At 43.8% G+C, this 226,999-nt stretch overlaps 5 protein-coding genes across 17 annotated transcripts; 4 read left to right on the top strand and 1 right to left on the bottom strand.

Moving 5' to 3' along the window:
- Positions 1-19,317: 19,317 nt before the first annotated feature.
- Positions 19,318-33,939, top strand: PDIA6 (protein disulfide isomerase family A member 6). Its single transcript, XM_080387897.1, has 13 exons — positions 19,318-19,462; positions 22,271-22,412; positions 23,612-23,669; positions 24,354-24,480; positions 24,961-25,067; positions 26,462-26,595; positions 27,000-27,114; positions 27,931-28,071; positions 29,265-29,349; positions 29,445-29,517; positions 30,599-30,757; positions 32,655-32,751; positions 33,462-33,939. Exons 1-13 carry the CDS (start codon positions 19,333-19,335, stop codon positions 33,528-33,530), a joined length of 1,437 nt encoding a protein of 478 aa, XP_080244023.1. The 5' UTR covers positions 19,318-19,332; the 3' UTR covers positions 33,531-33,939.
- On the bottom strand, positions 33,864-60,457 carry ATP6V1C2 (ATPase H+ transporting V1 subunit C2). Of its 7 annotated transcripts, none has more exons than XM_080387900.1 (13): positions 55,732-60,457; positions 54,719-54,877; positions 53,097-53,164; positions 47,702-47,787; positions 42,899-42,993; positions 42,139-42,230; positions 39,748-39,846; positions 38,622-38,690; positions 37,579-37,671; positions 37,090-37,183; positions 36,699-36,796; positions 36,172-36,301; positions 33,864-35,367 (listed from the first exon to the last, which is right to left on the bottom strand). In XM_080387900.1, the coding sequence occupies exons 2-13, from the start codon at positions 54,845-54,847 to the stop codon at positions 35,272-35,274; spliced, it is 1,149 nt and encodes a 382-aa protein (XP_080244026.1). In that variant the 5' UTR covers positions 54,848-54,877; positions 55,732-60,457; the 3' UTR covers positions 33,864-35,271. The 7 variants fall into 7 exon arrangements, with proteins under 7 accessions (XP_080244026.1, XP_080244025.1, XP_080244028.1 ...); XM_080387899.1 differs by having other exon boundaries at positions 55,821-60,457; XM_080387902.1 differs by lacking the exons at positions 47,702-47,787; positions 53,097-53,164.
- Positions 60,458-61,187: 730 nt separating this feature from the next.
- Positions 61,188-114,530, top strand: NOL10 (nucleolar protein 10). Its single transcript, XM_080387858.1, has 21 exons — positions 61,188-61,503; positions 61,971-62,016; positions 62,753-62,851; positions 63,640-63,717; positions 65,585-65,622; positions 69,583-69,719; positions 70,482-70,547; positions 71,982-72,042; positions 72,556-72,641; positions 72,994-73,072; positions 74,282-74,431; positions 76,800-76,866; positions 83,036-83,088; positions 99,991-100,117; positions 101,789-101,868; positions 102,026-102,124; positions 102,774-102,860; positions 104,614-104,787; positions 105,186-105,433; positions 110,623-110,725; positions 114,093-114,530. The coding sequence occupies exons 1-21, from the start codon at positions 61,438-61,440 to the stop codon at positions 114,210-114,212; spliced, it is 2,064 nt and encodes a 687-aa protein (XP_080243984.1). The 5' UTR covers positions 61,188-61,437; the 3' UTR covers positions 114,213-114,530.
- Positions 114,531-114,669: 139 nt separating this feature from the next.
- On the top strand, positions 114,670-197,569 carry LOC308064041 (uncharacterized protein). 2 transcript variants are annotated; one of them, XM_080387895.1, is made up of 4 exons: positions 114,670-118,336; positions 119,100-119,213; positions 131,158-131,264; positions 135,823-197,569. In XM_080387895.1, the coding sequence occupies exons 1-4, from the start codon at positions 118,296-118,298 to the stop codon at positions 135,939-135,941; spliced, it is 381 nt and encodes a 126-aa protein (XP_080244021.1). In that variant the 5' UTR covers positions 114,670-118,295; the 3' UTR covers positions 135,942-197,569. The 2 variants fall into 2 exon arrangements, with proteins under 2 accessions (XP_080244021.1, XP_080244022.1); XM_080387896.1 differs by having other exon boundaries at positions 131,426-197,569.
- A 2-nt stretch (positions 197,570-197,571) lies between these two features.
- Positions 197,572-207,289, top strand: ODC1 (ornithine decarboxylase 1). Of its 6 annotated transcripts, none has more exons than XM_080387865.1 (12): positions 197,572-197,702; positions 200,444-200,549; positions 200,708-200,853; positions 201,068-201,241; positions 201,404-201,576; positions 201,870-202,004; positions 202,186-202,267; positions 202,595-202,678; positions 203,948-204,110; positions 204,198-204,310; positions 204,590-204,804; positions 206,812-207,289. In XM_080387865.1, exons 3-12 carry the CDS (start codon positions 200,752-200,754, stop codon positions 206,951-206,953), a joined length of 1,383 nt encoding a protein of 460 aa, XP_080243991.1. In that variant the 5' UTR covers positions 197,572-197,702; positions 200,444-200,549; positions 200,708-200,751; the 3' UTR covers positions 206,954-207,289. The 6 variants fall into 6 exon arrangements, with proteins under 6 accessions (XP_080243991.1, XP_080243994.1, XP_080243989.1 ...); XM_080387863.1 differs by having other exon boundaries at positions 197,639-197,935; XM_080387864.1 differs by lacking the exon at positions 197,572-197,702 and adding an exon at positions 198,292-199,712.
- The last annotated feature ends 19,710 nt before the right edge of the window (positions 207,290-226,999 follow it).

Here is a 226,999-nt window from a genome sequence, read left to right as displayed (position 1 = left end):
GCAGTGTTCGTGTATTAGGTCTGGAAAAAACATTAATAAAAGATGTCAATGGTAAGAAGACTGCACAGCTGGATTATAGAAACAAATCTAGGTATTAAGAAGTAGGACTTTTACCTTCTGAAGTGAGCAGGAGTGTCTGCATGGCTGTCAGTGCCTCTCTGTGCAGTAGGGACAAGATTCCAGGTCCACTTATATTCACACTCTGGTCCTGTCTTTCTCCTTAACACTACAGACACTGGGTCTCTGCTCTTCAAGGGAAGGACTTGTCTGGGCTAATGCAGGTGGTCCAGCTGAATCAGTCGCCTGTGCTGCCACTATCAATGGAAAGGCATGTAGAAGTTTTAGGCTGTGATTCATCTGATTTATTTACGTTAAGATGACATAAATCACATCTTAAAACTGCCTGTTTCTCACCACAGAGCTGAGAGTGACAGTGATTTAAATGCATACTACAGGTGTGTATACTCAAACAAACAAACCCCTGTAAAGGTAATATCTATGCTAATGTAAGCAGTATCGGGGCCAGCTGGCAGGAGCAGGCCAGATAAATGCTCTCTCAGCCTCCAGGAAAGGGTGGCAATGTGCAGCTTGCTCACTGGGAAGAGTCCCTAGCCCGGGATTGTCCTCAGTTCTCACAACCACCTCGGGGGAGTGCTAGTTGAATGAGGCCAAAACTATGTTAAGGACTTCTCTAGCAAGTTAACAATGTGGGCAATCAAGTTCCCAGTCCTTGGCCCAGGTCTTGGCATTCGTTGCTTTACTTAATGTACGTACCCAGAGTGCCACAGTTACTCTTTAAGAGAATCCTGATACTGTGTTTCTCCCTCAGCTTTAAGTGCTAAAATAGACTCATGATCAGGAAATTTTGGTAAATGTATTATTTCTCTCTTTTCTCAGGACATCAAGGAATTTTCAGAATCAACACCTTCTCATAGACTACATTGCTTTGTTGAACTGCTGTTGTTAGACAAATCACAGTTTAGCATCACATGCCATCACCTGGTAATTTAAAGGACTGCACACATCTCCATCTGTTATTAAACGTTTCTTTATCCCTGGAGGGAATGAGGTGCCCACACACACACAGACAAAAGGCATTATTCTGTGATGCTGTTTCCATACAAGACCAAATCATTACAGAGCTCCCATCCACAGCAGATACTGTTCTTCAGAACTGGAACCAGAGCTTTCCTGCCTGCACTAACTTGCTGCTTGCTTACCCTGCCCACTTACCAATGAATCCTAGCCTATTGTGCAAGGAGGAACAGCTTCAATAGAAGGGGTTCAACACCCTCTCTTTTTCATCCAAAACCACATCGTTCAATGCTTATTTTTCCTACATGAGATGTAGGTTTGAAGTTTCTCGGGCAAAGAAGATAACAGAATAAATAATCTCCCCATATCCTGTTTTATTGCTTTGGTTGGACTGAGCTCTGTAGGGCATCTGCCAAATCTGCAGAATTGCTGGGTCTTGGCAGGCCGTGGGTGTGCGATAAACAACTCCACACAGCCCTAGAGAGATCAAGGCATGCACAGGAGAAGTCCCAGCACTTGGTTACACTATCGTAGAGAACTGAGCTGCCTGCAAAGCTCAAGCATCTCTGGTAGCAACCACATGGGAGTTTTAAAGATTTAGATCTTTGATTCCCAAGATATAGTTTAAGTTGTTTTCATGCTCAAGGGTACAAGTCATTTGCCCACCACAAAAAATGTCATTTCCTCATGGTGGTGTGCAAGGCCCACAGCGACACCCTAAACCTTCAAGATATATTCATAACTGTGGGGTCTCTGTCTGCCAGCAGGTTTCTTGGCTATGCCTCGAGACTGGTTAGAAAGGTCCACGTCAGAACAGTCTTTACAATGAGGTTTTAATTTTTATAGTTTGCAAGTTTGCAAGCAAGATAATTTGAACATACCAGATATCTTGATGCAAAGACATATTTCATTTAAGGTTGAAAAAGAAACCAATGCTCTTAAATCAAAACCATTCAATTTTCAAACCTTCCTACCCACACCGATACCTCTGGGTCTTGGCTCAGTTGTGGAGTATCAGCCACTAGTATGTGTCCTGGTAACCTCAGAGTTCTGTAGGGATAAAGTTATTGTGGTGTTTTCTACTAGTGGGCTCTTCTTGGTTGAGGGTTTTTTCTTCCTTTTTTTTTATACTTTGTACTCTGCTTGTCGATTAGTGCAAGTAGCATACTATATGCTACAAAGAGGTTTTCCTATTTTCCTTTAAACAGAGAAATTTCTACTTATGATGGATATTTGCCATGTGCAGTGCAGACATAGTTTCCCCTCAAATGATGATAAACCCTGAGTTCAGAAACTATCTGTAAAGATAATTCACTGTTCTAAGTCCTAGGCTCCAGGGCTCAAGGAAAGGTCACTGTTGCATGTGTTCTAAAGCAACACTGATGCAACCAAAGTGTTCATTAAAACCAGTACGTAAGCCATGTACCACAGTCTGGGTCGCAGTTGAAAAAATAAGAGGTATCTCCCATGCTTTCAAAAAAATTGTAGACTCTTTTGACATGAATTCTGATGCATTCTTATCCTAATGCTCAGCCAGTGCAGTGAAATATGGGAACGGTGCCAGAAACATCAACTTCACCATCACCTTTGCACAGTTTCTGCAGCTTCACTGTGTGCTTCAGAATGCATCCAACTGACCTGAAAGACATATCCTCCAGATCACAGTCAGGATGTGAAGCAGGGCTGGAAAAAGCTGTACTGCTGCTTTGTTTTACTGCTTTGCTTTGTCTCAAAATTGTGAACTTTAATTAAATATTTTAAAAGATGTTCTGTTCTTACTCAGATTAGGTAAATCCTACCTGTGTTCAAATGGGCAAAGTGACTCAACTTTTACGCTGGTATGGTTGGGACTGTATTATAGCTATGTCATCTTCCAGATAACACAGTAAATGTGTTATGAAGCAGCGGACAGCTGCCAAAGCCATCAGGTCTGGAACAGGCACTAACAAGGAGATACCAGGACGCTCAATCCATCTATCTGGGTGTTTGCTTGCTGGCTGGGAGAGTATCCCTCTCCCATCTTGATCCCCCTGACCACAGAGGCAGGACTGGCTGGTGTGATGTGGTCAGAGCAACGTGCCTGGTTTAACGTCCTGCTCCAGCTGTGGTCAGGCACAGGGCTGCCCATTGGGCACTCCCAGACAGCTCCACTCACAAGATTTGTGTCCCGTGTCAATCCTTTCCCCACTTTTTGACACTTCTTTTCACCACCATTGTATGTCCCTTTCTCTACCTCAGCCTTTTCTCAACAAAATCATCCCTAAATGCTTTCTTATTGTCCCAGTTTTGCTGCATCTGCACCCAAATTTGGTATTTTGATACTATTGTTTAGGTCACCTTGAATGTACATAATGCTGTTGACGTGCTTCTCTAAGAACTGCTGGACTTGCAAGATTCTGCTCCCCAAGATGTCCCCAGTACTGCACAAAACTCCATTTATCTGTGAAGCTCGGCCATTCCTCACACAGCTCCCCCATAAGGACCTGTGATATCCAGCCTTGCCTCACAGTGCCAGCTGCAACTTTTGGCAGTCTCTCACATTGCTAACTGCCACATACAGCCATTTCTCATGCCACATCCCACAGTCTTCCACACCCCACTGAGGCAGCCCCACCTCAGGCCAGTGTCCAGTCAGTGACCTCCAGTCCTAACAAAGTACATTACTCATAGAAATGCAGGTTCATCTCGGGCCAGGAGCAGCTGATAATTATTTATTGCATTATTTGGCTTTTATTGCCGTTACTATGAAAGCCCAAGGCTATCTGTTCTAGGAAACAGTAATATTCTTCTCCAAATTATGTGAAGTCCTTTGTTAATTTAATAGATGCGCTTTGGCCCTGAAAGAATGAACGGTGTCATGGCTGAGGATGAAGGACCTGGTAGCAAAGTCAGAGCAGATGTTTCACTGAAATATGTAATTAAAGCAGCGCTAAATCCCTTTAGTTCGTATTTTTATGATTAAATTTTGTCTCCATAACTCCTGCAGTAACTCTTCAGGGGACTATTAAATTGTCTGTAGCATATTTTTAGAAAAATATTCCCCCAACTATTGCTAGGGAACAATTTAAATTTCTCCATCCTGGATTTCAGTCTCAGCTTTAAGGATTTCTTCACATCATCTGCAGCCCAGCCTAGATGCATTTTTAGACCACTTCTTCAAATAAAGATCAGCTTAATACTCATCCACAAGAATGTGACCTCTGTATGTTTACCTGACATGAATACTAGACAAATTTTTCTCTGCCGGCAGAAGCTCACATTGGGGAATCATTGCCTTTCTGACAGAGCACAGCAGGAAGTTCATAGCTGTTGTTACTTTGAGACCTCTCTATCCAGAAGTTCTCCTGTGCTGCCCTCCTGCTTGGCCTCGGGGGATTTAGGAGTGAAAAGTCAGGATGTATCCTCTGCCTCGCTAGAAACAACTTGTTCTCCTGCTTCTGTGGCTTATTCCAGGTGCAGCCTCAGCCTGTACCAGCATTCAAGACCTGCACTGACCTGTCCCAGGAGGTACGAACAAGAAACAGAAAATGAGACTAGAGCAGGGGGATGGAGACAGTGATTTCAGCCAAGCCACCATGCCGACTCCCATGCCCAGCTCCCTTTGCCCACCTGTCCCAGCTGTAGAGCTCTGCTCCCCAGCAACTCACAGCATGACAGGATGAAGTGATTTTGAATGACAGCTCTTTATTTCCTTGTCTTTAGAGTCTGCATTAATGAGATATGCAGATTAGCAAACCAAAGTTAATTATTTTTTGACACAAACTAGGGGAGATGAATCACTGGTGATTAAAGCAAGTTTAAGGTCTCTTTTTGCACAGCTTATGTAAAACAAAGGGGAAAGCCGCAGCTCCGCACAGCTCTGGTGGTGCCTGCAACAGCCCTGAGGAAGCAGGGGTAGATGTTTCCACAAGCGTGTTTCACAGCCACCAAAATCATTTGAGTTTTCTTCAACAGAAGGTTCCCAAAACAACTGAGGAGTTTGCCATATGTGGGCAAAGTATCTGGAGGAACTAATATTAGCCCTAATGGGCAGGAATCCACTTGCTCATGTTTCATCTGTCTGAAGGTTAGATACTGCATTCACCCAGATTCTTGGTACAGTCCCTGGGTAGAAATAAGCAGCTCACCTGACCTATCTTGATACCTGTTTTGGTATGAAATTAGTAGTTATCTCTCTTTCTTAACTACAAAGACAGCCTAAGATCCCTTCATCATCTGTGTAACTCTTTGACATGGAAGTCAAGCAGACAACTCCCATGCCAGATGCTTCTTTTTCTGCATTTCTCCCCTCAGCTTTTTTAATCAGAAAGAAACTCACTTAACAAACAGTTTTAAAAATATGAATTACTTGTTTTTAGTATAAAAGTTATTGGGTTTTGTGGAAGGAAAAGTCACGTGGAAATTGTGCTTTGCCTCTTGTCTCCTGGCTCTAGAATTCATGTAGGACCTACTACTGTGAAAAAACCCCAGCTATGCTGAAACCTGTTTGATTGTATCAGTATACTAAGAAACTAAGCTACAGGTGTAGGCCTGGACACTTGATTTTCTAGGGTGCCTACATCATTAGAACAATCCATGGCACAATTTTGTCCCAGGCCACCTAGCACTTTCTACGTAATCCTTGGGTACAGTTTTGGTGTTAATGCAAGCCGGGGATCAATCCAGATGCACACAATATTTTTCAGAAGCTAAAGAGTTCCATACAGTGGTAATGGTCAGACCGGGCCAATTAGCCTCAAGGCCAAAAAGGGACCCAGGTTTTGCTTAGTTTACCAGTAATGGTATAACTGCAGTACATCAATAGCCCAAAGCCATGAAGCCAAAAGAGTCATATTATCCCCTCAACAGTTCTGCTGGAATTACATTTAACTTGATCAATTCGGTGGCAAAAAGAAGTTGCCTTATATGTTTAAGGCTAAAAATATAACATAAAACTAACCATAAATTGTTCCCATTTGTGAAATCTAGACTCTGGATTTTGCATTCACTGTTGGTGTTACTGTTTCATATGCAGCAGTATAAGGAAAGCACCTGGGGTTTTTGAGGGGTTTAGCAGAAATATTCTGGTCAGGTTACTGCAAGAGCAAAGAGCCAAAGTGTAACACCAAAGCTGCACAGGTTCAAACTCATGTTCTAACAACAGTGATACTTGCCCAAATTATACCTTTCCTCCTAATAATGTGTACCTGCATACTGACCTTTCACTAATCACTCTGCCATATGTGACCAGCTGGTATGATCATACTGTTTGCTTCTCGTGAGGCACCTCCAGAGGCTAAGGACATAAATGTGGAAATTAGATGATAAAAGGCAGACATTTAAATCTATCCAATCTGTCTACTGTATTGCTGTCCTGTCAGTATGATTTCAGAAGAAGCCTTAGTTATGCAAGAGCTGTGAAAAACAGGCCTCTCCCTGATGTACTGAAGCCTTGGCATCCGAGCCACCCCAACCTGAGCACAGTAGATCTGGTGGCACATAAAATCAGGCAGCCTTTCCTCCCCTGCCCTGTTGAAGGGCAGCATATTGGTGGCTGCTCACATGACAGCCCAATATAGTAGCTGCAAAGCTCTTTGAAGCCCAAAGGTGAATATGTGCCAATAAAAACAAAACCAGCATTTTGTGAACAACTGTGGCACTCAGGTCTCCAGGAGCGAAACATCTCGTAATTTTCTTTCAAGACTGTGCTTCAATCAGTATCAGGAAAAATCAAGTGAGTGAGATGCAAGGATGGTGAGGCAAAAGATCAAAGTCACCATCAGCTTCTGTGGGCACAAAAAAGCTTACCCCAAACTATCAAATGGTCATCAACCTAAGGAGAACCCAGAAGACATGATCGGTACTCAGTAATCAGAGTCCTTTGTACATATTTTCATCACAAGGAATATGGACCAGACCACTTTGTCCACCTGATCCACCAGACCACCTTCTAGATGCCTGAATGCTGGGCAAGATACTTGGACAAACGTGTCTTGGTGCTTGAGATCATGCAGGTAAGAGGATGGGAGAAACTGGATTTTTTGTAAATAAAACAACCTTTCCCTCCATTTAACATCTGGCTTTGAGTTTTATAGCATTGTTTCTACAACGGTGCAGCATTATTTCCTACAATGACGTGATGCAATATGAGGCAATGTGAGCTTTTTCCTCTACTGTAAAATTCAGTGCACAAAATGTAATGTATCATTTCCTCAGCTGAGATAAATTAATACCGATCTAACTCTCGACCTTTGTTCATTTTTAAACTGCAGTTGTCTGCTTGTCTAAAAGACATGGACTAGCTCAGACAGGAATTAATCTGGGGAAGTCCAAGGTCCTTTGTTTTAACCGAGGTCAGTTCAGACTAGTGGAATGAACCCTTCTTGCCCAAAAGTTGATGGCTACATCAACTTATGAGTACTCAGTTAAAAAATATGACATAGTATATCTAATTTTGCACATAGGATTTTCAATTGTAATGTTAGCAAACAATGCAACTTGTCATGTTAATACAGTGGCTCCGACTAATCTTACTTGTGTTACTTTCAATCAAAAACTTAAGGACTGTAAGACTCACTCCTGTTCATTCCTTTTTACTCTTTTCCTCCCACCCCGATCTCCAGCATACAGCAGCTGTATGGACAAACTGTGTTGACATTACCAACAGTCAATGATAAAATGTGCTGTATATCAAAGGTAAGCAGCACCATCTGCCAGCCCTTTCAGAGCAGTGCAAGAAGCAGCAGGCTCAGACTGAACTTAGAATCACAGAATCGTTTAGGTTGGAACTTGAGTAATCCTGTGGTAGCAGTGGGTGAAAAAAGGAAAAATTATATTCCCCACACACTCCCTGATAATGGCCTATAGTAAAGATACCTGTACATGTGCTATCAATTTAATTCATGAATCAAACTAATAATTTTTCAAATGCATCAAACTACAACATACTTTTCAAAACATTTTGATTTGTTGCAATAAAAAAGTATTAAAATTAATATGTTAGTTTAATTTAAAGACTTCGGGGGGAAGTTTTCTAAGGTCCAAGATTGCAGGAGCGGGCTGGAAACTAGGACCATGCGTGGCAATCAGTTAGCTGAGGGGGATGTGCTCGAGCTTGTCTAGACAACAATTAACATGATGAGGCATGTTTACAGAGCACAGGGGAGTGGGAGACGGATGGCGCCAAGGAAAGGTAACACCTTGCTGTTAATTGATGGTAGTTAACCACCAATCAGGGATTGCCTAGTATGCAAGGCTTAGCTTCAAGAACCGATCTGTTTAAAACGCGCAGCTTCTGAAAGTGTATAAAAACTCGTGCTTCTGTACAATAAACTGACATTTGCTTGCATCAAGCTGCGTCCCGTCTCTTTATTCGCCGCAAATGATGGGTATCTGATAAGAGAGACCTTGCCTTTACCTGACTGCAGGCATTCACAGATAATCAATATTCTCTTATCCCAAACAATCCTCCAATTTTTCTCCCAGAGAATCTCTAAAATAGAGCAGGGGGGGTCTCTAGTCCATCCATGCCTATTCCTTGACTCCCTCCATTCACCCAGACACATTCCCTTCCAGATGTGTGAGAATCTGAACGAACATGCCTCCCTGCACAGGCATAGCTGGCTAGAGACTTTCCAAATACATTTTTTAAAAACTTTTGAGAAGCAATGCATTTTCTGGTAGTACACAAGCAGGTTAGTTAGGAAAAGAGCCTCCTAGACCCCTCTGAGGATTTGTTCCAAGTCATCCTCCCTAATTAATAAATATTTTTTTTTCAAAAGGCAAAAGTGAGACAGTCCCCCAGACCTTTAGCTTCCAAAGAATAAATATGTGCCACAGCTTTGATCTCCTAGCAATACTCTTTCCTCTGCCTGCTCCTCTGTACAGTAGTGATAATTAGCTTTCTCATGGATGGCATGTTTTAATTAGTTACAATAGCAGATTGAGTGAGAAGAAAAGTTAGTCTGCAGACTTGTAAATTCTGGCACAGAAAACATGTGGCACAGCAAGAACTAGAATCCAGCAGGATCCAAACATTAACACAAGCAAAACAGATGCCTTTTCAGATGCTTAATACAGATTTCACATACTTCTAAATGCCATCAGTTGAGTCCAGACAGAGTACCAGCTGGTGTCTGGAGATAAGGTGCTTTGATTTCTTGTTCATCACTCATTTGTCAATCACTCAAATGAAAAACTGCAGAACTCACAAGACAACTGAACCAATATTTGAAAAATAAAGGGCATCACTCCAGAGAAAGTATGGATTCCACCTGTTAAACCAACAAGTGTAGGCAGAGGAGCAGCACTGAGTTAGGACCCCAGATGGTTCTAGTCATATAGCATACATCAAGTTACTGGAATACTAAATAAAACAGAGTAGCAAAAAATACACATAGGCATCTGGGATGACCAGCTTCTGGCTTGTTACACGACTGGCCTGGCCAGGCTGGCTAGCTGCCAGACAAAAGGGACGCCTGTAGCTTTCATGGTGGTTATACATTCTGTTGTAAATTTGCTCATGCTCAGCCTCTCTTTCCATGGGTCTTCTGCAAATTGCACTGTTTTTAACACTGAATTGACTATATTTAAAGCTTTTGTACTGGAAGGACTCCAGTGAAACTGGCTGCTTTTCATTTTAGCATCTTTCCTGAGAAATTCTGGATTTTTCACATCTTGTCTTTGTCACAGTATCAGACATACACGGAGCTGCCATACAGACATGTGCCTGCACTGGTAGCCTTCACTATCCACACACTCACAAAGATTTGCATCTGGCAAACAAGGCCAAGAGCAAAACAGAATGCATAGGAGAAAGTTACAAGACCCTTTAAAAGACAAAAGCCATTTTTTCTGTTTTCCAATGTATAATATTTACATACTCTTATTTTATTATTAGCTTCATAATGATCAACCTGTACTGTTCAAGTGTTTGGGGTTGTTGGGGGGTCTTTTTGCAAGTTTGTTATGTTTTTCAAATTCTCTGGAACTCAACAAACCTGCACACCCACACAAGTCTGTTACAAAGTTTTGTTGTCAGAGATCCACTTGCTGAAGCGAATTAGAGGCGCTGATTTCATCCCCATATCTAAGTGATTGTTGGCTGATGGCTCAGCCTGGTGTTGGGTGCTGAGAGACAGAGACAGCCCCAAGCTCAGCTGGGGTGGAGCTGGGCAGTGGCTGCCAAAGAAAGCTCGGAGCTGCAGAAAGATCTCTCCCATAGAAAATTTAGCTGGAAGAAAGGCTTGGGTACCTTGCCTAAGGTCCAGCCAAGGACTACAGTTCAGTTCAGAGCCAAGAGACAAACTCAAAGCTACAGTTGTTAGGGGCTGGAAAGTGTCTTTCCAAGTAAATTAAGGGCTGATGCCAGAAGTCACTTTGGAAGAAGGCCATCAGCCCTGCTCCTACAGCTCTGTGCTTTCTCTTTCACTCAGCCCAACACTGAAGTAAAGCATTGGCTTTACTAGAGCTCTTATCTGAGGAATAATTTGTCCCTGGATTGAGCAGCATCTCTGGTCTATGGCTTAGCTTTTTGCTAGGGCCAGGATTAGGTCTGAGAGCAAGAGCAAAACCACAGTTGGAGCAGTGCTGGAAGAAGACAGAGAGGGCTGCAAAAAGTATCTTGCCTTGGACATGGTATAACTGGGAGAAGGTTTGGGGTGCCCTGTCAGATGGACACTCTAGGATTAATCTTACAGTCAGGCCGAGAGAAACAGTCAGCACAAAGCTACAGCTGTAGGGGGACAGGAAAGTATATTCAAAGCAAACAAAGGGCTAATCTCTAAGCAATATTTAGCCCAGAGGAAGCTCTTATCTTGGGGATAGTGTGGTTTATGCCCACCAGAACTTTCTACACCTCCTTAAAATCTCCTGATTTAATAGTAATTAAAGAGGTTGCATACAACAGCGCCAGTAACATCTCAAGGAGGTAACATGTCACAACAGAGGCAACATGAAACAATGTTAAATAGGTGACAATTTGCTGGAACACAGAAGTTGTCAACTATAGGAGTTTTTTTTTAATAATGCTTAGGTGCGTTACGGAGTTCTTGTACATTGTACATGCAGTAGCCCTGAGTGAGGATTTCACTGACTGTCCCCAAGCTTATGGGCACCGGCACATGGCAACTCAGGCTGAGCACAGATAAGAGCTTATAGAAAAATATTACAAACTTTTTATAAAGTAATGGCCACTTCTGCTTCCTGTTGTATAATAAGTAGTCTCATTAGCATTATCTCACTAATGAATAACTTATCTTGTTTTCTATGACAGTGTTGTCATAAGTCTCTGTTGGATTATATGCACACAAAACCACTCATAACTTCAAATGTTCTGCTGTCAGCTAAAAACATCAGAGCTGCCACTGAAAGGAACATATTCTGCTCCAATCTGCAAAGGGCACATAGTCTTACACAGACTGAGAAGTGGCACAGTGGCATCTCATGGGTATTCATTGCATTAGCTGATACCTAGCAATAACTCATGATTCATTAGGGCCATACCCTGCACCAGTGGTGAGACAGAGGAGTATAAAAACAGCTAAAGGGCAAGGGAAATCCAGAGATCTGCCTTTCTGCCTCCCTCTTCACTGCAGAGAAAACCTCTGGCATCAGGGGCCACCCCCCAGACTTGGCTATTCTCAGTAACCCTTACAAAAAACACCTTTCGTGAACTCATACTTAATTTCTTGCCACCTCTCCTTCTGCTTCCACATACTCTAGTAAAAAGCTTCCTTGATCACCTTGATATTTGTACTATACAGATATTTGTCATCTATTTTCATCTACCTACTCAGAATTTACTCATTACTTAGGAAATAGGTCATTCCAGTTCATCTTTATAAATCTCTGTCACCTTGATGACCTTTTCTAAAACAATTTCCATTTATTGGTGATTTATTTTAGCAAAACTGTTTCTTTTATATTTCTTTTATGGTGCAATATTTTTTTTTTCTTTTATGGTGCAAATAAATGCAGGCTTATATATTGTTCCACTAATGGGGGAATTTCTGTTGCCCATTAGCAACTCACAATAAAAAACTACAGAAGAGCAAACAAGGCTGGTGGTAACTGCTCTACACAAGCTTTCTCCAACCCAATCCCCAAAATAATCAACTTCTTAATGAAAGATAGATAAGCATTTGACAACATAAAACAGCAATATGAAGGCCAAGGAGTCATCCAGCACTGTACCTTGGAAGGAGCTAATAACAGCAAAAAAAAAAATTTCCCAGCACAGTGTCAGCTCCCACCTTTATGTGGCTAGCAGACTTCCCAAGACAAGGTTCATGGCTAACCAGCTATGAGTGGCTTTTCCTTCCATGATTTTGTCCAGTCACTTTTTTAATCCATTTAAATTTTTACTATTAAAAAAAAAAAAAAAAAAAAAAAGCAAGGACTTAAAGAGTTTAACTATCCACGGGAAAAAAGTATCTATATTTTTGGCTTTGAACCAAGCACCTATTATTTTCATTTCCATCCTTAATGACTAACTCTAGTTCTTGTACTACACAATAAGCAGGTGTTCCCATTCCACTGTCTCCATGTCACTCACAAATTAACTCCTTCACTTCTACTATAAGTTAAAATAAAACTTCACAAGGTTACACAGAACAGCTTCTTACCACCACATTAATATTTAATCTATCAACGTGTTGCTAGTGAGGCAGAAAATTACAACTTTCAATTACTTATTCCTCACCTCAGTCATATCTCCTTTGGAGTTACATGGGAACAGAAACTAGCTCAGCTTTTCCAATTTATAAAGTGCCTTCACCTTTGCTTTATGTCTGCCACTTACCAGAACTAACGGAATAAAAATCCTTCCTCTGTTGAAGCCATGGTCTGTAGATACCTCTAGGTATTTCTAGGCTTTGATGGCTCAGAGGGCCAGAGGTTCGAGCCAGTCTCCCAGGAAGACTGGCCTGCAGTTCTCCAGATTCAATCTCACTGATCTTGCTGATCATTCTCATAAGCCTTTGATCTACTTTGTACTTAGCAGCTTCTTCCAGAATAATACTGCCTGTGGATCTCACTGATGCACTTTCTTCCTTGAGTTCCTGATCCTGGTTCTAACAGGACATATTTTTATTTTATTGCAACCTTGCAATAAGGTCTACAGCCTGATGGCCCATATTCAGGCCATGCTTTCAAAATAACGTCTCACATAGTTTAGTCCTGATACCGTATTTTTGAGTCTGACTTTCCCTTCGCTGTCTTTTATCATTTTTTACAGTGTCCTACAGGCATTCCTGCCAGTGCAGTAGATGAGCCATGTGGAAAAGCCTGTGCCTTCAGGACAAGACAATGCAGAGCAGTCGATCACAGTAAATACTCAGCCTGCTGACCAGCGAAAAATACAGCCTGCCATTGTGCAGAAATACTCTGGTGGAGTGTACTGTCATCCTGGACTGACCCAGCTGAAAGAAGAGGAGTAGGATGGGGCTATAGCACCCGCCTCATCAGCCAGCACCTCCAAAGATACTGGTACCATTAGGGCTAGCTGGGTGTGCAGGCTTAGCCTTCCCAGCCAGACTGGGCTTCTGTCCGCCCAACACAAACAGGCTTGTAGAAATCTACATCTGTAAAACCTCTGAGATACTCCCCTTCACTGCCATGTTTGATAGTTTCTCTTTTTTTTTACAGTTTCCATTGGTGTACGTACACTGCTGTATTTTTCAACTCCCTCAGTATCTGCTTTCTCTTAGTCTTGTTCCACCCAGTTCTTTACTCTTCTCAATCAACCTTTAAAATCAACACTTCTGAAAGCTCCGCTATAACACAGGCAAAGCCAGGCTGGCCTTGTGAGATGTGTTTATTGGGGTATAAGGTAAACTCTCCTGTTTAGGGGTAGAAGAGAATCAGTATAGCCCAGAAGAGCTGAAGGAATCAGGTTTCTATGTTGAATGACTTATTAAGCAAGACACCAAGAGGGGGAGCTGAGGCAGATTCCTCAGCTGCACATGAGAGTTCTGAGAATGCAGATTTCTGTGGAAATACATGTTTGTAACAAGATTTATGTAGCTTCAGCCCATCAGGGACAACTAGAAATCACTTCAATTTTTTAACATACTTACATTCCATCTAATACAATCTGACAGGTATTTTAACTCAAGTCTGTTGTGCTGGCCCTTGGCTTTTCAATGGGCTGATGCTTTGACTTTACTGAGTGGAGATGTTAAGTGGCCATAGAGATGCTGTGCATACACATGCAGTGTTTGTCTAGCAGAGTTACAGTGATTAGATGTGTAGAATTATGTACAGCTATTAAGCAAAACGCCTTATAAAAACTTACCTCGCCAGAAAGCTTTGCACAGAAACGGTTTGTTCACACCAAAAAAAAAAGCTTTAACTATGCTAGTAATGCTGTGTTCCCTGCATAGGGCAGATGGCAGGGATGTACCTTCTGAGAATTAGTTAGGACCACTGGAGGTGATCTTCAGAGCCAAAGTTAAGTCTGGTTGCTCAGGGTCACATTCAGCTGAGTTCTAATACCTCCAGGGATGGACATTGCAAAATCTCTGTGCTCCAGTGCTCAGTCACTCTCAAAGTGAAAAATGTTTTCCCAACTTCTAACCAGATTTTCCTTTGTTGCAATTTTCTTTGGCTGCAATATTTCCCTTGGTTCTTTCTCAGGAGTGGGAAATCAAGCTGCAGAACTGAGGTTCTCCTCACGGAGGAGAACAAGCTGTGCTCATGTGAGGCTTTTCTATACAACAGGTCAACCTATATGTGATTGTTGTGGTTTAACCCTGGCCGGCAACCCAGCACCATGCAGCCGCTTGCTCACTCCCCCTGACCCAGAGGGATGGGAAGGAGGATCAGAAAGAATGTAAAACTCAAGGGTTGAGATAAGAACAATTTAATAGGTAAAGCAAAAGCTGTGCACACTCAAGCAAAGCAAAGCAAGGAATTCATTCACCACTCCCCACGGGCAGGCAGGTGTTCGGCCATCCCCAGGGAAGCCGGGCTCAATCACACATAACGGTTACTCAGGACGACAAGTGCCATAATGCCAGATGTCCCCACTTTCCTTATTCTTCCCCCAGTTTATATACTCAGCATGACGTCACATGGTACGGAATATCCCTTTGGCTAGCTTGGGTCACCTGTCCTGGCTGTGTCCCCTCCCAATTTTCTGTGCCCCTCCAGCCCTCCGGCTGGCAGAGCCCAAGGAACTGAAAAGTCCTTGATTTAGTATAAACATCACCCAGCAACAAAACCATCAGCGTGCTATCGACATTGTTCTCACATCAGAGCCAAAGTACAGCACTGTACTAACTAGTAAGAAGAAAATTAACTCTATCCCAGCTGAAACCAGGACAGTGATACACTCAAATCAAACCTATTTTTTTCTGAAGACAGCTATGCTTGCTTTATTACAACACATTTTTCTTCTTGCCACAACAGTCAAACAAAAGAAGCCAGCCATTAAACCGAAAACGACAAGAAGCTTACTGGGCTTCCATAACATTAGGTATCTATTACACTTGACTTTTCTTGACAATCCCAAGGTGACTTGCAAAGCAACAGACAGTCTGGCCTTCTATACAACTATATATGATTTAGTCAGCCCTGAGATTCATGGAGACTGAGCTTCCATGTTTAGCACAAAAATTATGCCCAACTGCAGTAATGTTAATCACCTGGAGGTATTCCTAAAGGACCTAGTGGTCTGGAGTATGGTCTCCTGACCACCAAGCATCATGTTACTCTAAAAAACTTCCTAGTTTAGTTGAAATCATTTAGTGTAATTTCTTCTTTTAGTCCAGAATGTTCTGGGCCATCTGTCAGGAAGAGGTTAAATGTTTTATTTAGCTGCTGAAAATGCTGTTTCTGTGCTGCCAAGTCTTGTTAGGTACTTCAAGCTAGAAGGTTTGAGACTTGCTGTATTTACAAGTAGCTTGGTCAAGCTGAAGAAAACAAAGAAATGGACCCAGAAGCACCTCCAATGTTTTTCAGCAAAACAATTTATTTTTCCATTCTTCTCCTACTCTCTGGAACTGCAAGCATGGGAAGCATTGTCATCATGTACTCTTCTGGACAAATTTTGGAAACTCTCATGTGTTAACTAACTGAATTTGAAAAGCTGTCATGCCTCTGATATTCCAAGCTGGATGTTCCTCTTCTATAATCCTCTTCCTCCCGTAAGGACTTTGCAATAGAGAAGGGTTGCAACCTCTCTGATGTCCTGGTATCTGGTCTGAGACCTCCCGCATCATCCACTCCCTTGCTGCTCACAAGTTTCCAATCAGCACAGAGGAATCCTCAACAAATTAGATCCTTATTACCCATTTTCTTTTTGCTGTTGAAATCTGAGGGTTCAGTCTATGGTCTCTTAAGCCTGGAATATTTGTAGGGCTACATCTCCAGTTAGTGAAGGCCTCTCAAAACTTTTTCTGCCTCCAAGTCTTCCCCTTCTTCTTCAAACACCGTAAGTTCTGGTCACATGTATCAAATGAGCTAGCAAAAGGCATTTTTACAGCTTCCACACCTTCACCCCAGTCTCATCCTAAGCAGATAATAAGCCTCATTAGGCAGAGAATAGTTTATCTTAAGCTCCATCCATCATTCCTTCTGAGGCTGTGCAGCAGCTGGCTCCCCTGTGCTAGAAACAAAGCCAGTTGTTCCAGGGAGCAATCCTCATCCCCACCGCTTTTTACTGACTCTGAGGCTTCCCCTGTTTTTTCTGTCTCCAGTAAAAGCTTCTGTCCACTACTTTCTGGTAATTACAGGCCACTAAGATGAAATGCACGTTAAAAACACAAATGAAAAGTGCTCCTTCAGGCAAAGCTTGCTTTACCATGAACTTGCATTCCAGGAACACCCAACCACATCTCAGTTTTGGAGCCAGAAAGTACCCAGAACTTGTAAAGCCAGAATCCCTGTGCGTTACATTCCTCCTACTCATCTGCCAGGGCGGGAACCAGGCAAGATCCCCGGAATACAAGAATATTCCTCATATTTATAACATGAATACTCTCGCTACCTGTACAAGCGTTCTTCAAACACTGTATTTCCTTCCTGTGGTAACTGATTTCAGCTTCTTTATCAGCCGTCTCACCTGCACACATCCACGAGGTCTCACAGACTTATATGTGGAATGATATCTGCTGTATCAGTGTGCTGACCTCGGAAATCTGCAACATCCCTTCTAATCCTGTCCCTGCAACTACGCACACATTTGTAAATATAGACTCAAGAACTTGTCTCATTAACCTCTGCAGACAAAGTATCTTTCCATTTTTCCCCTTTTCATGCAGCAATGAGTCACATGAGGTTTTTTGCCAGTGATATCACAGACGTTTGTGCTGCAATGGAGAAACAGCATCTAAGTCTCCTTCAGAGACTCCATTCAAGTACTGTCTTTGCTAACATAGTAATGCCACATGCGAACTCATTAAAACCCTTAATGTCTTTATCTGAAGGCAGTTCATTTATCAAATACCCCGTATCGTTTCCCTGTTTTTAATCACCCTTTATCACTGTTTTTATATTTGTCTTGGTGCAGGTTTTATCAGCGCTATCTTATGCGTATTTCCAGAACACACATGAAAATGTTGAATTGTTCCTGTGCAGAACTGCTTCCTGTAGAAACTCACTAGGAATTTACAGTACGAAAAGAGCTGTGTTAAAAGCTTCCTATTCAGCAATAAGTACTTCAACACATGCTTCTTGGTGCTACAGAAATGTTAAACACAGCCATTCAACTTACTGTTGCATGGTACTGATGAAAAATAAAATACGCTACCTCTATGCAGCTCCTTCTATTAGCCAACCATGCCACCTTCCCCAAATTATCAAATTTCTCTGCTAATTTACGTGCCATAAAACTATCCTTTAATTACCTCTGGTTTTGAGGATTTTACCTGGAGCTAATGTCTAATGTCATGCTAACTGCTCAATAGTGCCCCAAGATGTCATGTTTACTTTTTTCATCTTACTGGTGGAACTTAGAGAAACTTAAAGAGAAATGTACATTCCCTTGGGAAAGATGGTCTGCAAAGCAGGTCCTGTTTGCTCTAGAAGTCAGTAAAATAAGAGGTGAAGTATGTTTCATCTTCAGATGTAGGAAGCACCACAAATTTGAACCTGCCTGCTCAGCAGGCTGCCCTTTTATGGATGGAAATGCCAAGATGCCAGTATTTTGTAGCCATCCTAATTAAAATTTTATTTCATGCATCCCTGTTCATTTCTGAAACAACTTGAGGTTGAAAAGGGCTGCCTGTTCTCACTACTGTGCTAACAATTTCATACTCTTAAAAAGCAGGACTTGATCACACTGAAAAGTTCTAGCTGTGAGCGGGAAGCAACACGTGTGTGGATGGGGGTGCAATTTAGACCACTTCAGATCCAGCTGCTGAAAAATGCTGTGTCAATAGTACATTAAGTCCAGCTACCGCTACTACCACTACACTAAAAATTTCACAGCTCACTTAAGTCGTTGAATCCTAGCTCTGCAAAAAACCTTTGTCTAGATCTATGCCCATCAACAGCAGAGTGCCGAGCTCTAGTACCCTCCTGCAGCGTGCAATCAATAGAAGGAGAAAAAAACAACCAGCTTTTTGAATCCATTTCTGAAGCTTTTGAATTGGAATGATTTTTCATGGGAAATCATGCTGCTGGACGCAAACTTTCCAAGTCTCTGTTGGATGAAAGCAGGTTATCCAGGTTTTAACTGCTTGTATGAGCATGCACCAGCCCTCCCCTGCCCCTACTTTTATTTCCTCGGCCACTTTTATTTCCTCGGCCTACAGCACATGCAGCTGGGCTACTTCCTACTTTTACATGCAAGCTCGTGACTTGCAAACCATTTCTCTTCCAACTTAGATGCCTGCCTTGCTCTTCACTGCGACACCATTTCGATTGTCAAGTCCTTGAGGCTTATGTTTGCATTTAGAGGTGGTACAAGTGAAGCTCGGCCTGAACACTGGCGCGCCTGCCTTCTCCTTGAAGGCCTGCGTGTGTTCCAGCCCAGCCCAGAGTCCTGGCCCCCCAGGCCCCATCCAGCGCTGCGAGGCGGGAAGCGGCTGACGGCGCTCTGGCTGTAGCAGGATACCGGGAAGCTGCCAGAAGCAGGCTGGGACCACTTATCCCCGCGGCACCCTGCTGACAGCGCTCCCCAACGCCCCCGGCTGCCACCTCCCTGCTTTCGGCGGCCGCCCAGGCCCAGGCCCAGCCCAAGCGCGGCCCGGCCCCACCGCCCACCTTCACCTCCTGCCCCGCCCCTCAGAGCCTCCTCCGGCCACCCGCGCCCCGCAGCGACTGACGCGGCTGCTTCCCATTGGCTGCGCTAGTGCGCCTGCGCCAGCTCCGCCAATGGGCGGCGGCCACGGCGGGGAACGCGCGGCGCGTGGGCGGTGGGGCGGGGTGGGCAGGCTCCATCGGCGGCGGCTGCGGGAGCTGGAGGCAGCCATGGGGGTGTGCGCAGCCGGCCGGCTCTGGTGGGGTAGGAGCCGTAGGGGCGCTGAGGGGGCGGGTGGGCCGGCCGCGCCGCGGGGGCGGTGGGCCGGCAGGCCCGCAAGCAGAGGGAGCGGCGGGCCGCGGCTTCCCTCCTCCTGGGCCTGTCGGACCCCGCCGCGGGTGTGGGCCCGTCGCGGCAGGAGGGCGCCGGGGACGGGCTTGGAGCCGCCGTGCGCCCGTCTCCCGCTCGGGGAGCAGCGAGGGCCCTGGGCTGTGCGGGCCGCTCTCGGCGGGGCGGGAGACTCGTGGAGCGGGGGCAGCGCCCGCGGTGGCCGCGCCCGCGGTAGCGTCCGGGTCCTTGCCGGCCCGAGCCGCTGTGCCGCCCGCGGGGGAGCGGGGGACGCTCGGTGGGTTACCGGGTCGCGGGCAGATGGCCTGAAGATACCAGTAACAACACCAAAAAACTCAGGACGGTGCTTATCTTTCCTTAACCGCTTTGATTTCCAGCAGGCGGTGAAGTTCCGCTTGCCTGGCTGCCCTCGCCTGCGATCCAGTGCTATAAGGGCAGTAAGAAAGTAATAACTGAGGATTAAAAGGGGAGCCCGTGGGGAACGGTACTTCCTCTTCCCCTCCCCCTGCTGCTGGGTCTTCCGTGCCGAATAACTGGGTAAACCTCTTGGGTGGTGCCCCTCGGACCCCTTTATGGCAGTACCGAGGGTGCTGGTCGCGCTGCACAGGGCCGAGGGGCTCTCACCCAGTGCACGTGTGTGGCGGGTGAACTTCTGTACGCCCAGCTCTGCTGCAGCAGGGGTGCGTGGGCTAAGGAGGAGGTTCACAGAATCATCATCATCGTCCCATAGCAAAAGCTCTTTCCCCAGGTCTTCAGTTACAACTTGTTTTTTCGATGAGGGCTAGTAATACCAGTGTGGAGTTGCCTTAGTTGGTTTAACAATGCCTTTGTCTAAGTAACATGCTTACATCAGAAAATGACTTCTGAAATCAAGTTTATCTGAGATTTTTCCTTTTTGCCTCAATATCAAGGATGGATCTGCATCTTCCCGGCTTAGATGCTTGTAGGAAATGGACCTTTTTGTATGATGAATTAAACCTTGAATATTTCACTATATGAAGGAATGCCGCCAGTTCATGAGTCATAGTCTTGGGGGGGGGGGGAAAGCAGTGATACGTGACTAGGTGGATTTAACCATGTTTTTTCGTATGTGAGTTCTCTTTAGCAGGTGTTTTTGCATAAGCTAGAACTTCTCTATTTGAAGTGGCAGAAATGGCTGAGTGAACTCTTCAGCTTCTGAATGTATTCTGCCAGAGATATCCTTAGGTTATGCCAAAATATGCTGATTTCAACTTAATGGTCTCATTCTGTCTAGACAAGGCTTTTTTCTCTTGACTGTAAGGGTCAAGTAGCTTTTTCTATCCTTATTTTCTTACTCTGCCCCAGCAGCAGCTGCTACTGTAGGTCACTGTAACATGCTGTGACAGCTACGGATGGCCTTGGAAGTCAGTTGATCAGTGTGGATGAAGTGCTGTTTGCGTGTGGGCATACTGAAGGGAGAGTCGCTCTAAGGTGTAAATCTGGTGTTGGAAACCCCAGATTCTGGTGGTGATAACCCCAAAAGAAAAGGGTTGGGTCCTAGGGTTATAGGAAGCCATTAGGAGGGGGAGTGGTGCAACAGATAGGGCGCTGTGTTGCAGCTTGGCAACTCAGTCCTGATCTCTGGTTGAATAACCTGGAAGACATTTCTGTCAGCTGCTCTCGTCTGCAGAATAGGTATAATGAAACTGGCTTTTCTTGAGTGGGACTGATAAAGTGTAGGTGATGCTGTGCAGTCTGTGTACCGTGTGCTGTGGCGTTTCTGCATCACTGAACTGTATCTTCCCGTCGCATTCAGTCTTGAGAATGTGCAGCTTCCTATGCAAGTTATAAATTAGTGACAGCAAAGCTGGTTTTTGCCTAATTGTGACTTCAGTGTCTGAGCTCTTATTCCTACCCCCCCACCCCCCCCACCCCCTGTCTTTGGTGGATTAAGAAGAGTCTCTTGCTATGTGATTTTTGTTAGAGACGCTTGTCATCTTTCATCAAGTTATCCCTCAGTCTCTGATGAGGTAGAAGGAAGGGTTCTGAGGTTTTATGTGCAGAGTCTCGGGCAATAGTAAAATCCAGAAGCATGAAGTCTGTCTTAAGAGAAAGCAATATCCTTGCAGCTTTTTAAATTTTTTTTTAGCTTTCTATGAGTGCTTGAGTTGTTAACCAGAGAGATTTAGCTATTGTTCTTCAGTCTGTTGCTGGAGAGATAAATCAATGGTAGACAAAGATCTTCATGAGTGAGAACGAAGGAGCTCCTTATACTACCAGTGTGTCAAGTGCTGGTACTAAAATCCGTGTGACTGTACGAAGATTAGTTGGGGTGGTCCTGCATTATGTGCTTCTGTGAAAGATGTGTTTGAGCTCCTGCTGTGCAAGAGCTGTGAGCAGCTAACTTAGGAGTTTTTGTGAGAAGGACCTGAAATAAAATGTGGCTGATTGTGTAGAAGTTCTGTTGGTCTGGTACCACTAGTAGTTAGGGTAAGGAGCTTTGACAAAATCCTCTCTGGAGGGCCACAGTAGGAGTGGCATAACTCCTAGCTTTAGGCATAGAGAATATATTGCGTGATCCTGTGGAATCATGGTTTAAGTGAGGAGGGAAATTTTATATCTTGCTGTAATTTCCCTCTTTTTTTCCGGTCAAATGGAAATGCCTCCCACCAGTTGCAGGGAGTGGGGAGATGGTTTAGCTATGGCAACAGGAAAATCATAAATGTTCTGCAGGAATGCTGATTTCTTTACTTTTTGTTCTAGGCATAGTGAGCTGCACGTTATTCCTGGCAGTTAATGGTTTATATTCGGCCAGTGATGATGTGATAGAGCTAACACCAACTAACTTCAACAAAGAGGTCATTCAGAGTGAGAGTCTGTGGCTTGTGGAGTTCTACGCCCCATGGTAAGAATTACAGCTGCCTACTTGCTGCTTCTTGTCATGAAAGAGCAGCGTAGGAATCTGATGTTCAGGTTTCATTCAGTTGTTGGCAGTACAGTTCTGGTTTGATAGCCTCATGACTAGCAATATAGCTGTGGTTGGGATTCCTATTTTAAATATTCTCATGAGGGAAAAAGGCAGGAACTGGTTTCAAGTTGGCAAATAAGGTCTAATAACAAAACCTTATATGCTATTTTACTACTTCAGTTTTTCCCCTGAAACTAGTATTAAAAATGACTGATTGAAGTGCAGTAGTAAAGTGAGAAGTCCCCTCACGTCTGTCTTAACTTGATTCTGAAGTGAAAGCACAAATCTAAATTCACACTTAGTATTTCCAATTTCCATTGAAAAATAATGGCTTTGTGAATCTTAATATAGCACCTCTGTCTCCCCTTCTGCTCACATGCAGAGCATGGAGTGTCTTCCATGTAAATTCTTGTGATGTATATTCCATCTTTGCACAAATTCTCAATGCTATTGCTGTCCAAAGCTCCGCATTCTGGAGAAAGAGGCCTTTCATTGCAACAGCCTAGCTGGGTCCGAACTGAGACGTTTAGGGGAAAGGATGCTGTGCTGCTTCTAGAGTTTTTGCAGCTTTATGGGGAATGGAAAGCTTTATTGAATAATGGCAATAGTGTGGAACAGGTGTAAGTAAATTGGCAGATTCTTTCCCTACAGACCTGTGATGGTACACTAGTTGCCAGTCGGCTGTTGCTTTTCTCGCCCAGGCACCTCTAGGAAATCTTGTGCCACGAACTCTCGCTAATTAAGAAACCTCTAGAATATTTTTTTTCAGGCCTCATCACAGGCCCATTTTAGTTCACAACAGGCAGACTAGTATGTGAATCTGGATTTTGGTGCTCGTTTGCTTCTGTGTTGGGGAAGCCAGGCAGTTTTTGAGATATGGGCATATGCGTATGCATTTGCATAATACTTGTGGGGGTTTTTCATCACTCATGTGATTGTGATGATCATGAAAGATGTGAAGAGGCTATGCCACAACATCCCCTCTTCATGAGTAGGTCTTAAGTCTCCTACAGCTTGCTGTGAGTTGACTGTTTTGTAATTGCAGACCCAAAAAGATCAGTGTTATTTGTGAAATAGTTCTCAGATTTGAATGACAGTTAATGGTTTGGTGGTTTTTCCTTTTTTCTTTCTAAAAGGTGTGGTCATTGTCAGAGACTAACCCCTGAGTGGAAGAAAGCAGCAACAGCATTAAAAGTAAGTTCAGTCTTTCAAATGTGCTTGTGGCAGTAGATGGAGGAGTTTGGCTGTTTGTCATCTGGCTTGGGAACATGAAGGTGGCATTTGGTCTCCAAAACTGTGTCGATTATATTTGTTCAGCCAGTCAAAGGCATTTAAAAAGTCAGGATTTTGTGTTTGTGTTGGTTTTTTTAAAGAAGCCTTTGAATTGTAGAGGAAGCAAATCAGTTCTGTCCCTGTGAATTCCAACTACTGTTTTCCAGGGCTGCTTTTAACAGCACCAGATGATGCTACAATCCAGCCATCCCCCAAAATAGCATGTTCCACTTTTCTTCCTTGCTGTCCTGTTACCTGCCTCTGAAGTACAGGAACAGCAGGAACTGAATATTTGAAAACAGTTCTGTAAGCTGTTCATGATTAACATTTCTTTAATTACAGAAAACTTGGTCATGTGGCGATTTGCTGAACTATGTAAATGTATTCCCCTTTAAAAAAAAAAACCAAACTAAAACCCCAAATGAACTTTAGTTTGTCAGGGTGAAGAAAGATATGCTGGTCTGTAGTTCAGTGCTTCTGGGGGGATAACGCCTCTTGTGGTGACTTTTCTTACTCTTCTAATAACTCACTTTAGAATGCACAGAGTATAAAATGTATTAAAACACTGTAGAAGTCTTATCTTGGTTCTTGTTTTTATTTCCACAGGGTGTAGTGAAAGTAGGTGCAGTAGATGCAGATAAACATCAATCCTTGGGTGGACAGTATGGAGTCAGAGGGTTTCCAACCATCAAGATATTTGGAGCCAACAAAAACAAAGCAGAGGATTATCAGGGTAAGCGTGATGCCCTTTCACATGTTGCATGCCTGAAAACTTGCCTGAATACAGTAATTATGGTGGCTGTTATGCTGTCTTGTGTGGTGTTTCTGTCTAGTGCTTGTAGTAACTGAGACACAGATGGGTGGGACTGGTCTGACCAAATGTTGTGTCTTAGCATGGGCTAACAGTCCTATCTGCAGTCTGTACTGGGTGGAGGTTAATAGGCAGTTCCAAATTATTCCTCTCTTCTTATTACTGGGAGCTTACCACAGCCACCACCATTGAATAAGGTGGGTAGTTAAAAAGTGAAGTCAGTCCTGCTGCTCATGTTTTAAGTCAGTGATGTTCTGCCACTAGTACCATATCACTCATAGCTTAGTTCTGCTTTTTCTGAAGAATCCTTAGGATGAGGGAGTATTAAGTTTGTAATTAGGTCAGGGGCCTACCTTAAACTGTCCTTTTGATGCTTTAATAACTCATTTTGCTATGTTGCAGGTGGCAGGACAAGTGATGCTATTGTTGATGCTGCTTTAAGTGCTGTTCGGTCCCTGGTGAAAGAGCGTCTTAGTGGCAGGAGTGGAGGATATAGTTCTGGCAAACAGGTATTTGAGTGAACGTGTGTGTTTTCAACTGGAGACTGTCTTGTACAGGAGATCAGAGCTTGTGTTCCTGACTTGGGTCACAGAATAGTTGAAGTTGGAAGGGACTTCTGGAGGTTGTCTAGTCCAGACCCCCTACTGGCTGCAGGATCAACTAGAGCAGATTGCTCAGGGCTGTGTCCCATCAAGTTGTGAGTAACTGCAAAGACTGAGACTCCACATGGACTGTACTCTTAGGGCAACCTGTTCTGGTGTTTGACTACCCTCACAGTAGAAAAGATTTCTCTTACTTTTCAGTTGAAATACAAGAATTTAATTTATGTCCTCTTTGTCCTGTCACTGGGTGTTGCAGAGAAGAGTCTGCCTTTGTTTTTTTGTCACCTCCACCCAGGTATTCATATACATGAATAGGATCCATGCTAAGCCTTCTTTTTCCAGCTGAGCAATTTTAATTTTCTCAACATACATGTCAGATGCTCAGAGCCCTTAATCAGCTTTGACCCTTGGCTGGACTTTCGCCAGTGTTTGCATGTCTCTTATACTGGGGAGTGCCAGCACTCCAGGTGTTTCACGGTGCTGAGCAGAGGGGAAAGATCACCTCCTCAGACCTGCTGGCAACTCTGCCTAGTGCAGCTCAGGAGGCTGTTGGCTGCCTTTGCCACAGGGGTGCATTGCTGGCTCATGTCCAACTTGTCCACCAGGTCCCCCAAGGTTCCCTCTGTAAAGCTGCTTTCTGGCTAGTCGGTCCTCAGCATGTACTAGTACATGGGGTTTTTATTCCCCAGGTGCGTGTCCCTTTGAACTCTGAGGTCCCCGTTAGCCCCGTTCTCCAGCTGGTTGAAGTACCGTTTGCCTAGTCTAAGGTAGATGGATGAAGGGTTTTTTTAATTTGGTAGTGTTCTTCTGAAGTTGGCTTGCTGAATTTCTCCCTGAAGTTAAATAGAGAAGCTTCTAGCTCCTACTGCTGTTTCTAAATAAGGGAGCAAGTACTCTGACGTCCTCAGGTTGGCCAGATGGAAGATCTGCGTGGACAGTACCCTGTAGTGTGTATTGCACTCGCATGTTTGTTTTGCCTGGAAACCAGGGCACAGTAGATTTTGAGGGTTGGAGAGCACTTTGTTCTTGGATAGATAGAGCATGAAGAACTGGGGAAGTGTTCCTGTATCTTCTTGTTTGTCAGTTTGACCTGATTTCCCTTTAAGAGAAGGTTTACTTGCTGTTTTCTGAAAGTGCTGTGGGAGTAGACTGTGTGTATTGTCAGTTCTGAAATGGAAAAGTTGTATGACCTAATACTGCCTGGTTTGTATCTTATTCAAATAAAAGCCATTTGGTATGACGTGACACACAAGCGAGCTTATTTTTGGTTACTTATGTGAGGGTCTGTTTGTTTCTTGCAGAGCCGAGAGAGTGGAGGTGGAGATAAGAAGGATGTGATTGAGTTGACTGATGACAGCTTTGATAAGAACGTCATAAATAGCGATGATGTGTGGATGGTGGAGTTTTATGCCCCGTGGTGTGGGCACTGCAAAAAGTAAATGAGGCTTTTCTTTGACAGTTCAGTTCCCATTAATGCTTGTGCTTGTGCAATAGCCTTAATCCCCTGAAAGACACCTTGCATCTCTGGTATATCAGAAGTGGGGTTTTCAAAAATACATGGGCTTCTCCTGCTCGGGGCACCTTGGTGCTGCTCTGGCTGCATTCTTCCTTACTAAAATTCCTAGTTACCAATGGAAATAAGAACCAGAAGTTACATTAACCTTTTCATTCCTTCAGATGGAGGTTTTCAGTCTCATTTGGAATAACCCTCCCAGCTGTCATTCTTTACAGAGATTTTATTTTTTTCCTGAGTGGAGTATGCTACATAATGTTGGCATGTGTTATGCACTTGCTAGCTCGGAGAGAGCTCAGAGTGCTCATACTCTTTGTTTTTTTCAGTCTGGAGCCAGAATGGGCAGCTGCTGCCACTGAGGTGAAGGAACAAACAAAGGGAAAAGTAAAGCTGGCTGCAGTAGATGCAACAGTCAATCAGATGCTGGCAAGCCGATACGGGGTGAGTGTGCTCTGCAGTGGTTACAGTTTCCCTTCCATCTCTAGTAAGTCATATTTCCCTTTAATTACTGAACTGTTCCTTAATGTAGTACCACTTAACATTACTTTTAGCATGAAACACTTACGTGACACATACCATTTTTCCACAAATCGATCATTCCTGAATGTTAGTAACAATATAAATGGTAAGAGAAAAGAAATAAATCTGGATATTGCTGATTAAAAAGGCTGTTTATTTCATAAGATCTTGTATGGCTTTATCATCTGAAGTGAGAGGTCTCTCCTTTCAGACTGCTGGTATGCTGGCTGGGGATCTGCAGAACCCACGCATACCTGTACATCTGGGAGCCAGTTATTTGGGATCGTTCCAACAATATTAGCTGCTCAGGTCAGCTATGCTGCGTACCCAAAGTGAACAGATACTCTGTAATACAGTAAGGGAGCTGAAGGTGTGCTGACCACCCCTACACACACCCCAAATTGGGAAACTAATGTCTAATAAATACAAAGTACGAAGATAGTCCTTCTGGTACTTAAACCTGCAGTGTTTGGTGGACCTAAACAGAGATGAGACCATGGCTGATTCATCAGGCCTGAAACTTGAAACAGTGTTTCAGCATGGTTAACCTTGTTTTGAATTGTTTGCACAAGTTCGAAGCTACAAAATGTTCAAGTTATGTCATAAGGCTATGTGAGTCTTCACGTAGATGTTAAATGTCTTCCCTCTCTTTCAATCTAGAACATGTCAGAGTAGCAGATAACTTCTGTCATAAATATTCAGATTTATTTGAGCTGATGACTTAAAATTGCCTTGCAGATTCGTGGATTTCCTACCATTAAAATCTTCCAGAAAGGAGAAGACCCTGTTGATTATGATGGTGGAAGAACTAGATCTGATATCATTGCTCGTGCTCTGGATCTGTTTTCTGATAATGCACCACCACCTGAGCTCCTGGAGGTACCTCTACATCATTCTCTCAAACTGCTTTTCTTTCCATCATGTCCTTTGAAGCAGTTTTTACAGGACTGTTAACTGTAAATAAAACAGCCTAGGTGTGGTGCTTGTGCACTGTTTTACAGCAGGAAGTCAAGGATGACAAGTCTGATCATTCAGCTTTCTGTTGTCGAACTTTTACTGTGAATTTGTGATTATCAATTCTGATCATCTTTCAGTCACAGTGAAGGCACTGACAGGATGGTACGGTACCAGGGATTCTCTCTTGAGGAATAAGTGAAAAAGTAGGATTCTGTGCCCCATCCTTTTTTCTTACAAGAGGGCAGGGTGTTGTCATTTGAAGCCGTCATTGGGAGGTGCATGATGACTAGTCTTGCTCGTGGTCCAAAAATTGCACCTTCTGTATGATGACTTCGAGTCTCAGGTTGATGTTGGTAGGTTTAAAATGGTGATCAGTTGTCCACAAAGTGGGGTGCATGCAAGACATCCCACTGAGGTGCAGGAGGAAGAAAATGTTTGCCTATTAATGAACTTACAGATATTTTAACATGGTGTTTATTTCATATTTGTCATAATTTTAAAATTTCTTCTGTATTCTTTATAATGTACATAATGTTAGTACAGTAGTACTTGTATACAACTGATATATTGGGGCTGCCTGCTTTGAAATTTTTTTTACTGGCAGGGGTACACAAATTTTGCAGATGACTGATGTTAATAAATAGGTTGATCATTTTTTAAGGTAGATAACACAAAACTTACTGATCTATTAATGGTGATGAAGTGTCCTGATCTTCAGCAAATGCTACACTGTGCTGGCTGACCTTAGGCTAGCAGTGCCGTGAATGAAACCTACAGGCACATGCATAGGTCTGTGTGCGATTTCTAGCCCTGGTCCACAGATGGTGTGATTTTGAGCAAGAAATGGCATCTTACTGTGCTCTCTCTAAGCCGTATTTGGTACTGCTTGCTTACTTGTTGCTGCAAGTCTTAACAGAAGATGTTGTGAACTCTCTAATTAGTTTTGTGTTTTGAGGGGGGACGAGTGAAGTAGGAGAGGCTTGTAAGCTTCTGTGTCAAATTGCTTCAGCACTTGCTGCCTTCTAGGATGAAGTTGATAGGCTGTTGGAGGGAACTGCAGTCATAGCTGGTTAACCAGGTCTTAGTCTCATTGACTTTCTGCTACTTTCTTCTAGATAATTAGTGAAGATGTTCTGAAGAGTACCTGTGATGCTCATCAGCTCTGCATCATTTCTGTTCTGCCTCATATTCTTGACACAGGTAGACATGCAAGCCAGCAGACAGACTTCTATATGAATTTGTCACTTAGAGCATGTAGTTCTGTGTTTTAACTTGTCCAATTGTCTAACAAACAGGAGCTTCGGGGAGGAATTCTTACCTGGATGTCATGTTAAAAATGGCTGAAAAATACAAAAAGAAGATGTGGGGGTAAGTGTCATTGCAGACTGGTTGTCTTAGGAAAGATGTGAGCATATTTAGAGGTAACAGGATGGAATTTGTATGATAACGATTTAACTGCAGCTAAGAGCTGTTCCTTGCTCAGGTTAGTGTATCTTGGTATTTCACTAACTGTGCTGTGGGAGGGGGTGCTGTGGTTTTATAGTAAACTGTTGATTTGTTTTCTTTTCATCCACCTTTCAAATCCTTCATTTACAAGTGATAACTAAGCATTCATGAGGTCAGATTAACAGTCTTTTGTCCTGAATGCTAAAATATTTTAAGGCAGTGTTTATCCAGTTTTTTTAGAGCCTTGCTGGTAGGTGGGTCTGCCATTATGACTGAATTCTCAGGGGGCGGGGGGGGGAACCTAAAGTGCAGTTTATTAACAAGTTTCATGCTGTCAAAGAAGCAGGCCAGCAGGCTTTGCCTCTTCTCCCCCTCCACTCAAGTACTGAGGTTAGGATCTCTGGGAAGTAAAAGTTGTTCTGACACACTGCTGTGAAAAGGGGTCAAAATGGCATGAAAGCCTGCCGGGGGTGGGGGTGGGGGGGAACTATGAGTCTGGCTGATTCCAGAGGTTCCTCAGGGGACTTTCTAAGCATTAGAGGAACTGAGACCTGACCAATGAGGAACAAATACCGAGTGAAATACAGGTCTTGCAGTCTTAGGCCAGAAATCCTCTACAGTGGGATTTGGGCAGTACTTTGTCATGTTCAGTTCTGTGACTTTAAGCAAGGTTTAAAATGGCTGATACAGGCATAAGTGTAGCAATTTGTTCAGATTGGTAACTTCTTCCCCTGGACTCTCTTCCATGGCTGTTCTTCTGATCCAGCTTTCAGTGGCTGTGGGGCTGGCCTAGAGGTGCTGTTGAGGGAGGGGCTTTCTTCTGTTGAATCGTTCAAGATTGAGACTCTGCTGCTATTCCCTGCTGGCTTCAGTAAAATGTTGACACAGTCAAGGGCAGTTCAGAGCCCAGCTTGACCTCTGCAGAATTGCAGGGTATGTGTGACTTCAAATGATTGTAGTGTGTATCCTAATTATGCATTTTCTATTTTGTCTTTTCCTCAAGGTGGCTGTGGGCAGAAGCAGGTGCTCAGTCAGATCTTGAGAGCTCTTTAGGGATTGGAGGCTTTGGCTATCCAGCAATGGCAGCTGTTAATGCTCGGAAGATGAAATTTGCCCTTCTGAAAGGATCATTCAGCGAGCAAGGGATTAATGAGTTTCTCAGGTATGAAATTTAAGTGACTTAAACCTTTCTGTAACAGGGGCTGTGAGCTCTCTCGACCAAAATCAGGCTCCCCTGGAGCAGGCAAAACTTGCACAGGTAAGAGAACTAAGATGACAAGCATTCACTGGAGTAATGGAATGATTTCAGTGGGAATTGCAACCAGTAAAGCAGCTGCTGCTTTTTTATGGTGGACAGAATTAAAAAGTTGGCCGTTTAGACTTAACATGGTAGTTTCAGCACAACTCTTTTAAAACCGCTTTGAAACAGAAGTAGTTTTGATCTTGAAAAATTCTGGTTCTGGTAGCCCAAGAAATTAATGGGACTTGGTAATCAATACTAAATTCAAATGGTGCATTCTAATTAGTAATTGGAAAGTTCCCAGTTTGGGAATCTTAAGTGGGTGCTGCTTAAGGTTCTTGAGGTTCTGTATGTTGCTGTTCATTTTTCTGGTTTGGTCTGATTCTGCCTTCCCCATTCCATGGCATCTGAAACTAAGTGGAGGAAGCTGAAGCAATCAATCTAAGCTACTGACTTCTTAGCTCAGGTTCCCTGAAACTGCCTCTCATGTAGTTGGGCAAGAGCCAGTGCTGAGAAGAACTGAGTGGTGAAAGGCAACAAAGAGGAGGAGAGAAGGCAGCAACAACACTGAAACAGTAGCAAAGCTTAACTGTTACATAAGCATGGTCAAAGTGAAGTGGGAATTCTGTTTCTATAGGTAAAACACTAAACTGCGTAAGCTACGTGAGAGCCTCTGAGAGCTTACATTAGCAGCTATTTCCATGTCCTTGCTTGGAGAATACAGGCAGTCAGAATTGCAAGTCTTTCCCCACCTTGCCATAAGAAGCACATTAACTGAACCTTGTTCCAGCTGGACTAGTGGAACAGTACTACATTCTCTTAACCTGTGTAAGTGACCAGGCTTTCTTCTTAATGTCAAAAAGGGAACGTTCTTAGAGGATCAAGTAAAAATTAGGATTTGGGTGCAAGAAGAGTAATACCAAACAGTCTGTATTAACGCATGTGAAAGAAATGTCTGCCCCTCGTGTGGCAAATTCTCAGTCTATAAAATCCATCTTGGTGAAGCCTCTCCTGGTGAGTGTGGATGGTGCTTCCAGGATACAACAGCTGACTTAACCAATTACTTAATGCAATATAAGCTGTTATGTATTGTCTTACTGCAGAGCAATACTTGTTACAATAATCTCTTGACACTTCGGCTCAGCTGTACTGCCTAGAGAAAGCAATACAATCACAGTTGGTGTAGCTGTTAACTCATCTTGCTGTGTGCAGCTTTTGTAATCTAATAGGCAGTCTCAACAGTGTTGACAAAAAGTAAGGAAATAGGCAGGGAGAATAGCATAGGAGCTGTATATTCCACCCAGGGAGGAATGCTTATTCAGTCTTGTCTCTGAAAGAATGCAAAGGGATTAGCTCTTCAGGATTTTGCTCTTTGAGCAAACCAGCAGAAGCTGGTTACCTTATACCCATTGTAACCCATGGAGGCTTAGTCTCCACTAAAAAAAAAGATTACTACTGATTTCAAGTACCAGTTACAGGTGACTTTCAAAGGTAGGACTATAGACTCCTGGAGTTGCCTTAAGTGATAAACAGCATACTGTTAAAGGCCTGTCTTTGTCCATGGTTGTTAATGCTGCTGAAATACGGAAGTGTAGCTCGCTCACTTGTTCTCCTTGGATCTAATTGTAAATTAGTAATGCTGCTTTAAGGGCTTTATCACTTTCTGCTTCTCAATTTGAAAAGCTTTTGTTTCCAGACAGTTTAGATTTGTTTCAAGTGATGAAGATCTCAAAGTTGACTTGCTTTTTTCTGAAGCAGGCACTGTTCCAGGTGGATGGAAACTGGAGAAACTTCTTAAATTTAACTTGTTTTTTCACAGGGAACTATCTGTTGGTCGTGGCTCTACAGCACCAGTGGGCGGTGGAGCTTTTCCTAAAATTCATTCAGTTGAACCTTGGGATGGCAAAGATGGTGAGGTAAGAGGTGCTCCATCTCTTAAAAGTGCTGATTTGCTGGGTTCAGAAGTGACTGGATATAGTAACTAAGAACTGGCAGTGTGAAAAGTCTTCTCCAAAGACTGGCAAGTTGTGCTGATGGTTTCCCACTGTAAATCCTGTCACCAGATCGAACACCAGATTCATAGTCTGACACTGTGGGCAGATATTCCTGCCTCACTGTTAGGATGTAATCTGAAAGTTGAACCCCTTTGAGGCTAAACCGTGGTTTTACCTATGATGAGTAAGGGAGGTGGTAGTGTACATGTTAAAGATCTGAATGTTGTGGAGGCTTGGGTTCTGCAATATGCTGACCTTACCATCACAGTTTGTAAGGTGGAGCCTGTGTAACCAACAACACTGTGACTAAGCGTGTTCTTAAGGTTCAACATCACTGTAAAAAAACAAAGTTACTGCAATCCTTTGATCTACTTCAGGTGGAATTAAAATGCAGAATATGGTAGTATTTTTGTTGCATAGTTTGTCTGGACTGTTTTTATTAGTAGGAAACATCCTTGTAATCTAAACTTCGAGTGCTTGTGCTGTGCTTAATACACAGATTTTTATGAATGAAAGAGAGGACAGGAGGGAGCTTTACTCTCGGGGAGGAGTAAGCATCTTTCGAAGTCTGTGATAATGTCCTGGTATTAAGCGCTTCTAAACATATGCTCGAAACATTCCCTTTTTCACAGCTTCCAGTTGAAGATGATATTGATCTCAGCGATGTGGATCTGGATGACTGGGATAAAGATGAGCTGTGAGATCTTCAGGAAACTTCTTTTCTTGGGACAGTTTGTGCAGCAGTTTGCAACCTGGATCACAATCAGATGGATATTCCAGTGGCCTTTTTATGGAGACACAGCACATGACACACTGTGCTATTTGATGCACTGCAGCAGTGAACTGTACGCATCTCAAGAAAACATTGCAGAAATTCTATGAATTGTCATAACCAGTAAACTTGATTGTATTGTGTAACAAATATTTTGAGGACAACATGGATATCTTTGGAACATCTTGGTTTTCATTTTGTTGATAGTGTACTGCTTGAGTGTTATACTGGAGGCTGTTAGTGTAACCAATTTTAAATGTGATTTATTTTTTTTTTCCATGGAGGTGGAACCTGGTCAGCTTCTGTTTCAATTAAAGAATAAAACAATATTTTTGACACACAGTGTTAGTCTTGTATAGAGTAACAAAGGTGCACATGAGAAAAGCTATCCCTTTTTGGATGACTCTTGAAAAAAGAACTGTAGAATAGAGAGGCTGGTGTAGAGCGGAGTCCTAAATCACCCCCTTGCTGTGAACAGTCTTGACAGTTGGCCTAAAGCCTAATTAGACGGACAATCTCATTTTAAATGCTCTTTCAGTCTTCCTTTTCCTACTCCTTCTCAGGGGCTTTCTCTTTCTTTGTGCCAGACTTGGTGAGATCATTAATAACAATGGAAGTGGGGTTGCTGCTGCAGTGGGAGACACTGGGAGCTGTTGGTCTCTTCCCCAGGATTAGTGGTGTAGCTAATCCCCGTTTTTGGGGCTTGAGGATTTCCAGGTGCTAACAGGAAAAACACCATGGTGCTGTCTCCAGTTTGATTAGAAATTACTGTTTCCTTGGAAGAGGAGTCAGAACTGGGAATGGGCTACTACTGCTGCTTTTTTAATAGAAATACTACTATATTCTGTTGCTTTTTATGTCTTGTGTATTTGGTGTCTAGTGAAGTGACCCTGATGTGATCAGCTTGTTTCTAAGTAAGGAATTGAAAGAACTGAAAGTTTCCCTCCTTTCAAGGAAATAACTTACTATGGATATTTGTCATCTAGTGTCTGTAAGAGATTGCCTGTAGCTCACCCCTCCGAAGGGCAGTGTTAATAACGCAGGTGGCCAGCAGTAACCTGACCACTGCTCTGGTGTGGGAAATGTGCTCCAGCTCTAAGTCATCCCCGCAGATGAAATCTAATGGAACTGTTCGAACTGAAATGCCTTGGCAAAAACTAAACTTCTGAGTGCCTGGGGCTGTAAGTCATGCTACAGTAAGTTCCATAGCAATTTTGAGGATCTTTCTTCTTAAGCGTTTTTTAAATTAAAAAAAAATTTAGGTTTTGTTCTGATGCTTTCTACTTTTTCTGGGGTTTTTGTTTGGTTGGGATTTTTTTGCTTTGTTAGAAAAACAGGACTGTATACATCTAGTAGATCCATTAGCCACCATACTTTTTAAATTGCTTTATTTCAAGTCCAATAGATATTCCATCTTTGTAATTTACAAATAAAAAAAAAAAATAAATACTACTATAGTACCTCCTGCCTCTGAAATGTTTTTGTAAAACTATGAAAAAGATATTTATATAGAAGCCACTACAGAAATTACTGAAAGCGGTAGGAAGATCTTAAGCAATTACCCTGCTACAGGATCTGCGTTTTTAATTTGACTTTCAGTAGCTAAAGATTGTTTTACTGTAACATAAGGGTCTTGAAAACTAATAGATGAAGCTCGAGCAATTTTTCTTTTAACTGCAGTCAAGAAGACTAAGGTCAATCTTGAAATAGACATAAGGATAGTATTCTTGATTACTCAGTTGTAAACCAGGGATGTCCATGCCAGGCTGCAAAAGAAAACAATATGACTTTAGTACAGGTAAACAAACTGTTGCACAGTTCCAAGCTACAGTGGATTGCTCTTGCACTCTTCTTCCACAGGTGGAATAGAGTTTTGTATTTGCTATGCTTAGGGTAGGGGACTCACCACTGAGAATGTGGTGTTTGGTGCTTTCAGGCTGCCTCATGCAGTTAACATTGAGATGTCATGCTTGGCTGCAACTTTATGAGCACGTGTTGTAGCGTTCTTGTGTGCTTCAGCTCTAGAGCAACTCATTTATTTCCTCCTCCCTTTGTTCACTGGGAATCTTACACTTGCTAGTTTTAGGCTACTTTAACACCCTACTGGTTTATCATGATTATCCTAAATTGTTTGTGCGCTCAAGATACGGGGAGGGAGAAAGCAAGCACTGCTGCCTGCTGAAGTCAGTGACGCTTCTTTAAGGGGAACAGAGGCATCCCAGTCCTAGCATTTAGTTCTGAATTCAATTTCCTTGTGTGTATCTGAACATTTATAGAACTGAAGCTTTTTACCTAGAGGAACTGCCATAATTGAGCAGACCTGTTTCAGTCTGATAGCTGCAAGCATCAGCTCTTTCAACAGAAAACATAAGCCATCTTTATGCATCTCCATCATGATCTGAGCCTGACTGTTACCCTAATCCAACCCCTAACCTCCAGCGATTAGCGCTGCATCCGGGGCTCCTAGCACTGCAAGGTGTGAGGACATGCGTGCTCTAGCACCTGGATGCTGGAAGTGCCCACGTGGCTAAGTGGAGACAGGCTACAGCACGTGCAGTCCAAATACATACATCCATTATACTTGCTGCTGCAACTTCATCCAGGTGTTTGAAGACCACATTGAGGACATCCCTGAGGCGTTTTACGGACTTCCTATTTGGCTGCAGCAGCATCGCTTGGAAATTCACTGGGAGGCCATACCTTGAAATACATCAACGTACACGATCATCTGCTGGGAAGGGACACACCTTTCTACTCCTGCTCCTCTCCCTCTTCAGTCTTCTGGCATGCTAGCTGGTGGTGTGTTTGCAGAAACAGTTGCAGCGGTGGTGTGCTGCCTCATCTGAAAGCATTTTCTTTTTGAAGCTGAAAGTCAACTAAACAGCATCTTTATTTCCCACGTCCCCATAAGTTTCCCCAAAGAACTGGTTTTCATCAGCTTTTTGTGTCCCCTCTTTTGTGATCATCAGAATTGTCTCCCGTGAGCTCCTGGAACGAGGTGTGTAAGGGATGTTCCACAAAGTAACTGCCACAGGAAGAGCTCTGTACATTTTGACTTCTGCAGGTGTCTGACTGCACTGCGTGTTTAGCCACTTACCTCAGCACAGATTCAACAAAAACTCTCAAGGCTTTTACATGGATCCAAGCCACAAATGCTTCACTGAAGTTCACTTTCAGCCAGCGCAGTAACGGGCCCTAGGAGAGGAGACACCCCATCATTGTGATCCGCTCCCGGTGTGAAGCAGTTCTGCAGCTAGCACCACTGAGGCCATCACAGGCTGCTGAGATAATTCTCAGGCAGCCTGTTAGTGGCTCCCAGTTTATTAGAAACTCGAGTGACCTTGGAAAAATTGTGTTCTCTATCCTGTGCCTGTGTTTTCTGGGCTAAATGGTCTGTTGGAACCATAAGGCTATGAGTGAGAGGTGCTTAGGCATGCCAGTAGCAAAGGCTGTCACTGTGTGGGCCATCAACTTTATGTGCTACTTACGTATTGTTGTTTCTTATCGGAAGCTAATTTCATCAGCTCTTCCTTTTCACATTTCAGTTCCTTCTCATCAAAATAAAATTCTCGAACCATGAACCTACAATTGAATGACATTTGCTCTCAAAAGCTGCAGTCCAAGCAATATGCATGCTTATTTCTTTTGCCTCTGAAGAAGCAGGTACAGGATGTTTCAAAGTTTCTAGCCATTTAACCAATTAAAGTATGTGGAGGGTGGGAGTTGAAGTCACCCCCAGAAAGCACAAGAGCAGGGGGAACAATTCCAGGATCTGTAGTTTGGTGCTTAAAGAACAAGATCACTGCATCTGCTGCCAGAGCTCCTTCCCACCCTGCCTTCTCAGTGGCTTAAGGGCAAGCAGCAGCCGGAACAGTGAAGTCCTAAAAAACAGTGATGGATGCAACTGTACAGCCTGCAACAAGCCTCACCTTATCATCTGCTTGCTGGCTCACCCCACCTAGCAATCTGCTTCTTACCTGTTCTCTCTGGCTTTAGCCTTGAAGTCATCCATCACTTTCCTAAATAGGGTCACAGTGAAGAGTCCTCCCTCTGCATCCTCAGCAATCATTCTGTGGGAGAGAAATCCACTGCTGTGATTTGACATGGCAAATCCCTCATGCCTTCTTTACGTTCCTCTTTTGCAATTCTTTTTTTTTTTTCATTCACGATACTGAACAACATCCTGCTTTTCAAGAACTGCTGTGACTGAAATGGGAAACCAAGACTTTACTAGCACTGGCCACGCTATCTCCAATGTAAAACTCCCATGAGTTAAGTTCCTGAACGCATCCTAGTACACACACGTTCTGCCTGCCTGATTTTTCTGTGATTCCTGGTAATATTCCCCCACTTGCCATGCACTTGTGTTTTGGTGACGGGCAGCAGCAAACAGCTTGCTTCTTTCTCTGTGCTTTCCACTTCTTCCATTTCAGGTAACAGCGCTGTCACCTCTTGTGCCCTGGAATGGACCTCATGGTCTGTGTGAGCTGAACAGTGAGATATTTACTTCCTAGGAAGGATTTTCTTACTCCAGGCAAAAAGACAATTTAATACAGCATTTTCTAATGCAAATGACAGTACGCTGAAATATCCTATTCTACAGCAGAAAGCAATTAAAGCGATGCAAAGATACGCAAAGATAGCGTTTGATCTTTGTAAAAAGTAGTTTCCGTGAAGTTGTATGTGACTGCACGTGTCTGAATTATGCCTGAATAACTGTAAAAAATTGTATGTTTTACACAAAAAGCAAAGGGCCTTGTTGAAAGCAGAAACAACTAGATAAAGAGAACAACAAGCTACCTGCAAAAAAAGACTAATATTTTTTTTTCTTTCATCTGCACTTCTCTTCAACAGAGTAACTTCTGATTTCAATTGAGAATGAGATTGGGTAAATCTGTATGTTAACAAGGAGCCCATGCATTAGGCAAGTGATTTCTTTCAGGATCCAGCAGTTTGAGGGGCTGAAATATGGCAGGGATGTCTGAAACATACAGGGACCCTAATTTGGGATTTCACTTACTTGGTGGAGCGAGGTACTACCATATCGGAGAGGGATTCATAGGTCTTCTGCCACTGTACGTAGCTTGACCTTTAAGCAACACAAGACAAAGCATAGTAAATAAATACTATATCTTAGAAGCGAATGTGTTGATAAATACAGTTAAGCTAATGGCTTAGGGTAGAAAGGTTAGAGCTCTTCATGCTGGGTTATATGACTGAGGTATTTTAAGCCTCTCCTGACCTTTCCTCTCCTAGTCACCAGCCAGGGAGACACTTCCCGCAACGATGCACCCTCAGTCCTCACTTTGGGTCTTGGCATGAGGAAGGAGCCAGAGCAGGAAGCTGATGGTGGTAAGAGCGTGGCTTTTGGCACATACTTCCAGGCTGCCACACAGCATCCCATGCTCCAGGAGCCTGCACAAGCTGCTCCCGATCCACGGGGTACATCTGCTGTGGGCAACATCAGAGCTGATCTGGTGCTACACTGCAAACACCGCAACTGCCACCGCTGAGGAGAGGGGCCAGGGGGATGGTAAGAGTTTGCAAAGTGAGAACGCTGTTTACAAGGGGAATCTGAAAGAATGTAGATAACAAACTCAACAAACTCACCTCAGATAGCTTTTTGTAACGTGGTTTTCATAGACAGGAAAGTGATGGTACATACTGTATGTGTGTGTTGGGACAGGGCTATAGGGAGAGGAAAAGTTTTGTGTGGGCTTCTGAGAAAGACATCGTGTGACTTCTGTGCAGGCACTTACAAATACACAGCCAGCAAAGGCCTTCTGAGTTTGACAGGTCTAATCCCTTTTATAAACTGGCTAAGGTTCATTAAGAATCTATTTTTCTCTTTTTTTTTAACTTGTACTAATCCTATCAAAAGGCTGTTTGAGAACCCACTCTGTAGCCATTAAAAACCTACATCCCACTTCTATCCTGGTCCGAGTTTGGAGCAGTCTGTCTCTTGCTTTTATGCCAGGACCACCCTTGGCAGAAACCGTGCTTTGCCCCTCGCTAACAGCTCCACCCATGCCCCAGCCACGGTGCTGATGAGCTGCCCCAACCTGACCCCAGCACCACCTGGATCCGGTGCTCGGGCCTGAAACTCCACGCCACGCTGAGCGCATGTGCACGCACTATAGCCTTACTTTGGCACCACGACGAGCAGTGTGATAAGATACTCAGAATTCAGAACAAAGTCTTCTTTATGCACAATGTCTGCTAGGGTCCGGGTCAGCAGATTTCCCCTGTGGTGAAGAAGTCAAAGAATAATATGACACTAGCAGGAAGCTAGCAGCAGCACATGAGAGGTATTGTGCTGCAGGTATAGCTGCTAATAGCATATACTGGGGTAAAAGCAGGCTAGGAAAGAGATTTCTAAAGGACACACCTATACTTCTAAAATGGCCATTTAGTTATTTTTACTGCAACTACAAAGAATAAAAAACCAAGTAATACTAACGGCAGGATATTGGTGACTAGCATTAGGCTAGTTTATGCCCTTTATGTGAAATCGCACCATTCTGCTGCTATTGTTTCTACACTGAGGGTACAGATCCTTGGGAACTGCACATCTGAAGTTACCAGCCTGCTCCCAGTCCTTGCTGCATCTTGTGGGAGGCACCTGCTTTCTCAGACTGCCTGTTGAGCTGCCTGTGGGACCATGCTTCAGTCCATGTAAGCAATGTTAGTATGGACCTAAGCCATCAAAGCAACCCTGGCACACCTGGACTGCCGTGCACAAGCACGCGGAGACACCTCCAGCTGAAGGACAGCGGGAGCAGCGTTCATATGCAGGTGGGACCTGTGTGTGGGGGGGTCTTTTCACAGCCTAAGCCCACTTGATCACATTGAGTCCCACTCGTGCTGCACACCTAGGAAGTACAGATGGCTGGGACTGGCCGGGCACGGCTGGGAGGCACTAGGTGTGTATGGGCAGAAAGCAGCCACCTTCCCCGTCACTGGGGAGGAGTGAAGAATGACCTGAATCAGTAGGTTTTGGTTTGAGGTTTGCTGGGCCGGTCTAAACGTTAATTAACTGGCAAGTAACACGTTACTAGATGTTTGTTCGACCCAAGCTATCCGGCACCGGTAGACAACCAGAGATGCCAGCATTTAAATGTGGATGGGATAGTGAGAGGAAGATAGGCCTGGGACCACGAGGTCTCCATTCTCCCTCATTGCCTTGCTGGAGGTCTGGCACTGCTCATCTTCCCCACCCAGAGCTTCCGCCTCTCTCCAGCTGATGTGGAAGCTGGAGAGATGCTGCAAGAGTGGGCTGGGAATCTGAACGGCATCAAAAAAGGGGAAATGGGATCTAATGTCCCCTTGTCCCTCCTACCCATGGTTATCCACATGCACACAGCCTGAGACAAATGTGTCTTACACTTGTCTATACCAAGCTGGAAGCAAAGGCCAGTGGTGCTGGGGGGTGGTGGTGAGGCATGGCCACAGGAACTTAGCAGAGAGAGGGGGAGATGTAACTGTGAAATGGCTCTGCTGACCGACCCTCTTGGGCGCTGCAGTCCCCATGTTGAGCAGGTCTCCGTGAGGGATAGCATTTTTTTGACAAACTCATTCTGAACCACCACCTGGAAGTATTTTTTCTGTGGCTTCTGGTTGGGTTTGGTGGCGCTGGTGCCAGGCATGCTCATTTTAGCTCCACATTCAGGACAAAATTCCAGCAACCCTTGAGTCTGGTTTGAGCCCCTGTGAGTATCTTCCTTGAGTAAAGGCTGGTTTCTGGGCCGGCTGCCAGCCTGGCTGGCTGCAGTGCCGGGAAGGTGAGGACCTGTGTCCTGCACCCAGAGCAAGGGGCCTGAGTAGGAAAGAGCAGCACACATGAGCACGTGCTGGCTGGGGGCTTGCATAGCATCATCTATGTTGCTTTAAATTTACTACTTACTGGGATTTAATATTCTCCCCAGTGATACCACAGAAAAAAATCCAAGTATCAGTACTGACAGGTAAAGACCATAAGCAGTTGAATACAAGAGAGAAAATGCCTGGGAAGCCCTGACAGGCCATTACTTGAACCAACAGAATAAAAAAAGAAAAATGTAAGTGGGATGCTGGTGAGGTACGGGAACAAGCAAGACAGAGCTCTTTCCTACGGGAGTTTTGCAAATGCTGTTCAGAACATAGGAAACAGCTCCATCTTGCAAAGGAACACACCATCTGACTCAGCTCATCTAATTTCTAATGCCCTAAAATCTCACCAGAACAGTATGGTGCATTTGGTTTTGACTCTTTCCAAGACTGTCTGCTCACACTGCCAATAAAATCTTATTAGGATCTGCAGCTGTGATGATTTGAGATTTGCTGATGCTATTATTCTTGATTTTGAGATATGCTGATCACACCAGCTCCCTGTCTCCAGCTTTTCTGGGTCTACAGATGCTTAGCATGCCCCAAAGGCAGAAAGATTTGCTCCCACCAGAACACACGTGGTCCACTGCACAGCAATGGGTGTGAGCATGCACTCTCCTCAGTTCAGCCCTGCAGCCTTCCAGATGCAAACAGGCATGTGCTATACTTACACAGTTTTTTTCTCCAGGCTTTGCAAATTTCCTTTAATGTTGTTGTATGCAGCTGATCGGGTCTTTAGGTCTGTTTCTATTTGAGTCACTTGCTAAAACAAAGCAAAAAACCGAAGTGACTCAATGCTTGAGGTGTTGTCCTCACCCCCTCCTGCTACCTCTGCACCTTAAGACAAGGTCACAGCTGCCAGCCCCTTGTAAAACCACCTGATCGTGGCCCAGAGGGAGCCGGTGTCAGAGCTCCCCTGTGGCAAAGGCCTCTGCAGAAAGCAGGGTTCAGGGAGCTGCTGCTGCCTGCGTTACAGCTGTGCCTAAGGAGCAAGTTCACGGTTTCATTTGTTACTTGTTTTGAACAACACATCACATCTTTCTAAAGGACTGACAATCTAAATAATTCATCCAGCCTGCAATGCATTTGATTTAATGTCAGGCCAACAATTTTACAAAAGAACTCCAAAATGGAGAATAATAAGGCAGCATAGGAAAAACAAATATTACAATGAAGGGGGATTAAAGAGCAGAAAGCATGTCAATGTAATCCAGTAAATCTGATAAAGGGCCATATACTTACAGACTGGATAGGTTTAAATACATGTACCATTATTATTACAGTAGAAATTAAAATAGCATCAACTGCTTCAGTGCAAAGTGTGTGTTTCTGCCTGCCCAAACCACAAGGCTCTCACTGACTGGCATGAGAGGAGAGACTGAAAACTGCCAAAGGACATGCTGACATCTTAAAATGTTGAGTACAATTTACCTTTGCTAATGCATCCGATATATTCTTCAGTGGCTGCTTTATGGGATATTTGGCCATGTCCCACTCAAACCGTGTCAGGTAGCTAATTAGGTCAACTGAAAATGCAAAGAGATGCATGAAAGCAGATAGCTCACCAGATGGCAGGTCAAAGTTTGGGTAGTAGTCCCCAGCTATAGCCTAGGCATAACTTTGATTAACATTAGAGACAAGAGTGAACCAGAAGCCTACCTCTGAATCCTCAAAGAAATTTGATCAAGATCAAATCCACACAGATCATATGCCAAATCTAATTATCTTTCTAAACATTTGCAAACTTTGAACCAGAAATCTTCTCTGCATTATACTCAACAGTACAGAACAAGTGTTAACTGTAAAATTAGCTGTATCAGCAGAACACGGCAACGTGCAGCCATTCCTCTTCCCAGCAGAAACAGCTTCATGTAACTTCAGTCTTGATTATTGCAATATGCCTGAATTTAATCCCAGCAAGAGCTATCAGAAAAATACTTTATTCCCAGGACCAGCAGTAATACTCAGGGTTGTTGAGTTTAATCAAAAGTATTAAGAGCATAGCTGATGTCACTTCTCTGTGATTCAGTCAAGCACTCACTAGAAATCAAACAAATTCAGGTGCAATGAGGAGTTCCTCACTGACCTTGCACACAAAGCTCTCCATCTTGCACAAAGCTATATCACAGTTCCCTAAATGGATACATCCAGTCACAGCATCCAGTAACAGAAATTCACAGCAAGACCCTGAGCATGCAGCCTCCCATAACAAGGTACCCTTGGACCATGGGGAGCCAAGGCTGCTCCCCAGGATCGAGGGATGACAACACGTACAACACCCAGCTCCCAGGACGGGATCATACTGTTTCACTCTGAAGACCAAAGCTCCTTAACATTAGGAAACATTAAGGCTTGGTACCCTACAGTACCAAATCAGAAGTTCTCCTCTAGCAGCTCATGAAATCAGACAGCTCTTTGCCTGAGTCTGAGAGCCTTCAGGATGCCAAACACACCCCTACATAGTGTTCTTGGGCAGCTTTATGGGATGGGATGAAATCACACATCCTGCCACAACAAGCAGAGGAACTGGGGCTGTCTCCCTGTGGGTTAGGGAAGCTAGAGGAAGGCAGCAGGCAGGGTCTCAATGTCTAGACAAAGAAGCCAGAGGCACTGTCACCTGCAGGGTGGGCTTCCTTCCAGACCAGGAGGGTAAACATGGAGAGTATCTGGGAAGTGGCTCTGGGGAGATGGGGAGCAGAACAAGCTCAAGGTGCCAAGTACAATGAGGGGCGTGCTGCATTCAGTGCTCCTTGCTGCCTTGTCCAGAGTTAATTCAGTCCCATAGCGAGGTCTGAGCACAATTTCTTTGGGCTGGACTTCCAGGATGTGGGGAAAACTTAATGAACTGAGATGCATGAGAAGGAGTGTGAAAAGTTGTTGCCATATGACCAGGCTGAGGGTACTACCCAGTCTTGTGTGATACTGAATACCTTTGGCAGGTGAGCGCTATCCTTTCCATGGGCTTCTCTCACCCCACAACAGAGTCAGTTTACCCTATTAGATTTCCAAAGTATGGAAAGTCTCATGTTAGGAGGAATCAGGCTTCTTAGCAAGGGCTAAACTGCCTGGGAGGCAGCGAGCACCAGCATGATGGTGTTCTCCCCCTCTTTGCAAAACCACAGCTGTGTAAAACTCCCTCACATCCCACGGACAGGAGTCACGAGGCAAAGATCTAACCTTTCCTGCTAGGGCCTGATTGGGAATCAATAAATGCTGCTGCACTGGGAGGGTGCAGAAAGTGGGCAAAACTGCAGAAGGCAGGGACAGCTATCCCACAGCTCCTGGTGTGCAGTTCTCCGGCACTGCTTGCTCATGATCTCCAGGGGGAAGGCAGGGAAGTCAAAAATACTTGAGCAGCAAATTTCACCGAGCATTTTCAGCATGAGGTACGCGACACAAGGATTTCATCCTGCTGCCCCTCTTTCAAGCTTTCTTGCTTAGGCTTTGCTAAATTCAATGGGAATAACACCTGCAAGAGGGCACGGTATCACTGGGTTGCATGGAGGAACAGGCTCTTTAAAGACAGACCTATTTATAGCTGAAGAGATATGAAAGTTCCCTGAAGACCTACACATGCCCTTTCTATGCTTGCATTCCTGGAATCTCAGCAGAATCCAAGTGTTAGGCAGTGAAGCACAGCAGGAGTTCTCAGCCTGTTTTACAGGTTCACTCCTGAGCAGTGCTCTGGCACTGGTACAGTTTAGTTAAGCAGCCTGATCTTGGGGATGGCACAAACTACTGTGAACACACTAGCAGAACTGAGCTTAAAATGCCAAGCAGTCCAAACACCCTGATGTTCCTGGAACAGCACCCTTCATTTATGGAACCTGTCAAGTCACTTCTCAAAGACTTCACATAGCTGCCTATCCAGCCCAGATGCTTCCTACCTACCCCAATGCACTCACAGCTGCCCAGGAACCCCACAGCCTGAATCTCTTGTAATTCTAATTTACTAACTCAGCTCTAAGAGACAATGTTAAATACCTTCCTTCAAAACACTTAATTCTTCAAAATTGTTATGCTTCCTGTTTTGCTTTGTTTTGAGCTTATAAAGAATGGAGTTATTCCACCACCTACCAAATTTTAAAATTCATTTGGGTTTAACATTGCTATAAATGGAAGAGAATTTGGTCCAAATCTTTGAAGAAAAACTTTACTTACATTTCACATTTTTTATTCTGCCATAAGCAAGAAAGCATCTCCTGCTGTTGTGATATACTAAAATTCCCTTTATTACACAAACACATATTTCCCTCTTTGAGAGACATCTCCGCATGGCTGCTTCTGACTGTTGTTCACTGGAAAGCATTGTGTGTGTTCATGTAACTAAAAGTGCTTGATTTTCTAGTATTTTGCATTTTTCTTCACACAAACTTAACCAAAAATTTGGTAGACACACAGCCAACATCTTCATCAGTTTGTGCACCAAACTGTTGTCAGGATTATATACAATTGAGCTAAAATCAGAAAACTTGTGTAACATAACAAAATGTGAGTTGGGATGGTCTAATAGTCTGAAATGGGACCATGCAGCAAGAAGTTGTTCTTATATTTTGTTTCTGATTTCATGACCTCAAGGAAGTCTTCAATTTCAGGGTCCTTTTGCTAAACAGAAAGGGAAGGAGGAAAAATTCATACAGCAAAGCTGCTTCTGCTTATGAAGTACAACACTGCAATATATTAGGGGAATCCTCAATTTTTTAAGATGTAGTCAATAATCTTGGAAAGGTTAATGTCTTAGTTTAATATGATTTGTTTGGATGACAAAATCCAGACAGAGGACAGAAATTAGTAACACATACAAGTTATTTCCACATCCTTCTATTACAACATATGCAGAGCTGACAGGAAAGGAAAGCGGTGTATAAAGAGGAATCAAAGGAAATAAGTGAAACCTGTTGTTTCTCAAGTCATAGGGATATCGTGATCAAGCTACGAGGTTGTTACTTGAGAAATCCATCGTAACCTGATCACTGTATCTCTACAACCAGACCAAGACTTGTCTCTAGCACTAATGCACACAAATGCATGCTTGTAACAACACAGCAATCATCAATCCTCAACATACTTTTGAGACATTTCATTTTATCCTTTAGTCCTGAAACACAATAAGTGGGATTATTGTACTTGTCAAGCAGTTGCCCTCATCCAATATCAGCCTTATGTCATGCAAGGAGGACATTTCTAGAAGAACTTCCTCCTCATCCTTTACTCATACAGATCTGAAATACAACATTGCAAACAGTCAAAGAGGGATGGAGTGTGCACTCTTAATTAAAAGCATCATTCTACAAGCCTGTAATTAGCATGTGTAACACATCCAATTTTGTTGTACTTTTCCAGGATAGCTGGGGAGGAATTTGCTCTGAAACACACTCAGGGTCTAACGAAACATGTGGAGATCCAGGGGCAATCAGTTTCTAAACGTTAATTTTGTCCTTGACACAGGGTCCCTTTAGGGCCTTGAGTACCATAGCAGATAATAAAGGGGGACATTTAGTTCATGGAGGTTATAAAACCACCACGCTGACTGCTTAGAGATGATGTCAGGGAGCACACAGGTAGTGGGCTCTCACAGCCCTTTGGCATATCAGAAGTGTCCCTGTTGTCACTGCCTGCTCTTCTTTGCTACACAACTGCTGCCAGCCAGGGCAGGACACCACTGGAGGACACGTCCTCTTAACAGGGGTAGCATGTGCATGTCCTGCCAGCCCCTGGCGCGACCTGTGAGTGCAGCCCTAGCTTCACATCTTGGAGCTGGTGCCTGACACATCTACCTGTAACGTCAGAAATCTGCAGTTAACAACGTGATCTATCCCAGCCCAGTAGGAGGGAAGGCAAATCACTAACAGATCACTGACGGATGTCATGCAGCCACACTGAATGAGATTTAGCTGCCTGTAAAATATCAAGCCCATACAGGGCACAAAAAGGTGCTAGAGCATTTTAGGAGTGAAGAAGGATGTCTCCTGCTTTCCTCTTCACTCCTCAGCTCTGACATTAGAAACTAGCCCAGTACTAGATGCTAAACGCTGTCCTGGAAATGAAACTGGTGCTGGATATAGCTTCTGCTAACTTTGAGAAAAATGGAAGCAGGCTAGGTGTGTTCTTAAAAAACTTTGCTGATGGATGTCCTTTCTAATGTGTGTTTCAATTCCACATGTTTATATTCTGAAGCAAACAAAAGCAGCATCAATGCATTAAAAAAAAAACCCACACATTCACAGCACCTACCTCCATTGGCCAGAAGATTTTCCTGGACTTTATCTTTTGAGTCCTCCATAACTTCTCCTATGTACTGGGCTATTTTCTTTATTACGCTTAGATGTAACAAGAGAGGCTTTGTTAGTGAAGAAACAAATTGAATATAGAACAGTTTCCACAATGATCTGATAAACATGGAGATGCCCAAACAAAACACTTCTGAAGCAAGCAGGTTGATTTGCAATTCAAATGATGATAAACTATGGCATACTGCAGAACTAAACGCCTTACTTCTAAATACACTGATCTCTACAAACATATAGGTAATATCATCTCCCCAATGCTCTAGACTTTCAGAAGACCAAGATTCAGTCTTCTCTACACTGATGATACTTATAGCAGAAACAAGAAGGGAACAAACCCATGTTTAAAACTCCAAAAGTGATGGAGGACAAGACTGAAAATCTGTTCCACAGGATGCTAAATAAACCCTTAGGGCTTGCTGAGACAAGTTTCTTACAAAGTACTCCGGGGAAAATGACAATGTTTGCTTGATTGACAGAAAGAATTTCCTTCTTATTCCTCTTCTTTAGGGTGCTCTTTCTCTCTTCTCTTTAGCATGGTGGACAAGAAACTCCTTTAAGGTGTGGGAGAGCTAGATTCAAACCTTCATTCTGCCTGACTCAGAGCAGTGATTTGAACAGAGCACCTCCTGGAGAACATTATATCAACAGAGTTACTTATTCTTTGCTTATTTTAAAAAGAAGATTTATTAAATCCCTCCAGAAGTAGATCCCCCTGGCTCTAGTTGAAGTACCTATCTCATACAGGCCAGGAGCCTTTCCAGCTGTTCTAGTAGCCTCAGTTCATTATAGCAAGTACCGAGTACTATACTGTTACAGTAGTCAGAAATATTCACAGAATTCGGCCTTCAGGTCCCTAACCATTTCAGGTTGACTACTCTTTGTAAAAAAAAAAAAAGCAACACCTCAACAGTAACTGCATAATGATGAAAACAGCAGAGACATGAAGCGGACATAATCCTTGGCATAGGGACAGGGAGCGGAGCTTAATGGCAGGGTTCTTTCTTTCCTTACAGAGGGGAGGTTACTACAGCTGCAGATCAGCTGGAGACTGAGAGGGCACCTACAGTGTTTGGACAATGTGTGTTGTGACATCCTCTGGCTTTCAAGAGCTCAGGAAAGGGGCTTCAGGCCAGGTGCAGATAACATGGAAGCATCAGAGAAAAGTATTTTCTTTGATGTACTGCAAAGCAGTTATATGGGCCATTTAAAAGCAGTAATTCATGGAGGTAAAGATTTCCTCTATCTCCCTTCCTGTTAAGAAACTTAATCTTTGGAAAGGTTTTCCAGTCCTGCGACAGGGAGGAAAAATCTGAGATCGCTGATGCTGCCAAGAATGGAGTAGTCAGAATTCCTGCTACTTGGGATCATTCAGCCTGGAGAAGGGAAGGCCCCAGGGAGACCTTGTTGTGGCCTTTCAGTATATGAAGAGGGCTTATAAGAAAGGTGGAGAGAGACTTTTTTACCAGCGCCTGTAGTGACAGGACAAGAGGTAACAGTTTTGGTAAACCAAAAGAGGGTACATTTAGGTTGGACATTAGGAAGAAATTCTTCACTGTGAGGGTGGTGAGGCACCGGCACAGGTTGCCCGGAGAAGCTGTGGCTGCCCCATCCCTGGAAGTGTCCAAGGCCAGGCTGGATGGGGCTCTGAGCAACCTGGTCTAGTGAAAGATGTCCCTGCCCATGGGGACAGGGCAGGGACAGGAGAAGATGATCTTTATAAAAGTTCTTTCCAACCCAAACCATTCTTCTCATGACCCTGAACAGGCGCAGTTCGGAGTGCCTGTAGGAGGAATATACACCATTACACTCCGGTTCACATCCTTCCCTCAGGGCTGCTGCAGTTTTTCACCATTTGGCTGCAGCCACTTAGGGACCCAGTGCTAGCTCAGCACTGCTGCAATACAGCACGTTGCCCACACTTGGGCTGCAGGGACAGTGCAGGGATGCACACAGCCGTTCCCTGTCAGCTGTGAACTTGCCAAACACTTCTGCAGTTTTCAGCTTGTAGACACAGCTGGTTTTTGGCTCCTTCACGATGCTCTGGGAGTCCAAAGGAACTTGGAACAAGACACAACTCCAGCCCAGTTGGTAAGACCAGTACCGCAGGAGCCTACAGATGTTACAGAGAAAGCAGGCAACAGGGAAGTGTATAAACCAGTAGCTTTTCCAAGGGGCCTGAGCTGCTTTTATTACTGTTCAGTGCAGCTGGCAGCTAACCTGACAGCTGGGAGACAGTTAGCTCTGGTCTCTCTCCCTAGGTATAGATGGTGGGACAGGGATGTGCTCCCATGCACCTGGCAGACCCAGCTGCCCAGGCGAAACTTGGCTCCTTTCCAGCCCACATGCCCTAAGGTCTCTGCAGCAGGGTATGACCAGGATATATGAGTCAGAGAAATGCTCTCCAGTCCTGGCTTAGTCTCTGTGCCTTGCCTTGCCCCCTGTGAAATGCAAGGGGGATTCACCCATCTGATACGTTCCCCATGCAAAGACAGAACTCGCACCCTGTGCACCACTGATATCTGAAGCAAGCGAGAGGAATCAGACCTTCGGAGCTGCCCCACGGACTATAGCGACATCCAGCTGCAAGCAGCTTCCATATTCAACTCTTAAACCTCTGGCTGAGATGATATGAATCCCACCTTGAGCAAATATCATGCTCAAATGACACGTTATAATAGGAGAGGGTTTCAGCTAAACTGGCTTAAGAAGCAGTAATAAAAACTTGTAAAGAGAGTAACTCCATTTAAGCCTATTATTATGGCTTGGAAGACTCTCACATTTTGTTTCCAAAATTGCTGCAATGTCATTACTTTCATTAAAAAAAAAAAAAAAGTCTAAAATTTTAAATTATAATGTGTATTAAAAGGTACTACCAGCTAGGCCTCTGAAACACTGCGGAGAGCAGAAGCCCCACAATCTAAGGCCATTGCAGAATGCTCTGCCGACTGAGGACCCCAGAGAACCCCCAGGTAAGAGTGACTGAGGGGACTGTCAGCTTGAGAGAGCTTCATGCTGCCACACGGTGAGACGGAAAAACACTCCACCTCCCTGTGTAAATAAATAATAAAAGTATGTGGAAACAATAGATCCTGCAAACTCTTGCCCCTTCTCTGCTGTCCTGGCAGAAGGCAGTGCTGACAGGTTTGCACTGCCTGACTTTACCGCAGTTGTGTTTATCTAGCAACACTTTAGCAGGTAGCTGTTTCAGAGGAGCAGGAACTTAAACGTTCAGGTCATTTGAACAGGCTCGTAACCCTCTGGATGCAGTTTACTTCAATGAAGCACGAGTGCTTGGCATTTTAACCCTTGAATCACAATTTAGACTAAAAACCCTGGGCATTTATTTAACACAAAATGCTTTTGATGATCTTATACTTGTGGGAGTTGATCTGTTAATACACTTACTGTGTTTTACTCTAATGCATTTTTCTTCTTTTTCACATTTTTTTCTTATTTTTTAAATCTTGTTGATCTTTCTTGGTTACCTAGCTCAATAAGCAAACGAGACAAATAAGAAGAGTCCTTACCCCAGCAGGTTACGGTGGAAGGGCCTCACTGACCCCCTTGCTTGATGCCTATAGCATGTCATGCAGTAAAAGTAATTACTGTCATTAAAGGGACGATTAGTGGAGTAAAGTAGCATTCGGCTTGAACAAGGAGCTGTACCATGTCATCAAATTAAGACAAAGGTAAAAGAAGGAGCCAGTGAACCTAGGCAGCTCATGGTGACATTGCACTTAAAACTACCCTCCATGATCTTACATGGATCCTACAGTCAGATTTTCAGAAGCCCTAGTTCTTCACAAAGCTGGGGATTAGTGAAGCCCTTCTGAAAATCAATTCTGCAGGATTTTTGGCAGCCCTCAAACTCCGATCACACAGTTGTTTGCCTGCTGTGCTGGCTAGACACACTTTCCATTAGAACAGATAGCAGGTATTGGCACTACCTCTTCCCAAATTTGCCCTCGCTCCACTTCATGAAGAATCTCTGCAGTGCAAACCAGAGGCCTGAACATGTTTACAAAGAATTTGGGGCAGATATTTTGGCAGAGTCTCAATGGAGAAGGTTTTCTTGATGAATTAAGTTGCTCTGTCCTGCTAAAGATCCTGAAAAAACCAATATGGTTTAGTGTTAGGTAGTACTGTGAGGAGCACGGAGTTGGACTCAATGATTCTTACAGGTCTCTTCCAACTCAAGATATGAATCATTAAAAAAATTGTAAAAAGATCAATGTTGTGTGCAACCCAGAGTGATTAAATGTAATCATCCTAATACAGCCCTGCTGTAGCACCAGTACAATAAAATAAATTAAAAAGAATCCTACGGAGAAAGGTACTCTAGCAGACTTACTTTTACCTAGACTGTCTAGCATGGATGTAAACAGTTTATATAGGTGTTTCTGTATGTGTTGGCAATTGCCAGACAAAATCTGTTAAAGTATCAAGCATATTTAGGCAAGCAAATCCTTATCAGTCCTGGCTGGAGGGGAAAAAAGGCAAAAAGCTTCAGAGTTAACACATGCCTCTGTGACCAAGACCACAGCTACATGTGAGGTATGCTTCCAAAGCAAAAAACCTCACAAAAAACACACACACACACGCACGCACGCACACACACAGACACAGACCAGCTTATACTTTCATTGCCTCAACAACAAAGTCTATCTTGTGCCATGAACAATCTTACAACTTGGCATGTTCTCAGCTTGTTGTACTGTATTGTTCTCTGTACACCCAGGTCAGTTTGGCCCAAAAGGCGAACTAGGCAATGATCACCAACGAGTGAGTCTTTGCCTAAGTAGGTTTGATACAATGTAAGTCAATATTGTAGTTTTCAAGGAGTTTAAAAGCCTGAGAGATTTCATTCAGAACTTACTCCTTGGAACTCCTGTATCTGGTAGAAAAGGGCAGAAAGCTTCATAGAAATATGCTGGGGAAAATAAGATCAGGGAGGGCTTCATATTCTCTAAATGCTTTTCTTATAATTAAAGTTTCTGGATGGGAGGATGTTATTAAAAAAAAAAAAAAAAAAAAAAAAAAAAAAAGAACCTTTTTAAGCAGTTTACTTTCAAGAAGCAGCCTCCCTAGCACTGCCACTCAAACAGATTGCTGTGCAGGCAAAGCTATCATGGACTTATTTCAGCTAAATTTTAAGGAATGATCCTTTCTTCGTGATGACTCCATGACAATCAACACAAGGGTTAAACAAAGCCTATCCACTTCAGTCCGGTAATAGTCTGGGCTGAACTGAGTCAGACCAAGGTGAACACAAGGACATACCGTCCCATAAAAACAATGTCTGTTTCTCATTTGTAGGTAGTAAATAAGATCTATTTTACCTTTCAGCAAAGCTATCAAGTTTTCCCAACTCATCTGACAGACCAACAAGAGCATCCAGTGTCCCCACCTGTGCAAAAGATGAGAAGTAGGTGAAAGATGCACAAGTCTGTCTAAGGCTTCTGTTGGCAGTCTTAGGGACACCGACTTGTGTTTAGCACTTGTGAATTCAACAATTTGGCAAAACTTATATTTACTTGGTGGAAAATAGAAGCAATTCCTTTACCGGAGACCTAGGGCATAAAAAGCCTTTTCCAGTAAAGGAAAAAAGTATGTATAGCCTCAAGATTACACATCAGTGACTTCCTTCCCATTTTCCTTCCCGTACCATCAGGTTGCATAAACTAGTCTTTAACCTGATAAAATAGTGACTAGAAATGCACACAATATACATACAAACAAATCAGATGTACTGAGAGAACCAAGGGAAGCAGCACTTATTCAAAAGGGGGTCTCTGCGTTCTTTGCTATTGCCAAAGACTAAGACTCTCACAAAGCCATTTCCTCCAAGACCAACATCTGCTTTTTGTATGACTGTCACAGTCATAACCCCATGTTTATGGTATTGCAATATATTGCTGAACCTTTTCTTGTAATGTTGCCAGCTCAACATCATGAAGGGTCAAGCTGAAGGAGAAGAAACAAATTTTACATGGAACAATTAACAGAATATTAACGGGCTGGTTGTATCTTCAGATACTGCAAATGCTTTATTTCCTTTAACATTAGCAGACCCACACCAACACCAGCTGCATAAGGCCCGTAGATGGCAAAAATACTAGGTGTACATGCAAAAAGCAACACTCTCAGTCTGAAACATTAATGTGACAATTCAGTAGGTTCTTGCTTGACAACAGGCTATGTTCCCCTTTTACTTGCATCCTTATGTAATTGGAATACCTCGAGTTATAACTGTTAATCTTTTTGGATTAAAGCCAGACCCTGGATGCACAAAGTGTAACTTCATTAAGCGATGGGTGATGGGAATGCCCCAAAGAACTGAGTTCTACATCTGCGGTAGCTCCGTTGACTTTAACGTAGCGTATTTGGATTTTTCATAGCCACAGGTAAAATAAAAATAAGGTACAGGTCTTATAAAATAAGGATTAAATAATGCAAAGATACTAAAAAAATCACAGATTAATAATCTTCCTATTTATATGATGAGATGAAGCTGGGTAACATAGCTGAATAAACATACACATCCATTTCCCAAGGAGTAATGTGCATTATAGCACAGTTTTCTCTGTCAGCCGTCTTACTGGCACGGTTCTAGATACTTAGCTACTCGCTTTGCATTAGTGACCCAAGCTGTATGCCATACGACTTTCATGACTGGAAGTAAAGGGTAGAACAAATGCAACAGATTAGTTATTTAACTCATCCCACTCATCTTCACTCCTTGTATGTGTATCTTTCCAATGTGAAGGTCAGCTTCAGGCACAATGATTGCTTTTCTCTCTGATCAATTTTCAGTTGACTGAACAGAACTCATACCCCAACTGCAATCTTCTTCTACTCTCTGCGTATTACACCAAAAGATAAAACCCACATTTACCCCAAAAGTCTTTAGCCCTGGCTAATGCTGCTGTATTACCCATACACAAACCTCTTCCTCATTTACCTTTAAGTCTGGAATATGGAATTTGCTGTTGCTGGACAGGTTGGATTTCAATGTCACCGTGTTCATTCTCTCCCATGCTTGCAGATTTGTTTTATCTCCCGGGGCAGAAATTAGCCAGAACTCCGACATGATCTAGTATTTTCCTTTTGCTCCTGGTTACTGTGGAAAGAGAAAGCAGGTAAGTGGCTAAAAAAGCACCAGACAAAACGTTCTCTTCCCTAAGAACAGAAGGAGTCAGAATGGATCACTGAGGGTTTTTTTTTTCTTTTCCAGAAACACCAGGAGAGCAAGTCAGTCCTACATCTGAGACTGAAATGGAACGTGACCTTCTCCAGAATGTCACGGAAAGAGTGCGTCTGTTCCTCCTTTCCCAGGGTTGTTCCATCCAGTTTCTGAATGAAGAAATGAAGCTTCCTCCTCCCCTTTTCCCTCCCAGCCTCTCCCATTCCCCTTGCACCCTTAAGTCCAGTCTCCACTGTGGAGTTTGGGGACCTCACTAAATTATCTGAACATAAATAAGGCTTTCTGCTTGATAAATGCTCCCTTTCAAATTTTTGGATACTTGTAAGCAAAAGTGAAAGCAAGACGGAAAAAGACCCCTGTCGAGCACACAGGCTGCGAAGATGCCGCCGGCGGGAAGCGATACTGCTTCTTTCCCCGTGTTTTCCTCCCCAGGCTGGATAGGTAGGCGCTGGAGGAAGGCGAGCGGCGGCGCCCAGGCACCGGCAGACCCACAGAGCTACAACGGCAGCGAGAAGCCACGGGGGCCAACCCCACCGGCGTTAGCCGCAGGCATCAGGGCAGCCAGCGAGCGGCAGACCCCCGCGCCGCGCCCCCTTCCCCTCGGAGCCCCCCGCCCGCTCGCCCGCCTCTGCCCCCGGGTGCGTGGGGAGACGGCGCGGCCGCCGCCGCCTCCCGCGCCCACCCCCGCGGGACTGTGCGCGGCTGCTGCCCGGGGCCGGACCCTCTCTCCGCCGCGGGGCCCGGAGGCGCGGCCGCTGCCCGGTACGCACCGGCTGCCGGTACGGAGGGCGGCTGGGGGCTGCCGGCCGGCGGGGAGGCTGGGGGGCTGCCGCGGTGGGATCCCGCCCGCCGCCCCTACCTGCGCGCTCCGCCCGCGCTGCCCCCGCTGCCAGCCCGGCTGCCGGGGCGGACGTGCCCGGTGAGGCGGCCGGGGCGGAGCGGGGCGGCGGGGGCCGGGCGGGCGCTGGATGGCCGCCGCCGAGGGGCGGGGGTGCGGGGGAGGCTCCCGCCCGGCGGGCAGGGCTGTAGGGGCGCGGCAGCCCCTTCGCAGCCGGCCGCGCCTCTGGCAGCTGTCTTTTTTGCTTCTTTTGCTGCCCTTTAAACTCGCGCAAAATAGCGCAGCGGCCGTTTGTTGTTACCAGACGCTGACTGTCCTTAGCAAGTCTGAAGGTTCTGGAATAATTCAAGAAACTCTTAGGATACCTTCGTTGCCGGGAGTTCCCGGTATTTCACAAATACGCGGTGCAGAGTCTGCAAGGTATCGGTGCTTCCTCCCCTGGCGATGCTTCTTCCCTGTGGCTTTTAGTCCTTACGAAGTCTTGAGTTTGCCTTACGTTGCCTTAAACCTCCTTAAGATACTGGGACTGTGTCCTAGGTCTTGTGGAGTCCTGTTCTGCTGAGCCTTCCACACTAGAGCCCCGAAGGAAACGTCTGAATGCTTCAGGTACCTTTGAGCGGCATCTTTGCAAGCAGGAATTTAACCCCCTCAGACAGTACACGGTGCATCCCGTTCTCATTTTCCAGTTGGGTGATCTAATCACCATGCTGTCTTACAGCGCTCGGGCAATCTCTCCCGTTACTGGGGTTTTCTTCAAAAGACTGAATTTTTTTCTCATGTCTCTGCATATCAAATGTAAATGAAGCCCCACAAGGAAGTAAACAGAAAGATGCTCTTGGCTTTCCATGTGATCTGTCCTGAACTGAGAGGATTTGAGATGCTGGGGCCAGGCACGTCTGGTCATGCACAGAAGCAGAGCTCTTGACACTTCCAAGAACCTTAAATGAAGGCCCCTAACAGGCTTCTGTACCTCCAGCACTAGGCAAAAGCAGCTGATGTAAGACATCCTGAATCATAGCCTTAGACCTGGACTGTTCCATCTAAATCGTACTTTAGGTAGCTAACATGCAGGCCAAAGGCTCAGACTCTAAATTGATAGACTCTTTAGACTGGCCCAGGATTCATCTTCCCCTTGCTTCTCTTTAACGTTTTTAGTGATACATAAAAAAAGCAATTTTTTATATATCATGTGTGGAGGAGGAAAGTCTCTACTGAAAGCTCTCCAGAAAAAGACACCAAAAAGATTTGTGGCTGAAATAACTATTCTGTCTGGTTTTTGGTTTTGTCTTCCCCCCCTGTTTTTTTTTCCCATTTATTCTTTCTCCTTTTCAGGCTAATTAAATATCCAGTGCTTATAACTGTGATTATTCTGGTTCTTTTCAACCATGGTGTTCCCTAGGGCACAACAAAGGACTTTGCAGAAGTTGTGCAAAAACCCTAACATATTGATGTGTGTGATGGCATTCATAGAAATAGTGATTGTCTAATCTTCTATTTTTTTTGTTTCTTTAGACTATATGTTTTAATAATGAAAACAGAATTAGCTGATGTTTCAGTATGTACATCATGTATTTCTACCCATAAGAAGGGTCTGAAAGGTATAGTAAACATCATCACCTAGGTAAGGCAGTTCTTTCCTATCTCAAACCAAGTACAGTTTTCACTGGATCCTTGCTGCAGTCTCAAGCCATGGAGATGCTTTGCATGATTAATTTTAGAAATGTTACATTCTCATAAGCTTCTTAAATTTAGAATTCTGTCAGTTGACACTAGAGTTAACAGACGGGAAATGTTACTTGCTGCAGTAGTGCTAGCTGTTGGGGATGCTTCTGTACACACAGATATTATAGTGAATAAGGTAAAATCCAAGCTGAAGGGGTTGTCAGATTTCTAGATACTACAATATATGCTATTTCCTTCCTAAGTGTTTTTATTGCAGCAATGTCACTTTTCTTATTTTTTCATATGGAATCATTTGCTTTTGGTTACTGTTATTACAGTGGAAAATATTATGCTACTTAATTTATCGGTTTAATAGAAAATTATCAAAGAAACATTATATTAATACCTAAGCAATGTCTGACTGAATGTTTTCTATTATCACATTTTCTGGTTTCATTGTGACTTTTAAACGTTTTTTTCCCCCCATTATACATTTTTTTAGGCTGTGTGAAGCAGCAGTGAAGGTGGAGGAGGGAAGGAGCATGCAGCACCACATGCCATGGGATATGGAGAGTGCGCCACACACTTTGGCGGTAACACAGCTGTGACAGCTCATATCTCCCCTGCCATTTCCCTGACTGATCCTTGTGATGCCATGTGATCTCAAAGCTGTCTAATTCCCCCATGATCATCATGTGTCTTTCTGCTCCCTTTGATCCATCAAGACACTGAACCTTTCTCTGGCTTTGCCTCTCTCTCTGTTTATGAGCGCTTCCTCAGATGCCACACTAAGGAGCAAAACTCTGTCTCCAAACAGTCATTAAGAGTCCTGAAATATCCTACTTGAAGTATGTCCCAAGGCAAATTTCTCTAATGGATAACCAAAATTAATTACCTAGACAATTATGACATTGACACTAATGGGAATGTTAAGTTTATGTTTTAAGCTTGCAAATCAGCAACCACAGAGCTGTAGTTCTCTATAAAACAATTTATACATCTATCATGTGCATTACCTATTTAGTCCTCTAGTAATGTGTATGGGTTTTTTCCTCTGCTTAGAAAGAATCTTTTAAATCCTATTTCCTAGTTCTGTGTGTTTTATTATTATTGTAGCAATGTATTTAAAATTACAGTCTAATATATTTCAGTGAAGGAACTATTAACTAAGTTGATAATGGGTAATAAAATATTATTTGAATGGAAATATTTTTCTGTGTACTTTTAAGATCAGTGTGCAAACGACTTCTTTATTATAATTCTGTAGCGGTGTATCTATTTCTTAAATATGTTATTTGGACTACTGGTTAATCACTGTCTCTGTACCATTAAGTGCAGCAGAACCTCCCTGATGAATTGCTTTTGTACACTGAACATGAAATGCTGTTTCAATGTGAATGTACGTGGCAACTTGTACTTAACATAATGTATGTATGTGCTGAAGGGGCACTGTGCAGTCGTCATCAGAATCAGTAAAGGTAACATGCAGGTTGCTTATCACCACATTGTTGCACAACACTGCACCACCATGTCTGTCACCAGGTAATGCACATAGCAAATTCTGACAAAAGAGCGAAAGAAAAAGCAAACAAAATGATTTGCTCTTGGTTGAAAGCATCCTGTATCACACCTGTTTTCAGTCAGTATACTTACCTGCTCATCTATGTTCATCTGGATGGAAAATCTGAACGCAACAAAGATTCATTATATATGGAAGCAAAATGCTTTGTCAAAGCTTCTCCTGCATTATTTAGATCCCGACTTATTTAACTCTGTAGCAAGTGTATCAGGCAGATTTGGCTGCTCTTAAGTTATCTGGATTGAAATGTTAGTAGTTCACATTCTAGTTGATCTTTTCTCCTTTGATTTTCTAAGAAGTCTTAAATGTATGACTGCCCAGGCTCAGATATATCAGCTCTTCCTGAAAACTAAATTTGACTGAAAAGAACAAAAAGTTAATTTCAAGCAACTTGAAATAAAGCACTGTTTACCACTGTGCAGCCAGAACCTCTGAGTTCTGCCCTTCTTTGTTTGCACTGTGATCAGTTAAATGCATCTAGAGAATGGACAAGAAGGTCAGGAATCCTTGTGCAGTCTCACCTAAAGAAAGTTATAGAATTCTCCAGTCTGTAAGAATCTCCAGTGTTTTACACATCTAGGAATTCATTGTAGGTTCAGTCCTCCTGACCCTTCGTAATGCCTTTCGAGGTGCCCTGGAGCATCCTAGTGGTCCTTCAGCTGCTGTTCCAGGATGGCACTGGCCTTCTGCACGGCTTGCGTCACACCAACCAACCCCCTGCAGATGTCTGGAAATCCTTAGGGCACCCCGAAGAGCACAAGACCTCGATGTGCGGACACGCGAATTCAACTTTAAATATCTATTAACAGTTAGGGGTGGCCTAAGTGATCAGGCAGTGGAACCTAGGGAGGGTTGGGCTCTCCCCGAAGGCGTCACCTGGTGGCTGCTGCCCTACATTGCTCCTCAGGCTTCGTTAGCTGCATTTACTAGGGGTGAGATTCAGCGGCCTGAGCTTCTAGTGCCACTTGAGATGTCCTTGCACACCCTGCCTGGCCTCTGAGCTGGAGAATCATAAAATCGTTTAGGTTGGAAGAGACCTAAAAGATCGAGTCCAGCTGTTAACCCAGCACTGCCAAGTCCACCACTAAACCATGTCCCTAAGTACCGCATCTACGCGTTTTCTCAACACTTCCATGGATGGTGATTCCACCACCTCCCTGAGCAGCCTGTTCCAATGCTTGACAACCCTTGCAGTGAAGAAACTTTTCCTCATATCCAATCTAAACCACCCAGGCTCAACTTGAGGCCGTTTCTTCTTGTCCTGTCGCTTGTTACCTGGGAGAAGAGACCGACCCCCACCTGCCCGCAGCCTCTCGGGTAGCTGTAGAGAGCAATAAGGTCCTTCCTGACCCTCCTTTTCTCAGGAGACCATGGGTTTTCCATAGGTCTTGTGTCAGCTCCATCTATGTGCCATGGATACCATGGATACCAAACGCCACTGACAACCTACATTTAAGCAAGTGAAGCCTTAGGTCTCTGAAATGGGGGCTCGGACATCTAAGACCCACATAGGCACCTGTACTCGGGTGCGGGTGCGGCGATCTCCCTCAGCTTAACGCCCTGTAACACCAACTAGTGTAGAATCCCTGCTAGTCACGATATTGGTATCATCTTTGTTGCGATATATCATCCAGGGAATACCATACATAAGGCTTACTTATGGTTGGATTCGATGATCTTAAAGGTCTTTTCCAGGCTAAATGATTCTATGGCTCTGTGATTATTTGTAACAGCTTCAGTTTGCATCTTGTACTGGTTATATGCCATTGTGGTAAGAATTTCGTTGCGATTTTAACTGGTCCTTGAAGATGTACATAGATGGCATATGTATCATTTCAGTCCTTGTTGTTGCTCTTCTAAGTTAGAAAAGGAACGGTCAGGAATTTTGCATGTCCCTTCTGCTCTAAAACCAGTGATGCTACAAAGCAATAAAACCGTGTCTTTTTACGTCTGCTGACCAAGTAAACCCTGGATTCACCGTTTTCCACAGGTAACGGACGCGGTTTGCTGTAGGGCGAGAACATTAACCCTCCCCCAGCAGGCCTGCAAAAGCACCTCCTGCTCCGTGGTGACCCGGCGGCGGCCGGCAGGGCACCACAGCCCCGCCACAGCCCCGCCACAGCCCCGCCAGGCGGCGGCCCCTGCCCTCGGGCGGCACAAGATGGCTCCGGCCCGCCGAGGGGGGACGCCGCCGCCGCCCGCCACAGGCGCTTCCCGCGCCAGGAACGGACGGGCGGGGAGACGGGCCGCAGCGAAGCTGTTCCGCGGCGAGCGGCGGCGCTGGCCAGGGGCGGGCCGCTTCCCTGTGCGGGGGATCGGGCCTGACCCACCAGCAGCCGGAAGCCAGCCGCCTTCCGCTTCCCCTCCGCCCGGGAAGAGGCGGGCCGAGTCGCGGCCATGCAGGTCTCCAGCCTCAACGAGGTGAAGATCTACAGCCTCAGCGCCGGCAGGAGCCTCCCGGAGGTGAGCGGCCGGGCGGCCGGGAGAGGGCCGCCGAGCGGGGCGAGGGGACGCGCTGCCGGGCCGGGCTCCCCTGCGGCCGAGTGGCGGGGTCCCGGGCTGCCCGCCGGCGGCAGGAGGCTCCGGGGGCGTGCGGGGCCCGGCGGCTGGCTGAGCTGCCTCTTCTCCCTGCGGGCTTGTGTTGAGTGTAACTAAAACCATCTGGAAGGATTTTTTAAGCTAAAAATGTGATTTGAATGCGTGTATCTCTAACTTGTAGGTGTGTTATTCTACGGACCCTTAAAAACCAGGACTGTAAGTTTTCTCGGTGTGGCGTGGTTAAACTCATCAGCAGAAATTTTAAAATAATCAAGAAAAATATTATTAGCGGCCTGATGGACTTATGCTTCCAAGTTGGATAAACTTGTAAGTGATTCTCTGGTTCTTGCATGAATAATCTGCTCAAGACTGGTTTATATATTTTCTTACAGTGGCTCTCTGACAGGAAGAAAAGAGCATTACAGAAGAAAGATGTGGGTGAGTTTTCCTGTCTCAGAGTCCTCAGTAATATTCTGCTTCACATATACAACATGCAAACCCACAGGGAGACAGCTTTAGTAACTGATAGCTCGTATTTTAAAAGCTACAAAATTAAAGATATAAATAGTTACTTCAACTTTCTGTATAGCTTTATGTGAATAAAGTATTACCAGTATTGTTTTAAATTCAGACATTAAATATCAGGGTTGTAGATGATGAATTCCATGTATAGCTTATGGTAAAGTCTAACTATAAACTCCTCATATATATATATATATATATGCTAATCTACAGTGCAAGAGCATTGTCATTTTAGCTTAAACTTGTTATACAAAATATATTATTTATGTACCATAGAATGCGTTGTACAAGGAACTCAACCAACAAATAAGTGCATAGAGTTAGTAGGAGGATGTAGTACATCATACAACATCTTAGTTGTGTGAAATGTATGATGAATATTTGCTACTACGTTATGTAATAGCTGGTTGCGTAGTTATCTCTGAATAGGCATTTATTTCGCGTGGAGGTAATGTGCTTTTCAGGATTAACAGACTGTATTAATCTGCTTGAAACATATCAATTATACTTGAAAAAATCTTTATACTTGAAAAGATATTAAGAGATATTTCCTATACTCAATTAACTCAACATGCTTCCGTAAGAAACTATTACATTTTTTTGGACCGATACAGTTGTGCTACCATTGCAAAACTTTTTTTTTTCTTTATAGATATTCGTAGAAGAATTGAACTTATTCAAGACTTTGAAATGCCCACGGTCAGCACAAAGATTAAGGTATCAAGAGATGGACAGTACATTATGGCAGCTGGTGAGTTAATGAAGTGAGTCTCTAGCAGAGGTCAAAAATGCTAGAAAATCTTGATTGCAGAATGACAGTATTTCAAATAGAATTGATGGGTTCATTTATAAGTGGAGCATTGAACAGAGTTTTGGAAGCTTACTCTTAAGATGTGATACAGTGGCTGTCTTGGTAGCAGTATTGTGAAGTATTTCCTTTTAGAATACAGATGTTCTTAAATCATGAAACAGTTTGGGTTGGAACGGACTGTTGACAATCATCTAGTCCAACCACTCTACCACCAGGGGTTTGTAATTCAATTAAAAACTAAATTGTTTATAATACAGTTAAAAACTAATTTCTTAATTATTTTTATTGTACGTACAGAAATTTGCTTTAAATGACTTTTGAACATCATTGTTCAAGTATTGTTTTAAAGGATGGAGGATAATGCTACACTTTATAACTGTGAAAGGAGGGTCTAACCATGAATACTTTAGTAGGTGTTAATGGCATAAGGAGACTTGCTCTTTCAGACTGACTGGAAGGTATTATTAAAATCTGTATGATGTATCTGGTAATCAGAAGAACCTATGTACAAGCAGGGTGCTTTCAGGCACCAAAGACAAAACTCAGGCCGTAAGGTTATGTTACTGAGGGTCATGTTTTTCCAGTCACAGAGACTTTGGTAAGATCAGAATAATTACAGTGAAATGCAATAAAGCCTGTATATGTAAGACATTATATTAAAAAAAAAAAGAGCTTTAATGTTATCTTTTTGTTTATTTTTTTTACTAAAGATCAAATTATTCTTTCAGGAACTTACAAGCCAAGGGTCCGCTGTTATGATACCTATCAGTTATCCCAGAAATTTGAAAGGTGCTTAGATTCTGAAGGTTAGTATAAGCTATGGCTGTTAGCACAAGATATCTTTCATATATAATTCAGTTCGGACTCAAGCAGAAATCTCCCTTGCTGCGCTGAGGAAACAGAATGTATTTTGGGAGAACACAAGAATCTAGATTAAAACATCACCTGGTCTTTTATCTCTGTTTTTCCCTTCTCCTTCACCATTCTTTACTCTGTTGGAGTGGTGTGAAGAATGTAAGATTTACCTTGAGCCAGTAAGTGTGGGACTCAGAGTGAGTGTGGCTGAAGTCTGTCCTCTGTGCAGGGAATGTGATGTGGGTGTGATGGCTGGGTAGTGGCCAGATCTCCCTTCTTTCCCCTTCTGTGAAGCAGTAAGGTAGGAGAAGGTACTGTGCTTGCATTGTCATTACTGAAATGAGTTCTCACTCTTTTCTCTCTGTAGCCCAAGCTCAGTAGGTGAATTACAGGGTAAAGAGAAGTCCCTGAGAATGGGCTGCTTTGTTTGTTTGGTTTGGTTTTTTGTTTGTTTTCTTGGAAACAAGATACTTAAGGGTAGGTGGCATCATCACCAAGGCCCTAATTACAACTTCTTTGCTACTCATTTGGAGGGAGAACAACTGTGGTGAGGCAACCAAGGAGCCATCTAGACAATGAGAAAGGGGGAATCTGCTGGCAGTTAGATGAGGGGAGGAGTTCAGAGCTGCTGTGGCTCTGAGTTTTGAGGTGCATAGATTTGGAGAGCAGTGGGGTTTTTTTGGGGGGTGGTGGTGGTTTGGTTGTTTTGGTTTGGTTTTTGTTAGAAGTCTGATGGGTGAAAACTGGGATACAGGGGTGACCAAAGCAATGAGGGTATGAGCATAGAGTGGCAGAAGTCCTAAATCATTATGGAAGAATGAAACAGGTTTAACTGTGGTGTATGTGAAAGTGATGTGAAAAATAAAAATTAGGAACGGCTAAATTAGGTCAGGAAAAGTGCAGTAGAGCATGATGGTGTTTCTTTACCCTGTGTGTCAGGACTACAAGGAGTAACATAAGGTGAAGGGACAGTGCTACAACATAGCAAGAGGGGAGGTGGTATGGGCAGGGTTCAGAGAGGCTGCAGAGAGGAAGGTATGGCAAGAGTGAGACCCACTTTAGAAGAGTAGGAATCATTGTAATAGTAAATGCTTGCTGGTGATTAGAGCTTAAAGAACATTTTTTGGAACTGGCATCTTACTAGATTGCGAAAGTATGTTTAATTTGAAATGTAGCAAAGAGTCACTTCAGGTAACGTTTAAATGAGCTACTTCATTTAAATGGAACCAATTTAGATGAAGCAGCTACTCCCTAGTGTTCCCAACCCAGCTCATTTAAAACTAGGCAAAGTTCACTATGTTGTAGTGTTTAGCAGGGATAGTAGCTTCCAAATCTGTGATATTTTTTGAGCCTTAAAACTTGTGAGGAAGTGCTGACCCCTTAGAAGGATTGTACATGCAGGTTTGTGCATAGTATGTCTAAACTCGTGTCATTTTTTTTTAATCATGTTTGATGGATTACATGATGTGTTCCATGTCCATGGAACACTCACTGAAAACCATTTGATTAGGTCTTCCCCAGCCAATAAATACATGGTCGAGCGTTGTGTTGAGGAACGTGTCAAGTACACAAGAATGATAAAAAGATTACAGGATGCTTCATATGTTTCTAAAGTTTTAGAAAACTACACTATTTTGCAAATAAAGTTATATAATTAAAGATTTTATCACAATGTCTGCATTATGCATTGACACCTGTGGGGAATACTTATATGACTAAAGGTTAGCACCAATGTAAATATTTTCGGGATTTATGCCAGTGTTTGCAAATAAGTTTGCTGACCTAGTTGACTGAAAATTCTCTTGCTCTCTCCTCTAGTGGTTACGTTTGAGATTTTATCAGATGATTACTCAAAGGTATGTTTAATGTTTTCAATGTATAAATGAAAAAATTGTTTAATATGTATATTAAAATGCATTTTCATATATAGTAAAGGCAGTCAACACAACTTTCAGAGTAGAAGAATTTTTGTTTCAGGAATTGTGAACAGGATAAACATTTTTTGTACATTCAAAATGTTGTTTCTGTGTCTCTTTGTATTATAATTTGCCTTACCACTTTTAAAGTCTTCTGTCTGTAGGGAAAAACTTCAAATAATGATCTGGCCTACAAACAAAATAATGTGAAAAATGGAATTAGGTGTTTTTTCTAGGGTAATGTTAAGTCGTAATCCTTTGTGACAAGTCATAAGCTGTTACACCATTTTTGAGAGGTGGGATAGCTATAGGTAAGTCAGTAGCCTCATTTGTCAGTGTTATTGTAGCTGTGATTATCATAAGTATATGAATGAGGCAAAGATTGTGGAGGGGAGTAAATATTTTGGGGTTTTGTTTGTGGTGTTTGTTTTTTTTTTTTTTAAATGAATAGCTGTACCTGGAGGAAACAGTTGAGTTCTTAGGACCATCAGCTCTTTTTCAGGCCCAATTCAGTTACTGCTTCTAATGCTATTTAACACGTAGCTTGTTTCTTCAGCTGTAACAGTTGGTGTAATAAAAGGTGTTACTTCTGTAAATTTTGCTTTTCTGATTCATCAAAGTATTGTTTCAAATTAAACATTAAATTTAAGCATACAATTTTGCTGATTTCATTAGGACAAACTGTTGTTTTTTGGTTTGCTTTTTTTTTTTTGTTTGTTAAGTGTTTGTTTTAATACTTTTTTCTGAGAAGAGACCTTAGCATTTCTGGTACAGGTTTGTTTCAATAAATTTTACTGTTTGATGAGAGACATTATCATCTAGCCTTCTGTCTTTAGTCTTTTCAAAAAATTTTCCAGTGAGATTTCCAAGAATGTGTCTGAATTCAAGTAGCAGAAGGCAGTAACTGGGACAGTATAATAGCCTCCCACTTAGCTGTCTGAGGGAGGTTGTTTCTGGTAATACAGGCCAAACAGTTATTTGGGAGACTGAGGAACACATTGTGTTCACAAATTTGTTTCTGACTGGTTACAAACAGTAAGGCTTGTGTGTGTGTTCAGCTGAAATTGGTACTCTATTTCGGACTGAAGCCCTGCTTTCTGTCCTTAATACAACCTTATGTTTAATTTGATTTTCCGAAAACGTACAAATCATTAGAAAGAAAACTTAATTTCAGGAAGCTGTCATAATGTTTTGATCATGTTAGAAAAAGGGAACATTGAGGAATTACATTTGAAATTCTTAGAATCATAAAAAAATTGATTGGAAGGGGATCTTCAGGCATCCTTTAATGCTTGAACAGGACTGTCAAAAACTGCAAGCATATGGTGGTTCCACAAATTCACTGAATAACTTGTTGTAATGCTGTACTACCTCGTTGTAAAGAATTTTTCCTTCCTGTCCAACCTGCCTGTGAAAATCTGAAATTTTCACTGTTGCTATGGCAAAGGGTTTGACTTGTCATTTTTGTAACTGCACCTCATTTGCTGGCTGCTATTAGGTTGTCCTGCAGGGTGCTCTTTGCCTGACTAAACAAGCTAAGGTTCTCCCAGCCTCTCCTTCTTTTGTACATTTTGTGTTCTGCCCCAAACAAAACATTTGTCTTGGTAGCCCTTTTGATGCTCTCAACATCTCTCTTGAATTGGGGGCCCCAAAACTGGACACACTGCCTCATGCTTTGGTAGCACAAGGAAAACAGCTTTTCTCCAGTTTGCTCCCACTGTCTCTGCAATGTTGCCTTTTGAGGCTTATTTGCATTTTCACAGTGAGAGGACACTGTTAGCTTTTGGTTATACTGGTATCCATAAAGCCAGTTACACTTCTCTCGTAAGTTGTAGTCTTGGACTGAGCTTCAGACTTAGGAGAGAGTGGTATCTTTTTTTTTCTTTCACAGCCTTTTGCAAAAAGACCTGTATTTCTGATTGGTATTTTTGCCACACACTGGCGGCTATGCTTTTGCTACCCTCAGGTTGAAGTTTTCTGGCAGTGACCAAAATCAATTTAGTATGAAGGAAAGACAAACATGATTTGCAGTAAGTTGTATGCACTGCTAATGACAGAGGATACAAATCTCTTCAGGTTCAATATTGTAGAAATTTATCTTAAAGTTGAAAATTACTAGAGGTAAAGCGATCACTAGCAGAACATCTGGTTGGTTTTGGCAGCTATCAAAAACTTTGTGAAATATCTTTGGAGCTAGAGCAGGTGAGAAGAAAATTCACTTTCGTCCTTGAAAGCAGACTGCATCTTCTCTCTTTTCCTGGTAGTAAGTTTTTGATGGCTTACTGGTAGTGAACTAAGAGAATGTGATATAATTTAATTTTGTGTTCTCATAGTTCATGTAGCTTCTGTACTGCATGAAGATGCAGGCATTTCTTCTATAATAATGACAGAGAAAAGATTTGATCTGGGCGTTGTTTCAAACAAATAAGTAAAGAGCTTTGCTTGTTGTAAATCTCCAGTTAAAAGCATAAAGGCATTAAGCATGCAAAGGATTGATTGGGATGCAAATTAAAAACATCATTGTACAACACCAACTGTGCAGCTGCATCGGTAATCTCGTATCAAATCATAGTTAACGGGGACAGGTTGCCCAGAGAAGCTGTGGATGCCCCATCCCTGGAAGTGTCCAAGGCCAAGCTGGATGGGACTCTGAGCAACCTGGTCTGGTGGAAGGTGTCCCTGCCCATGGCAGGGGGTTTCTTTACAGAAAACTGTTCTGTAATTCTGAAAGATGATACTCTACTTGGTCTTGGACCAAGGTGAGTGAGTCCGTGGATAAATGTTGAAACACTAGGGTTTCTGGTATTAGAAAAAGCAGAATTAAGGGAGGACTTAATGGTATATAGGCATGAAGTACCAGCCAAGGTCAGTCTGTGCCTCGTAAGGGAGGAGTATACAGATATGTAAATAAAGACAACAGATTTAAAATAACTTTTGTACCTCGCATTTCTTGAGGTTCTCATCCATATTTGCATTGGTAACAATATAGTCCAGCAGTAGGAAATGTAGAGTCTTCATTGTCTACTACTTCTAGAAGATGCATGGACTATACAGATTTGAAACTAAACTAGCACTCTTTTCTAATCTAAGCTAAATAGAGATGGGGCTCAGAGTCAAGAGTTAGCCTGAGATTATCTATACAGTTTCAGTTTGTATGCATCGTGGCATGAGTTTGGATCAGGCCAGCTGTTTCTTCATCACACAGTGCTTGGGTGTGGTTTGAGGTACAGCATGAGTGTAACGGATGGTGTGGATGATGCTGTCTCTGGAGTGGGAAGAATTCCTTCATATGATTTGAGTTGTGCCATGTTAACTTGCCATCAGGACTATAGGGGCAGGTTCTGGCCTATTTTATTTACTACTAGTTAGCCTAGTAATTCCTCCCTGCGGGGTTTTGCAGGACTGAGATGTTTGTCTAAGTTTCAGAAAGAAACAACGTGCTTATTCAGTTGGCAAACAACAACAACAAAAAAAGCACAGAAGTCGTTGGTGTCATTATTGGAATGCTGCCATGCGTCAGGACATTCATGTGCTTAGTACCTATGAACATACTGATGTCTGCGTGGCACTGTACCTGGAAGAAGTTAACTGTCAGAAGTATAGGTGTTAATTCTGGTGCAGCAGAACACTGAGATGGCTATACTGCTTCTGGTTGCAGAGTCACTTTCAGGATGTCGCATATACTCTTGTGAATATTCATTTAATATTTATTAATAAAGCTTTTTGCTGTGGCTAATGAGAATGATGAAGCACTAGTCGATTCTGTCTTTTTAATAGAAATGGTTTGAATGAGTTGTGATAAACTTGTCTGTGAACTTGAAAAAAATCACTGTAAGACAAAGACAAATTGAGGAGATTGTCAGCTTCTGTATGTTTCAGTGCTTTCTATTTTCTTTTCAGATTGTCTTCTTGCAGTGTGGTAGATTTGTGGAGTTTCATTCGCAACATGGCCATTACTACAAGACAAGAATACCAAAATTTGGTAGAGATTTCTCTTATCACTATCCATCATGTGACCTATATTTTGTAGGAGCAAGGTATTGATCAAGTGTATTACTTTGTTTCACTTTTTTAGCAACGTCTTCCAGGAATAAAATGAACAATGAAATACCAGAAAAGTTAAAAATTGGAAGAAATGGCAGTTCCTTTCAATTTAATAACTGAGACTCTTTGTGAAGAGTAGAAAATATGGGAAGACTAATATAAATTCAGTTGCTTGTACTGTTTTAATACTTTTTTTCCCTTTGATTCTTAAACTGGGTACATTATATGTTAGCAAATTTGTTACAAAAAAATCTCAATTCAGTGTACTGTTTTAGAAAGTGATTAGCATCTAAGTGAGGGAAGTTAAGTAACTTTTTCTATCCTGGTTGGTGTTTTGTTGCTGTTAAAATGTGAGTCAAATCACATATAATTAGTTGAGTTTGTGAGAAATCATAGTAAAAATAAAATGAGGTCTTCAGGATTTCATGCAAAGTAAGTAGCAATTTAAGATGTCACATAAATCATAGGAAACTGAAAGATCCTAAAAAAGGAATTAATGCTTCTTTTCCCTGGAAAAAGAATAATTGGTAGGATATTGCAGTGTAATAAATATCTTTGGTGAACATGCACATTTTTCGCTGTATTTTTAACACTGAAGGACAGATTTGTCTTAGTTTTTAGGTTGTGAAACCTGAAAATTTTATATTTAAAAATTCCTGTTGACAGCCTGATTTTACTATAACTTCTCTAAATTTGCAGCAGTATTTTTCAGTATTTGTAAACGAAAAGAGTAATTTTGAATTTTTCCATTGTAGTTCTGAAGTATACAGGCTGAATCTGGAACAAGGAAGGTTTCTGAACTCCCTGCAAACTGACGCTTCGTAAGTGATCTGTAATGCATGACGTCTATCTGTCGTCTTTCCACCAGGTGGAAGCAAACGACTAGCATGCTCACCATCAGTACTGTATCTGAATGCTGCCCAAACATATTGTAGTGTTAAAAAGGAACATATGCCGAGCCTGAGCCTCATTTTATGTTCTGTAATTCTTTGTTCTAGTTTTTATGTTTTAATTGAGTTTTCTTTTGTGGATATTTTAAAATTACTTAATATGGACTTGTAATAGGTATTATATAACTTGATCTTAAGAGCTTTTCATTAAAACTTTGCCATTATTGCTCAATTTAGCCATCATATAGAGATCTACCCACAGGGTATGTACTTTCCCAGACATGTCTTTGTCCTTCTGCTCTTGGAGTAGCCCAAACAGAATTTTTATATCTCCAGCATGTGTCTGATTCTTTTGAAAACCCTACCAGAGCAGGAGCTGGGCTGCTTTAATGTGGGGAGAAGCAGATGAGAAGAACAGACTCACCTCGATAAAATGTCTAGTTGGTGGGCAACAGCTGGTGTTCAGTGGGTAGGATAGCTTAATGGACAAAGCAGTATTTGGGAAGGCACAATACAGAAACTGAGCAGCAGGAAAAAAATAAAAAAGGTGGGAAAATCCTGGAGTGGAAGAGCTAAAGGTGTAGTGTAAAATCTGAATTACAGAGGTGAGACTTGAAGTTGGGAAAAGTTGTGAGGTGGGGGAGTTGGATGAGTTACAGAATTAGAGGTGGAGGGCTTTGAATGGAAGAAGTTGGAGAGTACTGGGAAGAGTGGTGTGTAAGGGCAAATATTTATACTTTGGAAGAACTGTTGGAGAAATACAGGGCTCTGTTGAGAAATATGGTACTTGAGTGAGGGAGGGGAAGACAGGCCATTCATCAGAGTATGTGGTAGATGTAAGCTTGAGAACATAAGTATTTGGGAAGACCTTTTGCCATAATTGAGTTGTTTAAGAATATAATGGAACAGAGCAATATGGCAAGGCTTGGTGGTAGGTGTGGGCAGAGAAATGCAGAAGCATTCAGGTTGGAGAGAACCTCAGGGCCCAGCTTCCTGCTGAAGACGTAATCACACTGAATTCTGATGAGTTTTCCCAGGGGGTCTTAAAAACTCCAAGGATGGAAATTCCACGTCTTCTGTGGGCAACCTGTTCCAGTGCTTAATTATTTGCATAGCATTAAAATACTTCCCTTGCATCTGGTTGGAACCTTACCTGTTTCAAGTAACCAGCGCTGCCTCTGATGGCTCCAAATTTTTGGTCAGCCTCTCAAGAGTATAGGAGGGTGCTATTAAAGCAACCAGTCCCTCCCTAGGGCCAGCTTTTGCTTTTCCAGGCTGAGCATTAGGGTACATGATTACAGGAATCTTTTTAGTTGTGTTAAATTATTCTGAGGTCATTAAACTTACTCTTTTTTTCTGTTTTAGAGAGAGTAATGTCTGTGGCATAAATCCTGTACACTTCTTGTTCGCTATGGGGACGGCTGAGGTAAATGTTTGCATTCCTTATATAAAAAGGGCAGTATTGTGTGTTTCTTTTCTTATCCTCAGGCAAACTAATATAAAAAGAAATCATGACAGGAACTTAATTAATCAATTTGATCTCATTTGCTAAGTATAGATCCATTAAATAAGGTGACTTTTTAGAGAATAGCGCAAATACAATTTCTGAGCTACCTTGGTTGCTGAGATGCTTAAGATTTAGCAGGTAGGAGAGAAAATAATGTTACCTTGCTATGCAGTACAGCTGTCTGTAGAAATTAGCTAGCATGTGTACCCTATTATCTTCAGAAATTTAGTGTTAGTGATTTTGATTGAGGTCACGTTTTTTAAAAATACCAGTGAAATATGTGGAGCTTGTATGCTATTAGAACAATTCATGTCAACTTGGGGAACTTGGTTAATTTTTCATAGATTAATTCATAATTTTCTTTAAACACTTTCAGAGTACCAGACTTCTGTTAGATAAGCTTGAAATAATTTTTTTTTTTAAACTGTTTAGGGTAAAGTGGAATGCTGGGATCCTAGAACTAGAAATCGAGTTGGTGTGTTGGACTGTGCTTTAAGCAGTGTGACAGCAGATGCAGAGTGAGTAAAGGCTACCTTTCAAAGTGTGTTCTTCTGTTTCTTTCAGAAGTTTTGCATTTAGGAACAGATCCCACTTTGCGTTAAAATGGCCTGCCCAAGGTCTGGTCTTGTTGCTGGTGTGAATAAAGGGTTTTCTTAGTCATAAAGGAGTCTCTTAGTTACTGATCTGAGTACTAGTGGCTACTTCTCTATACAACCACAAGTTGTGGATGTAAACAATGCAGCTTTTTGAAGTAGTATTTCTGAGTGATATCTGTAAATTAATTTTAATTAATTAGCTACTTTTAACATTTCAAAATTATTTGCAGCCTTTATTGAAAGAATGTCTAACTATAAGCATCATGCTTTGCAGGATAGATGGTTTACCATCTGTTTCAGCCCTGAAGTTTGATGGAGCTTTGAATATGGCTGTTGGAACAACTACTGGGCAGGTAGGCTTAACTTCATCTACAGCAGTTCTTAGGAGTTCTTGCAATTGCCGGTCCAAGTATATCATACATTGAGTGCACTTATTGTAATGTTAATATCTATTAACACAAATTTTTATTAAGAGTGTAAATTATATGTATAGAGAAGTAATAGTCATTCTTAAACTGCAAATTAATTTTGTCAAATGGTCTTGCTCTTTAGAACACTATAGGGACCACTTAAAGTCATCACAACCTACATACTAGATAACTTCCAATTCTGTAGTTTCCTTATGACTTCAGTCAAGTATGCGGGGATGTTGCTGCTTTTTGAGACTATCAGTACCATCTCAATGCAACATACGCTCTCAGTTATCTTGATGGTGGCCAAAGAAGCAGAAGTGATTGTCTTTCAACTATTGTTTTTACTATCTTATCTTTCTATAAAGCAGCACTTATATTCATTTATTCATTGTTGCCATCATATTTATAAAATGATGGTGGGGGTTGGGGGGTTCTGCCTTCATCAGTCTTTTCATGGGTTTGGAAAACTAGCCTGTCAAGAGCAAGTATGTATGTAAGAGTTGTATTTACAATAATGTTAGCATACGTACCAGGCAAGTTTTATTGGAGATTATACTTTTTTATTAAACAAACCAGTAATATTTTTTCCCCCAAAATTATTAGTATTCACACTTTGTGTATGAAAGATTCAAGCAAGGTCTCTTAAGTTCCATAGGAAACTTTGGAGATAAAAATGCAGGTTTCTGGAAGACAGGGCCTGTATTTTCTACCTTCTTTAACATAAAAAATTACATTCTGTGGGGTTTCATTGAGTGGAAGTGTTACTGAATGTGGAAGGGGGTCTGAAAATTCAAATCCTGTGAGAACAGCACAAGGACCTGAAAGTGAAATATTAGTAATTAAAAAATGCTAACAGCCTTTAAAATGGCTCATTTTCCCAATAGGAATAAAAAATACTTTAGAAGCTCTTAAATTTGCTCTTAATTTTTCTAGGCTGAAGCATGCTGAGGTTAAAATATACTGCCAGATTAAACTAGGCTCACTTAATAAACTATTTTCAGAAATTAAAATGATTTCTTTTATGTAAATTCTGTCCGTGTATTTCAGTAAAACATCTCAAGTTTAGTTAAGTCTTCAGTGAAGATCTGATGTGCATGACTTCCTCTTAGCATTACAATATTGTAAATTTAATCCCTTTCATTCTTCAAGGTTTTATTATATGATCTCCGGTCTAGTAATCCATTAATAGTCAAAGATCACCACTATGGCCTGCCTATTAAGTCAATTCAGTTTCAGCATCAGTTGGATTTAATTATCTCTGCAGACTCTCGAATCATAAAAATGTGGAACAAAGATACGGTAAGTGTTTTTTTGTTGCTGCATTCAAATTTTCTAATTTTTACTTCCTTTTTGTTATGTTTTTTTCATGCAGCTTGAATAACAAAGCTGAAATTCAGTGTAGGAAGTTGAATTTTTAATATGTCCTAATTTACATAACACTTTGTCCAGTCTGACTAAATAAACCAGCATCTGGGAAGTTATTCAACCGCCTGTTAGGTAAAAGATACAATGTCAGTTATTTTTTTTTAGCTGTTTGTACATGTCTGCCTCAGATGCTCCTTTCAATAGAAGTGTTTAAACATGAAAGGTACTACCTTAGCCATTGCCCTGGTTTGTGTATTTCTCACAGTATGCTTGAATACATCCATTTGCAAATTTTCATCAGAGAAAAAATGGTCATTCCAATTCCCTGCCTAAAGCAGGGCTAACTTGAAAGGTAGGTCAGTTAGTTTATGACCTATTAAAATCAGGTGCTTCCTATTTTCACAGAAACCTATTTGGAGATTGAAGCAGATACTATGCCTAGATCCAAATAACAATGTGTATTATGCTGTAATGGGTTATGTTGCAGTAGGCAATGGCTTATCCCTGCCTTTTGCACCTTTGTGTGAAATGGAAATCTCTAATTTTCGTAACACTTCCTTTCATTACATTATACAGTTCTTTTTCTTATCTTTCTGTCAGTGAAGCTTGCACAAAATGTTACCCCATAGGTTCATAGTAATACTGCTGTAACTTGGTTTGGTTTGAGGGACTAACTTTAGTCATTGTATTCCTTCTAAAAAACGTGCACCATCTATACTTTTCTAGCTTTATAGTGAAACATACCAAGAGCAGTTGTAGTAGTTCAGAGGCCCTTTTTTCTGACTATTTCAGGCAGTCATTTCTCTATTGTTTTGCTTCTTCATAAACTTTCAACAGCCTCTTTTATTTTTTCTGTGATCGCAAGCGGTTTTTTGCAAGCTCCTCTGCAGTTATTTTTTATTGTTTAAAAGAACAAATACATTATTGGTTATTATTTAAAACATCTGCAGTGGCTGCTCTCCATTTTTCCTAGGTGTATATATATTTCCCTCATTGAGAGTGAAACACTGTAAGGTTTGTCAGGTGGCCTCTGCAGTGGGAAAAGGGAGGGTTTCTTACTGCTGGAAGGCAAAGATAGCTTTGGACTCTTTCCTAGAGTATGTTCCAGCTGGCTCCACCTCTCCCAGATGTTGGTTCCTGACTATCTCTGGCTGGGAACCAACTGCAGAGGCAGACTGTGGGGTGGAGAGCATATGGCTTTGATACCAGAATAGCCCCATGCTGAGACGTGCCTTGGGGTGGGGAGCATGAGGCTTTTGTCTGGTAAGACCGGGGTGGGGGAGGACTCTTATTAATCATCGGGGAGAGACCAGAGGTGGGTGGGGTAACAGCATGTAACTGGGAGGGAAAGGAAGGGCCCAGAAAGGTAGGTGGGATTGCTGCAGGGAAAGAAAGAAGAGGAATAGGATCAAAATTTGCTCTGTTCCTGTCCCTCATTTAGAACAGTGTAGGCATGTACTCTCATGCTTTGGATTCTGTGGCCCAGTTCTTAGAGACTCTTCCTTTACTGGCTGTCTTGTGTGTTGGCTTATAAGAGCACCTGTATTTTGTCTGGGTTTTTCAGACTCTGTTCCAATTCTTATTTTCTTCAGAATGTTGTTTCCTGCTTTTACCTCTTTCTTAAATAACCTTTATAACTTCAGTTCTGATCTAAGCTAGATACCACTGGATGCTTTTACTACTTTTATATTTAGACCTCTTTAATACTGAGTTTATAAATTATAAATAAAGTGCTGAGATATATTTCCTTTCATGTAGATGTGAGCAAGGTGGAGGAACCAAGCTCCAGAAAAAAGTTCTACTTCCAATCCATCATTTCAGCTAATGGTACTTACAAAAATTGAATTTGGTAGTTTTAAATAATTTTGAGTTGAACAAACTGAGGGTTACACTGCCAATGTGCCCAGAACCTATGGACCTTACCCCCCACCTTTTGCATAAAATAAAGTAAATCTAGCACATATATTTTCAACGCAGAAGTGAGTTGAAAAGTTAGAGGTGCCACTGTACATTGCTGTGTCTTCAATAAATAGTAGGCTATGCTTCCTTCTAAGAGATCAGATCAGAGGCAAAATACAACATTGAGTTCTTTGTGTTGTGTTCAGATCCTTTAATAACATTTTATTAATGTTATTACACATATCTATAACATTATATAAAAATATATACATAAACAGCAAAATCTGTTCCATCTTTATTCCATCTATTTCTTAGATTCTATAATGGCTATTCTTAATGTTTAGATTTCCTAAATTTAATTATATTGTTTGGAGTTCTTTATGTTTTCTTCCTGTAATTTCAGGGGAAGATATTTACTTCAATGGAGCCAGAACACGATATCAATGATGTCTGCCTGTATCCAAACTCAGGTAGGTTAGATATATTAATGCCTTAACACAAGCTTTCCCTCATTGAACTTAACCCAAGCTGTGGTCTTGTTTTTTCTGTTTAGGTGATATAAGGAGGAAAGTAGAGTTAACTTGTGACAGAGTTAGGAGTAAATGGTTACTTGTCAGTTAGTGTCATTGTTTCCTCTGCATCTGTATTAAATCGGAGCCTCTCTGCAGTTAGAAGTTGCTGTGCTGTCAGTTGAGTGACTGACCTCTTTTGCTCTTTCAAATAGCTGAAGTGTTTCATTTCATAAGAATAGGAATTTTGGCCTTTTGTCTCAGCTAAGTCCCAGATGAATTGGAGCTTGCTTTCTAGAACTAGGAAAAATTTCTTTACAGCAAGTTTACATGTTTTTACAAGTGTTTACAACTATGTGGTCTGTCCGTGTTTTAGATACAGCATTTACTGTGCCCTCCCTTAGACTGAGGACTTTGGTTTTAAGTGTAGGTTCTGTAGTGCACAGATTTGCATGCTCTTTGTGACTGTTTTCAAATTTGTCATTTCCTATAACGTTATGTTCAGAGGTCAAAACCAAGGGTCGCTTTTAACCAAAGTTTCCAGATCCTACCTTACAAGTAAGATACTTTACAAGATGGTGGTTGTGTGTGCACGTGTGCTTTGGCTGTACCTTAGATTGCAACTGGCTTTAATCTTCCCTGCTTGATCTGAGTTGCTTAGTTCTTTACTATGTGACGCCTTTTTCCTTTTTAGAAAGCAGTACTGAAGAAGATGTAATAAAACTAGGGCCACTAGAATGGCACAGGGCAAAATTCTTGAACCAGAGAATGCCTGTGTTGCAAACTTTGCTGCTATTTTAATTTTGGAGAAAGTTAGCAGTGAAGACAGAGCGACTTGGACTTTGCTTCATACTAGCAGCTCAAATTCAAGATTGTAGATAAGCGAGTTTGAGATTTTTAACGAGTTAAAACTTATCTTGTCTTTTCTGCCAGCTTCAGTTAAGAATGTGTCTTTTTTTGTCTTTTTTTTTTTTTTTGGTCTTTTTTTTTTCCCTGTAAGATGAGCACTTAAATACTGATTCCTGCTGAGATGGTAGGCATTTTTGACCTTATGCAGCAGCAAAACTGCAGTGGTCTGCAGGACCTCGCTGATGAAAATATTAACTTGCTTCTCAGGTTTAGCCCCCTCTGAAACAGAATTCCAATACTTAGGAATTGGGCTAGGTTTTTCTGAGCCCTCAGAAAGACATTGATAGCGTTTTAATCTATGTTCCATATATTTGTTTTCGCCAGATCAATGTGCCAGAAATAATGCAAGCAAAGTATTGAAGCTTGCCAAAACAAGGACTTTATGGCATGGCACTGAGGGTACATCTCATGTGCCCTGGTTGTGTGTATGAATTCATTTAGGTGTATTTGAGAATAACTGTGTGGTAACACTGTGGACTGTGCAACATGGAGGTGGACAAACCTGATCTGCTCTTATCCATAGTGGTTACAGAGAGAGATAATTGGAATGAATTGTCTTTAGTATTTCATTGAGGTTTTGTCTTTGAGCTTATTGATTTGATCCAAAAGAGAATCCAGGAGTGAATTAACATCCATGCAGCATTGATGATGAAGGGCTCATGACAGGGAGTGAAACAGAAGCATGCTATTTGACAATGTAGAATCTTAGCGTAACTTAGGTTGGAAGGGAGCTTTGGGTGTCACGTATTTCCTGCTCAAAGCAGGGCCAAACTTGAGGTTAATCCAGCTTTGAAGTCTGATCAGGTTGCTCAGGTCATAAGCAGTCAAGTTTGAATACCTACGGGGGTGGACATCACTCAGCTGTGGATGCTGTATAGCCTCGGGTGTGTAGACGTGCCTCAAGTACTTTTGCAGAAATTATTTTCATGGAACTGAAGGAAGAATCTTGCAGCACAAAGATTTGAATGCATCTCCCCAGTGTTGCTTATTGGATATTGCCTTTTCAGGTGTCTGTGATCTAGATAGTGTGTTCCAGTCCTGTGTCTCATGTCATCTCATCTCGAGTCAGTTCTGCTTTTCTTCTTATCATTTCTTTACTATGTCTGGAGAGGGGCAGGTTAATGTCTTTTGGTAAGAACTGTTGTGGGATGAAAACCAGGTTGTATTTTATCATTATATGGAGGCAGGCGGGGAATCCTAGAACATGCTGCAGTGGAAGTTAAGAGGTTTAAGGTAGGAGTGATGCATTGCATGTTCGTCATAAATACTGTTGCTCCAGAGTTTAAGATACCTAGCACCACCTCATGCTCATTGAGAATCTAAATAATAATAATAATTGAACATCTGAAAATAAGGAAATACTTTCGGTAATATGAGCTTGCAGTTGTGGAAATCTGCAAATAAAATATCATTTAAGTACCAGTATGGCTATGGCTCAGTGCTCTCATTGGTGCCCCTCAGCATACTCAGGGCATCCTGGATGTTCATGAAGCCAGCACAGCTGAGGAAACCCAAGAGATTTTTGCCTAGCTTGTGTTTTAACATTTCATGAGAAACTGCTGCTCAGAAAGCCCATACCTTAATGTCACCCTTATGAAATAGTTTTAACACTTCATTGTCACAATTACAAAATACAAATAAAGAATTGGAAAAGAGAAACTACACTGTAACATAAAATATTCTGAAATAGTGACTGCATCAGTGGATAAGGGAATAGCTACGAATTTCAACTATGTGGACCTCTGTAAGATCTTTTGACACAATCCTCCACAACATCCTTCTCTTTAAATTGGAGAGATGGATTTGATGCGTGAACTGTTCAGTGGAGGAACTGGTTAGATGATTGCATTCAGAGGGTAGTGGTCAACAGGTGGAGATCAGTGACAAGTGGTGTTCCTCAGGGGTTCATATTGGGACCAATACTGTTTGATATCTTCAGCAATGACATAGTGAGATTGAATGCACGCTTTGCAAGTTTGCAGGTGGCACCAAGCTGAGTGGTGTGGCTGGCACACCTGAGGGATGGGATGCCATCCAGAGGGACCCGGGTAAGCTTGAGAAGGGGGTCCATGTGAACCTGATGAAGTTCAGCAAGGCCAAGTACCAGGTGCTGCACCAGGGTTGGTACAATCCCCAGCATCTACATAGGTTGGGGGATGAAGGGATTGAGAGCAGCCCTGCAGAGAAGGACTTGGGGGTACTGGTGGATGAGAAGCTGGCCGTGACCTGGCGATGTGCGCTCACAGCCCAGGAAGCCAGCTGTGCCCTGGGCTGCACAAGAAGCAGCGTGGGCAGCAGGGCGAGGGAGGGCATTCCGCCCCTCCACTCCGCTCCGGTGAGACCCCCCTGCAGCGCCGGGTCCAGCTCTGGGGCCCTCGGCACAGGGGAGACATGGACCTGTCGGAGCGGGTCCGGAGGAGGCCACAGACATGGTCAGGGGGCTGGAGCAGCTCTCCTGTGAGCACAGGCTGAGGGAGTTGGGGCTGCTCGGCCTGGAGAAGAGAAGGCTGCGGGGAGACCTTGCAGCGGCCTTTCGGCACTTAAAGGGGGCCTATAAGAAAGACTGGGACAGACTTTTTACCAGGGCTTGTTGAGCTAGGAATAGGGGTAATGGTTTTAAACTGAAAGAGGGTAGATTTAGACTAAATATAAGAAAGAAATGTTTTACAATGTGGGTGGTGAAACTGGCACAGTTTGCACAGAGTGGTGGTAGATGCCCCACCCCTGGAAACATTCAAGGCCAGGCTGGATGTGGCTCTGAGCAACCTGGTCTTGTTGAAGACATCCCTGCTCATTGAAGGGGGGGATTAGACTAGATGATCTTTAAAGACCTCTTCCAACCCAAAATATTCTAGGATTCTGTCATTTATGGTAAACTGTGTATCAGTATAATGTGAATTATTCTTTTTCAAGAGTATTTTTTGAATTTTTTTGAAGTTGGGTTTTTTAAAAAATTAAATTATTTTACCAACCAGCTTCAGTATTACTGCCTTTCATAGGAAGCAAATCCTTGCGTATCTTTGACCAAACTACATGATGACAAACCTCAGTGGATTTCTTAAACTAGCTATGAGTTTCTTTTCGCTGATCATATGTGCACAGAATGGGGCTAGGGGAAAAAAGGCTTGCCAGTTACTGAAGTAGCCTTCACTCCAGTTAAGTTGTAGGACATAAATGAAATTGAACAGCATCTTCATTGTGTAGAAAGCTGTCTAATTTGTTTCAGTTATTGTAAAAAACCCCAAATTTAAGTTTAAAATTTGCATTTTCTCAAACTGCTTCTCCTATTTACTACTGCTTCATACTCCTGTTTTTCGGACCGTTTTCCAAAGATGAGTCTTATTAAAACCTTTTCTCTGGAAAAAGAGTCCTAATTTATTTCCCTTTTAAAGTGATCAAACTAGGCTGCTGTGTAGTTTGTTAGGGTGTGGTCCCCCCATAAAAAGTGGTTAAAACTAACAAGCTGAAACTATGAAAATGTGTGGAGTAGACTTCTCCTTTCACAGACTTGTTCCTTTTTTGTATTCTTTCATTTCCCCTGTAGTATATGCCCATGTACTGTTCCAAAGTCTGTTTTCCCTCCTTTAATTATTGGTGGAAGACTCAAAGAGGTTTTCCTTTTACTGTCATCTTTCAAGCACCTGCAGAATTTATTTCTGTCCTCTTGTCTCTAGTGATTCACGTTTAGTCAATAGAGAAATGCTTTGTCTCCTGAACTAGTAGTAAGCATACTGATATGTTAAGAGTGTGTAATCTATATACTATAGTACATTGTGTGTATATGTATGTACTATAATTGCCTGCAAACCTTTTCAGGTAGGGTTTTCAGCCTCAGTTTGCTGACTAAGCTTTCACAAATTTCTTGCTTTGCCAAGGAAGCAAGCCCCCTTTTTTTTCTGACATTATAAGTCCAGCTGCGTTGTGTATTTTTTAATAAAAGGATTAGGTAGAAAGGATTACTCCACCCATGTTAATTGCGTTCCTCTAGTTGGGTGTAAATTATATTTCTGCCCTCTGGGCGTATAGTAATTGACCCAATTATTCATAGTCTCAGTGGCATATGTTACAGTGCTTTTAGATCAGAATGTTATCTAACTTGATTGCTCTTTTCTTCTTCATATTCCATCTCTTGTATTCCTGGTGAACAGCTATGTTGGAAAGACAAAATTGAGATAAATGTAAAAGTGTATGCCAAATGTCCTTATTACTCTCATGTAGAAGGAAATTGAGAGCATTTCTCATTTTGAACTTACATGAAGTCTTGTGTCAGTAGGAGATTTTTCCATGGATTTTAATACTTCTACAGTAGTTTTTTATATTCAGAGTATTTACAAGCTTTAATCATGGTATTTCGTAGGTATATTCGTAGATATTTCAAATTTCCAGTTTGCCCAGGTTGGCTAGTATCACTAATATTATAGCACTTGAAGCCACAATATCCCATCACTCATTTTGTGTTGAGAAGCTACTGTTGTTTTGATTTCCCAAGATAAAATACAAGTAAAGGTGTAAGCCATGTATGATTTATGACTTTGTTATATATATAAATTATATATATATATGTTATATATTATATATGTGTTATATATATATGTATAAAATATAAATTAGGCTATAGTTGTGTGTTCAAAAACAAAACCCCCAAACCCCCTTGTATTAATAATACAAGTTTATACCCAAGGTAGCTTTTAAGTGCAATACTGACTGGATTTGTTCTAAATAGTATTATGGGATGAACTATTTAAGTTTGTTATGAAATACAGCAGCCCACGGTTGTCAGGAGTCAGTGTTGCTTGAAGTGGTGCCAAGCAGTTAAGTTAGAGGACAGAGGATGAATATGTAGGAAATGAAGCTTTGTTAATTGTGCTGCTATCAGACCTTTCTTTCCTTAGCATTTGACACAACAATTTATTATAGATCCCAAATAGCTGTTCTATTGCAGGCCAGGAATATGTACTGTATAAGCTACAAGTAATGTGATTTCACCCCTCCTCCCCTAACCTATGAAGGATTCTTTCCCTACAAATACTCAGGTTGCCATTTTGTGCCAGCAAATTTTCCATTTTTTTCATTTATTTTTCAGAAAGATTATTTTAAATTGTAAGTACAAATCTACTTCATGTGAATTAAATGCTTCAAGTGTGTATATATATATACTTTTTATTAAAGTAATGTTATCCTCTTGTGAGCAGTATTTTTAAATATGGAAATCTCTTTTTAGGAATGCTAATGACTGCCAATGAAGCCCCTAAAATGAATATCTATTATATACCAGTAAGTAATACAAATTGTTTTGTATTGTTGATATATTGTATATGTATCAGTTGTTTGGTGCTGTTCAGGTATTCATGTTGGAAAATGACTTCTGCAAATTCACCTATACTTTCTCTGACTTTTCATGATGAAGTAAATTTAAGCTAACCATAATTTATTAATGTAATGTATTGAATTACTAAAAACCAGTTTGTAATTTTCCTTTTGCTGTCGACTCCAAAACTGGCTAGTGGCAGTAGGAAATTCAAGTGGAGCTTTGCTGGAAATAGTAATTTTTTGATATCTGACCAGAAAAGAATTCCTAGATAGAAGCTATGTAGCTTACTTCCAAGATAATAATTTTGATTTGTTTTGAAATATTTCATTACTGTCTTTAATATGTGGTGTATATAGTGACATAGTAATGGCAGTAATTATTATTCTCTGTTCTGACAAAGATGTTACTGTGTGGCTTCAGGTATGGCTCTTGGCTCTGGCTTATGTTCAATGTCCTACTTGAATTGTGCTTTTCACTTGAGAAGCTCTTCACTTGAAAGAATTAACTGTAGGTTGTATCTTTGCAGGTTGGTTTTAGGGAGACAAAAGCAAGCCTTCCGGTGTTAGGGAATGATGCAGAAAATTACACTTGCTTTTCACTGTTGTTTTTGATTCTACACTGAAATTACTAGGGTTTTTTTTTGCCTCGTAGGAGACAAATAGTAGGATATATATGAGGATGTTATATACAAATTAGCTGACCAGACTCTAAAAATATGTGCACTTTCTCTGAAGTAATTTTATTGACGTTCTGGACAAACTCTAAGCTGCTGATTTTAAAATACATTTTTAACTGTCTTTTAAATCAGCCGAGAAGTCTGCATGCAGATAATGAATTTGAAATTAATGTAAATTTAATTTCCTTTAGCTTATTTCTGGGTTGTGTCTGTACATGTGTGTTGTGTCGTGTCATCATGTCCCCCCCATCCCCCCCCCCTTCCCCCATGATCTTGATTAAGTTTAACATGGAGATTCATCAGTGCACATTTTTCTTTGTGGAATAGACACTATATACCTGTTGTATGTACATGTCGAACCACAAAAGTATATTCCTGTCAACAATTCTGTAGTCTGGTTGTGTTTACTTCTGTTACTAGATTTTTGCATTTAAGGAAAGGAAAAGTTACATACACGTGTTCTTTGTGTGTCATTTATGTCTGTGTTCTTTGGATGTAAATATCCATTTCTATAATTCAGCTCTAGCCAACTTGTATTTTATTAACTGGAGCTATTCCATGCTTGGGTAACAAAGGGGAGGGGGACAAAAAATGTTTTTGTATTTAAGAAAAACTATTAGCTGTAGTTAGAAGTGGAACGCTTTATTTCTCTTTACCTTGTTCTTTGTAAGGTTTAGAGAGTAGCTCTCAATATTTTTTTTTTTTGTCTGTTGTCTTTTTATTTAATGGAATGGGGAAGGCAAACTCCCATATTTTTCGTCTGAGTTTTTAAAACTTGAATGGGCTAGTTACTCAATTCCTTAAGTTCAGGTGGAAAAAGCATTATTTCTGTCACTAAGGCTAAAGTTCAACTTCTCTCTGAAAATCGTGCACTGACATTTTTTTTTTTTATGCAGGTGTTTATGATGTATGAACTTCACAGCTATAGTACATTAGAGGTGCATATCCAGCATTGCTACTTATCCAAAATACTATTTGTCTTGATTGTCACTAGTAATTAATGTTGTTCTAGCCACTATTATTTTGAGTATTCTTGCATATATTGTAAAACAAAATGAAAAATATTTATTTTTTTTACTCTTTCAAAAATCTCGCTCTTATAGAATCATCTTTGAATACTGAGTTAATGTTTCTGAAGTCAGATATGTAATTTTTAGCTAAGAAATACAATCACTATATTAGATCTCAGGTCATACTTAACAGACATTATTGCAAACCCAAATATTGACTGATATTATCTAGTATTTTTGCAGCATGCAGGCTATTCCAATGAAAATTAGCACTAAATCTTTCCTTAAGCCATCTTCCTTTGCCACTGTTCTTTGACTGTTAGTACCTGAGTCTGCCTGAACATGTTTAGATCATAAAATGGACTCAAATGATGAATGTTAGAGCATAAATCCAAATAGGAGTTCTATTTTTGAAATACTGTTGTGTGTAAGAAGACTTAAAATTTCATTCAAAGGCTACTGTCCAGATCAAATTCGGTTTTTGAATAAGCTAAACTCCAGTTAGCATCAATGGCTTTGGGTTTGAAGGCTGCTGAAGATATCTTAAATATACTGGCATGATTTTTTTTAGTCAGAAATCTATAGTTCATTTAAAAACATGAAATGCCTATTTAAGACAACAGAAAAGTTAAGTTTCTTTGAAACAGACAGGAGTATCACACTGTAGTAACTGGCCTTTTTACCTTGTCTGCCTTTTTATGGGCAAGACTGAAGGGCTGGCACAGATACTGTTGTATAATTGAAGTATTTTTTACTGCACTTCCTAAAAATCAAGTATGTAGCTCACTAAATCTGTTTTGGTTGGCTGTTCTAGGCTTTTTTAATCTTCTTTTTAAATGAAGAGAATACAAAATGGAGAAGTTGTGTTAGACTTAAGCTGCTCTAGGGTATTTGTTATTAAGGAAAACTCAATGTTATTAACCTGTTCATGTTACAGTTCTATTCCTTGATCTTTTAGGCTAGTTATTTGAGCTCAGAGATGCACACCTGTCCTTTGGTTTCTGTGTCAGTAGGTTATTAAGACATGGGGTTTTTCCATCCTTGGAACACTGAGTAATTTCCTTGCACAGGCGAAGATGAGTTTAGTTGCATGTATCTTTGGAGCAAAACTTTAAAGAGCTAGTGATTTGCTGTATTATGATCCCTTTTCATAGTCTTGTTTTCTGGCTTTTTCTAAGAACTTGGATTCACTGTTTTTTCCAATGAATAGCTTAATTTTCTATTTGTTTGTTTACTTTGAGATAGATGTGAATGCTACTTAAAATGTGCCCTCTGTTTTTGAGATGTCGACAAGAATTGAGTTACAATTCTTGAATTCCACAACAGAATAAATGCCTGGGGGAAGTGCTGCTACTATAAAGGACAGTTGTGTTTCAGAGCTCTTGGAAGTATTTTTGTGTAAATAGAATCCATTTGATTGCCCTAGCCCCTCATTGCCCTGTAGTGCTAGTAATTATTCTCTTTTTTTTAAGTCTTCATTGGAACAGCTACAAGAAATTACCATAGCTATGGTCAAAGCAGGTACTTCAGATCTCAAATGTACCTCAAACATGCTGTGCTCTAGCCTTATAGTTTACAACATAAGAAAAAAATTCTTCAGAAGAAGAGATGCACAGAAGTCAGTCTAACAGAGCAGGAGTGCCTGTGTACACGGATGGGTGCAGTCAGACCCAGCATCCTCTGTCCTTGATTGAAGTTGGCCAGACAGTGTAGGACTGTGCCCAGCCTAATATACCCTGCCTCTCAGCAGGTTTTATTAGTGTGGGCACAGTGCTGTGCTAACACAGCTACATGACTTGTGAACTGGAGCTGGCTCATGTCCGGCCAGCTTGGAGTAGGGTCTGACTGAGCTCATGTCTGACTGAATTATCTGTGTACATGTGCCCATTCTCTCCATTGTTAATGCCAAAGCTAAATTTCCATTGCAAAACCAAAAAATGACTGTCTCTTGAACTTCAGGATTATAAAAGAGTTGACAACGGGTATCATAATATTGTCTGTAAATGAATTGGCATGTGCCAGCTTTTCCTGCAGAATTTTCAGCAAGATAGGTATGACATTTGAGATTAGGAATGTCTGAGAGAACTATGTATTTCTTTAAAAAAAAATAAATCACCACCAGGGAAAAGAAAGTGTTTTTTGTTTACTAGAGAGGACAGGTAGGTTTGCTTTTAAATGGCAAGAAGATGCCTTATGCAGAGGTACACAGTGCAGACAGTGAGTAAAAGCCAAATTGAATCTGACTGTTAAAATGAAATGTTTGTTTTACATAGGTAACATCTTGAGTGTCTTAGCTTAGAGACTTTGTTTTTGTTTTATTTTGTTGGGCTTTAATGAGGGCAAGTGCCTCGCACTGGAATAGGGCTGTTTGCCAACAGTTTAATAGTTAACTTGAAGTTTATGCAAACATTTGGAACCTGCTTCTTGCCAGCTGGCTTCCTAGTATATCACTTTGATGTGTGCCTCGGGAAGGTTGAAATGAAAGTTGTTGTGTGCCTTGGGATACTTTTCAGACTACTGGCTTAAACTAAGTTGAGTCAGTAGCGCAGCTAGGTCCTGGCCAAAGAAGTAAGGAGAGGAAGAAGCTCCACTGATACCTGGTGGTCTGCTGGCCTGGGACCTAAGATGAACCACATTCTCTTAAGTTTAATTGAGGCTGTCAGCTTCCATGACATACAGTGTTCTCTTTTCAGGTTGTACAGAAAACCCCCTACGTATTAGCTCCTGGATGCTCTGAGTGGAAGGCAAGGGGCAGAGGTGTTATTTATTCTGAGTGTTTACTACTGGTTATATGAACATGTCTGATCCTAGCACAGACATTTCAAATCAGTCGCATCTCCTTTATTGGGCTTGAAACTCTGGGCTGCATATACATACTGAAACTGAAACTTGCTCTGTTCATTAGGCTGTTGGAAGAAGAGAGCAATTAAGCGTGTAATTAATTGAGTGTAATATTCTGTGTTCTGTATTTTTTTACTTTCCTGCAGTCTTGGCAGAAAAGTCCCTGTTGAGGCTAGAAGCAACGTACTTTTGGTGTAGCGAAGATATTAAGCTCTTTAAGAAAAAATAAATCCTGGAGCGTCTCTGGCTTCGTTTCAGGTGGTTTTGGAAAATAATTTGATATCCTAGCACTCTCCTAGTTCATGGTTGTTGGAGTTATAAACTGGAAATGTTTCAAGGGCAAGTATTTCTTGCCTACTCAATGATTCAGTTTCTCCAAGAATATCTTTATAATGGGTCTGGTTTCTAATACAATACCCGCTTCAGATATTTGGATCTCTTTATTGCTAGAAATATTTATGAATTTTATCCTCTTCAAATTGAGTGGATTTTCAACTAAACCAGACATTCCTGGTACTTTTTGTTTTGAATATGCCTCAGAAATGCTCATTCTTTAAAAAAAAAAAAAAAGTGCTTCCCTTAGATTTGGAAAAAAATTCTTAGAAAAACTTAGAACAAACTACTTTTTCTTTAGTTGCTCACCCTAAAATAATGTAATCAGAGATTAAGGCACCAAATTCTACTAGCTTATATGTTTTCATTTAATGCACTGGGTATTTGATGAAAATCTGTAGAGGGAACTTGTACTGAAGGAAATACAAGTGAAGACAGTTTTTTAATACCTTAGTTCACCCCCTATATTTATTTCTTGATACTAGTTTGGAACAGTTCTGGATTGTAAATCAATGATGAACATGCTTTTGGTTTGATTGTAGGCTTCCAGGTTAGCTGCTTCTAAACCTACATCTGACTGAATTGACCAAAGGGTTGTGTTCAGTTCACTCAGACAGAATAAGCATTTATCTGAAATAGGTTAGTGTTTTCTCTCAGCCTGGTGACAGTTCTCTCACTAGTTCTGTACAGGGAGTTATGATGACCAGATATCTGTCATTAATCTGTCATTTTTAATTTGAAAAGATGTGGGTGGTTTCTCACATGTGACACGCTTAGCTCTATGGTCGTAGCTTTTTAGAACAGTTTTATCACTCTTAAGACTGACTTTCTCATCCTTTCTTTATTTTGGGTTCTACTAATTGTCTTTTTTTCTCTTGAGTCTTTGTGGTGGGGATATGATTGGAGAAAAACAGCTATCCACACCTTATAGTTCATACCTTTAAGACCAATGTTCTGTATAGTCAGCTGCTCTTCATGTTGTTTACGGCTGCTGTTGGAGTTAAAGCAAGATCTTCTCAACTGTTTTTTTGGCTTCTGCGTGGCAAAAGCTATGAAGCAAATGATGCAATTCTTTTCGTATTTATGGCTGGCATAACAGATTAGGACTAGAGCATGAGATTTTATTTCTTTTGGGATGTTTTCATGTCTTCTGATTGGCAGTATTTGGTCATTCTGGATTAATGCTGCCTCAGCTGTCTTCTGGAAGATAGTAAGATGAGGCTGTATTTTTTAGAAGACAGTTATTAATCTCATTCAGTACAGCCCTGACCTAAGAAGTTTTAGGTCAAGTGGAAAGCAGCCATGAAACTGAATTGTGTTAAGAGCTTTTCTATCCTGAAGCAATATATGGTGTAGAAAAATGTTTCATTCCCTGGGAAAAAAATGTTGTAAAATAAAAATACAGTAGTTATGATATAGAATGGGAAATGTTGGTCTTAGCCTTCGTTTGCTCAGTTTTTGAGAACTGTGAAATGAGTGGAAAGCAGGGTTGTTAACTAGCATAGTTGTGCTTTGGGGCTGCCAAGTGTTGCAAGAAAAAAACTTCCCATTAACAAAGAGATGCTTGAGGGCATCTTTGGCCTTTAAGCTAATTCTCAGTTTTGGTATATCAGTCTTTTAGAGCTGTGTTTTCTAGCCAGAACAGTCCAAGTCTTTACACAGAAAACTGCGCAAACAATATAAAAAGTATGTTGTGAATGATAACTTTACCTGTCTCACAGTATTTACAAGCATAGGAAAAAAAATTGTTTATCTTCACAAACAGAAATGTGAGCTTCCTACTTTTAACCTAAACACTTTCAAATTGAAAAATAACATGCTGGGCTTATTCCCAACAAAGGATATCCTTCATTTCCCATGCACTGGCTAAGAGACACTGTACCGCTTATCACACATACATAGAAGGAAAACACAACGTGCGATAATCAGGAAACAATTTCTGATCTTCCTGTAAAACTTGGTTTAGGTGTTTTTTGGTGCAGATGATGTAGGAGTTCAACATCATGTATAGATTATGAAGATGTATTATCCCTGCTTACTGCTGTTGTGGCTGATAGTATGATAGGCATCACTTCTTCATTTATTTTTTGGTTTTTTAATAGATATCAGTATGCTGACTGTTAAGTCCATACTTCCTTATAGTTCGCATCATACCTTTCATAGACCAAAGGAGAAAACTCTTAAAAGCAGTTCTACCGAATTATACCAGGTAATTGCTCTGCTATTTGAGACACACATGGTTTTTTAGCATTGTGACTGTATCGTAAGCACTTGGTAGTATGGGGCCCTCAAAACAGGTTTTGAGGGAGAAGTATGCTCCCCTTTTTAAGTGGTGGAAAAATTAAGCCTTGAGTATCTGAAAGATATTTTTTATTATTATTATTAAAGTTGCACTTGTTCCTTCCTTTGGGCCATCTATTCTTCACTTGGTTTCTGAAAATTTAGAGGTGCAGCTGCTCAACTTCAGTCAGTGAAGAGAGAAGCAATCACAGATAACGGAAAGATGTAATGGCTGAAAGGAGGTTTTGTACTATACTGTGGTCTATCAGCATGTTATAAGAATTAGTGTGTCTTTTAGCTTTTGGATCAGAAAAGACAAAGCACATGAGAATTTTCTCTGTGATAATTTCAACTAAGTCTTTATTTCATTGTATTTGAAAGTAGAGGCAAGTGACTCTTGTGGCTTATCTGTGTTGTCATCTTCTGTGCTGCACTCAATGTTGTGAGAACGAAGTGTGAGTTACGAGTGTTTTATACAACAACAGTAACAAAGTTGTGAGGATTTAAGATTTCTGTCACACAACCCTGAGAGATAAATAAAACCGTCAAGTATGTGAAAGCTTTCAAATATATATTTGAAAGAAGTTTCCTACTTAAAGAAAATTGTGTCATAAATTATATAAAATTTCTTCTCTTTAGCATTATGCTCTGTAAAGAGTAAATTGGTTTATGCTGAGGTTATCTTTGTTATCTGTCTGGAGGAGTTGCACGTTCCCAACAGGTAGTTGCCTTTCCTTCCCTTTGTGTTGTCTGGCAGTAGTTGCATAAACTCCCAGAGCAGCCTTCCTCCCAGCTTTGCAAACAGCAATTAAGCTGCCATGGCAGGGAGTTACTAGAAGCTCACACGTTCCTAGATTTCCGGTAGCTTGTCAGTTATGTAAGGTAGACGTACAGCTGGATTTGCTGTTACCTTTATGTCTGTAGCATACTTCAAATTTCCCTAAAATGCAGGTCATGCTCTGAACTCCAGTAAGTTTAGTTTTCACGGCTGTAAAGATATTTATTCTCTGAATGTTCCTTGGCCCCTGGCTTGTACTGTGACAGCCCTGTTGCTCCTGGCCACTTAACAGCATGAGAGACAAGTCAGTCCCAACACGGTGTGACAGTTGGGAATTTTCCTGTTCCATCAGAGAAACGGAGAAGGGGACTAGCTGGGATTTTGCATTTCTGTCTTATTCTTACTCGGTGATTTAGGTTGCAGTCAGAGGCTATTATGTATATACTAAAATCGATGCACATATTACTCTTATATCTATTAGTAGTGGAAGTTTTGTCCATTGATGGCCCATGGCCTTAGTATTGCAAGAGATGCCATTAGGTTTTGAGACACAGATTTCTGACCATGTTGGAACAAGTACAAGCTGTGTAGGAGTTCTCTCATTGTGTAAGAAAAAGGCCAAGGTGGCTGGGAAGGCACCCACTTGCCATTGCCTTGTCGGTCTCCCCTGCAGTCACAATTGTAAATGCAGGGGGAAAGCTTTGTGAGGGATTTATTCTTTGAAGAGTATCATGATAGGATGGGGTTGGGTTTTTTTCTTCTTGTTAGACTTCATACGAAGTGTGGAGGTGTTTGTTTGGTTTGTGAGGGGTGGGTTGTGTGGCATTGTCACTGGACAGTTTAATTTGCCTTATGAAGGTTTTAACGAATACCAGAACCTATGCGAAGGAACTGGTAAGAGCACAGTCAGATGTGGTAGGGAGTGGGAGGTGTGGATGGTTGAAGTAAAATGTGGTTGCTGATCTGCTCCCTTGTTTCCATGGATAAAGAAACAGACCATCAGCAGATGTTCACATGTAAATAAATCCTGTGAAGTCAGTCTCAGCTGAACTTACCGCAGGGTATTTAAGTAACGCCTAAGTGCCTCTGTTATTACAGCAGATATGCTATAGAAGCTGTATAGAGTAAGAACAGACTTCCAGGAACTTTTCATTCACTTCCAGCTGTATTTACAGGAAAGTGCTTGAAGCTTGTCATGCTTATAACACATACTTTGAGATGCCACTCTCTTCTTGCCTCTTGAGCTTCATTTGATTAATTGATTTAATGTGAAAGTAGTGAGTTCTTGTACTTCAAGTTTCTACCAATTTTTCTGACCTCAAATTGTCTCAGCTCCAATGGTCTAAAGACCATTAATGCGTAGGGAGTACCATTAATGTACCAAAATATGTAGGGAGTCTGCTAAATTAGAAGATCCACAGCAATAGTGCCAAGTGTTTATCATTTATATATGTCAGCATGTCAGAACATGACAGGGACATTGGTGAAAGCATCGGACTCCTTACTTTTGATGCCACAGCTGCTAAGTTACAGATGTCTTGTGAAAAGTATCCCTTTTTCTTCGTGTTTCATGAAGAAGAGAACTATTCTAATTTTATTAACAATTTTAAGAGGTAACTTTCTTTGCTGAAAAATAATTTGCTGTTCCGATTAGAGGGCATTTTTTCCCAACACTCTGAGCAACGGGTTTGTTGTCTCCTTCAAAAGATTGTGGCTTCACCAGGAAGACACAGTGAGCTCTAGACCCGTGACTGGTTAACTGACTCTAATACCTGTCGGATCAGAGAATATGAGATTTTTAAGAAAACAACACTATAAAGCCAAACTGCTTAGGATTAGAAAAAGTAGTACTCGCTATCTGATAACTACTAGGGCAGAAAGATTTAGTATCTCATTCCTAGAAGATGTGTGCAAGTTCCTGCAGCAGTTTTTTGTTTAACACTGGGAAGATCTTAAAAGCAACATTTCCTTTAACATGCTCTCTAAGGAGTAAAACCTCCAAATTGTTGATTTGGCAGCTTCCATAGCATAGTGAAAGGTAGGAAAACCAACCTCTCTGATTAATGAATCTGCCAAAACTGTCTGGATGTGCTGGAGTTAGGATGAAAGAAAGAGCCAATTCGTTGTATAGTTCAGTGAAATTTATGAGTGCGTGGGCTTAAAACCAAATGCAATACTGCTGTCAGTAGTATGCAGAGAAGGAAAAATAAGCTATTCAGTCTCTCCTGGTCATAGCTGTACTCCAGTAAGCTACTTGATGGTTGTAAAAGCATAAAATCTACACGGTATAACGTAGGGTGAACAAAAGCGTGAAACTATGAAAAATGAAAATACATGGCAGTCTCGTTTGAAGTTTGTTCCAAACACCCATTAATTTAGATAATTTAAAAATTGTAAAGAATTCAGTAAATTAAATGGAATTACTGATTAACAGGGCACAACTGAAGTTGATTGTAGAGTTTTCATAGCAAGAAAGTAGATGAGAAAGGAAATGGCAGAATGAAACTCAAAATCACAAACTGTTTGGAGCACGTTGGTTGCTAAGGGAAACACTGTATATGGAAATGTGGTAGATAGAAACATAACAAAGTAATGCGATCCCAAATCTCCTTTCTAACACCAGCTGATCTCTTGGGCTGGGTATGACTGAAGCCCAAAAGCATAGAAACAAGAATGGAGAGCCACAGCTTTTCATGTCTACAAGCTAGAAATAATCCATCTGTTTTTTGAGAGTTACCAGTTACAATTGATGTAACCTTGACTGTTAACAAGGTGCCTCTTCAATGCGTATAGATGGAAACTATTCAAAGTTATTACATATTGAGATCTGTCTAATTCTTAAAATTAGAGAACAAAACATTGAAAACAGTACTCTTAAAATGAATAGTAATTAATTACTCATGTAATTGCGTTAATTAAACTTGGCTATGCAATTAGGGAGCCAATTATGTTTAAAACACAATTGCACAGTTCAATCACTGTCCACACCCTGGGGATCACTCATTTTTTTTTCTCCTCCCTCATTAGACCTTCTGTATTCTCCTCCTGTTAAATGATGTGATTGAAGCTGAGAATATGCATGCGTAGATGTGCATTTGCTTTCTCCAGCGAATGTGTCCTGTTAAGTTTAAAATGCTTTTTATTGTGCCATTTTATTACCCCCCCAAAAAAAAATTAAGATTTTATTTATCTGTAGGAGACAAATAATAGTAATAATACGTATGTGAAGTCATTGACTCATATGTATAAAATATATTTAAAGACATTATAATCTACAAAAGAATCTCTCTTTGAAGTGCTTTAAGTGTGGGAGTCTTTGGTTTGTTTTTCTTTCTTTTTAAATGGGAACAGAGGAATGGAGGAGCTTCCTGGGATCATGGTGTTCAGGCCCATCTTATTGCAGGCAATCACATTGTATAATCTTTTCCATGAATGTGTCATATTTCATCAAAATTAGTTGTTTGTTTCTTCCTCATCTCCATTAAAGGGCTGTTAGTTTAGTCACATTCCTCTGAACCTTAGCTAACTTTTCAAATTTACAGTGTCACTGTGAAAACTTTGCATGTATTTATTCTTATGCAAGCATTAACATTTCAGAAATCATCCTAGCAGCCTTTCTCTGTACTTGCTACAGTTTGCATTCATGTATCCTGAACCTTATTGCCTGGAGTTGTACAAGATGACTCCACTGAGTCGTCATTCTGGCCTTACATGACTGTTTTGTTGTCTTACGATCAGTTTGTATCTTTTTTTCTTATTCTGTTCTTTACAGCTCATAGTGGTCAGCTATACGTTTCATCCCGTTTCCAGCATTTTGGTTTTCAAGGTAGCTTTTTTTCCCTGAGAGAATTTGACCCTTCTTATCTGACAGTTTGTCATCAGCAAATGTTACTGGCATTCTCCTACCATATGTGGCAGTCGTTACTGAAAATATTTCCTAGGACAGGCCTTGGAGCTTTACTTGTAAACTTCTTTTTGTGCAGTAACACTCCTTTCAGCATAAGGTTTTCGTTAGCCAGTTCCGATCTTGCCTTACAGTTATTAACATGCTTACCTTATTTTTACACAATACACTGTACCCAGAGCTCTGTTGAAGGCTTTTAAAAATATGTTATTCTTGTTGTAGTCAGCGTTATTCCAATAGCATGGCAGTGAATTATTTAACTAATACATTTTTGTTACCTGGTAAAGGTCTTACTGTCTAACAAAATCCACGAAGAGGTACTTTTTAAGTTTCTTAAAGAAGGCTTTACTTCTAAAATATGTTATGAAAGAGCAGTGATATGATGTATTTTTTGTACTTGTTACTAACTATTACTATGTGTCCTGATTTTGGTCAACACTATGATCTGGCATGATAGGGCATTACAGTGTTAATTTTTGTGAAAATGAAGTTTCTGTGAAACCGCATGTTGCAGTCTTGTACAGCCACGGCTGTTAATACTTATGCTTTCCAAAGCCTCTGGAAGTGTTTTGTTGAATGATGTCCACATACATTGTTAGTCTTCTAGAGTGAATTCATGCAGTGTAAACCTTGCAAATTCTAGTTAATAATTTAAAAATCTGATTTACACTGTCTGTGAACATTTGCATGTTTTTCATTGCTAAAATACATTAATGAAGGTTGGGAGGAGTTTCTGCTGGGTGTGTATCTTATTTACAGCTGAAGAGTTTATTGCTGCTTTGTATGAAATCTTCCAAGGACTTACTATCTAACATCCTGAAAAATACATTTTGCAACCCGTTTTGACCCCCTGAGAAGAAAAGAGCAACTGTTCAGTTCACTTGTCTAAAAATGGTCCCTGAAACCTTCAAACACATACTTAACAGTACTTGTCTGTATGTGCATTCAAAGGTTTAATTTAAATCTCATGACATCTCCCTAGACAGCTTCTACACATCCTGGGCTTCTTTTTAAGTTGTTGAGCATGTTTAATACTAGTTAGGATTAGACACAGTTTGTCTGTGGCTCTAAGGACTCTGCAGAGCTGGCTGTCAAATTGTTGAGTGGCTTTTAAAAATGCAAGTGTGGTCGGATGTTCCAGATTGAAGATAAGGAACATCTGTTTTGGGTTAAGAATAATACCTACTCTGTCCTAGCCTTCACTAATTTCAGGGGAATTACAGACCAATGGCAGGATGATATTTTCTACAGAAGTGCTCAGGAATTGGGCATTGCAGAACTGTGCCATACAAGATTTCTGATGCTACAAGACTATTCAGTTAAACGCCTTATAAAATGAAATACAAAGAACTGTGTTTTTTGAAGTTTTTACAATATTAAAAAAGTATTTTTCTGCCAACGTTTTTCTCTTCCTTTTCCTTAACAGTTTGGCCTTGCACTTCGGTCTGCTCAGTTGCATGCTAGATTACTCATCATATTTTGTGTTTTCTGTGTGTAAAGTTTTAAAAAAAGAAATTCTAATGTGTACTAACAGAAGTATGGCATTAGATGGCACGATACTAATGATTAAAATGTCCAAATCTTCTTGTGGTTTGGTATAAGACTCAAAAGGCAATGGTGAGATGTCTCTGTTACCTGTGTATTGCAGCAGGAAGCCCCCTGTGATAAGCCCCCCCACCTGTGGGGGGGAGAGGGCCATGCTCCCTGGCTGTACATCTCCTGCCTGCTGTGACCCAGCCGCTGCTCTGTCTTGCAGTGTGGTGGTGGGACACGATGTAAGTTAAATGTGTTTTGGTCCTTTGTCCAGTCGGTTGAGGAGGAGAGCGCTGGGTGGGGAGGAGAGAATAGAATAATGAAAAAAAGAAAAAAAATACTGGTTCAGTCACTGTTGGTGATGGTGTCTGGTTTCTTATCCTAAGAAATATTTGAGTAAAAGCAGAGTGTAGATGTGCACTCATTTAATAATGGTTTTCCCATTACCTGTGTGCAACTTTTGTAAAACTTTCAGAGATAGCTACATATTGCAAAAATGAGATGTCAGTTTAGTTGCATGCAATTACCTACCTTGACAATATTTTCTTATTCTTGCTGTGAATTCCAGTGCATTTTTCTCCCTTGGATATGGTAGAATTGTATGTTCCCAATCTAAATTGGCAATATGTTATATATTTATATATATATATATAAAAAAATGTATTAATTGGCTCACCCAACTCCACAGCATTTTTGCTGGTTTTGGTGGGGACTGCACTCCAGGCTGAGGTGGTGGCAGGAGCTCTGAGGGGTCCTACCTGGCTGCTGCGCACCCGCTGTATGGAAACCCGTGAACTGGGAGGGACAGACAGGTTTCACCCATTTGCCTCAGCCTTAGTAATCTGGTGCAGACCAGCCCTCTGAACTGTTGCATTGGTACCCGAGCACGGCAGTGGCAGAGCCTGCCATTTCACAGTGCTCTTGGCACCACCCTGGGGTGTCTGTTGTTGGCAGTAAATGACAGAGGAGCATTAGGCTCTGCAGCTAAAATGCAGTGGCAATTAAATTCTGTGAAGAGTTACTATTGCAAGAGAAGGACGTTTCTTGTTTATATTTTTGTTGTTGTGGCTGGTATTGTTTGCCTTTTCTATTTTAAAATTTCTTGCTAAGGTTTAAAAAATGTTCCATTTTAGTATACAAAGCTCCTAAGGTGTCCTTAGAATAGGTAGACAAGTGGTTTCAGTAGGGTGGGAGAGCGGGAAATAAGGCAATAAAACATACACAGACATCTCTGTAGGATTTTCCTTTTTGTCAGTTTACATGTGAAATTTGAATAATGGTTGGGCTTCCTATTTTTCCCTGGTATTCTGCTTTTTTCTGTCAGTGATCTCATTTCCCTCCCCCCCCCTTCTTTTCTATCAGCCGGTCATCCAACTCACTCCACAGAGTATAGTGAATAATCGGATCTTTTGGCTTTGTGTTTTATGGCACCGATTATGTGCCATGAAGGGTTTTACTCCCAATATCAAGTTTTGAGTGCAGGGATACTTGGAACAGTGAGTGGAGCTACAGCTGAAGATCAGATAAACTGTTTTCTCTTATTTGTGAGACTTGTGCTTTAGTTACTCGTTCAAATATTTACACCAGTCAAGATCCCATAGGGGGATTACCCTAATTGGTTGGACTGGCCTGAGTTCTGATGAGTAATGAGCACTTTGCAAGGCTGGAGCAGAGAGTGTCGTAGACATGGAAGTGATGAAAAAGGTTTATTGAAGTGATAGGGATCTTTACATGGTGTGTCAGCAAGATGGAATGAAGGGGAACTTTTTATTTAATGGGAATGGATGTGAGTCAAGCAACTTGTTTTTTTATAAAAAGGAGAAACTGCTTCATCCAAAACAAAACTATAGGTAAACTTTAGAGAAGATTCCTCCATCCCAGTTATACTTTGATGGTCTGGTAAGGGAGCACAGATAACTGATTTATTGAATGGCATGAAACCCAGTGGTACATTTAATACGTCTAGACTGCTTTCTTATTAATATTAAAGTTTGGCATTTAGATTTGAGAAAATGGTTTTAGGGGAAATAACTGAAAAAATCTGGGTGGAGATAAGATGAAGACAAAAGCTTCTGCAGTGTTGACAAGAAATCAATCTGAATGTTACATAGTGTTTAAACTGTGTATTACTGGAGCAGACCCAGGGATTTGGTTGATTCCTTAAGTAGGTAAAGTCTGTACTGTTAGTGACATCTTGGGTCTTTCCTTGAAAGCTCTTACTGATTGGAATAAAAAAGGCAGCAATGTGGAAAAAGTGTGGTTTTTCATTTGGCATGTTACAGTTCTCAGGTGGGGCTGATACCTTGTGAAGATAAGTCGTAACTTGATATAGAGACGGTAGTGGTCTAGAATACAATATTATTTCTGGAGTGTTACAGTCTAAATTATTAGTGGAATAACTATGGTCAAGAATACAATTTTACAATTTTTATGTGTAGTTGTCTTCAAAAGAAGACTTTTGAATGAGTAGTAACACACTGCTTTTTAAATGAACAGCACTGTCTTGTACTGTTACCACGCTATTATGTTAAAACAAATTTTATGTATTTTATATATATATGAAATCACTTCTACTTGCCTCCGTAATCAAAGAAGATCTTAAAATGTTGTTGAATCACAACCATTCCTATGGTCATGTTGACTGCAGAGTTTTTAAAGTGTGTTTCTGGCAAACAAGTTAGAAGCCTTAGGGTTAACTGGCCGGTTCACATTCTAAAACATCAGCTGATTGGCTCTAGAGGGAAAACTATAGTGTTGGATTTTTCCGTTCAGCTAACTCGCCTACTAAAATAATAGTACTGGAACAGTTGAGTACGGGTGCATGCATCAGGATAGAGAGGAATTTCAATCAGAACAGCGGGAGGGAAGAGTGAAGGGAGCTAATTTGTTAACTTGGGAAATTGGAGGAAGCTTATATGGAAAAGTACATTAATAGTGCAACATAATATTGTTCAAATAAATCCTTTGCCTCATGGTGGAAATATGCAAGTTTTTTAGTATTTCTCATTGTCTGTTCATACACTCTGTGTTTATTCTTGAATAAAAATACATTAAATATGCCTGTGGTGTTTTAGTTGTAACAAATAGGGCAGAATAGGATTTAACGTGATTGCATAGTGAACCTAATGAGTTCCAAGATTCAATAGCGCTTTACAGATTAGTTGCGTTTTAGTGCTGTTAATTTCATCTATAATGTTTGGCTCTGAGCTTTTGATAAATTAATCAATTGAACTGGGACAACTTGAAACAGTTAAACTTCAAACCTCTAGCTTGTTGGTCTCAAATGAATGACCTAAATTAAAATGCTTAAATAATTTATAGTACCCCTTATTGTTAATGCAAGCAATAGGTTTAATTGTGTTTTCTAACGGCTGTTGCTCTTAAGGTCTGTTTGATTTCAGAAGGGTTCATTTGTTATTCCATTACAGCACAGTAGCAGAGAGCCTAACTGTAGGTTGGTTTTTTTTCTGTAAGGATATAAAATATAATAACTTTTTATAATACCCACAGGTTTTAGGACCAGCCCCAAAATGGTGTTCCTTCTTAGACAACTTGACTGAAGAACTGGAAGAGAGTCCAGAGAGCACAGTTTATGATGATTACAAATTCGTTACCAGAAAAGACCTTGAAAACTTAGGTAAAACAGTTGAATACCCTCTTCATCTGACTTATTTGTTCATTTTTTGATCATCTACACATGTAAGTTTTGTGATTCCAGTGTGACGTATGGGGACAGTTAGAAGTTCACTGACAATAGTTCATTCCAGTCATCTTTGTTATTAATATACCAGACTGATGGCTTTATGTTCTTTGGTTCCCAACCAGTGCAACAGTAGATAGTTGTGTTTCTCAGACTTTTATCCTAAGGAGGTGATTGATATTTGCTGATGTAATATGTCTAGAAATGTGTGTGTACTTTCAGACACTAAGTGGAAGGCATAGGAAGAGAAGTTGTTTTAGTTTTCAAAATACTTTTGGGGTCCTCAAATAGTACGTTGGAACTCATAGCAAAATCTGCCAAAGGCTACCCTATTTGAATGTAGTAATTTCCAGAAAATACAGATCATTCTAGGGCTAATAGAAACACAGTTTCAAGGAAATGGAATGCTGAAAGTTACAGCAGAGAAGGTAGGCATGCTTCTCCCAAGGTAGTTAGTCCTTTTCCATCTGTTACATGTTTTGATTGCAATGTGTTGCTCCAGTTTAATTAATTTACCTCAGAGTATGGGAGTTGGGTTTGGCCTGGCAGGAGGCCATACAAGGAGGAGGTCATCCAAAGCACCTGCATCTTCAGCATTAGGAGTTCTAGAGTAGATGATGGCCTCAATGTAGCCTGCCGGACCCCTATCCCACTAGTAAGGGAATAAGCCAATTTAGTAGTATCTACACGGAGACTTGACTTGGAATACTTAGCTCTGCTTTAAATTAACTATGACCTAGTCAAATTCATTTCCCCATACAAGCAAGCTTTCAAATGAAGAACCAGCTTAAGGGTATTTCGTATTTCATATGTCAATGAATTCTTTGTATTACTAGCCATTAGCTGGAGTATTCTCGTTTTGGAGTGTGCAGGAAGATTGTTTCCTGGAAACAGTTAAAACAATTTTTAGGGACAACATTACTTTCTGAGATGTTCAGTGGTTCTGTTTTTTGGTTTGGTTTTGTTTTTCTTCTCTATTTAGTTTTAGAAGAAGTTTGTTAATTCTTCATTTCTAAAGATTTGGGGTCTGTAGAGGATATTTTGCTATTAAAAAGCTTTTCCTTTTCTCAGTCTTGGAATTTTGTGAAGATACTTGGGAGGAAAATCAGAGAACTCTTAAGTATTTTCATTCTTACTTAGGTTAGGGCCTAGGGTGACAGTTTTATGATGTGATGTGGTACTGTATTTTTTTTCAACATGTTGATTCTTCAAAGATATGACCCAAGGCAAAACTCTTTAATTAAAAGCATCTCTATACCACACTAAAAAAGTGACTGTCAAACATCTATGGACTTTCAAAAAAATCGTCTTGAATTTTTCCTTGTAAACTTTTATGGAATGTAGTGCATGGGGGCATTTTTAAAAAGTGCACAGTAACATGTATTATGACAATGAAAATGGATTTTGTTGCTCTGAAGAAGCTCGAATTTCTTGCTGGCCAAACTTTTTGCAGTTTTACTTTAGTCTTGATGTAATAGATGTGACTGTTTGATGTGTTGCGTTGGCAGTGCTTGCTTGTCTTGAATCGGGTAAGTGAAGTGGCCAACTTGGAATAGGAGTTCTTTATATATGAAAGATCTTTGAAATCCTCTGTAACTTTTTTCCCAGGCCTTGCTCATCTCATTGGATCGTCATTGCTCAGAGCATATATGCATGGCTTTTTCATGGACATAAGACTTTATCATAAGGTAAATAAGTCTGATCCTTGTCAATTTTTGCTTTTAACAATAAAATGTGTGTTTGTTGAGGGGTGTTTTTACGTGCTTTGTGTTTTGTTACTCCAAATAATGGACTGTATCCTGTATTAATGGTATCTTCTTTTTACTTCCTCCTGCTTGTTCAAAGGCAAAAATGATGTCCAACCCTTTTGCCTATGAAGAATATAGAAGAGAGAAAATAAGGCAGAAGATAGAAGAAACACGTGCCCAGAGAGTTCAACTAAAGGTAAATCCCGTAAAAAATGCGTATACCTCTGGGAAAACTTTTCATACAGAGAGTAATATATTCTTAAGTGTATCTTGGAGATGTAGTGACTTAGGATTTGATTCTGTTTATCTTCAGAGACACAAAGTATAGAACTTTTTGAATGGAACTGTAAAATTCCCATGCATGTGATTCCCACAGATGAGAGAGACCGATACCAAACTGTAAAGAGCAGATCTCATCACATCTGCCACTTGAGCAGATAACCTACTGGTAAAACTTAATAGTTTCTACTTCTCTCTTTAAACTAAATGATTTAAGCCATTAGAACAGAATACTGTGGAAGGAGATATATAAAAAAAGTATCATGTTTACAACTAGTAGCTTTCTAGATTGAATTTGCTCAACATACAAGGATAAATAATTGCTTTTAAAGTACTAAAGCTGGTGTATTACAAGGAAAAAATGATACATAAGTTCTGCTTAAATTTTCTGTAAGCACTATTGCTTTACTAGTACCAAGAAATGTTTGGAACTCATCAAGGAGCTTTTCGTTAAGAGTTATAGGAAGGAGTAAGAATTCTCTCTTCACCATACCTATATGTAAAACATGTAGGTTTTTGCGTGTGTAAAAGAGTAATTTACTGATTAATTGCTTTCCTCTCTTTAGAAACTTCCAAAAGTCAATAAAGAGCTTGCACTCAAACTGATTGAAGAAGAGGAGGAGCAACAGGTTACTAGAAAAAGGAAACAGAAGGTGAGCTTTTGTTTTGGAGACTTCTCTGGGAGCACAGAAATAGTAATGCTTACAACACTCATTTTGTTGTTGTTGTTGGGTGTGATTGGTTTTGGGTTTTTTATGTGTCCAAACAGATCCAAAATGCCATTGTTTGTTTCTCATAAATAACATACTCTAGTCAGTGGCTTTAAAGTGGACTTCACTAGCTGCAGCAGCAAGATGGCCATGTAGTAACTTAAAGCTTAAAATGAAATACTTACTGTGAAGATGGTAGGGGCTTCACAGGGCTCCAGAAGCTGGCTAAATGCAGAGTGAATACCAAAGTTGTTCAAATAAGACCTGTTGTTTGCATTTGTTGGTATTTTGGTGGTGACCATGACAATATAGATGTTATCTGTAAAACTGAAGATACAATTGCCTTTCTTTGTATATACAGTTAACTACATTTTATAAAATAGCCGAAATGGTTTGTTCTTATGCAACAGCAATTCTTCCTGATGTTGAAAATAATCCATTTTTATCCTAAGCAAATTCTAAAGGAAAAAATTATTAATGTTTAATATCGAGTTGGGGGGGACTTTCTATGGGTTGCACTTCATAGGTGCTCATTCTCACAGGACTATGGCATTCTTGAAAATGGTTTCATGTGGCATCTGATGAAATCCTATGTGTTACAGTTAGTAGGAAGCATGAACTACCGAAAAAGCAGACGGTGGTAAAACCTTCAATGCAGAGTGTATTAGCCAGTGTTATGATGGAAATCTGAGTTCAATAATTGGGGGCTGATTTGTGTAGGAGTACATATAGATTGTGTTAAGAGAACTAAAAAGTATATACATAAAAATGCATGTCCTGGCTATTTTCCTGAAATGGCATTGGAGGCTTATGAAGAGCAGTATTTTTTAGGCTTTGGGGTTTATTGTTGACTGTGTGATGGCTGTGAGTGGAAGTCATACATTTGCAACAGTTCCTGTGTTTGAAATTTACAGTATTCTGTACCTCCCCCCCCCCCCCCCCCTTCTTTGGTAGCAATTGAAATGTAGTACTGGGTTGGGACAAATGTACTCCTATAAATTTGACAATGTTGAAAGATCTGCTTTTTATAATAAAAATCCTATGTATTCAGTGGGTTTTTTTAAGTGACAACAGCAAGTATTCGCACAAGCTGGAACTGTAGCTTGAACTGTACCTAATTCAGCAGTAGCATAATTTACACGGAGATCATTTTACTTTGACATGAATGAAACTGCCTTTTTCATGCTGTATGTGAGGGCAGTGAGGAAAAAGTGTCATAAGATGTATAGAAACATTTGCTCTTAGGTATTTACAGTAAAACAGTAGTAGCATTGCATAAAGACATGTTTACCCTGATAATTTGTTGCACATGTTGCAGAATCATCCCTGTCAGGCAGAGTATTTGCCTCGGAGGTACTGCTGATTAGCCAATAGATATCAACACGTCTCCAGACTAGCTGGCTGAATGTATGAGAAACATTAATTCAAAAATATTAGTAATTGTGTATTTAAGGTGTCTATAGTGTGCCTAAGAAAACCTGTCTTGCTTAGAGGTAGCTTAGAATGATATTTGATCTTTGTGAAAGTAATAAAATATAATAAGCATAAATCTTGATTTTTATATGACCTGGAAGGATAAAGCAACTGGCATTTCACATGCTGGTTTTGAGGTGTGTTTAATTAAAAAGGTGTTACTTACTTTACCAATGTCTGTTTCAGAGTCTTATAACTCACTCATGCTTTGCTTCTTTTCCAGAATCTGCCTAGTCTTCTCAAAGATGATCGTTTTAAGGTCATGTTTGAGAATCCCGATTTCCAGGTGGATGAGCAGAGTGAAGAATTTAGGCTACTTAACCCACTTGTTTCTAAAATAAGTGAGAAAAGAAAGAGGAAACTAAAGATCTTAGAGGAACTGGAAGCACAAGAACAGGTAAAATATTTTCCATTTGCATTAGGAAAAATCCATGGTTTATTTGTTTTCTTGGCTTCAAGCATTCAGAGTTTTCACACTAGAAAGAAGGAAGGATGGAGGCAATGCAGGAATGTCTTATCAGCTAAAGTAATTAAGTGTAATTTATGTTATCCTAGGGTTTTTTAGATGTGAACAATATTGTGTCTACATGAATATAGGTTTGAAAAACATGAAATATGTAGGTGGAAACAATTCTATAAAATGTCTTCCGCTTCATTTGCTGTTATTACTTCTATTGAAATTTTAGTTTTCTTTGACTGTATCTATGTAAAAGCTGTCACATACTCTAATTGCAGGAATGGTTTGAAAACAAAATGAGTTGATGATTTCTTATTTTGTACTATTTTTGTCTGCAGGAAGAGGAGGAAGAACCAGAAGGAAAAGCAAGTGATGCAGAAAGTTCTGAGAGTTCAGATGATGAAAAAGGCTGGGTTGAAGAGGTCAGGAAACAGCGCAAGCTCCTACGCCAAGAGGAAAAAGTAAAGCGGCAGGAAAGGTTCAAGGAGGATCAGCAAACATTACTGAAACCTCAGTTTTTTGAGATTAAAGAAGGAGAGGAATTCAGAAGCTTCAAAGACTCTGCCAAAAAACAAAAATTAATGAAGTAAGACTAATGTTCCTATTTTAATAGCTGGGGGTGGATGATTCTCAAGCATTTCTCTACAATGTAGGCCAGTGGCATTTTGGCTTGGAAGCACTTACAAGTAAAGCCACATCTGGCGATTCAGGGATATAACTTAGTGACATAGTTGTTGAAAACATTGTTTTCTAGTTTAACAACTGTAATGTTTAAAGTATAGCAGAGCGCAACACAAATGAGATTAGTAAAACATATGAGGATCCATTACTCGGTGTTGGTGAATTGCTGCTCTCACAAATAACACTGGTGTCTGTGAGACTGGTTAAATTTCTCCCCCAGTATCAACATGACGTTGACAGTCTAGATGTTTTTCATCTGACCCTCTAAAAGAATGTAGAACACTGCATGGCTAGTCACTATTCTGGGGATAGGATCGAGAAAAATTGTTTTGTTTGTGTACTTCTATGGCATCCAGAAACTTATGCTGTCCTGATATTGTCAGGTCTTACTATTTCTGGTTTTCTTTTTGCAATACAAAACCCCCTCTCTTTTTATTAATTTGAATTGCCTTAAACTGATAATCAACTGAAGTAATTGAGTAGTGTATAAAGAGCACATCAAACTGAAGGACTTGGCTTTGAGGTGCTTAATGCCTGCAAATCTCATTGATTTTTTTTTTTCAGAGGTGAGTTAAGCCCTTCAGAAAATGAGATTTAATAGCCTTTTAGTATTTGAAGTGCAGACACTAATATTAAAGACAATAGCTTCAAAGTTCTTGAAGCACGCTGGATGCAGAACAGAATTCTGACTAATGTTGGAAACAAGTTGCTGGGCCAGAGGGATCTCATAATAGCCGTTACATTTTTACTTAAAATGAAATTATATAGTCAAAGAAAAGGAAGTGAATAATATATATAATGGAGCTGTTTCTTTATGTCACTAATGACTGACTCTACAACCTAGTTGTTTCATGATGGAAATTTTCTGGAGATACGTAAAGAAACATTTGATAAAAATGCAGCCTGTCCATTAAATTTGCAAGTTTATAACTAGAATTACCACGTAAAATGGTTTTTAAGTATTACTGAGACAGTGTTTCTACAGTAGTCTAGTAGTCTGGGATTTCCATGCTGTACCTATAAGACCTCGTTAAATAGCAGTAGTGGTTTTTATAAATTGGGATTTATAGCACTTCTGCAGAACTGATTCCCATGTTTTCCTGAGGTGTTTTTTATCAGCAATTGTTTTCACATGGGTTTTTTCTTTGTTCTTTATTTTCAATATACCCACTCATTCTGGACTCTTAACGGTCTTAGTCATCTCTGTCAGCTTTCTTCTGATTTATTTTCTTTCTTTCTTCCAGAAGATGAAGCAACTTTTTACTTTTGTCAGTTTTTCTTCTTTGTCAGGAGAAAATCTACTCTGGACACTAACAGAGTGTTGTAGGTTAAGAATTTTTTTTACATTGTACTTAGATTTATAGTCATGTTAACAAGTGACTTAAAAGGAGCTGGAGACACCGGTCGAATGGCAGTGTATTCCCATTGCCATTGAAACACTTCCCTAAAACGCAGAATGGCTGCAGCAGACTCGTACATTGTTCTTCTACACAAATTCAGCTGCTGACCTCTGAAGGAAATTCTCAAGGACGCTCAATTTCAAGTATTAAGATTTCATTATGTTCAAAGCATGGAAGGCTTAAATGTGAACAAGGATACTGAAAGTTAAGTAAATAAGCCAAGGCAGGTGTAAGGAAGAGAAACATTTAGAAAAAAATAGTAGTGTGACACAGGACAAAGTAAATTCTTTCATCTGGTGTATTGAGGGAGAAAACTCATTGCTTCGAACTCAGGAAAAACAAAAGCAAATACCACAGACCTGTCCAGTGGATGGAGGAATAATCAGTGATGACATAAACCGTGGAAAGACTTCTAAAAGACTGCTTTTAGAGAAGAGAATCTGTCTTAAGATTTGCTGCTAATTCTCTGCAGAATATTTTGCAAAGTGTGATGCATAATTAGGGTGGCTTAGGTTAGATAACCTCTGTGTGGTAGGTGCGCTGGTGGAATGGAATGTAATATGTTTTAAAAAAAAAGAAAAGGAGAGAGAAAATGGGGGATAGGATAGAAGGATAAAAAAATGCATGTGACAGCATTACATCCTTTAAGTTTTTCTGAGTTGCTGTCATTGAACTATCTTTCCATGTCTTTTTTTATTTTTAAGAAGTTAGCGCTCTACTTACTGATCCCATTTGTGTTCATCCAAGCATTGTTCTTAGTATAGAGTCTGATATGCCTCAAATTCTTAGAAGAAATTTAAAAATTAACAACTGGTATCTGTTTCTTCTAACATACAGCTAATATGATTCTGTAATCATAATGAATTAGTCTGTGTTGTGAGCTAACTTGTTTGGTTAATGATCATTTTTACATATTTGAATTCTATGAAGAAAATATTTAAATATGTTTTCTGCTGGCCTTATTCAGTGATAAGTAGTCAGCATAAAAATAATTAATTCAAGTAATGTACTGAAAATTGGAAAGACTGTAGTGGCATGTACAATCTGGTGAGGCTGGCATGTTTGTCTTTGATTTGATTTATCCAAGTTATGGAATGATGGTCTGTGACCAATATAATTAAGTACCTTAATACCTTCACTATGCGTTTAATGGCTAGGTGTTCTTTTTTTCTCTAATCATATAATGTTCTACCTGAGGAAACAGTTTATGACTTATATAAAACTGGGTGTTTCTTTCGACATGTTCCTGACTCAGCACGGCTCCAAGCCCAACTTCTAAAGCAGTGATGTGTACTATAAATTTCTTCATAGACCAACAGTCTATGCATTCTTTGCACAGGAAAGCTGCAGAATTTACTCATGGTTGTAAACATTTTGTCTCAAATTTGTCTACATTTCATTTCCCCCTTTTGCTCTCCTATGCTTACACATGAAAACATGCAAAACTTGTGCTTTGTATAGCTACTGCATAAGTTCCTGACATAGCACATTTCCTTTTATGCATTCCTTTTAAGTAACTAAGAGCTCTTTTGATTTTCTTGGTGTCCCTTTAAAAAGTTTCATACTGGAGTTAGAGCATGTCAAAATTAAAAACTACAGTAGTTGATAGTACAACAGTCAATATGTGTATCTTCAGAGATGACTAAGCCAAAAAAAGCACGGTTGATGTTACTAGGTATTGCTGAAGTAAAACAGCAGGAAAAGTCCTGAAAAACTGTTCTCTTTATAATGAGGAAAAAAAGAGGTGCCTGGGTGATTTTTTTTGTTTCTTTTTTATGGTAGGGCAGGAGAAGTTGCCTTTAATAACACTGTTAATGTAACTCTTGATTCAATTTGTTGAGGATGATTTAAAAAAAACCCCACCAACTAACCCAAACAACCCAGCTGTTGTGTGTGTCAGCATGTGCAATTCACTATCATTTGAGGTCTGCACATTTTCAGGTAGATATAGCCATACCTGCGTTTAGTCAGTAAAATTGCAACCCACAGCATTTTGCTAATATCGCCTCATTTTTGTTTTTCTCCTGAGTGAAGCAGTATCTAGGCAGTCATGCTAAATAATTGCTGGGTAGTAGCCATATTTCTCCAGTTCACTTTCAAAGGGGAGAAAAATGGGACTTCACTTGAATGTAGAAATCCCACCACAATGTCGGTGACTGATCTTCTGCCATAGTTAGCTCTAAGGCTTAGCATGTCTTCCCGATTCGCACAGATGGAACAAGTTTTTACATGTACTCAATGAAAAATATACTACAGAAAAAAGTACAAAGTACCTAGTCATGAGAAATAAAGTAATTCTTGACAGTAATTTTTTTATTGTTAATCTGAAGAGTCTTTGTTACATAAAATGGCTCATTAACCAAAATTCAGCGGACTTCAGAGACTTCATGCGTAGGCCACGATCCATGAGCCCTTCATCCATAGTAAATGGCATTGACTGGTGGCTGCTAATAGTCTGTATTTTTATGATGACTTATTTTCCACTTTAAAACTTGTACAGAAAATGTCTCTTAGCCCTCCCTCTTCAGAGAGATCTAGTGAGGCACTAACAGTAGCATCTCAAATTGCAGAAACTAATTTAGTTTACAGTTAGGGGAACGTTTCCTAAGTGCATCGCAGAGTGAGTTTGTTTGATTGTACAAGCCATGTCATATTCTCAGGTGGCACTACCTACTTGTAGAACCCATGTTACAGAAAAAGGACAAGCCATGTTAGGACTCACAGGTGCCTTTAGGGAGGCTGGCTGAAGCTGGTGCCATCCCTACCTGCCGGCCTCACCCCTGTGCTGGCAGCTATGCGGGAACAAGGTATATTTCCACTCCCCAACTGTTCCAGTTTACAACCCAACTTAAATGAATTCAGAAATGGTGATGTTAAATATCAGATCACGACCTGGAGCAACTAGGGCATGCCCACATCATTAACTTCCAGTGGAGGAGAGCTGAAAGCAGCATCAGTTTTGGCCACAACGGCTACCTGCTCCATAGAACTGTTAGACTTACAGTGCCTGAGGGAGAGGCTCTATACCAGCTTGCTTACAGAAACTGATGAGCGCAGTGTGCTTGAAGGCATATGCTCAGGTGGAGCTCCTCTCTGGGGTCAGGGTCTGACTTAGTTATCACATTCGTTTGTTTGCATTGTTCTTTTATTTGGAGCACTATTTGCATTAGGCTGTTGTGGGAACAGTGTCTGAAGAGTCATTTGTATTTGGACTAAGTAGTTTGTCTCCATCAGTGAAGTGATTCATTTGAGGATGAATTCATTCTGATGTATAGGCAAGATTATTTCCTTCCCTTAAAAGTGTTTCCAACTCAGAAGTGATAAGATTTCAAGAAAACTGTATTTTTTTATTTGTCCATGTATGTTGCTGCAGCTGAATACTCATGACTTTTTCTGACATTTCATAGAAAACTACATCAATAGAAGGGTGTGGTTTCTTTTTCAGCTAGAGTCCTGTCGCTTTTTTAGCGGAAGAATGATGAACTTTACGTAAATTTTAAAAGTGTTTCTACTGAAAGCAGTATCTGGAGTGAATGATTTGAAGTTGTCTTTTCTGTTTACTGAATGTTTATTTTTTAGAGTTATGGCATGTCAGAGTTTCAGAGAAACTGAGATTAGCCTTGACTGCATTATCAGCCTTTATTACAGTAAAAAGATGTCAAGAATAGGGACTAATGTTAATTATTCTCTGCAGGAAAACTCTTGGAGATCGTTTAAAGCTTGAAGAAAAACTTGGCACACTCAATGTGTCTGATACCACAGTAGGCAGCAAACAGGCAACTTTCAAATTAAAGAAGGTGAGCTATATATATAATTTTTTAAGATAATATACAAGTAACTTTAGTTTTTGCATGAAAGAACAGGAACTTTAAAACCGTCGATCTAATGTCCTTCTTCGTTTCTTTATAAGCTGCCAACTCTTCTGCTTCTTGCCAAGAGAATAAAAGCCTCCGGTAGTACTCTGTGTGTTTATACCCTTATAACTTAGGCAGCACTCATAAAATCTTATGTTCCAGTGGAAAATACTGGCTTCCATTTTTTAATAGTTTATTTGCAGACATACCATCAGAAGCTCGTGACCTTACCTGACTTCTGTGCCAGGACTGATCAGATCTTGCTTGGTCTGCAGGTCCAAATGTAGTCAGGATGCCATAGGTGACAGGCTTTCTCTTGGTTGATAATGTTGCTAGATCTCAGCATGATAAAAACAGAGCTCCTAGCCGCCTTTTGTCATTGAACTCGTGTAACACATCACAAGAATGAGCTCTGGACCTTTTCTACTTGCCAAATTCCGTTGGAAGTGTGTAGTTGACTGCTGCCTTTCCCAAAGGGTTTTGATTTCCTATCCTAAGGAATTTGTAGATCGCATACAGGTGATTATATTGTGGGCAGAGTTAAATGCATATGTGCATCTGCTACTATTATAGAACGCTTAGGGATTTTTTGCTAGAAAATTGCTTTACAACTGAGGAAAGGACATGTTATAAATGCTGAAGACCCATATTGATACTTGAGCTGTCAAAATGTACTTCAGTTGAAACTGGTTTTCTTCAGGTAAGCCTCTTTCGTGTAATACATTTCTCCTTATCAGCAGTCAAATACTATTCTCACTGGTAAAACTGCTAAGAATGGCTAAGTAGTTATTTGATCACATTGGGTATGCGGGTATGCCTGAAAAAATTCTTTGAATAACCAGATTTATGGGACTGTTTTTACCTTACTTGTTTTACCTAACTATTGTCTGTTTGCAGATGTCCTTTTTCATCTGTTTTTGATTCCACTGATTGAATTTAAAATGTGTTGACTGAGGAGTAAGTCACAGATTCCTCTGCAGTGCTGTTTAGGATAACCATTCTGAAGATTTTACCAGCTGCTATAGCTGGTATGTTAGTGTCTTGCGTCTATAATTAAGTGGGTTTTGTAGGGCTTCAAAAGCACAGTCTTTTTTATAGTAGCTTTAACTTAGAAAATGCAAAGCCACAAAGTTTTTTCTAGTCGGTGGTGAACAATGAAGTATCACCTTTTACTAAAAGTATTGTGAAGATTTGGGAGTAAGGCAGAAGAAGACATAGCAATTGTTCAGAAAGCCATTTTTACTTGATTCCAGTAGATATGCTATAGCTTTGCGTTTTTTTTAATTACATTGCTGCTAACATATATGGATTTTTTTCTGTTAACTGATGTTGCTTTATTGAAATACATATGTTGTGCTCATTTGCATGAGCAATACTTTTTAAGGTGTAATTAAAAGAAAAATAAGGCGTCTACAGTTGGAGATCTTTTGTCCTATCAACAAAATAGCAAAATGAGACTTGCAAGTCTTCTCTCAAATAAACAGATCCTGCACATATATTCTGAAGTCCCAGGGAAAGGAGCAGGGAGAGCTAGGGAGAAGTCATTCTATGCAGTATGCTGTGTCTTGACGCTCCTTTTCAGAGGATGAAGAGATGAGGTTGGCAAGCCAAAAAAGGGATTTTGTTTTAGTGTTACTGTGATCGTCAACTTCCGCTTTGTGACGCGCTTTCCTTAAAGCACAGGTGTATTTAGGAGTAGGTAGAAAGACTCAGTGGCGGGGAGAGAATTGTGCTTCCATAGGATTGTTATCACTTGACCTTGTAACTCGGTGGAATTGAGACTGTGCTTGGCTGCTGCATTTGAGGTATGTTAGCAGCCTCCCAGATGCCCAGCAGCCACTGACAGGTCCAGTGATGAAATTGTTTGGCATTGATATTTCACAGTTCCGTTTTCAGGAGATTTTAGTATGGTTCCCACAGTGTGTCCTGTTTCTCAGTTTCAGCATGCTTTATCATAGCAAATAGATGTAACAAAATAGCAGGGTTTCTAGAATACTGAAATGCTTTACACTACTAGGGAGGTATGGAAGGACATTTAAAAAAACAACAACAAAAAAACCCCAAATAAAAACCCAACGAAGCTTCAAATGCAAATCAAGATCATTTAGTTACAGCATACTAGCAGTAGCAGTCAAAATTAAATTAAGATTTCTTAAGACCATTTCAGATGAGGTCTGGAGACAGAGAAACTACTCAGTTTTCAAATAGTGGGTTTCTTTTTACCCTACTTGCAGTGGAATCAGGAGTCAGTACATTTCAGCGAAGTCTAAAGACCACTAGCTTTTATTACTACGATACTAGTATGAGCTTATTGTTACATTTGGTAAATTGGTTCATATCTCACCTCAGCCAAAATGCTGTCTATGCATACAAATCTCTAGCTCAAGTTTAAATTGTACTTTAATGGGAGGTTCAGGGAGAGACAGGCTAATATATGAATGCTACTGATTACAGAATTAGATGCAGTGGGGATGCAGCTGCATATCAAGTAATTCTGTCACACTGTTAATGCAGTTATCTGTGCTGCTGTTGAAATTACTTTAATTGCTGGAGTATTTTATAGCATAGACAGTTGCCTGAGCTTGGCTAGTTCAAGTCTGCTAGTTCCCGTTTATGCTTAGTTCTAAGACAAGCCTTAGTCTTCCAAAGAAAATAGTAGTTTATGGCTGTAAGAGCCATTTCATCTATGTGGTATGTAAGTTAAACCCTTTCAGCGTCTTTTTGATGAAGAGAAAAAACATTAATAGAACATGTGCCACGTGAGCAGAGATTTTAAATTATTTTCATGTGGAAAGTTTTTCTAGAACTGCATACAGCATATCAAACATGTTCAGGAACTTTTAAGAACACTTTTTAGAAAACCTGTATGTTTCAGCAAACTTAACTGTTTTGTCTTCATTAAATCCATTTGTGTGCAAATATTAAATGTGGTAGTACTCGTTTACCAAAGTGGAAACTAAATAGCTTCAAATTGTGCTCTGCCTTCTTAAGGGCATTAAATCGTAAATTCTAGAGTGTAATTTTACAGTCTATTGTTAGACATTGGTTTTGATCTGAAATACATGATTTTATGAACTGGTTTTCGATAGCTTTGTCTTAAATGTTTGCTCTGAATTGCTTGGAATGATAGTGCCTAGGGATACCCAGAATTAACAAGTACATTATAAGACATATGGTATAAGACAAGATAGCCTGGGACCATTTACAGTAAAATTTCCTAATGGAATTCTGACTTGATATATAGGTACTTGAACAATGAGGTGATGCGTAAGTTTACAAGAACCTGACTATTTTTGTTTTATTATTCCAGTCAGAGCAGCAGAAGAAACAGCAGGAAGCTGAGAAACAACATCGTCAAGAGAGGAAAACTCTTAGGCGTTCTGCTAATCATCTCAAGAGCAAACGTGGAAGAGGACGACTGTTTCGTTGATTTATTTTATGTTTTTTTTTTTAAAGAAACTTGTTTATCTCTTTTCCTTTTTCAAATGGAAAAAAACTTTTTCAAATTGGGACATGGTACCAGTATATTTGTATTTTGATTCATTGATGAACACACAACCCAGAATTTGCTAAACCCTGTGTTAATTATTGAAAAGTTTATGAAAGTGTAAGTATTGACCAAAGGACACTACAAGTGTGCTGTGTTTCTGAACTCCAGTGTGAACTGTATTTGTGCAAGAATCACCAGCAACTGGTTATTGTGTAACTCTGGGTGTTTTCTACAGAAGAATTTAAGAATTTATGTATACAGCAAGGCTGCCTGTCTTTTATTTAACTTAAGAGCTGTGGGTTTTTGCTTTCTGAAATCTTTGTTTGTGACTGCTTAGATAAAAGATCAAGGGTAAGTTATTTTGTCCAAAAACTTATCTTTACAAGGGCACAACAAATTTTTCTTTTATGGTTCTTGAAGGATGACACACAATTGTGTTTTTCAAAAACTGACTTTGGATTTATATTCTTGGGTTGCCTTAGTACCCAGGAGGAGGTATAAATAGTTGTCATGAGGGCAATTGAAAATGTCTGATTTAAGTTCCTCTAAATCACTCTGGAAGGAAACCTCTCTTGCCACACCAATGTACAAGGGGGAATCTCAGAAGGTTAGTCTTACTAAGTTAAATTTTGTGAATATTGCCTTTACTTAGAATCCTTAGGACCACGTTTAATATGCTTTGGTAAGCCAGGTTCGACATAGACCAAGTGGTATATGTTCATGTAACAAGCACTTTAAGGCCATGCCAGTAGCCCGCTATTCTTCAAAAAGTTGGTTTAGTTTAATATAAGAAACTAGAACCTACGTTAAGGAAATTATGGATTCTTTTCTGTGTCATTTTTTTTGATTCTCAAAAGAATGCTTGTTGCTAACCAGGATACAGCATGTTGTCTTGATTTTTTTAAATTATTTTAATCTTGCAAACCCATCATTTACATAAGTAGTTCACTACTTAAATTAATTTTTACTTTTGATCCTATAGAAACTTTGTTTATTGCTTTTAAATGTCTTCATAAATTGTCTTTTTGCTAACTCCAAGAAACTTTGAATTTTGGATCCAAGAAGAATGAGTGAATTCCTTCATCACTGTAAATCTTAAGAGACTTGGAGGTTCTTAGGTGTTTGTCATGGTTTAACCTCAGTTGGCAACTAAGTACTGTGCAGCCGCTCACTCACTCCCCCACTTTCCCACCCACAGAGGGGCAGGGAGCACAGTTGGAAAAAGGTAAAACTCATGGGTTGATGTAAGAACAGTTTAATAATTGAAATAAACTAAAAGATGACAATGATGGTAATAATAACAACAATGATAATGTTAATGAAGAAGAGAGGGAAAGAGAGGAGAAAAATCAAGTGATGCACAATGCTCGCTGACCGATGCCCAGCCAGTCCCCGAGCAGCCATCGGCCCCTCCCGACCAACTCCCCCCAGTTTATATACTGAGCGTGACGCTCTATGGTATGGAATATCCCTTTGGCCGGTTCGGGTCAGCTGTCCTGGCTCTGCTCCCTCCCGGCTTCTTGCGCACCTGCTCACTGGCAGAGCACGGGGAACTGAGAAGTCCTTGACTTAGAACAAGCAACAACTTGGCAACAGCTAAAACATCGGTGTGTTATCAACATTATTCTCACACTAAAGCCAAAACACAGCATTGTACCAACTGCTAGGAAGAAAATCGATTCTATCCCAGCCAAAACCAGGACAGCATTTTGCTTTATAAACCAGACATATTAATAATCTGATCATGTCTCCTGGACAGTATTTACCATAGAATTTTTGTAGTTATTTCAGTAAAAACCTTGGTTTCTCATTGCCTGATGCTTATTTTTGTTTTGTTTAGATGGTAGAATAATCAGTCACATGATTAACCTGATTTTCTTCTCCCCAATTTAATTTTACCTGCTTTAATTCTTTGCTTCTGTTTTCAATTATTTTGTTTCCTTTAAAAATGCCTTTTGCACCTGGTATCTTCATCTTCAAAACATACATTGTAATCATAATGTTGCTGTCATTTGCAGTCAGCTAAAAGATGAGTCTCTCAATACCTTTTTATTTTTTACCTCTAGCTGTCAAATTTCTGCATTGTCCGTAAGTTTCTCATGCTTTCTGTTTAACACAGAGCTATCCCGTATTCCAATGTCAGTCTCGCCCATGCTGTATATCAAGAAGTACCATTATTACTGCTTCAGCCACATGTAATGCATTTAGCCAAATGTAATGCAGTTGTGGTTGCCCCTGTCCTTCTTTGGAGTCTTGTCTTCTGGTAGCATTCAAGCCTTTGAAATCCAAGTGCAGTGACAAGTTAAAGTTTGTACTAGTGCAGCATCTTTCCCCTGGAGCATTGTGTTATCTCTTAGAAATTTTCTGCATGCAATTCAGGTGTGTTTGCTTCATACACAGGGCTATACTGAACATGGAAAAGTTAATGGTGGAAAATTAACACATTCTGGCTGATACAGGGAGAATTGGGGATTAAGTGGACAGAATTGGCACTGTAAGAACAGGAATTTGGATGAGTTTGTTCCTTCTCATGGCGGGTCTAAACCCCATTATGTTTGAACAAGAGCTAGAGGTGCATTTATGGTTTTAAGGCATCCTTATTTTAGCAGTGATTTTGTTTGGCTGTCAAGAGCAGTAAAAATAATGTGGTTGATCTGCAGGGTAGTAGTGAACTGAGTTTGAAATGTTAACTTTCAGCTTAAAAAAAGTGTATTCTGTTTTGAGATTCTTGACTGACACTGGTTTAGGTCAGTTTTTTTGCTTTTTATGCACTTAAGAGTACCTCGTTATGATAATACTGATCACTTATTTAGGTTGGAGCCTGTAATATGATTAAAGGAATATAGTTTGTACTGTTAGAGAGAAGGCACATGCAAACTGTCCTTAGCGCACAATTTATTTTGCATAAAAGATAGCTGGGATACACTTTAGTGTTTAAGCATACTAGGCATAACCAGTGAAATGCCTGGAAAGATAGGACTGTGACTGTAATCTGAATATTATAGGAAGCAAATGTGGAAACTGGAAGACAGGTTTGATGTACACCTAGTAGTTTATGGTCTTTAGAAGATAGTTCCTACTGTTCGAGGTTTCCAAAGCACTGCAGGCTTTGCCTGTCAGTGCACTGTATTTTTATGTGCGATGTATATAATATCTCTTTTCCTGCACCCCCACCCCCCTGCACCCGCCTGTCAGTGCACTGTATTTTTATGTGCGATGTATATAATATCTCTTTTCCTGCACCCCCACCCCCCTGCACCCGCTGCCTAGAATAAGGCTAATTAGAGATAGAAGTGCAAGTAATAGATACCAGCCATTGCAGAGAAGAATCCTAGAAAACTGGAGGTCACAGATAGCATTTGTGAAGAAGAACATTAAGAGTTGGCTCAAGAATCTGAATATTCATGAACAGCATATGTAACTTGGCTGGTTGTGATGTGCCCCTTTGAGGAGAGGGAGGCTGTGCTGGATTGTAAATTCATTTGCTTGTCTTTGATAGGGAACACCTGCCTGGGGCCAGTTCTTCATTCTACAGTTTCTTCATTTGTGCTCTGGATGGCTGAGGGCTTGCATGAGGTCATGATTTGTGTAAGGTGAAGAAGAGGCAAAGCTCTATGCAGTCTCCATCTTACTATAACTGAATTTGTGCTTTACTAGATAACCAGTGGCTGATGCAGATTTTGAAAGACCAGAGAGAATTAACTAGGAACAGGCCTGTGGTGCCAAAGGTGTTCTCCTCCTGTTGACTATATTCCTGAAGGAAGCACATGTCATTCTAATACAGGGAGATGGATGCTCAGCATGTCTCTAAACCAGAAAGATAGTATATAATTTTAAAATCAAGAAGTGGAACTAATTTTTAATGTCATACTACTTTTTCCCATGAACCAGCAGTAGCCAGCAAAGTGTATTTCCTGGCCTTGATCTGACCATTAAGTGCTTGAAAGAAGGTGGTGTTCTTCGCATGTTGCTTGCTTCGGTCAGGAGAAGTGTTTGATGTTTGCATTTTGCTAACAGCGAAGCATGGCTCTTCAGGGTGTCCAGCGCTGGAACTCCGAACACAGGTGAGCTATAGTGGGTGGCCTGTGCCAGTCTGCCTGGCGTGCATGTGAACCCAAGAGCTTTTTGGTGAAATAGGGATGAAGGCTCCTTGCAAGCCTGGCTTTTGAGGGATCGGGGAGCAGCAGGAGCGGGCAGCTCAGCGGGCTGGGAGCTTAGCGACAAGGCAGGTGGGGGCAGTGACCTCTCTGACAGGAGGTGCAGTCCTGCAGTTAGCAAACGAGAAGAGCAGTAGGGTGACAGCAGTGAGATTCAGCCAGCACACAATACAGGCAAGTTCATAACTACAAGGCAGGCCCAAGGTCAAGTGAGCAGGTCAGGGTCTATGAGGTGCTTTGGCGGGCACACCTGCAGCGTAGCTTAGGCAGGGACCAGGGCTGATGCAGCTCCCTAGCAAAGCAGGGGCAGGTCTCTGGCAAGGCTGTTCAGAGCTCTTTGGCACACAGCTCTTCTCGTAGCAGCCTGGTCCCCAGCTGTCTGGCTGTACTGTTACCAGAGCTGGCTTTCAGCACAGCCAGCCAAACCTTGGCAAGGTGGGGGAGAGGTAGCAGAGCCTTAAAGTCCCATGGAGGGACCGGGTGTGAAACATGTTTAGATTCTTGAGACTGATAAAGCAGGTTAATGTCCTTGGACAGCTGTCTGGGGGAAGATTTGAAGTTTTGGTAGAAGCTGACATGCATGCAACGTCCTTGCAACCAATTAACTTCATAATGCAACCAAAGCAGGCATTTCTTGGGTATCAGCCTGATTATATCAACCTTTTTTCAGTCAACAGTACTTCGTTTTCCATACTGCAGGCATCAGTATCGATCCAGTATTACCATTCCTAAAAGCTGAGCAGCTGATGGGATCCTTTTCGACATTTAAAGTTCGTGCTCTAAGGTGAGTGGTGAGATGCTGTAGCCTTGTGGAAACCCTGATTGTTTCATATGTATGTGAATTTAGTGGTGAGAATCAGTTTTATAAACTGCCTATAAATAAATATACAGATAGTGGTTAAATGGGAGTGAAGTACTAGCAAGATAAAGACAAGACCTGGACCTGATGTATCACCTATGCTTCAGTACTTTCTTGCTCCACCACTATATGGCTTACTTTGGATAGGCTATTAGTCACTGAACAAACATTGAACCAAAACTATTTATGTAATGTTCTTTCCAAAATGCTATTACCAAGCCAAGAAGCATGCTGTGTTCCTGTGGCTTGTATAATTGTCTGAAATGGAGAGCATCCATCAGATTATACAAAACAATGAAAGAATTTACCGTACCACAGTGCTGGTTTTTAGTATCTGAACAAAAGGGTGAAGTATGATTTAAAATATTCCCCTCCATAAATAGCAGGCGTGTGTGAGATGTTTATACACTTTTTTATGCTCATGGGGTCCATTTATGTATGGAGCTTAAAAATGGGCATGATTTGAAATAACCAGCTTCAGGAAGAGTTGTGAGGGAGGGTGCAACAGTTTCCAAATTACTCCATCTTGCTTTGCAGCAGCCTTTTATCTTTGCGTTCTCCATGTTTCCGGATGGGAAAAACTAGTAATACCTGGGGAGGTTGTGCAACATCCCCTGAAAGGCTTGCAATGTCAGATTAACCATCCGCAGGAGCCCCCCAGGTATAGTGGAGCCGGCTTTGAGGAGGAGGAATGGATTAATGAACTTTAGAAAACCTCTCCAGCCCGATTACTCTATGAATGTTGTAGGGCGTAAGGAAGAGGCATGCAGCGTTAATTGACTGGAGTAATTTTCCCCCTTTATCCCATCCTTCAAGTGAATCACTCACTAGCTTTATCTTTTTATCTCTTTCATAAAGATTAAATACTTTTTTTGGCTTGTTTCCATAGCTAATATATTTTGTCTGATCTTGGGAAGTATGGAGTTTTTAAGCTGAATGAAAGCACATAAATCTATTAATAAACTTTAGCTCTTGATTGTTATCGCTGTGTTTCAAAGCCCATAATACTCAACAACTGACTCTTTGTGATGAACATGAAGAAGTAGTCCTATTCTATCAGCAAAACGAACAATTTATAGTATAGCCTGCAGAAAACAATCAGATTTAGCAGAGCTTGTAGTTTACACAGCCGGACGAAAAAGAATTCCCACATTTTAAAGACTCTGTAGATGGATAACCATAAACCTAGCACTGGGGTTCGTGTCATACTGTCTGTAAAACTGGGTATCGCTGATTTCTACACCTGTTCCCCCACCTATAATTTAGGCATTCTCTGCCCTATTCCTCTCTGATGACTCTGCTTGCGTTAACTGCGTTTTAGTATCGCTTCCTTCCTCTTGTTTTCCAATTTTGCCCAGATCCTTCACCCACATGGGGCCTAGTGGCAAATTTTTATTGATAATACATCACACGTTACCCTGTGTTTGTACTGTAAGTGGCTTTTCTGTATGAAATGCTTGTGAGCATCCTGTGGTACAGACTAGTTTACACGCTCACACATCAGTTGAGGTGAAGTAAGCTGATTTCTGTGCAAGTGAATGAAAACTGCAATGACTGTGTATCATCTGTAACAGTGTAAATTCAGAAATGTATCTGTTGCTGACTCTTTCAGGATCTCATCTTCTGTTCTTTGTTTGCTTAGTGGTTTAGACTGTGGTGCATGTGCAAGGAGTGAAGATCAACCCTGAGCATGTTCAGAAAGGAGTAATTTTTCTCTTACCATTTGAAAGAAATAATTGCAGAGAGAAGTGCTGCATTTCCTTTGATGGTTACATTCAATTAGAGTTGAAGTACAATAATGTTACAGCAAAATCAGGTATGAGTTTAAAACACTGTTGTTCCCAGTGTGGTCATGCTTTATGAGTGACATTAGGGTCATCTTACCTATGAAGGCAGGTCCTTGTTCCCATTTAATTCTTCAGAGTGGGGCAAAAGTGAAAATCCCATTTCCTCATTAAAGAGAAAACTAGGCAGTTGAAGTGGGAAATACCGGCCCAGCCCTAATCAGAAGTTATACTCCCAATTCCTGGAACCACCCTTCCCTTCCCTACAGCAGTTTCTGCCAAAGCTGCTCTGTCTCTCCTACTCATTATCTCTTCTTTTAACATCTGCCTATTTCTTGTGGGGTGCCTATCTCTATGCTCCAGTTTTTCGATTAATATCTGGATCTATAGTACAGATTTGTACAGATGTAGCAGGGCTTTGAGAATGACCACTAAAATGATAATAGTAATGGGTTGTTTATAGGCAGCTGTTGAGCAGAGTAGATCTATATGAACTTGGAGATGTGAAGAGCCGTGACATCAAAGTGCACGGTGGGGGTTTGGAGAGCTGGCATGTGCTCTTGGCGATATGCAGGGGCAAATGTTGCTTTAACCCCCAAAAATTCCCCTCTTACTGTTCTGTATGCCTGTGCCGCTGTGCTAGCTCTGCTTCAGTGAGGGTCTGGGTGTTTGGGGTGGAGTTGTGTTCTGTAATTTTTTTTTCAAGATCTTACTACTGCATTAGTACAGTTGCTGTGTACAATTACATACATGCATGATTATGTTACATAATGTGCAATTACACAAAAGTTTCAACATTAAAATGCATTCAGATTATGTATCATTTCACTAATGAATATTATGTCCATTTTATTTACCAACAGATCTGTGGAGTGCGTACATAAAAGTCGTAAGAGACCCCATGCTTACTTGTAAGGATTTAATCATCTTATGCAAATGAGAATGTTGAGAAGTAATTATCTTGTCTCTTAGGATTTTGCTGAATATTCTTGTAAACTGAATCAAAAGGGAAGTTTGCAACACTCCCGTCATAGCTACAGTGTTTTTCTTCTTTCCCAGATGTAAACGGGAGATTGCCTAATGGGACTATGACACTTGCACTGAAAGTATGAGGCAATATTTTAAACAGATCTCCACAGCAAATAAATATCCTCTACCTGAGATATTTTAGACAGGTTACAACAAAACACTTTTGCACAGTGCCATGGTACACTGCTGCAATTTAAATATTACTAGAAGCAGAGCATAGATGATCGTGCTGTGGTACTCAGGATGCGGCCTGACACTATTCAGTGTAGACATGAGCAAGAACATCGTGTGCAATACCCAACATGTGCAGGTAGCTGGGGACTAGTCTTGCTAAATTAACTGTGGTTTAGCCAGTTAAGGAAAGACGTTAGATGTGCTGATAAGTGAAAGTTATTGTAGGAGACTTTGAAGGCCGTGTTCCTTTATTTCTGTGGTCAGTCTCTCAAACCATGAGTGGTCCAGTCAAAACTGCAGGAAAGTGGAATCTTCTCCAGAGCAAAGATGAGGCACGGAGCTATTTCAGGTATTGCTTGACCTCTCCGGAGTGGCGGGAATGAAAGCTGCCTTCACTGGTGGCATTTTGGACAGATGTGAGGACAGGGCTGCTAGTATATGGTGGAAATTCAATGTGACCAATGCAAGGGAGATTTTACACCCGAGTGGGTGTATCCTGCGCTGTGCCTCAAGGACTGGAGGATGAAATAACCAAACAGCCGAGGCAGGCAGCTCCTTCTCTCTACTGTTTTGCCAGAGGATCTCTTTTTACTTTGCCTGGTTATGTGATGTGTACGTGATGTCTACTGAAGCAATTCTAGAGAGTAATGGCCAAGGGTGGATGTCTGTCTTTGTCTCTTAAATGCTTCCCCTTAATCACAGAAGGGTGATTGACCTTTCTTTTTCTAGATGTACTGTTTCCCCTTGCCTCTGAAGATCTGGGGAAGCAGAGCTCCTTCCTTCAAGGAGGCCACCACTCCCCATGAAATTAGAGGAATTTCTCATAGAGATAATTTGGAAAAAGGGTAACTGTCTAGTAAGGCAGTCAATAATGCAGCTGGAAAGGATGGGAGAGAGGAGAGGTGGAAAATCATTTGAGATCTGGCCAAATGTTTCTCTTGAAACACTTTCCAACAGAGAAAAGAGCTGATCAATGTGAATGTCAAATTTTCAAGAGCTGGAACTAATCTGTTCTGGTTTGGGGGTTTCAGTGAAGACTTTCTAGCTTTTAATCTTACGGCAGTTTTCTCCTAGAGGGTAAAGTCCTGTCCTGACCTGCTCTAGTTTCTTGCACTTCAGTGCCTTTTAAAAACTGGATTCCTCCAGCCAGCATGACAAGGTTACTAGAGCTGATCAGGGAGAAACGGTAAAGTAAACTCTTCCCGTTTTTTGGGGGGTTTTTTTGGTTCTGCACCCCCCAGCATCTGGAGTTATTGGGCACTGTCAAACCGCAAGGCCTGGATCGGTGAGCGCCTGTGTGGAGCAGCAGGCTGAAGTGCCCGCAGCTTGTGACTGCTGAAGAGCTGAGCTGTCTGAACCCCTTCTGTCTTCCCTCCCTTCGGGGGGCATGTTCTGACACTGACAACATCAAGAAAGTGACCCACAGCAGCTGTCAGCAACAGGTTTCCCAGGCTCCTTTCGGCGATGGAAAATTGGTTTAGTGAATACTAATCAGAAGACAAAACAGTTAGGGGAAGTTTGATAGCGTATTGGGTTTGCGTGGCAAGGTTTTGGTAGCCAGGGGCCATGGGGGTGGCTTCTGTGAGAAGCCGGCAGGAGCTGCCCCCATGTCCGACAGCCAGCGCCAGCCGGCTCCGAGAGGGACCCGCCGCTGGCCAAGGCCCAGACCGTCAGTGACGGTGGCAGCGCCCCTGGGACAGCAGATTTCAGAAGGGGAAAAAACCCGTGCAGCAGATTACAGCCAGAGAGAGAACTGAGAGTATGTGAAAAGAAAAACTTTGCACACACGCAGTTCTGTGAACAAGGAGGGGGAGGAGGTGCTCCAGGTGCCCCCCAGCCCGCGGCGCAGCCCCCGGCGTGGCAGGCTGTGTCCCCAGCCCATGGAGGTCCACGGTGGAGCAGTTTGCCACCTGCAGCCCATGGAGGGGAAGGGGGATGCCTGAGGGAGGCTGTGACCCGCGGGCAGCCACGCTGGAGCAGCTCCGGGCAGGGCCCGTGGCCCCGCGGGGACCTGTGCTAGGGCCAGCTGGGCCTCCCCTGCCCAGCCGAGGAGGACAGTGACAGAGTGGCTTTGGTGGGCACCTGGCATCCAGCTGGGGTCAACCCACCACAGATAGACAACCTCTTTATTGCTTCACCCTGTCTTTAGCTGTTAAACCAACAAAACAATTTCTGCACTAATTGGGAATGAAAATTACTATTGGTGCTGATGGTTCTTTTCCTAGTGTAGCTGGGATTTGGTGACAACTAACTGATAGGAGCTAAGTGGAAATAATATCTTAATTACCAGAAGCTTTGGAGGTTCTGACTTCGAGACAGCCCTACTTCTGGCTTCATGCATCACTTCGTTTGTCTCACTGCACAGAGTAAAGCATTTTAGGGCATCTAAGCTAAATACATCAAGGTACAAACCAGCCTGAAGAACCAGATGGGCTTGAGAATCTGTCAGTGCATAAGGTACCCATACAGCCAGCAAACTTGTACTGTATTAGGCTGTGTGACTCCCACAGGTTAAAATTTCTGCCTCTTGGCTGAGGCAAGAATTTGGACTGGCCTCCAGGCTTGCTCAGAATTCAAAGGTGCTTGAATCTAAGAATATAGGCCTATCACCGCTTTGACCACAGCTCAGAAACCTTCAGTGCAAGGCTGTCCTGAGAGCTTGGCAACAGCCATGCTTCTAGCTTTCCTTTCTACCTTGCATTCTCTGAGCAATCTTCCTGCTCCTAATTGAAAGCCTTCAGTGTGTCAGTGCATTTTGAGGCCAATGTATCCAGAAATGTCTTTGGTGTTTCAGAAAGGTACCACAAGCTCCCTGTGGGGCCTGCGCAACGTTCCTCACCACCAATTTGAAAAGCAGTAGAGCCAAAACTGTCCATAGAGTCTGTTTTCTTCCATGAATATTAAGTCTCTGAAAGTAAAGCAAAGCTGGCTACGGGGTTCCAAGAAAGGAGGACTAAGCCCTAAGGCAGGAGGACATAAATACACAAGGGACAATAACAGTTCTGAGAGATTTCAGTGTTGGTGTCTCAGAGCATCTGATGCCTCAAAATAAAGCAAGAAATTGGAAAGCTACTGAAACAGTTTTCTTTGAACATCATTTTGCATCTTGATTTCAGGCATTGCAAGAGAGAAATTCTGTTATATCAATGGGATCTCTTGTGTTTTAACCAGAGAAGTAGTGATACTGTGAGAGCTAGTTTTGGTGACCATGCTCCAAATCCCTTAACCAATAGATCTTGGGTTGACGAGCATGTGATTGTTGAGAAAGCCTTACTTTTCTCTCAATTAAAAGTTCTTTCTTTGGTACATAACTAAAGCAGTCCAAAGGCAGAGAGGTAGTCTGAACAACCGGTACTTAATTTGTATTGGCTCTCACAGACACGGCTTACGTTGATTACAGAGAACCCATCACACAGGATGAACTATTACTGAATCATTTCTTGGGTTTATTAAGCATTAAGCTGGCTTTCATCCCACATGCAGGGCTTTGAACTGTTACTGAATAATTCCTCAATTCATTTTCTTTGGGCTTTTATTCCACTTGCCGGTCTTGTCTTTTCCACCTACACAGCCTCCAAAACAACAGGGTCAACCCTGCTGCCTTGACACAAGCCACGCTCTCATTGACATCAAAGGAGTTTTGCCTGTGTTGGGGTGATATTGGCTGTATGTTTACTGTGATGATTGCAAGGTACTGCCTGTGTGGCTTACGGGTCGCCTGCAGGTTTGGGTTGTTCTGGTGGGTGGAGTTGAGGGGAAGGAGTATATTGTATTGGGGTAAGGGAAGGTGGCTGTTGAGGTGTAATGAGTTACTTAGCTCTTACCAGCTGCTGCCCTGACCCCTAACAGTGGCCACACAGAGTAGTCTGTGGTTCCTGCTCTGCAGCAGAAGCCAAAGCTCAGTCACGCACAACTCTAGCAGGGTGCCCTCCTCCGGGAGTCGGATCCGCTTTGCATAAACCCAGTTCCTAGTTGCCCAATAATTTCCCAAAGTGGAAGGAGGATGTGGTAAAACACTGGAAGCTCTGTAAAATTTCTGCTGCTCCCTCGTTTTGCACCCGTTTCTAATATATGTGCTGTAGTGGATCTCAAAATTAGAAGGGGTGAGGAGATGACCGTGTCTCAGAAGAGTAAGATGAAAGTTTCTGAATCCACTGAGTGGTTCTGTCAGAGCACTGTCTTAACTGGCACGAGAAGGAGCTAAAGTTTCGGTCTGCTCTGATGGACAAGACCTTTTACGTCTTTGCTTTGGTTTGGTTTCCTGACAGTATGGCAGATCATACACCAGGAAGGTGGTTAAATGCAGGTGAGTTCTGCCTTGCACAGAAGGCAGGAATAAAAGGTGCGTTCCCTGCTCTGAAATTGGTAACTTAGAGACAGTATTTCTCAAAGCCTCTCTGTCCCCAGTTGCTGTTGCTAAGGATTTAAACCAAAGACACCCTTTTTCAGATGCAGTTGGGGGGGGGATCTTTAAAAAAATATTTTTAATAAAGGGTTTCACTTTATTTCCTTTTTTTCTTCTTCTGTTTTACTTCCGATGACCTAAGGGAGACCAGATGAGTCTACTTTTGTGTGGTTTGTGCCCTTGAAATTTTATAGATCCTGCTCACAAAGGTGTCTGCAACCACAATCAGGAACAGTTCAAGTCTTAAATGCCATTTTTGGTTGGGTGTTGTATGTAGAAGACTTTGAAGTTTCCCCTGGAGAACAGGTTCCGTATCTGTAGGTAACTGCACAGGTTTCTTACGTGGTTATAGGATTAGGCAAGGGCAGTGGGATTGCAGTCAGAGTACTTGGGGAGGGACAGAAACCCTATGAATATTTGCAGCTTTAGGTGAGTAGTACTTCTTTTGCAAACTTTGAGCAGTGCATAGTTACAGTGTAACCCATGTGTACTTGGAGATGTGACACACAGTTCTACAGTAGCAGCTTCTCCCTAATAGTCACCCTGCTATCAGCAATATTTAGGTTGAGGACAGCCTTAGCTGCATCTGATTTCTGTGTCCTTAGTACCTTGGCTTCTTACCTCCATACCTTGGTATGGTACCTTAGTTTCTGTGTACTCCTTGTGCCTCCCCTTGAAGCTGCCAGATTTTAGCATCCATGACATCTACTGCTACTGTGTGGTGAGACACTTCCTATTGCTAGTGCTACACCTGGCTCTGTGGCTTCACTTGAGCTTCATTCCCATTCTTGGCTTTGAGGAAACAGTGAGACAGATGTTGCCTTCTTGTCCTCTTTGTGACAACACTCTTGATGTTGTAGACTTCTTTTGTGATCCTCTTTAAGTCATCTCTTCCAGACCGAAGCCCTGAACCATTGAGTCACTCCTTGTATGGAAGCTGCCCCTTGTTTGGGTTTTCCATAAACATGCAAACAATTCAGAACACTTGGGCTTCTGCTACTCTGTTAATGATACATTTTACGGTTTGTTTGGAAACTAGGCTTGGTTTCTGTCCATTGTCATGCGTTAGCAGGAGAGGTCCTCCTGTGGATTAATATGTTGTTATAGATAGGAAAGAAAGGGTGGCAGTGAATGGGCAGTTCCCCTGACAGGAGGAGGGTAGCAGTGGGGTTTCCCAGGGACCTCTGAGGAACCCTGTGCCCATCCATGTATTTATGTGCGTTTTGGAAAGGTAAATCATCACCCAGGAAAATAAATAAGGAAGACTGCAAAGAGCTGTAGGAGAGTTCAGTAAACCTGGGTAGAACACAAAGCGATGGCTGTCACTGTGGCATGGTGTGATGTGGCAGTGGCACATCAGCTGCACAAAGTAATAGAGGGAGGCAGGAAAATCCAGTCAGCTGCAGCGACAGAACGGTGAGCTCTCTGCTTGCTACTGGTATGTAGGAAAGACTTTGTCACTGGAGAATGTTCTCTGAAAACATTGATTCAGTGTTCAGCAATCGTCAAATGTTACTGGAAATAAGGGGGGGGGGGGGGGGGCGGGAAATATCTGTGCTATACATAAACCCCCAGAGTACCATACTACGGCTGTTATGCGTAGTTCTTATCACCTCACTTTAAGAAAGGGTGTGGTATAACTGCACTGAAGTGAAATGGCATTATAGCATTTTTTATAAGAGACATGAAGAGTTTCCTTGTGAATGAAGATTAAAAAGTGTGGGACTTTTTGGCCTGGAAACAAAGACAGCTGAGCAGCCATATTATAGAAGCCTATAAAATAGTTGGAATGGTGTGGAGAGGAAGATTACAAAACTACTATTCATTATTCTTCATAATGTAAGATCCAGGTGCCATCTAATGAAATTATCAGGTAGCAGCTTTAAGACAGACATATGGAGTATTTATGTATATGTTGTATAGGTACCTTGTGAAGCTAATTATCTTCAGCTATTATGGAGGCCAAATGTAGGTACTAGTCCTAAAAGGAGTGAGATGTGCTTGCAAGTGATAAATCTACTGAGATTTACTGTACCTCAGAACTTGGATGCTGCCTCTAGCTCAAGAAATCCTTAAATCGGAGATTGCCTGAAGCTGGAAGCACACGCTGGGGAAAAAGATCACTCTGTACTTGTCCTGTGCCTTGTACCCTTCCTTACATATATGCAAAGGGGCAGGTAACTTTGGTCTGCCTGTATTTGTATGTTGCTGTGAGCATACTGAAAGCTGTGAGGTTTCCATCACAGGAGCAGATCAGCTAAATGTCTCTCTGATGTGGGGTGGGTAGAGCTTATTTGGCTTCAGAAAGGAAGCTAGACTCTGGGGATCTCCAAACGTTGCTTTGATCCCATTTCCTGCAATTCTGTGGAAGTGGTGAATAAACATGTCTACTTCTCTACTTCCCACCTCTGGGCTGTCATCAGGACATGGCAGAAAGGTGTCCTGTGTGTAAAGGGAAAGGCAGGCTGAAAAAAGGGCAGAGCCTGCAGCCAGCATGTGGTCTTCCCACTGCTACAATCACTGTGGAGGCTGAGGGTGAGTTATACCTCTGAAGTTGCAACAGAGAAGACACGCCAGGATGTGACTCAAAGGCCAGGCTAAGCCATAAGCCAGGTCTGTAGATGCTGGAGCCAACATAGTGTCAGTCTGCTGTGTCACTGGTAGCCTGCCTACGGAGGAGTGCAGGTGGCAGAATGAGGTTGTTTCAAGCCCTGGGAGAAAGGAATTGCAGCCGCTGAGCCTGTGGGTGTGAGCTGTTGTTCTAACATTGCAGCAGAGGGGGTGAAGATACAGATGAAGCATCTAAGGAGCAGTTTCACAGCACATCTGGCCCATGACTTTTCCATGGAAAAAAGGACAGAAAGGCAATATGGACAGACAGCAGTATCATTCCTACCTACTGCTTTTAGTTTCTCCTTTTGGTGATTGTGGTTTTGGACCGTAATCTGACCTGCAGGACTCCGTTGCCAGATGTAGGGTGATGCTGATGGTAGGGAGGGCAGCTACAGCAGATGCTGATGCTCGTGCATTTCAGAATGCACATTCTTCAAGGCAGTACCATGAGGAAGTTACCACTGACTGAGTCTCCATCCTACTCCTTCTCTCCCAACAAAACCAGTCCTTGCAGAGAGCATTGAAAATGAACAGCAATAGACTTTTAAGAGCTAACAGATTATGCTGGGACAAAAACATGAAAAAAATTCCAAAGTTTTGTACTTGCAGTTACAGAGATCAATTGAGCTCCGAAGGAACTCAAAGAACATAGCAAGAACTGGCATTTGAAAGTCACACCATGCAAGAAAAGGTATAAACAAATGGTGAATTAGTATATATTCCTCTCTGTCCTTTTTAAAAATGACTGAAGATTTATGTGAGCTACAGCTTTTTTTTTTTTTTTTTTTTTTTTTCTCCCCCCCCCCCCCAGTGACTGACTCTCAGGTCCTCTGTTATTAACAGACAAGTGGTATGGCCAGGAAGATAGCTGAACTGCTGACTTCCAGTCCAGCTCATCAGCCCTCAGTCCAAGAAACTGGAGCTGTGTCTAACCGCTAATACCCAAGCCTGGAAATCCCTCCTTAGAGGGAAAACAGCTTCCAGGCTCTGAGTAGCTATTGTGAAGTAACCTGAAGATGCCTTCCATGGCTGTATCATGTATGTTGTGAGGCTGAGCAGTCAGATGTGTTTGATGGCTCCTGCCCAAGTCAACCTCATAGTGTCTACTACATATAAAGTATGAGTAACACCCAGTCTTTGAACCACAAGTAAACCACTTCAGTGTAGTTCCATTTCCATTAAGGTATGTCCTACAGATAATAATTGCAAACAGCTCTGTGCAGTCCATAAATGCCTTCCACCTCCACAATCCCTCTCTTTTTTCCTATGGGGCAAGATCATTCCCTAATGCTTTTGAAACCAGAGCGACAAATGTAAATATTTCCAGGGTTTTTTTAACTGTTGCTGGCAACTTCTGAAGTGATTAGGGAAGGTGTTTCTTTCATTTGTTTATCTTTTGTTATGTTATTTGCATTCATTAAATGCAGGCATAACACAAAAAGTTAAAGCATAAGGGCTGTTTGTGGAAATAAAATCTGGTTGGAAGAATGCCAGTCTGATTGCTACCAGTCTTGAAGGTGGCATTTCTGCAATTCTGCTGGAAAATAGAGCCTGACAGGACACAACCTCTGATATTCCAAAAGTACTTCTGTATTTAACATAGATAAACCAAAGGAATCACATCTATTTTAGCTAGGCACATTCTGGAGCCATTGCGTGATAGTTGCAGGAGGGAGTTGATGTGGTATCAGCCCATTACTGTTTGTGCGTCCTTATTAGCTCCCAGCATTAAGGAAATCAAAGATTTCGTTGCAACATAATAACCACGATCCTAATGAGTGCTTATAGGGAGCAATTTTTTTGTTAAGTGGTGCAGTTTTGGCTTGTTTAAACCCTGATCTGAGTTCCCATATTTTTTTGGCAGGACTCTTGAAGGATTTGGGCACCACTCACAACAGGGGCAAGACAACTGGGATCTCTTACACAAGCTGACTAGAGAAGTCTTCACCTCTGGAGCAAGGCATTTTGAGGGTAGGGCTCCCCTTGCTCAGCAAGCAGCACAGGTGTCCTTTACGCAGAATTTTAGCTTGGACTGCAGAAGGAAACAAGTAGTCTATAGCCTATGGTTAAAAACATTCCTCTATGAAGCGTTACTCATTTGCACCCAAATTAAATATCTAAATATTTTGCAGATCCCAGGGATGTTCTCGTCAGATGAGGCTGGGATAACTCCACTCAGAATGGTGCATGGAAGTGATTAACAAACACTGTTCAGAAGGAGCTCTCCATCTACACGCTTGCTCTCACATACCACAGGAAACCTCCAAAACCAGTTCTCCGTTGTGTCTCTTCTTCTCTGCATTAGCTCTGGCAGACCTTTTGGATAGGTTTGTCACCTGCAGCTGTGAACTCAGCCATTGGCTTCACTGCAGGTAGAGCAGGCCAAAACTAAGTTTTTGGTTTTCTTGAAATTAATGAAAATCAAGCATTTTCAGTTTTTGTTTTTTCTGTTCAACACTGCAAGCCCCAACTCTGTTCCCTTCCCCAGTAAAATCTGCATGTTCCTAATCCTGGGATTTACTTAAGCAACTACAGAGGATCCCGAAATGGCTTTGTCTCCAGCTGGAGACAATTACCGATTTGTCCAATTCTCACCACATATATTATTAAGATCAAAGGCAGACCTCAAAACATTAGCAACTAATTTCAGTGTTATAGTTCTAATAAAATAAAAGCAGGCCACTATTAGGCAACATCTCTTTTGGATGTGGTAACTTCTTCATTGAATTCTGAGGTATTCTTCCTTCCCAGATAGAATTAATCATAGTTGCAAGGATCTATGGATTACTGCTGCTTTTAAATTTGCAGCAGGATGGCAGATGGGAGTAATTTGGGTATGTCCCTGGCTGGAGCATGGAGAAAGGCAGAATAGTGTTAATAATTTGTTTTTTCTTACTTTAATAAAATTCTGCATTCAGTGTTGGGGACTCTTTTTGTAAGGGTCTCCTTTTATCACAAGGCTTCTTGGCAGGTGTTGATTTGTTTTATATCAGTGCAAGCAAGAGGAAAAGGAAGTGCCACAGTTCAGTCTTCCGGACAGCAGATTTGGAGGAGCCCAAGGGAGAGTTGCCATATTCCAGAATTGAGGAGCGCTGGATATGGAAAGTGGAAAGAATTAAGGGGATAGGGAATTACGTGTCTCATTAATACAGGAGACAAAGGCAACCGTAAATCATTTGCCTTCGCTGAGCTAGAAGATAAGAATAACTGCTTTCTTTTAAAGCATCTTTTAAACTATTTAATCCCTGCTTCCTGGAGAAAACGTAGACCCTTTCAGCTCCCAGTTCTGGTAAAGAAACCTGATGGCCTTCAAATCTGGACTGAGCAACTGTCTATAAGGTACAGTGCTGTGATCAGGCCCGAGGCCTCTACCCGGACCCTCTGCTAGCTCAGGGGCTCTGATGAAGACGAAGGTCTGCAGCAGTGTCTGCCAGCCGAGCCCTGCCTCAGCCCACCCCAGGAGCTCAGCCAGGGCAGCGGCACAGGGAGCTGCCAGCACGTATCCAAGGGATCCCTGGTTCTACAAGCCTGTCCTGGGACACTCCCATCTTCTTTCTGCTCATACCCTTGTAACTGGAAACAAGCATGAAAGGAGGCAAAAGCTGGATTTACTGTAGGGACCCAGAAGTCCAAAGCATAGGCTGCAGAAAGGGTCTTCAGAGGGAAAGGTGAGCATTAATTCCCTCTGTGGTGCAGGTCACCTAAGCTTGACATTTGTACCAGTTAACACAAGCAGACAGGCAAATCGGCAGTGACGAGAGGACTGTGTCTGAATCCACCTTGTCTGACTTGCACCCCAGTGCTCAGGTCAGGGCTGGAGTAGGACTGCTCTTGCCAGCAAGATTCATAGCCTAAGAGGAGCCTGTCCCCGGGGCTGTTGGATGTGGCTACATGGGAGGTGAGGAGTGTTAAAGATAAAAGGCACAAGCATGGGAGCAAAGCCTAGAAGCTGTGAGAGCCCAGGATCCGTCTTTCTGTCTCTTCGGAGGTGTGAGCTACCCTCAGGACTGCTGCACAGAAGGTGCTCAGAGGCATTTTCTCTGGATGCTTCTCTTCTGTAATGAACACGGCTGCTGCTTTTACAGCCATCACTGATCTCTGTTGTGGGTAACGTCTCCTGAGTGGGACTTTTCAGAAGCTGTGGGTACCACAACACTGTGTTAGCAAAACTTAAATGGCAAGAGGTGTGTTCCGTGGCTCTTGGCTTGGCCAGGGTGATTTTGTCATTGAATTGCTTTGCAGTGCCGTCCTCCCCATTGTCACCCCCTGAATCATCATGCTGGCCCAGACGATGGGTGAGGTGACGTGGTAGCAGAGTGGTGCAGGTGCCTTTGGCTGGCCTTGGTGCCTGCGTGGTGGACAGGCTAATTCCCTGTGCCCTGAGCTGGGTAGCCAGGGTGCAGCTGGAGCCCCATCTGTCTGGATGCGCTGCAAGATAAAGGGAATGTCTTAAGTCACTGTGGCAAGTTTTGTTTAGAGCTGCTCTGCCAGAGCCCAGAGTTAAAAGGGGCCTTTTCCCATGTAGTCATGCCAGAAGAGATGATCACAAACAACTGGCTGCCACTGATCTGGTCTGCAGTCCCAGTGTTTGCAACACTCTAGTTTAAACAGTTTCATCCCCCAGTGACTCTAAGGGTACCAATCAACCAGGCACAGTGTCCTGCTTACAGGGAAAGCTTTGCAGGAGGGACTTGCGTGTCGGAGCTGTAGCTGCTTCGTCAGGGCAGCACAGAACAGCACAGCTGCTGCCAAAATCTGCTCTGGCTCCCTGCACCTGCATCACCTGGGATGGCCCTTCCGTCACTTTGTGGTTGGCAATGGTGCAAATTGATCTCTTGTGATTTTTATTTGGAGGTGAGCTTGACATCACCTTCATGTGACCTTTAATCTTCTAACAGCATTTATTTTAAAAATGAAATAATACATGGACTAATAATGCTGTAAAAAGGTATGGGTCTGGATTTTCACCCTGCTTCATGTCTGCAACATTATAGATCTGATATGACCCACCACAGCCATGTTGCTTGCACTGCAAACACGTCATTACAGCTCCAGATGGGCTCTCAGAGGCTAATCCGAAAGCTGATTTATGGCAACCTACCGCAACCTGTAACAGCCATTAGCTCACTTCTGACACTTTGCTAGGTTTCCTGACTTTCTGCCTGGTTTATTTCGGAAGCAGAAGGGAAAAATGGGTTTCTGTTGGATATAGGCCCACTCCTCAGCTGGTCACTGGTCACTGGAGCTTTGCTATATCTTGCCATATGGGGATTAGGCACTGGCTTTGTCAGATGAAATATTACCTAGCCAAGATGTAGTGTCATTTGGCTAGACAGTCTTTGCTTTCTGAGAGATTTTCTGTTACTCATCCCAGATGCTTTGGTCTTGGATCTGGTATTATCTGACTATAGCTTTTCCTCCACCTATTGCAGTGAGGTATTTATGTACGCACAACCACAGCAGATAAATCTCTTATAAAGAGATAATCTTAATCTCTTTATAAATCAGCATGCTGTAGTAATTCCCCATAAACAGACAGGTTGCAGCAAACCTTTTACTAGGTCACTGTCACCACTGATATTTTCTCTCTCTTTTGTCCTGTGTCAGCTGTGTAGCAGGAGGTGTTTTCAGAGAGGTCAGGAAATTAAATGATCGTGTGTATACACAGCAGCTGTTAATACACTTCTTGCAATCATATGCTATTTGGTATTAGCAAACCTGAGAATAGCACGCAAAGATGAGTAGGAAGAATGCAAATATATCTTTGCTGTGATGTAGCACATGGCAAATTCCAGTGACTCCTATCTTGGGGAATTCCCTACTAAATCACCATTTACAATGTGCTTTTGTTTGCTCTGTTCCCGGAAACTAATGGTGCTGCCAACACTGCAGAAGTTACAGTTAAAGTTTCTTGTCACACGCAATGCACGCACATTGTTGTAAAGGTACTTGTATGAATGAGATACTGAATTAGAAGGAATGTGAATTGCACACCTGCCTCCAGGAAACTTTCCTGGTCTGGGTTTATTCAGTTGCTGTAGGATCAGTAAAAACATTTCTAAAGGAAAAATGTGTCATCCAAGGAGCTCTAGTAAGAGGTCAGCTCTGTTCAGACCCACTCCAGAAAAGGGAGGGGAGTATCTGACCAGAGGGAAGTCAGTGGTATTCCCTGCGCGCAGGCCCTGCTCTGGCCCTTCTCACCATGCGGGCATCAACACTTTTGCATGCATTTTTTGGAAGAAGATTGTTTCTAAGTACATGCTGAGGATTTAGCATGTTGACTACTGCACTGGAGGGACTCCAAGTAAAGCAAGGAGAGCAAATGAGGTTTGGGAATTTGGTGGGGCTTGTCTAAATTGTCAGACAGTGTTCTAATTTCAGGCAAGGGGACTGTAACCCCAAGTTTGGAACTGTCTGGAGAGACCAAGGAAGTATGATGGGAAAGAAGAGCGTCTTGGGCATCCCGGGGTTTGCCTTAGAAGAAAGGACAGTGCAACCTTTAATGTTTGCTTTCTTTCCCAATTTGCAGGTCAGCTTTACCAGGCCTGCACGCACTTGAAAAAAAAAAAATGGCAAGCTGCGTCCAGTCCCGTGGGTCTTACTCATGGGACTAGTCCTTACTCATCGGATCGGCCCCCGCAAGGTTGATGAGACTGCTTGTATGATTGAGCCTTTTGGCAGAAAGGCTTGTTCATTCAGATGGGGATCTGTTTGTTTTGCGTGCTGTAAAAATTCAACCGGCGCTGGAAGGCAGCAGAATTTCTACCTGTGCGAGCTCAAATGTGCAAACAGTCGCAAGCCGGCCTGGGACAGTCCTGAAGTTCAGGACAGTCTTGGCACCCCAGCGACAGTCTTCAAGAAGCCACCATGAATGTGCATCCAGGCACAGGATGTTTTTTCGCTTTCCATATCTCATCCTGGAGTCCCCAGACCTTCCCTGTTCCCAAGGCTGCAGCAGCAGATAGGGCCCTCGTGTCTTTTTAGTTGCTGTAGGATTTATGTCATTTAAGTCAATTGAGGAAGGTGGTAACAAAGGCAGAGTGTTCCCGTTCATGTGATGCATTGCAAAGGACATTCCTCTGTGTCCCTGCTTTTCCTCACACAAGCAGAAATGTTGCCACCCTCAACTACAGAGCAGCTGAGAGCCAGGAAAGGGAGCAAGCTCTGATCTGGGCAGCTGAAGACTGTAAAACTCTGTGTTGGAATAGGTCCAGATGCAGAGACACCCCCCCGAACCCTGATAATCACAAACATCCCGGACATCTGTTTCAATGTGGCATCTTCATCAATAGTGTCCTTGGCTGTGGCTGCTGCTACTGGCTGTGTTTTCACTGCAGAGATGGATCTGTGGGGATTGCCCAGCGCAGAACAATGGTGCTTCCTGCCCTGCAGAGCAGGCAGCGGTGGGGCACAGCAGCACTGGAAACCTTTTTTTTTAAAATCTTGGCTTCCTGTTAAAGCTGAGCATCTGGAAGGAAGGATGGTCTCGCAATTAGGACACTGGGCTGGTAGGACTGAACTGCAGTTGTGGTTTCTACCTGCACTTTCCCGTGTGATTTTGAAAGTCAGTTAAACTGCTTGATTTTGTTGCATTTTAGGAACAGGAGCGATTTCCTGTTTCAGAGGAGAAATAGTCATGAAAGTTTATGGCTTATCTGGAGAACATGGTCATGAGAGCCTAATAAGTGTGAGAAAGGAGAAAAAGCTGGTAGGCTGTAGCACTCAAAGATCCTGTTTGATGGTGGTAAAGGCATCACAGTGGCAGGAGTACTGCAAATTTAGTATTTCTTGTCTTTCTTGGTGTCTCCTGCAGGCACCTGAAGTCCAACTTTTTGTAGTTAGGAAGATCTTTGAAGCGTACGGCATAAAAACAAGAAGAGACTTTACCCTGCTGCATATAACTTTCAGTGATCTGTGTGTAGGCAAATTTGCCCATGAAGAAAAGTCCCTCCTCGTGGTTAGTGCAAGGCTGCTGTCACAGTATGTTCCTGCAGTGTTGCCATCACCAACAGATGGGCCCAGCACTTGCTAATCAGTTTAAAAGCACCTATTTGGGGTCACACTGCTCTCAGGAACAGACCTCCAGAACTGCAGCATGATCAGGCTGGAGACCAATTAGTTGGTTTGTGTCTGCTCCGATTAGCTCCACCGCTGAGGACATGGTGAGAAGACAAGGATGTACCTCAGATAATTGCCCGGCAGCCTCGGATGGCATTTGAATTTCACAATTAGTGGGTTTGATCAGGATTTTCTCATTCATGTTTTTAGCTCAGTGAAAGGTTTTTAAGCAGGAACCTCTGTCCTGTTCAATAAAATGGTGCTGACCAAACCGGGGTGGGGAAGAGCTTTGCTGCAGAGGCAGGGTTTGAGCCTCAGAACAAAAAGCCAGAAGGGAAGCCATGTAGGCAGGTTTGGCTGGGGGATCACAAAACCCTTGGGACCAGCAGTGAGCTGCTACAAAGCCATACTCTCATCCAGTCATGGTTGTTGGTGCTCTGTTCAAGTCAGCTCTTCTGCAGACTGCAAGTGTCTCTCTAAGGAGAGGGAGCCAACAGCTTAAAAACTTTTATTTTCTTCTGAAACTTGCTAGGAATTGAGAAAACAAGCTAAATTATTGTGGTGGGTTTTTTTCTTTAGAGTGGGCTCCTAAAGTGTAAGCATTATAACTAAGTTAGACTTGAGGACGCTTCAGTGCGATTTACGAAGGTGGCCCTTCCGTTTGAACTGGCAGCTGTATTCCAGTGAATCTTGACTGAGAAATTCGAGGTGCTTCACTCCCCAGGCATCAGCCCCATCCAGCATTACATGTTACACCCGTTAGCTGCTTCAGCAGGTGGTTTGGCATCCTAGCTCGGACTCCCTCTGCAAGCAGACCAAGCTGCAGCAGCCTCCTCTGTGCTTTGAGGACACAAATGTGCTGAATTCACCAACAGGCAGAGAGGTGGCCAGCTGCAAGGGGCAACCACTTCTGAAACCGCTTCTCCAGTTTCCAAAGGGAACACAAATTTTTGCAGTTAATAGTTAAAATGAGGTAGCTGCTCTGTTTTAGCTGTTGACAGTTCTGCTTTGGCTTTGCTCAAACCAGTGTTTTCAAGGGCTCTTCTACATGTGTAAATGGCAACAGCCTGCTGATAAACCAGGGAAGATTTTTGTAGGCGCTCTGAAGCATCTTCTGCAGGCAGTTTAGCACTGATTTAGCTACTACAGTTTAAAGCTTGTTAATTAATATTGTCAAATTGGTCGCTCAGGTTGCTGAAGTCAGTTTGAACATGGTTTTGCTTAAGCCATTTTCTAAATGAGTCTTCAAAGCATGTCACTACATTGGTGCAAAATCTGAGGATACATACGTTTTTTTGTTTCTTTGCATTGCGTTAGACCAGCTTTTACTTGTACGACAGTGGCAGTTCAAATCAGAAGACAAAATACTTCTTTGGTACTTTGAAAATTAATTTGGTAAAATCTCAGATCTTGTCCGTTCTATTTAAGAATATGCCAAATAAAACTGGGGAAGATGAGCTTTAAAAAAGGCAGGAAGTAAAACCAAAAAATATCCACCCTTCTTCAAATACTGTAAAGCAGCAGAAAGACCTCATAAGTTAGAATTACTTTCACAACACCATTAAATCTATGTTAATCTTTTCAGGGTCCAAGGCTTCCTTTTAGTGAGTGCACTTTGGTTATGCTTCTTTATGATCTCTTCCCCTTCCAGCCCACATGCTTTATTTTTTTCATGGTACATTTCCCCCTTCCTGTTCTTGCCTCCTCATACTCAGCCCTAGAGATCTGGGATGGTTTGAAGGCAAGACAGAGCTCCTGCTGTGTCTAAGGATAGCTTCTGGGCTGGATGGGTAATGCGATATCGAGCCTTTCACTGTCTGGGTTGCTAATTTGGCTATGAATTGGATCGGTCATGACTGAAATAGGCTGTTCTTCGGTAGCTTTCTAGTGGTCTGTTTGATATGATTTATTCATGTTCATATCAATCCAATCCCATATGTCACAAATCAGCACCACAACTGAGCTTAACCTGCTCTCCACTGAGGATGGTGAATCACCACCAAGATAGTGTGAGCCTTTGAATGCATCTGCCCCGTCTGGACTTTCTCCTCGTGGTGTTGTTGCTTGTGTTGTAGCTGCAACAGTTCTTTTTTTCAGAAAAATTGACCCAGTGCTTTTCATCAACTGGAAAAGGCAAGTCAGTGCCCCAGCAGTAAGGGCATGAGCAGACCCTCCCTTTGCTGTCAGCTATGCCCTTTGAAAATGTTACTGCCTTTTCAGGGTGCAGGTGATCGTCCCTTTGCTGGGGGTGACCATTTCCAAAGCTCTGATGCTGGACAAGATCATACAAACAACTTCTGGTCAGCTTCAGTGAGCTGCATGGGTTTGAACAGTCAGCGCTGGTACATTAAAACAATCTGACGGATTTTGACAACAGCAGGTTGGTGAGCCCAGCTGTGGAGGCTCTCTCCTGCTGGTAGATCACAGGGGTGGTCACTGTGAGTAGAAAGGCACTGTTGTGCCCCTGGCAATGAAAATGCCTTTTGCTGGCAGAGATAACCCTAAAAGTCTGTGCACAGCCTGTGTGTGCACTCAGCACTGGACTGGGCTCCTTCTCCAAAGATGGAGGAGGTTTTCTGCTGGAGCTCTTGGGGTGTCTGTGGAGTCCTTTTGACCTGCTGCTGCTGTGCCTAGCATGGTTTGTACCTGAATCAGTTTGGATCTTCAGGCAACATCCAGCCCATGGCTTGGGGATCAGCTTGGACCCAGTCTCCTTAAGCGGTTCAGGTGTGGCCATCCTGCTGCAGAAAGCTAAGCTGGACAGATGTGATTTGGTGGGCCATTGACCTCAGGATCAGAGGATGGCTCTAGGCTCATTTTATTTGATGGTATTACTGTCCCCTCCGTGCCTCACTGTTTGTACCCAGTTTTTCTAAATCCTAAAGCTGTCATTGTAATACAAAGGCATGACCTCAAATAAGAGTGGTCATTTAATAGCCAGAGAGACACCTCTTAGGGTTTTCTACACCCCAGAGGTCACCCGGTCATTCCAGTGTTCCCAAGAGACACAGGAGGTGGACTTGATTAGACAGGCGGGACTGGAGTAATGTGGTCTATGGTCATATTTACAGGTAGCTTCACTGGAGTCCCTGCTCCCAGTGCACCAAGAGGTAGCAAGACCAAAGGAGCTGAAACATGAACAGGAGCTGAAAGTTTGGAGCTCTTTTCTGGCGTGGCAGATTTGCTCTTTGGCTTTCGCCAAATTTCTCTAAGCTTCAGTCTCTTGGCATTGAAAATGCAGAAAATACTTTATTCCCATTGTGGCTGCAAAACTCATTGGGGAGCCATCAGCAGAGTTCTGTAGATCAGCAGATGGGAGGATTTGTGTGGTATTCATTATCTGCATCACAGACCTCCCTTTTTGTCCAATCAGGAGGTTTTTTTTGTCTGTGTGTCTTGTTGGAACTGCCACCGGCATCCTAGTTCTGGGCATACACTGCACATTTTACCTGCTTTCTGAACATTGATCAAAGCTTCTGGGAGGAGAAGCCAGCAACATACTAAATACATGTCAGTTCAGTTGTTTTCACATGCAGAGCCTTGCTTAGCCTGCTAAAGCTCATTGTCTCCAAGCCAAGTAATTGAAGGAGTCAAGGCCCTATTTAACCTTTCGGGAAAAGCTGATGCTTTGACATCCACAAAGAACTTCTTTGTTTGAGGAGCTAAAGGATCTTTGCAAGGTTACACTCGGGTATTACAGCTCAGCACATGGTCGCTCGCTATAATGAGTAGAGTAGGTGGTTGGGGCTGGGTTATGGGAGATGTAGGGCTTGACTGATTCCTCTGCCTAAGGGAATCTGAAGCTGCACCTCCCACCTGGGAGGACGTTGCCCTAGCCACCAGCTGTGAAGTAACATACTCTCGGGGGTGCTGGAGAAAAATATTGCAAGCACCCTTAGTCCCTCACGTTGGATCTTCTGCTTTCTAGAAGGTAACTTAAATAATGATTAATCCACAGGAGATAAAACAATTTTCTAGCCCTTGAACAACAAATTTCAGGCACTGATTCCTGCTCCTGTGGACAGGAGGGACTGCAGGTTACTTACACCAGGGGTACCTTAGAGTTTGCCTTGTGATGGCAGACCCTCGGTTTGAAGCCTTGTGCTGAATGAGATGAAGAGTGGATTTGAACCAGGGAAGTACCAAACCCTGGTTTAAAGAATGAACAGTAGTCTTCCTCGGGTTTTGAGCCTGGTTGTCTGTTGAATGTGGTGAAGAATTCAGGGTAGAGCAAACAACTTTTCCCAGGAAATATTCTGCCTGAGATCCCAGTCACCCTCGCGCAGGCAGTCTGCCTGTGTAAAGTAGGCTCCATCACAGGAGTCAAGGCAATATGGATTTTACCCCACAACTGTCCAGCATTCAGTATGGTTGTTGATTTATATGCCATATTGCATTCTGCTATGAAAATGCCTATGTTGAATAAACCTATAATGCTTGCTTTCACTATTCAGACTATATTCGTGCAGCAGTCGTTTTATCTAATTTTTTTTCTCTGTTGTCACTGGTGCTATTTTCTGCCTGTGTTGGAAGTGAATTTTGACCAACACACTAAAGAACTGCTGTTCCTTATCTAGTAGCAATCATATTCAGCAACTCCATGTTCAAAGTAAGGTAGTTAATGGGAGGAAAATTTAATTTCACCATCTTTGTTTAGTTTTCTTTCTTTCCTTTGTCCCCTTTGGGATTATTACCTTGGCATCTGCAGCTGCAGACTTGCCCTCTTTTAATTCAAGTCACCCTCTAACTGATCACCATAATTCTGCAACCTGGAAAAACATGGGTCTGCCTTGCTGCAAGCTGAAACAGGCACCACATGAGACATTTCTCCAGTGTCATGGCTGGTATTAGCAAGGTACTCTACAAGCTACTTTGGCATCTTACCCCTATAAATCTGTCCAGCATAATGAGACTCACGGGTTATTTAAGGTGGAGGGCTGTCGGCTAGAGTGCTAAAGACCTGTCTTTTATCCACATCCTTGTGTAAGCAATTCCACGTTTGCTGTCCATATGGACATTGCAAGAACAGAGAAATCTTGCAAGAGCACTTAATTACCTTATGTTACATTAGAAACCCATTTGACTTGCTAAGTTCTGCAATAATCACATTTTGTAGTTGATTTAAAATGAACAGCAGCATCAGCCAGGTTCCACATAGTATAATGAATACTTTGATTGTAGTTGATTAATAACATGCTCTAAAGAACATGGCCAGAAAGCCAAGGGTATTGTTAGCACCTACTGAGGGAGTAACAATTAATTGGGTTTACTGCTTATGTCCACAAGAAAGCCAGTAATTGTTTGGCATGTTTGAGCTGTGAAGAGGCACTAATATGTATCCTCACACTCTTACAGCTTATTTTATGTTGCACACAGAGGGGTGATTCTTGCTGTCCAAATCCTGGCATAAGCCATACAAATCTACAAACGGCTGAGCCAGTGCTTTTCAATTACCCTTAATTTGTCCCCTGTTGATGCCTTGGCAGTGAGCCTAGTGTAATGTGAGGCACTGCCTCGTGACCCTGAACCCGTAGACTAAGAATACTTAAAAGGACACTGGTCCACAACTGTAGAAATGTTTTTTCAAGAACGGGTTCCTTAAATGTTGGTTACTAGAAGTGAAATGATTCAATGAGCTGAAATGACTGCGGGATGGATGCTGCCGCGATGTTGCGTTTCTCAAGGCAGCTCCTTGCTCCCCTCTGCCTCCAGTTCTGCCTGTGGCTGGTGCAATGGTTCCAGCGCATAGGCAACTCTGGACACTGTGGTGGACGAGCTGGGCAGTCTCCAAGTCACCAAGGCCTGGCTCACCTGTTTTCCAGCAGGTTCTTGAAGCTGGGTATGCAGCCATTTGCCATTCTTTTTGGTGGCCTGAAGTCTGCTTCTTATGTTCTCTTTTCCAGAAGGTCTTACACACTTACGATAAAGATAAAAAAATTCAGGTGCTTCTGCCTAGTGAGCAGTATGCAGCCAGCCATATGCCTGGAGTGTACTTATGCACTGAGACACAGGACAGAGGTTCTTGTGTCCCGTTCTGGAAGTGGGCAGGCATACATTGCTTCTTGAGGAATACCTGTATTTTGGCCACACGGTGGCTGTGCACCCAACTGTGTGAAGAAGATGGAGCCAGACAACTATCAAATTATTTTGTCTCTGTAAGCAGTTACAGAAAACATCTTAGCCAAAAAAAAAAAAAAGTTGAATCAATGAGAAAAGCGAAAAAAACCCCTCCTACCACCTCCAAAAAGATACTTGAACGTAAGGCAAAAGCACACTTTTGCCTTTCAGGCGCTAAGCAGGGCTTTGTGGTTGACCACTGCCAGTCGCTGGTGCACAAAGCCAGGACTCTTGAGGCTCGAGAGCAGTGTGGTGCTGAAAAACCTCTGCCCCACCAACCACCTACTGGTTGGCCTTGGGGTAGACATGTCATCTCTGTGTCTCTGCTTCCCTCTCAAAATATGCCTTGTCTATGTACACTGCGTTCTCCAGGGTAAGGACCAGCCCATGACATTTATTAATATAGTGCTTGACATGCTGAAGTATGACTCCATGGAGGTCCTCAGTTGCTACCAAAGTGCAAAATAATTAATAGAGTTATATTGGGGCTTCTTTTTGGTAATGCTGTCATCTAGACAGTTGATTGTTAGCTTCTAGGTAGAGTTTGACTTAGACCTCTGAAATGTGTCGCGTTTGTAAGATTATTTGCTTGCTGTATGCTATATTGTCATGGTTACCACCACTGGAGAACCCCTCTGTATGTGGAAGGGTAGCTGAGCATTTTTCCTGCAGGGCCCTTAGACTGGAATTTGTCCCTGCTTGTCCCAAAAGAGCACTCAGTGGTTTTAGAAAATGGTCTTTGATTTTAGGGACCCACAAAGAGACACCCTGGTCTGCCTCAGAAGTCTGAACAGCCACAAACCAAAGTGCTTGGCAGATCAGAATACCTTTCGCTAGGCACACGAGCCTGGGTCTCTGAGGATCTGAGTCCAAGGGAATACCAGTCTTTTGCAGATTGACGTGACAGAGAGAGGCTCTCCTGCCACCAGCCAAGCCAGCTCCTCACTAGAAGTCAAGTCACTGCAGTTATGGCATACCTGAGCTTTCTGCAGGTGCGCAGCCCTGGCTGCATCTGGTTTGCTTTCACCCTGCTCAGAGCAGAAACCGAAATCACTCGTCTGGAGTGAAAGGCTGTATGGAAATACCCCAGGCGTGGTCTGACATAAAACCAAGTCAGCAGCACAGGTAACAGGAGAGCCCAGAAATACTTTCCCTTCTTGAAAGGGCCAGATGAAATAACTTTTGAAGAATGGAAACACTCCTTTGGAGACTATCGAACAAACCATTGACAGGTGTTTGTACATCTACTAAGATCAAGCTTTTAGCTCTTGTGCCACATTATTTCTGGACCATTTACCCTCCTCAGCAAGTTGCAGTCTTTCACATGGCGCTGTTTGGCTGTGGAGTCCCCTGGTGTGACCCAGCACAGGGGATGCAGGACAGCTGTGGCTCCAAGCAGCACTAAACTTGCAAACTATCAGTAAGCTCGATTCTGAGCTTCTGCCTTCACTATGCCTGGCAGCTTGCCTTTGCCTCTTTGGTGCAGATGATGTAGCCCTGAAAAACATGCTCTGCCACATCACACACACAGACAAGCAATGCAAACCGTGGCAACGAGATGATAATCCCCTATGAAGGAGCACAAATTAGAGAGGAAATGCTCATTTTCTATAAATGGCTTTCAAATAAAACAGCCATGACGGGATAGCTTAAAAAGCCTCTTAATTAGTCAATTTTACTTCCACTGTTTAGTGCCTTATGACTGCTAAGCTTTTTATTGCTTTACATTTTTGTGCCAGCTTGTATGGTAACCCAGTAGCCTACACCAGGCTCTAGTAGCAACAGAATCTCTTGTACCAAAAGCAGCTGAAAGCTTCTTGAAAGTCACCTCAAGCTTTATGAAACAAAAGTGCAGTAACTTCTGGCAAAGGGACGGTCAGGTACAGCATCATTTATTTTCCTGTACTCCCGTTTTACCTGGCATAGCAAGAGGTAAGCTTCACCTGAGGAAGACAACACTTGAAGAACGCTATGGTAAAGCCCAGTCCTGCACAATTGCTGGCATTACCACAGGCACCTGTCAGAAATTCAATGAATGAGGAAGATTTATGCCTGAGGTTTGGGTGGTATTGAGGTAACAGGCAAGCGAGTCGCTGGAGGGGGAGATTTGGTGCCCTGGAGATCATGTATCTGCCTGGAAACAATGGAGCTCCCTGAGACCAGGTAAAAAAATGAAGAAAGGGTTGATGGTAACTTGCCTGATAAATGACTCAGCTGAGCTGATTTTACATTGTTAACAGCCCTGTTTTGTTCTGTATTATGCAAGTCAAGGAGAGATCACTTCCCATGCCGTGCTGTGCTTTCCGACTCCCAGGGCTGGTATAGGATGGCTGATCTGGCCATGGCTGATTTCACCGAGCTGAGGTAGGCTGCTTGCAGCGTACTCCTGCTGAGCATTTCTTGGTTGGATTATTTGCTTCTGGCGCTGGAAAACTGGAGCAAATCCAAAAGAGGGGTGAGATGGATCAAGCAGGTGTCTGGAATACGTCCCTCTGCTGCGAAAGACTTGGCAGGGCAGGCTGATGCAGATACCCAGCCCCACACGCGGTCCATAGCGAGGGGTCAGTACTGCTGGAGAGAGATGAAGAAAGCCACTGGGCTATGCTGGGGGGGTTCCAAAGCTAGCCAAAACAAAATGCTGGGCATGGGGCTGTCTGAGCTGCTGCCTCTCTCCTGAGGATGGGCACCTACCCAGGCTCTGCTGCCTGGGGCTGCATGCCAGCACATCATCTCCCGGTGCTGCTGGAATATGGGCCTGGAAAGTTCTTGTTTGGGCCCTTGTATTTTGGATTCATCGTGCTGGACCTTTCTTCTCTGTTGTTTCCCTCATTCTGAGGAATCTGCAAGTAAATATTTTTCTTCATCCACTTTAGCACTGGGACTAAACATGGGATTTCCGGCTCACTACAGCCCTTTCCTAGAAAAGGGCCCAGCCACCTCAGGCTAGTAAGAAGCTTCAGCCCTGGGTTTGGATTGCACATGTTCAGGGATGTGTGAAAGAGCCATAACGGGCATCGGAAAGACTGTAGGCAGACAATCAGTGTATACTGAGCTATCATGAAAAATGCATGGTTGCACAGGACATATCTGTGTATCTATAGATATATCTACCAGTGTGTGTATATGTACATCCATGTGTGGTTCCATGTTCCGGTTCCCCTTCCCCTTCGGGTGTTCACTGAGCTAAGGGCAGTGTCCCCTGACTCATAAAATCTTTCTCCTGGGAGACGCTGCAGTGATGTGGCTGGTCCTTGCTATGATACTGTGCCCTTCCCCTGCTGGGACTCGTGACTCCTTCTCAGGTCTCCCAGAGCTGCTTGAGAACTACAGTTTTGAAGAAGCAGAACGAATTCTGTTGCTTTGTTCTTCTGTGTTGGAATTACTTGCCAGCCCCCATTCTTCTGTAGCAACATCAAGAAAATAAAACAGTTGAACTGCTCTGTAGATATGTTTCAGTCCAAACTGAAGCAAGGGAGGCTTTAACTTTCAAAGATCATCTTTGGTCTAGGAGACATGGGTGACAGCCTTGGCAGTGCCGTGGATGCTAAGGCACTGCGATTTCATCCAATCAGCCCGAGTTCATGGGTGTGCATGGAGAGATCCTCTGGGTAATCACAGGGAGTCCCACCAGGTCACAGCTTACCGTGCTGGACCCATTTGTAGGTACCACTCTCACATATATATGTGCTGCTGTTTTGTCCAAACCCCATTTCCAGTTCAGTGGCCTCTCATAAAAATGGTACAGTAGACAAAATATTCTGGACAGAAATCTGCTGAGCAGGAGAAATCTTTAGTTGGAAAGTACCCTTTCTGCAGTCTCACCCAACCCAAAACACTGGCTTACAAGTTTGAAATTGTATCACTTTTTAATTAAGTACTGACTGATGTTACCTTTAGAATCATGGGCTGGAGACACAGGATGCTAATGATTAAATATCTTGATCCCTATCCCATAATCCTAACATTCTGCCAGTTGGCTATCAAAGTATGTCCGGAGCAGAGCAAACGCTTGGCAACTTTACAGCCTTCAGTGTTTCAAGAAAAACCCCAAATGACTCTTTAGTTTATGTTCCTATTTTAATCTATAAGCAGTATCTACAGCTGCTGAAGAAAGGCTGCAGTTCAGCATTTCTTGGGTTTCACCAGCTTTGAGGAACAGTCATGATGAACACTTTTTCCCAACTACAAAGTGCTTGGTAGTTTAATAACCGGCTTTGGAGAGGATGGTCAAATGCTTCTCCAGGGATCGACAGTAGGATTCAGTGCAATAAAAAGGCCTTAGTCCCGGCCGTGTATGCCCGGCTGCAAAGGCACGCTCCTGGCTGCAAAGGCATTGCCTTTGAGGCCGTTCCCGTGGTGGACACAATTGGAAAATCCTTTGCCGTCTACTTCAGTGATAGATTGCTTACAATTTTGTCCTGAACTGTGTCAAGTTCCTTGAGCTTTTTTGCTTGCGTGGTATCGGAACGCATTCAGAAGTCTGTAATAGAGTATTTGAGCTGTATTTCTCAAAGACACTTACCTGGTACTGCCACAGTAGCAAGTTTGGCCAGAGGGCCGTCAAGCAGCCAGCGAGTGACCTAAAGACAGTCCCTCCTCTCACAGACAAGTTTTAATGGTATCATATTCTGCAAAACAAAACCAGACGGAGGTAGGTAGCCCTTCCTAGCAGGAGCTCACCCATCAGTGACCAGGCATGCTGGGAGCTGGGACAGACTGGAGGTGGAAATCTGTCTGCAGGAGTGGCTTTGGCTTTTGTGCCGAGCCCCTCTTTTGTAGCTTTTCCAGAAGTAGACAACCCTTCCATTTTCTTCGGTGGTTGCTGCCCCTTTCTTTCCTTTTGTTTGGTTTAAGGAGGCTTAAAACCAGCAATGCAGCCATTCTCATTATTTGGTTTTGATTTAACCACAGATTACTTTAAGCATCGCTCGCTCTTATCAACTACAGACCGCTTGACACGAAAGACTGTTTTCCTGAATAACCTACAGTGGGCCAGCCAAAGTTTCCAAAAGAGATTTATTAATTGTCTGAATTTATCTCACTTTTCCAGCAGATGTGAATCCTGGTCTGTCTGAAAAGGGACCCTCTGAGATGTCACAAATGGCATACGAGAGAAAGAGGCTGCTCCAACAGCTAGTCTCTGTTGGAGGACTTGCCCTAATCCCATTACAGGTACGCTGTACCACTTAGTTATGTCATTCCTACCCACTTCATGCATTTCCCTGGTGCTGTTTGCTCCTGGAGATTTCTGACCTGAGGGCAAAGTCAAAGCGTGGGATCTGTCTACTGTGGTGGTTTCCATTTGGTGGTTAAAGGGACTGTCCTGCAGTGATGCCACATCCTCTCCTCTTCCTTGCTCTGGTTTTCAGGGCCCTTTGGACTCTCCTGGCATCTGTTGAGAGCATGGGGAAAATGAAATAACACTGAGGAGTGCAACTCAGTGATTTTCACCATGCTTAAAACCCGAAAACTTTCGTGCTGAAAACAGCATGAAAAAGTTTTCCACACGATTTCATTTCACTCATTTTTGAAAATATAAAAAGTGGTGAGAAAATACCCATTTCACCTTGGAGCTCCATGTGTCTTATTGCTGTTAGCACACCGAGGCTGGCGCTGGGAATCACACCCCAGCTGTTAATGAGGTATTTAAGGGTACTTAACATGCATTTCATTACTAAACCAACAATTCTGCTGTTGCTGCTCTGGTGTTTCCCAGGCACCATTATCTGATCTTCTAATTATCACAATTTATTCTTGTGTGGGTAATTAACAGGATGCATCAGGTTTCTCTGTGTGAAATGCTGCATTAGGTTTTTAATTTCAGAGCTTATTTAAGACCACTTAACAAGGTCCTGTAACAGTGATTGCAAGTCCCAAGTTGGTGATGGCTGCGGCAGTGACAGGCATGATCTGTGGGGTACTTTGTGAGGCTACTGCCCTCAGTTGGCCATTGGCCAGAGGTCACCATCCTGAGCCATTTTTTCTGGAGCAGGGATTGATGCAAATTTAAATTTAAGGTACCTGGCTGCAAACTGTCAGCTGAAGAGTCAGAGTGCTTTGGCTGGAGTGGCAAGGGACAGTACCATCTGCTAGAAGGTAGTAAATGGCAGAAATTTCATATATAAGTCCATCATGAATTTGTCTGTAGGAGTACCTGTCCCCATTTATTCCACATTTTCTTTAACCCAGCTCAGTGCCAGAATCCACTGAGCCGGAACTAAACCCCCTGAGAAAGGGTGACCTTCTCTGTCAATCTGCGAGAGGGCAGCATGAGGGAGAAGAGGTACCATACACTGCCCAGGCAGAGGGGAGGGAGGACAGCTGGAATAGCAATCTTAGTTTTCTTTTCTCAAATTCAGCACTCTGTTGGCTGGATTTTTAGGGACAAACCTTCAGGAGGTGTAAATTTGCCATATCACTACACAGCTTTGCACTGGGAGAGATTGCAACTCCGCAGAAGCAGAAAACGCAGCAGAAATGTAATACCAGGGAAGCAGGTGTGTGTCTACAACAGTGCAAGACAGACTTTGAAGGGGACAGCAAAATGCTTTGATAGCATCATGCCAAATAGGGCAAGAGCAGGAGGGACCAAATGAGATCATATAAATGGAGAAAGCTGTAAACCAAACCAGAAAGACCCAAGTCATTGCACAGCCTGTGCTCTGCCCGGGGTGTGATACGGGCTTGAACTGTGGTACTGAGTATGAAGTTCCCCTTGTACAGAAGTTGCAGGGAACATCGGGATCACTTTTTGTCAGTCTTCTGTGAAGGCACAAGGGTTTTCCTGCCCTCCTTCATTCACTCGCTGCCCCCTCTAATGAGTCACCAGTGTGGGAAGATGGGTTCCAGTGGTGCTTTGCCTGCTCCCTGGAAAACAGCTCTGGAGGCCTAGGGAAACCTGGGTTTTTATATGGAAAACAGGATCGTTACAGAGGGGAAAGCAGGCCAGGCAGCACAGCGATGTCCGGACCTTCTCTGCCTGCAGTTTTTGAGTCTTGTCACCAGTCATTTAACGTCCAGTTTGGCTAACCTTCATCACTGATTCACTTCCCTATGCCTTGCCCCTGGTTGACTTGACTGAGATTTATTCACCCAAGGAAGATGACAAAAATTAAAAAGTAATTGTTCAAAAGAGGTAGGAGTAACTCTCCTGTGAGAGGGTGCACATTGAGCTGTCAGTCTCACAAGAAAAGCAGGTGAGACCTTTCTGTTCCCCAAAGTCAGCCTCTGAAAAGGCTTCACTTGATGGTGCTATCCACACGTCTCCATCCTCTACACCAAAGATACTACCCCTACGCACTTTTTGTAAGTCCCTGCATTAATTCCCCCCCTCAGTTACATAAATTCCTATGGGAAAAATTACATCCCTGTGCATTGAGTCACTAACCATCACGTTTTCCAGCACCCTGGGTGGTGAGCAGGTTGTGACACTTATTTTTCCCCTCCGTGCTGTTGTGTCAACAATGTGCACTCCCCCTTTTTCAATTTGCAAGCCCTGGCTTTGCTGTTGCTGGTCCCAGAGCCGTTGCTGCCCAGCTTCTCCCCTCTGGTCCCACACAGCTCCTCTCTGCGCGTTGTCTTTGTCCCTCACATTCCCCCGTTGGGGAGGTGCGAAGCCTTTGCCAAACATGGAGCAGGGCCACAGCAATGCCTTGTGAGCAGGAGGAAACTACTGAAGATGCCTACTCACTCATCAGACATCTTCCAGAGGAGTTTTCCAAGCCTGATTGTCTGACTGCATGGGAGAGAAAGTAAGATAAGGAAGGGAGAGCTTGCCTGCCCTGCTCACACAGCGTGAGCTCAACATGGTCCATCCAGGCGATGTCAGGCTGTGTCGCTCTGCTGAATGCTTCCCCGCATGGGCTGTGGCTGGTGGTGACATTGGAAAGCAGATGTTTCTCTCCTGAAAAAGCTGTAGCTGAATCCTGGATTGTGTTTACATTCTCAGCAGATACGCAATGTGGAAATGACTTGAAATAGGAAATAGTGTCCTGGCTGAACAAGTAAAAGGCATGAGATTAAAAAAAAATTACTATCATCATTTCCGAGAGACTTGCCAAATTCCTCATTTCTGTGCTTGATTTGTACATCCTGCAGATGTGTCTGCTCAGATTTCCCTTCTGGTATTTTCCTCTTACATGGTATGTCGAGCACAGATGCACATTCACCTGAATGAAGGGCTAGTTCAGTTAATGATCATATAAATGTCGGTGAGAGAGCGTGCGGAGGGGGACGTGAGCAGGTGCACACGCACGTGCCACAGACCACACGGCGGTGGATGGGCACACCGTGTGTTAGGTTTACTTTTGTAGGTGACCACAAATGGTTCGCTGCTGGGGACAACAGAGGTTTTGCAAGTGAGAAACAGTATATGCACAGTCCTGAGTGCTGCAGTGTGTCCATTGTGGGATGTGAAGACCCACCTTTATTAATGCAAAGATGTATATTTATGCCTTATATTGGAACGTGGACGGGTGAGATTTGGGGACCGTCTTGTAGAAAATTTCCAAGTTGAATTCCAAGTCTTGTTTAGATGGAAAACACCTTTCCTCCTTGTCTCTCAGAGGATATGAGCTGCACATCTAGTTGCAGGTACTGTTGGGAAACATTGCAAGGGAACCGAGACAGGCTAGGAAAGCAAGGGGGTTGCATAAATATAGACTGGTTTTAAGACTGTTACTTTTTGATGGTAACCTAGGCCCAGAAGACTTGGTCATGAGCCTCTGTGACAGCTGATTCTATAAACCACAACTTTTACTTCCCACGAGGCCAGACTGACCCCAGCCAGATGCTGACTCCTACTTGCTGTCTCCTCTGCTGCATCTGGGCTGAGGTCAGAGCAGGGGAGAGCTAAGTGGTGACCTGGAGCGACACCTCTGCTGGGACCCTGACCTCACTTTGATACAGTCAGAGACTCAAGCACTTTGCTCAAGCAAAAGTGACCAGTCAACGGGCTTGGGAGCATATGGCCTTGAGCCAGGGCAACCAAACACCGCCTTCTTGCAGAAGCAATCCCCCAGCCAGGCAGATGACACCAGAAGATCGGTGCTCCCAAAATGCCGTTTCCAGACTCCTGTTTCTTGCAGGGTCTGTTCTTTTCTATTACCCTTCACTGTGTTTTATTTGGAGGGGCAACAGTGCTGTGAGGAGCTGCAGAGGCACCATGTGAAGGCTGGGTTGGAGGGGAAGCTCCCTGGTTTGCAGGGGACAGTGAGGATCTGGCTGGAGTGAGCAGCTGTAAAGAACAAGGGGAAACTAACACAGTTCTTGCTCGGCACAGCACGATATGTGCACGAAGAGTTGTGGTGGGATTATCAGGAAGGATAGGGCTGCCCTGGATTATCATGAAACGTGGCAGATCTGGGTGGAAGCCACGTGGGTGTCCTCAGCAGTAAGCGGGTGGTGCTGGGCAGGGGGTGCAGCATCAGTGACTCTGTAACAGGCCTGGTGATAGGATGGGATTCCCCGCATTTCTCTAAAAATGTGGTTGCAGGGCCTGTCAAATGCAGGAGATGCAATCTGCCAGACGCGTGGCATGATGTGGTGTGCCAAACCCCATCACGCCTGCTGCTGCTGGAGCAGGGGGAACTTCTGTCAAAACCGCCGTGGTTGTCATGACTAAGAAATCACCAAGCAGCAAGATAGTATCACGGGAAGGAGATAAATTAAGGAGATGCATTTTGAATGTTAAATTTGAGTCTTATGGGCTGGAAACATTGAAACTAATATTGCCTCAGGGAGCTGGAGTGCAAGTCCAACGCCAGCCACGAGTGGAAGTGACTTTGTGGGGTGGCTCTCCGTGTGTCCTGAGGAAGCTGTGTGTCTTGATGGGATTAGTGCTCTGGGCTGCTGAGAGGCCCGGGCCGGGAGGAACAATAGCAAAAAGAGATGAAATGGAGAGATTAAGGTCTTGTCTATACAAGAAAAGTTGTATCAGTTTATCTAGGTGGATTTGGAGTGATGTAGTCGAACTGGAGAAAACCCCAAGTGTAGGGGCACTTAAGCTCCGGCTGCAGTCGGTTTAACTCAAGCTGCAGTGCAGCGCTGCCTAGGCACCTTTGAAGCTCTGGGGCCAGATGCCTATCTAGATGTCTGAATGTTCCTGAAAATGCCTTACCCTCTGTGTTGTGAAATGGGGCAATACCCCGCAGAGGTGGGGTGAGGACAGATGCATTGAAGACTGCGAGACAGCAAGGTGCTGCGGTGGCTGGGGCATGCCGGGGTGGAGCATGCTGTGGGCGAGGACCTCTGGGATGCTCCAGGACATCTTCCTGTCCTCCCATCCAGGGACTGTGGGGCAGATGGTGAAGCATCTGTGATGGTGCACGGGGAATTTCTGTGGAATGTGCTTTCGTGCCATCTGGCTCAGGTGCTAGAGGGGTTTTTTCTCCCATGTCCACAGAGGAAAATGCCATCAGAGCAGCAGAGGATCAGGCCTTCCTTGGGATGTGGTCTGAGCTGACATTGCCCTGTTGAAGTTTCCTCACATCTTGTTTCTTGCCCTGTGTGGGTAACCTACTGAAGGTGATCAGGATTTTATTTCGCTTTTCAGGCTACCTAATTAATGAGTTACCCTCTCAAATTCTGCCAAAAAGGGCAGTAATTTTTCCTTTAAAATCATGCACCAGCCATTAATTTCCAGGAGCTGAGCCCTGACGTGCTGTTACAATTATGTTATCTAAATGCACTGTGAAATCTGCAGCAGACAAATGGGACAGCACAAGTCACCGAGGCCTCACCGACAGCTCTGCATCACTCTGAGAAAACAAATTGCTATTTACCTCAGCTTGTTGAAAAAAAAAACCAAAAAAAAAACCAAACAAAAAAACCCCAACCAAAACCCAACTATTTTTCATGGGCTTGATCCTGTCAGCTGCTGAACACACGTTTGTTTGTGTGGTGCTAAGTGCCTGCCTCTACTGACATTAATATTAAACTAATATTGATGAGAATGTCGGTTTGTTGGTAAATCACCGAGCAGCACTTGGCTCTGTGCAGAGGCCAGCACCCTCTCCACTTGCATGCACATACAGAGCTTGCATAATTCCACAGTGAAAGCAAATGCTATTATTAGTTTATAAAGCAAGTCTTGTTGAATTTGGCAGACAACGTGCATGTGTAAATTCCCCCAAATTAATTAAAACGTTTAGAGCGATGGTGGAGATAGCAGCACTGCTCATCTGATAGATGGTTTTAACAGGTTCACAAATGCTTTTATGTAATTAATTAATGCTTGGCTACCTCAGGTGAAATAATCTGGGCATGCATGTTTCCTCAAATCAGAGCAAAGGTAGAGGGGCAAATTCATGCTCTGTTTAAGCTCCTTCCATCAAAGTTGGTCTGAAGCCCATTGCGGGCTCTAATTTATCTCTGGAAGACAAAATGTGATCTGAACTGACTGTATGAGCAGAAGAAAGAAAACGCATGAAATAATAAATAAGGCCATTGTGCTTGCCAGGACCGAGTGCCAGAATTTTCTTCTTGCCTGGTTTAGCTCCTCTCCTTTTGTAGTCGCAGAGTGAAACCAGGCTCAGAGCCGGCCAGCGGGGGCTTGTGCTGACCCCATCACTGGTGCGGTGGCATTGCAGCGGTGCTCAGCAGCACGGAGGAGGCGGCAGCACGGTGGGGGCACAAGCTGCGTAGCGTTGGTCGCTTCCTGCAAGTGAAAGCATGGGATGTTTAAGTGCCTGAGACACCACAATCGACTTGGTGAACAAGCCACCTGAATTTAATGGGCTATATCAAAAGTGCCCCAGCCAAACAAGGACAGCTAATAACATTAATGGGAATGCGCTCAGGAACACTGCACAAAAGAGATGGCTAGTTATAGATGCCATAGCTCAAATGTAGCTCCTTTGCCTCCTACACAAATTCCTGGGCTCAGGACTTTAGATCTGGACTCAGTCCCCTGTCTGCCTTGTGTGTGGGGACACAGGTACATGCAAAGCTTGAAATGCTGCAAGGAGATGACCAAAGGCCTCTCAGAGAAGAAAACCCACAGCTTAATCTGAAGATTTTCTGAAACGACTGTGTAATTCTAGCGTGCCTGCAAACGTGACCGAGGAAAATAACCTTTTTTTCATCAGATCCCATATATGTTGAGAGTGCTATCTGCTGATTGCTGTACCATGTAAGGATGTACTTACTCACTTTTTGTTAGCATTGCCCCTGCTCTAATAGGTAGAAAGCTGTATTTTAATTCTTTACTCCATCATCAGAATAACTCTTTGATAAATAGCTGGGTTTTTTTTTCCCCTAGGCAAAATCAGGCAGAATTAATGACCAGAGTATAAAACAACCAACCTAGCTCCCAGATGAAGGTGAGTGAAGAACACCCCCCCCCTCATTTTCCTCTGCAAGCAGGGCCTATCTGATCTTAGTCACTGAGGGAATCAACTCAGAGACCTACCATCCTGTTTTCACCTCCTTGCTTTTCAGAGCAGCATCACACTTTCAACATTTCCCTTATATAAAGTCCATCCAGGCACCCGAAATGCAAAGCTGTGCTGGCTTCCAGGCAAGAGGGAGCTATTCAGCCGACTCAGATGCACCTCTGTCCTGCAGTCCTGCGTGGAGACCAGCTAGGCACAGCTCAGAAACAGATCCAGCTTTCCATCAAATGCATTTCCAAACTGGCATAATCGGTCTCTGGCTATAGCCTGGTCTAGCTCAGTCCTCCAATGATGAAGCTGCTTCTCACTTGTTCATCTTCTGACCTTACGAGACTTGCAGTCCAGGCTGCATGTGGCCCAGCTTTACCATATAAATAAATATATATATCTTTCCTGGTCTCTGGAATATGGATATGGTATAGCCTGGTGTCCAAGACAGTCTTCTCTGTATGCAAGAAGAGAGCTTATACCCATGGAAGCTTGTGATACTGGAATCCAGGTCTCCCTGGAAGCAGGGGGTCTGCTTTAGCCACAGGGATATTATCCAGAAGCGAGTAAAGCAGGTTAAAATGTGCTCTGGACTAATTTTAATGCTCTTGCCATGGGTAGGCTTCCTTTGCGCACACCTGCCAAATCAGACCCATTCAAAGTTTTAGGGGGTTCCAGTGCCTAAACCTGAGTCCATAACCAACTTTTTCTGCATTTCTGTCCAGATCAGGACCTTTCTGAGCATCATTTTAGGAACTTCAAAGTTATTGGGTGCATTCCTAGTGAATAGTCTCCAGGATTGAGCACTGCTGCAGAGCAACTCTCTGTAGTCTGCATTTTGTCCTGCATAGCTTGTTAACACAGTTGAGGGGACTGCTCCAGGGGGGCTGACAGTGCTTCCCCTGAATGGGAGTAGCTGGAACTCCTCTGCAGGTAGTCACCTGGGGGTATCTCCTCCGGTTAACTTTGGGATTGAATGGAAGCTAAATGAGAAAGCCAGCATTGTTGCTTCCTGCATCACGTTCGGTATTTTCTTTTCCATGACTGTGATGCCTAACAGACGAGCTCCCACCCTGGAAAAAAAGGCTTATAAACTAGATATCCTGCACAGCTGTATGTGAGAGTATTTCCTATTTATTGTTTAAAGAAAATCTCTGGAGTAAATTGTGGAAGAAAAACACTGGAATAAATGTGGGTTGGGTTACTCCCTTGTGAAAGACACAATGCTTCAAAGAGTGTGGGGCAGAGTGCTCACGTTCCTCCTTTGTTTCTGCTTCACTGCTTTTCACCAAATACTTTTCTTGGATTGCATAAATCCTCACACATTGCACAGAAGATTTATCTTTGCTTGCACAGGTACAATTCTGGAGTAACTCTACTGGCTCCAACAAAGTTGTTTCAGAGGTAGAGCTGTGCAAGAGAGAGCAGTCCGGTACCCATTCTGGGTGACTGCGTTTGGGTGTTGCTGTAACACCTTGCAGATCTAGACCTGGATCAGGGCCCTGTAGTGTTCAGCACTGCTCCCTCCCCTGACTGGAAGGAGCATCCTGGCCACAAGGGACGTATACTGTAAGTCAAATTTACAACTTCAGTTACTCCATGGCTTTCTTGCCTGTCTCTTACCATTTTTTGTCTTGCTTCTTTCTTGACTTTCTTCATGTTATTTTCTGTCTTTTAGTCTCTCTGTATTTATACCCATAAGCATATTTGTACATATATATGTATGTATGTGCACACATGGAGGTACGCTCTCTGGCCTCACGTGTCTTATGAATGAATCTCATTCTAGCCAAATATGTATGCATGTATCTATAAACATAGAAATAAGTTTTCACGGCACCGTTCTTGCAATGGAAACTGGACTTCTGAAGTGTTCTGGCCTTGCTTGACTTGCATGTCAAAACTTCAGTCCAAACCCAAGTAAACACCATCTCATTGTGAATAAACTGAATCTAGCCTTTTATTTTGTCTAGACATGCTTGTAAGTGTCCACCTGTGCTCACCATAAAGGGATGTTCAACGATTGCCACAAACTCTGCTGGTGGCTTTCTATTCAGTGGAGTCCAGTGCCTCATTCAGCAGGGTTCAGTTTCCTTCCCAAGGAGAATGGATCTTCACAGCAGAGCTGGGAAGTTCAGGACGATGGAGCAATTTGGAGGAATAAAGGTCTGACTGTTAGGTTCAGTGGTTGCATACAGTCAGCAAGCCATAATGATCCTCCTACACCTACAGAAGGATTATTGATTTTTGATGGTTCAGTATCACTTGCACCAGTTACAAATCATAGGGTCATGGCCAGGGCTGATATGTTTGCTACTCAAAGCCCACCAGTTTGGCTATATGTGGAGGGATGCAAATTGCACCACCTTTTTATAAAGATGTTGGCATTAAGGAGACTTTTTAAAAATATATATACATCTCAACCATGGTTTTGATCTTAAAGTTTGACATTGAAAAAATGACTCTCTCAACAGCCTGTGTTTCCTTAATGGGTTAAGAGGAGAGTCTGTGCTACTTTTGGATTCTCTTCTCTGTGGCAGCAACTGAATTTGGCCTGAAATTAGGGTAGTCTGCAATTAGCGGAGGAAGCAGATCTTCAGGTTTCTTTTTCTTGGCTTGGTAAATGGGCCCGAACAGTGTCATTCAGATAGCAATACCATCCATGGGCAAGATGGACTCTATACAAAAGACTGTTTTAGCCTGATGGGGAAAACCAAGGTAGTCCTGAACATGGGGAAGCAGCCATTTCACTCTCTTCAGTGAACGCCTGCCAGAAGAGAGACAAACTGTGGCTGTGTCCCGGAGGGAGACCTTGCTTTTGTTCTTTCTTGTTGTGTTCCTTCATATAAACATATCCAAGACTGAAAGTATTTGGCTGTTCTTCCCGTCTGGAAACATAACGGGAGTCATGATGATTAAGTAAGTTAGCTGTGGGGGTGATGCATCTCACTCTGTCTTAGCCACCTGGCAATTAGGCGTCTTGGCTCCATGAGTTTTCTTGGCTCCAAGAGCCAGGGGAGGAAAAATAGGCACCTTTGCTGGGCAGTTCAGCTCCTGCCTTAAGCACCTGTCTTAGGACAGGATGACTTACTCTCTGGAGGTGTTTGCCTCTCTACCTTATCTATAGAGGGAATGTATGCAACTGATTCAGATTGAAGGTATGATTTTTAGAAGGGTGAAGTTAGCTGTCGCTGTACATCTAGTCTTCTAGTCTGTGCTCCCACTGTCCTGTCGCTGTGTATGCTGCTGCTTCACAACCAAGTTCAGGCTGCCACAGTCGTCATTTGTGTCTCCAAGAGACCGCTGAAATGAAATGCAGGGACACACTTTGCAGGCAAATGTTCCACACCTCTTATTTTGCACAGACTAGTGTGCCTCTCTCTTTTTTTAGCATTAATACTTCATGTAAGGAGCCTAAAAACCTATCAGACAAGGGCAAGGATTCACTCTGAGCTGTGCCCCAGCAGCTCTGTGTCGAAACATCCCCATATGTAGTTTTATCAGCTCTTTCAGGGCTGTTGTTTTATATCTAATGTTGTTATGCTTTGGGACAAAGATACAGTGGTGCCTCCTGGACAACTATTTTTATGCTATTAAAAACAGAACTCCTTTTTTCCTTCCCTAAAAATCAGGTCGAGTAGAAGTGTCTTTAAATAATAGATAGCTTGCTGTCTACTTCTGGTTAATGCTTGATTTATGCTGTTGTTACTGGGCCTCATGAAAAAGGGCTGCTCCTATCACAACATTTCTAGGTACATAAACAGCCAAGACCAGCCATTTGAAAGTCCCTTGCTCTGTAACTCAATATTATTTAGCTTTTGATTTGGTCTCGCGCCTGGAAAAAAATCTTTTCCTTGAAACCTTGAAAGTTTTCACAATTCTAATAATGCATCAAAGCCGATCCAGTATGTCGTTTGGCCACCCTCCAGCATTAGCTTATTTCGTGAACCCAAATAAATACCTTTCACCCCTTCTTTCAGCTTTAACTTCGTGTTTTCTTTGCAGTGATATGGGGAGCACTGTGCTGCTGGTGCTGGGGGAAGCGAGCGGGTGAGGGTGCCGGATGACGCCAGGCACAGCGCAGTCAGATGTTTCCTCCCAGAGGACTGCCAATGCCCTGAGCACCTCTAGACGTCTCGTGAGCACAGACTGCTGCTCCTGCCAAATTGCATGGTGGTTTTGGGGATGGAGACGAATATCCATTGAGTATTTACTTGATGCTATCAAACTCATTTGTCTCGTAACCAAAGTCAGAGTCCCTAGAGGTGAAATTCAGTGCACCAATCCACTGCTCCATCTACCCATCTTTGAAAGGAACATCATTAACATGCCTTACACATGAACAAATATGGCTTTGTTCCATGTTACTTCATTAATGCATTATTTAGGCTGATAGATTTGAAAGCCAGAAGGCACCTTTATGATCACCTAGTCTGATCTCATGAGTACCACAAACTAGTAATCTAGGCAGTAACCTGTGGTTGATCTGTATCATGTATTTTAGAAAAATAGCCAGTTTCCCATGGCAGTTTGGACTGATCTCCCTAGATGTGCTGATTTCCAGAGAGTCATTTGCCAAAGGGAGAGCAGAGAGCACAATAGCAAAGCTGGTATTTGCTGTGCAGATCTGGAAGAGGAGTTTCACCCTAGGAAGCCAGACAGGCCCAAATACAAACAAAGATGGAAACAGCACCATTCTGTAGATCTGAATTTAGATCTAACCTTTGGCAGAGGTCCTATTTGCCCTTTTAAGTCGAAGTGGAAAGTAGTCTACTAAAGGAAGAGACTTGCTACTTGGATGCTGTGGGTGAGCTCCGAAAACATACAAGCTTTTGGGCTTGGTATGGGGAGAAAAGAAATATCCTGAGAAATGTTTGTAATTCCATGTTTTGCTTTTCAATTAGGAAGTCTGTTCTTGGTGTTGAGTGCACAGTCAGAAAAGACTGACCTATGGAAAAGTATTTATTTCAGCGAGGGCTGATGAAACATGCTAAAGCCCATGAACCTGCCAAAGTTTTTTTGCCAGCTTGCTTGGTGGGCTGCTGGGAATATGGGATTTTTTGAAGAAGGCTGGGGAAGTGTCCATCCCTGGAAACAGCCTCCAGGAGGTGGCTTGCTCCTGCAAGGCTCTGCAGGCTCTCCCCACGTGATGTAAAAAAAAGAGCCGATAACTGGCACGTCACCCTTGGAGCTGGACATAGGAACACACAATCTACCTGGTCCCAGCCCTGGCCTCGCAAACCTGCCTGGGGCAAGAAAGAGATGAGCTGCCTGGGACTGCAAGCAGTCTTTGCCATGTTAAATGCTGGGTTAGGGACTGAGCAGAAGCACCCTGTGAAGGAGTGCTCTCTTTAATTTACATTTGAGAGCAATGCGGTAATAATATATTCCATCAAAATTCCAGAGAAGCTGTGGCTGAAGTGCTGCGGAAAAGTAAGCCCTGGAACAAAAGGCAGAGGCAGTCAAGGGGGCTGTGATGATTAAATTCTAGGGAAGATTATTGATTTATTGAACGAAGGTCAAAACTACTCAGCAAAAAGGCAGGAAATCTTAGCACAAAGAGGCTCAATGTGGAAACGAGGAACGTTAATGTCAAGCAGGAAAAAACAGTGCACACAAGTGTCAATGAAGCATTTAGAAAAGCTAAATAAGGAAGGTCAAGGTTTTCCATGACACACGTCAGCTGGTACAGCAATAAGCAAACAGATCTCAGCAGGTGTGACTGGCAGCATTGGCTCTTGCATGCTGGATGACAGGCAAAACTGGAATGATACATAGAGTCATAGAATGGTTTGGGTTGGAAGGGACTGTAAAGATCATCCAGTTCCAACCCCCTGCCATGGGCAGGGACACCTTCCACCAGACCAGGTTGCTCAGAGCCCCATCCAGCCTGGCCTTGGACACTTCCAGGGATGGGGCAGCCACAGCTTCTCCGGGCAACCTGTGCCAACATCTCACCACCCTCACAGTAAAGAATTTCTTCCTTGTATCTAATCTAAATCTACCTTCTTTCCACTTAATGTTGAATTAGCTCAAGTGCCAAAGGAGGTTGGAGCTCCTGGGCTACATCTACTCAAAGAATATTTTCTTTGGGCCAAGGTATGGCCTCTACCACTGGAACTTGCTGGCATAGCCATACCACAGCCTCCCTGCTAAGCTCTCTTAGCTTCCAGACCACAGTGGCCACATCCTAACTACCCGTTGGGAATGATCTCTCCCCCATGCAAACTCCCAGCCTATGCCCGAGTAACATTTGGGAAAGCACTGGCTGGCCTGGGTCACAATCGTGCCAGGGATTATATTAATGATTCTGAGCAGTTAGTAGCAGGGACACAAGGGACAAAGAAATCCAACGTAAGCCCTTTGTCTGCAGCATGCTCATTTGAGGTATCACCAAAGCTGCTTCTCTTCTGTGCAATTCATGAAGTTTTCCTCATTGCCCGGCGTGACTGTGTGGTTTGCAGACCAGGATGAACCCATGCATCCACTCAAAAGCCAGCCAGGAGAACACCAGAATTCCCTCAGTGCTTAAAAATGGCAGAAGCTTCAGGTGCCTAAACGCTATCCTAGTCTCCTTTCTGCCACCCATCAGCTCTCATTTTCCCAGGCTGTGGCTTTCCCAAAAGGAAGGTGTGGGATAGTTGCGGGAAGGCAGCTCGGTGGGTGGTGTGGAAGGGCACCACCAGAGGGCTGGGGTTACAGACCATGGCAGTGTTTTGGCACATGGCTCCTCGCTCATGTCTTCTCTGTTCTCCAAAAAAGAGACAGACGGTGTTAAAACCTCCGTGGCTGCTTCCCCCAGCAGTTCCTGAGACGGGAGCTCAGGGCTCCTGCTGTCTCCCTGTGGTGTGTAGGCTTCTGCTCCACCCTGCCCTGCCTCCCTCTCGGCTGTCTGGTTATGAGTGCAGCTTACCTGGCCACAAAGGCGTCTGTGTGTATGCAATAATTCATTTGTTTGTGTGCATTCATGAAAAGACAACACAGAAACCAGTGCTGGCACACACGGCTTATGCTGGCTTTAGAGAAAAGCTGTGTGCATTTATTTGTTTGTGTTTTTCATTATGCAAATAAAGTTGTACTAGCGAGGCTGAGCTAGTTTGGAGTATGTAGCAGTTTGCCTGAAGATCCCTGATGCAAAGACAAGAAGGAGCAAAGCTCTAGAGGAAATTTTCTTTGCAGCGCTATTTACTGGAGTTAGTAAAGCATTTGTTAAAATGCTTTGTTGAGAGCAAAGTGCCTCATAGGAGCGTAAGTACCACCTATGGCTGTTGGAGCTGAGAGCCACCTAGCCACAGGTGAACGCTCAGGTGAAGAGCTTAGGGTCCAGAGCGCATCCATGGGACACCTCAGTTACAAGCAATCAGTGCTTGAAGGACTCGGTGTTGTGGAGCTCGAGACAATTGACTCACTAGGATGGGTGGATACATCCCCCATGAATTTGTCTCTCAGCCACTTAGGAACTGCAGATTGTAAATCCCTGTGTTGAACCCCACTTGGGCTCTGCAGAAGCCTGTGTAATGAATTCCACAATGCAATTAGTCAATGCGGTTTTACTTGGTCTGAACCTGCTGCACAATGGTTTCTCCAGGTGGCCCTTAGTTCTCACCTTACAGGAATACTTGCTCTTAATCCATCTTCTCCACAGGATCATCCTCTTAGAGATCTTGCTCTGTTTTCCAGTACCGCTTACCCTTTCCTCATGGGGAAGCTGTTACATACTTGTGTTCATGTTTGTAATCTTCCTGGGAAAGCTTCCTGGTCCTACACAATCTTTTGGCTGCAGGTGACTATAACTGCATGCATAGGTAGTTAGCATTTTTAGACAGCTATGAGCAATGACTCCAAGTTATGTTTTCTTCGTGGTAATGCAGAGCCTTTTGCTGCATGTGTATAATTAGAGCTGACATTTCTGTATGTGACACTTTCCATCAGCTGGCCCTGAATTTTGCTGGCCAAGCTATGGCCAAGCTTGACACTGTGGAGTTCTTTGGCTTTTCTTCATCAGCAGCTTCATGACCAGCCTCGGTTCTTCCCTCTGAAAACTTTTATCACTGCACTGTCCAAAACACCTCATCCAAATTATCTTCGGTTTCATGATTTTTCACTAAATCTCAGGCCAGTGCCTGAGGAGAAACTGCCTGGTGCCTCCGGGGGTTGGTCCAGTCCTGGGGCAGGTGGGAGTTCCAGGATCCCTGGTGCCGATGGGCGTCTTTTCAGCAGCCAGAGCCACTGCAGTGGCATCAGGGAAGTTGTCCTTGTTGGTGCCAGTCCTGACAGAACGAGCTCCACAGCACGGAGGTGCTCCTCCTTGTGAAGCTGCTTGGAGGATGAGGGAGGGCACCCTTCCACATCTGCAGTGCTTGAGCATCAGCCTCTGGTTTTCCCACAGTGGCAGCACGCCTGACGTGGCTGCCTAGCAGGACACGGGCCAAGCTGATGACATGCAACTCTTGGGTGAGGACTCATGGTGAAAGCGGCCATGGCAGTGCTCTGCTTAAGAGTGAGATATGAATCTGGATAAGCAGGGGGAATGGTCAGGAGCCAGGTGTGTGATTGTCCCTCAGCGTGAAGAGCATGACTATTTGTTCCTCTGGCCAGGCTTGCTTTTTCATGTTTTTCAAATGTTCCTGTGTGGATAGCAGTACTGGAAAAGTAAAGAAAGCACCACAGGCTGATCAAAGGTAAGGAATGGCTCCTGTCCAGGGGGTGGAATAGACTGGGAGGAGAGATGACTGAAGGAGGATACAGTACAGGTCCACAAAATCATGAGTACCAGGAAGAAAGCACCTAGGGGATCACTGTGTCTTCCAGTAATAGAACTGGAGGATGCCAAACGAAACTCCCAGATGGCAAGGTCAGTGCAAAGGAAAGGAGGCAGTTGTGCTCTCAGGGAGGAAGCGAAGGTGTGGGACCCGGTGCCGCCAGGGGTGGTAGGTGCTCAGTGTTTACACAAGCTCAGATTCGTGGAAGAAATATCCATTGATAGTTATTAAATCCAAAACCGCAACCTCTGCTCCAGGTTATCCACAAAGGCTGGAAGAACATCCTGGAGCAGCAATATTGTAAGCCTGTCCTTTTATACTCTTCCCTGGCATCTCTTTTTTGCCAGTAAGGGGAAAGATCCTGAGATAGATGGATCCTTGATCTGGCACACATGGGCATTCTTAGGAATGCAGGTGTGTTCGTCACGTGAAGGCAAAAGAAGTCTCTTTTGTCATTTTGGACAATTTGATCCCGCTGATCTTACAAACTCCGTGAAACAAGGTTATGGTTGAGACAACTCCGTATGACACACATGTCACATCCCCTTTGCTGGTCTTGGCCCAAAATGGCTGCTGACTTGCCCACGTATAACTCGGATCCAGCAGAGGAGTAACGTTTCTGTCTGAAGGAAAGACAGTGGCAGCCAGAATAACTAGTGGAGTTTGTCTAAGATAGGAAGATGTGTTGGATGGTCCTGGATGTTGGCGTCCCCTGTTCAGTGTTCAGGCTGGTCTAGCTGTATGAGATCATTTGACTTAGCAGATCACTCTGTCATGTTGTGTCAGCAGTCAAATCATAGCCTTATACTCCAAAATCTGTTTCCAAATATGTGCATATGAGAGGTGCAGCCACAGAGCTCAGTGATGATGGGTGCTACAGCACTTTTTTTCATAATGGGGTTTTGTTTGGAAAGAAATGCTGTATGAGATGACATAGTTTTTAGGACTGCTGAGATACTTCACGTGTTTGAAACCAAGTGAGTGCAACATGCTCAAAAACCAAGGTCACCCAGAGATGTAGGCCACCCAGCCTGAGAGCTTGGCTCAGCCACACAAGAGTCATTTCCTCAGCCTGCCAAAGCATGAACCAGGGGTTAGCATATGCTCGTGTATGTCATGGTGTTCATCTGATAACACTGCTTGATGATTAATCTCTATAATTAATTGCACATTAATATAGTTCACTGCAGCATATTGAAATGGCAATGGAGATTCCCTCCTCAGCAAAACAAAGGAGTTTTATGGCTCATAATAGAGCAGGCAGAAAAAAGAACTTTATTTTAAACTTGTGTGATGCAACGTGGTGAATCCACGTGTCACTTGTGATATCTGCCCATCCCTTTCTTCCCTCCCTTTTGCCACCTCACATGCAGGACTTGCTCATTACCACTCTGGCAACCTTGGACATGGAGAGATTGTGGTTATCTCGGGAAGTCTTCTGCTGAAAGTAGAAGACTGAATATCTGCACCCGTCCTCTTCTGCAACCCTGGGCGGGAGCACTGCATTTCTGTTGCGAGAGCGGGACCGTGGAGCTGCCATGGGGTGGGACACTGTCCTGGCTGTGTGCAGATAAGGGAGCTCTCTGAGGTCTCCAAAGGAGCTGTGAGGCTGCTCTGAGGGTGTGTGTCTCACTCGTCCCATGGCTTTCTGAGGTTCTCCAGGAGACTAAAGCCATGACTCCGCCAATTCTTCCTCTTGAGCTCTCAAGGTGGCAGGCAGTTCTTCACTCTGGGGTGTGATAGGACTGTCTCTGGCCTGGGGGAAGGCAAAAACCTTCCTAGGCTGCACCTACATATGAAACAGAGAATGTCAGGCTGGGAGAATGTGGAGTCCCTTCCTGCAGGTGACTGGCTTGTGCCCTGGATGCATAGTCACAGGACTCTTGGACCAACATGTTCTTGATAAAAAGGGATGGACCCAGCATGGACTAGGTCTGTGAAGAAACAAGCTGTGGTACAATGGCTGGATGATAACCATTCCAGTATAACCATGAAAAAAATTATGGCAAGGCAAAGTTAAAATTTGTGAGGAGAGCACAGTGGAACCCATGAGTGGGTTCTGCTGTGCTTCTTAGCCTGAATTTGGCTCTGAGTGTCAAATATCCTGCACACTCCTTGGCTCTGAGTTATTTCTGGAAGGAAGGAAAACAGATGGAAAAATAGAAAATCTAAAGCGTATCTCTAGAAGCCGAGAAAAATTAACCTGTACTTGTTTGGACACAGTCAAGTGATGGGTGCCAGAAGGAAAGCAGGCAAGACCCAATCACATTTCTGGCAGTAACTGCTTCTGCAGGACTGCACTGTGCTTTTCGTTGTATCAGGTGGAGGATGCTGTCAGTGTTTCTCATCTGACAGAGGACTAATGTGAGAAGTGCTGAATGCCACATGAAAATAGAGCTCATGAGCAACAGGGTGTTAAACAGAGCAAGAAGAGGACACCTGGAACTTGTGGTTGGCCTGAGGTCATGGTTTCTTATCTGTCTGGCAGAGCCACAGCCACACCATCCTTCACCTCAAGGAGATGCCTGGAGCTGGGGCTACCCCTGTGCCTTGCTCCTAGCTGGGGGCAGGATGGGCCCTGGCTGCCAGGTCCTTCCCTGACAGATCCCCATGGAGAGTCTGGACATGGAGAGTCCGAGCCCTAGGGAGCACCAGCCCACGCAGTGCCCTGACACTGAAACGGGGCAGAGAAGCTGAATCCCCCTAAAATGTCCCCTAGTGTGGCAGGAGTGGAATGGACAAAGTCTCCTTCTGGGACTCGTCACATTAACCTCTAATGAAGGAACTGAGTTTCACTAAGCGGAAGACAGCACCACATCCAGATGAGAGCGTGGACAGTCTTCTGACATGTGGGACCCCAGGTACCTGGGACCCCAAGGTACTACAAGCTCCATTATGAATTTAAGGAGAGGTCCTCAAGGCTAGGTGACATCTTATTGAAAGGCACTAAGATGGAGATTTCTTAAGTTATTGTGAGAGACTTACAAAAAACATGTGTGAAAGTCATGTGAGGACAGGAAAGTTTTATCCTAACCCTAAAAAACCAGCAAATGGAAGTGTTGAAGAAAGTTCCCACCATCAAAAACAGAGACCAGTTGAATGATAGGGCCCACATTAGAGATGCAAGAAGATGGAGTCCTTGTAACAAAGTAGTGCTAGAAACTTTCAAACTTTGATTAAAGAAGTTATGCACTTAACCAGGCAATCCTGCATATCAAATCTATTTTTGGTAAGTGGTATCTGCTGTTTAAGCACATTGCTGTGAAATACAGGCTTTGACATGAAACCACCCAGTACAATTATCCACAGTCCAACAAGCTGGTGGAAAACCTATCAAACCCACAGGAAACAGCTGTAGCAAGGCAAGGAGGAGTGCTTGGAAGGCAGGCGAATGGAGAATAAATGTGGGAACACTCAAGAGTTAGGAAATGGAAGTTGTCATTTTGGAAGGAAACACAAGTATGCCATATATTAGCTAAACTGTCTGAAACAGGCTTCATCACGTGGTGGAAGAACTGGAGAACTAAGGAATATAGGAATTCATTTGTGTGGAAATAGGGGATATGTTTTAGAGGGGATATATACTGAGGAATCCAATGTAGGTCTGAGATCAGGTCAAGGATAGCTTCATCTCAGAGGGAGGACTGTAGGAAGCTGCTCTCTGAACATTAATTTCTCATGTGTGAGCAGTTGCTATGAGTTGCAATGAGTGGTTTACCTTCACGGTAAAAACACCCTGTTTCTCCCAGAGAAGGACCTTCTTTCAGTTCTCATCTACTGATGTTCTGCACAACTAAAACTGGAAACAACGGTGTCTGGCTTGCCAGAAGCCAAGAGCAGGGTCACTGCACAGAGAGCAGAGACAAAAGAAGCTCCAGGAGAGCTGGGGTCCGTGGGACTGCTGCTTCTCTGTGGGGAAGATGCTGCCTTTTCGGGTGGTACAAAACAATTGCCACAAGCAGCCGCAGGGGTCCTTGGTTGGGTGAGGTTATCCCAGAGGACACATGGGAAATAGGCAGCATATCCTCCAAAGCCAGAACAGAGAGCCCTGAGCTGGCTGCTTTGCCCAAGAAAGCCTCAGATGAGCACCAGCCACAGTGGGCTGAGACAGCTGAGCCCCAGGGCATGGCACAGCCAGAACGAGGGGCTTTCTGGTGCTTTGTAACAGTGGTGCTGATGTCTGGCTTGAGACACCCTACATAAGAGCTCGGTATACATACAAGCTACACATGCACACACTCTGCTCTCGCCTGCCTGGAGGAGACTTGTTTGTGGAACATCAGCTTCTAACAGAGGTCACCCCTTATACAAACTGCTGGGAAACAAGCTCAAGCAAAATGTTTCAAAAGATTGTGTTTTTCAAAGAAGAGCCTGGAGTAGACAGGGGTTTCTTTCAGAATTTGCTTGCCAGAAGAAAGAAAAAGGCTCTGAGCTCTTCTGGTTAAGACATTTAATTTCTCCAGGATAGGGCATAATTCATTTAACCATTCTGCCCCTCCTTCCCTGCGGTGGAAAATACACAGTGGATTCTCAATGCCAGGCAACTTTATTAAGAGTGTAGATTATTTATACGGATCATAAATGCAATGTCAGTGCTAACCATAACTGTGGAATGGCCTTTCTCTCAGTGTGAGCAGCAGCGTTAAATAACTAATGTTTTTGAGACTTCTCTAAGCCCCCAAATTCACATGGGACCAGGGAAACAGGAATGCTAATTGTAGAACCACCAGCAGCTTTGCTGGGCAAAGCGCTGAACTCCTCTTCTTCAGTGTCTCCATCTGTAAAACTGGGATGTCTGTCTGTTTTACAGTCACGTAGTGAGGATTGATTTATTGTTTAATGTGTGTAAAGAATTAAATAAGTGCTAAGTATTATTATTATCAAGCCAGAAGGGTGAGTCAATGACCCATTTCCTATCTGAGCTTGCCTTCAAGGTGTTGATGTTTCTGGCAGATTACAGGAATTGAATATCTGCCATAGGTTGTATTCATATAGCAATGCAAATAAAGCACTTTTTGTAGGCATTGTATTGCTTCAGGCCTTGTGATTACAGAAGAAAGATGCATAGATTAAAACTGATTTTAGATGCACAGCATCTCCACAGGCTATGCCATTCAGCCTCTTTGGGAATCACAGCAGTATGTTCATACATCCACGTGAAGAGATGGGTCCATGGGGCAGACAAGTAGAGTGGAGAAGGTGTTTGGTTCAACTCCAGCTCTACAACATATTTCCTGTAAGTCTTTCGCAGGTCAGCTGGGCAAATGCTCATAGACACACTTTAGAAAAGCTCAGATGTCATTACAGCTGTTAAGGTAAGACCAGAGAGCTGGGATTTACCCATGTGTCATTTAGGCAATACAGAACTGCTAACTTCTTATTCCTTGACCATGACATCAGTCAGGGAGCTCACCTACCTTTGCCATTTACTCACTGAGTACAGTGGTAGTGCCAAAACCATTTATGTAAATTATTCATTATTCACTGAGAAGCATCATTTTTCTGATGCTTATCACTAAATTTGCTGAAACTGATGGGATGTTGCCTTGAAGTATACCAACCCACATGCCCTCCTGAATTCACCCTAAATTACAGAATGGTCAGGGTTGGAAGGCACCTCTGGAGATCATCTAGTCCAACCCCCTGCTAAAGCAGGTTCCCCTAGAGCAGGTTGGTTTTTGAAGGTCTCCAGAGGAGACCCCACAGCCTCTCTGGGCAGCCTGTGCCAGGGCTCTGGCACCCTCCCAGTACAGAAGTTCTTCCTCACATTCAGGTGGAACTGCCTGTGTTGCAGTTTGTGCCCGTTGCCCCTTGTCCTGTCGCTGGGCACCACTGACAAGAGCCCGGCCCCATCCTCTTGGCACTCGCCCTTCAGACATCTGCAGGCATTGGTAAGGTCCCCTCTCAGTCTTCCCTCCTCCAGGCTGAACAGGCCCAGCTCTCTCAGCCTTCCCTCACAAGGGAGATGCTCCAGTCTCATCATCTTGGCAGCCCTCCACCAGGCCCTCTCCAGTAGTTCCCTGTCCCTCTTGAACTGGGGAGCCCAGCACTGGACACAGCTCCCCAGACGCAACCTCACTGGGGCAGAGCAGAGGGGACAATGACCTCCCTCGACCTGCTGGCCGTGCTCCTCCTAATGCACCCCAGGGTCCCGTTGGCCTTGGCCACCAGGGCACACTGCTGGCCCATGGGCACCTCGCTGCCCGAAGAGCTCACCAGTCAGTTTGCATGAATTACTCAGCTCACTGGCCTTTCCCCTGTTCTCCCTTGTCCCCTGCAGGCATGTCCATTCTGGTGGAAGTGCTGCTGACAGCCCAGTCTTGTCCCATTAAAAAACAAGGGTTCTTTGCCACAGACTCAGAAGTGAATGTGCTAAAGGTCATACTGCAGAGGGAGTTTCTGTGGATTAAGGTAGGCTGTGACATTCGAAGTAGAATATCCTCCTTCCAGAAGAAGAATGCCCTGTCAGAGTACTTTTATCCAGGGGCAGCTGGGAAAGAATGTTTCATTTAGTTTTACTGTTTGGGAGTAGGGCCTCACAGAAGCTTCCCAACAGATACTGCTGGGATATTGTTTCAAAACCCCAAATCTCCTCATTTGTCAATGAAATAAATCTTCAGGATTTTTGTCGATTTTTTCCCCAGTTGTGTGTGTCTAAAATTAAGTCCTGAAGCTGTTTCCAGTTTTTTAGGTAGCTAAAGAAATAGATTCTCAATATTCTCCTGTTCTAACAGCCTACTGAAGATAAGTTGTTGCTTTTGAAACTGTCATTAATTGTCCGCTTGTACCTTTTGGCACTAACATACCTGTGTGAAACTGGCCCACAATTCCCAAGGACCAGAGGTAAGTAGAGGTGGACAGACCACCTGCAGCTTTTGAAAGATCTCAGTGCAGTGAGCTCTTCACTTCATCAACATAACCAGGTTCTGTTTAGAAAAATATGAAACCAGATGTTCCAGAACTGACTTTTTGTTCTGTTTCTTTTCAAGGCTGAATTTAAGCTGTCACTCAAATACCAAATTCTGAGGCAACTGTCAATCCCTGTCAATGGGATCAGCACTGGCATACAACCTCACCTGATCCTGTTTCCTCATATTCACCTGTTGCCCGTGTTTCTTTTAGCCACTCCCTAGGCTTTGTGTCTACTGCTGACTTGGCCCCATCACTCATGCTCACCTTTTTTCCTAGAACAGCCTCCCACTCATGCCTGTCCATTGCCCACCATCCCCCATCAAAAATACCTTTATCCTAAACGAAGCTCCTTCTTTGCGATCTTTCCTCAATGTCTGGAGGTGTGATCTTTGCCTTGGTGAGGTGGTATCTGTCTCAGTAAACTGATGCACTGTCTGTGCACTGAAGTCAGTAGGAGGTCAGCAGGAGCTGACTAACTTTTGTCATAAGTGGATCTGTGATGGTCTTGCACTCTCATAGGCCTGGTGCTGACACTCTGTAATTAAAGGCAACTATTTGCTATAATGTTCTGGGATTCCCATTCATGTCTTTGCTCTGTTATTACTGTTGGACAAGAACTGCTGAATTCTGGTGTTGTGCCTTTCCTTCTAGAATCACTCTACACCAGAATGTTTCCACCATTACACACAAGACACTTTTATAATCCACGAATGCTTTTTGTGTAGTATAATGGAGCTTTAATACCCTTTTATTGTATTGAATGTGTCAACATCATAACCATGAGTGTAAGTAATCACAAAAAATAAAAGGGAGAGCTACCCCTTTTATGTGGAAAAAAATTGATGGCAACTACTAAGGCATTCTTAGAAGTGGCCCTAGAAAGACACAAAACAATGAAGTTGGCTAGGTACAGAACCTGCTGCCTGCATATTATGCTTAAACAGGCAAATACTGTTTAGATATTAATGCTGCTTGATAAAGTCAGTGAAAAAGAAGACCTAAGGATCTTCTGTATCCATGGAGACTTGCAGACAAGAACAGAACTGGGACAAGAATCTGAAGATGTGACTTTCATCTTCATAGCCTTGCTTCCTTGGTCCATTTCTGAATCTGCTTTGTCCGTTGTCATTCATTCTAACCAGATCTTCCACACAAGGTAGATTTTTCCATGTGATGGTGTTGCATCTGTCCTTCTTGTCCAGGTCCATCTGTTTGGCGTGTACCTGTGAATAATAAAAGCAAGGAAGAGAAAGACAGCGAGCAGTAAAAGAGGAAAAGTCAAAGAAAAGTAGCTAGCACCAGCAAAACAGAGAAAGAAATGATGGAGACAGTGAGTGGCCTGCAGATGGAAGAACAAAAATGTATCATAAACCTAGGACTTATGTGTGCAGGCAAAAGGAAGGTCCATACTAGTAGGCACTGCTTACTGAGAAAAATTGCTGTTCTGGTTGTCCTCCTGTGTTCAGGGAACAGCAAAGCACGCTGGCTTGCCACATAAATTGTTCTGACATTTCTGACAGCTAGCTTTAACAGGTGGCCAGAGTAAATCACAGACCTGTCAAGCATAATGCCAGACTAGACGAGGTACATGGAGTCAGAAGTTAGCAGTAAGCCTACAAAGCATGGAATAAAGCATGGATCGGCAAGGAAAATGGTGTCTGGACAACTGCCAAAATCCAACTGATTTCAGCCTTGTAAAATTGATTGAAACAAACGACACACTTCTTCGCTCTATAAATAAAAAGAGAACAAGGAAGAGGAAGTGGTTCTGCTTTGCAGTGAAAAGCAGCAGAGATGAAAGATAATATAGATCTGGCTCCAAAACTAAATGAGTACCTTGCTTGAGTTTCTCATCAGGACAGCAGCATGAAACCTGTGGGCAAAGACAACTTGTCTAACAAGAGAGTCTCTCTGTAAATGGAAACTACAATAGTCATGGTGGAAGCAAATTCTAAAGGGTTTGCTGTGCACAAACCGAAGGAAGCTGGTAGTATTTTTCTGGCAATACTAAAGAACTGCTTGGTGAATTTGCAGTTACAGTGAGGAGCTGGGTTACCAGATTCAGCTTGGTATGTTCTGGCTGGAGAGTTGCAATCAGAGTGCTTATTCTGAAGGGTGGACAAAAAGCCATGTGGGAAATTTGAGTCATTAGTCTGACCACAGAAGTAAATAGGATTTTGAAAAAAGTGTGATTGAAAAACTAATTAAAGTCATGTGGGTAAATGGGAATGAAAAAATGCTATAGAGATTTAGCTAAAGATGAAGAGTGTAGAAATAACACGCTGTCTTTCTAGACAAATGATACCTTAGGGAACTGCAATACATCTAGCCTACTTAGACTTCAGTGAAGTCTTTGTTATTGTACCAGATGGGATAACATTAACTATAATAGGGTTAAAAAGAGGATGGCAGCCAGGTATGCCAAATGGGGAGCTGATGGACTGGAGGGAGAAGTCCCTCCGTGAAGGAAGAGAATTTGGGTGGGAAATACTTAATAGCCTTACAAATGACTGCAGCAGGAATGGCAAAAATCCAGAGTGCAATAGTGAAATACGATGATGGCCATCATCAGTGCAGACAAGGACACTCATAATACCGAGTTAATTTTGCAAATTCGCAAGTACAATAAAAAAGCATTTTTTTCTTCCAGCCATTTCTGCAAACTGGTTAGAGCACCCTCCCATTTCTAAAGAGTATTTCCGACTCCAGTGACAAAGAACTACATGATGCTGCAGAAGGTGTATATCAGAAGGTAATTCAGCTTACGTTAGCTTTGCCACATTACCCAGAGGAAAAGCGAAGTAAATATTTATTTTGGCCTGTGTATGGCATTTGTAGAGAAGATCTGATGAATAAGATTATGTCATATTTTTTTTCTGATTTCAACCTGGGTGTAAAGGTAAGAGTTAGATTAACAGCTCTTGGGCAGGTCTGTCACTCTCTGCAGTGAGATGATGAAAACCAAGGAAAGCAGGAAGAAATGGAGAAGCAAATTGCAGTCTGAACACTGTGATTTGCTCTATCATGGGCACTGTGCTCTGGGGTAGATGGAATGTTTAAGACCAGGCTGCCCCAGGGCTAGCCTGGGAGGTGGCAAGGAGGGCAGTAGACTGCAGGGAATTTGCATACAGACAGCTGTGGTCCCCTTTGGCTTGTATCAAGGTCCTCAGAAACTGAGCCAGCAGGGAGGGATATGTGAACCCTGTGGCTCTCTTTGGCTTGGACCATCACTGTGCCTTCCCGTGGCACGGCCAGAGCAGCCAAACCCTGAGACTTCATCCATGGGAACACAAGAGTTCAGTTTTGCCTTGACTGATGGAAAGCCTCAGATTAGCCCCAGCCCAGAGAAATCTGTACTGAATGTGCCGTTATAATGACTGATGTTACAATATGGGCCATTTTCGGTCTCAGACCTGCTTGACACCACTTCCAATGCTATGTAGACTTCTTTAAGGACAGGTCAAAAACGCCAGTGAAGCACAACACAGAGCACACTGAATCAATGAAAGGCACTTCCCAAAGCACCAGCCTGCATGGCAGCACCCGGGCAGAGCCAAGCCAGAAACCAGGGAGGATGGCAAGACCCACAGCTGGTAGGAGCCACCAGCTGCAACTGCTCCAAGATGCCCAGAGGCCACAGGTGAACAGCAAGGACTTGTGGAGAGGGAGGCAGAACCTCTTGGGCCACACTGCTTGGGGGATGCAGCACTCGTTGCCTTCCTCTCCATTGTGCTCAACAAGGGGATGCTTTATGAATATTTTTAGAAACCCATTAGAACTGCATCAAGCACTTTTCAAGTTCATTGGTCTCGCACCTTGAAGCCTCCGTGCTCCTTACCTACATTATCACAGGAACGATTTGTTCTGTTTCTTGAAGTCATCCTGCGGCAATCAGGTATAGCATTTCTTAACCTCTGCTGGCACTATGCAACAGATAAACTGAACAGCACCAGGGAGGCTGGCAGGTAACGCACAAAGCAGCTCTATAAAGGCATGTCAAAGAATGAGTCATTGTCAAGCCTGCAAGAGACAAAAAGATTGATTACAGAAGAGCTGAGAAATAGGTTGTGATGGTGACTCATCATATCCCGCCCTTTCTGCATTCACAGACCTGCCAGCTGATTCATAACTTGCATTCTGCACTGCTTCTTCCCCCTGTCAAGGCGATAAATCAAATAAGGGTCCATCAATTAAACTTTCCACTCAAAAGAGGGGGGTTGTGTGCAGGAGCACTCATCCCTTTCTGCATCCACACCTGGTGAACCCCTTTTTCTGCTCTTTAGCCTTCTGTAGGGCCCATCATTTTGGGGAAATGAGGTGCTGTAGAGTCAGTGTACAGGACACCACAAAAACTGAGGGATGGAGGGAGAGATGATATTTCCTTGCTGAATGTCTGGATTTTATCAAGTGAGATTTACCGTGTTCCCTATCTTCACCATTCTTCTGAGGAGATTTTTGGAGGAGTTTATCTGTGGTCTAACAGTTGTCACTGAAGCTGCTGCCTTTGCCCTCACAGCCACATCTGGCCACCTCAGCACTGCCATCCACTCTGCTCAAAGAACTTTCCTCTGCCAGGGACATCCTACTCTCCCCATTGGGACCATCCTGAAAAGTCCCTCTGTGAGCCCATTTTTGCTACCCATGTGTTATCACTGAGAAGCCAGGAGACAACAGGGTGGGAAGGGTCAGAGACTGCAGGATGGGGGAAGCCTCTGGCCCTGGCTGCCATCGTGCCCAGAGGGCTGAGCATGCGGGTGCTCACAGGAAGGGGTTTGTTTGCAGGGAGCTGCGTGTTGACCAGCTGAGTATCAGCAGAGCAGGCTCAGACTGGAGCACGGTGCGGTGCTGCCAGCAGCGTGTGGGCAGAGGGCTGGCGATGGCTCCCAGATCCCCAGTGAGCATGCCAGGCCCACTGGTAAGGGCCGCCTTGGCAGGAACCTTCATCAGATGGCCATGGGAAATCACCAGCCTCTCAACAGCAACATCAGGATAGCCCAGACATGGGCTCGTTTCACCAATGTCCACTGAAAGGCACTGAGATTCCTCCACCAGAAATGCCGCAGAAGGGAAAGATGTATGGGAATGATGTGGAGAAGGAGCTGGGTCACCTTCTGTTGGCTTCTGAAATCAGAGGAGACTTAAGGGATCACAAGCAGAAAGCAAAAAGACACAAGTAGATGTCATCAGTTGCAACTTGACAGGCAATACAGAGCACTTCTGAAAATCCCACCCTGTGTTTTTAATATTTTCCAGGGCACCTAGAACCCAGGATAGACATCTTTTAAGATCAAAAGAGAACAAAAAAGTCAAATTTATTTTATTTTGCAAGGCGTAGCCTTTTTGATCTTTTGCCTACTTGCCTGAAGACTGTCAGAAAAAAAGAAGGTGAAATAGAATTGTCTTAGGGAAGGGTAAATACATGTCTATAACAAGAACCAGTCAAACACATGGAGCTCTTATCTAGGCTACGGCTCTAAGAATAGCGCTGTAGGGTTTTGGGAGCGCTCACTCTCAAGAGGTCTCAGTGACTTCACCAGCCTGTTTGCCTGGGTTTACATTTACAAGTGGTGTCATCTGTTAGCACCTTTCCAGCACACCTGGCTTAGCTTCCCAAGACTCAGCTGGGTTCTCACTGCCAAATGTATCATCACCAGCAACACAAAATCCAAGGGGCAGGTTCTGCCACCCAGTACCCTGACTTGGCACTGGCGCGTTGGGGGGCTTGTGCAGACAGCGATGAGAAAAGGAGCCGTTCCTGTATCTGTGATGAAATCAGCGGTTCGATTTTCAGCCACTGAGACTTAGTGGTGTAGTTCCTGAATGTTCACAGCTTCTTTTCACTGTTTCATCGAGCAAGACAAGGAAGGAAAAGCCAAGGGAGAACCTGAGTTGAGCCGCAAACAAGGAAAAGTGGTCAGGTTTGCTTTTCAGCAATGCCAAACTATGCGGGAGACTGGGAAATGCAGCAGACATTAGATGAATGCAGCTGATAATGCCGTTTGTGTTTAGTAGTGGTGCTTACACAGGACTGGGGTGTCTGTGTAAGAGAGGGCTGCTTTTCTTGGTCACTACAACTGGACAGCCACCTTTCCTCCACCATGATCCCTTGAAGAGGCTTGTGCTGTGTGATTACTGCCGAGGCCCAGAGCCTCTTCATATCTCAGAGCTGTAAGCCACATCCATTTATAAATGCAAAAAGCTGCAAGTGTTACTAGCTGGGGTATTTACAGGTGCCATGTACTCGTTAATATATACTTACATGAGAACACCCTATTAACGGTCAGAGATTTTTGCATTCATAAATTCTGCACTGCACTTTTTCTGCACGTCTCCTTCCTTTCCCTCCTCTGAAGCTGCAGCTTCTTCCTACCACACAAGTGTGGTAGGAGCAGCAGCCCTCAGGCTCTTCCCTCCTTTCCCAGCCAAAAAAGAAAAAGGAAAGAGAGGGTCTTGTACTTGCTTGGCGCCTCTTCCCCATGAAGCAATTGTAGTGGTGCAGCTGAAGGGCCAGGGCGGGAGGAGACCCCAAAAGCCGCTCCTTGAGCCCTGGCTATAACCTCTTTGCCTGGTGTCTGCAGGGCACCGAGCGTGGGGACATCCCCACCCGTGGGTAAGGGCTGTGAGCTGCAGTGAGGCTCAGGGGTGGTGCTGGCTGCTCAAGACAGCTCAAGTGATGCTGTTGGTGAGAAAAGGTTGGGGAGCAAATGAGTTCAGGAGCTTCTCAGTTACAGGTGAATGGGCACCATGGACTGGACCCTGGCAGAAAGCGGCCATTTGCCCACACCACGGATCTGCCCACATCGCTGCAAACAGCATTTTTAGCACAGCTAGTGCTGCACCACAGCTCAGTGACAGAAGGAAGGTCACCGCTGTCCCAGGGGACTCCTGGGAGATGATGTCTTCCCTCCCAAGGACCAGGGCAAAACCTCCTCTCAGCCCGCTTGCCGGCCCCAGCGTGGGGTGAGCGGGCACTCACTGGCCCGGCACACAGGAACAAATTTCATCCTGTATTTCGATCCTTATTACTTAATACTTCAATTGTACTTAATTATGTGTTTTATTTTATACGCTGTTTTACTTTATGACTGTTCTCTTGGGTGGATTAATCTGTCATTAGTGCATCATGTTTTAAAGGCTTTTCTTTTCCCCTTTTAAACAGTTTAATTGGCTCAGCGAGACACTCCTGGGTGTGTGCTCTGCGGTCTGCCTGCGCACGGCTGGGGTGCAGCCAGGTGCCCCACACACACCCAGCGGGTGCCTTGGGGGCCAGCTGGGGCTTTTGGGCTGGGTCTCTACAGCCGTGGCTGGCAGCAAATGGACCCTACACCGCTACCTAGCAGGCAGTGTGTGGGACCCAGCAGTAAGGCTACAGACACGCACTTGTCCCTGCTACTGCATGCTGCTGCCAGGGTGTCCTGCCCCTGTGAATCCTGCCTGTTTGCAGGCAGGCAGGCAGGCGATGCCAGCCTGGTGTGGGGCAGCGTGTCCTGCGTGTACGGGACGAGCCTGGGTTCCCCCACACCCTGGGCAGAGTGGGGCACAATGGGGGAGCAAGGATCCCATGCACGCTCAGGCAGCACCAAGTCAGGCTGCAGCCAAAGCGGGAGGCAAAGCCAGGCTTCAGCAGTGGTCCAACCCTATACACACTAATAAATACATAAATGAATATTAAGAATGTGCTTATAGCCTGTGGTAAGTAAAATAAATTAATTATCCTTGCTCAATCGTACACGGCAGCAGGATTAAGAACAAGTGGTAGGATTTCAACTTGTTGATTGTGTTTGCCTTTACCTATAGCCATCCATGTATGAGAACAGATCATATTTGTGCTTTCTTTATATGGAATATGAAAAAAATAATGTATCAATAGTTGTTTGATTTCCATAATAAGAGATTTACATAATAGACCCACAGTGATTATTTAACCTACTGTGAGATCAGCTTTGCCTCTGGTGTTTTCAGACAATTGTAGGGTTGGAGGAACCTCAGAAGGTCACCTTTTCCATTTCACCGCTTCTGCCTAGCAGAATGATCTGTTGGGGCTGACAACACACATACATAGAAACCTCTTTTCTTATCCACCTAAATGAATACTAACATGAATGAAAAACTTACAACAATGAATAAGCTTTTACATCCACCTTAAACACATGCGTGCATAGAGGAAGGTGAAACCAACCATCTGCCAAGGGATAATTCATACATCTGCAAACATAAGAGTCCACAAAACTGCTGACACGCGCAGAACAGCAGCACAGCAGCACGAGCTCGTTCCAAGACAAGCATTTCCCTTTGGTGAGTGCAAAGCTCCCAACGGTAGGTGCGATTGGAGTTGGGCACAGGCCTCCAAGCGATACCACACAGAACCAGATCCTAATCTACCCTGCACTTGAAGGGCCCTGATCCTGCAGATGTTTGAGTAGGAAACAGACTTCCACAGCGACAAGGTCCCTGCACCACTGGCATTGCTATGTACAGCCCTAATTTTGCAATTGAATGCATGCACGTGTACAGTCATGCTTCAGGGAGGTCCCTTGGACATGTGAAGGGGCTTGGACAGGCGTGGGACCTCGCCTGCACTTCTGGCTGCAAGGTCGAGGAGATTTTTAGATCTCCTGTAAAACAAAGGCCTCAGACAGCAGCTGGGAAGAGATGGAAAGAAGGTAGTATTGATGTTTGTACAGAGATCCACCTCAGATAGTCCCACCAGTGTGTACTTATTCTGGCTCCTCTGAATGATCAGCTCTAATTAATTTGATTCTTCCTTTCAGCAGACTAGGCAGGAAGGAAGGTTTCAAAGTTTGATGCAGTCATCATGAAGGTGACCGTCTCCAGTGCCCCTTAATCTCAGGTCCAGAGGCTCCAGTTCAAACCAGCATTCAGAACTGCGCTGAAGTGATGCAGCTTACAGGACTTGAGCTCAAGGTTAAAGTCAAACACGTGCTTAAGTGCTCTTCTGCACCAAGACTGTGGCTTCGCAGTTGGTTGTCCAAATACCTGGGCAGGACGGATCTTGCTGAAAGCTGGAAGAGGGAGAGGCAGAAGGCAATGATGCTGCTGCTGGGGATGGCTTTGCTTGCAGTGAGGAGTGGGGACGGGGTTGCAGGGAGCAAGGGACATGGGGGATGGCACAGCAGGGACAACATGGTATTTGAACTTGATGCAGGGCTGGAGAAATCTCTTGTTTGAATGAAATCTCCACCTGGATATTCATGGTGAAGTTCCTAAGGATTATGCTTGAAGGGCTGGTAAAAGGGACCATGGGTGTAGCAATAAATATACAGACCAAGAGCAGGGAATGGGATTATCCCACCATCCCCACTCAAGAAGGTCTGCCATCACTTTGGTACTAGCACTGATGAGTTTCTGACTGTGTTTATTGCCTGTGGCAGAAATTTTCTACCCTTTCAAAGAAACTGTCTTTGGACCAAATGTGGACAGTGGAAAGGACGTTGATTTTGAGGTGCTGTGTGGTTAATTTAAATTCCTTCCTTGAAGAAAGCAATCTTTGCTTCTGGCTTATGAGCCTGAACATCTCTGAGCTCATCTGGATTAGGTCAGTAAATGGTGAAACTGTAAAAGGTAACTGCAAATGGTGCTCCACAGTCTCACCAGCACTGAGCAGGGGCTGCCTAACCTCTTGGGGAGAAACTTTCAGGCAGAGTGAAGACCTGAGATCTTGGGGCTCAGCAGATGTTACAGATTCCCTCTGCCTACTGGCACATAACCACATGCTGCAGACAAACCCCAGTTCAGTTACTTGCTGTCACCCAGTTCCCCTGCCACCCAGGCTGGACGTGCAGCTCTTCATCTCCCCGCTACCACCGATACTCCTGTAGCACTGTGCAGTTACTGCTCTTGACTCCAGGGTCCTGGAGGTGTAGTGAAGGATCATGATCACATTTGACTATACTAAACCGAAACAGAGGAGAAAGTCCTGTTCTTTCCTCAAAACATGCTCAGCCAAGGCAAGAGATGAGAGAGAGGAACAGGAGGAGATAATGAAGTGGAACTGGTCAGAATGACAGACCATGGGTGAATTTAACAGAACAAGAACATAACTAGGGTATTTTTTTTTTGCAGGCACGTGGCAGAGTATAATTGAATTTGAAGGAAAATTGAACAATGAGTGCAGTTCAACATTATTCTGCCAGGTTTTGTGTCTTTATTTTACTGCTTACTCAGGGAATGCTTAGCCTGAATCATCCCTGCGCCATACTTGCCTTTTTCACAGCCGTCACCAGCTCACATTTCTCCTAGCTCTGGCACATTAGGAGCTAACAGAGCCGGGCATGGCTCAGGCACTGTCCTATGGCACAGGTCAGGACAGTTGTCCCCAAGGGGCAAGTCTGACAAGGACACTCAGCTTTGGTGGGGGCATGTGGGAGAAGAGAGAGAAGACTCAAGCACGAGGAATCCCAGCAATAACCCTTGCAGACTGTTGCTAATAACCACTTTCCAACCTCATACTTCTCTCTTCCCCTTACCACCTTCCATGCAGTGAGCTCCCTGCCCACCTTGCAGCTCATGTACTAACCCGCAGCAAATCTTCAGTTTCTTTCAGAGGAGCAGCAAAAAATGCAAGTGAAAATCACGGGGGGGAGGAGGGCAAGTATCAGGGAACCTCGTCCCTCTATAGCCACTGACTTCAGTAGTGCTTGTGTGAACTGCACTGAAATGAGTTACCAGCCAGTGGTATCATACCAAAAGCACTCTGTGGGGCCACAATAAAACTGAAAGGTTGAATGATTTATTAGATCATTTCTAGGAATGGAGAATGAATTTGTTTACAGCAGGTTTTGCACTGTGATCTTCAAACAGGCCGAAAAAATGAAAGGTTGCTTCAACCAGCTACCTCTTTGCCTCCAAAGAAATGTTCGTTTCTTTCTTTTAACCTCTGTGGATCACCTGACAGACATTTACGGTGGCTCACTGAAAAAGGCAGAAAACAGCAGTGCAGGGGCACAACAGAGCCGCCACGTCCTTGAGCAAGACAGCATTTCCCAGAGCACCTTTGCAGCCAGAAACACTGTGACGTGGAGCGGCACCCGCAGACCCAAACCTTCCTCCAGCCGCCGCTGCCTGGTGGTGGCTCGCACTCATGCCCAGGATTCCTGCAGCTTTGGGGGTGAGTGACTGCAAGCACATTTTTATCAGCTGAGTTGCTAGCCCAGCGGGAAGAAGATTTTAAGGAGAAAGAAAAGTGCCATTATCCTTTTGTTTCTCCTTTTCCCACAAACAGTCCCACGAGCAGCCAGACACCGAGAGGGGAGCTATGGTGGGTCAAGTGTCTTTCCTGAGTCCCAGCGGTGAACTGCAGTTGCCTTCTTGTTCTGCTGCATCTTAGCCCATCCGTGCAATGCAGGCCATCCTTCGTGGCAGAAATGTTGCCAAGAAGTGGGAAAGATGCCACATTTATCCCAGGAAAGTGAACAGGAGTGAGCAGGGCGTGGGCCTGGCCTTTGACATATGACTGCCCGTGCAGTTGGCACAGTCCCTGAAGTGGTTTTGGTAGAGACTGAAGTATTCTACCCATGGCCAGGGCCAGCCCGGAGCATGGCGTGGGCCAGGGACAACCAACAGCAGATCTCTTAATGCAGACTCCCTGTTCCAGAGACTTGAGTTGGTTTGCCCTTGGCTGGCCTCAGGACCAAAGAACAGCTCACAGCCCAACTCATTCTCCAGTGCAGATGTTGCTGATGCTTCTGCAGAGGAAAGGTTCGTTCCTCTGGGCTCCCTCCCCCCTCATTGTTATTTGTCCAGTTCATATATGAGTGGAGAGGGTGATAGCAGCCATTTTAGTAAGGTTTTTAGAAAGTCTGGTGGTGAAGTGCTTGTTTGGCAAACCTTCGGAAAGTTTAATTCCATGGAGCAGTGGGCTGCCTCTTTCAAAGTCTTGCTGTGGCTGGAGGCGGGCCAAGTACAGAAATCCAAACCTAGATTAGGTTTAGGCTAGGACTTGGTGATTAGGCCAGGGAATAAATCAAAGTTTTGGTCTTAGTTTTGAAGGATTGATTTTCATGAGAGCTTTTCTTGCAAAATTTAACCTCAAAACTCTGATACCTTCTGGCAATGAGATACCAAAGATTGCTAAGTATTACTGAGACTGTTACTTGTATATTAAATCTCACATTTAGTTCATCCAGTGGTCTCCCTCTGTCTTCTATTTCCTAAGAAGTTTCTGCCAAATAGTCTTGGAGAAAGAAAAACATTTTTACTCCCTTTCATAACATCCACATTTTGTAGTGCCTTCTCTCCAACCACAAAATCGGTGGCCATATACAACATCCAGCCTCATTAGCAGAGTCAGCTGCAATGTGTCTCCAGATCTGGTTACATCACGGTTCTCTTTATAACCTAATTCAGACGAGCTAATGCATTTTGCTCTGCAAAATGAGGGAGTGAAGATAGCCAGTAAGAGACTCTAAAAAGGGAACAAAAAATGGAACCATGTTATTAGTAGGTATGGGCCAATAATACATGGACTCACTTCTTGTGCTGCCAGAGGGGGCTGGAGATGTAGCGTTCATGGGGTCAAAAAGGGTTTTGATGAACTCATGGTGACAGGTCCATAGACGGATACTAAAATGACTGGATGGCATTGCAGGCCTGAATGTGGCAGTGGACCAGAAAGGTGACCACGCTCGTATGCTCTCCTTAAATAGCATCTCCTGCTGCTGTCCTCAGACACCGGTTACTGCCTGGATGGACCACTGGTCTGACACTTCAGGTCCTTTCTCATGTCCTTATGCCCCTTCTGTCAGTATGTGCTTGGTGTAACATCTCTGCGTGCGTGGGAAGGAGACACAAGACAAAGCTGAGCCCAGCCTAATCATTTCTGGGAGACTTTTGCCATCCCCGCTCCACTAAAAGTCAGATGGCAAAATATCACACCCGGAGTCAAGTGTGAGCATCCCATACTGCTCAACACGGTTCTCATGCCCAGCTCCTGCAGGAAGGTCCGCTTTCTTACCAGTGTCAAAACAGTGCCGTCCATAGAGATCAACAATTCCATTTTCAAACATCTGTTTCTAAAATAGCTTAACCTGCATATTTTCTCTACAACCTGAAAAAGTCCTGTATACGTTGAATTCAGCAGAGTTTTGGTTTCAGCAGGATTTGCAGGAGGTGTCTGCTAATCTTCTTTCTCTTTTTTTTCTTTTTTTTTTCCTATAGAAAATACAGAGGAAAAGAAGTAAGCCAAATTATCACTGCCAAATACCACAACTAAGCATACTCTGTCGATCATACATGTCATTATCTTTATTATGGCAGCACTTCATGTGGATTATAAAATGTCATAGAAACGTCATTGCTCCCTCTGTCCAAAGATATATAACAATAATAATAGTCTCTTACAAGTTTATTTTTTTCATCTGTGGATGTCAGAAGCTCTTTAAAAAGGTCAGCATCATTATCCTCCCTTTATGGCAGGGGAAAAAAGACAAAGGCCAAGCTGTTCTTTCTATCTAGCTTTAGGCGTCTAGGATCCTTCTACCGTCAGCAAAGGCAGCGAGTAAGAAAGGTATGTGCAAGGAGATCTGAGTCACTTTTTGGAAGGGACACGTCCTCTCTGTGACTCCCACAGAGGATTACTGCCCAGGAGACCCCTGGTGCCTTGCTGGGGCCCCAGTCACATACCTAAAGTCTGGAGGGTGAATTAGAGCCTGGCCATTAGTGCCAGGTTTCTACCCGTTCAACAACACAGCACAAAACAGAGCCCAGCTCCTGATTCCCACCCTCATGCTGTGCCCTCTCTTTTTCTTTCTGAAATAACGATGATGGCGTGCTTCCAGCATTACCCTTGCTGTCAGGCTAGCACGGCTCTGTGTGTAGACAAGATTTAATGCTCGGTTTGTGGCAGAACAATTTTTGCCTGCCCATGCATGATGGCGTAGTAGATAAATCACCAAAAGAAATGTGTACTGAATGTACTCTGCAGCCCTGCTTTCCGAAATACCTAAACTGTACGCTGTACTTCAGCTAGGGAACCTGATCTTCCCACTGCTGTGTTATGTCTGGCCACGGCTCTGCTCTGGGATGTGCCAGGGGGGACATAAGGCAGAAGCAGAGCCGTGCTAACGTGCTCCTGTTGCAGGTCCGCAGCAGCCAGAGCCGTGGCAAGAAATTCATCCAGCCAACAGCCCTCCCTGGTTCCACCAAGGACACTGCAGACAGCCACGGACCATGAATCATCATGAAGTGTGATTGTCTTTGACCATGAAAATGTCCTTGAATTCATCTCTTCCCTTGTAAAGATAATCCTAACATCGTCAGTGTTTTCCTAATTGCCTTTTTCCTTTCACAGTGGAGGGTATCAGCATTATTGCCAGTGATTTCACTCACAGCACAGGCCAGCCTGGTGCTGTGGCTTTACCTGCGTGCTTCTGGTATGATCTTTCCCTCTTGCACCTTTATTACACTTTAGTTCTCCTGGAAAAAAAATATCACACGTATCTTGTAAATGCTGCAACTTTCACACAGGAAATGGTTAAGAAACACGATGCTTATAATAGAGAAAATAATGGAATTATTCATCTAATTTCACACACACTTACACTAACATTAATGTTAATACAAATGTTAATGTAGGCATGTGTAAAATACACAAAGGAGTCCCACGACCCACCTGCAGAGAGGAGTTCGAATCTGCCAGGCATTTATGCATGCTGAATGGCATTCAAACTCATGAGATGCCCCCAAAGTTGGGACTTGGGTTACAAAAGCCACTTGCCTTGTAGCCAGCAATCCCATCTGCCTGGCTTCTGGGCTGGATAGGTCTACAGAGAGCTGAATTCCCTGGTCACCTCTGTGCTTGGTCTGGCAGCCCTCTGGATGCCCATGTCCAGTCCGGAGGTCTGTCCCTTCTCAAGTGCTGTAAAAATCCTTATCTGTGCAGAGTGCCAGCAGTCAGGGTGAGTTAATTTTGAAGACTCCTTAGAAGTCAGATGGGTATTGGTGGTGTAAAGTCCTCCTCCTGCACACTGGCTGAGTGGAGCAGAAGTTGTGAAGGAGGGATTTTATGCTGTGCTCAGACCACTAAGAGATCACCATCGTGGGTATCTCACCTGGAAACACCAAGCTTCTGGCTGAGGGTGAGTCCTTGTGGAACCAGGAATGTGAGCAGGGAAGGCAGGAAGGAGAAAGCCTGAATCGAGCCTTGTGACTGGGACATTCACCTAATGGTTTGGGGACGGGGAAACCTAAGCATCTAGCAAACTGGTCTGACCCCATAGCTCACCCTACTTTGAGCAGGAGGTTGGACTGAATGACCTCCTGAGATCCCTTCCAACCAGAATTATCCTGAGATTATGATCTCTTATTATGAGATTATGACCTGCCCCTGTGAAACTGCTTTTATTCTAACAATTTAAAAGGGGAAAACCATGCAGTTGACTTCCATCCCTTCCAGCTGGCTGCTCCAGCCATGGGCAGCAGGCAGGCTCCAGGCTCCCTTGCTGGTCCCACAGTTCTTGGCTTCAGCAGGAAAGGCCAAATGCTGTCACTGAGGACAGACCTCATCTGGTGACAGTGGTCTCAAGTGTGGGTTCTTTCCCTCAGGCTGAGAAGTGCTTGAGATCTCAGTGTCCCATTTTGCGGATGTGCCCTCTGGCACTTAAATTTGCAATAGCACAGCGCTTCACTGAAGCCCTGAAAACAAGCAGAGTGGATCTGATCTGCAGCAGGGTCTAGGAAGTTCAGGAAGGGCAGGTGAGCTGGAAACAGGGACCGAGCATGGGAGAGCTTCAGGGAACAGGGCAGAGCTCTGGGCCAAGTTACCAATCAGCGTTGTCTAAAAAGTTTTCATCTAACAGATCAGAAAAAGCAGGAAGACTAGAACAGAATGCTCTCAGGTTAAAGAGATAATTGAAGATAAATCCAAGGCTTTTTCATACCACAGTAATCAGTTTGAGGGGTTTCACTGTCACCCATGGAAGGACTCAAGAAAATAACAGCAGGTAGGTGACTGTGGCATGTTTTAACAGTACGAAGCTGCTTATACTGATTAATCCTCCCATACTTCTTGCTTCAATAAGTTAGTACTCAGATCAAAACTCGAAGCATTTCTCCTGCTGTGTCACCTGATGTCTGAGGCTGTACAAGGGGCTGGTTAACAACAGCGTGCAGCAAAGGCCACTGCCCAGGGTGCTACACACGGGTCCCTTTCAGATGTATGCAGCTTTGCAGAGCACTGCAGTACTGACCAAAACAACTAGTAAAGAATAACCCACCCACTTCATTTCTATCGTGTTTGTTGTCTGCTCTGTGCCCTTTTGTAAGAAAGAGCACATGCATGCAAAAAAATAAAATAACTGTTGAAGGACACATTTTAAATTCATTAAGACCCGAAAGTAGCGCTTTTATTCAGGTTACCTTCTCGTCCTGTTGAAACCCTGAAAATTGTCTGAAGAGTAAGGTACAATTTGACATGAGTAAGAGCAGAGGAATCAAGGTCTTCATTTCTTAGAAGTCTACAAAATACTTCGGTCTTGCAGCGCACTTCTGCTCTCCCTTGATAACAGCACTGTAACAAAGCTGATAACAACGGGCTACATGTTACACCTGTTGCACAGCTATGAATGGAATGAAAACAAAGGCCAAATGTTACCTACCCACGTAAGGACAAGGTCACTCAATCACAATTAGTAGAAGAAAAGACGGCAAGGGTTTGGCTAACTCCATGGCATGATCACAACTAAATCCTGGTATCAGACTATGAATTGCTGCACAGTCAACACATTTATCTATTGTACTTAGTCAGAAATAATTCCTATCTGAGCACCTTTGGAGTTTTTTTCAATGTCAATCGATTGATCTGTACGAGTGGTGAAAGGGAGTCAGTGCTGACCCGGGGTGTCCCAGGCTGACCCTGGCTGGTGCCGGGGCTCTGCTCTGGCAGCAGACACAGCTGCTGGCTTCACCGCAGGCTGTCTGTCTGGCCACGGGCTGAGTTTTGGGTCTACCTGGGCCACCAGGGCCCACCTGCCCGAGAAAAGCAGACTATACTTTCTTTTCCACCTCTCTTCTTGGGTATTTAGGCTTGGAGGGCTTTCACAAAGGGGATTCTTCCTTTGTCTGTATCTGAAGGACTCAGTGCCGGGATGCAGAGTCTCTCTGGCCCTCCATTTTTAGTAAAATCCACTTTTTTTAATAGCCAGTTCCCACTGGATCTCCCTGATGACTCTATGCCCAGTGTTTTCAACACTGCAGACACTATTTGCTGTATGTACTAACCACATGTCCTTGAAAAACACTCCAACTATCAGTTTATAACAGATATTACAAAACCTGAGTCATTTGTGGACTGTGCTTTATTTCTTTTAAGTGTGGCTTAGGAAAAGTCATGAAAACACAGCACCCACCAAACCAGGCAGTGGTGTGTGGTGGGACAACATGCCACATCCCACCCAAGGGCTGCAGCATCGCATGGGCACGAGGTGGCTGATGTGGAGTGTCATGGGCTCCATCCCTTGCTGCGGGGTTTGAATCATTCCCGCACACCCGAAGGCGAGGTGAGAGCATGCACCGAAAGCTGTGCAAGGCACGGCGCTGCACCCATCACCTCCTTGGGGGCTAGGTGCTGAGCGGGGCCCTGGGTGAACACAGGGCACAGGCTCCCCCGGCTGAGGAAGCATCCCTGCAGGCTGTACCACCCTAAAAACACCTGAGTCATAATCCCTTGTCCTCCTCCTTCCTCCTGGGAGTGGCAGCAATTTGCTATCGGCGTAAGCCTGCTGGAGCAAACTGCTAACCCCAATCCGCAGCCAAGGGACAAGCCTCTGCCCCGCTGTCCACCTACACCTTGCCCTCCTGTAGCAGGAGGAAGGGAACAGGAAAAAGGCTTCTGCTTTCTCCTCCACGCCCGGGCCCCAGGTCTGAGCAGCTCTGAATAGTCAGAGGTGGTTTTTCCTGGGCTGGTTTTCTTCTTTTTTTTTTTTTTTTTTTCTCCCCTGGCGTGCAGAGGAAGAATTTGTTCTTGCTCTCCATCCCTCATGCAGGCACACTGCCAGATGCTGGCTCTCCAGCTGTCTTTGGCAGCTTCTTCTTAAAGGTGATATTCCACCCGTGATGCCAGACCATCCCTGGGACTGCTCACCCATCCTTTTCTGAATATTTTTAAAGATTAACTCTCCAAAGGGGGTAACACATGGCTCTCGGTAGTTTCTTCTTCATAGTCAGGGCCAAGTGCAGCTCCTGGAGAAGGACCCTTCCATTTAGAAAAGCAGGCCACCTCCTGCACTCATCTAGCTCACCAATTTAATAAATAATAGAGTGGGTAATGAATAACCATTTACCACCTTGGGATCTCCGTGCTGGCAAGTTATGGAGAAACAAGTGTCAATCCCAAATTCTGCATTTCCCTCCCCTCTGGACTAATGGAGCATGTGCATTAGTTCATTCAGGGATATATTCCTGGTCTCCCCATTTAACCTACTTATCTTAAACTATCTTATCCTATTTGCCCCACAATTTCTAAAAAGATCCTACCCAAGGACAAGATCATGCTTGTGAAATTTTTGTGTGTATTGGTTTAGTTTTGGCAAAGTTAGGAGGTACTTAAAATGAGACTTATAATGGAAAGCTAGCTGCTAGCGTCTCTCCATAATACATGTCTACCTTGCAGGAGAGTTGTGAGGATTAATTAATTTGTGTTTGTTAAGCACTTTGAGATCCTAAGATCAAAGGTTCTATAGAAATGCAAATTGTTATTATAATGATAAATTCTTTATATGAGCTCATATGTTTTGCCTTAGAGGCACAGTCTCACCCTGAGTTGCGTAGTTATACACGTAAATCTTCAAACATTATGATGAAAATATACCTCTGAGGGCCTGATCCTTCCTTTTGCTCTACCGCTTCATACAAAGAGCTCCCCTTGACTTCAGACAGGTCCAGTCCATGGGACAATTGAGGGATTCAATGTGTTTGGGAAATGAAAAGACCATTGTGTGCCTCTGGGCTCCGCACTTAACTTTCTGTCTCACTCCATAAAACCGCTGCTGCTGCCAGTAGCTACATCCATCTTGTTAATGAAAGGACTGAGCAATGACAAGACTCGGATCTGAATTTTGACCCTCCCAAAGCTCAGGTTTTCAGAGGCTTATTTAACCTGCTAGAGAAGAAGGGAGGTAAAAGCCTAGTTCAGCTGCAGCTTGCTGCTGTCTCTAACGGGTATCTCACCAGCATGGCCAAATGTCATTCCTGGTGCACAAGATATGCTTGTTTGGCCCTTCCCCCCCTTCCCCCTGCGTGCATTTGCAAGCGAGTGAGGAATACAGGTTTTCAAGGACTCGCTGCACAAGTTCCCAAAGGACATCAGGGAGCAAGGGCACAGCTGCACAAGCCTGGCAGCCCCGTGTTCCCCTCCCAAAGAGACCTTTCTTCTTTTCCTTCCCCCTTGCACAGGCTCAGAGCACCATGACGTTCATCCCCTGCCTCCAAGGGCATCTGACTGTCCTGCACAGCATCGTTGTCTGAAGCACTGGTCCAACACGCGGGGGCTGCACAACAGCTGGGAAGCAGGATTCTTGGGAGCAGCAGTCACCCATCTTCCACCACAACATCCCTCTCTGCCTTCCTTGCCGTGTCCCTGGCATGCAGGCACCTCTACTTATACCTTTAATGAATTGGGTCAGAAATATGTCATGAGGTTTGTTTGCATCACCCATGGGCTTGCCTGAATGCAGAATGCAGATGGCTGGAAAAGAGGTCTCCTGGCCTGCCTCAGACTCAAAGTAGGGCTATCACCAGCACCAAATCAGGTCAGTCATGGCTTTTTCTAGCTTAAGCTTGAAAATCTCCAAGGATGGCCACCCCACCTCTGTCTCAGGGCTGCACTGCTCCCGTGAAGAAGTTTCTCCTGATGTCCAGATTGAACCTCCAGTGCCACAATTTATGGCCATTGCTCCTCGCTATAGTGTCTGGCAATACTGAGAAGACTTTTGCACCATCTTTGTAGCTACTCTTCAGCTAGTCACCTCTTAAACTAATTCTGAATGAAACTGCAGTCATAATCCAAAATTTGAGGCTTTCAGCTGTGAGGTGTTGCTTCGTGGCTGTTTGCAGTGGGTATTGTGTACGTGAGACTGCAACTTTTACATGCCCCTGAAGACAAATTCAAAGTAAGGAACCAACACACTACCTCTTCTACCGTTTGTTGTGTTGTCTTAAAAGATTTCTGTTGCATGAAAGCCTTTCCAGGAGCAGAAGGTATGATCCAGATACTGTATTATTATTCTCTTCCCCTGACATGGAAATGTTCAGTAGTTCTCAGTTAGTCTGGGAAGCCATCTGCTACATGATATACACCTAGTATTATCACAGAAGAGTATGAATAGTTGTCATGTTTAACATACCCAGAATTTATAATCTAAAGTTTACACTTGTCTCTTTTTGTCCTCCAAATATTCTGGGCCCTTGACACAGATTTTATGCCCTATCCAATATATTCACTTCTACCCTTCACATTATCAATTCCTCCCCTTGGAGATGACAACAGAAGTCTAATGTTGCCATAAACCCCAGGAAACCACACTACTTCTGAGGTGTTTCTTATTTTTTACATTACTGTAAGAGAAAAAGATGTCCTACATGTTCCTGTCACTCGTCTATCTGAAGACAGGAAAAGTCAGAGGAAGGCTGTAGTGAAAACCAAGACACTAAGCTTTCCAGCTGTCCTTACTTTTACCGCAAAGCATTAGTGTGTACTCAGAGCTCTGCACTGGTACATCAATTAACCAGAAGACAAATTTTTGTGAGCAAACGTCAGTATGTGCAACATCCACACACAAAGTCCTACAGGGCTGGGCTCTGCTTACCAACACACGCTGCAGGCTGCTGTCATCCCCTGCCTCCTCACACCGTGCTGCACTGAACTTGCCAGCAGCAATCGCGAGCGTGCTGGAGCAGTCTGTAACTTTGCTGTGTTCGCACAACACCTGAAGACCTGGTCCATGGGCTAGATCTTAGGGTTTAAATCTGAAAAGTGTTATTTTCTTCAAATTGAGGCATATTTCATATGTTCAGCTTTGGGCCCCTCACTGCAAGGGGGACTTGGAGGGGCTGGAGCGTGTCCAGAGACGGGCAGCGGGGCTGGGGAAGGGTCTGGAGCACAAGTCTGATGAGGAGCGGCTGAGGGAATTGAGGTGGTTTAACCTAGAGAGGAGGAGGCTCAGGGGGGACCTTATCGCTCTCTACAGCTCCTTGAAAGGAGGCTGTGGGCAGGTGGGGGTCAGTCTCTTCTCCCAAGGAACAAGCGACAGGACAAGAAGAAATGGTCTCAAGTTGCGCCTGGGAGGTTCAGATTGGGTATTAGGAAAAATTTCTTCCCTGAAGGGTCATCAAGCATTGGAACAGGTTGCTCAGGGAGATGGTGGAATCATCACCCCTGGAGGTATTGAAAAAAAACCCACATAGATGCAATGCTTAGGGGCACGGTTTAGTGGTGGACTTGGCAGTGCTGTGTTAATGGTTGGACTCGATGATCTTAAAGGTCTTTTCCACCCTAAATGATTCTATGATTCTATTATTTCAGGTCCTGCCGCTGCTCTACTTGCCAAACAGTGTTCTCTTTTCTCAGTGGCCATTACAACATGTGCCAGGCAAGACACATATGGGGGTCAGATCCAGCACCAACATCATCAATGGTCATCGTCTGATGCGCCATTTGATACGCTTACAAGCACCAAATGCTTCCTCACTCAAAACCTGAAACCTGCTCAAACTCTCAGGCTCCTTCTGGAGTAAATCAAGGTCTTGCCTGTGGTGGGCTCAGAAGCTGGCTGTGAATTATGTGTGACAGCAGTGTCCCTTGACCCTAGCAATGCCTTTACCATGGCAGAAGCCAGTCCTCCGTGAGAGACGGAGATGCAGTCTATAGGCTGCACCACAGTGCTGTGCTAGCAGGACAGGCCGTTGCCTCCCCACTTGGTGTAAGCAGCACTCTGTGGGCTGTACACACAGATTCCGTCTTTCACTTCCATGGTTCCCTCTCCACTGATCCCACAGCACAGGCTGACCTCTGCTTTTCAAGATAACATTTGTTTGCAAGAGCTCTTCTCACTCTTCCTGACTCTCATAGAATTTTGACATTGTCTTTGTTGAGAGCACAAAGAGATGAAGGGTCTCTTAAAATACAAAGTATTTTAAAACTCCATTATACCATTTTAATTGGCTATAGACTCCATGTATTAAATGTAACAAATGGCAGAGCCAAATCTTAGGATCTGGCACAGTTCTGGTGGGTGCTGAGCTCATGCAGGGGATGATGATATTCAACCTTGCTGTATCAAGTATCTTTATGAGAGCATTGACTTTTTCCTATTTCTTTTTATTTTTTCTCAAATCTGTAAATGTGAAGGACTGGAAAAGCCTCAGACACAAAACTGGTGCTGTAATGTCAGTTATGTGCTTCACCTCATGGCATGTGTCTGTGAATGACTCATTTTGAACATACTGGGGCTACTTTGTCCTAAAAAAAGGCAAGTTAGAGAACAGAACTGTAAGCATTTCTGCAGTTGAGCTGCAAAGCAAAGATTTCCAGTCACTTCATAAGGATTTTGGTCACTCCACAAGGTTTTTGGTCATTCCGTCTCCTTTAGTTTTGCCACTGCAAGGAGCTATTTTAGTTTGTTGCTATGACTCAAAAAAATGCAACATCACATTTGCAGCACTGAGTGGCAAGAAACTGCATTTGAATGCCTAGAAAATGTGTAATAAAAGATGGCAAAAACATATCCTGGAAATATGTTGTTTCATCTAATGGTCTTTTTGGAATGACAGAGACAATTCACAGGTTTTTTTTCTCTGTGCAATGGCCAACAAACTGGAAGGGAGTGAGGAGCTGCTGCCCCAAAAGGGCCAGCGGTAGCCCCACAGGAGTCCCCTGTGCATGTGTCCTGCACCCCACAGCCTGCGGAGGATCTCCACCTTACACAGGTCCACAGCTCAGCACACCCCAATCTGGATTTTATTCTCCACAATCCTGGGTAAATCACTGGAGCTCCCTCTGTGCCACTTTTTCATCCATAAAGCGGAGACACTATCCACTTACCTCCACGAGCTGTCGCAAGGCTTTATTTCTTAAGAAATGCAAAGCCCCTGGATAGACTCGGAGGGAAAGCAAGCAGCTGAGAAAAGCCAGATGTTACCTTGGGGTTTCCTCCAGCTGCTGTGATGGTGTTGGCTGGACACCCTGCCCCTCTCACGCTGGGCAGCTCTCACAGCCTGGCAGGTGGCTGTAGGAACCTGGGGCTTGGTACCAGCTCCTCCCAAATTCGAGGGTCTGCAAGAACCAGGAGACCCACTGCTCAGTGAGACCACCAGGCTGCTGCTGCTGCAAGATGTAGGAGACACTGGCAGCTATGGGGCAGCCAGGCAGTCCTCCCCATCCCCTGTCCCTCCAGTGCAGCAAGGGCCCTGCTTGGAGAGAAAGCGAGGAGGGGAAACATTCGGAAGATGTGGCCACCGTCTCCTGCCAACAAATGCTTTTCCAGTGCCCTCTTCTGGAAAACTTTTTTTGGCCCAAGCAACTGCTTCATGTAAGGTAGTTCGAGACTGGCAGTGACTTGTAAGGAGCTGCAGGAACTTCTCCCAGCTCTTCAGATCGAGGATCTACTCTGCTCCTGTCACCCGTGGATCTGTGCAGCTCCACACACCTTTCAGAGCAGCCTGGCCAGACCCTCAGGACACTAGCCAGAAAACGGGCAGCGAAGGATGTGCCTCCTTGCTCTCTCCTGATGTGCCTGAGGGCCATCCCTGGCTGTCCTCTGGATGGAGACCCAGGTCCAGACCCCTTCCCTCCCCGTACTGGGACACCTTCTGCAAACCTTAAACTCCTCACGGCCTGCCCTTACCACTGGCAGCTCCCAAGGAGCCTCCAGAGACAAAAAATGGGAGGGGGATAAAACATTTTGGTAATCCCATCCTTTTGAGGAGTTGATATAACATTGCTATTAATCACCCAAAACCAGCTAACGAATGCGTCAGTTCCTCCGATAATTACACCCTGTGGTTTTTCTTGCTGCTTTTTTCCCTGGGAGCAGTCCAGCCTTTGCTCCTCAGGCTCAGATATGTCTCCGTGCTGTCGCACATCCATACCTGAGCGATACCTTCCCACCAGCACCTGCCCTCCTGCCCCAGCCAAGGCTGGTCAACCCAGACCCCAGTGGAGATGGAGCCACGGGCTCTCCTCCAGCCCCAGCCAGAGGGTGGAAGGTGAAGGGGGAACAACAGCTGGTACTGGGGATGCAGTGGAACACCAGGGCCAGGTGATGGTTGATGACCATCCCCAGCCCTCACCTTTCTGCCAGCTCAGTGAGCAGCTGGCTCCTGCGGTGGTGGCACAGCTGTTCACTTTCCTCTCTGGTCACTTTTCCAACACCTAAATTGTATCTGCTGCCCACGAAGCCAAATCAAGAGGTTTGCAAGCCCCATTATTTGCCCCATTGACTGGCAGAGGAGGTGGTGTGACACCCCTCTGGGTTTTTGAGGAGTTACCTCAGCACAGGCAACACTCGTGCAGCGACAGGAATAGCTGTTGAGGCAAGGTAGCATCCTGGGGACCACCTGGTGTGGGTGCTACATGCTGGGATGGTTTTTCTCACTGCTTGCTTGCTGTTACTTAGAAAACCTTCCCCAGTTTGTGCCCCGGTGTGTGGCCACATGCGCACATGCTAAAAAATCTTTTAGGAGCTTTTGTTCCTTATTTCATTTAATTATTTTAACCAAAACCAGCTCTGTCCCTAGACATTTCTTTCGGCTGTGGCCCAGCTCACCTTTTGTCTCTTATCTGCTTGATCTTGGTGTTTTCCTTCATGTTACTCCTCCAAGGGATTCTTGTGCAGCCCCAGCCTTGGCCACCCTGCACCCACCAACCCAGCTCTGGCCACCAGGGCCTGGGCTGGGGGGACAAGGATATCCCATTAATCCGCTTCTGCCTGAAATATGGTGGGTTTTCCAGCTGGGCCGTGTGGGAGAGGTGGGAGGAGGGGACCTCTGAGGCCAGTGGGCACAGCCTTTTTGGTACCTCCACGCTTGGACCCTGCAGCAGCCGGTGCCTCCCATCACCTTTACCCACGTGGGGCCGACGGTTTTGCCCGCGGTGCAGTGCCCACCGGCCAGCTCTGCAGAAGGGCAGGGGTCCACCAAATGTCTCTGCCTTCAGAAAGCCATTAGCTCTGAATGAAAATAGCCACCAGTGTCTCGGAGGTGGGGAGCAGGAGCACCCTGAGCTCTGTCCCACAGCATGGGCTGCAGAAAGGTTTCCTGCCCGTCTTACACACGCCCCAGAGCCAGCTGGGTGTAACACTCCGCTTCTCAGCCTGGCAGGAGCAGCCTCATCCTCCAGCACTCCCAGTACAGGGGCAGCGCTGGGGCTCAGTCCCCCGGGGCTGCGTCTGCCATGGGGTAAGGCCCGAGATTTTCAAAGTGCCGGTCAGAGACGCCTGTCCCGGCCAGGGCAGGAAGCGCAGGCGTCCCAGGGCTGGAGCAGAAACGTCGTAAAATCCTTTATACCTCCTATATATACCTGTATCCCTGCTATATATACCTGCATCCCTGGGCTTTGTACCTGCTTCCACCTCAGCTCGCATTTTAAACTTTTTAATATAAATTTAACATTTAAATTAAAGGCAGCGCCAGCCGTGCGGCGGGGGCAGGTACCGGGTCAGAGCAAAGCCAAGGGGACAAGAGGGTGAGCGCTGGGAGAAGCGCTCCGGGCTCGCCCCGGGCGGGCAGGGACGGGGCAGGCGCCGCACCGCTGCCGCACGGGGCCCACGGGGGCTGCAGGCGGGACGGCTCCGGGGGGACAAACGCTCCCGGTGTCATGCCGCCGCCGCCGCCCCGGCTCGGCGCTGCCTTTCTGCGCCCGGTTGGCCCCAGCCCCCCGCCCTCGCGCAGCGCGGGACGCGCCGGGGTAGCGGTAGCGCGCGGCGGGGTGCGTGCACCTGCTGGCAGCGGGCGGGGCCGGGCTCGCGCGCACCACCCCGCAGGGCCGCGTGCCGTGCGGGCCCCGCGCGGGGCGGGGCCGGGGACGCGCCGCGGGGGGCGGGCGGCTGCAGGGACCCGGTGGGCGTGGCGGAGGGGCGTGCCGAGCCTTGCGCATGTTCTTCGCCGACGTCACAATAGCTGCTGGCCGGAGCCCCTGCCCGGTCCCAGCCGATCGGGGCTGGTTTGAGCTGGTGCGTTGCCACAGCGACGCCGGCTGCCCTATATATAGGAGCGCCGTGGCTGTGGCGAAGCTTTGTCAGCCGCAGCGTCCCACTCGCTCCGCCAGCCCCGCTCCTCCTCAGGCGGCAGGGCGCCTCCCGCCCGGTTCCTCGCACCGCGCCCGGCTCGCAGGGGGAGGAGGCGGCTCGGAGCGAGGGGACCGGCTGCCGCCGGGGCTTGACAGCAGCTGCCACCGCTGCCTGAGGTGAGGCGAGGCGGGCGGCGCGGCGCGCCGGGCCGCGGCGCGGGCGGAAGGAAGGGGCCGGGGCGCGCGGCGGAAGCCGGCCGGCGCGGGGCCACGTGTCTCCGGGGCCGCTGCCAAAGCGGCGCCGGCTTGTGCCGCCGGGCACGGGGCCTCCCTGCGCAACCGGGGAGTTCCCGGCCCGGGCGGGGTGGGGGCAGAAGGCCGGCCCTGGGCGGCTGCGAGCGGCCCGGCCCGGCTCGCCCGAGGCGGCGGCGCGTCCCGGGAGCAGGGGAGGGGGCTGCCCCGCCGGGCTGTTCGCGGAGTGGGGAGGGAGAGGCAGGTGCGGGGCGGGAGCGTGGCCCGGGGCGCCTCTCCTCGCCCTTGGCTGGGCGGCGGGAGTCCCCGCCACGGCCCCGAGAGCGGCGGGGTAGGCTGCCGGGTGAGGTAGACTTCAATGAAGCCGTTAGCCAGGGGAGAACCGAAACGCCGCCTCGGGAAGCCCCAGTAGCGTGCGGTGGCACAGCCCCAGCCGCCCGGGCCCCGTATGCGTCCGCCGGGAGAAGGGCGGCCCGCCGCTCCTTGCCCCGTAGCGCTCGGCAGCCGTCTGCGGCCCTGGGGTCAGGAGCGCCTCGGGCAGCCGTTCTGGGCGCAGCTTTGCGGTGAGTGCCGAGCCTACAGGTGTGACTCAGCTGTGCCTAAATACAGCTGCTGAATAAGGGAATGTTCTGGAGAAGAACTTCCAAATGAACCCAAATTGCCGTTCTTCTGGGAAGGTGCAGACCCTTTGCACGCAGTCCAAATAGAGATGTACACAGGGAGGCAGGCTACAGTTTGCATCTATGTGAGCGTGTTCTGTCTGTATTCTGTGTAATTAAGCTGTAGTTAAAATTGTGCAATAAGCTGGGGATGGAAACCTTGCAAGAACTTCATAACAAAGTCTGCTGTGACGGGCAAAAGTAACTCCCCATTTAGAGGTCGATAGGAAAAGTGCAGCTCTGCAGAGAAGAGGGTAAATGAAATTCTTCCTGATGGTATTCAGTTTGCTTAACCCACAGCTAGAGTGGTTAAGAGAAGTTAACGAAGTCCCTGAACTGCTTTGTGCAAAACTGCACTGTCTTGTTGAAATTGTCCTGCCATAAGATGCAGCTTCCCGAGAAGTGTTTGGTTTGCTGTTTCTTAAGGTCCTTTCAAAGAGGCTTTTAAGAGAAGACTTTAATCCGACTTCTGGGAGAATTAACACTGCATGTGAATGAGAGCAAGGGGAAGATGAGGCTTGGTGGATTGCTGGGTTTTATTTCATTAGAGTTAAAGCTTAATCTAGCTTGCATCTCAAATCTAGTTTGTCTCTGACGAGTGAGAAATGATCAAAAGGTGAGGTAGTTCTTGACACTGGCGTTCAGGTCACAGTTCTTGACACAGGTTCAGGTGCCCTGTGTGGCTGAAGGCTGAAATGTATAAAAACTGACTTTGAAAAGTCATTCAGTAGTAAACTTTAATAGATTCTAGTATACACAGTGTATAGAATGAATGATTCTGTTGGTCTTCGAACCTCATTAATCTGTAACAGGTATAAAACATGTTATTCTTCATACAGCTTATAGCTAGCCTTTTTGAAAACAGAAGGAACAGTGATGTAACTAGATGATGTTAGTGAACAATTTAAGGGTTTGCATAATCTGCAGTCTGAATCTGTATGACTAGGTTGAGTGCAAAAAATGCTGAGAGAAGAGAGCTGGACCCGGTTACATGAAACCTTATCTTCCCCATGACTCACTTGCAATGCTGAGGTCTCTAAAAGGTAGCGCACACTTCTGCTTGAATTAACAGCTTAATGGAGTAGACTGTCATTCTCTATTTGGACTACTCACTTTGCCGTGGGCTTCATAGGTCTTGGGTGGCAGGAGAGTGCTTTTCTTTAGTTCTGGTTCTCAAGGGACCTTCTACTTGGCTGGTAGATTTCTGTTAACAATGAAGATTTGTTAGGGACTTCTGTAAAGTCCTGTTACAAAGTGTTAATTGGGATCCATGTTAAGGCTTTGTCTGCAGATCAAGTTAACCACTCTTTTCAGTGTGTATCTGCCACTCCTGACAGCTGAGCTTTTCTTTTCATGAAATCTGGAGGTCATGGGTAGAACAGGGAAGCTGTAACCACCAACAGAGCAACTTGGTCTCATGGATGGTTTGTGTATAGTCTGAACTGCAGTGAGAAGCCAGGTATTGAACTGGCTTGGACCTAGTGAGAGTTGTTGCTGAGAAGTCAGTAACATCCTCAAATTTGGTCTGTAGTTACAGGTAAGTCCTTTTCCCAGAAACTGGTGAGCTACGATAGTGCTTAGAAGTTGATTAAAAAAAACCCAAAAGAACCACCACCACCACAAAACTAACAAGTAAAGTGATAAGTAGATTTAAACTGGCACTAGCCATAATAGTGTAACAGCTTTCATGTGGAGGTGAAGGAAAAGACAGCAGAAACTTCCAGGGACTTAGACTAAAAGTATCTGACAGTATTATTTTTTTCACCTTGAATAGGTTGAGTACATCATACAGTTGCTGAACAGAGAAGAACTTGCCTTCAGACTAGCAAGATTTTGTGGAGTGCCTCCTTGGTTCTAATTAAATCTGAACTGTCACCTAGGTAAGCTCCTAACCTATGCCACTATTGGTGGTCGCTGTAGAAACTGTAAATTGTATGACCACGATGTAGTGGTCATATAACTATGTGAACTTTAGTGACTGCAAACTGTATGAATTTAAATGAAGTAATGAATGGTGGGGTGTGTTTTTTATCAACAGTTTGTACTTAAATCTTTAAACGTAAATCTGAAATCTTGGAAATCATGAATAGCTCCAGCAACGAAGAGATTGAAGTCACCTTCCTTGATGAAGGCTTTACTGCCAAGGATATCCTTGACCAAAAAATAAATGAAGTGTCATCTTCTGTAAGTATGATAAAATCACTGCATTTCATGACAGTACAAATTTTTTTTTGTATAAATTTATACAAATTTGTTCCATTTGTTATAACTTTGTATAAATTTATACAAGTTGTCTTTGCAGATCTTCTGCAAGGCAATCTCCTCCTCAGATGCTTACCTCTAGGCTTATCCTGTTTGTATCCATTGTTTGTAACTCTAAAATGTGTATTTGTTCTAGGATGATAAAGATGCCTTCTATGTTGCTGACCTCGGGGATGTTGTAAAGAAACACGTGCGATGGCATAAAGCCCTTCCTCGAGTAACCCCCTTCTATGCTGTAAAATGTAACGACAGCAAAGCTGTAGTGAAGACACTTGCTGTTCTCGGCGCAGGATTTGATTGCGCCAGTAAGGTAATATCCTGACTGTGTTCTGATCTGAGACGTTAGTGTTCAGCTTTACAAGGTGTGTTCATGTAAAATTAAGCATTACCAAATGGTGTTGCTTTTTGTTGTGGTGATTAGTTTGATCCATTTAGGAATACCTTTTACAAGTGTAATCTGGTCTTTCTTCAGACGGAAATACAGCTGGTGCAGAGCATTGGTGTACCTCCTGAGCGAATAATATATGCAAATCCCTGCAAACAAGTATCTCAAATCAAACATGCTGCCAGCAGTGGTGTACAGATGATGACATTTGATAGTGAAGTAGAGCTAATGAAAGTTGCAAGGGCCCATCCAAAAGCCAAGTAAGTTATGCTAATTATTCTATAATTCTTGCTTGGGTTCCCAAGTTATGGAAACATCTGCTGTTATCTGAAAGCCATTCTTTCTTAGTTAAGACGGGCTGCAAAATTACGGGAAAATGAACATAATTTAGCCAGCAGAATCTAATCCTGTGTAGCTTTATCCTGTGGCACATTAGGAGCAGACAGACAGGAAAGCTTGTATGTTTTAAGCTCAGTTTGATTTTAAGGTCACACCTGCCTGATAATGATGTGTTTTATACTAGAACCTAAACCCTTGTTTTTCCTGTTTCTAGGTTAGTCTTGCGCATTACAACTGATGATTCCAAAGCAGTTTGTCGTCTGAGTGTTAAATTTGGAGCTACACTTAAGACTAGCCGGCTGCTTCTGGAGCGTGCAAAAGAACTTGACCTTGCCATCATTGGAGTTAGGTGAGTTTGGTAATCTCAAAATACAAAATACATTAAATATTATCATCTTTATAATATTAAATAAAATACCTTTAAATGGTCTACCTGACTAGAGATGCCTTTGCATGTGGAGACTTAAGTTCGGTATAAACTTCTCAAATAACTTGCCAAATAGCAACTGATACAGTGTTTCTCTTCGTAGTTTCCATGTTGGAAGTGGATGTACAGACCCAGAGACCTTTGTCCAAGCAATTTCTGATGCCCGTTGTGTGTTTGATATGGGAGTAAGTCTAGTTCTACTTTCTCTGGAATTACTGCTCAACTGTTGTGGCAAAACAATCATGTATACAACTGTTAGGGGGTTGAAATAAGTTACTTTAGCTAGCTTTTAAGTTGGAGTTCGAGGTCATGATAGCTTGCATTGATCAGTTCTGCAAAGTTCATCTACAGATGCACTGAAATCAGCAGCTCCAAATCAAGTGGCTATTATTTGAAAATGACGAGTTAGCTCTGTTCCAGTTATTAGTGAAATTACTTTATTGGTTTAGCGTAGAAAGTAATGTAAACTAAGAACTGCTTTCTTGACAGTGTTGCTGTTAATCTCATTTTAGGCTGAACTTGGCTTCAGTATGTATCTGCTTGATATTGGTGGTGGCTTCCCTGGCTCTGAAGATGTCAAGCTTAAATTTGAAGAGGTATAGCTTTGCTAAGACCTTGTCAAGTTGTGGAGTCTTTTGTTGATCTGGATTAAACAAAACCTACTTGTATGCAGACACACAAGAAGATTTGTCTGCTTGGTCAGAAATTCAATTCAGAGGAAAAGAGGAATTAACCTGAAAACTGGAAATTGGATGAACCCATTAGATACATAACTAAATGTCTGCATAAACATGCAGAGATATCAGATTTGTAAAGCAGGTTTTAATTGCAGGCTTGATTCTTACTGGCATAGTCTGAAGTTCAGCATCAACTGGAAGAAGTCTATCTAGATTGGCAGTGCTCCCAAATAGGCTGAAAAGGTAGCCCTGAACCCATATTTTCCTGGGTGGCAGCAAACCAGACCTAGTTTAGATCTGATCTAGTTTACAACTAGCTTTTGGATCATTTTTTAATTGATCAGTGCTCTTCTGTCTATTTTCACACAGAAGCAGTTCTGCTTTCAGAAGAGACGAAATGGCTAGGTATTTAGCAGGACTTCCACTTAGAGCAGTGCTATCAGAGCACCTGCCAGTCTAATGTACTGTGGTGGTAAATGACGTTAGATATTTACACAAGGAGACAGCAAATAAGTTACATAAAGTTAATTTTCTGCTAATAATATGGGCTGACGTTTTCTCCCCTGTAGTACCTCTTAATGAGGGCTGGCTTTTCACGATGAAGTATTGGCTCACATGAAGTGTCAAGAGCAAATGATGTCATTGGGCTTTGTGGCATAACACAGTAATGCTGTGGTTGGCAGCAGCTTAATAATCACGGATAACATCAGAACTTGGAAAGAAGTTTCACGAAGGCAGCTGAATTTCAGGGGTGATGACAAAGCCTTCCATATTAAGATCCTGTGAGATGACTTCTCTAGGATGCAGTATGCTGGGCAATACTGAGTGATGGGCAGAACTACAAGTGGACTAGAAATCAAAACTGAGGTGTAGGTACTTGCAGGGCATTAGTACTGGTTTAACGATGCTAGGAGGGGTGATTTCCTTTAGACTCAAACATGAGCTGTTTGGTCACTTAAGTGGCAAGTGATGCCTGCTTTCGGTGCTTTGTACAAACTTAATAGCAAACAAAACTTTGAATGGGAAAATAAAGCAAAAGCAATCAATGCAGATTACAGTATGCTAATAGCTATTGCATAATTGACCAGTATGTCATTGTGAGCATGAAAGTCTGACTTCATCTCAGACTTCTAAAATAGCACCTGAGTAACTGCTGAAGTTTAATATTGGCAATTGATTCTTACCTAGATCACAAGTGTAATCAATCCAGCACTGGATAAATATTTCCCTTTGGATTCTGGAATAAATATTATTGCAGAGCCAGGAAGATACTATGTTGCATCGGCATTCACGCTGGCAGTCAACATCATTGCCAAAAAAATTGTATTAAAGGAGCAAACATGTTCTGATGGTATGTCAATCTAGACCTAATCTTGCTTCTAGCCAACTGTGAGGTTCTTGCCAAGCATTCTCTTACTTGTATCTCAACTTCTTCCAGACGAAGATGATGCAAATGACAAAACTCTTATGTATTATGTGAATGATGGAGTCTATGGATCATTCAACTGCATCTTGTATGATCATGCGCATGTTAAACCCGTTCTGCAGAAGGTATGCTCGTCTGGAAGCATCGCGCCAGTCACGTAACGGTTGTAGGAGAATCCTAGTCACAGCAGTCACTTCTCAGTTCATTGCTCCTTTCACGTTGCCAGAACTTGGCATTTGACTTAATGAAGCATGCAGTGGACATAATTCAAAGCCAAGGGTGGAGAAGGATGTGCAAGCAGCTCTTCCTCCTCTTCTATGTGAAGTGGAATGTTGTACTAATTATGATATTACTTCTGGAAGCTTTGTTTTGATAGACTAATTATACTCAACTCTCTTCCTCAGCGGCCTAAGCCAGATGACAGCTGCTATTCCTGCAGCATATGGGGACCAACATGTGACGGCCTAGATCGTATTGTTGAGCGTTTTAATATGCCAGAATTGCAGGTCGGTGACTGGATCCTGTTTGAAAACATGGGTGCCTATACTGTTGCAGCAGCTTCTACCTTCAATGGATTCCAGAGGCCAACAATACACTATGTGATGTCAAGACCAGCATGGTTAGTAACAGAGTATCTTGATCCATCAGTGCTTTTGATGCAGATGACTAGTGAATAGCTCATGTCAGTTGGTTGCCCCTTAACAAATAGGGCCATAGTTTTGGTGCCATAGCTCTTGTAAAACCTCCTTGTGGTGTGGAAGAAAGCAATCCTCTGAAGGTTTTTCCTGTGTGTTTAGAACAATGCTGACACTACTAATTACTCTTCTCTCTGATGTACTCATTTCCAGGAGAGGTGCTTTTTAAGGGGTGATGTTAGGAGTCTTGTCATTAACCTGGGCTCCTAGCTGTTTTTTCACTCTTGCACGACACATAAATCATTACAGATTCTTTACAGTTAGCTTCTGTGACCAATAAATAGAGACTAGTCAGTCACAGTTCCAATAGTACACTGTCTTCTAAATTGATAGCTTGCTAAATCCTGACTGCAGGACACAGGAACATTCAATAATGGTGTTTCACAACATGATCTGTCTGTTTATTTGAGAGCTGTTCCTTGGTTTAGGTTGAGCTCTGGCTCATTGCTCAGTGCAGAGTGCTAGATCTTCATGGGAAGTTATTAAACAGGTAAGCAAAGAAAGCAGGACTGCCTCTTGGGTGCAAGGATACTGTGAAACCGCACCTTAAACAGTGGTTTAATGTTGTAACCTGGATCTTGCTCTGTGCAAGACGGGTTAATGGATTGCATTTTCAGTAAAAGTGGGGTTTCTTGTAAGAGCCCTTACCTCTGTATTGAAGTCTGTCTCACTAAACTGGCAGAAAGCATCTGGGCAGGAGTATTACCATAAAGCATGATTAACTTTCCCCTCCATTTTCAGTAAACTTGAAAGCAACTAAATAGCAATAACTGCCGTAGAAGAGGAAGCTTCCTCCATCCTTCTACTAGCCTTGCCTCTATAAGCAAGGCTTGTATTGCTTCTTTCCTTAAGGAAACATCTTGTCAATTGAAGCATTTCTCAAACCAAATGAAGCTTTTAGACTTCCCTTAAAACCCCAGACTTGTGTCTAATTGAACTAGAAGTGGCTCTGCAGGAGAATAGCTTTTTCATTATAGCACTGGGTTTCTGTTAAAATGTAGAACTTGGTCTGAGGCATGCTGAGCTTAATTATGCAGACATAACCATCGTCTAAGGCTACGGCCCTCTTTCAACCCTACGTGACCGCCTGTGTTTTCTGCTTTGGCAAGAAGATTGTGTGATACAAACTGGCCCTTAATGAGGGAGGAGGGGGCATGTATCAAGTTATGGTGCAGGTCTTTCTAGCAGAGACAAAAGCTCTTTGGAATGTATTCTCCATGTATAAAGGTGTAAACGAAATTTGTGGCTAGATAGCTGGAAGGTATGGAACAAGATGACTATGCATGTCTAAGTAAAAGCTAGTTGTATATGGCAAGCCATGTAGTAGCACAACTTCTCACCTTGTGTTATAGTATAAGATAACTAAGTCCAAAATTACAGTCAACTGAAGTTCTTCTGAGCTTTTCTTGCAGTACGAGACCTATTTGAGTGTGGAAGGAGTTGCATGGCTCTCACTGGTCAGCTACTTTACATTCTTAGTCTGTCATGCATACTTCTATTTGATTCAAGTTACTCAGGAATGTGAGGCTGTGGGATAAGGGATAACAACATAGGTCTGAAATTCTGAACTATTGAGCACAAAGTCACTAAATCATGTGGTATACAGATGTAGCTACAGATATTTAGGTGCATCTTTGCAGATCTCTGGATCCTAACCAGAAATGGCAAAAACAACTTGATATTGCCGTTTGCCTTAAAGCAGAGACAGCCATAAGTGACCTGCATGGACTCTGTTTTGATTTCCTCCCAGTAATATTGTCTGGATTGCAGATCATGAGTAAAGAGTTAATTTCATGCTCCCTGGCAGTAAAAAAAAAAAAAAAAAAAGCCAAAAAACCCCCAAACCCACCACCAACAAAAGAAAGTACTTTGCTCACTTTTTTGGCATGTCATTGTGCAACACTTCTTGACCATTATTTTTTTCTTTCCAGGCAACTAATGCAACAGATCAAGGAGCAAGGGTTCCTAGCTGAAGTGGAAGAGCAGGATGTTGCTAGTCTGCCGTTCTCTTGTGCCTGGGAAAGTGGAATTGAATATCCAGCGACTTGTGCTTCGGCTAGTATTAATGTATAGGTAATACTTGGTAATTTACTGCGAGGTTAGTCATTGAATTTAGGGCATTTGGGGGACCATTAACTTAATTCTTGCTAGAATTTTAAAGTGGTTTTTTTAAAGTTTAGGTTTGGCATAAACACAACAAAAATGACTAGGAGATGGGTCACAATTATCTGTGTTCCTATGGAAACTATTTGAATATTGTTTTATATGGATTTTTATTCCCTTTTCATGTATGCTACTAAAGACTGACCCTCAACTGTCAAACAAGTATTTGTAGCTTGTGTATGGCAGAATGGGCTGAGCTTAGTGTTTTGTGACCTACCTGTTTTAAAATAAAGTATATTGAAATAACTGGTCCTGTGTTTGGTTAAGCTGTAGAAAATTAATCTGTTGTGGATGGCTCTTACAGCATGTATGAAGACAGACCCAGATGCTGTGAGCCCAGAGCTTTATTAATGAATAACACTTGCCATCTCCTCCCCTACCCTTGCCCTTTGAACTTGCTGAAGTGAAGGATCACCTTAATGGGTAGGGAAACTGTCTTTTTTTGTGTCATTAGAAGAAATTGACTGTCAACAAATTGAATTTTGGTGACATCACATTTGTCTCTCACTGTTGAACACTGGCTTAACATAGTCACATAATGTACATGTGGCTGACTAATAAGCGATGACTACTCTTTTACTGTTGTTGCCTAGGGCTTCAGTATAAAATGGATGATAAGAGATGGGACTCGACATCCTTTGTGTGTTCAGTTCTGTTAGAAGCTCTTAGTTAATGTCATGAAAATACATGCTACCCTGTTAAACTTCTGACTTTGGATTAAATGTGGTAAATGACAGTAGTAACTACTAGGAGCTAGTAACAGGGTGTGTTGATGATAAAATTGTTGAGTCTGCTTACTGCAGTAGAGTATTGACTTCTGTTTAACCTGATGCTAGTTTGCTGCCACTTGTTGCGTGAAAATTGCAAAATGTTTCTGGCAAGTTTATTGGTCCCAGACCTGGATCTGTTTTGTTTGCCAGAAGGTCCTGGACTGCAGGCATCCCTTAGAAAATGTAAAGAGGGAGAACCTTGGTTTATTGAGAAAGTGTAAAGCTTAAGCTTGGAGTAAGTGTTAAAGTTGAAGGGTCATCCAGAGGGTAGCATTGCTGATAGAAACGGTGGCTGTTGCAAGACGAGAAATAAAGCTGTTTTCCTACAAAGTGTGAGAGAATATTCAACCTCTGTTCGGTGCTTTCAGGTGAGACTACATTCTTCACTAGCTGAACTAGTAGGGTATACAAAAGCGATGGTACCTCATTCCTGCTTATTGAAGCATTCAAAGTGATTTATTTTTTAAATGTATTTGCTTTACTCCTAGCTTCAGGCTTGTGATTGAAATGGCACTTGTGTTTATTCTCATGCATATAATAGCAGTTGTTTGGCTACTGAACTGTGCTGGTGTGAACTTCAGTACATACACATAATAGAATGATAGCTTTGATCTCAAAGAATCTCCCAGCATCCAAACCAGGCTTTCTTTTAGCTTCTCCAAATTCATGTGGAAACTTAATGGTTCTTGGCATGAAAGCAAAAGTGATAAATGGTAACCAAATGTTAATATTATAACAATTTCACATCTAATTCTTGCCCTTTGAGAGCTAAGTGCATTTGAATGGTGGGGGAAAAAACCTTAACGGGTATGCAGAAAAAGGGCTCTTGGAAAGCCTGTAGTTGTTTAAAGGAGATGTATCTACTTTTTAAACCTGCCTGTTGGAAGGCTGTGGATGGTTGAGCCAGAAGGGGGTACAGTAGTAGCGTGACCCAAGTTGCTAGTGCAAGTATCACGCAAGTGTGCTGGTAGGCAAGTGGCACAGTCTGGCTGCTTTTGCTCAGAGCTGGCAGAGACTATCTCCAGCAGGTAGTTTGATGGCAATTGCTTCTGGCAGCTAATTAGTAAGCTTCCCTGAGAAGAGTTTGGTAGGCTGCCAATTAGTTTCTTGATCTGTGTTTAATGTGATTGTTTTAGTTACTTCATTGGGGTTTTTCTAAAAAAAAAAAAAAAAAAAAAAAAAAAAAAACAAAAAAAAAAAAAAAAAAAAAAACAAAAAAACAAAAAAAAAGAAAAAAAACCCAAAACCAACAGCCCAAACTTTTTCTTAGAGTCCAGGACAGTGGCAACACTTAAACACATTTTGATTAACTACAGATGTTCCCTGAAGGAGATGTAACTGACCTTGGCTCTGTACCTTCCTTTTCTATGACAGGTATGTCACAGTCTTAGCTGGTGCTCTAAGCTACGTCTAAGCAGTTCTTTTTAGGTGCTTTATACTCTCCTAATCTTGTGTTAAAAAAAAAAACACACCCAAAACCAACACAAACCCTCAGCAGAACCAAAAAATAACCAAAACCCCAAGCCAAACAAACAAAGCGGGGAGAAAAAAAAAAAAACAAACCCAAACCAGAAAACAAATGGGTTTTATTAGCTGACTTCTAGTACCTGTGGCAATAATAAATCTTTACAGAAATGGTGGTGTGTTTTTAAGCAAGGCCCATTTCTCATTTAAAGTTTGGGTTTGTTTGGTTTTTTTTCTCCCCGCTTTGTTTGTTCTGAGCTTTGGAATGTTAGAGAGAGAGATATATCCTTTATCTCATACCTTCTATAGAATCTTAGCGGTCCATTTCCACTTCTTAAATTGATTTTAAAACACCTTAAGTGACAGGAATCTCAGTCATATGCTGCCTGGGGGGCTTCCCTACCATCCAAAATAGGGAGGTATGTTTCCCAGTGTAGTCAGGAGCACCATGTGGAACAGCAAAGATGTAACAAATTAAGCAGTGAACTGCTGTGGTTTAGTTTGACCTCCTTTCCCCAAGTCTTGGGCTATCAAAGCCTTTGCTCTGTTGTGCTGTGTTTATTGATGAAATCCAGTTGTTCTAACTGTACATCTTAGTTATTCTTCCCTGGAGCAAGCTTGCCTGATACAGGAGGGAAAGAGCAACTGCATCTTTCTTACATAATTAGCTCAACAAATATCAAAGTTGGAGCCAAGAACAGCCTGTGCCTTTCAGCTTGCTTCTTGCTAACTGTGCTCCAGATGGTGCTGCGTCTGTCTCACTGCAGACTGCTGGCTTGTTTGCAGTGACTGTGGTGTTCCTGCTCCCAGTATCCCTCGGTAGTCGCTCCCCTTGCTGGCACTGGTGATGGTGGCGTCTGTTCTCTTGGGATCACTCTCAGAAAAAGAGTAGTATCTGAGGCAAATACCAAGACATGTCCCTGACATGAGAACATGGTATGTCATCACCCCATTCCTCTTTCTTGAGTGGGGAAGCCATTTGAGATCTGAAACAAGTCTGAGACCTTCTGTAAGTCCACTTACAGCTATAGATGGCCTGTAGTAGAGTTCATCTGACATCATTTGGTGCAAATGTGGTATCATATACCAAAAAAAAGTTGAGAAATGCTGGTCCTCTGAAATGATATCAGATGGAAAATCAAAGGTGGGAATGTTTTAAGGAGGGAGTGGAGCATGCTGAAGTAGAAGGAGTAGACTGAAAAAAGAAGGATGGGACGAGGGGGGAAGTTGCTGATGGCAGTGTACCATCAGGCAGATTTCCCTTGGGTTACTGCATGAGCGTTTAACTCACAATTTAATTTTTAAGCTGCTAACTTGTAGGCTACACCACAGACAGGCCTTGCAGACAAACTGTCAGTGCATGAGTCCCCTTGGCAGAGGCCTTGTTTGCACCAGGAGGCTAACCCAGAGCTGGGAGTGGCATGGAGCAGGAACCCCACAGCTCCACTGGCAGGAGCAAGGCTTTAGCTAGGAGCAAACCTGGAGCTGAAGGGAGAGCTCCTGTCACAGACCTCACCCTCAGCAAGTACTATTATTTAAACAGATCTTTTATAGCTAAACACAGTACCAATTTGCAGTGAGACTGAAATGGAAAGCTTTCTTCCCATATCAAACCTAACCCTCTTCCACATAAAAAAAAGTCATTATCCACAGCAATGGATACACAACAGCTGAGATGAGTGTATTATTTGATTGTAAAAAAGTAAAAGGTCATTAATCATTGCAATATTAATGTTTTTTCATTCTCTCTTGAAGTAGGCACTGGTCAGTACCAAAAGAAGTGAGAATAATTTGCTTTAGAAAAGTGTCCCTGGTTTTGACGTGTATCAGCTTGTCTTTTTTTATGGTTTGAAGGCAGTTGGTATCTCAGTGGGTATGGTCTAGTTTCAATGCCCGTGTCACAAATGCCTCCAATTGCAATTTGTCTTTAGCTAGTTAAAACACTGTATTTTACTATCCTGAAAATACATTGACAACAGGGAGCATATATGGGGCTGGGACTTATATTCTGGCAGGCTTTGTTATTGCTTTTCAAGAGCAGCTGAACCACAGCGGTGGCACTTTTGGAAAGCTGATGATGAATGCTCGGAGCGGTGCAGCCACCAAGACATTGCCCTTTGCAGTGCGAGTCTGTGGGCTAATGCAAATGTGAGAACTTTGGGCATGGACAACAGTGGCCCCTTGAATTCCCTCCGTTTATGTAAGGAGAGGCCACCCAAGTCACAGGCAAATGCTTGAGCACTGGCAAGGGAAGGGAGCTCCCTCGGGGGAGCACACTGCACTCCTGCGTATGTCCATGTTGTCTTGCATGTATCAATACACTCCGACTGGTATTAGACCCGTATCTGCATGTGTTTCTTGACGCTTATACTACAGCAACAGTTTTCCTCAGTGTGGTCTTTGCATAAAGACAAAACCATTAGCACGCTGAAACCAACCCCCCCCTCCCTAATTTTGGGAAGCTGGTCCCAGTCTTGCCCACAGTATTCCCACAAAAAAGAAGTGCCTTCCAGTTTTACTCTCTTCATGCTCAGAGTGCTTTGCAAAGGACTAATTGGCTCACCCTGCTTTTGTGGTATGGAGCCAACTGCCATGTTCCAGTCTGGAAAGCAGTCAAGGGACAGCAAGGCTGTGCAGTAATTCAGGGAAGGAGGCAAAGGCAGAGACACTTTCAAACTGGTGATGTTAAGAGACCAGTGCTCCCAGCTGGGTTGCTACCAACACCTTACCGTTGCTGGGGAAGGGCAGGGCTGGTCTATGACCCTCGGGAGCGCAGCAAGCACCACACACTGGCTGAGAAAGGGCGCTTGTAGCAGCGCAGTGTGAAGGGTTCCTGCAGTGCTTGGCAGTCACAGGTACTGTTCCCAAGGTCCTGCACATGGGTTGGGGCAGCCCCCAGTATCAGTACAGGTTGGGCAGAGGTTGGGTTGAGAGCAGCCCTGAGGAGAGACTTGGGGGTATTCATGGACAAGAAGCTCAACATGACCCATCGATGTGCTGTATCCTGGGCTGCAGAAGAAGCAGCATGGGCAGCGGGTCAAGGGAGATGATTCTGCCCCTCTGCTCTCGTGAGACCCCCCCCCTGCAGTGCTGCATCCAGCTCCAGGGCCCTCAATATAAGAAGGACATGGAACTGCTGGAACAAGTCCAGAGGAGGGTCACGAAGATGATCAGGCTGGAGCACCTCTTCTATGAAGACGGGCTGAGAGAGTTGGGGTTGTTCAGCCTGGAGAAGAGAAGGCTCCAGGGGAGGTGTTACATCCTTTCTTGTAGGATAGCTGGAGAGGGACTTCTTACAAGGGCATGTAGTGGTAGGAAAAGGGTGAGTGGCTATAAACTGAAAGAGGGTACATTTAGACGGGACATAAGGAAGAAATTTTTTATGATGAGGGTGGTGAGGCACCGGCACAGGTTGCCCGGAGAAGCTGTGGCTGCCCCATCCCTGGAAGTGTCCAAGGCCAGGCTGGATGGGGCTCTGAGCAGCCTGGTCTGGCGGAAGGTGTCCCTGCCCATGGGGTGTGGGTGAGCAGGAGTGTGTGTGTTTGACTAGGTGATCTTTAAGGTCCCTTCCAACCCAGCCCATTCTATGCTCCTATGATTCTGTAAGAGCAAGATACTAGCGCTAGGTTGGTACTTTTGCAAGGCATGGCACTGCAATGCTTGAACAGGGTAACGTGGATGAAGTTTTCAGTAAGGTAACAGGTGCTGCGCAAGAAGAAAATCATCTATTGTGTTGCTAGAAAAAAAATCCTCTCAAGAACTCCTGTTACTTGCTGTTAACTCCAGTTCAGCAGTAGCAGCAACATTTCGCTGTTACAGCTCCATAAATGCTCCTCAGCAACAATTGCCCTGATTTCCTGCAGTCAGAACTCACATTAGACCATTAAAGTGTCTGACCCAAGTGAAAAGCGAAAGAAGGTCCAACTGCCCAGGGGACTGCTGATTCGGGAGAGGGAAATTCCTCCTGCGCCCTGCCAGGACGGCTCGCCAAGCTCCTCGGGAGGTGGGTGCTACAGGGCTGTCTGCTGTGCCCCGTGTTTCATCCCCCTGCGGGCTGACGATGCCCGACTGCGAGCAGGGGGAGGGTGTTCCTCCGACCCGGGCCAAGGGAGATCCTCTTGCAGATAAACGTGTGGTGACTAATTAGCCAAGCAAAAGCCCGCAAGATGGAGCTCGGCTCAAAAAAAAGCAGAAAAAACCCCCCTGTCTGTCAGAGTCGGGAAGTCGGGAAAGAGAAATGGAACTTTTCCAAATGAATCCCAAACTGGTGTTAGACCGCAGCACGAGTGAGATGTTACTAGCGAGATCAAATGCAAATAAGAAAGTACAAGGAAAAAGTATGTACAAAGTAATAATTAAATTACAGCACAGCTCCAAAAAAACCCCACTAAACAAAGCTGCCTTCCCATCTGTTCACAGAAACGGGAATCGCAGTTTGAGGTTTTTAATATGCAGAAAACTTCAGAATGAGTGGCTTTTTAAAAAATTTATTAACGCTGTTACCTGAAATGTCCTGTCAGCTTCCAGCTGCTGTTACCTGAAAAGTCCTGTCAGCTTCCAGCTTCCTGCTTGGAGCCCTGTCCAAGGCTTGGCTCTTCCAGTAACTATTTCTGTGACATTTTTTATTCTCTTCTATTGCTTCTGGGGGTAATTTAGGTTTGCTGTTGTCAGTTTTGGGTTTGGGGTGGGTTTTTTCAGGGTTTTTTTTGGGGGGTGGGGATAGGTCCATGGAAGAGATTCATGCCAACTTCTGTAGAGCGGCTTTGCAGGATTGCTGATGTTAGGGACAGTGGACACATGCTGGAACCAGGTGGTCAGGCTGGGTGCAAGGAGAGACTTGCCCCAAGAGGACAGCCAGGAAGGGACAAGGCTGCTGGTGGAGCTGGAAAGGCTCCGTCTCTGGAGGCTTTTGAGACCCGATGGGCCAAAGTCCTGAGCAGCCACGGACTGATCTTGCAGCTGATCCTGCTTGGAGCAGGAGCTTGGGCTAGAGACCCCCTGAAGTCCCTTCCAATCCCAGTGTGCTTGGCCTCACCCTGCTCTGTGATGGGTCTGGCAGTGCCGTGGGGCCGAGCCCCAACAGGGCTGTCCCCCACAGTCCAGCAGCAGTTCTGCCAACACCACCAGCTCCTCGGCTGCCTTCCCATTGGTGGGGCTCTGCTCGGTGAGGTGCCTGTGCCCCAGTGCTAAAATGGATCTAAACTGGGCAGCTACCTCTGAGGAGCTGCTGAGGAGAAAGGACCCACTCCTGCCTCACCAAAAAAGCGGGGAGAACGGGAGCTGGCAAGAAGTGCTAAAATGGATGCTAAATGAAAGCCACAGTGGGGCTGCTGGAGCAGAGGAAAGAGCCACATCCTGCTCCTCAAGGTGAAGAAGGTTCCCCACCCAGGAGCCCTGACCCTCATAAGCTGGCATCTCACCTTCCTGAAGTGGTTTCCCTGCATCCCCAGCTGAACGCGCTGCCCGTCAGAGTGGGGACCGCCGTTTGCCTCTCCTGGGTCAGCCGACAGCATTGCAGGGAGGAAAAAGCAGAGACCTGTCCCCAGCTTCAGGCTTAGGGCAGCGGGCACGGCAGTGGGAGACCCGCTGGGTCCAATATCCACGCCAGCATCAGGGCACGGAGGGTGTCTTCTCCCCGGGGTGGTGAATCTCGCTGGGTGGAAGGATGCCACCCAGCAAGCGTGACCCCACAGCGCTCGCTGGATGCGAGCCCATGGAGCAGTCCAGGGCTAGGCAGCTGGCATGTGCCACACCGGGTTGCCCATCGAGCTGCTGCGTGTCCTGGACCTAGGTACTGCAGCGGCAATCTCAGAAAGGGTGGGCTAAGTGCAGGGACCTTCAGCCATACCTTCTTCTTGGTGGGTCAGAAGAGGAGAGATGCAGAAAAGCAACAACTGGGACCGAGAAGTGGGAGCGGGCGCGGGCTGCGCCTGAGCAGCAGGCATGGCTAGATGGCAGCAGCAGCCCACACTGCAGTCTTGCTCCAAGCGCTCCCCAAATAAATCCCCAACCTGGGAGTCGGTGCTCGCTGCTCCTCAGCAGTGCAAGGCTTTCAGCGCTGGGGCCTTCCCCAGGCTATGTTTACTGCCTGCACGCTTCATTTTTTGGAGGGGAGAGGAAGTTTATTACCAGCAAATAAACTGACCTGCACTGAGGTGAGCTGAGAGGGGAAGGGTGCCTGCAAGGAAAATGTAACTCCTTCAATCTTTGGCTTTTGAGCTGGGGGGAGGATGATGGGAAGGGAAGAGGCCAGAGCAGACCGCACCAGCACACCTTGCCCAGGATGCATCTCTCCAGATGGGTTGCCAGCCACCCCAGGCATCCTTCTACCTGATGCCACCCACCAAGTCCAGGAGTTTGCAGGATACGGCAGAGACTCCCTGGAGTATCTGCAGCTGCTGAGAGATGAGGGCAGGCTGGTGGAGTTGAGGGCTCCCTAAAAAACCCTGTGTGAGATGAGCCTGGCCGTGCCCAGCTCCCTGCACCCCTGCCCATGTTCCCTTCCCAGGGCCAGGCAAGTGCCTGGTGGCCCAAGGAGGGCTGGAGCCAGATACCTTCCACGTGTATTGCATGTGGAAAGTGGGGGTCACCCCATACCCAGGGCTGAGCGGCTTAGCCTGGATGTAAGCAAAGGCTTGGATGCACCCTGCGATGTGGATGCACCCCGAAACGTGCCCTGGGAGAGGCCCTGAGTTTCTCCCGCTGCTGTCCTCTCCTTGAGAAGAAAACCCTGCTTTGGTACCAGGTTGTACCAGCAGGGCTGCAGCGAGGCAGAGCACATCTCTGCCTAGCTTCCCAGCGCTGTCCCCAGGAGCGCCCAGGGACACCCTCTGCCACCCTGCCAGCCCCCCTGTGCTTCCCCCAAGCCAGAGTGCACATGTGTGGGCAGAAAGGGAAAAAGGAAACAGAGTGGGAAAGGGACAAAAAGCTGCCCTGGTCAAGCTGTGTATTACCTAATGAGTTTTTTTTCTATCCTGAGCAATACCATGCCATAAAATATGATTTAGGAGAGATGGATGCAGCTGAGCTGGTACCAGACTATGGACAAAAGAGTATTGACGTCAGTCTCAGGAGCCTGGTGGCAGATGTTTAGCATCATCTCCAGCCTCAGGCCAAAGGTACAAGCCTGATACACAAATTACCAAGGCAGATTTGCCGGCCTGCATTAGTCACAGGGTCAAGATGGGCTGATCAAAACGTTCCCTGACGGCATTAGGCAGCTGCAAAGCTATTTACCATCGGTCTGCAGAGTACTGCTGACACTGTACATGGCTTAGCCAGGTACCAGCTGCCACATAAATAGCCTGAAAGTTTAAATTGTCAAGCCAGGAGCTCCGGGCACAGAAACATGGGCATGCAGGCTGCACAGTGAGGACTGGCCACCTGTGCCTGAGCAGAAGAGGGAGGGTTTGGAGGCTGGTGTGGCCCTACGTGATGGGTGCAGTGCTCGGGAAACCACCCAGCTCAGTAACACCCTAAACCCCAAGGCTCCCCAAAAGCTTATTTGTGATAGAAACTGAGCACTGACCTGGTATTTTCAAACCTCTACCCAAAGTGATCCCAATATCATGTTAATCTGGGCCCTGAAATGTACGAATAGTTAGAACTATGGTTTTTTGAGCACTTTTATTTTGGTAGTTAATAATAGGTAGCTTAACTAATCTTTTTACTGCCTGGTCATCAATATGGAGAAACGCTTCTGCAATATTTTGCACCATTTTTGATGACCCTAGAAAATCCTCTATCACCAGCAAACTTCCTTACCTCTATGTATCTATCTATCCATCCCTCCCTTTTCAGACCATTTAGGAATGTGGTACCTCTTCATTCCTGCAGAGACTGCAAACGGATTCTTCAGGCAAGACGTCCATTTGTAAAAGCCCTTTTTGACTCTTCCCTAATACATCCCATTTATCCTAGGATCTGCATGTCTGCAGTTTGCTATCATTTCTACCAATTTTTTTTCTGGTTCAGACATCAGGCTTACTGATCTGGAGTTCCTCAGACTGTGCTCTGAAGTAATTTTAAAAAGTACTGCTAATAATCTGGTATCACGTTTGCCAGAGGTGATATAAACGAGAGGTTACGCTGTTGTCCTTCTGCCGTTTGGGTGCACTCGGGTGAGTACTACCTGATGTGAGCAATTTGTTGCTGCTCATTCTAGCAGGCTGCTGGAAAACCTTTTCTGTGGCCTTCAGGTGGCGACAGCTCCTCAGGCTGGGTCACTGTCACCTGTGGCTGTGGGGGACCACGCTCTAACTTTTGATTAAGGAAATGAACTGTTGAAGCTTGGCTTCTCACTGCCATGCTGGTGGCACAACTAGTAAAATATGACTATTCTGAGATGAAAAAAATGCTTGCTACTCTCAGAGATACAGATAAAGCTAAAAACCTGCCTGGGTCAAAGCCATTCACATCAGTTCTCTGTATGAAACCTAAAGTTGCAGCAGGTGTCTTTGGGCACTGGTTTCATCCAGCCCCAGCTCACCCAGGTCCTCACTGTGTGACTCCATCCCCTCTCCCAGGATGAGACAGGGGATGCCTGTTGGCCCCAATTAATTGTCAATCACTAATTAGTCATCCAGAATGTCCGTCCAGCCTGTTAAAGATGTAGTCGATTCTCTAAAGTACCAAAAAATCTTCTTGATCCCCTGGAGAGATCTAGTGAATGTGCCTTTGAGCTTGTCTTCCCCCTGCAGCTGGGTCTTAACACCTCCCAGCATCACTATTTTTTAGATAAAAAAATTAATTTCCCCCTATTTTGAAGGGAAAGGCATGACCTGGAGTCAAGCTGGAGGGTAAATCTCACCACCATCCAATGAGGCAGGTGGCTACATGCCAGCAGTGGGGCGCAGGCTCCTACATTCTTCAGGGCACATTTGCAACTACCTTTTGATTAAGCACTGAAACCTCTGAGTTTTAGAGGGTGCTCGGCAATCCAGAAAAATGCACCCACTGTGGCTGTCAGCTTCTGGTGCAGGTGAAGGCAGAATGCAGGCAGGGACCACCACAACACCCTGGTAACCCCTCAGGTGTCTCCTACGGCCCTCAGAAAGTGTTTTTCTTTGTCAGTGCCATGCACAACAGAGGGATGTGCCATTTTTTTCCTGTTTGTACCCTGTTCCTTCATATACTCACGGCAGAGGAACCAACTGATCAAAGGTTGGCAGCTCCTCCTTAAAAACCTGTTAGAAATTAAACCCATTTCCTAAAATCACCTTTCTCTCATTTAAGGTGCTAATTTGTCCTTATTGCCACAAGATGTGGAAATGACTAGTGATTGAAGGGCTATTTAAATCACATTACTGAGGAAGGAATCAACTAGCAGTCTTGCTTCAGAAAAAGCCTGTAAGACAGAGCTGCGCAGCTAATAGAGGTGAAGGCTTTGAAGTGATGGGTGCTCTGGGACAGAAGCGGGAATTGCTCATCCCAGGGGAGAACAAGGCAAACCCAGAGGCAGGACATTTAGCTTTATCCTTAGAAAAGTGCTTGTAAGTAGTGTAAAGCAATGCAGCAAGGAACCAAAACTGCTGAGGAAGTAGCTGGGAGACTGCTAGCTGCTGTGTACCAGAATCGTACCAGCTAGGGACCTAATGAGTTAGACCTTCGGAACTGATGAGCCTGCCTGTGTACCTTCCCGGCTCAAGGGCGCTCAAGGACAGGGGTTATTTCACGAGGTTGGATTCAGCCAGTGGCTCTGGGAAGTTGCGTTTTGTAACATCATGGCCAAGCTGCCTTGGCTGTTGTCAGGAGGTGCTGGGATTTTTGCTGCCGAAGGTTATTCCGTGCAATTCTGAAGTTGTTTAGGAAAGGTTAACTGAGTCTGCTGAGCCTTCTTTTCCTCCAGACCTGGGATGGATCTGTCTACTCCATTTCTCTGGCTACCCAGTCCAGGTAAGATCTGCTGATCATGTGTTCAAGGAGCATCTGTGCCTGGCATGCCAGGCCCAGTGAGGAACCTGCTCCGAGCTCATTACCTCCTCAGAGGCCCATGCCATTTCTTGTTCCCTTGGGCCACTGGCACACTGCAGGGGGCCTCCTGGGCAGGCAATGGGGAAACAGCCCCCCATGGGACCTGCACAGTGGCTGAGGGGTAGGGAAGAACGGCTTGTCAACCCATGGGAAATGACAACTGCTTTCCTTGTCTTCCTTGAGCCAGCAGCCAGTGCACCAGCTCCCCCTAAGGCTCTTCCCTGCCTGAAGCCAGCAGGGAGCTGAGCAAAGGCGTCCCCGTCCCCCCCCCAAAGGTGAGCTCTGGCCTGGCAGCACGGCTTCCTCCCCCCCACTTCACGCAGTCCCTGTCTGCAGGCAGGGCGTCCCCATGGGTTAACTTCACCGTGCCCAGCAGCCCCAGAGCACAACCCCTTCTGCACCCCCAGGGGCAGGTATGCTGAGGTTGGCCTCAGCAGGAGGGATGTCTGCTAGGACCTGCAGGAGCTGGCTCTGCCTCCTTCCCACCAGCTCACCTCTGCAGCGGATGGTGCCAATCCAGCCCTGCACACTTCTTTGCCAGGTGAGCTATGTTTTCTCTTTGTGGCTGGGAACTGAAAGTCTGCAAGGTGGGAGGTGCCAGGGCCATTGACACAAAGCTTGCCCCACTGGGACCTGCGCCATGAGGTCCTGCAGGGTTCAGTCCCAGCTGGATATACCAGGAATGCGGAAAAACTCTGGGGTAGCATCTGCCTCCCTTTTGCACAACAGGCATCCAGATGGGATTTTCTCTGAGGCCACCTGTGCTGTGGGACAGCTGCTGACACCAGCCAGGCAGGTTTCGTTGCAGATGCAGCTGTGATGTGCAAGGCCAGATCAGCTGAGGCCACTGGCAATAAAGGTGGTAGTCTACCACCTGATTCCTGGTGATCTACAGGGACCTGGAAGATGACCAAGTAACCCAGCTTTCAAGGAAGAGCCGTGTCTGGGCTTGGACCATTACATTGCACCTCCTGTGTCCTGGATGGATGCTGTCCCAACCCCAAAACTCTCTGGGGATGGTGAGGGATTGCTGGGCACCAAGCGAGCAGAGCAAACCCTTGCACAGAGCTGACCATGCATCTCTGGAAGAGCATCTAAAGCAGCGCAGGAGGATGAGCTTGGTAAGGCGCACTGCTGTCCTTACGGTGGCATTCTCTATCTGACCACAGGGGATTTTCCACATTAGCAGGCTGATGACCTGCTGCCTGTTAGCACATGCTGAGGAAATTAGGCAGAGACCCCCTGGGAGCCTCCACCAGTTCACTCTGCCAAGCCTGAAGGAAGGCAGCAATGGCACACGGTTGCGTGCTGACTGACCCTGGGGCTCAGGAAAGCCCAGGCACCAGCACCTGGAGGTTTGGGCTGCTGGTGTGACCACTCATACAGCCACGAGCAAGTGGGATCCCTGCTGCTGCTCAACAGGGAGAAGCACAAAGCTCTTTGGCTCCTGCTGGGCCAGCCCTACCTGCGAAGTGGTGCCCCTTTGAAATCTCCCAGTGTCTGTGAGCCTTGACCCAGCACTGCTGGCTGATCTGGCTGTGTCTGTGTTCAGGTGACATCAGTGGAGGCTCATGGAGCCACACTGTCAGCTCAGGTCTTACTGGGCAGCTTAAACAGGCCCCCATCACACTACAACCTAATGACTATGAGATTTGAGGTTGGTCCAGAGCAGAGGGGCAGAATCGCCTCCCTTGACCTGCTGGCCACACTTTTCATGTAGCCCAGGATGCAGCTGGCTTCCTGGGCTGTGAGCGCACATCGCCAGGTCACGTCCAGCTTTTCACCCACCAGTACCCCCAAGTCCTTCTCTGCAGGGCTGCTCTCAATCCCTTCATCCCCCAGCCTGTATTGATACTGGGATTGTCCCGACCCCAGTGCAGCACCTTGCACTTGGCCTTGTTGATTTTCATGGTTTCATGGGCCCACCTCTCAAGATTGTCCAGGTCCCTCTGGATGGCATCCCGTCCCTCAGGTGTGCCAGCCACACCACTCAGCTTGCAGCAGGTTCAGCTGCGAGGAGGCTTGCTGAGGTTTGTGGCACACCCAAACCAAGCAAGCATGGGCTGGTAGGGGAATTACTGTCAATTTGTGCTGGCTCAAGCGTGAAAAGGAAGTTTAAAAACACAAGCCAAAGAAGAGTGCTGAAACCTGTACCTGGGTGGAAGCAGCATACAAAGGTGGCTGGCACAGAAGAAACTAAAACTAAACGATGGTGGGAATGCAAGAAACAGCACCAACCTTGCTGGCTAGTGGAGGAATAGTCTAGTGTCAGCTTTGAGAATCGGCTACCAGAACACGGAAACTCACTATAATTGTCCTTCATAGTCCCCTTCATCTCTTTGCTTGTATTCTGGGTGGTGTTAATCCCCCCTTGCCAAAATGCATGGCAGTGCAAACCACGGTTGCCTTGACAGTAACTTTGCTGGATGATTGCTACAACGGAGCTAAGAAACAAAGGGCTTTGGTACCCTTCGCTGCCACCTCACCAGATCAGTCCATGCATGGTTGCACGCGTGCTGCTCAGCAGGGGCTTTTTGGCCCATTCAAGCATCCTGCCTAGCATGGGTGAACTGCTCAGAGAAGGGAGGCGTGCGAAGTCATCCGAAATGGAAAGGGAGTTTTTTCTTCAAGCAAGTTGCTCTGCTTTGAGAGGAAAAAAATAATTTAACTCCTGGCTCCTTTTTGGTGTTACCATAGCAACTGAGGAGGCACTGGCCTCTGCTGCCTTGAGAGCATCACCCAGGTGCCATGCGGTGGGCGCAGGAGGGGCCACGCGTAGGTACAGCCAGGGTAGCCAGCATCTCCCTTCACAGGCACCACAGGAGAGCATTGCACCCAAGGAAAAAAAGAAAAAAATACTTTTCTTCCTGTATTTTTACCTAGCTTCCAGCAGCAGTGCTGACAGTATAAAAAGGCCTGAGCAGACTTGAAGTTGGTGAGTTGCATCAATTGACCAGTCCTGCAGGTTTCCCCAGTGTGGCCTGTGATGCCTCAGTCCCAAAAGACTTTGGGAACCCCACAGGAGAGCTGGATCCCTGGGGGGGCCTGTCTGGGGAGCCTTGCTATACCATGTAGCTGTCACTGGGTCCCACAGGGGACAGTGGGCTGGTGGTGGCATGCCTGAAGGGCAGCTTTTAAGACAAGCAGCTCAGCAAGAGGTGGCTGTGACATCTCTTGCCAAGTAGCTCAGAAGGGTTCACAGCCACCGCTTCCAAGCTGGCTTAAGACACTCCTGCTTGAAAATGAAGTTCTGTTCTTATATACAGTTATCTTTAGCCCATAGGGCTTTCCAGGTGGGGCACAAGGGGACTACCACAGCTAGTTTTACCAAAGACCATGTTTCCCCAGTGTGGCCAGGGTGCCTGGTAGCAGCAGCTGGCTGGGGCATCACCACACACAACGCTAGTAAGATCGAGGCTGGCACAGTGTGGGGTGACCCCTGGCACCTGCAACCCGTTTCTAGAGCATCAACACTGTCCACAGCATGTGTGCAGCCTTGCTCCTTGGTGTCACCTTATGCATGCGGTGCTGCTACCCATGTCCTTCAGCAGGCATCAAACCTGCTTGTCACGAGCCTTGCGAGTGTTAATAATTCAGAAGGAAAGCAGCACAAGAATAGTCACGGCTGTGCAACACTAACATCCAAATTAGCTGAGCTTATGTATTTTCTTCAAGGAAAGCATGTGCAGTGGTTGTGTTTTGTTCCTGGTTATGAATGGCATATTAAGGCACAGTCACCATGCTCACCTTTCCCCCAGAACCAGCTGCCAGCATTGCACCTGCTGTCCGTGGCATTCGCTCAGCAGTGGAATCAATTATTTTCCCTGAAAAGGGTCCAGGAAAGTACTGAAAAAAGAATAAAGAGGAAAACCTTATGGGTTCAGCAGCAACCTGGCTCTCGGCTAGGAGGTTCAGTCATCACCACAGCCCCAGGAGGGTTGTTTGCTTGCACCAGCTGGGTCTGGTGGGAGGAGGAAGGGTCTTTTCTCTCACTACCCCTTTGCTATTGCACCTTTGTGATAAGGAGAGTGGTGGTCCCATATGGCATCCCTGGGGGAACTGGAGATGGGCAGCCTGCTGCTCCTTGCTGGCTCCAGCACGTAAGGGCGCCCAGTGTCCCTGAGAGGATGATGCTCCCCAGCTCCATGCTGTGATGCTCAGCACATTGCCTTTCCCTCGGATGATCCAAAAATACTTTTAAAATAAAGCTCACAAAGACATCTTGCCCCTGAAGGAACAGTCCAAATGGAAGATGATTCCCAGCTTCAGGCACAGGATTATCTATACTGGTCCTCTGTTTCTCCATAAGAGGAGATGGGACAATATCCTAATTATATGAGTTAGCTGGCACTCTCTTTTGAGCCCGGGCACCTCAGCGTTTCTCCAAACCACCCCCTGATTTCTCTTACTGGATTCTTGCCCCACTGTATTCACACGTTTGCCTTCAGACCCAGGCCAAGGAGCACCCCAGCCCTGCTCCACAGACCCCCACGCTGGCTCCCACAGCCATAGTGCAGTGAGCATGGGCTGTCCCTGCAGCCACAGCGAAGATGCAGTAGAAAAGTTCTCAGAAGCAACGTGAGGCCCTGCAGAGGTGAAAAGGAGCAAACCCTGGGGAGGCTGCCTGCCAGATGCCTCCTTTGGACTTTTTGACTCTGCTCAGCACAGTACTGGCTACAACCCAAACCCCATGTGGGAGGAAGAGGGTGTTTCTTTTTGCATGTACCCATGTGGAGACACCAGCTAGACATGGTGGTTTGCATTTTCTTCCTGTGCAAACAAGTCAAGGAATGCATTGGAGGTGCTGTAGTACACAGAAGAAACACGTGGCTGTTCTTGCCAGTGAGGACAAGATGGAGCAGGACCATGCACGGCCACATGGCCGAGGCTTTAGACTCATAGAATCACATGATCATTTAGGTTGGAAAAGACCTTTGAGATCAAGTCCAACTGCAAACCCAGCACTGCCAAGTCCACCACTAAACCATCTCCCCAAGCACTGTACCTACCCATTTTTAAATACCTCCAGGGATGGTGACTCAACCACTTCCCTGGGCAGCCTGGTCTAATGATTGACCACCCTTTCAAAGAAGAAATTTTTCCTAATATCCAACCTAAACCTCCCCTGGTGCAACTCGAGGCTGTTTCCCCTTGTCCTGTCACTTGTTACTTGGGAGAAGTGACCAACCTCCACCTGCCCACAGCCTCCTCTCAGGCAGCTGTAGAGAGCGATAAGGTCCCCCCTGAGGCTCCTTTTCTCCAGACTTTGCTGGAGAAAGCCTGGATTCAACCCTGGCTGAATCTGTACCCACACTGGGCTTTCAGGACATTAGTTTTTTCACTTTGAAACTAAAGAGCAAAATGCAAATAGCGACTGGAAAGACACCTGTGTCCTGACCTGGGAAAGATGAAAGTTTTTGCTGTGGGTGACACTGACAGCATGCGACCCTTAGTGGGACCTGTCCCCACTCCTGCTCTCTTCTGCAGGGCAACCTCATCCCCACCGCCAGAGAGGAGCAGGCACGGCCAGCAAAACCAGGGAGAAAGAGGCTCCCTCGCTTGCACCTCATTACCTGCAGCATGGCCTGGGTGACAGGAGCAGGAATGCAGGGACAAACTTCATCCAGGATGTAATTCGTCATATTTGCTATAATATATCTGCGACCAACTTGGACTTAAGAGTGTGATCTGCCTTCTGCACCATGTTCCATACTGCTCCATGTCAGATGCAGTTAAGGCAAAAGAAGCTGTCAAGGTCCTGGGCAAAAGTGCAGGAAAGGTAAAAAAGTGCTGGGGTGGGGACGCAGGAGCACAGATTCAAGCTGGTAGTGCCCAGAGGTTTAGTAATGCAGCTCCCAGTGCTAGGTAGAGAAGACACCGAAGATGTGCTCAGAGCAGCAGACCTACAGGCAGGGGGGGGTTGGAGGAGCTGAGGATGACCCAGGGTGCCAGCCCTGACCCACCCGAGCCCCAGCAGCACCAAACACCGAAGTGGGAGAATGTACGTGGAGAGGAGCAGGGTGGGGAATTTCCTTATCAATCACCTTCAGGTGACAGTTGATTTCCTCTAATGACAGCCCAATCAGTGAAGATTTTGGTTGGGATAAATTGCTCCTCCACCAGGAACAGCCAGCTTGCTGGTAGCCTGTTAAAATGACCCACCCAGCTGGTGGTCATGGGCTTACCCCTGTGTCCCTGAAGACACCAGGCAGCTGCTGCAGGAGCTTCCTCACCTCCTTCTTCTGGCCAGTGGTTTCTGGGTGACATGGCCACCAGCCTGGGATTCACCTGACCCTCTGGTGATGCACTGGCTGCCTTGTAACCACAGTAACCACGACAGACTGTTCAGAAGCACGGCTGGGTCCAAACCCTCACACCTGATACAGGTGGGCAACAGGTAAGGTCTGCTTGCAGGCACGCTGCTCCCAGATGTGTGGGCACATCTCCACAGCTTCAACACAGAGAGTCACCCTGCTCTCCTTCTCGCCTTTTCCTTCTTTTCAATGCAGTATCTCTCCTCCTGAAAGAGGTCATGGTAATTATGTGGTTCATCAGCAATGTACCTGCCGTCATGCCTGGGGATTTCAAAATGCCAGTCTGCCTCCTGGACCATTAAAGTTGATAGCTGTTCCTAACCTTTAAATATGTATACAGGGTGCCCTACATAATGGATCAGGACTGTCCATGGAGACCTTCCTCCTGGTGGCTGCAGAGATGCTCAGTTGTTCTTTACAGGTGTTCACCACCCAGAGGCTAACAACTAAAAATATGCTGTAAAGGGCTTTATTTAAAAGCAAAGGGCCAACACAAACCTGGTGACAGAGAAACTCAAGACCAAATCTAAGCACTTCTGCCCCTGTCCTGGTTTCAGCTGGGACAGAGTTACTTTACTTCTTAGTAGTTGGTGCAGTGCTGTGTTTTGGATTTTATGTGAGAATGATGTTGATGGCACACTGATGGTTTTGGTCGTTGCTGGGTGATGTTTAAATCAAGTCAAGGACTTTTTAAGTTTCTTGGACCCTGCCAGCCAGAGGGCTGGAGGGGCACGGGAAATTGGGAGGGGACACAGCCAGGACAGCTGACCTGAACTAGCCAAAGGGATGTTCCATACCATAGAGCATCATGGTGAGTATTAACAGGGGAGTTGGCTGGGAGGGGCCGATGGCTGCTCGGGGACTGGCTGGGCATCGGTCAGCGGGTGGTGAGCAGTTGTACTGTGCATCACTTGGTTTCTTTTCTAGCTTCCCTTTGGATTTTATTCCTCTCCCCTTCTCCCTCCTTTCCTTCTTGTTCTTCTTCACCATCATCATCATTATTACTATTATTGTTATAATATTTTAATTGTTAAATCGTTCTTATCTCAAACCTCAAGTTTCACATTCCTTCCCAGTTCCCCTCCCCATCCCTCCGGGGGGGCAGGCAGCTGTGTGGTGCTTAGTTACCGGCTGGGGTTAAACCACGACAACCATCCAGGCTGGAGTTAAGCTGCAACCAGACAGGCACTAACTTAATTTGAAAGGCAATGACATAATTCTGAATTAGCTTAGTAGGACCTGCAATTCATACAGAAAAGCCTGAACTTATGTAGTAATTAGCCAGACCTTTCGGAATGCTAGATATCTCCATGGTGAGAAAATAATTACATAGCTTATTAAAGCGAGGTGGAAACAGACCCGCTGATGGTGTTTTTTATGCTAAACTCTGCTTTCGCTAAGTTAGATTCCAGTTTTGATTAAACATGCAATTTGCC

The sequence above is a fragment of the Falco punctatus genome (genome assembly GCF_963210335.1).
Source record: "Falco punctatus genome assembly, chromosome: 5".
NCBI lineage: Eukaryota > Metazoa > Chordata > Aves > Falconiformes > Falconidae > Falco > Falco punctatus.
This window is presented reverse-complemented; position numbering and strand designations above follow the sequence as displayed.

Excerpts from the sequence above, each read along its gene's own strand:
- PDIA6 (XM_080387897.1), top strand. The coding sequence starts at position 19,333 with ATGGGCGGCGGCCACGGCGGGGAACGCGCGGCGCGTGGGCGGTGGGGC. Across the intron at positions 23,670-24,353 it reads AAGCAGCAACAGCATTAAAA|GGTGTAGTGAAAGTAGGTGC; the intron begins GTAAGTTCAGTC and ends TTATTTCCACAG. Across the intron at positions 25,068-26,461 it reads GATATAGTTCTGGCAAACAG|AGCCGAGAGAGTGGAGGTGG; the intron begins GTATTTGAGTGA and ends TGTTTCTTGCAG.
- ATP6V1C2 (XM_080387898.1), bottom strand. The coding sequence starts at position 47,990 with ATGTTTGTAGAGATCAGTGTATTTAGAAGTAAGGCGTTTAGTTCTGCA. Across the intron at positions 42,231-42,898 it reads TATCGGATGCATTAGCAAAG|CAAGTGACTCAAATAGAAAC; the intron begins GTAAATTGTACT and ends GCTTTGTTTTAG. Across the intron at positions 36,797-37,089 it reads CCGATAAGAAACAACAATAC|GGCCCGTTACTGCGCTGGCT; the intron begins GTAAGTAGCACA and ends CTCCTCTCCTAG.
- NOL10 (XM_080387858.1), top strand. The coding sequence starts at position 61,438 with ATGCAGGTCTCCAGCCTCAACGAGGTGAAGATCTACAGCCTCAGCGCC. Across the intron at positions 65,623-69,582 it reads TATCAGATGATTACTCAAAG|ATTGTCTTCTTGCAGTGTGG; the intron begins GTATGTTTAATG and ends TTTTCTTTTCAG. Across the intron at positions 102,861-104,613 it reads CTAGAAAAAGGAAACAGAAG|AATCTGCCTAGTCTTCTCAA; the intron begins GTGAGCTTTTGT and ends CTTCTTTTCCAG.
- LOC308064041 (XM_080387895.1), top strand. The coding sequence starts at position 118,296 with ATGGCTCTTCAGGGTGTCCAGCGCTGGAACTCCGAACACAG. Across the intron at positions 118,337-119,099 it reads CGCTGGAACTCCGAACACAG|TCAACAGTACTTCGTTTTCC; the intron begins GTGAGCTATAGT and ends ACCTTTTTTCAG. Across the intron at positions 119,214-131,157 it reads TTTAAAGTTCGTGCTCTAAG|GACTCTTGAAGGATTTGGGC; the intron begins GTGAGTGGTGAG and ends TTTTTTTGGCAG.
- ODC1 (XM_080387865.1), top strand. The coding sequence starts at position 200,752 with ATGAATAGCTCCAGCAACGAAGAGATTGAAGTCACCTTCCTTGATGAA. Across the intron at positions 200,854-201,067 it reads TAAATGAAGTGTCATCTTCT|GATGATAAAGATGCCTTCTA; the intron begins GTAAGTATGATA and ends TATTTGTTCTAG. Across the intron at positions 202,679-203,947 it reads TCAAGCTTAAATTTGAAGAG|ATCACAAGTGTAATCAATCC; the intron begins GTATAGCTTTGC and ends ATTCTTACCTAG.